The following is a 288,358-nucleotide window of genomic DNA, read 5'->3' as shown; positions in this document are numbered from 1 at the left end:
GACAGGATTCGCTCATCGGTACGAGGTTCGACCATTCCTGGCGCCTTTACCAGAGGTAATCGATCCAAGGATCGAATTTATGCCTTTTGCTTTGCTAAAATATCATCTAAGAATTTATTCTAAATCTAAATGCACAAAGAATCATGCTTTTGCAATGCAAGGATGTATGCTCTTTTAAAAAGAATGATTTTGGAAATCTGAGATTTTCCGAGTGAAAAATGTGATGATGAAATGAATAAATGATTCTTGAATAGTTGAATCTAACTTAGAATTTGAGATAGATCAGAAAGGATGTTTGAAGTTCTAAGTCTTTGAAATAATCAGAGTTTGGAAAAAATAAATCTTGACTTTGAAAAGAATGATTTGAAGCTGAGATAAAAGAAAGGAGAAATGAAATTTCAAAGTCAGAAATAGACTTTGAATTTGAATTTTGAACTTGGATTTAGGAGAGGAGATGAAATTTGAAATGGAATTGAATTCCATATTAAAGTTTGGAATCAAGATAGAATTTGGTTTTGAGAGATCCAAAAATGAAATTTTAAAAATAGAAATGGATTTAAGAAGTTCAGATGGAATCTGAAAATGGAATTGGATTTGAAATCAAGATAGATTTGGATTTGAAATATAGAATTGAGAATGGAATTGGATTTGAAATTTGGGATCCAAGATGGAATTTGAATCCAAAGTCTGAGTCCTAAATGGAATTTGGATCCGAAGTCTGAGATCCAAGATGGAATTGGATCTGAAATTTGGAATGAAATTTGGATCTGAAGTCTGAAATCCAAGATGGAATTGAATTCTGGATCCCAAATAGAATTTGGATCTGAAGTCTAAGGTCCAAGATAGAATTGGATTCTGGACCCTAAAATGGATTTTGCATCTGAAGCCTGAGATCCAAGATGGAGTTGGATTCTGGATCCTAAAATGGATTTTGAATCTGAAGTCTGAGATCGAAGATGGAGTTGGATTCTGGATCCTAAATGGAATTGGGTTCGAACTTTGGATTTAGAAAGCCTCAAATGAGACTTTCGAAGATGGATCTCGGTTTTGAAAACCCAGTTTTGACTTTAAAACTTTAGAAGAGAATCAAATTTTGAGATTCAGAATCAATCTCAAAACTTTGATTTTTGAATTTGAGATATTGAATTGAATTTGAATTTGAATTTGGATTGGAAATTGATCATGCATATAAATCAGGGTTAATTAACATTTAAATATGCATGATTTTATAAAATAATGTTTCAAAAACCCAATTTTATGTTAGTTTTTGAGTAAATGTGCTAAAATGATTTAAAATTAGAAAATGCATGAAAAATAGTTTTATTTTACATTTTTATGCCTATTTTAGTTTTTGTAGTTTGGTTTTAGTTTTTATTAAAAAGAAAAAAAAATGGAGAAAAATAGTTTTATACTCATTTTAAGTGTTTGTTTTTTTTAGAAAAGAAAAAAATATAGTTAGATTAGTTTTTGAAGTTCCTTTATACATAAATAGTTTTGTTTTTAAAAATTTTCATAATAAACCGATTCATACGGTTTTCTTTACTTTTTGAAAAAAAAGAAGAAAAAAATAATAATAAAAACAAACCATTATATGGTTTGTAATTTTTGAAAATTAATGGAAAACTGAAAAAAATATATAAATAATAATAATACAAACCAGCATAAACCGGTTTGTATTTCTAAAAAGAAAATTGAAAACCAAACCGGTTGGAACCGGTTTGGAAGTTTTGAAACTGAATAATTTTTGTTACAAACCGGTTTGAACCCTTTAAAAACCCAAAAACAGAACAGATCGGGGCTTTTCATTTTGTGCGCCAAAAATTTTCCTCTTCCCCCTCTGATTTTCTCCCTTTATTCCCTTTTCCCAGTTGCCGGATTTTTACATCTCCTGCTTCTGTTTCTTCTTCTTCTTCCAACAGCCTATCTTCTTCATCCGGTGGCAAGGAGCTTCTTCAATCGGTGGCAGCGCACGAGGTGGAGGCCACCTCTTCCCTCATTTCATGGTAAGTTTACTTCATCTACTTCTTCTTCTTCTTCTTCTTCTTCTTCCTCTTCTTCTTCCGATTTCCTCTTGTTATTCTTCTTTCCTCACGTATCATTTCATACATTGATTTCAGTTTTATTTTTTTTAAAAACCGATTCATACATCTCCTGCTTCAATTCTTCTACATCTTCTTCTCTCCTCTCTTCTCATTTCTTCTTTCATTTAAATTTTTTTTTCTTTATCTCTCACTAGAATAATTCAGTTACTTACCCAAAATCAAAATGAAAAAAAATGTTAGATTAAATTTCGTTTAACCTTGTGTTTCAGAATTTAGTTTTTTTTTCTCTTCTGCAAAATATTTTGTTCTGCTGTATTTTGAGCATGTTGATACTCAACCAATTTCTCCAGAAATTGATTGAGTAATTTCCAGCAACAGAGCTGATTACTTGAGAGATAAGTGATCATTTGCTCAATTATCGTCTGCACTTGAAGGAGAGCGTTTGTATTTGTCGGTAAAAATGACATAATCCGATCATTGATCATCAATTTTTTTAAATCAGAGAAATAGATCACCGGAGATCTGGATGGATTTATGTATGATGTCCTGATGTTTAATGCGTTTTCAATGGTGGATTGTTGTTTAAAGATTTTTCTGGCGAGCAATTGTAAAATCCGATTGAGTGTTTACCGATTCATTAATTGAATATCTGATTTTGCAATTACTGAGTGAATGTCTGAAATTTGTGGATCAGACATTAAAAGATGAATGTTATTCAGACATTGTGGTTGATTTCTAATCACTGGATTAAAAGTAAGAAGCTACTGATCGTTGGATCAGTTTGACTGATTAGTGTGATTTCACAATTTTGAAGATCTATCTGATTTTAAATAATCAGGATTATCAGTTTACTGAGTTTGATTGTTTTTTTTTTTCATGGTTGTTTTAGCTCATCTACTAGCACTTGCTGTTTAGAATGTCAACTAGTATTGTTTGGAATGATTGATCAGATGTATGGATCCGAGAGTTCATAATTTCTACATCAGTCTTATAATGGTTTACTACTTTCCAGCAAAGTGTTACGTATAAAATTCTTAATTCAATTCAATAAATCACTTGAGTTGTTAATTGTTAGTTAAGTGGATAGATTAGATTAGTGTTGGCAGATTTGAGTAATACAAGTAATTTGTACTTTTACTTAGTTGAATAAAGTTGCTTTATGAAATAATTAGTTGTTTTTAATAGTACGTTTAATCTTAGAATTACTTAGTTAATTCTGATTAGGTTTACCTAGTTATTGTCATTTCGTAATTTTACTTTTCATTGTTTTAGTATTCTTCGTTTAGCATTGTTTCTAGTTTTCTCTCTTGTACTGCTCGTGTTCATTTGATTTGTGCAGGATAACGAAGGAGTGGAGTTAAAGCGATTACATGACACGAAGTACGAAGACAGAAGATTTTTACTTTTCAGTTTAGAATTAGAATTTTGAATTGGGTTTGTAAATATTGCACTTTACGCCCTCTGCGAAGGGTATTCATTTGTTGTAATAGCTAGTTGTTTTTACTTTCTTAAACATTTTACATTTCAATAATTCAGAAATAAAGAATAGTTTAGAATTGTGTGCTTGAATACGATATATTCCCGCTCCCTGAGTTCGACCCGGTCTCATCCACTAGTGAGAACCGGTTTTTATTATTTGATGTCTGGTTTTCACATGTTTTTCATATAAAAATCTTTTCAAAATTACAACGATTTAAAAGAAGATATCAAATTTTTGGCGTCGTTGCCGGGGAACGGCGTAATATTAGTATTCACTTTATTGCCTAGTGTTTGTGTTGCATTTAGGTTTAGAACCACGTATGTGCATAGCATAGAGACTAGCTTACTTTTCTGCACAGCCTACCTACTAGGATCCCCTTAGAGGTGACTGTGTACGATTGGTACCGTACACATAGATTTTATATTTCTTTTGCATAAACTCTATTATGTGTAGTTGCGTGGTGATTGTTTAGTTTTTGTTGTTTTAATTTACTTGCTGTGTGGTTTGGCCGCTTAGTGCGTTAGTTAGGTAGAAAACCCAAAAGTTAGGACGTGAGCTACACCGGTCTATTAAGAGGTGTATGCAAGGGCGACGCTCACTTGACCCTGAGCTGGTAGAGCCGATTGAGGACCCCGAGTCCCTTATTAGGAGAACCCAAAGATCTGCAACCATGGCTGAGAATCAGCAGATTACTCGTCCCCTTAGGGAGTACTTCATGCCTAACACCTATACTCCCGCCTCCTGCATCACAAGACCTGATGTAGGAGCGAATCAGTTTGAGATTAAGGCCAGTCTAATCCAAATGCTACCCTCATTTTATGGCCTTAGCAATGAAGACCCATATCGTCATCTCGACGAATTCTTAGAGATTTGTTCGACAGTGAGAATCAACAACTTTGGAGATGATGCTATGAGGTTGACCCTGTTTCCTTTCTCTCTGAAGGATAAAGCCAAACACTGGCTGAAGGCGTTAGATACAGTTCGAATTACCACGTGGGAACATATGCAAAGAGAATTTTTAAAAAAATATTTCCAAATCGGTAACACGAATCAGTATCGAAAGGCCATCACCAGCTTTTCGCAAATAGAAGGGGAACTGTTCCATGAGACTTGGGAGAGGATGAAGGATCTTCTTCGCAAGTGTCCCCACCACCAGGTGCCTCGGTGGCAATTGGTGCAATATTTCTATGACGGTCTTACTGAGAAGAATCGTAAAATGGTTGATGCCGCATGTGGGGGCACTTTCATGCTCAAGAGTGAGGATGAAGCGTGGTTGCTCTTTGATACATTAAGCGAGAATTCGATGCACCATGCGACAACTTCACGGTCTGATAGAGTTGCACCTGTACAGGATAGCGCTAATAAGGCAGGTATTTTCGAGATAGGGATGAACATTGAGTTGAGCAACAAGGTAGACCAACTGTCCTAGAAATTAGATCAATTGTTGTTGGGTCCCTCTCCTGCCATGCAGGTGTGTGCGTTGTGTGCGAGTTCTGCACATCATGTTCTCCAGTGTCCGGCCGCGCCACAGTATCCTGAGTTTGTCCAAGAGCAAGCTCAGATGGCTCAAAACTTCGCTAGGCCCGCACCCAATCCTTTTGCCAATACTTACAACCCGGGCTGGCGAAACCATCCAAATTTCTCATGGCGTAACTCACAGGCCCAAGTCCCTAACCCTTCCCAGAATCAATCCAGGCAAGGTGGTTATACACCTGGATTTCACAGATCCAATGATCCTCCAGCCCAACCTGCTTATACTCAACCCCATTTTCAGGAGCCTTCACCTAGTCAATCTTTTGAGGATAAGATTTTGCAAGCTTTGAGCTCACATACCCAGTCAATTGCAAAATTAGAAACTCAAATGGGGCAGCTCGCTGAAGCACTTAGCAGGAGAAGTGAGGGGGCATTGCCTAGTCAGCCTATAGTTAACCCTAGGGGTAAAGAACCTCTGCAGAGTTTGCATATGACAGATACACATCAAGAGCAAGCTCAGGCAGTAGTAACCCTTAGAAGTGGGAAGCAGTACCATTCGATGGAGGCTGCAGAAGAAAGAGAGAAGATAAGTAAGAAGCAGTCTATCCCTAATGTTTTCCCTCAGGAAAGCGAGAGGGTTCTTCCATTTGAGCCTTCCACAACCCATATTCCTAAAGCCCCCTTTCCTGAGGCGTTAGAGAAACCGAGAGTACTAAGTAAGTCGGGAGTAAACATGCAAGAGATGCTTGAGATATTCAAGCATGTTCATATAAACCTCCCCTTACTAGATGCCATCCAGCAAGTCCCTGCATATGCAAAGTTCCTCAAAGAGCTTTGTACGCCGAAAAGGAAGTTGAGGTCCCATGCGCAGAAGAAAATATATTTGACTGAGCAGATAAGTGCAGTATTGCAACACCAGACTCCACCTAAACTTAAGGACCTAGGGACCCCTATCATCTCATGTGTCATAGGAAACATCACTGTTGAGCGTGCTTTGCTTGACCTTGGGGAAAGTGTTAACATTTTGTCAGGTTTCTTCTATGACAAATTTGGATTGAAAGAGATGAAATCTACACCTATGACGCTTCAACTAGCGGATAAATCGATTAAGGTCCCGAGAGGGATACTTGAAGACGTTTTAGTCAAGGTGGAGGATTGTTATTTCTCTGTCGACTTCGTGATATTAGATATGGAGGGAGTTGATAGCATCAGACAGACTCCTATTATTCTTGGTCGCCCTTTCCTAGCTACTGCCAATGCGTGCATTAATTGCCGCACTGGTGAGATGGATGTTTCATTTGGAAATAGGAAAATGAGGCTGAACATTTTTTGTGCATCGATGGAGTCTGATACTGAGGAAGCTTCTTTTGAGGTTGATATCATTCAGGATATTATAGAAGTTGAGCATGATTGGTTGTTGAGTGATCCACCTCAAGAGGAGGAGGATGAATCATTCAAAGAGGATCGTCTTGATATGATAGATAGTGAGGCAGATAATGTCAGTTGGACTTGGCATTCCGAACCACTTCCAGAGTTAGCTGAGAAGCCCGCAAAGCCATCGATAGAGAGTCCCCAAGAGTTGGAGTTGAAGCCTTTACCAGCTTCACTCAAGTATGTCTTTTTAGGAAAAGAGCAGACTCTCCCAGTTATTATTTCTGCAAACCTGACAGATTCACAGGAGCATCAGTTGTTACAGGTCTTGCATGAGCACAAGGAAGCTATTGGATGGTCTGTTGTGGATTTAAAGGGGATTGACCCCTCCTTTTGTATGCATCGGATCATTATGGATGAGGGAGCTAAACCCTCAAGAGAAGCGCAAAGGAGACTAAATCCTCACATGAAAGAAGTGGTGAAGAAGGAAGTAATTAAATTGTTAGATGCTGGGATTATTTATCCCATCTCCGACAGTCAGTGGGTGAGTCCTACCCAGGTTGTTCCCAAAAAGTCTGGGCTCACTGTGGAGAAGAATGAGAAAGGAGAGAGCATTTCCATGAGGACTACTACGGGATGGCGAGTATGTATTGACTATAGGAAGTTGAACAGTGCAACCAGGAAGGATCATTTCCCGTTACCGTTCATCGACCAGATTTTAGAAAGACTTGCAGGCCAGCAATATTATTGCTTTTTAGATGGATATTCCGGATATAACCAGGTGGCCGTTCATCCCGAGGATCAGGATAAGACGACATTTACCTGTCCCTATGGTACATTTGCGTATAGGAGGATGCCGTTTGGGCTTTGTAATGACCCGACTACATTTCAGAGATGTATGATGGCGATTTTCTCCGACATGATGGATGATGTTCTTGAGATTTTCATGGATGATTTCTCGGTTTATGGCTCTTCTTTTGACGATTGTCTCCAAAAGTTATCTCGTGTACTTCAGCGCTGTAGGGAGATAAATCTAGTGTTGAGTTGGGAAAAGAGTCATTTCATGGTACAGCAGGGGATTGTTCTTGGACATATTGTGTCTGAGAAAGGTATTGAGGTCGATAAGGCCAAAGTGGAGACCATTGTCAGATTAGCTCCACCGACCTTTGTGAGGCAAGTGCGTTCATTTTTAGGGCATGCAGGTTTCTATAGATGGTTCATTAAGGATTTTAGTCAGATTTCTAGACCGTTGTGTAACCTGTTGTCGAAAGACCAGTCGTTTGTGTTTGATGATGCCTGTCTGAAGGCATTCTTAGCCCTAAAGAAGGCACTGACCACTGCTCCTATTCTCAGATCTCCTAAGTGGTCAGTGCCCTTTGAGATTATGTGTGACGCTTCAGATTATGCGGTTGGAGCAATTTTAGGTCAGAAGATTGAGAAACGATCTCATGTTATTCATTATGCTAGTAGAACTCTTTTTGACACACAAATGCATTATACTACCACTGAAAAGGAGTTACTAGCCGTTGTATTTGCACTTGAGAAGTTTCAATCATATTTGTTAGGCTCCAAAGTTATCATTTACTCAGATCATGCTGCATTGAGATATTTGATGAGTAAAAAGGATGCTAAACCGCGTCTCATTCGTTGGATTCTTCTGTTACAAGAATTTAATCTTGAGATTCGAGATAAGAGTGGATGTAAGAATCTTGTAGCAGATCATCTGTCCAGACTGACTATGGATTCATCTCTTGATCAAGGACAGATTGTTGATTCGTTTCCGGATGAGCAGTTATTTCATGTCAAGCGTTTACCCTGGTTCGCGGATATCGTAAATTTCCTGGTTACTAGAGAGTATCCTGCGCACTGGAACCGAAATGAGAGAGATAGATTTTTTGCGCAAGTGAAGCATTATTTTTGGGAGGAACCAGAATTATTTAGATCATGCCCGGACCAGATGATTCGGAGATGTGTGCCCGAAGAAGAGTATCATTCCATTTTATCCTTTTGTCATTCTTTAGCTTGTGGAGGTCATTTTTCTAGATGGAAGACCGCCGCAAAGGTCCTTCAGTCTGGATTTTGGTGGCCCACACTTCATAGAGATGCTCACGAATTCTGTAGGAAGTGTTTGCGATGTCAGCAAACAGGTCGCATTACCAAGCGCGACATGATGCCTCTTTTACCTATTCTGATTGTGGAGATTTTTGATGTTTGGGGCATTGATTTCATGGGTCCTTTTCCGCCATCGTTTGGATTTACATATATTTTAGTGGCGGTTGATTATGTTTCAAGATGGGTCGAGGTTGTGGCCACCCGGACCAATGATCATAAAGAGGTGCTTCGATTTATCAAGCACAACATTTTTAGTCGGTTCGGAGTTCCTAGAGCGATCATCAGTGATGGTGGTACGCACTTTCGTAATGTGCTGGTAGCTTCCTTACTTAGGAAATATTCTGTGCATCATCAGATTGCTACACCTTATCACCCGCAAACCAGTGGCCAAGTTGAGGTATCTAACAGGGAGATAAAGAGGATTCCTGAAAAGATAGTCAGACCAGACCGCAAGGATTGGTCTCAGCGCCTTGATGATGCCTTGTGGGCTTATAGGACTGCTTTCAAGACCCCGATTGGTATGTCACCATTTCGATTAGTTTTCGGGAAACCTTGCGATCTGCCTGTTGAGTTAGAACATAAAGCATATTGGGCTATAAAAAAATTCAATTTCAATATGACCCAAGCTGAAGTCAAGAGAAAATTACAGTTGAGTGAGTTTGAGGAATTGCGTAATGAGGCCTATGAGAGTGCAAAAATTTACAAGGCTCGAACTAAGCATTTTCATGATCGATATATTGTTTGGAAACAGTTCGAGCTTGGGCAAAAGGTATGGCTTTATCATTCGCGTCTTCATCTTTTTCCAGGTAAGTTGAAGTCAAGATGGAATGGTCCATTTGTTGTGCATAGGGTGTTTCCATATGGAGCGATAGACCTTTTTGACCCTCGCACGGGTGTTATTTTTAAAGTAAATGGGTAACGACTGAAGCCTTATATCTCAGATACTGTGATAGAACAAGACATTGAGGATGTTGATCTTTTAGAAGTTTAGGGCTCACACATGTTTGTATATATTTTAAGATTTTGTAAATATTCATAGAAAAGCAATTTTTTTAAGTTTACTTTCATATAGTTCATGTGCATAATTCATAGACCATGATCAGGGTAAGCATATTTTCACATTTTAGATTTCATTGAGTTTACTTTCTTTCCCTCATTGATTTCATCTCATGTGCATTTACTTAGTTTCACATAAGCATGGGGGAATGCCACTGGGACAGTGTAATTCAAGCATGGGGGAGGGTGTAGTAGCTCACCAGAATATTTTTGTCTACGTTCTTGCACATGTTTACACATTTCTCACGAAAAGTAGATTTTTAAAGAAAGAGTTTGAACTTATATGAATGTTATTTCAAATCTGATATTTTTAGAGGACTTTTAAGCCTCAACGAAAATTTTTCTGACATAGATCTAAAAATTATGGTTGTTTATGTGGATTTCAAAGAAATGATGATAGATACATGTTAGAATTTATTTTGAATCATAAATATGAATATGCACAGTTCTATTTTTGAAAAACTAAGCAAATGAATAAAAGCGTAAAAAAATGAGCTCAAAAGAAAAAAATATAGCATGTGTTAGGTTGTTTGGATAATTCCATAATCCTTAGTAGATGGAACTTAGATGTAAGTTGAAACTTTTAATTCCATTTTCGAAAAGGAGAGTGGAAAACTTCGTGATCCTAAGTAACTGAGAACAGATACAAGTTGAAATGTTTGACTCTCATGTTATAAGGGTGAATGAAGGAAGTCACTTTTATGTCTTAGTTGATATCTTTTGGTATGCATTGAAAAAGTATAGAAGATATTGACATTGCACAAGTCATAAAAGCAGACCACACGCAAGCTATAAGAGAAGAATAAGTACGCAAAAAAAAGCGTGAAAAAAATGAAAAAATCGAGAAAAGAGCTGAAAAAGAGAGAAAAGTTCAGTGCTTAGAAGTATGATTGAGAAAACCTATGCAGAAAACATATGAGTGAGGATAAGTAAATAATAATATGTTTTTATTGGATTTTCTAAGAATAAAACATAAATAATTGTGATATTTAGAAAAGTGAAAGAAATTCTTTTCTGTGGTGGTATATAAAAAACTCTAATTATATTTTGATTTTGACATAACAGGAAATATTTGTGAAAATAAAGTCTTTAATTACCTACTGATTGTGAGGATGTGTAATATTATGCATACATGACAGAGATGTTTATGGGTAGCATCACTGCAAACCCTCACGAGACCTTACTCGTCCACTAGCGTAACCCTGGGGTTGAAAGGGCTTGTTGCATGAGCTAAATGCAACCGTGATTCCTACGAAAGTGAGTTAGGTGATAGTTTGATTTCATGCATTTTTATAGTTTGCTCGAGGACTAGCAAAACATAAGCATGGGGGTATTTGATCATGCATATAAATCAGGGTTAATTAATATTTAAATATGCATGATTTTATAAAATAATGTTTCAAAATCCCAATTTTATGTTAGTTTTTGAGTAAATGTGCTAAAATGATTTAAAATTAGAAAATGCATGAAAAATAGTTTTATTTTACATTTTTATGCCTATTTTAGTTTTTGTAGTTTGGTTTTAGTTTTTATTAAAAAGAAAAAAAAATGGAGAAAAATAGTTTTATACTCATTTTAAGTGTTTGTTTTTTTTAGAAAAGAAAAAAATATAGTTAGATTAGTTTTTGAAGTTCCTTTATAAATAAATAGTTTTGTTTTTGAAAATTTTCATAATAAAACGATTCATACGGTTTTCTTTACTTTTTGAAAAAAAAAAAAAAATAATAATAATAAAAACAAACCATTATATGGTTTGTAATTTTTGAAAATTAAAGGAAAACTGAAAAAAATATATAAATAATAATAATACAAACCAGCATAAACTGGTTTGTATTTCTAAAAAGAAAATTGAAAACCAAACCGGTTGGAACCGGTTTGGAAGTTTTGAAACTGAATAATTTTTGTTACAAACCGGTTTGAACCCTTTAAAAACCCAAAAACAGAACAGATCGGGGCTTTTCATTTTGTGCGCCAAAAATTTTCCTCTTCCCCCTCTGATTTTCTCCCTTTGTTCCCTTTTCCCAGTTGTCGGATTTTTACATCTCCTGCTTCTGTTTCTTCTTCCAGCAGCCTATCTTCTTCATCCGGTGGCAAGGAGCTTCTTCAATCGGTGGCAGCGCACAAGGTGGAGGCCACCTCTTCCCTCATTTCACAGTAAGTTTACTTCATCTACTTCTTCTTCTTCTTCTTCCTCTTCTTCTTCCGATTTCCTCTTCTTATTCTTCTTTCCTCACGTATCATTTCATACATTGATTTCAGTTTTATTTTTTTTAAAAACCGATTCATACATCTCCTGCTTCAATTCTTCTTCATCTTCTTCTCTCCTCTCTTCTCATTTCTTCTTTCATTTAAATTTTTTTTTCTTCATCTCTCAGTAGAATAATTCAGTCACTTACCCAAAATCAAAATGAAAAAAAATGTTAGATTAAATTTCGTTTAACCTTGTGTTTCAGAATTTAGTTTTTTTTTCTCTTCTGCAAAATATTTTGTTATGCTGTATTTTGAGCATGTTGATACTCAATCAATTTCTCCAGAAATTGATTGAGTAATTTCCAGCAACAGAGCTGATTACTTGAGAGATAAGTGATCATTTGATCAATTATCGCCTGCACTTGAAGGAGAGCGTTTGTATTTGTCGGTGAAAATGACATAATCCGATCGTTGATCATCAATTTTTTTACATCAGAGAAATAGATCACCGGAGATCTGAATGGATTTATGTATGATGTCCCGATGTTTAATGCGTTTTCAATGGTGGATTGTTGTTTAAAGATTTTTTCGGCGAGCAATTGTAAAATCCGATTGAGTGTTTACCGATTCATTAATTGAATATCTGAATTTGCAATTACTGAGTGAATGTCTGAAATTTGTGGATCGGACATTAAAAGATGAATGTTATTCAGACATTGTGGTTGATTTCTAATCACTGGATTAAAAGTAAGAAGCTACTGATCGTTGGATCAGTTTCACTGATTAGTGTGATTTCACAATTTTGAAGATCTATCTGATTTTTAATAATCAGGATTATTAGTTTACTGAGTTTGATTGTTTTTTTTTTTCATGGTTGTTTTAGCTCATCTACTAGCACTTGCTATTTAGAATGTCAACTAGTATTGTTTGGAATGATTGATTAGATGTATGGATCCAAGAGTTATTAATTTCTACATCAGTCTTATAATGGTTTACTACTTTCCAGCAAAGTGTTACGTATAAAATTCTTAATTCAAATCAATAAATCACTTGAGTTGTTAATTGTTAATTAAGTGGATAGATTAGATTAGTGTTGGCAGATTTGAGTAATACAAGTAATTTGTACTTTTACTTACTTAGTTGAATAAAGTTGCTTTATGAAATAATTAGTTGTTTTTAATAGTACGTTTAATCTTAGAATTACTTAGTTAATTCTCATTAGGTTTACCTAGTTATTGTCATTTCGTAATTTTACTTTTCATTGTTCTAGTATTCTTCGTTTAGCATTGTTTCTAGTTTTCTCTCTTGTACTGCTCGTGTTCATTTGATTTGTGCAGGATAACGAAGGAGTGGAGTTAAAGCGATTACGTGACACGAAGTACGAAGATAGAAGATTTTTACTTTTCAGTTTAGAATTAGAATTTTGAATTGGGTTTGTAAATATTGCACTTTACGCCCTCTGCGAAGGGTATTCATTTGTTGTAATAGCTAGTTGTTTTTACTTTCTTAAACATTTTACATTTCAATAATTCAGAAATAAAGAATAGTTTAGAATTGTGTGCTTGAATACGATATATTCTCGCTCCCTGAGTTCGACCCGGTCTCATCCACTAGTGAGAACCGGTTTTTATTATTTGATGTCTGGTTTTCACATGTTTTTCATATAAAAATCTTTTCAAAATTACAACGATTTAAAAGAAGATATCAAATTTTTGGCGTCGTTGCCGGGGAACAGCGTAATATTAGTATTCACTTTATTGCCTAGTGTTTGTGTTGCATTTAGGTTTAGAACCACGTATGTGCATAGCATAGAGACTAGCTTACTTTTCTGCACAGCCTACCTACTAGGATCCCCTTAGAGGTGACTGTGTACGATTGGTACCGTACACATAGATTTTATATTTCTTTTGCATAAACTCTATTATGTGTAGTTGCGTGGTGATTGTTTAGTTTTTGTTGTTTTAGTTTACTTGTTGTGTGGTTTGGCCGCTTAGTGCGTTAGTTAGGTAGAAAACCCAAAAGTTAGGACGTGAGCTACACCGGTCTATTAAGAGGTGTATGCAAGGGCGACGCTCACTTGACCCTGAGCTGGTAGAGCCGATTGAGGACCCCGAGTCCCTTATTAGGAGAACCCAAAGATCTGCAACCATGGCTGAGAATCAGCAGATTACTCGTCCCCTTAGGGAGTACTTCATGCCTAACACCTATACTCCCGCCTCCTGCATCACAAGACCTGATGTAGGAGCGAATCAGTTTGAGATTAAGGCCAGTCTAATCCAAATGCTACCCTCATTTTATGGCCTTAGCAATGAAGACCCATATCGTCATCTCGACGAATTCTTAGAGATTTGTTCGACAGTGAGAATCAACAACTTTGGAGATGATGCTATGAGGTTGACCCTGTTTCCTTTCTCTCTGAAGGATAAAGCCAAACACTGGCTGAAGGCGTTAGATACAGTTCGAATTACCACGTGGGAACATATGCAAAGAGAATTTTTAAAAAAATATTTCCAAATCGGTAACACGAATCAGTATCGAAAGGCCATCACCAGCTTTTCGCAAATAGAAGAGGAACTGTTCCATGAGACTTGGGAGAGGATGAAGGATCTTCTTCGCAAGTGTCCCCACCACCAGGTGCCTCGGTGGCAATTGGTGCAATATTTCTATGACGGTCTTACTGAGAAGAATCGTAAAATGGTTGATGCCGCATGTGGGGGCACTTTCATGCTCAAGAGTGAGGATGAAGCGTGGTTGCTCTTTGATACATTAAGCGAGAATTCGATGCACCATGCGACAACTTCACGGTCTGATAGAGTTGCACCTGTACAGGATAGCGCTAATAAGGCAGGTATTTTCGAGATAGGGATGAACATTGAGTTGAGCAACAAGGTAGACCAACTGTCCTAGAAATTAGATCAATTGTTGTTGGGTCCCTCTCCTGCCATGCAGGTGTGTGCGTTGTGTGCGAGTTCTGCACATCATGTTCTCCAGTGTCCGGCCGCGCCACAGTATCCTGAGTTTGTCCAAGAGCAAGCTCAGATGGCTCAAAACTTCGCTAGGCCCGCACCCAATCCTTTTGCCAATACTTACAACCCGGGCTGGCGAAACCATCCAAATTTCTCATGGCGTAACTCACAGGCCCAAGTCCCTAACCCTTCCCAGAATCAATCCAGGCAAGGTGGTTATACACCTGGATTTCACAGATCCAATGATCCTCCAGCCCAACCTGCTTATACTCAACCCCATTTTCAGGAGCCTTCACCTAGTCAATCTTTTGAGGATAAGATTTTGCAAGCTTTGAGCTCACATACCCAGTCAATTGCAAAATTAGAAACTCAAATGGGGCAGCTCGCTGAAGCACTTAGCAGGAGAAGTGAGGGGGCATTGCCTAGTCAGCCTATAGTTAACCCTAGGGGTAAAGAACCTCTGCAGAGTTTGCATATGACAGATACACATCAAGAGCAAGCTCAGGCAGTAGTAACCCTTAGAAGTGGGAAGCAGTACCATTCGATGGAGGCTGCAGAAGAAAGAGAGAAGATAAGTAAGAAGCAGTCTATCCCTAATGTTTTCCCTCAGGAAAGCGAGAGGGTTCTTCCATTTGAGCCTTCCACAACCCATATTCCTAAAGCCCCCTTTCCTGAGGCGTTAGAGAAACCGAGAGTACTAAGTAAGTCGGGAGTAAACATGCAAGAGATGCTTGAGATATTCAAGCATGTTCATATAAACCTCCCCTTACTAGATGCCATCCAGCAAGTCCCTGCATATGCAAAGTTCCTCAAAGAGCTTTGTACGCCGAAAAGGAAGTTGAGGTCCCATGCGCAGAAGAAAATATATTTGACTGAGCAGATAAGTGCAGTATTGCAACACCAGACTCCACCTAAACTTAAGGACCTAGGGACCCCTATCATCTCATGTGTCATAGGAAACATCACTGTTGAGCGTGCTTTGCTTGACCTTGGGGAAAGTGTTAACATTTTGTCAGGTTTCTTCTATGACAAATTTGGATTGAAAGAGATGAAATCTACACCTATGACGCTTCAACTAGCGGATAAATCGATTAAGGTCCCGAGAGGGATACTTGAAGACGTTTTAGTCAAGGTGGAGGATTGTTATTTCTCTGTCGACTTCGTGATATTAGATATGGAGGGAGTTGATAGCATCAGACAGACTCCTATTATTCTTGGTCGCCCTTTCCTAGCTACTGCCAATGCGTGCATTAATTGCCGCACTGGTGAGATGGATGTTTCATTTGGAAATAGGAAAATGAGGCTGAACATTTTTTGTGCATCGATGGAGTCTGATACTGAGGAAGCTTCTTTTGAGGTTGATATCATTCAGGATATTATAGAAGTTGAGCATGATTGGTTGTTGAGTGATCCACCTCAAGAGGAGGAGGATGAATCATTCAAAGAGGATCGTCTTGATATGATAGATAGTGAGGCAGATAATGTCAGTTGGACTTGGCATTCCGAACCACTTCCAGAGTTAGCTGAGAAGCCCGCAAAGCCATCGATAGAGAGTCCCCAAGAGTTGGAGTTGAAGCCTTTACCAGCTTCACTCAAGTATGTCTTTTTAGGAAAAGAGCAGACTCTCCCAGTTATTATTTCTGCAAACCTGACAGATTCACAGGAGCATCAGTTGTTACAGGTCTTGCATGAGCACAAGGAAGCTATTGGATGGTCTGTTGCGGATTTAAAGGGGATTGACCCCTCCTTTTGTATGCATCGGATCATTATGGATGAGGGAGCTAAACCCTCAAGAGAAGCGCAAAGGAGACTAAATCCTCACATGAAAGAAGTGGTGAAGAAGGAAGTAATTAAATTGTTAGATGCTGGGATTATTTATCCCATCTCCGACAGTCAGTGGGTGAGTCCTACCCAGGTTGTTCCCAAAAAGTCTGGGCTCACTGTGGAGAAGAATGAGAAAGGAGAGAGCATTTCCATGAGGACTACTACGGGATGGCGAGTATGTATTGACTATAGGAAGTTGAACAGTGCAACCAGGAAGGATCATTTCCCGTTACCGTTCATCGACCAGATTTTAGAAAGACTTGCAGGCCAGCAATATTATTGCTTTTTAGATGGATATTCCGGATATAACCAGGTGGCCGTTCATCCCGAGGATCAGGATAAGACGACATTTACCTGTCCCTATGGTACATTTGCGTATAGGAGGATGCCGTTTGGGCTTTGTAATGACCCGACTACATTTCAGAGATGTATGATGGCGATTTTCTCCGACATGATGGATGATGTTCTTGAGATTTTCATGGATGATTTCTCGGTTTATGGCTCTTCTTTTGACGATTGTCTCCAAAAGTTATCTCGTGTACTTCAGCGCTGTAGGGAGATAAATCTAGTGTTGAGTTGGGAAAAGAGTCATTTCATGGTACAGCAGGGGATTGTTCTTGGACATATTGTGTCTGAGAAAGGTATTGAGGTCGATAAGGCCAAAGTGGAGACCATTGTCAGATTAGCTCCACCGACCTTTGTGAGGCAAGTGCGTTCATTTTTAGGGCATGCAGGTTTCTATAGATGGTTCATTAAGGATTTTAGTCAGATTTCTAGACCGTTGTGTAACCTGTTGTCGAAAGACCAGTCGTTTGTGTTTGATGATGCCTGTCTGAAGGCATTCTTAGCCCTAAAGAAGGCACTGACCACTGCTCCTATTCTCAGATCTCCTGAGTGGTCAGTGCCCTTTGAGATTATGTGTGACGCTTCAGATTATGCGGTTGGAGCAATTTTAGGTCAGAAGATTGAGAAACGATCTCATGTTATTCATTATGCTAGTAGAACTCTTTCTGACACACAAATGCATTATACTACCACTGAAAAGGAGTTACTAGCCGTTGTATTTGCACTTGAGAAGTTTCAATCATATTTGTTAGGCTCCAAAGTTATCATTTACTCAGATCATGCTGCATTGAGATATTTGATGAGTAAAAAGGATGCTAAACCGCGTCTCATTCGTTGGATTCTTCTGTTACAAGAATTTAATCTTGAGATTCGAGATAAGAGTGGATGTAAGAATCTTGTAGCAGATCATCTGTCCAGACTGACTATGGATTCATCTCTTGATCAAGGACAGATTGTTGATTCGTTTCCGGATGAGCAGTTATTTCATGTCAAGCGTTTACCCTGGTTCGCGGATATCGTAAATTTCCTGGTTACTAGAGAGTATCCTGCGCACTGGAACCGAAATGAGAGAGATAGATTTTTTGCGCAAGTGAAGCATTATTTTTGGGAGGAACCAGAATTATTTAGATCATGCCCGGACCAGATGATTCGGAGATGTGTGCCCGAAGAAGAGTATCATTCCATTTTATCCTTTTGTCATTCTTTAGCTTGTGGAGGTCATTTTTCTAGTCGGAAGACCGCCGCAAAGGTCCTTCAGTCTGGATTTTGGTGGCCCACACTTCAAAGAGATGCTCACGAATTCTGTAGGAAGTGTTTGCGATGTCAGCAAACAGGTCGCATTACCAAGCGCGACATGATGCCTCTTTTACCTATTCTGATTGTGGAGATTTTTGATGTTTGGGGCATTGATTTCATGGGTCCTTTTCCGCCATCGTTTGGATTTACATATATTTTAGTGGCGGTTGATTATGTTTCAAGATGGGTCGAGGCTGTGGCCACCCGGACCAATGATCATATAGAGGTGTTTCGGTTTATCAAGCACAACATTTTTAGTCGGTTCGGAGTTCCTAGAGCGATCATCAGTGATGGTGGTACGCACTTTCGTAATGTGCAGGTAGCTTCCTTAGGAAATATTCTGTGCATCATCGGATTGCTACACCTTATCACCCGCAAACCAGTGGCCAAGTTGAGGTATCTAACAGGGAGATAAAGAGGATTCTTGAAAAGACAGTCAGACCAGACCGCAAGGATTGGTCTCAGCGCCTTGATGATGCCTTGTGGGCTTATAGGACTGCTTTCAAGACCCCGATTGGTATGTCACCATTTCGATTAGTTTTCGGGAAACCTTGTCATCTGCCTGTTGAGTTAGAACATAGAGCATATTGGGCTATAAAAAAATTCAATTTCAATATGACCCAAGCTGGAGTCAAGAGAAAATTATAGTTGAGTGAGTTAGAGGAATTGCGTAATGAGGCCTATGAGAGTGCAAAAATTTACAGGGCTCGAACTAAGCATTTTCATGATCGATATATTGTTAGGAAACAATTCGAGCTTGGGCAAAAGGTATGGCTTTATCATTCGCGTCTTCATCTTTTTCCAGGTAAGTTGAAGTCAAGATGGAATGGTCCATTTGTTGTGCATAGGGTGTTTCCATATGGAGCGATAGATCTTTTTGACCCTCGCACGAGTGCTATTTTTAAAGTAAATGGGCAACGACTGAAGCCTTATATCTCAGATACTGTGATAGAACAAGACATTGAGGATGTTGATCTTTTAGAAGTTTAGGGCTCACACATGTTTGTATATATTTTAAGATTTTGTAAATATTCATAGAAAAGCAATTTTTTTAAGTTTACTTTCATATAGTTCATGTGCATAATTCATAGACCATGATCAGGGTAAGCATATTTTCACATTTTAGATTTCATTGAGTTTACTTTCTTTCCCTCATTGATTTCATCTCATGTGCATTTACTTAGTTTCACATAAGCATGGGGGAATGCCACTGGGACAGTGTAATTCAAGCATGGGAGAGGGTGTAGTAGCTCACCAGAATATTTTTGTCTACGTTCTTGCACATGTTTACACATTTCTCATGAAAAGTAGATTTTTAAAGAAAGAGTTTGAACTTATATGAATGTTATTTCAAATCTGATATTTTTAGAGGACTTTTAAGCCTCAACGAAAATTTTTCTGACATAGATCTAAAAATTATGGTTGTTTATGTGGATTTCAAAGAAATGATGATAGATACATGTTAGAATTTATTTTGAATCATAAATATGAATATGCACAGTTATATTTTTGAAAAACTAAGCAAATGAACAAAAGCGTAAAAAAATGAGCTCAAAAGAAAAAAATATAGCATGTGTTAGGTTGTTTGGATAATTCCATAATCCTTAGTAGATGGAACTTAGATGTAAGTTGAAACTTTTAATTCCATTTTCGAAAAGGAGAGTGGAAAACTTCGTGATCCTAAGTAACTGAGAACAGATACAAGTTGAAATGTTTGACTCTCATGTTATAAGGGTGAATGAAGGAAGTCACTTTTATGTCTTAGTTGATATCTTTTGGTATGCATTGAAAAAGTATAGAAGATATTGACATTGCACAAGGCATAAAAGCAGACCACACGCAAGCTATAAGAGAAGAATAAGTACGCAAAAAAAAAGCGTGAAAAAAATGAAAAAATCGAGAAAAGAGCTGAAAAAGAGAGAAAAGTTCAGTGCTTAGAAGTATGATTGAGAAAACCTATGCAGAAAACATATGAGTGAGGATAAGTAAATAATAATATGTTTTTATTGGATTTTCTAAGAATAAAACATAAATAATTGTGATATTTAGAAAAGTGAAAGAAATTCTTTTCTGTGGTGGTATATAAAAAAATCTAATTATATTTTGATTTTGAAATAACAGGAAATATTTGTGAAAATAAAGTCTTTAATTACCTACTGATTGTGAGGATGTGTAATATTATGCATACATGACAGAGATGTTTGTGGGTAGCATCACTGCAAACCCTCACGAGACCTTACTCGTCCACTGGCATAACCCAGGGGTTGAAAGGGCTTGTTGCATGAGATAAATGCAACCGTGATTCCTACGAAAGTGAGTTAGGTGATAGTTTGATTTCATGCATTTTTCTAGTTTGCTGGAGGACTAGCAAAACATAAGCATGGGGGTATTTGATCATGCATATAAATCAGGGTTAATTAACATTTAAATATGCATGATTTTATAAAATAATGTTTCAAAAACCCAATTTTATGTTAGTTTTTGAGTAAATGTGCTAAAATGATTTAAAATTAGAAAATGCATGAAAAATAGTTTTATTTTACATTTTTATGCATATTTTAGTTTTTGTAGTTTGGTTTTAGTTTTTATTAAAAAGAAAAAAAAATGGAGAAAATAGTTTTATACTCATTTCAAGTGTTTGTTTTTTTTAGAAAAGAAAAAAATATAGTTAGATTAGTTTTTGAAGTTCCTTTATACATAAATAGTTTTGTTTTTAAAAATTTTCATAATAAACCGATTCATACATTTTTCTTTACTGTTTGAAAAAAAAAAGAAAAAAATAATAATAAAAACAAACCATTATATGGTTTGTAATTTTTGAAAATTAATGGAAAACTGAAAAAAATATATAAATAATAATAATACAAACCAGCATAAACCGATTTGTATTTCTAAAAAGAAAATTGAAAACCAAACCGGCTGGAACCGGTTTGGAAGTTTTGAAACTGAATAATTTTTGTTACAAACCGGTTCCAACCAGTTTGAACCCTTTAAAAACCCAAAAACAGAACAGATCGGGGCTTTTCATTTTGTGCGCCAAAAATTTTCCTCTTCCCCCTTTGATTTTCTCCCTTTGTTCCCTTTTCCCAGTTGCCGGATTTTTACATCTCCTGCTTCTGTTTCTTCTTCTTCTTCCAGCAGCCTATCTTCTTCATCCGGTGGCAAGGAGCTTCTTCAATCGGTGGCAGCGCACGAGGTGGAGGCCACCTCTTCCTTCATTTCACGGTAAGTTTACTTCATCTACTTCTTCTTCTTCTTCTTCTTCCGATTTCCTCTTCTTATTCTTCTTTCCTCACGTATCATTTCATATATTGATTTCAGTTTTATTTTTTTTAAAAACCGATTCATACATCTCCTGCTTCAATTCTTCTTCATCTTCTTCTCTCCTCTCTTCTCATTTCTTCTTTCATTTAAATTTTTTTTTCTTCATCTCTCAGTAGAATAATTCAGTCACTTACCCAAAATCAAAATGAAAAAAAATGTTAGATTAAATTTCGTTTAACCTTGTGTTTCAGAATTTAGTTTTTTTTTCTCTTCTGCAAAATATTTTGTTATGCTGTATTTTGAGCATGTTGATACTCAATCAATTTCTCCAGAAATTGATTGAGTAATTTCCAGCAACAGAGCTGATTACTTGAGAGATAAGTGATCATTTGATCAATTATCGTCTGCACTTGAAGGAGAGCGTTTGTATTTGTCGGTGAAAATGACATAATCCGATCGTTGATCATCAATTTTTTTACATCAGAGAAATAGATCACCGGAGATCTGAATGGATTTATGTATGATGTCCCGATGTTTAATGCGTTTTCAATGGTGGATTGTTGTTTAAAGATTTTTCCGGCGAGCAATTGTAAAATCCGATTGAGTGTTTACCGATTCATTAATTGAATATCTGATTTTGCAATTACTGAGTGAATGTCTGAAATTTGTGGATCAGACATTAAAAGATGAATGTTATTCAGACATTGTGGTTGATTTCTAATCACTGGATTAAAAGTAAGAAGCTACTGATCGTTGGATCAGTTTGACTGATTAGTGTGATTTCACAATTTTGAAGATCTATCTGATTTTTAATAATCAGGATTATCAGTTTACTGAGTTTGATTGTTTTTTTTTTTCATGGTTGTTTTAGCTCATCTACTAGCACTTGCTATTTAGAATGTCAACTAGTATTGTTTGGAATGATTGATCAGATGTATGGATCCGAGAGTTATTAATTTCTACATCAGTCTTATAATGGTTTACTACTTTCCAGCAAAGTGTTACGTATAAAATTCTTAATTCAAATCAATAAATCACTTGAGTTGTTAATTGTTAGTTAAGTGGATAGATTAGATTAGTGTTGGCAGATTTGAGTAATACAAGTAATTTGTACTTTTACTTACTTAGTTGAATAAAGTTGCTTTATGAAATAATTAGTTGTTTTTAATAGTACGTTTAATCTTAGAATTACTTAGTTAATTCTCATTAGGTTTACCTAGTTATTGTCATTTCGTAATTTTACTTTTCATTGTTTTAGTATTCTTCGTTTAGCATTGTTTCTACTTTTCTCTCTTGTACTGCTCGTGTTCATTTGATTTGTGCAGGATAACGAAGGAGTGGAGTTAAAGCGATTACGTGACACGAAGTACGAAGATAGAAGATTTTTACTTTTCAGTTTAGAATTAGAATTTTGAATTGGGTTTGTAAATATTGCACTTTACGCCCTCGGCGAAGGGTATTCATTTGTTGTAATAGCTAGTTGTTTTTACTTTTTAAACATTTTACATTTCAATAATTCAGAAATAAAGAATAGTTTAGAATTGTGTGCTTGAATACGATATATTCCCGTTCCCTGAGTTTGACCCGGTCTCATCCACTAGTGAGAACCGGTTTTTATTATTTGATGTCTGGTTTTCACATGTTTTTCATATAAAAATCTTTTCAAAATTACAACGATTTAAAAGAAGACATCAGAAATGAAATTCTGAATATAGAAATAAATTTGAGATTCCAAAGTCAAATTGGACCTTGAATTTAAAGTTAGAATCTGAAGATGGTATTTGAATTTACAAGGGTTGAAAAATTGATTTAAGAAGTGAAGAAGATATTTGAAGGAAATCACTTGGATTTTGAAAAAGGGTTTTTGAAAACATGATGTAATTCTATCCTAAATGATGAATGGATTTAAAGAATTTGAATTTGGATTTGAAAAGCATATTTCATTCTTTAAATGAATTGAAATAAGACTGAAGATATAATACACTTCTGACTATGGTCATTAAATGTATTATATAATAATTATATTTAAATTCAGGTGAAGAATAAAATATATTTTGGTGCTTTTATAGAGTTAAAGATGAAATTAACTCTCAATATATCCTGACTATGGCCATTGATATATATTTTGAGTTAATTTTAAGTTAAACTCTGATAAAAGAAGAAAATATTTAAAATATGATGATTTTTGGAAAAAGAGATCCAGTGGGGATCCAGTATTATTTAATAAAAGATGAAAATCCTAAGTTTTGTTCACATCCTGACTATGGCCATTGATGTAAATCATCAACTTAGGATTTAATCACCTCTTTTGGAACGGTGCACGTGCCATTCGTGTTTCACCACTTGTGTAGTTTTGAAAATGAAAGAGGAAAATGTCATGAATCAAATAATTATAGAAGATATGTACATGCTCATTCATTCTATTCTAAGACAAAGAATGTAAATTTTCATTGTATGAATGGAATTGAAACTCAAATTCCTAGACTAAGAGGAGAAATAGTCTTGATCCCTGCAAAACTCAAGTTAACATGAGATAAAAATGTATATAGAAAGTAATAATATCACATTGAATCTTAAGATACAACTAACATGTATATGCATCATGCTAAAAGGAGATGCAAGGAAAATGATAAAATATACCTTAAGACACTGAATATCAGAATGTACATATAATGTCCTAAAACAATGGTGAAGACTAGTTGTTGAAACATGTGAATGTCACCCTAACCATAAAAAAAAATGTAGTGTTTGTATTTGACGGTGGAGTATATACATCTAAATAGCATCACAAAGGGGACAACTATATACACATTTGCAATATGCAAATACCTGTGTAAATACATATACTAAAAAGGACGTATGATACAAGTATTAACTATTATAAAAAAAAATGAAGATCTACATATATGTATGGTGTGGTGGATAAAGTACAGGGAATGAGGTGTGTAAGGTAATAACGGATATAGCTCAAGTTAGGTGGAAATGGCAATATGCTGGGGATAATATGTATTTGCAGGAACTTTAGCTGCAGCTGGACCAAACAGAGCTATTTCGACCATGTCAGGGGTTAACTCCCTCTCTACTTGTGCCATTATTACAGGTGGTGAAGATTTTCCACTTTTCTTAGTTTCAACTCATTTTGATCAAAAATGATAATCTACAAATGAATTCACACTTTACTGCTTGTTACAGATGGAAAAGGGATCTGCAAAATATTTGAGAATATAATACAACTTTTGCAGATCATTCTGAAATAACGATGCCTCTCACTAAAAATAAAAATTTATCTGAAGCTCAGTAACTATCAATTCACAACATTCTATCAAAGTCATGCTTGTGTTCAATCATAGGTATTTGGGCAGGGACAACAAATGAAGCCTCCAACTTTGATGAATCATCTCAAATTTTCCCGGGCCAAAGAGTCAGTAATAAACTCTCCCATGTCAGCTATATGGCTCAAAATCAACTATCATCCAAACCCATTTCACTTACCTCAAGCATCCCTATCTGTACTCTTTAGCATTCTGAGATTCACTTGTCAATAGCAATAAGATATGCATCTGGGTTCTGAAGCAACTTATTTTACGTAGACTTATACATGATTCTGAAGAATATACAACATAGACCTGGCCAGACTATGGGCATTGGGTAAATCGGTTGACAGGTGAGGGGAGCATAAAGAAATACAGGTAGGAAAGGAATGTTGGGTGATGTGAATGGACTGAGGTTCATATACAGGAAGCATCAACGTGGATTGAACATATAGCAAGCAATGTACAAGATGAGTTCATTTGCAACTTAGGCATGGAAGCAAGACATTATATAATGAAATCTGAACAGTGAGTGCCCTGCTAAAATCAGAGATGCTAGTCAAAAGGGGCATCAAAATATGTATTAGATTATTCTGAAGCCAATTGGTATAAACAGAAATTGCCAACAATGATATGACATTGAGTCAATAGGCCGAAGTATAATAATGAAAAAAAAAAATCACAGAAATGAAGATGTAGAAAGCATATAAACTGAAGTCCAGCATAACCAAAACGATTACAGGAAAATTTCAGTGAGATACAAAGCATGAGAATTAATGTCGTATGCTGCTGGAGGATATTTACAGCTGCGTTGAAAATGAATCCCCTGGTAATAGTGTCATATAATGCCAAATCATACGAACATTTGACGAAGTATGAGCCAAATACAGGGACTCAATTCAAAACATACGAGATGGATCAAGTTATAATATCAATGGAATGGGATATTTGATCAATCATCCCCACACCTTAACTAAAATAGGGATTTAGATATAACTTTCTCAGAAAGTTCTAAAAAGCTTAAGTTACAAGCCATGAACAAAAAATGCACGAAATAAGTAAAAAAAAAAAATAAGGATGTAACAATAAGCCGAAAATGCAGGAATGTATTGAAGATAATGTAATGGTGTAAATGTTGTTAAATGCAGCGCTGCCTGAGAAGGAAAAAAAAATCAGGAAGTTAAGAAACCAATTTCTATAATACCTAAAAAAAAAGGTGACATAGGAAATACAAGCTAACGTACATATAAAAAAAAATGAAACGGTGCTCAGTAACACGATGATCCATCAATCTGGTAACAGCACCTTAGTAGAAATTGACGCAATGAGATCCCTTGACCTGAAAAATAAAGTTACCCAAACACGAGTGCAGTGAAGTACATTCAATCAACCAACTCGAGATTTATCTTTGTTAGAGCTCCCCTAGCCACTTGGAAATCAGATATTGGTATCCTTGATAGGTAAATGGTGGCCTATTGATTAAGTAAAGGCCTTGCTGGGAGCTCTGTGCCATTCAGAGTTGTACCAGTTAGATTCCCCCTTCATGAGAGAAACCCCTTTTTTTTTATAGGTCATTGCTCCAATGTTTACTTTCGTAAACAATTTCCCTGTGTATGCATAGGCTTCTTACAGAGACATTCTTCCCATTGAATCAAATGCTTAACGACCCAGCTTCATATCCGCTGCTTACCTTCTGCGCCATTTTTTTTTTTGCAAGCGATTTCCATTCCTTCTCTCTTTTTTTGTTTTAGCACAGTGGGCATATCATGATAGATATTTAGATTTTTTGTAGGATGTCGATGATAATATTATGTGCAAAATGCAAGCAGGGAATCAAACGTGAATTGGGATGTAAATGAGAAGTAAAACCTATAGACGAAATGTCAAGGCCAGAAGAAAATCAAAACAAACAGAAAACCAAAATCAGAGGGGAAATCCTAATGCAAACTATAATCAAGATGGACAGAAGAAAAAACATGGATCAGAATTAGAAAAATTGTAAGTAAATAAGAAATAAAATGTTGGAACATGATTTGTTTCCTTTTATTTTGCACGTAGGTGGTCCGACATTGCTATGAGCAAAGTGATACCACAAGAAGTGCTCTAAATGGGCCGATGAATCAAGGGAAACGCAAGAGAATATCAAAAATTAGAAAGAGGAGGCTTTACCGTGGCTAACTGAGAGGGAATCTTCTCTTGTTTTCCAGATGAGCCTCTTCACTGGTTACTTGACTTGATGGGGAATCTGGTTGTAGAGGGATATGGTTGGTCCCTCGATGCCTTCTGCTATTGTATATTTTTTTTATATGGAACTCCTGAAGAATCGAGACAAGGGCTTTCTTCCGTGACTATCTTCAGAGGAGGTCGGAGGGTGATATGCTATAGGAACTCGAAGGGAAGAAGGAGAGTCTTCTTCAGTTACTTAGAAGGAAACAGGGAGAAAGAAATAGAGGAATCGAGAAGAAGAAGGGGGAAGAATGTCTGAGAGAAGAGCGAAGAAGGATGTGTGAAAGGGGATGAAGACGATGGATTGCAATGGATAATTGTGGATTGTAATGGATTGTAAATGGATTGTAAATGGATCGTAAATGGATTATAATGGAGTGTAAATGGATTGTAAATGGATCGTAAATGGATTATAATGGAGTGTAAATGGATTATAATGGATGCCTTCTGATTCCTCTCGTTCCTCTCTTTATAGATGAAGAAGAAGCTTCTAGGAACAGGGGATCATTGGAGATGGAGGGCCATCGAGTGGGAGAGAGGGCGATAGAGGGTGCGAACGGGAGGTGGCCGTTGCAACTTTTCTCAAATTCTAAAGTGGGGGCTCTCTTCAAGAGTTTTCTAAAAAGTGGTTCTTGATTTTCAATAGGGTTTTTTTTAAAAAAAGGACATTTTCAAAAAGGAGGTTCTCAAAACTTTTTTTTCTTTTATATTTTTTTTTATTATTTTTTTTGTTCTTTCTTCATTTTCTATATTTTTTTGTATTTTTTTGAAAACAAAATTCTAAAGCTATGGGATTTCTAGAAAGTTTTCAAATATTTACAAAAGAAGGCATTTTTTGAAAGTTCGATGTTATCTTTTGGAATTTTCTTCAAAAAATGGGTTTACATCTGGATTTTGAAGAAATATTCGAGGTTTAAACCTCGAACCGAGGAATATAGAGTCTTGAATCTAAATGGACACTGGATCAACTATCTAAACATTTTAGAATTTATTTTTGGTATTTTTGTAAAAATTAATATGAAAATTGGATAGTGAGGTTCAGATTTGGATTTAACACTGGATCCTGATCCGAAATCAAGTCAGATATATAAAATGGATTTAATTTCAATAAAACCTGAGAAATAAAATGGAATTTAGATTTAAAAGTGACTCAATTACTCAGAAAATAGGATCAGGGGCAAAAAGGGAATATTTATAAGATTTTAAAAAATTTGGGGTGTTCACAGATGCTCCTCTTTGCTACTAAGCCGGTTGAAATCCGAGCTTAGTGGCAAAGATAACACTCCAAATTTTGAAAATGCCCCAGTCAGCAGATCTAAACTGGGTGTGGAAGAATTATTTTGAAAACATGACTTTTCAGGCTTAATACTTTATCCTGAATGGCTTTGAAGAGACAAAATCCTCGAAAAATGATATAACTGGATAACAAAAATGAGGAGATTGTGATGGGACTTTGAAGATCTCGAAATGATGAAAGATAAGAATTTTGATCAAGTCTCATGGGTGAGATAAGATTAACTTTTTGAATGACTCGGGTTTAGCCCTTAACCTAGACGGGATGAAGATATTTCAAGATAACCTGAATGGGGAAAGGAATATATGAGGACCATGATGGGACATTTTTGGAAAATGTTTCATGAGATGAAGCTCGAGTAGGATCCTATCCTGGATGGATATACAAAGCATGGATTCCTCGATGGGGAGAACCATGATGGGACTGGAAGGAAAAACCTCGTCAAAACGAGGAACCTCATTGGAATGAGACTCAAGTTTAACCCAAACCTTAAAAAAAAAGATTCCTTGAGGTGCGAGGTTCAGGTTAAACCTGAAGGGACCAAATGGAATCCTCGGACGAAGAAACCATGATGGGACATTTTGGAGTTTGGACGAATAAATCCGAAAGGGGTTTGCGAAAGGAAGAAAAATGGGGTTCCCTAAAGCTTGGAAAAGGGATGATCTAGGGCATCTCATTGTTGAGACTAAATCAACTTTTAAAATTGATGACCTCTAGCAGAAAGTACATGTTTGACCCTTAACCTGAGTGGGTACGACCATACGAAATCCTCGGATGAAGAAACCGTGATCGGACAGGAAGAGATACCTCTCCTGAATGAGGCAACTCTTTTGGAAAATGTAAACAACTCTAGGTTGCATCAAAAATGGATATTGAATATTTATTTCATTCTTGGAATTACTAGAAAATTTTGCTAATAAGATAAAATTGTATTTGACTCAAATGCTTGAAAATGCGTGCACGTATGTGCGAAAGATATTTCCTCTTTTACATAAAGTATTTCCTCCAACGAGGTTAACTTCTCGGTCTTAAGAGTCAAATTCAAAATTTCAACGCTGATGATTTTCTTCAAGGAAGCTATCTATTTCCTTGATATGAGAAGAGAAGAAATATTCTTAATTTCATAAAAGCAAGTAGCGAAAAGATATTGATAAAAGAATTTTGCATGAGAAAAGATGACTTCTAGCAATTTAGGCAGTTTGATATCTAGGTGTTTTCCCATGATGATCTTTTTGCACTCTTTTTGAGTCATTGGGTTTTCTCGGGCTTTTACATCATCCTTCATTTTGGAGATGTCCTGACTTTTCTCTCTTTTTCGGGGAAGGGTACGTCACAAACTCCTTCATCTTGAAGATGTTCTGATCCTTCTTTTTATCTCAGGATTTCTATTGGCTCAACAAGTCTTTAGATGATAGCAGAAATCGAATATCCTTTAGGGTTTGTCGGTAGGTTCATCACACTCGCCTTCATCTCGACGGCGATCTGAACTTTCCCTGGAAGGATCCTTCACAAACTTCTTCATCTCGGAGATGATCCAAATCTTCTTTGCCCCCAGGGGTCTAGCTCGCCTATTCGCCTTCATCTTGACGACAATTGAGAGATCCCTTTTGCAGATATTTGATTGCAACTTTATTGGATTGAGAAGACATTGGTTGAGTGGATTCTTTTATAGCTCAAGATATGTCTACTGCCTGATTGCCAGATAGCCGTCTTTAAACATGCGCCATAGCCATGATCAATATCAATTTGCTTCTGGCTTTTCAAAATCATTGAACATTTATTTCGCTAATCATACTGAGGATATTTCTTTCATCCTTTTGGTTGATCAACAGGGAAAAAGTTCTGAATTTTATTCCTTTTTCGCAAAAAGTTTCACCTTTTTGGAAAGAATACTAGAGGTAATTTGAGGTGATTCTTTTATGCAGTAAAATGTTTGGAATCAACACATGCTTTTAGCAAATTGGCAAAGTTTTCACGAGTTCTTTGTGAAATAATCACTCAATATAGATTTTAATGAGACCTTGAGCTGAATCTATGATTTTGGAAACTTCAACCAGTAAAAACTAGGACCTTTTATTTAACGGCCAGTGAAGGAGCTGGGGCTTTTGATTTAACAACCAGTGAAGAATTGAATTTTTGATTTAACGACTAGTGAAAACTGGAACCTTTCATTTAACAACCAGCGAACAAGCTGGAACCTTTCATTTAAGGACCAACGAAAACTGGGACCTTTCATTTAACGACCAACGAAGAAGCTAGAACCTTTCATTTAACGACCAGTGAAAACTGGGACCTCTTATTTAACGACTAGCGAAGGAGCTAGAACCTTTCATTTAACGACTAGCGAAAACTGAGACCTTTCATTTAACAACCAGCGAACAAGCTGGAACCTTTCATTTACGACCAGTGAAAACTGAGACCTTTCATTTAACGACCAGCGAAGGAGCTAGAACCTTTCATTTAATGACCAGTGGAAACTGGGACTTTTCATTTAACGACCAGCGAAGGAGTTGGAACCTTTCATTTAATGACCAGTGGAAACTGGGACATTTCATTTAACAACCAGCGAAGGAGCTGGAACCTTTCATTTAACGACCAGTGAAAACTGAGGCCTTTCATTTAATGACCAGCGAAGGAGCTGGAACCTTTCATTTAACGACCAATGAAAACTGGGACTTTTCATTTAAAAACCAGCGAAGGAGCTGGAACCTTTCATTTAACGACCAGTGAAAACTGGGACATTTCATTTAACGACCATTGAAGGAGCTAGAACCTTTCATTTAACGACCAGTGGAAACTGGTACCTTTCATTTAACGACCAACGAAGGAGCTGGAACCTTTCATTTAACGACCAGTGAAAACTGGGACATTTCATTTAACGACCAACGAAGGAGCTGGAACCTTTCATTTAACAACCAGTGAAAATTGCGACATTTCATTTAACGACCAGCAAAGGAGCTGTAACCTTTCATTTAACGACCAGTGAAAACTAGGACATTTCATTTAACGACCAGCGAAGGAGCTGAAACCTTTCATTTAACGACCAACGTAAGTTGGGACTTTTGATTTAATGATTTGATCTAAGATTGAGACTTTCTGAGAGACAAAAAGTACAGGGACTGAGTCTTGTGACTGAACTCGATCTTTAGATTTGAAGATTTTGAGAAGTAACCTGTGCGAGGACTGGGTTTTTCAAATGAACTTGGTCTTTGGATTTTGAAAATTTAGCAAAATAACCAGTGCGAGGACTGGGTTTTTCCAAATGGACTTGATCTTTAATTGAAAATTTTTGAGAGATAACCAGTTCAAGGACTGAATTTTGAAAGCATACCAGTAAGAGTACTGAATTTTTGAAAATGTATCAGCACGAGCACTGGATTTTCCAACTGAGAGTCGGGAAGGAGACCGGCATTCATAAGATATTTGGACGTTGAAGCAGGAATGATTGCCAGGGTTTCAGGATTATTCCTTATCCTGAAGGGGAAGTAGAAGATTTTGTGAAGAGATAACCTGGGACTTGAATTTAGAAAGGATATGACAAGATTTATGATTTATGATTTAGATGGACCAACATAGTTAACCGTATGCGGTCCAATTTTCAGGATAAACCCCTTATCCTGAACGGAGAAAAGAAAGAATAAAATTTAAGAAGACAGAAGGAGATAGAATTTAATGAAAGATTGATAAAAATGGAGAAAATTTGAGGAAATTGATTTATTTTGTAAAAGAATTCTCATAGGTAGCATTGTTGTTCCTATGAGTGATCTCAGGATTATCCCTTATCCTGAATGAGAAAAAGAATACCTCGAATGTCGAGGTTCAGGTTTATCCCTTAACTTGAAAGGGGAAAAGAATAAAATTTATAAAAGTGAAGAAAAATTGAATAAATTTATGAAAACTTTGTTTTTGAAAAGAATTCTCACAGATAGCCTTGTTGCTTTTGTGAGGGGTCTCAGGATTATCCCTTATCCTGAATGGGAATAGAATAGAATTTAAGGAGAATTAATGAAGAGAAATTGATATAAATTTAGAAAATCAATAAAGATTGATAAAATTTGTATTTGCAAAAAAATTCTCATAGGTAGCATTATTGTTCCTACGAGAGGTCTCAGAATTATCCCTTATCCTGAATGGGAACACCTCGAACAACGAGGGTCAGATTTATCCCTTAACCTGAGCGGGAAAAGAATAAATGAATACCTCATGGGAAAGAGGCATCAAGTTTATCCCTTAACCTGAAAGGGTATATGAAAGAATAGAATTTTGGGAAAAATTAATAAAGAGAAATTGATAGACATTTACAAAATCGAGAAAAAAAAATGAAAAATTGTCTTTACAAAAGAATTCTCATAGGTAGCATTATTGCTCCTATAAGGGGTTTCAGGATTATCCCTTATCCTGAATGGGAACACCTCGGACAACGAGGGTCAGGTTTATCCCTTAACCTGAGCGGGAACACCTCGGACAACGAGGGTCAGGTTTATCCCTTAACCTGAGGGGAAAAGAATAAAAGAATACCTCATGGGAAGGAGGCATCAGGTTTATCCCTTAACTTGAAAGGGTAAAGAATAAAATTTATAAAAAGTGGGTAAAGATCGAATAAATTTACGATAATTTTGTTTTTGAAAAGAATGCTCACAGATAGCCTTGTTACTTCTGTGAGGGGTGTCAGGATTATCCCTTATCCTGAATGGGAGCACCTTGGACAACGAGGGTGAGGTTTATCCCTTAACCTGAGTAGGAACACCTCGGACAACGAGGGTCAGGTTTATCCCTTAACCTGAAAGGGGAAAAGAATAAAATTTATAAAAGTGGGGAAAAATCAAATAAATTTTTGAAAATTTTGTTTTTGAAAAGAATTCTCACAGGTAGCCTTGTTGCTTCTGTGAGGGGTCTCAGGATTATCCCTTATCCTGAAGGGGAAATAGAATAGAATTTAAGGAGAATTTAATGAAGAGAAATTAATATAAATTTAGAAGATCAAATAAAGATTGATAAAACTTGTGTTGCAAAAGAATTCTTGTAGGTAGCATTATTGCTCCTACGAGGGGTCTCAGGATTATCCCTTATCCTGAATGGGAACACCTCGGACAACGCGGGTCAGGTTTATCCCTTAACCTGAGCGGGAACACCTCGAACAATGAGGGTCAGGTTTATCCCTTAACCTGAGGGTGAAATGAAGGAAAAATAAAATACCTCATGGGAAAGAGGCATCAGGTTTATCCCTTAACCTGAAAGGGTAAATAAAAGAATAGAATTTTGGGGGAAATTAACAAAGAGAAATTGATAGACATTTACAAAATCGAGAAAAATTGAAAAATTGTCTTTACAAAAGAATTCTCATAGGTAACATTATTGCTCCTATGAGGGGTTTCAGGATTATCCCTTATCCTGAATGGGAAAATAGAATAGACATTTGATGAGAATTTTAGAAAAAAATGATTCTGGTTTATCCCTTAACCTGAAAAGGAAAAGAAGATTTTTTGAAGAGATAACCTGAGACTTGAATTTAGAAGGTGTATGACAAGATTTATGATTTATGATTTATGATCTATGATTTAGATGGACCAACACAGTTAGTTGTATGTGGTCCAATTTTCAGGATTAACCCCTTATCCTGAACGGGGATATAGAAAGAATAAAATTTTGAGAAGATAGAATTTAATGAAAGATTGATAAAAATGGTGAAAATTTGAGGAAATTGATTTATTTTGTAAAAGAATTCTCATAGGTAGCATTGTTGCTCCTATGAGTGATCTTAGGATTATCCCTTATCCTGAAAAGGAATACCTCGAATGTCGAGGTTCAGGTTTATCCCTTAACCTGAAAGGGGAAAAAATAAAATTTATAAAAGGGGAGAAATTGAATAAATTTATAAAAATTTTGTTTTTGAAAAGAATTCTCACAGGTAGCCTTATTGCCTCTGTGAGGGGTCTCAAGATTATCCCTTATCCTTAATGGGAACACCTCGGACAACGAGGGTCAGGTTTATCCCTTAACCTGAGCGAGAAAAGAAAGAAAAGGAATACCTCATGGGAAAGAGGCATCAGGTTTATCCCTTAACCTGAAAGGGTGCAAATTTGATAAAATTTATGGAAAATTCGATAAAACTTGATAAAATTGATGTAAACTTGATAGAAATATGAATAAAATGAATGAAATTGATAAAGATAACAAGATTTAACTAAAAAATTTATAAGATTTGAGAAAACGAGTTTGTCTGATCCTGCCTGCATATGGGATCTTCAATGTAAACGGAAAATGTTCATTTTAAAAGACATGTGAGAAATCATTTTTGGGAAGAAGATCAACTGCAAGAAGAATGATCAGCGCAAGATCTGATCTTTTTACATCAAACATGCGAGATCATCATGAGGGTTAATTTTTGAAGGCAATGGTTTGAAAACCTACTTTTGACAAAAAGAAGATCAACACCAGGGTTGATTTTTTTTTAAAACAACAGTTTAAAACTGATAATCAGATCAACGCAAGGGTTGATTGAATATAATAATTTGAAACCAATCTAGGAAGACAAGACCAACACAAGGGTTGATCTTTTGAATATAACGTTTCAAAACCAATTTTTTGGAAGATAAGATCAACACCAGGGTTGATTTTTTTAATATAATGATTTGAAACCAATCTTGGAAGACAAGACCAACACAAGGGTTGATCTTTTGAATATAATGTTTTGAAACCAATTTTTGAAAATAAGATCAACATGAGGGTTGATTTTTGACAAAGGTTAGAGAAATTTTTTTGAACTTTTTGGTTATCATAGCGAAGACTTTGCAGAAACTTTCAAAATTTCATGATTTTTGAAAAACCCTTATAGGTAATATCATTTCTGTCATGCATGATGTCAGGATTGTCCCGCATTCTGAAAAGGAACAAAAATTTAATGCCTCAGCATGGCAAAAGAAAGAAGTAAAAAGATATAAAGAAAATTGACATTTCATTGATAAGCAAAAGTTCGATAACAAGACTAAATATTTACAAGAACTTTAAAAGAAAAGATTCGTAAAAGACTGGGTTGACTTGCCCCTACAAGACGACTAACAAAAAGCAATGATAGTGCAGAAAAACTTAGGCATCCTCAATTCTTGGAGTGATCCGAAAATGGCTCCGTCAGGACTGCTGGGTGCTCTTCTTCCACGTCCTCCACCAGCTCACTTTTGTCAATGCAGTCTTGTATCATATGCTTGAGGACGAAGCAGTGCTCTGTGTCGTGCCCCGTTGCTCTATGGAACTTGCAGAACTCGTCTTTGAATTTTCCTAAGATTATGGGAGGATCCGCTATTTTAGGGAGTTAGATCATCCCATGCTTTAACAGGTAATCCAGAACTGTTTCCAAAGTTTGATCTAATGGAGTGAAGACTCGATCTTTCTCCCACTTGATATACTTCGGCTTCTCTTGAAGATCCCTCTTTTGTTGGAGGCCAGCTAGGAGTGGTTTGTCATTGTTCTTAAAAGACCTTTCTTTCTACCCCTTGTTCTGATCTACTCTTGGGCCACTGCTGCTGTTATTTCTGTTTCCTCTGCTGCTACTGCCAAGATTATTGCTGGAGGCATCAACTAAATGAGCGAATTGTGCCTTCTTCTTTTGGTCTTGGATATTCTTGACCAGAGGCATGCCCTCGTAGAGCCCATTTTCTATTCCTGCTTCGAGCCATTCGGCTCGCTCAATCAATTTGATGAAGGACTTTGTTGGGGAAGTGGCAATGAGGCTTCTCATGGGCTGAGAGAAATTGTTGAGGATTATTTGCAGTGCGTGCTCCTCTGGAATGTGTACCTTCATCTTATTACAGGTGCTTCTCCACCTGTGAATGAAATCTCCTGCTCTTTCATTTTCACTTTGCTTCAGGTTGTAAAGATGATTTAGTGTAGGTGAAGCTTCAGTGTTGAATAAGAAACGTTCAATGAACAAATTTACTACCTTATCGAACTCTCGTAGTTCGATAGGATTGATGTGGTCGGCATACCACCTGGCCGCTACACCCTCTAGACTGCGGGGAAAGCAAATGAATAGAGCCCCGTTGTCCTTTCTGAAACGACAACATTCTGCATAAAAGGTGGCTAGGTGAGCCTTTGGATTACCGGTTCCGTCAAACTTGAGAAACTTGCGAGGAAGATTCTCCAAGTTATCATCCCCATCTAGGTCATTGTAAAAATCTTTGCCAGTGTAGGTCTGCTTGCCCTTACTCTTAGCTTGAATGTCTTTGACTGCTCGATTCATCTCCTTCATTTGCTTGCTCATCGGGTCCTCTGCTGAAATCTCAGTCTTGGGCTTGTTGATGGATTCGAGCTCTTTAGTGGCTATCTTTACAAACTACCTCAGAGGATTCTGGCTGAACACAGACTATTCCTCTTCTTCTGATTCTTCTTCCTCTAATTCTGTCTCCTCAGAAGTATTGTCTGGTTGTACCTTCTTTTTGACGATTCTGACGTGCTTTTTCACAGCCTTCTTTTTCAGTTTGCTTTTAGGGACTGTCTTTTTCAGACTAATCTCGGCCTGTTCTGACACCATCTTGGCCATCATCTTCTCAAACAAACTGTAGATAACTGGATCAACATCATCTCCTTTGTTCTGACTCTGTCCTTTGGATGACCTAGGAGAGTTCATTCCTTCTATTTCACTGTCACTGAATTGCTGAAAAGTCTCCTTTCCCGTCCTTGTCTGAACCATTTTTTGAATATTTAATGCTTTTAGCAGAGAAAAGTGAAGGTTTTAGACTGAAGATTTTTTTGGAAGAAGTTTTAACAAGAGGAAGGATTAGGTTAAAATATGTTAAAAAACTGTATCCCTTTACTAGGGATTGAGTCGCCACAGAATCTATGACAATTTTGTTGTTACTTTACGAGGGAGAGTAATCAACTAAAATATGAAGGAAAATGCTATTTTGAAAAAGGATATCTCTTGACGGAAAGAGCTTTTATTTACGAAAAATATAAACCAGAAAAATAGAATCAGAAGAAAAATAGGAGGGAAAAATGAAATTGAGAATAAATGATAAAGATTTAAAATTTGAAGAATTTGCAGGCAGGATCAGAAGAAATTAAAGAAATTAGAAGAAAAGAAAATACACCTGGGTTTTAAAAACAAAGAGAAAATTTTGAATAATATATACCCAGGGTTTTGGAAAATATAAGGAAAATATAAAATATCACACAATCACAGATGTGCAAACAAGGATGTACAAACAACATTTCCTAAAGCTGACTCTTTACGCAATATTTGAAATGCCTAATAGGACCTTAATCCTAACTCTATGGTTCAGATCATCTGATTCCAATCAAGGTATGCCGATATACTCAAGCCGAAGCTTGAAGTACGTGGCATAAAAATATTTCTCCGGTTCTAATTTAATGGCTTCCCAACATCCTTGAGCACCTACCGATATACCTCGGACTATGGCCCTTAGGTACGTGGTAGGGGGCGCGAACCCAAATAAGTGGTCCAGTTGTGCGGCTCTCTCCCGAAGTATGGTTTAATGAGACAGCCCAACAACGTGAAGACCGGGACAATATAGGTAGGGATGTTTTCAAAAATATGTTCAACATGCAGATAAAACCAGAAAGCTCTAATGCAAGTCCTAAAGAGATAGAATTTAAATGAATAGAAGCATACACTTGCATACATTGTTTGCATTCAATCCCTAGAGATGAGGAGAGTTGTATTTCAGACCTAAATCTAATGTGAACATGGAATAATCTCCTCAATATGGTCCTACCAAACCATACTTAGATCCTATATGTAATGATGTCAGCTTAGGATAGAGTCTAGGATCCTAAGGTTCGCATGGAAATGAAGCTGACATTTATAGAATAAAGACTTAGATAATATCAAAGCAAAGCGAAAGGCATAGATCCGACCGGACAAAGACGTTGTCCCATCACGGTCGCCAAACCTGTGATCATCGCAAAATTTTTCCTCTCTTGTGGTTTCTCTCTCTTCCTTCTCTTTTCCCTTTCTAATCCCTATTTTCTCATTTTTGAAGGGAGAAAAATAAAAGACAGAAAAGAAGAGAGAAGCGAAAAGAAAAGAAAGAAGAGAGAGAGGAACCCTTTTGCGGGGTCTCATTTGACCTTGATTTGAAAATATTTAGCAAATAACTTGACTCCGTTTTGGAAATTATTTGCGGGAAAATAGAAGACTGGATTCGCTCGTCGGTACGAGGTTCGACCGTTTCTGGCGCCTTTACCAAAGGTAATCGATCCAAGGATCGAATTTATGCCTTTTGCTTTGCTAAAATATCATCTAATGAATTTATTCTAAATCTAAATGCACAAAGAATCATGCTTGTGCAATGCAAGGATGTATGCTCTTTTGAAAAGAATGATTTTGGAAATCTGAGATTTTCCAAGTGAAAAATGTGATGATGAAATGAATAAATGATTGCTGAATAGTTGAATCTAACTTAGAACTTGAGATAGATCGGAAAGGATGTTTGAAGTTCTAAGTCTTTGAAATAATCAGAGTTTGGAAAAAATAAATCTTGACTTTGAAAAGAATGATTTGAAGCTGAGATAAAAGAAAGGAGAAATGAAATTTCAAAGTTAGAAATAGACTTTGAATTTGAATTTTGAACTTGGATTTAGGAGAGGAGATGAAATTTGAAATGAAATAGAATTCCATATTAAAGTTTGGAATCAAGATGGAATTTGGTTTTGAGAGATCCAAAAATGGAATTTTAAAAATAGAAATGGATTTAAGAAGTTCAGATGGGATCTGAAAATGGAATTGGATTTGAAATCAAGATAGATTTGGACTTGAAATCTAGAATTGGGAATGGAATTGGATTTGAAATCTGGGATCCAAGATGGAATTTGAATCCAAAGTCCGAGTCCTAAATGGAATTTGGATCCGAAGTCTGAGATCCAAGATAGAATTGGATCTAAAATTTGGAATGAAATTTGGATTTTAAGTCTGAGATCCAAGATGGAATTGAATTCTGGATCCTAAATGGAATTTGGATCTGAAGTCTGAGATCCAAGAAAGAATTAGATTCTAGATCCTAAAATGGATTTTGGATCTGAAGACTGAGATCCAAGATGAAGTTGGATTCTAGATCCTAAAATGGATTTTGGATCTGAAGTCTGAGATCCAAGATGGAGTTAGATTCTGGATCCTAAATGAAATTGGGTTCTAACTTTGGATTTAGAAAGCCCCAAACGAGACTTTCGAAGATGGATCTGGGTTTTGAAAACCCAGTTTTGACTTTAAAACTTAAGAAGACAATCAAATTTTAAGATTCAGAATCAATCTCAAAACTTTGATTTTTGAATTTGAAATATTGAATTGAATTTGAATTGGAAATGAAATTCTGAATATAGAAATAAATTTGAGATTCCAAAGTCAAATTGGACCTTGAATTTAAAGTTAGAATCTGAAGATGGTATTTGAATTTACAAGGGTTGAAAAATTGATTTGAGAAGTGAAGAAGATATTTGAAGGAAATCACTTGGATTTTGAAAAAGAGTTTTTGAAAACATGATGTAATTTTATCCCAAATGATGAATGAATTTAAAGAATTTGAATTTGGATTTGAAAAGCATATTTCATTCTTTAAATGAATTGAAATAAGACTGAAGATATAATACACTTCTCACTATGGTCATTAAATGTATTATATAATAATTATATTTAAATTTAGGTGAAGAATAAAATATATTTTGGTGCTTTTATAGAGTTAAAGATGAAATTAACTCTCAATATATCCTGACTATGGCCATTGATATATATTTTGAGTTAATTTTAAGTTAAACTCTGATAAAAGAAGAAAATATTTAAAATATGATGATTTTTGGAAAAAGAGATCCAGTGGGGATCCAGTATTATTTCATAAAAGATGAAAATCCTAAGTTTTGTTCACATCCTCACTATGGCCATTGTTGTAAATCATCAACTTAAGATTTAATCACCTCTTATGGAACGGTGCATGTGCCATTCGTGTTTCACCACTTGTGTAGTTTTGAAAATGAAAGAGGAAAATGTCATGAATCAAGAAATTCTAGAAGATATGTACATGCTCATTCATTCTATTCTAAGACAAAGAATGTAAATTTTCATTGTATGAATGGAATTGAAACTCAAATTCCTAGACTAAGAAGAGAAATAGTCTTGATCCCTGCAAAACTCAAGTTAACATGAGATAAAAACGTATATAAAAAGTAATAATATCACATTGAATCTTAAGATACAACTAACATGTATATACATCATGCTAAAAGGAGATGCAAGGCAAATGATAAAATATACCTTAAGACACTGAATATCAGAATGTACATATAATGTCCTAAAACAATGGTGAAGACTAGTTGTTGAAACTTGTGAATGTCACCCTAACCATAAAAAAAAATGTAGTGTTTGTATTTGACGATGGAGTATATACATCTAAATAGCATCACAAAGGGGACAACTATATACACATTTGCAATATGCAAATACCTGTGTAAATACATATACTGAAAAGGACGTATGATACAAGTATTAACTATTATAAAAAAAAATGAAGATGTACAGATATGTATGCTATGGTGGATAAAGTACAGGGAATGAGGTGTGTAAGGTAATAACGGATATAGCTCAGGTTAGGTGGAAATGGCAATATGCTGGGGATAATATGTATTTGCAGGAACTTTAGTTCCAGCTGGACCAAACAGAGCTATTTTGACCATGTCAGGGGTTAACTCCCTCTCTCCTTGTGCCATTATTACAGGTGGTGAAGATTTTCCACTTTTCTTAGTTTCAACTCATTTCGATCAAAAATGATAATCTACAAATGAATTCACACTTTGCTGCTTGTTACAGATGGAAAAGGGATCTGCAAAATATTTGAGAATATAATACAACTTTTGCAGATCATCCTGAAATAACGATGCCTCTCACTAAAAATAAAAATTTATCTGAAGCTCAGTAACTATCAATTCATAGCATTCTATCAAAGTCATGCTCGTGTTCAATCATAGGTATTTGGGCAGGGACAGCAAATGAAGCCTCCGACTTGGATGAATCATCTCAAATTTCCCGGGCCAAAGAGTCAGTAATAAACTCTCCCATGTCAGCTATATGGCTCAAAATCAACTATCATCCAAACCCATTTCACTTACCTCAAGCATCCCTATTTGTACTCTTTAGCATTCTGAGATTCACCTGTCAATAGCAAATAGATATGCATCTGGGTTCTCAAGCAAGTTATTTTACGCAGACTTATGCATGATTCTGAAGAATATACATATTCTAAGGCCCATAATACAACATAGACCTGGCCTGACTGTGGGCATTGGGTAAATCAGTTGACAGGTGAGGGGAGCATAAAGAAATACAGGTAGGAAAGGAATGTTGGGTGATGTGAATGGACTAAGGTTCATATACAGGAAGCATCAACGTGGATTGAACATATAGCAAGCAATGTACAAGATGAGTTCATTTGTGACATGGAAGCAAGACATTATATAATGAAATCTGAACAGTGAGTGCCTTGCTAAAATCAGAGATGCTAGTCAAAAGGGGCATCAAAATATGTATTAGGTTATCCTGAAGCCAATTGGTATAAACAGCAATTGCCAACAATGATATGACATTGAGACAAAAGGCAGAAGTATAATAATGAAAAGAAAAAAAAATCACACAGAAATGCAGATGTAGAAAGCATATAAACTGAAGTCCAGTGTAACCAAAACGATTACAGAAAAATTTCAGTGAGATACAAAGCATGAGAATTAATGTTGTATGTTGTTGGAGGATATTTACAGCTGCATCAAAAATGAATCCCCTGGTAATAGTGTCATGTAACGCCAAATCATACGAACATTTGAAGAAGTATGAGCCAAATATAGGGACTCAATTCAAAACATACGAGATGGATCAGGTTATAATATCAATGGAATGGTATATTTGATCAGTCATCCCCACACCTTAACTAAAACAGGGATTTAGATATAACTTTCTCAGAAAGTTCAGAAAAGCTAAAGTTACAGGCCATGAACAAGAAATGCACGGAATAAGTAAAAAAAAAAAACAGGGATGTAACAATAACCAAGAAATGCCGGAATGTATTGAAGATAATGTAATGGTGTAAATGCTGTTAAATACAGCACTGCCTTAGAAGGAAAAAAAAAATTCAGGAAGTTAAGAAACCAATTTCTACAATACCTAAAAAAAAAAGGTGACATAGGAAATACAAGCTAATGTACATACAAAAAAAAATGAAATGGTGCTCAGTAACACAATGATCCATCAATCTGGTAACAACAACCTAGCAGAAATTGACGCAATGAGATCCCTTGACCTGAAAAATAAAGTTACCCAAACATGAGTGCAGTGAAGTACATTCAATCAACCAACTCGAGATTTATCTTTGTTAGAGCTCCCCTGAATACTTGGAAATCAGATATTGGTATCCTTGACAAGTAAATGGTGGCCTATTGATTAAGTAAAGGCCTTGCTGGGAGCTCTGTGCCATTCAGAGTTGTACCAGTTAGATTCCCCCTTCATGAGAGAAACCCCCTTTTTTTTGTTTTTTTTGATAGGTCGTTGCTCCAATGTTTACTTTCGTAAACAATTTCCCTGTGTATGCATATGTTTCCTACAGAGACATTCTGCCCATTAAATCAAATGCTTAACGACCCAGCTTCATATCCGCTGCTTACCTTCTGCGCCATTTTTTTTTTTTGCAAGCGATTTCCATTCCTTCTCTCTTTTTTTGTTTTAGCACAATGGGCATTTCACGATAGCTATTTAGAATTTTTGTAGGATGTCGATGATAATATTATGTGCAAAATGCAGACAGGGAATCAAACGTGAATTGGGATATAAATGAGAAGTAAAACCTATAGATAAAATGTCAAGGCCAGAAGAAAATCAAAACAAACAGAAAACCAAAATCAGAGGGGAAATCCTAATGCAAACTATAATCAAGATGGACAGAAGGAAAAACATGGATCAGAATTAGCAAAATTGTAAGTAAATAAGAAATAAAATGTTGGAACATGATTTGTTCCCTTTGATTTTGCACGTAGGTGGTCCGACATTGCTATGAGCAAAGCGATACCACAAGAAGTGCTCTAAATGGGCCGATGAATCAGGGGAAAGGCAAGAGAATATCAGAAATTAGAAAGAGAAGGAGGCTTTACCGTGGTTAACTGAGAGGGAATCTTCTCTTGTTTTCCGAATGAACCTCTTCACTGGTTACTTGACTTGACGGGGAATCTGGTTGCAGAGGGATATGATTGGTCCCTCGATGCCTTCTGCTACTGTATATATATTTTTTATGGAACTCCTGAAGAATCGAGACAAGGGCTTTCTTCCGTGACTATCTTCAGAGGAGGTCGGAGGGTGAAATGTTGTAGGAACTCGGAGGGAAGAAGGAGAGTTTTCTTTAGTTACTTATTAGGAAACAGGGAGAAAGAAATAGAGGAATCAAGAAGAAGAAGGGGAAAAAAGGGCTGAGAGAAGAGCGAAGAAGGATGCGTGAAAGGGGATGAAAACGATGGATTGCAATGGATAATTGTGGATTGTAATGGATTGTAAATGGATTGTAATGGATCGTAAACGGATTGTAATGGATTGTAAACGGATTATAATGGATGCCTTCTGATTCCTGTCGTTCCTCTCTTTATAGATGAAGAAGAAGCTTCCAGGAATGGGGGATCATTGGAGATGGAGGGCCATCGAGCGGGAGAGAGGGCGATAGAGGGTGCGAACGGGAGGTGGTTGTTGCAACTTTTCTCAAATTCCAAAGAGGGGGCTCCCTTCAAGAGTTTTCTAAAAAGTGGTTCTCGATTTTCAAAAGGGTTTTTTTTAGAAAAAGGACATTTTCAAAAAAGAGGTTCTCAAAACTATTTTTTTCTTTTCTATTTTTTATTTTTTATTTTTTATGTTCTTTCTTCATTTTCTATATTTTTTTGTATTTTTTTGAAAACAAAATTCTAAAGCTATGGGATTTCTAAAAAGTTTTCAAATATTTACAAAAGAAGGCTTTTTTTGAAAGTTTGATGTTATCTTTTGGAATTTTCTTTAGAAAATGGGTTTACATCCGGATTTTGAAGAAATATTGAGGTTTAAACCTCGAACCGAGGAATATAGAGTCTCGAATCCAAATCGACACTGGATCAACTATCTAAATATTTTAGAATTTATTTTTGGTATTTTTGTAAAATTTATTATGAAAATTGGATAGTGAGGTTCAGATTTGGATTTAACACTGGATCCTGATCCGAAATCAAGTCAAATATATAAAATGGATTTAATTTGTATATAACCTGAGAAATAAAATAGAATTTAGATTTAAAAGTGACTCAATTACTCAGAAACTGGGATCAGGGGCAAAAAGGGAATATTTATAAGATTTTGAAAAAATTGGGGTGTTCGCAGGCAGAAAATCTTGGCATTATTATGGGCCTCAGAAACCATGGAAATCTTTTCAAAAGTGACACCCAGCTGGTCTACCTTTGACCAGCTGGTCAACCATGACAAAAAATGTCCACTAGAGGGGGCGCCACATGGGTTTGGGCCTCCTCTAGTTGTTCTGGGTCCAAATCCAAAATCGCCAATTTTAATACTTTTAAAATAATGCTTATTTAAGGCTTTTAAATATAAAATTGACTCCAATAAATCATTTAGTTCTTTTCAAGACCTCGATAAACATGGAATGCTTAATGCTTCTTTAGAAAATTCTTTTTCGTTTGCAAGAATTAAGCGTATTATGACTCGTGTCCAATCGTAGAGAAAAACTCGTAATTCACATGCACTGACGGGGTTTTTACGTCGTATAGGTCCCAAATTTGGGGACAAACTATATAAATATATTATAAATTAACCCTTAGAATTTCAAAGGTTAACTCGTCCAGAATTAGGCTTTTCTTACTTACTCAGTATATTTATGCGATTTTTGGGTCGCGCGTGCAAAGCTAAAACACAAGGCATAATCAAGTTATATCAAATTATGTGCTATAATCTCATAAACACACGCAAACATACATGTCAACTCAAATCAACCAGTAATTTTCTCATAAAATTTCACGGGTCTTACATCCTACCCTCCTTAAAAAGGATTTCGTCCGGGAAATCACAAAACAACAAGCAACAACAAAATGGTCAGATCTTGTCTGACAGCGCCTAATCGGCCACAACTAAGTCTCTCATAGACTTCTTAGGATAGAACTTGGCAATATGCTCAGGTTGTCCACACTTGAAACACTTGCCATCGTAGAGAGGACAAGCTCCAGAAGCATGATCTTCGTCGCATCGTCGACACTTCTGTTGGACTTTCGATCACTAGGATCGCCTTCACTGGCGATTTTGAGATACTTTCTGACACTTCTGCTCTCTAGTAGGTGGCGAGGACTCCACCCTTCTAGGTTTCTTCTTAGTGACAATCGCAAAAACTTGAGTCTGTTGCTCGGCTTGGTCTTCATCCAATAGAGTAGCTACCTCGATAGCTTCTTCGAGCGACTTTGGCCCGCCAGTGAACACCTTAGTTCTCAAAGTAGGCCTCAATCCACGAGCGAACTTCATTGCTCGATCATTCTCCGCAACATAAACATTCAGACAGTATCGTTCCAGACAATGAAATTTTGTAATATAGTCTGACAAAGTCATCGTTCCTTGTTGCAGATCCAAAAATTCTTGCATCTTCTTACTGCGTTCATGCTTCGAAAAATACGCCGAGTTAAAAACTTCAACGAATTCAACCCATGTAACATTCGTGTCCTTGAATTTAACGGAAAAGACAGTGTTCCACCACTTCTCAGCGTGGTTTTTCAAACGATAAGTACCAAAATTCACTTTCTGTTCCTCGAGGACGCCCAAAACACAAAAAATACGCTCTATCTCACATATCCATTATTCAGCAGCTTCAGGGTCTGTCCTACCCTCGAAAGCAAGAGGATCTAACTCCATGAATCGCTTATAGGTAATCGTGCTCATTTTATGCCCACCTTGGGCTACGTGCTGAAGATTCACACACATCTATTGGATTGCAACCACTTGTTGTTGCACAACCTCTGCAAGGTTGTTCACAGTGCCCATAATATCGTTGCATCTGGTCTTTCAAGTCATCTATCATGACAAAAAGATATAATAATCAATCGATAGGTCTGACAACCATGCTCGCTAAACGATAATCGCAGCAGTCGTACAAAGATCATAAGCACACAACACATTATTTAGACAAGAGTCACACCATAATTCAATCATGCAACATAACACGACATGAAAGCATGTTCCACGAACGGACTCAAGCGACACAATACAAGGTCGCTATCGCTAGAAAATCACCATTCTAGACAACAAAAGTTAGAGAATCACCACTCTAACATAACAAAACACAAGAGTCATCACTCGCATGACATCGTCAATCATAACATCGTCACATGATATCATCAATCGTAACATCGTTAGGGAATCACCACCCTAGCATCATCATTAGAGAATCACCACTCTAACGGCATCATCAGAGAATCACCACCCTGATGGCATTGTTAGCGAATCACCACGCTAACGGCATCGCCAACGAATCACCACGCTGACGGCATTGCTGGAGAATCACCACCCCAACAACATCATTAGGAAATCACCATCCTAATGGCATCGTTAGCGAATCACCACTCTAACGGCATCGCTGAAGCGTCACCACTCCAACGGTATCACTGGAGAATCACCACTCCAATGACCTTCATTAGAGAATCACCACTCTAATGGCATCGTTAGCGAATCACCATGCTAACGGCATCGCTGAAGCGTCACCACTCCAACGGTATCACTGAAGAATCACCACTCCAATGACCTTCATTAGAGAATCACCACTCTAATGGTATCGCTAGAGAATCACCACCCTAGCGGCATTACTGAAGAATCACCACTTCAGTAGCGTCATTAGGAAATCACCATCTTAATGGCATCATCATAGAATCACCACCCTGATGGCATCGTTAACGAATCACCATGCTAATGACATCGCTGGAGAGTTACTCCATCCAGTGGCACAATTGGCGCTACCAGGAATCACCTCCTAAGCCAACGCACCACAATCCTCTAGACAGTGGTGGGGGAAATAAAAATTCCCGCAATGCTCTCTCATGAGCAAGAACACCCAGATGATCGGTGTTAACTATCCCCAGAACACGACCCTCTCAGGAGTCAAATGCCCTCATCGGCAACACAAATGCGACATGCTAAGCGCATAACAACAGATACGTTCTCATCACCAAGAACGACTGAGGAATCAACAGTATCCGCCAACGGGATACACAAAGGCTCACTGGCACAGACAAGGCTTCCGCCTTCTGTCCAAAAAGGGTCATATCCAGCAAGATACCCTTCGTCAAAGATAGGGTTACGAACAATTCCAACGAAGTTGGAAAAGAGGGAAAACATCCACTCAGAGCCTCACATGACGATTCTTATCGAAGCCATCTCGTCTTCAACACGATAAGGCTAAAAGCTCGATAATCGCTATGATATATCAATCATCTCCACCAACACAATGTGGAACGAGAAGGGCAACTACGCAAGCAGTTCCCTAGATCTCGGTTGAAAATCTCCAACTCTCACAGGAGTCGACTTGGATCAGCTTGGGAAACTATATCCACAAGCGCGAACGAACCCTTAGGTTCCGACAATCGATGTCTTAAGCCCAATATACGAGGCTTAAACACGAAACAGTGTCTCGCATCGAAAGACACCCAAAAAACACACAATTTCATCTAAACATGCAGAACAAGCAATTAAACTACAGAAATACAATTCTGCTGAATTAAGAATACTTACAGTGCGATGGTCGATGCTTGCAGAGACTTGAACCACACTTCTGTAATACTTTTTAAAACACTGCTCTAATACCAGATCTGTGACGCCCCCAGAATTCCTGATTTGTAAAATCCTTTGAAATCCTTTGGATTTTTGGGTAAACTTTTTTTTTTTGAAAATAGTTGCGCAAGTGCGGAAGTACCAAAAAAAGGAGAAAACAAGCGGCGAACTCCGGAGCGGGTCGCAGGAGTGAAACAATAGTGAAAGAAACAACTTTTATTATTTACAAATTACAATGATACAACCAATCCCTTTACAAAAACTTTGCCAAGATTTCAAAGTTTCTAAAAGTGTGGGTTCATGTCCGCTGCCGCACATCGAGCTCCATCGCACACCTAAGCAAACACCTGTATCCCCATAAAACGGGGTCAGTACTCTTTCAAGCTGGTGAGACAAACCAAAACACAATATACCAATGTGTGGAAGTCAAGAGCAGGCTTATCATGAAACACAAGCATGCTAATTACAATAATTATACAAGTAAACATAAGCAGGTATACAAAAGTGACATAACCACACATGGAGCAATAAGAAAACATAACTAGCATGAGTGAATGCAATTAGGCAAGCACGAGCAATTAACATGACACTTCATTTCACAGTTCATCACAATTAGCATAGTATGCATCAAGGGACATAATTAACTAATATAACAATATGTCATGCACAACAGGCAAGTTATCATAAATTATGCATAAATGTAAGCAGACATGTATGTGCATCGTGCATCAAATACGAAGACCAGCGAAGTGACGATACAATTCATTGATCATTGTGATGAGATAGTTAGAAACATTTGTCACGGTAAAGCATTTGCTAGAACGAGTCACGAAACGTGCAAAGGCGTATAAACCATATATCTCGACCAAAAGCGAGCTCTTCTCGCGAGGTGAGGCCATCACCCACACCACAACTCGCCAAGGAGTTGCATAATGTCACACAAGTCTCATAGACCATAATTCCATACTTGTGCCTCAAGATCCCTTCACTTAGGGAAAATGCACTAAATTTGCCAAGGTGATTCATGAAATTAATTATACAAACACAACCATGCGATTATATCCATTTGATGACGTACGCCATAGGTTTCATAATTAATTAAAACCTTATTTTTATTCAAGGCATTTAAGAAGGCATTAATTTGCAACATTTCGCGTTCTATGCAAAGGCGGCCATACCCACAACGAGGGTGAATCAATACTATACCATTTGACGATTTCACCACATATAACCATGTATGCACGTCTATATTTGCTTTGAACAATTGTGTGGTTTTCGTGTATGCCATGATAAGTCCACCATTGAGAAATTGCTGGGTCATTTGGAACCCATGACATAGGCACTTATGCAGCCCCATGGGCTGCAGTCCGAAGTTGCTAACGAAGCAAGGAGCGTGGCGAAATGGAAGGAAACCACAGCTGGGCTGGAGCTGTCAAAACAGACCCACACCCGACCGGTGCCATGGAGCACCACACGCACACAGCAAGCCCTGAGTTGGGAAGCACTGCAGAATCGGCAAAATGAAGACAGCATGTCATGTTGTCACATGGTGCAGGGACCGAACCAAAGAAGGACAACAACTATGCTGTCCCTTAAACCGCGAGAGCCAAACACTAAGACTGTATAGGGGCTGGTCCTGGAAGATCTCGGTGTGGTTCTTCAACAAACAAAAAGCAGCCCAAGTCTGAACTGACGCAAACCACAGGGAGGTCTAGACTGGGCGTCCAGATCGGATGGGGCTAAGCCCCCAAAAACTGGTCCAGGTCTGGACCGATTGGTCCAGACCATGGAGGGAGTGCTCAAGTATGAGCACGGTCTGGACCGTGCGTCTAGACACAGGTTGGACTCAGCCAGCACCGCAGGGAAAGGGGTGCAGGCCTAGCTGCTTGCACCCAGCTGCAGCCGAACCGCTGCAGCTGCAGCAAGGTCTGAGTGCCCAAGCTGGAGGCGCGTGAAGGTCTGATGCCCAAACTGAATGAACCTGGTGCAGGCCTTTGACAGGTCTGGACCACATTCAGTCTAGACCATGTTAGGCCAGAGGCTGGGAACCGAACCCACACCAACCTGAGTTGATGGGTTCGACTAATGCTCAAGCTGAACCAAAAAGAGAGGTAAAAAGAAAGGGGTGCCCAGGCTGACCCCCGTCTGTGGTCGGCCTGGGGCGCACCTTGCTGGACATGTCCAGCAGAACAAAAAACTAATACCAATGGCCAGGGTGTCCAGAGCCAAACGAACAAAAAATAAAAGGAGGAAAAGAAATGGTGTGCTCCACCATGGCTCAGCTCGTTTAGCCCAGCCAGCAGCACCCAAAATGGGGCTAACCTGTATAGGTGGGTTTGCTGGACATGTGCCAACCGTGGCCTCCTTGCCAACCGAAACCCTACAGAAAAATCAAACTCATTGCATAGCTGGGCAGATCCATGGCTGCCTCAATTCAAGCCATCAAAGTGGACTAAAATCGTAAAAGCAAGCTAGGAAAGAAAATTTCTGAAACATGCTTAGGCCAACAACCGACTATAGTGCTTGAAAGAAAACGCATGCAATGAAATCAAACAGGGGTAAACGGAGACCCGAACGATCTCATGGCACATTACTACGACTTTGCACAATAAGATGCATGCACACATGCTAAAGAAAATCAACAATGGAAAAAAAATGAAACCGAATGCTCTCATGCCATCCACGCCCATGGTATGATGAAAAAAACAAATGCATGGAGGCTTGCTCAAACGAAAAACCACATTCTCAATGCATGCAGCCTATTTGTTAAAAACATCAATGAGAAATGAAAACCGAAAAGCTCAACTGAAATCCAAGAACATGGTCTTTTGTAGGAGCGTCTCACATTCGCGGCTTTCAACAATGGAAGAGGTTCCTACGGTTGGAGCTGCCACTAGGTGCTCACTCACACTCTCAATCTCTCTCTCACTCACGGTTTGGAGAAGAAAAGGGGGAAGAGAGAGAGGCTCCACCAAAATCGCTCAAGGTGAATGAGCTCTTTCTCTCTCTTAAAATCTTAAATAGCTAGGTTAAATAAATGGACGGTTGGAAATAACCCAGCTTGGATGGAGGGCTGGGATGCTCCACGCCCCCCCATAGCCAATTCATGTCATGCATTTAAAATTTTTAAAAAGGTTTTCAGAAATGCCATTGAAAAGGGTTTAAAATGCCTTCAATACTTGAAACATTTACAAGGGGGCGCCCTTGGCTGCCGCCCAACTCAGCCACTCATCTTTGGCTATTTGAAAACTTCCAAAAATGTTTCCAAAATGCCATGGGGCACCAGCCCCATGCTTCCCTTTTATGAAAAGACGCTCCTCATGATGGGCTCTAGGCTTCATCATGAGGTTTTGGAAAGAAACATTGTCCAATAGTGGCCTTCTTTTCAGAAACCATGGAAATCTTTTCAAAAGTGTCACTCAGCTGGTCTACTTTTGACCAGCTGGTCAACCATGACCAAAAATGTCCACTAGAGGGGGCGCCACATGGGTTTGGGCCTCCTCTAGTTGTTCCGGGTCCAAATCCAAAATCTCCAATTTTAATACTTTTAAAATAATGCTTATTTAAGGCTTTTAAATATAAAATTGACTCCAATAAATCATTTAGTTCTTTTCAAAACCTTGATAAACATGAAATGCTTAATGCTTTTTTAGAAAATTCTCTTTCGTTTGCAAGAATTAAGCGTATTACGACTCGTGTCAAATCGTAGAGCAAAACTCGTAATTCATATGCACTGACAGGGTTTTTACGTCGTATAGGTCCCAAATTCGGGGAAAAACTATATAATTATATTATAAATTAACCCTTAGAATTTTAGAGGTTAACTCATTCAGAATTAGGCTTTTCTTACTTACTTAGTATATTTACGCGATTTTCAGGTCGCGCGTGCAAAGCTAAAACACAAGGCATAATCAAGTTATATCAAATTATGTTCTATAATCTCATAAACACACGTAAGCATACATGTCAACTCAAATCAACCAGTAATTTCCTCAGAAAATTTTGCGGGTCTTACAGCACCAGTGCACGCTGCTAGTCGATTGCTTGCAACCAAAACCCATACTTGGGGCCTTCAACGATTGCAATGATGCGAGATAAGAGGGGATCGGGTCTGGACATTCGGGCTAGACCAAAACTGTCTTTAGGCTACACTCAAGGGTCTTGACTAAGGTCAGCTGGTCACTGATGGTGACAGCAAGGCAACGGGTACCGAAACTGCAAGGGATCCCGGTGCAATGGCACCCGATAGCCTATGGCAGCTACACGACAATGGGTAGGGGTGCGGGTCTGGTCATGTCGGTCAGACCAAGACTGTGGCATGTCTGCCCTCAATGGCCACATTTGGCCATAAAGTCACCGATGGTGACAGCTGCAACACAGAGCGCCAAGGTAGCAAGGGACCCGGGTGTAAGTGGCACCCGGTAACCCCTACAGAAAACGTTGAACAGATTTTACAAGCATGCTGGTTTGGTCCTCCGGACCAGACCGCATGGTCTGATAAGGGTCCTAGTCTGAACCCACGGTTCAGACCAGACCCTTCATCGAAACTGGGTGAGCCCGAATCGGCTACCCAAAAACCGCAATCTTTCGGTAACAAAAAAAATTCTATGGCACCAAGACAGTGGAAGGAGGCATGAACCTGACCTAGGTCTAGTCCTCTGGATCAGACCATGCTGCTGCGAAAAGAGGGGTCTGAACCCTCGGTTCAGACCGACCTCCACGCAGTGCAGCAAGTAGCTGCGAACCACAGCCGCAGATCGCCACTAAGCGGCTGCCCTGGGTCAAAACTGGGCCAAAGCGAGAGGGTTGTGCGTCTGGTGTTTGTTACCGGACCCACACGGCCTGACCTAGTTTTGGTCTGAACCCTTGGTTCAGACCAGGCACATGGGTTTGTGACCCTAGTCCCCCAAAACTTGGACAAACCGGGTGCTCAAAGCCTTGGGTGACCCGACGTGCCAAGCTCAAAGAACTTGAAGAAGAAAAAAAAGAAAACGATAACACCGAAGGGCCATGGGCCCTTTCCCCCAAGTGGAGTCTGTTCACACCATGACCCAGACCATGTTTCCCGTGTTGTGCCAGTCCCAAATGCTTTGGGACTGGGTTGAACCTAGCACGCCGAAGCACCAAAAAGGGAGGTGGCGGTTGCAGTTCGCCACCCGCAGCACGTTTGCACTCTAAGAGGTGCCGAAAGGGGCTGGGTGCATCTGGGCAAGCCCAGCTTGGTCCAGAGCATACCCAACAAGGCCACCAAGCTCATGGACGTGCCATCAAGCCCAGCAACTGAAAAAAAAAGGCGACGGCAAGAAGGGTCCAATAAAATGTCAACAAGGGAAAAAGGAAAGAAGCATGAATGCACAAAGCAAACCAATACAAAAATAATGGTGAACTATGTCGAAAAAGGAACTTATTCACTCTAATCCACCGATGAAGCATGCATGCATAGATGTCATGACTCCTCAGTTTCATGGTATACTAAAATGATCTGAAAAACGGGTTGAGCCTTCACCTTTGGAGTCTAGATGAGGAAGGAAGTCCCGGCTGCAATGGCATCCTCCAACAAGGCTGAACCCACGGCTGGTGAGGAAGAGAAAAGAAGAGAGTATGGGAGAGAGAATGAGAGAGATTAGAGGGAAGAGAGGGAGATCATAGGCATCAACTCTAAGGGACTCTCTCTCTCTCTCTCTCTTCACACTAAAGTTTTTATATCTTAATGTATGAAATCCAAGGGCTAGGATTGATGCTGCCATAGATGAGTGACTGGGGTCAAACACGCCCCTCCAAGGTCTGAAAATTAATGAGTGGCCACCCCATTCGGCCAATGCATGTCTTTCTTTCAAAAGGTCTATCATTTTTTTTCAAAAACGCCCTTCAAGGGCCTTCACACTAGCCATCAAAGTTTAATAGAATTACGTGGGGAGCCCTTAGGCTGCCGCCCACTCTAGCCAAACGTTAAGCACCCTTTTAGGCTACAAGGGAGGATTTACCAAGGTGCCATGGGTTGCCGCCCACTTGGCCAACCCATGGCTGGCACCTCAGACCTAAGTGGGGCTATTACCTCTATGCCATCGCCCAGACCTGGTCAGCCCTTGATCAGCTAGCCCTCATGGCCACAAACGTCCAAGAGCAAACTCAAGTGGTCGACCATGGGCTTGGTCGACCCTTGACCAACAAGGGAAACAAAACTTATATACCGATTTTATTATTAAATGGATTATTAATATTTTTCCATCATGTATAGTTATTTTTATTTTATATTACTAATGTAAATAACATTTCAAAGCTACCCAAGTGAAGAAATCTCCGTTACGAATGAAATGGGCCTCGTTTAGGCCCTCGCTAAGCCTCTAAGTGATCTCCCATAAATCACATGCACTGACAGGGTTTTTTCGTCATTCAGACCTCAAATTTGGGGACAATCAAAATATACGTATTATAAACTTGCCCTAAAAGTTTTGGAGGTTAATTCATTATAGATTTCCCTCAATTGCTATTTAATGTTAAATTACGTGATTTGACTCGTATCTCTATGTAGGCTTAAATACGAAAATTGCAAATTCAACAAAAATTCTCGATCACAACACACTTTGCGTAATATTACCACAAAATTAATCATGGACCTTACAGTCGATGCTCAACCAGCTTAGGATTCAATCCTGGCATATCCTCATAAGTCCAGGCAAATACTTCTTGATGATGTTTAAGAAACCGGATGAGTCTTGCTTTCCCATCTTCATTTAGGTCTGAACCGATTTTAAGGATTTTCGGATGATCTTCCAATCCAATGTTGATATCTTCAGTTGGATCTTGAACCAAAGACGATGTGTAAGACCCATAAAATTTTGTGAGGAATTCACTGTTTGCATAGAATTGAAGTGTATACTTTCGTATGTTTACGGGTTGTAGCACGTAATTAGCTATAATTTGATTAAGCTTCGAATTTCAGTTCATTATGCGCGAGACCCGAAATCGCATAAGTTCAGTATATGAGTAAGAAGAGCCCAATTATGGAGGAATTAACTTCTGAAAATTTAAGGGTAAGTTTATAATGTATGTATTTAGTTTGTCCCTGAATTTGGGACCTATAGGACGAAAAAACCCTATCAGTGCATGTGAATTACAAGAATTGCTTAACGATAGTACGCGAGTCGTAACGAGTGTATTTCTCGCAAACGAAGAGAAATTTCTTTAAGTAGCTTTGAGCATTTCATGTCAATTAAGATTGTGAAAATGAGTATATGATTTATTGAAGTCAAATTTTAGTTTAAAATCATTAAATGAGCATTTCCTTTTATATTATGGCATTAGCATTTTTGGATCCGGGGATGGCCCAGACCCATGGGACGACCCAGACCCATTGGGCGACCTCCCATGTGGACATTTGTGGCCATGAGGACCAGCTGGTCAATGGTTGACCAGCTGGGTGGTGGAATTCTTGTAAGAGAATGTTTTGCTTGAAAAGGGAGGGCCATGATTGGCCATGCCCTTGATTCAAGGCCTCATGATGAGGCTTAGAGCTCATCATGAGGGGCGTGTTTCCAAGAGAGGAAGACATGGGGCTGCGCCCCATGGCCTTTTGGTAATTCTTTTGAACATTTTCAAATAACAAAAAATGGTTGGCTGAAAAGGGTGGCAGCCTTGGGGCTCCCCTTGTAATTTCTCAAAACTTTAATGGCTTTTCAAAACCCTTTTGAGTGGCGTTTTTGAAAGGATTTTCAAAGATTTCAAAAAGAAAATTTTTATTGGCCTTGTAGACGGCCGTGGAGGGGCGTGGAGCACCCCAGCCCTCCATCCTCTTTAAACAAATCCTAGCTCTATGTTTTTAAAACCCTACCTACTTAAACCTTCAAAAAGAAAGAGAGAGGATTGTTGGGCGATTTTTTTTGGAGTCTCTCTCTTTCCCATTCCTTTCTTCTTCTCCAAAACCGTGTAAGAGAGTTGTGTGGGTGCTAAGCACCACTTAGGTTGAAGCTCCTAAGCCGTAGCATTCTCTCCATCCTTTTTGAAAGCCACGAAGGTGAGTCTCCTTCACAAATACCATGTTGTGGGTTTCAATTGAGCAAGCTTCTACGTCTTCTTGCATTTTATGAGTTACCATTCAGTTTTTTTTATGTGTATGTAGCAAGATGGTGGTATGAAGCCACTTTCTTCATCCTCTTGCCTTGTATGTTGATTTTCTTTGTTTTTCCCTTTTGATTCGTTGCATTTTCTTACGTGTTTGGCTCGATTCGTGGTAGCCACGGTTCTGCCCTATTATGGCAGTGAATCTGTGTTGCCAAGGCATTGTTCGTTTGGCAAGGAGGCCATAGACCAGCCCCATGCCCAGCATACCTTAACTAGTCGGACCAGTCCTCCTTGGTTTCGGGTGTTGCTGAATTGGGCTAGTCGAGGCTGAGCCAGGATGGTCCAGCACCATATACTCATTTTCGATTGTATGGGTCTTTATTTCTCCCTGCATTCCGACCTTCATACCTGGAATTTTCTTTCCCTCATTTTTTTGTTGTTGTCGTTGTGTTCTGTTCCATCATCCATTTGCTGTGTGTTGTTTCAGTCATTGAAATTTACTACCTGCAGTCGTATTTCCATTATTTCAATCTATTTCGTTAATTGATGCTATTCATTAGTTTTGTTTATCATGCTTTTCCCTACTTAGATATAGTTTCTTCCATTTTGCCCTGATTACTTCCTCTTTTTTGATCATGGGTTATAAGAGCATTCAGAATTTGTTCGTGTTTCATGTGTGCTGATCATGTCTCACATGCATTGCTCTGGCACCCATTAGCGCCTACACCTGTGACTGATTTTATTAGACGTCATTGATGTGTTGACTGTAATGGATATTCATTCTCTACGTTCTCTTTTTTATTTACGCTATCTGTGGCCTTCTTTATCTCTCTTCCAAGCATTTGTATCATATGCTTTCCTAATATTTTGTTCATTAATTAGATGAGCTGATCCATTCGTTGCTTACTGAAATAATGGATCAATAAATGTATTAAAAGGCATTCTGTTATATCGTGGTTTCAATCTCCATGAATGACTGTCTAAACATAATAGGATGCTTTGTTGTATCAACAAGAACAAATGATGGTGGAGAATCAGTTGTGTGTCTCCCTTGAAAGATAAAATAACAGGTTTAATACTCCTCCTTAGACCTTGGGTTAATCCCCTGTTGTGACACAGTGATCATAGCTCCCATTGATTTCCCTGGGGCATTAGTTCTGCAACCTGATTGTAAGCCTGTAACCTCTGCAACTTTTGGAAGGAGGTCTTTATCAATAAGATTTGCTGCTTGCTTTGATGTCATGGTATACAATATGTGGCTCAAGTTCCTTATGGAGAAATGTAAATCCAGAGGCAACACCAGTGTAAACTGCCGCTCTCTTACATCAGTGAAGTTCAATTTTTTGGGACCTAGTAAGGCATCTGAGAGGTTGTTGCTATCTAGATATCCATAAACCAACATCGGGCTACCTCCATGGATACAACATCCAATTAATTGGATAAGGTCTGGTTGTCTAACTTTGATAGTACGTGAATCTCTCATGTGGTCTCCTTACTCTGATTTTGTCAAAAATGTTTTGATTACAACTTATGTGGCATCCTTAGGATTCCCTTGAACACCACACTGAATTCACCTCCACTTATTCTGCTAGATGGATGTAAGTTACTTGTAGCCTATTCCATTTTCAATATCAGAGTACAACTGGGTAAACTCATCATCAGACGATTCATCCGTTTATCCGCAGTAGGATCTTGAAGCCGTAAACTCTCATAGATGTTGTCAAGTTATCTGAAAACCCTCTGAAATTTATGTAAACTCTGTAAGAAAGTGTTGTGATCTATGAAACAAATAACCTCAATAATGCAGCTAAACAAATTGTTGGGAAAATGAACAAATTAGGACTATATGCTGACTCCTGATGTACTAAAATGCTATTGTGGATCGAGATGATGAGATTGAGAAGGAAATTCTTGGAAAAGCGCTTGCATCAAGAGCTGTCAAAGTTGCTCACTGCTACATTCAGCACAAGCCTCCATTAGTTGTGCCATCTTCAAATCTCAATAGCACTGCATACACCTTCTGCCTCTCTTTCTGCAGTATGCCTTCACCCTCTCAGCTCTAAGGTTTTGAAGAGCTCAAACACTTCAATAGATGGCCTTACTAGATCTCATTCAAAAAGGATTTATTGAGGACTGTAGCTCATACCATGATCTTCAGGCTCGTGGTATGTCAATGGGACCAGCTGAGTCACATATCTTTTTTTTTTTTCCAAAAGATAGCAAACAATTTGGGAGGATTGCCTTCAAGCAATGTAACTACCAAGGGAAGGAATATTCATCCCAGCCAGGATTACCACCTGCTGTGATGCCTACTTCAACTGCCACACCCACCATTTCTGTAGGCTATCACAGCTTCTACAGCAAATAATGCGTCTCTATCACCTTACATATTCCACTTGTTGTTCACCACTTACAGCAGTAATATCATTCCATCCCACCCACTGCAATTATACTCACCTGTTATATAGAATGTTTCAGCATCTTCAGTACTATTGCATTCATAGCAGTGCACACACCATTTCACTTCACTTGCATATCGCATCTCATTATCTTCATTACATTGCACCTGCATAGTGTACAACACCTGTACATCGATATCCCCTACATTTACTTCAGTTTCAGCAAGTATCAATTGCACTTGAACATCCATTTCCTGCTGCACCTACAACAAAACTCACACTTTTGCCAATGCATCCTACAAACACTGATTCAGCATATAACCTTACACCTAAGGCAACCATGTCATTCACCCAATTGGGTAGACCCATGATCATTTCATCTTCCTCACATCATTCATTTCATATGTTGTAGCACATGTATTGCATTTTTAATCCATCCATATACGTTTTGACTTGGCATATGCACATGCATTTCCCATTGACATATATATACATCTTGTACCTTCAATATCCATTCCATTTAGTACATGTGTTACTTCTTAGTATAGGTGTATGCATCTTTACTTTAGTAGATGTACTTGTATTCTTTCATTAGCACAAACATTCTACTTAAGAGTGTTGTATAAGCATCATATTTAGCCATGTGTATATGGGTTTGTGACATGATATTTTCCATTACCTCCTATATTCTTGCTTTTGGGCTAACTCATTTTCACAAGGATAACATGGAAAATGTTATTTTACCTTCCTAGATTAGAGGTTTCAATTTAAAGATTGTAATAAATTGACATTAATGAGAATTTTATATTTCCAGCTTTTAGATAGAATGGATGAGCATTGTAAATATCATAAATTATTTGTTTTTATATCATTTTCTTCTTTTACTTTCAAAAATTCACAAATGGGAACACAAATGACACGTGCACCATTCTAATAGGAGGTGATTAAATTTTAAGTTGATGATCTGCATCAATGGCCATAGTCAGGATGTAGACAAGACTTAGGATTTTCATCTTTTACGGAATAACATAGTCAGGATGTGGATAAGACTTAGGATTTTCCACACTGGATCCTTTTTCAAAAATCATCATGTTTTCTTTAAATATTTTCCTCTTTTATTAGAGTTTAGTTTAAGATTAATTCAATATATATATCAATGGCCATAGTCAGGATATATTGAGATTAATTTCATTTTAAACTCTATAAAAGCACCGAAATATGTTTTATTCTTCACCTGAATTTAAATATGATTGTGATATAATATATTCAATGACCATAGTCAGGGATATATTATATCTTCAATCTTATTTACATTCATTTAAAGAATGAAATATAATTTTCAAAAGTCCAATTTCAAATTCCTTAAATTCATTAATCATATAGGATAGAATTGCATCATATTTTCAAAATTCCCTTTCAAAACCCAAGTGATCTTGAATATCTTTCTTTAAGTTTCTATTTCAAATTCAAATTCTATCTTATTTACAAGATTCAAAATTCGATTTCAAAGTCCAAATTGACTTTGAAATTTCTAATTCATGTTATATTCAAAACTTCAATTTCCAAATAAAAAATTCAAACTTCAAAGTTCAATTTAAAGTTTCTGATTCATCTTCTGATTTTAAATTCAAAATCAAGTTTTTTTTCTTATCTTCAAATTTAAAATCAAAGTTTAAGATCGATTCTGAATTTCAAAATTTGACTCTTCTTAAAGTTTTAAATTCAATCTGGGTTTTCAAAACCCAGACCCATCTCCAAAAGTCCCATTTGGACTTTCAAAAACCAAATCTAGAGTTGGAACTCAACTTCATCTCAGACTTCAGATCCAGATTCCATTCCAAATTTCGGATCCAATTCCATCTTGTTACGACAATGAAGCCATACATGATACTTCAAGTACAAGGTTTTGATAATGAGCAAGTGAAATCAACTGCATTTCAGCTAAGGCTATGAAGCAATTGAAGAATTCGATGAAGAATCTTTAAAGACTAGTGTGCAAATGTTTAATTCATTAAAAGTCTTAGCTTCTTGTAAGAGCCTTACTTAGAGTGCATATTTAGGTTGCATTTCACCTTAAAAGTCTTTAGAAAAACTTTTCTAAAAAGAACCCTCATGAAAATCTTTTTAGAAAACTCTTTTCTTAAATTTTCATGTTTATTAGTCGACCAATAGACTTACCAGTCGACTAATCCTTTCGCGCCATATTTTCTAAAAAGTCATTTTTGTCAAATTAGTCGACCGAAGGTTTTATCTGTCGACTGGACAGAATGTCTGTTTTCTGGAAAATTAGCAGCAGTCGACTAATGGTTTTATCAGTCGACTGAACAGAACATGTGTTTTCTGAAAATTTAGCAGCAGTCGACTAATGTTTTTTATCAATCGACCGAACAGAATGTTTGTTTTTCAGAAGATTTTAGCAGCAGTCGACTAAAAGGTTTTTCAATCTACTGATGATATTATCAGTCGACTAACTTTTCTCAAGTCGACTAAGTTTCAAAAGTTCAGATTTTCAAACGGCTCGATTAACAGATCAGTCGACCGACGATAACTGTCAGTCTACTAATAACTAACTATTAGTCGACTAACTGATGTTTCAGTCGACTAATTTTGTTGTTTTCCTAAAACTTCAAAAAGACGTGTCTTTTCATTTTTCAAACGTTTTGATCGTTCGAAATTGACAGTTTTGATACCCTTTCATACTCTCAACGTATGGAATCTTTCAACTATAAATATGAGTGCATTTTACACTCAAAAACAACAATAGAAACAAGAATTCAATCGATTTGAATCATTTACTTATTGCTTTTCACTCCTATTCATTCAAGTATTTATTTTCTCACTCACGTGATATTTTCACTTCAGTTTTTCACTCAAATCACTTTGAGAGATATTGAATTCGTGAGTAGAGTATTTCAACAACCTCAAAAGCCAATAGCATCTCATTTGCATTCAAAAGGAAGGCTCATAGGTTGTTTTGTAAGTTGTTACTTATCTTCTGTAAAAAGAAGGACTCCTTGGTGTAAAGGAGTTGTTTGCTTTCAGTAGGGTTGTTACTGAAAGTGAGACCAGTTATGGTCTGTGTGATCTTGTTGTTTACAAGGTTGATAGTGGATATCTCAAGCGGGTTTTGCTTGAGGACAGGATGTAGGTCGGGTTAGACCAAACCAGGATAAAATCTTGTGTTCTTTGTGTGTTTGCTTTGAGATTTGCAAAATCCTTCAATATTCCGCAGATAATTTTTAAAAGCACTATTCACCCCCCCTCTAGTGCTCATTGCCTCGATCCTAGTGCAATTTCATTTGGTATCAGAGCGCAGGTTTGCTATTACTTTGATTTGACCATCATCTAGCATGGCAACTACAACATCTCAACACAAAGAAGGAAGCTCCTCTGTTCGTCCTCCTCTCTTCGACGAAACAAACTATGGATACTGGAAAGTAAGAATGACAATATTCTTGCAATCCATGGATCTCGATATCTGGAGAGTTGTTTCAGAAAAGTACCAAACTCCATCAACTGATTTCAGCCGATGGACCGATGATGAAAAGAAGACTGCTTCACTAAATGCAAAAGCCATGAATGCATTATATTGTGGCGTTGACAAGGTAGAATTCAATCGCATCTCTCAATGCTCTACAGCAAATGAAATTTGGCATACTCTTCTAGTAACTCACGAAGGTACGTCAAAGGTAAAGAAATCTAAAATTGCTTCTTTAGTTCATAAATTTGAATTGTTCAAAATGAAGCAAAATGAATCTATATCGGACATGGTAACTAGAATGACCGATATAACTAATACTTTGAAATCCCTTGGAAAAGAATATTCACAAGTGGATTTAGTCAGAAAGATTCTAAGGTGTTTAACTCCTGAATGGGAGAGAAAAACCACTGCTATTGAAGAAGCAAATGATCTCAATACTCTCACTCTTGAAGACTTAGTTGGTAACCTAATGGCATATGAGGTCCAACTTCAAGACAGACAAGAAGAAGAGCCTAAGAAGAAATCTCTTGCTTTTAAGGCTACTTCTGACTCAGAAAATTCAGAAGAAGATGAAGATGAAGATGAAGATGAAGATGAAGATATTGCCCTCATCACAAGGCAATTCAGAAGATTCATCAAAAAGGAAAGATTTCAAAGAAAGGCAAAGAAAGCAGATTCTTCCATTCCCAATGAAATAAAGTGCTTTAACTGCAAAAAGACAGGACATATCAAGAAAGATTGTCCTCTTCTCAAAATCAAGCCCAAGGACCAATTCAAGAAGAAAAAGACATTTCAAGCATGTTGGGATGATAGTGACTCCTCTTCCGATGAAGAAACAAATGAAGAAGTCGCCAACATGTGTTTTTGTAGCACAAGAAGATTTGGTAAGTCAATTTGACTATGATGAGTTATTTGAAGCATTTAATGATTTATATGCTAAATTTAAGAGTCTTAGTTCTAAAAATAAAGAGTTAAAAACTGAAAATTTAACTCTTGACTCTCAAAATAAAGTATTACTTCAAGAAATAGAAGATCTCAAGAAGAAAAATTATTGCCAAGCACTTGAGATAAAAGAAATTGGAGTTAGAACCAATCTCTTACAAAAAGAAATATCTAGTCTTAAAGAAAAGTCAAATGATCTTCTTTCTATAGTGACCAAATTCACAAATGGTCAAGAGAATCTAGAAAAACTTCTTGGTTCTCAAAGATGCTCGGTTAATAAAACCGGATTGGGATATAGCTTCTTTGATACTCAAAACAGGCCAAACTATGTGGTGAAAAATCAAAGACATTATTCTCAGCCTTTTGTTCATAAAACTAAACTTTCTAGTTCTAATAGAAATGCATCTAGATATGATTATTCTAGACATGTTTATTCTAAATCCTTTTATAGAAAGAATATTTATTATCAAAGGAAACCAAAATCCAAATGGATATGGGTTCATAAGACTAACTCTCATGGACCCGAAAATAGAAAGGGGTCAAATGCTATGTTTTCTGATTTTGTTGTAGGTACACAACATAAGGAGCAAATGGATATTGGACAGCGGCTGTTCCAAACATATGACTGGAAGGCCGGAGTTATTTTCCACCCTCCAAAATAAGGATGGAGGAACTGTCACCTTTGGTGACAATAACAAGGGAAAAGTGATAGGTATTGGTAATTTTGGTAATCCAAAATTTCTCTTGATAGAAAATGTTCTTTTAGTAGATGGTTTAATGCATAATTTAATATCTATCAGTCAATTATGTGATAAAGGTTTTCATGTTTCTTTTGAAAATGATTTATGCTTAATTTCTTATTTTCAATCTAAAAAGATCATTTTTAAAGGTAAAAGAAAAAACAATGTGTATGAAATATATCTAGATGAATTGCCCTTTTTTAATGAAAAATGTCTTATTGTTTCAAATGAAACTCAATGGTTATGGCACAAGAGACTTGGACATGTTAATTTTAAAATTATTTCAAAGTTATCCAAGAATGATCTTGTAAGAGGCCTACCTAGAATACCATATAAAAAGGATCACTTATGTGATGCTTGTCAAAGGGGTAAACAAATCAAGAGTTTTTTTAAAGCAAAAGATATAGTTTCAACAAAACGTCCTCTTGAACTTTTACATTTAGATCTATTTGGACAATCTAGAATTCAAAGTTTGAATGGTAGCAAGTATGCTTTTGTTATAGTAGATGATTATTCTCGGTTTACATGGGTGATTTTTCTAAAAAGCAAAAATGATGCTTTTTCAGAATTTTCTAAACTTTGTAGAAAAATTACAAATGAAAAATCTACATCTATTATTAAAATTCGTAGTGATCATGGTGGTGAATTTGAAAATGAATCTTTTCTAAAGTTTTGTGATTTACATGGTATATCTCACAACTTTGCTTTTCCTAGAGTGGCTCCACAAAATGGAGTTGTTGAAAGAAAGAATAGAACTTTGCAAGAATGTGCTAGAACCATGCTTCAAGATAAAATTTTACTAAAATATTTTTGGGCTGAAGCAATTAATACAGCATGTTATATCTTAAATCGTGTTCTTATTCGACCAATTTTACATAAAACATGTTTTGAATTGTATTATGATCGTATACCAAAGATCTCATATTTCAAAAATTTTGGTAGTAAATGTTTCTTGTTAAATACCAAAGGTAATCTTGATAAGTTTGATTCAAAATCAGATGAATCAATATTTCTTGGATATTCTTCTAGAAGTAAAGCATATCGTATTTTCAATAAAAGAACATCTTGTATTGAAGAATCTTTACATGTTGCATTTGATGAGAATTGTGAGCAGGTTATACCTCTAAGCGAAGGAGAAGAAGTAATACTTCAAGAAGAACCCTTGATAGAGAGTACTTCTCAAGAAAATATTCCTCTTCAACCGGTTTGGAAAGAAGTTCCTAATCATCCACATGAACAAGTTATTGGTGAAATAAAGAGTGGTGTCCAAACTAGAAGGCAGTTAGAAAAATATATTGCAAATGTTGCTTTCATATCTAAAATAGAACCAAAGAATATCAATGAGGCTTGTGTTGATGAATTTTGGCTTTTGGCCATGTCTGAAGAACTTAACCAATTTACTTGGAATGATGTTTGGGATCTAGTTGATAGACCAAAGGATCATCCGGTAATTGGAACAAGATGGGTCTTCCGAAATAAGCTGGATGAAAATGGTGAAGTCATTCGTAACAAAGCAAGGCTAGTGGCACAAGGCTATAATCAAGAAGAAGGCATAGATTTTGATGAAACCTATGCACCAGTGGCTTGATTAGAGTCAATTCGAATGATGCTTGCTTTTGCTAGTTACATGAACTTCAAGTTATATCAAATTGATGTTAAGAGTGCATTCTTAAATGGACACATCAATGAAGAAGTTTATATAGAGCAACCTCCAGGCTTTGAAAATAAGAAATATCCAGAAAAAGTCTACAAATTGAAAAGAGCTTTGTATGGACTCAAACAAGCACCAAAAGCGTGGTATAAAAGACTACGAAATTTTCTAGAACAATCTGATTTTTCCATTGGTCGGGTAGACTCCACTTTATTTATTAAAAATCTTAATTCAGATATTCTTATTGTGCAAATTTATGTTGATGACATAATATTTGGTTCTACTAATGATTCTCTCTATAAATAATTTGCTAAAGCTATGCAAGAAAAGTTTGAAATGAGCTTGATGGGCGAATTAAACTACTTCCTTGGACTTCAAATAAAGCAAACTGAAGAAGGAATCTTCATCAATCAGGCTAAGTATACAAAAGAACTTCTCAAGAGATTTGGGATGGACTCATCAAAATCAAGAAGGAATCCTATGAGTACAACTACTTCTCTTGATAAAGATGAAAATGGTAAAAGTGTAGATACTAAACTCTACAGAGGTATGATCGGATCTCTATTATACTTAACTGCTAGTCGACCTGATATTATGTTTAGTGTTTGTATGTGTGCAAGATTTCAAGCTAATCCAAAGAAATCTCATTTAACTGCAGTAAAACAAATTTTTCGTTATTTGAAAGATACTTCAGATTTCGGATTGTTTTACCCAAAATCATCTTCCTTTGATTTAGTTTCATATAGTGATGCAGATTTTGCAGGAAGTAAATCTGATCGCAAGAGTACTAGTGGAACTTGTCATTTCTTAGGAAATTCCTTAGTCTCTTGGTTTAGTAAAAAACAAAATTCAGTATCACTCTCAACAACTGAAGCAGAATATATAGCGGCTAGTTTAGCATGTTCACAAGTACTTTGGATGAAACAGACCTTAAAAGATTTTGGTTTGAATTACTCCACAATAACTATTTATTGTGATAACACTAGTGCTATAAATCTTTCGAAAAATCCTATTCAGCACTCAAGAACTAAGCATATTGAAGTTAGACATCATTTTTTAAGAGATCATGTGTTAAAAGGAGATATTTCGTTAAATTTTATTTCCACCAAAGAACAACATGCCGATATCTTCACTAAACCTCTTAAAAATGAAGATTTTATGAGAATTAGGAGAGAACTAGGTATTTGCTCATTTTTGGATTTATAAAAATGCTAATTTTTGAACAAAATCTCAAAATCGCACTATATTAGTCGACCGACAAAATTCTAGTCGACTGGTGTTTTAAATTTTGGAATGTATCGCACCATATTAGTCGACCGATATATTTCTAGTCGACTGATGATATTTTTAGAATGAGTTGCACATTCTTAGTCGACCGATAAAGATTTAGTCGACTAAAATTTTTAAATTTTTAAATAAAGGGACCCGATACCCCTTGGATTTTTAAAACACCCGTTCTTTTTAAAATAAGCATCGTTTCACTTCGTTTTCGTATCTTTTCATTTTTCTTAAAAACGAAACCCTTAAAAACGAAAACCCTCTTTCTCTTTTGCCTCTCTTTCTTCCGAAAAACCCTCGGAGTGCCATTCGATCCCATTTTTGCTGGGATTTTCTTACCGTAACAAGGAGACGCCGGAGTCTTCTGGTTGTGATCTTGAAACGCCGGAATCCTCCTGCAGTAACTGGCGCATCTTCAAAACACGTCGGAACCCTCTTGTGTGACAGTGCATTGCCGGATACCCCTTGTGGCCGACTTCTCACTCGCCGTCAGCCATTGTATCCTCCTCTGGTTCTGTTTCACATCGCCGGACAACGTTCTATTTCTGCCGGAAATCATTTGGAAGCCGTCATTGTTTTTGGTAACTCTATTTTTTTTTAACCATGCCTCGTACGAAGTCTGCATCTGCAAAAGGTTTAGGTTCTCCTCCTCCTACACCTTCTTCAAGACATGGTTTTTCACTAAGATTACTTCGCAATCCTCTTCTCTATGATACTTTTGGATCAATTTCTGCACTACCTATTTTACCAGGCCGAAATGTTCTATTTCACTTATTTTCTTGTTACAATATAAGAGAATTATTTCCTGGAATTTCACATCTTTTTGATGCTTGTGCAGATACCCTTCACTATCTGTTTCTTATTCACTTGTTTTACACGAATTTACAAATGGATCATGAAACTGGAGTTTTGTCCTCTCTTGTTCGTGATGTTGAAATCGAGTTTGATTCGAAATTACTTAGAGAAATTCTTGAAATTCCACCTTCAGACACTCTTTTCAACACTATTGAATTGAATGATGAAAGAGTTTTTGAACAAATTCTTCTTCCAGGAGCACCTCACTGCCCTCCTTTCAAAAATACTAATCTTCAAACTCGTGCACGCATTTCTGGATGAATCCTTGCCCACAATGTTCTACCCAAAACTGGTTCTTTTGATTATTATTCCACAGATCTATCTACGGCTCTTTATGTTTTATTTGGAAATATTTTTGTCAATTGGGCCAATGTGTATTTTACAAATTTGTGGAAACAAAAACCATTTCTTCCTTATGGTTGTCTTTTAACCCGTATTTTTAGACATTTCAAAGTTCCTTTATCAAATGAAAACTACATTGAGAAAAAAGAGTTCTTTGATCAAACAATTTTTAAAAGAATAAAAATTAAATATCTGCCTCCTTTAAATATTGATCAAACTGAACCATCTGATCCTAATGAACCATCAATTTCTGAACCTTCACCTTATGCGACACCTTCATCTCATGCAAAAAGAAAGAAATTTTCGACAAGTCAAGACCATGATGAAGTTATGCAGAGACTGGAAACTTTAGAGCTGCATCAACATACTTTTCGTGAAGATGTGACTCAACAACTATCTTCGATTCAGAAAGAGATTACTTCAATCAAGGATTTGCTCAACTCACTTTTCTAATCTTTGTTGTCTGAACTTTCATACTTTATGGGTTGTAATATTTTAAACTTGTATCTCTATTTTGCTTATGCTATTTCTGCCCTTACTCTTTTTTATTCTGACAAAGGGGGAGAAAAAAATGATAGCAATTACATTGCAGGAGATCTTGCATGAGAAATGCAAAATTAAGAGAAAAAGAAAGCTTTGAATGAATGTATTTCTAAATGCATGAAGAAATGATGAATGGAAATGCAAACCAATCAATATGTGATATATGTGCTTTAAATGTGCTAACTTTTAATGTTTTGCAGCATATTGATAGGGGGAGTAAAATCTCCATCTATGCATCTAAATGCTTCATCTTTGATTAAGTTTGTCATCATCAAAAAGGGGGAGATTGCTACGACAATGAAGCCATACATGATACTTCAAGTACAAGGTTTTGATGATGAGCAAGTGAAATCAACTGCATTTCAGCTAAGGCTATGAAGAAATTGAAGAATTTGATGAAGAATCTTTAAAGACTAGTGTGCAAATGTTTAATTCATTAAAAGTCTTAGATTCTTGTAAGAGCCTTACTTAGAGTGCATATTTAGGTTGCATTTCACCTTAAAAGTCTTTAGAAAAACTTTTTTAAAAAGAACCCTCATGAAAATCTTTTTAAAAAACTTTTTTCTTAAATTTTCATGTTTATTAGACGACCAATAGACTTACCAGTCGACTAATCCTTTCGCGCCATATTTTCTAAAAAGTCATTTTTGTCAAATTAGTCGACCGAAGGTTTTATCAGTCGACTGGACAAAATGTCTATTTTGTGGAAAATTAGCAGCAGTCGACTAATGGTTTTATCAATCGACTGAACAGAACATGTGTTTTCTGAAAATTTAGCAGCAGTCGACTAATGCTTTTTATCAGTCGACCGAACAGAATGTTTGTTTTTCAGAAGATTTTAGCAGCAGTCGACTAAAAGGTTTTTCAGTCTACTGATGATATTATCAGTCGACTAACTTTTCTCAAGTCGACTAAGTTTCAAAAGTTCAGATTTTCAAACGGCTCGATTAACAGATCAGTCGACCGACGATAACTGTCAGTCTACTAATAACTAACTATTAGTCGACTAACTGATGTTTCAGTCGACTAATTTTGCCGTTTTCCTGAAACTTTAAAAAGACATGTCTTTTCATTTTTCAAACGTTTTGATCGTTCGAAATGGACAGTTTTGATACCCTTTCATACTCTCAACGTATGGAATCTTTCAACTATAAATATGAGTGCATTTTACACTAAAAAACAACAATAGAAACAAGAATTCAATCGATTTGAATCATTTACTTATTGCTTTTCACTCCTATTCATTCAAGTATTTGTTTTCTCACTCATGTGATATTTTCACTTCAGTTTTTCACTCAAATCACTTTGAGAGATAGTGAATTCGTGAGTAGAGTATTTCAACAACCTCAAAAGCCAATAGCATCTCATTTGCATTCAAAAGGAAGGCTCATAGGTTGTTTTGTAAGTTGTTACTTATTTTCTGTAAAAAGAAGGACTCCTTGGTGTAAAGGAGTTGTTTGCTTTCAGTAGGGTTGTTACTGAAAGTGGGACCAGTTATGGTCTGTGTGATCTTGTAGTTTACAAGGTTTATAGTGGATATCTCAAGCGGGTTTTGCTTGGGGACTGGATGTAGGTCGGGTTAGACCGAACCAGGATAAAATCTTGTGTTCTTTGTGTGTTTGCTTTGAGATTTGCAAAATCCTTCAATATTCCGCAGATAATTTTTAAAAGCACTATTCACCCCCCCTCTAGTGCTCGTTGCCTCGATCCTAGTGCACTTTCACATCTTGGATCTCAGACTTCAAATCAAAAATCCATTTTAGGATCCAGAATCCAACTCTATCTTGGATCTCAGACTTCAGATCCAAATTCTATTTAGGATCCAGAATTTAATTCCATCTTTGATCTCAGACTTCAGATCCAAATTCCATTTAGGATCTTAGAGTTCAACTTCATTTTGGATCTCAGACTTTAGATCCAAATCCATTTAGGATGCCCGATTCTAAATCCAAATCCATCTTTGATTCCTAGAAACCAAAATCCACTTTCAAAACTCATCTGGCCTTCTTGAAACCAATTCTATCTTCAAATTCTATTTGGATTTCTCGGATCTCATTCTGATTTCAAATATAGAAATTCAATTCCATTCTAAATATTCATTCCTTCTCCTAAATTTAAATTCAAAATTCAAGATTCAAAGCTCATTTCTAACTTTGCTTTTATCTCAGTTTCAAATCATTCTTTTCAAAATCCAGATTCATCTTCTCATTATTTTAAAGACTTAGAACTTTAAAGAATATCTTTCCTAATCCATTTTTTAAGTTCTAAGTCAGATTCAACTATTCAGAAATCATCTCTTCCTTTCGTCGTCACATTTTTCACTTAGAAAGTCTCAGATTTCCAAAATCATTTTAAAAGAGCATGCATCCTTGCATTGCACAAGCATGATTCTTTGTGCAATTGGATTTAAAATAAATTCTTAGATAATCTTTCAGCAAAGCAAAAAGGCATAAATTCGACCCTTGGTTTGATTACCCCTGATAAAGGCGCCAGGAACGGTCGAACCTCGTACCGATGAGCGAATCCCATCTCCAAATTTTCTCGCAAATATTTCAAAAATGGAGGCAAGTTATTTTCCTAAATATTTTCAAAAATTAAGGTCAAGTGAGACCATCGCAGAAGATTTTCTCTCTCTCTTCTTTCTTTTCTTTTCTCTTTTCTCTTCTTTTCTGTCTTTTATTTTCTTCCTTCAAAAGGGGAAAATAGAGATCAGAAAAGGAAGAGAGAAGGAAGAGAGAGAAATACCAAGAGAGGAAAAAAATTGCGATGATCACACCCTGCTATGTGCGCATGGTGTCCCATGGCACAGGGTGGCTGGTGGTCACAATAGCTGGTTTATGCAAGCTTTTCGTCACCCCTTGTTGTTGTATTTAGTGAGCCTTCGGGCTGCAGCCTATACGGCTGCAAGTGCATATGTAGCACGGGGTCCAATACCCCAATAACGTTATGGATTGTTTAGTGAGCTCCGGACTGCAGCCCATGGGTCTGCATGTGTGTTTGCGGTACGAGTCCAATTGACCCGATAATTCCAAGGATCGAACATGTCACACATGAGCGCATGTTCCAAAAGAAGATATACAAATATGGATTTTTGTACGCATTATAAAATGGTAACATTTACCGATGAGATGTAGTGTTGGACTTAGCCCTTCATGCACGCGCGTCCGCCTTCGTAAAAGAACACAATGTTTTGGCTTTGTCAACCCACCAATGTGGGCTTTGCGAATGCATATCTCTATGCATATGTTCACTTCAGCATAGAACGCAAAGTTTGTGTAAGTGACTCCTTATTGAGTTTTTCCAATGAGTTTGCGTAATTAAGAAACCTATGTCATATGTTAAGCAAACACATACGTAGTTATGTTGGCACAGATATAGTACATTGTCAATTTATGTAGTTTCACCCTTGTTGCTTGTATGGCTGCTTATGCAATTAATGCCTTGTTAATGATTCTTATAAAATGAGGTTTTACATAACTACGAAACCTTAGGCGCATGCCATCAAACGAACGTAGTCATAGTAGTGCTTGTTATATTTTGATTGCACGAATCACTTTGGCAATTCCAATGTTTTTCCCTAAGTACGTAGGGATTCTCGAGGCACATGTTTGAGATTATGGTCTTGTGAGACTTTTAGAACTCCTTGGAGAGTTCGGGTGCGGACGATGGCCCTGCTTAGCGAGATAAGCTCGCTCAGGGTTGAAATACATGATTTAAGAACTTTGGCACAACATGCGAGTCACGCTTTACCGTGGCAAAATGCTTCTAACTGTCTCATCTTAGCGTGCAATGTTTTGTATTGTCACTTGGCTAGTTCTCGCACTTATGACATGATGCACATACAGGTCCACTTGTATCTATACATAGTTCACGATGTTACATCAATAATTTTATGTTCCGTGATGCATACCTCTTCTTGTTGTCGTGACCATCATTGGTGGTTCTTCCTGGGCCAAACCCAGTTAGTCCAGGGGGGGGGGTCGATCCCAGCAGTATGCGGGTTGCGGGACAATACAGATTGTTGTCCATCTCCGTCTTTTCCTTCAGTTGGATCCTTATGGTTTGATGTCACCTCGTCGTGGGTGCTGTCGCAGTTCGGCAGCACAGCCCAAACCGGACTTGCTTGTGTGCGCTTGGTGCCTTTTTCACCAGTGTGGTTGGTAAGGTTGTCGACCTTTTGGGAACTGTTCCAACACAGCTGTTGGATTTTCCTCCCTTTCGTCTTGCTTTCCACTTCGATAGAGAGTTCCGGACTATAGCCTATGGGATTGCATTAGTGCCTACGGCACGGGTCCCAAAGGACCAGCTGCCTAGGTCTGTACCGTTGTCTAGACTAGCGGGCCACGTGGACTCGCAGGGCAATAGCACCTTTATGGTGTTTTGGAAGCTTCGTTCTCGAGTTATGTGGCTGCAACACTTTGGCTGCATTTTAGTTGGGTGATGCTGCGGGTTTTTGGGCTGAAGCTTGGCCTTTGGTTACAACCAGATTAGGTTGTTGCTGCTGCGGTTTTGGGCCTTTGTGGTTTCGCAGCCTCTTTGCATCGATAGCTAGTTGGCTAGCCACACACCCCAATTGCACGAGATCAATATATCTAAATAACTAGTAGACTAAGCCGCACATTCCAATTGCACAACATGGTTGCCACTTTTCGCAAACAAATATCCTTGTCGCTGTCATGATAGTGAAAGTATATAATTAAATATGTTAGAGAAATATGTTTTGATCATACGTGCAATGACATGTTAAATGCATTAGAGTTTATCACTCTATGCACTTTGAGGATCCACAAATATGTAAGGCGACGTAAAGCTTGAAATGATACGATTCAATATAACCGTGTGCTTATTGGCTCGCACGAGATCAATTTATCCGAATGCTTTGGTTCGATGATTCGAACACTTTGTCTCCTCTTAAGTGTTCATGACACTTGGCATTTGCACACTTTCCGATGTGCATGTCCCTCGTTGTATAGTTATGGGATTCATGAAATTTAAGTGTATGTACGACAATACCTTGTGCATCCATGTCATAGAATTCCTTGGGCGAGTTTTTGGGCTGTAGACCCACTTTGCGAGACAAGCACGCTTATGTTAAAGATACATGTTTTGTATGCTTGTGCACACCACTTGATTTGTTCGAGAGCTGCCTTACCATGTCCAAATGTTTCTAACTGTCTCATTGTGAGGCACGTTGAATTACAAGTGTTGTTTCGGGACCGCAGGCGCGGCACCCATACCGTGGAAATAACTAATGTTATTCCCATAAGACGGGAATATCCCAGATTTCACCATGAACATGCAAGTGTGTTGAACCACATATAAGAATATTGCTAAACGCAATCTTAACATTGAAGTATGCAAAATGGTACAGCTTGACTGTGAAAATTATTGCAAGATTATGCTTAGTACCAATGTAATGTTTTAGAGACAATGCTTTATATAGTGAAATTCTGATGAAGTATCATATGTGTGTGTATTTGCTTGTACACTTAATTGTCTCTCATAAATAATATATGTAATGCCTCTGTACTTATATCTGTGCAAATGTTAGTAATCATGTGATACTTCTACACTTTGCACTTGGCACATCCTGACACGGTTACTGAGTAGTGCGTACTTTGAGGAGGTACATTGCTTGAGGCATTGGTAAGCGCACTAGGTGCACTTACTTCAAGAATGAAAAGACTGAAAATATAACACCATAGGGTATGAATGTAAATGACTTGTTGTGGGCTCAGTTGGAGTCCTCGGGCAGTGGCCCTTGTGTTATGAATGGACTCTTATGTGATATACCCCGAATATGAAATAAATAATATGGTGTTATGACTGCTTTCACGACCAGTGTGCTCCGTTGGCCGTGTGAGGCTGAGCATGTGAATGGGCAGGCCAAGTCCTTGTTTTGCGTACCCCACGGGGACCATGAGGCAAATTCCTCATTGTGAGGTATGAATGAACATGAGCCTAAGAAAGATAAACCTGCTTCGCCCTATTCACAAAATGGTTCACCTTGAGAGAGGGTAGATGGTACAACCCTGAGTGACTTGTCGTTACTACGACACGTGTTTTGACAGGAGCTGTAGTGTCCTTTGGCCTCCAATCACTCAGAGTCAGGGAGGTCGAGGTTACCTTTTTAGGACCTCACTACTGCAGTAGTATGGATTGCAATCCTTGCCTATGCGAGTGTTTTCTCCAAGTTGTGCGCTGCTCACATGAGGTTGACTCGGTTTGTAGCTTCCCCGGTTACCACACTAGAACTTGAATAACAGACGCCAGGTGCATGTCTCACAGAATGCGAGGTTCCTTCACGTACCCGAAGGAGTAATCAAAAGAACTTAAAGACTAACCAATCAACTGACTTACTGTAGTTGCTACTTTACTTGTTCTGTAGTCTGTGTTTCAGTTACCATACTTTTTCAGTTGTTACCTCAGTCACCTTTTTTGCTTAGTTGTTACTTTGGTTATTCTGTTGTTCAGTACTTGATACAGTCGATTACTACTTTGTATGCTTGTTTGATAGTTACTTGAGTTGTTACCATAGTTGCATGTTGCTTAGTACTCATTACAGTTTAGTTTGTTGTTTTAGTTACTTGTCGTACGATTACCTTAGTTACTTGCTCGTTTCCAGCACTTGTTACAATTACTGCAGCTTGTTACCTTTCAGTTGACTTGTACTTGTCCCTTTCGCACTTACCTGACACAGTTCACAACACTTTGTTTATTATGTTCCTTGATGCATACTTTACTAATTGATATGGATTGTGAAATGAATTAGCATAGTTATTGCTCATAAATTCATGCTAGTTATTCATACTTATTGCTCCATGAGTAGTTTTGTACTCTTGTTCATGCTGTAACTGCTTAACTATTGTAAATGTGCATGTTATGTATGTCATGGATAGCTCTGCTTTGTTTTCCACACTTTGGTATATTGTGTTTGGATTGTCTCACCAGCTCGAAAGAGTACTGACCCCGTTTTATGGGGATACAACTATTGCTTAGGCGTGCGATGGAGCTCGATGTGCTGTAGCGGACTCTGAACCCACACTTCTGATACTTGTTGGATCTTGGTAGTTGTTGGTTTCATTTTAAGGGAAATGAATTGTACATCTTGTAAAAATGTATTTAATAAAAGTTGTTTCCTTACTGTTGTTTCTTGATGCACTCACCTCTGGTGGCCACCCAGACTTGCGACTTTGTGGTTTTACGTACACTGTGTTTTCCGCTGTTCTCTAGTTAAACCTTTCAAAAAAAAAATCACAGAAAATTCTAAGTTTTTCCAAAGTTGGGGTTTGGGGCGCCACATGCCAGAACTTAACCGTAGTGCGAGAAGGGTGCGGTGCAAGGCAAATACTAGTTTGAACCTAATATGGTTCGACTCGAAGTAGGTGCAAGCTGGTTTTTTATGGAAACGTGTTGACAACCACAATAGTGGCATTACGGGGCTGCAAGTGTGCCAACACAAGGATCCACACACTTGCTGCCAAAAGAGCTCCAGCTCAACATTGGCCTGGTCCTTTGAACCAGACTGTCGTGCACACTTAACAGGTTCTCGTCCGACTTTGGTTCGGACCAGATCGCCAAAGGGTTCGGTTGGGGCTGGTTCAAGCCTCCGACAGGAGCAGCCGTGGCTGAGACTGCAAGTTGGGCACAAGGGGCTGGACACAGTCGGTCTGGTCCATAGGGCCAGGCTGCTGTCAGCCAACTATAGGTATGAACCATTCAGTTCATACCCAGACCCACAAGAGGTCAACTCATACGGCCCGGGTGTCCAGCACCATGCGGCTGGCACCCGACTCTTCCTAAAGTAAAACCATGGCTAGCACCATGTGCCAGCCTGGTTTCTAACGCATACACAAGTCTGAACCATGGTTCAGACCTGCATGCATCCGAAAATGGATGAATGAAAGAAGGGCCTGGGTGCTCGGCACCACGAGGCTCCATCCAGCTCCAACAAAAGGTAAGCAGGGTTGGTACCTTGTGCCGCGCCCAGGCTGTCAAACCATTACGTCTGAACTTCGGTTCAGACTTGAATCAAAGGTAACTAGCTGGAAGAAAAACTAATAAAGAAAAAGGTTGGGTGACCAATGCTGGGCGCGCGCATTGGGCACCTGCGTGGCGCCAGCTCTAAATGAGGGTAGGAGGGTCGGCAAAAAGGGGAAGTCTGGTCCACTGGACCAAGTCTAGTGCCCTTCCCAGCAGCATGAGCAGGAGCTCAAGGGGTCGAGCAGCCAACCCAAAAGGGGTCTGGCACCGCACAACTGGGCTCACCTAGTCGGTTGGACCATTTGGTGCCCTGGTATGCCAACCGAGTGGACCTAAACCGAAAACCCAAGAAGGTTGAAATATAGAAAAAAAAAAGGAATAAACAAAACAAGTATTACCTTGTTGCTGAAATGGCCAGGGTTCCATGCTCAAGCAGGTCTGGTCACGACGTGACCCAAGCCCAAAGTCAGGGCTGCAACACCAGTCCCAACGTGTTGGGACTGGGTTGAGCCCAACACCACAAGAAGAAAGCACAAAAGAAATAAAAGAATGTTGATGGCTGGAATGCACCAGTCGGTGTTCCAACACTTCAAGAGACTGCCAAACGGACTGAGTGTAGGCTGGACGAGCTCAGCTCGGTTCAACACACCCAGAGATGTCGTTATGTCCGTGAACACTCCATGAATCCAACAAAAAACAAATAAAAACGTGATAGCATTTTCATGATAGAGTGAGCAGCCAACATGCATCGAAGGAAATGAAACAAAAACTGAAATGACAATGTAGAAATCGAAAGAAACAGATTGGAAATGCATGCAGCACATTCTAATGTAAAACTATGAAGATTCAAGATTAAAACAGCAACTTCTAAGCTAATCCGTCGTTTGGGCTTGCATGCATCGATGCAAAGCACCATTAGTTTCATGTCATACCGAAATCCTAAACTAACAATGTGAGTCTTCACCTTAGTTTGCTTGAAGAAGAGGGAGGTGATGTGCTGCAGCTACTCACATCAAGAGGCTCCCACGGCTGGAGGGAGGAAGCAAGTGAGAGGGAAAGAGAGGGAATTTGGGAAAGAGAGAGAGAGGGAGTTCTTTAAAAATCGCCCAACAAGAGGGCCCGTTTTTTTCTAAAGGGTCTTATAGGGGGTTGAGTGGGAATGGACGGCTATGATTTACCCCTCCAGGATGGAGGGCTGGGGTGCTCCACGCCCCTCCATAGCCAATGCATGTCATGCTTTTAAACTTTTTAGAAAGACTTTCAAAAATGCCATTTTGAAAAGCCATTAAAACTTCAAAAATTTACAAGGGCGCGCCCTTGGCTGCCACCCTACTCATCCAATCGGTTTTGAGTATTTGAAAATATTCAAAATAGTTTCAAAATTGCTCTCTTTTTGGAAAAGACACCCCTCATGATGGCCTTTGGGCTCCATTATGAGGTTTTGGAAATGATCAATGGCCAATAGAGTCCTTCTTTTCAAAACCATGCAAATTTATTTCAAAAATACCACCCATCTGGTCCACCCTTGACCAGCTGGTCAACCATAGCCATGGACGTCCACTAGAGGGGTGGCCCAATGGGTTTGGGTCCTCTAGTCGCTTCAGATCCAAATCCAAAATCGCCTATTGTATATATTTCAAAACAATGCTTATTTATTGCATTAAAACATTAAATTAACTCCAATAAATCATTTAGTTCTCTCCATAACCTCAATTAACACGAAATGTTCAATGCTTCTTAAGAAAATTACCTTTTGTTTGCAAGAATTAAGTGTATTATGATTCGGGTCCAAACTTTAAGCAATACTCGTAATTCACATGCACTGACGTGGTTTTTTAATCGTTCGGACCTCAAATTCGGGGTGAATCACCATACCCCTTGGTTGTGTTTTTGTAAATGCTCTTTTTAGAAGATAGTTTTTCAATAAAATCTTTGGAAAATCGTCAACCAAAAGTAAATAACCGACTTTCCACAAAATTGGCAAGCACGGGTCGAATCCACAGGGAACGAGAATTACTCAATTATTTCTAAGAAATTCAATTTATTAATTCACAAATCTAAGTCAACAATTACAAGGCTAATAACAATTACAAATTAGAAATAAAACTAAATAGAAAAGCACTTCAAATCTTCTGCTGCACACCAAGGGCGCTTCTGTCCTTTCACCACTTATCGATTTTTCACACTTGGACAAGAATCTCTTTGAATTTTTAATATGCTTTTCAACCTAATAACACAAGAAAATGCAAAGTTAGTAAATAATTCGATGAAATTAAACTAAAATTTAAACTAAACCTAATTTTGAAGAAATTAACAAAAGCAAACCTAATTAACACTAACAGATCAAATCAAATAACAAAATAATTCTAAAACTACTCAATCTAGGTCTAACTACGTTAATGGATGCTGCTAAACTGATTATAATGCAGAAAACACTGAAAATCAACCGAAAATGGATAAAACGATGAAATGACTATATTACCCCTAAATAGTGCAAAAATGACTTTTGACAACTTTTCGTAAACAGACTGTTTGACATGGCAAACAAAGTCCGAAATTCTCAAAATTTCTTCTATTCTGTAACTAACAGATTCAAGAATCTGACATTTTTACAGAATTAAAAAATGATATCTGGAATTCCAGATATAAGCGTTTCAAAACCAGGGAAAATCTGGATATCGCAGGTCCCGAAATTTGAAAACCCGAAAAAGTTGTTTTCACAAAACGATTAAAAATCAGACCAAACCAACTTGGAATGAGCTGAAACTTGGTCTGTAGACAGTAAACACATCGATAAAGAGAATAGAAAAAGAATTTTTAGAAAACTCAAAAATTTTGCACATAAAATGATGAGTGTGCGACAGGGCAAAAATCGGTTTTCAAGTTCAATACACTATTCACTGTGGAAATCTATCTTTAGCACTAAGAATGCAACCTAAATGCAATTATAGTCCTAAATGCTGCTGAATGACAGTCACTATGCAAACAATGAATGAAATTATGCAAAATGCACGAAAAAGCAACTAACACACTCACTTCACGATTAAAGCTAATCTATCAAATGTGAATTAACCTAACTAAAATAGCAATACTAACTAGAATATCTTAATGCTTACACTAAATACTTCTAACATAATAACCTAACTGAAATACTACAATAAAACATGAACTAACTAGTAAAAGCTAAATAAATATGAGCTTATCTAATGTTAAAAACAAATAAAGTCAAATAAGCAACTAATAACCAATGGGGTGCGGTTTAAGGTTTGACTTAGACTAGGTTCACGCCCCACCTAAATGGATCAACTAAGTTGACTCACTTAGACAATGACTAAATTAGAAACCTAAAAATTAAAATCTAATTAATTAAAAATGTCAAGGACAATTAAAACTAATGACTCTATATTTCTTACACGCCTAATTGAAATAACTTAAATCCTAATTAAGACCTACCTAACTAAGGACTCAATCATTAACCTAAAGTTAATTTAAACTTAACTAAAATACTAAGGCTAAAGTTAATCTAGGTTAATATAGAAGTGAGTAAATAGGCTTAGCAATGTTAAAAACGAATTTGGTAATGTAGCTATTCTAATAAATGCTTGATAAAATCAAATGGAAAGTCTCAAAATATAAAACCATCCAGCAAGAATGGGGTCCCACACATTTTCCACTTAGCATTAAAAACACTAGACAATGTTTGAAAATATTTTCCAAAGCCTTGTACACGGTTTTAGAAAGAACTTAAAAAAATTAATTTCCAAAAGTGTAAAGGAGGGAAAGCTTGCTGGACAAGAGGAGTTACACTTTTTGTTCAATGAGAATCCACGAAATTGAATGAGCCTTTCAAGTTACTAAATTTGTTTTACAACCAAACTTACCTAAGTACCCTCCTTCTAAAAATTAATTTTCTTAACTAAGTAACCTACTGTATTACTAAGTTATTATATGAACTAAGTCAATAGGTAAAACTGAAATATAGAACACGAATTTGAGAAAGACTAATTTAGCCAATATTCAAATCCACACTTACCAAAACACAACCCTAAAAAACGTTTCCTAAGCTAAAATCAATGAACCTAGACACTATAATGAACCTTTTATATTCAAAGGAACCTACCAATTGAAGCCTAGAGCTCTACTGGAGCTCTAATGGCTGACACTTCTACTTGGGGAAGATGACTCTACACGCCTAACTGAAATTTTTCCTAAACTAATATCACCACTACAACTACGAATCTAAGGCTAACACAAAATTATAACTAATTATTTAAACTAATGGACATACCAACTAACTAGCTAATATGCTGGAAATTCAAACAACACATAAAATGTTAAACAAGAATCTATCCACACGCCTAACCTAAAACACATAACATCCAAAATCAATAATGCTTAAATCTACTTCAGAATTGAATCTATCTAAACTTAGACCTTAATCAACAAATTATAACTAATTTAGTAAACTAAAAATCTATGGAAAACACTACAGCCGGTTGGACGACACCTAAAAGTTAGAAAACAAAACTCGACTTTTCATTTTCAGAAATCTAAAAACGCCACAACAATGACACAAAATCTACATGGCTCCTAACAGCATGAATTCGACTAACACCAGATCTATTAGACTGGGAAACACTAAAAAAATTGCAGACACACAACTGAAACTTTAAATCACACTCACTTACCCAACAATACACTCTCACCCAACGATTTCTTTCATAACAAATCACACGACACCTTTAAACCTAACCTAACCTAAAACGGTAAACAAAGCACACTTGGAACAGATGAAACAAGATCAGATTACATAGTGTAACTATAGAAAAAAATCAGAACCTACACTCCCTAAAATGCCAAGATCGGCTAGAAATATTCTAGCCGATTTTCGGTTTTTAATTAAAAACACAATCTAAATTAGACTCAACAACCAAACTGGATCAAAAATAAATTTTAAAACACATTTTTCTGTTGAAACCTTGCAAAAACCCAAAGATAACAAAAGACTAAAATCGGCTAGAACAAGATCTAGCCGATTTTCACGTTTTGATGCTAAAACAAGGGAAATTAAGACTCGGCCACTTCAAAATGCAAAGCAAACTAAATCTGACGTGCTGGTCTCTGCACAAATGCTAAACTAAGGTTGAAAATACCAAAACACACAGCACACATAAAAAAACTAAAACAATACACATGCACACACGTTGGGTTTTAACTAGAAGAAGGGGAAGAAGAAGACCTACCTCCAGGGTGATCCGACGATTGTGGGGAAGGAGAGAGCGGAAGATGCCTTTGAATTTGCGTTTTGTATTGTTCAAGGATGCTGGAATGTCACCATGGAAGTGTGTTTGGCAGCTGCACTATGTTGGAAATCCACCAAAGATGGGAAATGAGCCGATTCGCGATCGGAGGGATTAGAAGACTGGATGGAGGTAGAGCCGGTCCTTCTTGTTGGAGTATCTCGCACTTCCACGCAAGAAAAGTGCTTTCCACTTCTGCTACACCTGTAAAAACCTAGCAAATCAATGTTAATACCAGCAAGGAAGATAAAGAAATGAAAGAGATGGTGAAGGGAGATGAAGAAATGCTTGGAATTCAAGCAAAGCCTTGATCTTCAATGGCAAATGGTGTGAGATGGGAGGTTGGAAGAGGGCTGGAGCAAGAATCACAAGGGAGGCGCAAATTCCAAAGCCAAAAACGTCTAGGGTTTTTTGAAAAGTTCTATTTATACTTTTTGTCTTTTTCAGAAAAGGGTTTAAATAAAAATATTTTACCCTGCGCCACTTTCTGAGGAGGTTTTCTGAAAATCTTTTCTAAATGGGTATGGATATGCGTGTGGGTTGGATTTGGGATTTTTAAAGATTGATCCAAGGTCCAAAACAGCCTAATTGGGTCGGATATGGATATGATCCACCTCGAAATCTATGCCCGAACACTAAAATAGCCATAACTCTCATTTTAACTCCAATTTTTCTGAAATTTGAACCACAACCCCTTGATATCAAAATACATCTAATCATGGGTTTTAAACTTTAAAATCAACACAAAATGCATGAATATATCACTAACATTATGCATATTTCATGCATCATCACCCCTATTCCAAACTTACCCTAAGAGTTTCGAAAGTTAATTCGCTCTAGATTTCCCGAAATTGCTTTTTTATGCAAAGTTACATGATTTTACCCGATTCTCAAAATAAGCAAATTTTTCAGAAATTGCCAAAACATAAAATTCATCGATTTCAACATATTTACGCAATATTACATCAAAATTAAAATTGTGGTTCTTACATCACTTGGATTTTGAAAAAAAAAAATTGAAAATATGATGTGATTCTATCCTAAATGATGAATGGAAAAGAATTTGAAATTGAGTTTTAAAAAGAATATTTCATTCTTTAAGTGAATTAAAATAAGATTGAAGATATAATACATCCTTGACTATGGTTATTGAATGTATTATATAGTAATCATATTTAAATTCAAGTGAAGAATAAAACACATTTTTGTTGCCTTTATAGAGTTTAAAATGAAATTAACCCTCAATATATCCTGACTATGGCCATTGATATATATTTTGAGTTAATTTTAAGTTAAACTTTGATAAAGGAAGAAAATATTTAAAAATATGATGATTTTTGAATAAGATCCAGTGTGGATCCAATGTTATTCCATAAAAGATGAAAATCCTAAGTTTTGTTCACATCCTGACTATGGCCATTGATGTAAATTATCAACTTAGAATTTAATCACCTCTTATTAGAATGGTGCACGTGCCATTCGTGTTTCCATTCGTGAATAAAAGAGAAAATGATATAAAAATGAGCAATTTATAAGATGCATGCTCATACATTCTAATCTAGGGTTGGAAATGTAAAACTTTCATTCATATCTAATTTATTACAATTTGAATGGAATTGACACCACAAATTCCTAAATTAAGCCGAAAGCTGGCCTTTTCTACCTAATTTATGCAAAAACTCAAGTTAGGACAAGGTACAAGAAATATAGAGACAAGTATCATATTGGATAACGGAATGCTCATGCCTATGTCTTAAGCTAATGGAATTTTAATGTGTCATGAATGAGAAAACAAATATATTGGAGTGTATTTAAATGATGGAATGAATACCTACAATGCCTATATGACCCGTTATGAAAATTGCAAATATAAAGGTAAGGTGTATATGATATGCAGGTGAATATGCAATAGAAGATGACGGTGATATTATGGAGGTATAGATGGAAACGACACTGGGGATGTGCAACGGGTGAAATGGTGGTAGGGTATAATAGCTGGAAACCATACTACAATAATAAGTGCAGCTGCAACACAGGTATGACAACAGTGGACGTACTGTATATCAAGTGTACACTACAGTAGCGGGAATGGAGGGCAAGGTACTTAGGTAATGCTAACATAGGTGGTGGCAGTGAGCTGCAGAAGCTGTGATCCACTGTGAAGAGTTCACAACAGGGTGCAGATTGACATCGAAGATGAATGAAGGCACAAGTGAAGTGCAGGGATGGTAACTATGGTATGGGTGCTAGGAATAAAAGGTGTACAAATGGGGTATGCTTGCTACAGATGGATGCTATATAGGGTGAATATTGTATATATGTAACATGCTGATGTAGCAAGTGAAAATACTAGGTATGGCTGGGGTAGTGAAGGGTGATATGAATGAGAGAAATATATATATATATATATATATATATATATATATATATATATATATATATATATATATATATATATATATATATATATATATATATATCACCAGTGAAAGGGAAACAAGTTCATGATATGAACTATACCAGCATATTCAGCATTTTTAGCACAATTGTTGCTAGGCCAACGAATCGGGGGCCTCTGACATCTCAAGATTCACATTTTATAACCACAACTGATGTGGATACATACAGTTGAAGCATCACTTTTACACCTTGATTATATTCAAGAGTCAGCATATATCTTAAAATGCAGATCAAATAAGTATGATCCAAACAAAGCTATATATCACCAATGTCAATATTCAACTAAAAATCACAACCAGCAATGTGCTTCGAATATTTCAGCATGAAACAAGCAACACTGTGTAAAACTTTAATCCATAGAATCCCATCGTGGCACTGGTCAACAATCATGTGACAAAGCTTTGATAAACAAAAATAGCAACCACAGTTTCATGATCTAACTAGTTTTACAAAAAAAAGAGAAAAAGAGAAATCTCTCATGAAACAAATGAATCAACCCTTTCAAGCCACTATCCAAACAACCTTCTAAGTCAAGATACTGATTTCAAATCTTATGGGTGAGTCGTCTGGGTTCAGATCCCATAGGCATTATCCTTTGCACAAGCTGAAGCATGGTAGCTTCCATGACTTCTCTGTTGCAGGGAATCAAAATAGCATACCCTACATATAGGATGTTACCAAATGCAGGTAGCAGGACTTAGATTGGCAACGTGAATAGGTGTTAGCTGAAGATGAGGTGTGAAGTGAAGTGGTGCAGTGAGTGTGCACATGTTAACAGTGTACTAAGAGGGGGGAAGGTGCACGCAGGGTGTGTTATTGGTGACTAGTGCAACATGATGGCAGTAAGAAGTGGTGAGAGTGTTGTATGGTGTGCGTGTGCACCAGGTATATGTGCACTGCAGAAGGGGAAATAAGATGTGAGTGGTGACAGGATGTGCTTCAATGTGTGCATACAGGTGCTAACCAACAACAATACAATTATATATGCTACAGAAGCCATTTGCAAGAAATGACTAAATAAATAAAATTCATCACAATATGATACAGGATAATAGATGAAATCACAAGATAGATGAACATACTGATACTTAATTACAGAAGATTCACAGCAGGATTTTAATGAAATAAATGCAAATGAATTAAGTTGCTAGGGTGCATTAGAAAAGCAAATGATAAACAGGCATCACAAAATGAGGTTTAGGGCCGAGCAGGGTTATTCTATTACAGGGAAATGGTAGGTTCTGGAAATTGCTGGACCTGAACAATTATTCCTAGCTCACTGCAGAGGGCCCAGAGAGCTCCGATCTCGGCTTCTGATGATAGAAGATGTAGACAAAGCACATTGGACCTGATTTGGGAATTGCCTCAGAAGTGTTTGCCCTTCCCTAAGGCGAGTTTTGATGTGTCCTGAAGTTAAGGCTTACTGAGTATAAATCTAAAACCTTCAGGATTTGCAGAGAGGCCCAATGAGAACCATGCTCATCGAGGGCTACAATATGTATGGTTTTGTCTTAACCTTGATGATTAGGAGATACAAAGAAAATTAATCTTGCAAGAATCACAATGTAAAGGTGTAAAACCCGTGAAATTTATGAAATTCTAAATGAATAAAAGGGATCCGTTATGTGAAATAGTAAGATTTTAAGTTAGGCAGTACAATTTTTATGACTTGTGGTTTCTAGAACGAAACCGATAACAAACTCTCACAAGTGGTTTTGGATCCAGATCTTGGCGAGATCCGATGATCCGACCCAGTTCACGAGTCCAAGTAAGGAAACCCGATGGTTTCGGGATGATAGCGTGAGATCCAAAGCACATTTAAAGTAAGCGAGTGCAAGTTTAAAACCAATAGGTGAAAAATCCACTTGAAAATGGAAGAAATCCATCAACAAGGAAAAATGTTCCCAATATGACATAAAAAGAATATTTTCGCAAAAGTAAACAACAAGTGGTGAAGTGGAGTTATGGTAGGACACATAGGGTTGTAGAGTTGCAACCTCAATTCAAAACCCCCTGTGCACAAATTATTTTTTTTGTCAGAAGAAAGTGATGTTTTTACCTTGGTGAAAAGGGTAAAAACGTAGGATTATGTTAAGCCTAAATTTTTGGCTTTTCCATCTAGCTTTACCAAGGATTGAGGAGAATCCCAGGTGACATGGAAGAGGGATACCCATAAAGAAAATAGTGAGGGAAGTTAGAGGAAATCATGTCATAGAGAGGGGGGGCATTGTTGGAAATAGACATCACCCACCAAAAACGTGAGATTTGGGTGAAGATTTAATGCTTTGAAAATTTAGTAACCTCCCCCTATATAGAGGAGTTAAATGAGAGATTTTTGGTAAGGAGTTACATTAGACGTCTCTCTCTCTCTCTCTCTCTCACGGTGGTGGTCGACCTCCATTGTTGAACTGTGTGGACCTCCTTTGCTGAATGCGTGAACATCCATTATCGACGTGGGGTGCCGCTCTAACGAAGAGAAGGGGTTGCAGCCTTGCCGTCGTGAGACTCCAAAGAGGTAAGGAGCATTGCTATTTGTATGTAAGTGGTTGATGCCTTGTTGCACATCTATGTTGCAATATCATGGAGTTTACGCGACAAGCACCACCTGTATATAGGAATGTTTAGGGCCTCGAGACCGAGGTGGCATGAAAGGAAAAACCTACTCGCCAATAGGTTAATATGTAGTGGTTCAGCCAATGGTTCTCACCCTTGGCCAACGTTGGGGCACTGTGGTGTTCTTTGTAAGGGCATTTTGTTCCTATGTGTATGCCTGGTGATATGTAGTACTCATATCAAAACCTACAGTTCAAATCTATGTAGGAAAAATGCATATATTTTTGGTGTGGGTGTTAGCCATGACAGATTCAAGATCGAAATAAAAATAAAGTAGGCAAATGGCGTGAAACCTTAAGTATCTCGGATTATTATTCATGAAATTATTGTTTGGTTGCATTTTCTTGTTCAATACACCTTTCATACCTTGTAGATTGAATGGTTTTAATCAAGTCTGAAGTTATGTATACGTGATTGCTATTTCGCATCATGGTAAAATGAAGATATATCATTCATATTGGGTAATTCGATTGGATTCGATGTTTTTGAGTGTGGAATGCACTCATATTTATAGTTGAAAGATTCCATACATTGAGGATGAAAGGGGTGGCAAAACAGTCCATTTAGAATGATCAAAATGTTTGAAAAGTAAAAAGATACACCCTTTTAAAAGTTACAGAAAAACGGCAAAATTAGTCGACTGGGACAATTGTTAGTCGACTGATAATATGTTCAGTCGACTGATAAAACCTTCAGTCGACTACTGCTAAAATTTCCAGAAAATGGACATTCTATCCGGTCGACTGATAAAACTTTCGGTCGACTAATTTTATGATTAGTCGACTGATAAAACTTTCGGTCGACTAATTTTATGATCAGTCGACTGATAAACCCTTCAGTCGACTGCTGCTAAATTTTTCCAGAAAACGGACATTCTGTCTGGTCGACTGATAAAACTTTCGGTCGACTAATTTTATGATCAGTCGACTGATAAACCCTTCAGTCGACTGCTGCTAAATTTTTCCAGAAAACAGACATTCTGTCCGGTCGACTGATAAATTCTTCGGTCCACTAATTTTACAAAAAATAACGTTTTTGCTTAGAAGATTTGAAGCCAAAAAGGTTGGTCGACCGGTGAGCCTATTGGTCGACTAATAAACATGAAAAATTGAGTAAAAAGTTTTCTAAAATGATTTTCATGAAGGGTTCTTTTAGAAAAGTTTTCTAAAGACTTTTTAGGTGAAATGCAACTGAAATATCTATGAAGGAAATAGTTTTGATGGTAAACTAGATATGTGATTCACATATGGACTTTAGGATTATGTCCAATACATGAAACACACATGATAAAGTTGGATAATGTCATGTTGAGGCATAACCAGTGGGGGTACGAAACGTACACTCGAGCTCATAAACAAAACTGAAAATGCTGAATGTTTAAGTACTCAACACAAAGTTGAACCAGAATTATGAGAAATTGTGGTTGGTGCCTTTGAGGCATTCGATGGGTAATGTGCATATACTAAGATCAACCTGAGTATGAGTTGGGGTTTTGAAAATCCTTTGTGGTGCAATGACTTGCACATGAGAATTAATAAAAAAAAAATATGCACACATAACCTAAATATGGGATTCTAGGTATACCTGAAAGATGGTATATGTTACTGGTTTCCTAGGGTTCTGGGTACATCTGAAAGAAGATGTATGCTACTGGATCCAAACAAACAAGAATGAAAATTTATACACATATAAATTAAATATGGGATTCTGGGTATACCTGAAAGATGGTATATGTTACTGGTTTCTAGGGTTCTGGGTACATCTGAAAGAAGATGTATGTTACCGGATCCAAACAAAAAAGAATGAAAATTTATACACATATAAATTAAATATGTGGGATTCTAGGTATACCTGAAAGATGGTATATGTTACTGGTTTCCCAGGGCTCTAGGTACACCTAAAAGATGGTGTATGTTACTGGACCCATGGTCTACCTTGGAGAGGGTAGGTGGTACAAGCTTCGTGGATATTCTTGTTCTTGTGAGAGCTAGGCGTCTCACCCGGTCCCCAGTCCACGAAGTTAGGGGACCAGGACTACCAGTATGTCCTAGGTGGTAGATCCAAGTCTTCTGCAGAAGTACAGGGTGCATCCTAATTTTTGTTCTAGCCACTGGGGAGTTCTCTCTCGGTCACTGACCGTCCCCTTTGGATATCCGTACAGCTAGTCATACGGGTTATTAAATAAGAGACCTTCGTATGGTCTCGGTCCGCTATGAGGTCTATGCCTGTGCGTACCCACAGGGTAAGAGTAAGATAAGCATTAAATAATTTAAGTTGACTAGAAACTTATCTCTGAAGAATTACATTCTGTTGAGTTCACTTTAGTAAAACTTGTGGAATCTACAACTGGTACTAATGTGGTTAAATATACATCTAGTTCAGTCATCTTTTGCACTATATCATGAATTAGAAAGCATAATCATCTTCTTAGAATGTTATAAACTTCCATGCTAGTTATATCTGCAGTACTTGCACATATTTGTACACAGGTCACTGAGCACCACATATAAATATAATGCTTCTTACGCAGACAGGGGAGTCTGACCCTTCTGCTTTAAATGTTTTTCAGGTAGCAACTAATTTGAGCATCGGGGTGTCGTTTTGGATAAAGCCAAGAGATCTCATTTATTCAGTATTTTATGTTTGAACTCTGATTAGTAGATTTACATTTCTGTTATGGGATGTAATTAATGACATTAATGTTTCAATTAATGAATGGTATGTTTAGTACTTTTCTGTTTTACCCTGTAATGCGCCCGACTTGTGTTTTTCGCACTTCCGCTATTTTAAAAATATATATATATATATTTTACTCCAAAATTTTTACTATAAAAAGTTGGGGCGTTACAAAAGGACCCAACAGTTGAAACATAGAGATGTTTATAATAGTGCACAAGAATTAGGCATGACCTCCATTAAACAAGATCCAGAAATTAGCAAATGATCCAAACATTGTTGTGATAAAAGGGAATTTCAAAATTTCCAATGCTTAACTACAGAATTCTAACGTGAACAGAGGCATCAGTCTATTGCTAGTCCCCTTCAACCTGTAGATGATGAGCCTTTGGAATCTCCTTTTTTTCGGAGACCCTAGAGGGGAATCCCCCCTTTTTATGACCACAAGCTGCTTTAGAGGTCATACCCTTTACAAGGTCTGAATCATTCCTCAGAAATCGCAGATGAGTCAGACTGCTGAAGGATTTAATCCCTCTTAGTTTGTTGAGATTTCAGTTTTTTAGACAAAAAAGGCCTCACCAACAGAAATTTGGAAAAGAACATTAAGTGATTGCATGCCAAGCAATATCTATGATGTAGAAAAAGAGAAAACAGACGACATTCTTGATATGCTAACACTCAAATACAGAGGTAAGGTGAGCATGGTGTTGCTGTGTCAACTTTGAATGCTCGATGCAGATGACTCAACGTAGATAATCAAATATTCAAAACTTTTGGATGAAAAGTTTGGGTGAGTAAACGAGTTCCCAGAGGAAAAAGAAAGGCTACACTTACGTTGGATACAAACATGACGACTATCTATTCTGTACAAGTCGAACATAGCATATCAAACTAAATGCTAGTGGATGCAGAGGTCAATTCTGAATCAACTCAAATGAGACCCATAAATGACAAATATACACGATCCAACAATTGAAAGCCGGTATAGGATGGGTTACAATAACTCATGAACGTAATGGACATTATAGAAAGGAGGGTAATAACGCAGATTGGGATGGACACAGACAAGCAATCAAAATTAGAAGACAACAAAACAAGAAATCACCAAAAAAAAAATTGCAAACAAGAAAACGAGAAATAAGAGAGATTATGATGCAGACATGAAATCGTAATAATGAAAGGAAATCCAAAATCATAAAATCGACTATAGATTGGAACCGTAAATGAAGCAACAAAAATAAAAAGAAAAAAATTGAAAAATATGTTGGAATGAAACATTCCTATTGATGTTGCCATTTGTAAGCGGATTCTACTATACGTAGATCGATGCTACAAAGAGGCTTGCTAATGATAAAAAACAAATAACTCAGAAATTCATAAAACAGGAAGAAAAGGAAAAAAAAGGCGAAAGAAATCCTTACCGTGACTTTGTTGTGGGATTCATCGACTTCCTTCAGTCGTGGCTGCTGCGGGATTGATGAATTTCAACATTTTTTTTTCTTGATAGCAATGGGATGGATCTTTTTATCGGCGCGATAGGGATCTGGAGGAGATGTGCTTCTTTTCAAGTGTGTGGTCAACGCTTCAAGGTTGATCGTATCCCGAAAAGAAGAAAGAAGGCCAGGGGATGGAGAAACGTGATTCGTCAAGTGGCAAGGCAGAAACTGGATGTTGCTAATTGGGGATCGGATGCAATGGGGAGGCGAAGAACGAACTTAATGGATGCCTTACCCCTTCTTCTGTGCCTCTTTTTATAAAGGGAGGAGGAAGGATAAGGAAGGCGATGGGGGAAGTTGGAGATAGATGGAAGAGAGGAAGAAAGCAGGTCGTTGGCGATGGGCAGACGAGGCCCGTGGGGAAGAAGATCGATGGAGGGTGGATCTATAATATCCGAAAATTTCTAAGTTCTTTTCTATAGCATTGTGAAATGTCTTGAATTTTGTGCCAATATAGAACCCTAAGTTCTTTAAAAATTAAAGTTTGAGTATATTCGTAAGGATTAAGGGGTTTAATTATATTGAATTGTAGTAAATATAAACCCTACATGGTTTGGATATCTGAGAAAATTCTAAGTGATGTCTAATTGAAAACGTCTTACTTAAAAAGAAAATGTTGATTTTTCTTTTAAGTAAAATTATTTAAATAAAGTAAATTAACAAAAGTAGATTTTAAAAATATACATAGTAACATGCTTAATAAGATGGAATTAACTTATATTCAATTCCTTTACATTTTCACATGAGTTGTGGTTATATAAAACAAAAACGATTTTTAATTAGAATTTTATGATTATTCAATAATAGTTTAATATAATAGTTTTCTTTTTTATAAATTAAAATCCATTTTTATTAGTTTAGTAGGAGCCCATAGGTGGGCCATCCCATCCTATGTGGCATCTTACTTCAAATTCAAATTGAAAATAAAGGTATAGTGATTTTCAAGGTTATTTAAAGTTTGAAAAGTCAAAGTGGAGATCAAGGGCTCCAAATGAATTTCATTAATGAGATCAAGGGCTGGAATTAATTCCAACACATAACCTAATTTAAGAAGGGTTATAAAACCCTCCCATAGCCCTTGCCCTCCTCATTTGTGCTGGAAAAAAAAAGGAGAGCTTCTATCTCCCCCAAAAACCCTCTTCTCTCTCTCCTCTCTTTCCCTTCCCTATTCTCTTCTTTTAGGGTTTCTTTTGGTTCTTGAGTGCAAGATCCAGACCTCAAGGGGTGTGGTGAGGAGATCTAAGGTCCTCATCTTGCTGGAAGAAAGGGCTGATTGGTGGATCGATCAAAAAGGGTTGTTCATCCATCAAGAAATACATTTTTTTCAACAAAAGGTAGGGTTTCTATGCTTTTCTTGCAAGAACGGAGTTCTTGGCATGGATTTTGATGCTTTTTCATGAGTTTAGATCATAATCAAACCCTCCTAACTGTGGGTTTGACTCAGATCTAATAATCCATGGCAAAAACACATTTTCCTCTAAAGAAAACCATTTTTGAAATCGGGTTTATTATAAAAATCGGTTTCTTAGAAATAGATTCGTAAAATATATTTGTATTGATTTATTCCATGATTTTTATGAAAATATTAGTTTGGATTGATAGATTATGAAGTGTTTCATCTACTGTGAATATTTTAAAATTTTCGGAATTTTATTTCATGCGTATTCCCTATTTCTTTTAATTTTTCTTGGGATTCGGGTGACTCGGTTTGATTCACCCAAATGCAAATCTAGGAATTTCAGATTTTCCACTTGACCTTCGTTCAGTAAAATGGTTGTTTCTCCCTCGTCCGGATGAGTTTTGATGAACGGATTATTGCGTTGGAAAGCTAACTCCATTGTGCATCTACTGTAGAAATTTGGGCTCTGTTCATGGAACGAGCACGTCTCTGTGACAGTCGAAACAAAAACTGATAGGTCTGTAGTAAAACATGCATAACTCCCTCATACGGAAGAGTTTTTACAAACGGTTTGCGGCTACGGATAGCTGACAACAATTCCTATATACTGTAAAAATTTCAGCTCTGTTCATAGAGCAAAAAATTTTCTGTGTGCTCTGTACCAGTCGAACAGAGTTATAAAATTGGAAAAAATTAGGGCAAATTCATAAATCAAGGCTCAAAGGGTGCATAGTATATATGTTTTTATTTAATTTCTTTATAGAATTAGTATGCATTATGTGAATGATTATGCAGGTCTGATTTTATGCAATCTTATATGATTATGGCATGAATTATAAATGGAAGGTTACACATGAAAGATTTAGGATCAAAAGGTCCAATGAATACAAGTTTATGTTTTAAATTCTAAAAATGTGTTGACTACATGTATGTCCATGATATCGTGATGATATGATTGTTTCATTGATATGGATGTTCATATATATTCTCCTTGTTGCATTGGCCATGTACATGCATATGCATTATGATGTGTCAAAATGAATAAGATGTTTATGCTACGCATGTGCTCAAATGTCTGTTACAAGTTTAATTATATGTCCTTGTCCAATGCTTTATAAGAATGCATTCATGACCATAAAGTGGTTTAAGTTTGATGTTGCATCAAAAGTATGACTGAAATCAAGTAATCATGTGACATTAAACTCAAGATACTTGCTTGGAGAGTAGCAGGTGATACAAAACTTCGTCGGACAATTTCTGTTACGGGCACAAAAGGTTGCTCCTCCCCTCCCACGATTTTAGGGGGAAAACCTCTGCATTAGACTGCAGCGTAGAGGTTATTGTACTCATGAGGAAAAACTGATGCATCGGGTTGAAAGGTGTTGGGAATCTCTCTTGTATTAACGTCCCTCACCCCGTCTTAGTGAATGGACCTGGCCAGGCTAAAGCCACCCCTGTATGTAAAACACGTCCTGTGTCATGGTCTTGATCTGAGAATGTCTGTCTGTGTCGTATCAGCAGGGCTAAGAAGTGATAACTTAAATGGTGTGTGCATTAATTTGGCATCACATGCATCATCTAATTAAGAAAATATAACTAAAGATAAGAAAATATGCATGCATTGAAAGAGCTTCTGCATATGGTAAGTCATGCATTTTAATGGTTCATGCATTTTGTATCTTGAATGTATGAATTTATGTCTTTCTGTTAAATATGAAAATTCTAAACATGCATGATTTGTTGTATGATTGTTTAAGTTAAATTAAATGTTAAACCATGAAATTTCTATTGAAATCCTTGTCTTGTTATTCTGTCTTACAAGTTTCGCATAATTACTCTACTTAGACATGTTGTCTGACCCTATATGGTTTAAAAATTTTCAGGTAATGAGTAGGTACTTACGTGCGAAAGCGGAAGGTTGCGACGGGGACTGAGCCTACCTTTCCTCTGCTTCATGAATTCTGAACTCTGATTTTAATTTAATTCAATTCAAGGACAAATGTGATTAATTTTGGATATTGTGAAACTTGAATTTTATTTCATGCATAGTTAATTAGTTGTTAAAGTTTAAATTCCATAAGTATATGTTTGCAAGCATTCATCTGAAGTAGCACGCCAAGTTTTATGCCCAATGTGTTTTTCCGCTGTTAACTGCTAAAAGATTTAAATGTATTTCAAAAAAAAAAAAATTCACCAATTTCGGGTTATAAAAATTGGGGTGTTACAAACATGGTATTAGAGCATAAGGAAAGCATGGCTCAAAGCTCGTCCAACCGACCACCATCGTTGTAAGTATGCTTCCATTTCTATTTGTTTTGATGACTTGTTATAAAAATTGTATGTCTGTAATTATTTTTGTTGATAAATGCGATAAGAATCAGAACGTAGATCTGATAGGATTACATGAATGAGAATTTTGTATTTATACCCAACTTATAAGTAATCTGAATCAATGTGTGTGTCTTTAGATGGCCGAAAGACAGACCCCAGGTTGGACTGCTCAGAGGGACTTTATTTTTTAAGCCCTCGCGAATCTGACGGCCTATTGTCAGAACCATGCCGGCAACGGAGGTAATGGCAATGGTGCAGGCCATCAGCATGAGGGTCATATTGCGGCACCAGCTGTCGCAACCAATGGGGTGTCGTACAAGCGCTTCATGGAATTGAGCCCTCCTGCTTTCACTGGTAAGGAAGATCCGGATGGAGCGGAGGAATGGGTTTGCTCCATAAGCGAGATTTTCGAGATTCTCGAGGTTCCCGCTGAGAGGCAGGTTTCTTTTGCCACTTATCGGCTCCAAGGGGATGCCAAGAGCTGGTGGGAGACGACACGCAAAGTACGCTATACGCCTGATGAGCGACGCGCCCTCACATGGGAGGAGTTTACAACAGTATTCATGGACACCTACTTTCCCCAGTACGCGCGTGATCGTAAGAAACAAAAGTTTTTAGATCTTCGACAGAGGTCCATGAAGGTGGCAGAGTACACTACACGTTTTCGACATTTAGAGAAGTACTGCCCGCATACTTATACCACTAACGAGGCGCGAGCTAAGAAGTATGTGCAAGGTTTACGTGATGGCCTGAGGACGAGAGTGCTGACCAGCTGTCCTCAAAACCTCAACCAGGCCATCGAGATGGCCACAGTACTTCAGGTGGGGAAAACTAGAACAAACTTTTTGGCTTTTTCCAAAAACAATCTTGATAGATCGTAACGATGTCTTTGTGATGCAGGATGACTGGGAGTCTTCTAAGAAGACTCAGCCTAGCCGTTTCGACAAGTCGAAGGGAAATGCGAATAAGGCCCCTCGACCAACAGCGGAGAGAAGTAAGACGCCACCCGCAAAGAAGGCCAAGGGACAACAGGGCGGCACACCAGCACCGCAGTCTTATGCAGTATGTAAGCACTGCAACAAGAGGCACCCTGGAGTCTGCTATAGAGTCTCAGGTGCATGTCTGAGATGTGGAAAACAGGGTCACTTCATCAAAGACTGCCCTATGAGGCCAGTTCAGGAGGGAGTTGCCCCTGTTCTTAGAGGACCACAGCTGCAGCGACCCCAGCAGTCCCATCCACAAGGTCAAAAGAAAGCTACTGGACGCGTGTATGCGACTTCTGCAAAGGAGTTGCAAGAAGATGCCAACGTCATTGAAGGTACAATCTCTATTGCAAAGTTCGATGCTAAAGTTCTTTTTGACACTGGTGCTACGCATTCCTTCGTATCCGTACATTTTGCGAATTTGATTGGTGTCACGCCGACTTCTTTGGGATATACTCTGGAAGTTATCACACCTTCGAGTGGTAGCTCTATCGCTCGTACCTATCTATCTAGAGTAGAGGTTATGATTGCAGGGCAGAACCTCTCTGCCAATCTTATCCTGTTGAATATGGTCGGTTATGATGTAATTCTTGGCATAGATTGGATGTATGAGCATTACGCTTGTATGCTTTGTCGTGAGCGACGCATTCAATTTGCTCGCCCTGATCAGCCTGTACTCGAGTACAAGGCCTGTAAAAAGGACAACAAAGGATGACTTATCTCAGCATTAAAGGCACATCGTTGTGTAGAAAAGGGGTGTGAGGCCTTTTTGCCAGTGTTTCTTTGATAGACCCCAATACTACACCACTGGAAGACTTGGACGTAGTTCGAGATTTTTCAGACGTTTTTCTAGATGACCTGCCAGGCATACCGCCTACCAGAGAGGTGGACTTTGCGATAGAGTTGGTGCCTGGAATGGCCCCGATATCTAAAGCACCCTATCGTATGGCCCCAGCAGAGTTAGAGGAGCTAAAGAAGCAGCTGTAAGAATTGATGGATAAAGGCTTTATTCGGCCTAGTGTTTCACCTTGGGGAGCTCCAGTATTGTTCGTCAAAAAGAAGGATGGGTCAATGCGTATGTGCATTGACTATAGAATGTTGAATCTGGTAACAATCAAAAACAAATATCCTCTTCCCAGGATAGATGATTTGTTTGATCAACTTCGGGAGGCCAAGGTCTTCTCCAAGATTGACCTTCGATCAGGGTACCATCAACTGAAGATCAAAGAATCCGACGTGCATAAAACAACATTCAGGACACGATACGGTCATTACGAGTTTTTGGTGATGCCCTTCGGGTTAACAAATGCCCCTGCGGCATTTATGGACCTGATGAATCAGATCTTTCGGCCTTACCTAGAACTTTTCGTGATCGTATTTATAGACGATATCCTAATTTACTCCGAGAGTGAGGAAGATCATAGGGAGCATCTAAGGATTGTCCTCGAAGCACTTCGACAACATCAACTATATGCTAAGTTCTCGAAGTGTGAATTTTGGCTGAATCAAGTTATGTTCTTGGGTCACGTAATCTCTAGTGTCAGTCGACCCTGCCAAGGTGGAAGCAGTCATAGATTGGAGACAACCTAAGAGCGTCTCAGATATACGCAGTTTTCTCGGGCTTGCAGGCTATTATCGTCGTTTCATTCAGGATTTTTCGAAGATCGCTTCACCTATGACGAAACTACTTCGTAAAGGAATTAAGTTTGTCTGGACCCAGCAATGCGAAGAAAGCTTTCAAGAGCTGAAGAAGAGGCTTACTACAGCCCCTATACTCACATTGCCTTCTGGGCAAGGAGGCTTTGTGATTTATAGTGATGCATCAGGTACTGGTTTGGGATGCGTTTTGATGCAGCATGGCAAGGTGATCGCCTACGCATCACGTCAGTTGAAGGTGCATGAGCGAAACTACCCCACTCACAACTTGGAGCTTGCTGCAGTAGTCTTTGCACTAAAGGTATGGCGACATTATTTGTACGGCGAGCAATTTGAGGTCTTCTCAGATCATAAGAGCCTCAAGTATATCTTCTCACAAAAGGATTTGAACATGAGGCAGAGACGGTGGTTAGAATTTCTAAAAGATTACGACTTCTCCATTTCTTATCATCCAGGCAAAGCCAATGTAGTGGCTGATGCTTTGAGTAGAAAGGCTGGGAGCCTTGCCAGTTTTATCAGCGGTAAGTGAAAATTACTCGAAGACCTGATAGATTGGAAGCCCTTTGAAGCAGAATCAGGTCAGATTCAGATCGCTAGCACGGCAGTGCAGACAGAACTCATGGATCAGATCATCACCCAACAGAAGGATAATCCTGAATTCAATAAGATGATTGCAGCATGCAAGCAAGACCAGTCAGCATTGCACTTAGAGGAGGATGAAAGCATCTGGTATGGCCAGAGGCTCTGGGTGCCCGCAGAGCTCCAGTTGAGGAAAGAGTTATTGGATGAGGCGCATCGTACCTGATTCACTATACATCCCGGAAGCACCAAGATGTATAAGGATCTTCAAAGGAATTACTGGTGGCCCGGCATGAAGAGAGACATCGCTGAATACGTGTCGAGATGCTTAATCTGTCAGCAGGTCAAGATAGAGCACCAGAAACCAGGCGGTATGATGCAGTCGATTGAGATTCTGCAGTGGTAGTGGGAAGACATTACCATGGACTTTGTGGTAGGTCTACGCAAGACACGCCAGCAGTATGACACCATTTGGGTGATTGTGGATCGCCTTACAAAGTCGGCACACTTCTTACCGACCAGGGCGAATCAAACCTTGGAGAGTTTGGCGGATTTATATGTCGACGAGATTGTCAGATTACATGGGATACCTGTTTCGATTATCTCAGACAGGGATCCTAGATTCACGTCAAAGTTTTGGGGACAACTTCAGAAAGCTTTGGGGACAACGCTTAAGTTTAGCACAGCTTTTCACCCCCAGACGGATGGTCAGTCAGAGAGGACTATTCAAACACTCGAGGATATGTTGCGAGCGTGTGCATTGGAGTGGAAAGGTGACTGGAGTAAGCACCTAAAGTTAGCTGAGTTTGCCTACAATAACAGTTATCATTCGAGTATCGGCATGGCTCCATATGAGGCATTGTGCGGGCGACCCTGTAGGTCTCCTGTTTGTTGGAGCGAGGTAGGTGATCGAACTGTTGAATCACCTATAGTTTTGCAGCATTATACGGATCAGGTACAATTGATTCGTAAGAGGCTTTTGGCAGTGCAAAGCCGTCAGAAGAGTTATGCAGATCCAAAGAGGCAAGAGGTTTCTTTTGAGGTTGGTAATCATGTGTTTGTCAAAGTATCACCAACCAAGAGTGTATTTTGGTTCGGCAAGAAAGGGAAATTGAGTCTGAGGTATGTAGGACCGTTCCTCATCCTTGAGAGGATAGGAGGCACCGCATATAGATTGGCACTTTCCCTTCAGTTTTCCAACATCCATGATGTTTTCCATGTGTCAATGTTGAGGAAATATGTACCAAATCCTACTCATGTTATTCAGTATGACGAGGTCGAGGTTCAGAGAGATCTCACATTTGAGGAACGGCCGGTAGATATAGTAGATCGACGAGAACAAGTGTTGCGACATAAGTAAATTCCACTTGTTAAAGTACGATGGCAGCACCACGGGCTTGAGGAGTGTTCTTGGGAGCCCGAGGCTGATATGAGAGCTAAATATCCATACTTGTTCGGTACGTAATGTTAACCAAATTTCGAGGACGAATTTTTTTTAAGGGGGATTGGATGTAATATCCGAAAATTTCTAAGTTCTTTTCTATAGCATTGTGAAATGTCTTGAATTTTGTGCCAATATAGAACCCTAATTTCTTTAAAAATTAATGTTTGAGTATATTCGTAAGGATTAAGGGGTTTAATTATATTGAATTTAGTAAATATAAACCCTACATGGTTTGGATATCTGAGAAAATTCTAAGTGATGTCTAATTGAAAACGTCTTACTTAAAAAGAAAATGTTGATTTTTCTTTTAAGTAAAATTATTTAAATAAAGTAAATTAACAAAAGTAGATTTTAAAAATATACATAGTAACATGCTTAATAAGATGGAATTAACTTATATTCAATTCCTTTACATTTTCACATGAGTTGTGGTTATATAAAACAAAAACGATTTTTAATTGGAATTTTATGATTATTCAATAATAGTTTAATATAATAGTTTTCTTTTTTATAAATTAAAATCCATTTTCATTAGTTTAGTAGGAGCCCATAGGTGATCCATCCCATCCTATGTGGCATCTTACTTCAAATTCAAATTGAAAATAAAGGTATAGTGATTTTCAAGGTTATTTAAAGTTTGAAAAGTCAAAGTGGAGATCAAGGGCTCCAAATGAATTTCATTAATGAGATCAAGGGCTGGAATTAATTCCAGCATATAACCTAATTTAAGAAGGGTTATAAAACCCTCCCATAGCCCTTGCCCTCCTCATTTGTGCTGGAAAAAAAAAGGAGAGCTTCTCTCTCCCCCAAAAACCCTCTTCTCTCTCTCCTCTCTTTCCCTTCCCTATTCTCTTCTTTTAGGGTTTCTTTTGGTTCTTGAGTGCAAGATCCAGACCTCAAGGGGTGTGGTGAGGAGATCTAAGGTCCTCATCTTGCTGGAAGAAAGGGCTGATTGGTGGATCGATAAAAAAGGGTTGTTCATCCATCAAGAAATATATTTTTTTCAACAAAAGGTAGGGTTTCTATGCTTTTCTTGAAAGAACGGAGTTCTTGGCATGGATTTTGATGCTTTTTCATGAGTTTAGACCATAATCAGACCCTCCTAACCGTGGGTTTGACTCAGATCTAATGATCCATGGCAAAAACACATTTTCCTCTAAAGAAAACCATTTTTGAAATCGGGTTTATTATAAAAATCAGTTTCTTAGAAATAGATTCGTAAAATATATTTGTATTTGATTTATTCCATGATTTTTATGCAAATATTAGTTTGGATTGATAGATTATGAAGTGTTTCATCTACTGTGAATATTTTAGAATTTTCGGAATTTTATTTCATGCGTATTCCCTATTTCTTTTAATTTTTCTTGGGATTTGGGTGACTCGGTTTGATTCACCCAAATGCAAATCTCAGAATTTCAGGTTTTCCACTTGACCTCCATTCAGTAAAATGGTTGTTTCTCTCTCGTCCGGAGGACTTTTGATCAACGAATTGTTGCGTTGGAAAGTTAACTTCATTGTGCATCTACCGTAGAAATTTGGGCTCTGTTCATGGACCGAGCACGTCTCTGTGACAGTCGAAACAAAAACTGATAGGTCTGTAGTAAAACATGCATAACGCCCTCATACGAAAGAGTTTTTACAAACGGTTTACGGCTACGGATAGCTGACAACAATTCCTATATACTGTAAAAATTTCAGCTCTGTTCATAGAGCCAAAAATTTCCTGTGAGCTCTGTACCAGTCGGACAGAGTTATGAAATTGGAAAAAATTAGGGCAAATTCATAAATCAAGGCTCAAAGGGTGCATAGTATATATGTTTTTATTTAATTTCTTTATAGAATTAGTATGCATTATGTGAATGATTATGCAGGTCTGATTTTATGCAATCTTATATGATTATGGCATGAATTATAAATGGAAGGTTACACATGAAAGATTTAGGATCAAAAGGTCCAATGAATACAAGTTTATGTTTTAAATTCTAAAAATATGTTGACTACATGTATGTCCATGATATCGTGATGATATGATTGTTTCATTGATATGGATGTTCATATATATTCTCCTTGTTGCATTGGCCATGTACATGCATATGCATTATGATGTGTGAAAATGAATAAGATGTTTATGCTACGCATGTGCTCAAATGTCTGTTACAAGTTTAATTATATGTCCTTGTCCAATGCTTTATAAGAATGCATTCATGACCATAAAGTGGTTTAAGTTTGATGTTGCATCAAAAGTATGACTGAAATCAAGTAATCATGTGACATTAAACTCAAGATACTTGCTTGGAGAGTAGCAGGTGATACAAAACTTCGTCGGACAATTTCTGTTACGGGCACAAAAGGTTGCTCCTCCCCTCCCACGATTTTAGGGGGAAAACCTCTGCATTAGACTGCAACGTAGAGGTTATTGTACTCTTGAGGAAAAACTGATGCATCGGGTTGAAAGGTGTTGGGAATCTCTCTCGTATTAACGTCCCTCACCCCGTCTTAGTGAATGGACCTGGCCAGGCTAAAGCCACCCCTGTATGTAAAACACGTCCTGTGTCATGGTCTTGATCTGAGAATGTCTGCCTGTGTCGTATCAGCAGGGCTAAAAAGTGATAACTTAAATGGTGTGTGCATTAATTTGGCATCACATGCATCATCTAATTAAGAAAATATAACTAAAGATAAGAAAATATGCATGCATTGAAAGAGCTTCTGCATATGGTAAGTCATGCATTTTAATGGTTCATGCATTTTGTATCTTGAATGTATGAATTTATGTCTTTCTGTTAAATATGAAAATTCTAAACATGCATGATTTGTTGTATGATTGTTTAAGTTAAATTAAATGTTAAACCATGAAATTTCTATTGAAATCCTTGTCTTGTTATTCTGTCTTACAAGTTTAGCATAATTACTCTACTTAGACATGTTGTCTGACCCTATATGGTTTAAAAATTTTTAGGTAATGAGTAGGTACTTACGTGCGAAGGCGGAAGGTTGCGACGGGGACTGAGCCTACCTTTCCTCTGCTTCATGAATTCTGAACTCTGATTTTAATTTAATTCAATTCAAGGACAAATGTGATTAATTTTGGATATTGTGAAACTTGAATTTTATTTCATGCATAGTTAATTAGTTGTTAAAGTTTAAATTCCATAAGTATATGTTTGCAAGCATTCATCTGAAGTAGCACGCCAAGTTTTATGCCCAATGTGTTTTTCCGCTGTTAACTGCTAAAAGATTTAAATGTATTTCAAAAAAAAAAAAAATTCCACCAATTTCGGGTTATAAAAATTGGGGTGTTACAGGATCCATCGAGAACTTTCGGAGGAAAGAAAGAGAGAGAGAGGGTTGGAAAAAAACCCTAACTCGACCTTCTGAAACCAAGTGTTGTAAGCGGCTTTTTTCAAAGTTTTCCATAAAAGGGGTCATTTTAAAAGTTTTTCTTAAAAAGGGTTTTTAAAACCATTTTTTTGTAATTTTCTTTGTGTTTTCTGCATTTTTTTTTTATTTTTGAAATAAAACTCTAAATCTATGGGTTTTTAAACAAATTTTGAGAAATTTAAGAATATTTTACAAAAGAAGTATTTTTATGAGAATCTGGGTTTGATCTTTGGAAATTTTCTTCAGAAAACGAGTTTGGGTCTGGATTTTTAGCAGATATTCGAGTTTTGGATCTCGTATCGAGAAATATGAGACAACAGATCCAAAAGAATACCAGATGGATCGATTTGAGGCTGTCAAAATTTATTTTTGATATTTTTGTAAATTTTGGTTTAAAACTTGGATAACGAGGCACAGATTTAGATTTTGACACTGGATCCGGATCCGAAATTGAGTTAAATGTAGAAAATGGATTTGATTCCAGTAAATCTAAAGAATAACTAAAATTTAGATTAAAATTGACTCAATTTTCTCAGAAAAATGGGGCCAAGGGCAAAAAGGAAATATTTACAAAATTTTGAAAAATTTGGGGTGTTCACAGATGCCCCTCTTTGCTACAAAGCCGGTTGAAAGCTGAGCTTAGTGGCAAAGAAAACACTCCAAATTTTGAAAAATGCCTCAGTCAGCAGATCTGAATTAGGTATGGAAGAATTTATTTGGAAAGACATAATTTCTCAGGCTTAATACCTTATCCTGAATGGCTTTGGGGAGACGAAATCCTCAAAAAAAATAATATAATTAGATAATAGAAAAATGAGGAAATTGTAATGGGACTTTGGGCGAAGATCCCAGAATAAGAATTTTAATCAAGTCTCATGGGTGAGACAAGATCAGCTTTTTGGAATGACTCAGGTTTAGCCCTTAACCTGGACGGGACGAAGATATATGAGGATGATTCTCAGGTCCTACCCTTACCTGAATGGGAAAGAAATAAATGTAGACCTTGATGGGACATTTTGAGAAAAATGCCTCATGAGGTGAAGCTCAAGTATGATTATTTCCTGGATGGATATGAAAGATATGGATTTCTTTGATGAGGAAGATCCTGATGGGACTGGGGGAACATACCTTGTTTGAAATGAGAAACCTCGTCGGAACGAGACTCAGGTTTTACCCGAACCTGAAAAGGAAGATACCTCAGGGACGAGGTTCAGGCTTAACCCTTAACTTAAAGGGGATGACCAAATGGAATCCTCGAACGAAGAAACCATGATGGGATCTTTGGAGTTTAGATGAATAGATCTGAAAAAGGTTTTGCGAAAAGAGGAAAATGGGGTTCCCTAAAGTTTTGGAAAAGGAATGATATGGGGCGCCTCATTGCTGAGACTGAAATCAGCTTTTAAAAATCGATGACCTCTTGCAGAAAATTCAGGTTTGACCCTTAACCTGAGCGGGTGAGACCGTACGGAATCCTCGAATGAAGAAACTGTGATGGGACTAGAAAGGATATCTAGCCGAAACGAGATTCAGGTTTAACCCTAACCTGAAATGGAAAAATACCTCGTGGAGTGAGGTTCATGCCTAACCCTTAACCTGAAAGGGACAACCATACGAAATCCTCGGATGAAGAAACCATGATGGGACCTTCGGAGTTTGGACGAACAAATCTGAAAGGGGTTTGCGAAAGGATAAAGTGGGGTTCCCTAAAGCTTGGAAACGGGATGATCTGGGCCGTCTCATTGCTGAGACTAAATGAACTTTTAAAAACAGACAACCTCTCCCAGAAAGTTTGGGTGATACCTCGAGAAGTGAGGTAACAGGTTTAATCATTAGCCTAAATAGATACAGAATCCTCGAAGAGCGGGGAAACTGTGATGGGACCTCTAGACTTCGCACAACAAGTCCAAGAGGGGTTTGCAAAAGGATGAAAATAGGGGTCCCTAAAGCTTGAAAAGGGGTTGATAAAGGGGCGCCTCATTGCTGAGACTGAAATAGCTTTTAACCATAAAAGACCTTTTGCAGAAAGTTCATATTTAACCCTTATCCTGAGCGGGAAGTACTGTACGAAATCCTCGAATGAAGAAACCGTGATGGGGCTGGGAGAGATACCTCGCCTGAACGAGGCAACTCTTTTGGGAATGTGAGAGATGAAAATTTGTGAGGCAGTTCTTTCGAAGGTATGAAAGATGAATAAGGTAACAGGAGCAAGGTGATTTTTTCGACAAAGCGAAAGATGAAGAAAGTGTTCCTTTTAGCAAGGAGAAGGCAAATCTCTCGACAAAGCGAAAGATAAAGAGGGCAATCCTTTTAGAAAGGATAAGATGAATCTTTCGACAATGCGAGAGATGAATAAGGCAATCCTTTTGGCAAGGAGAAGGCAAATCTTTCTGCAAAGCGAAAGATGAAGAAGGTGATCATTTTAGCAAGGAGAAGGTGAATCTTTCGACACAACGAAAGATGAAGAGGGCAATCATTTTAGAAAGGAGAAGGCAAATCTTTCAACAGTCAAAAAGATGAGGAAGGCAATCCTTTTAGAAAGGAGAAGGCGAATCTTTCAGCAGTCCAAAAGATGAGAAGGGCAATCCTTTTAGAAAGCAGAAGGTGAATCTCTCGACAAAGCGAAAGATGAGGAGGGCAATCCTTTTTAGCAAGGAGAAGGAGAAATCTTTCGGCAATGCGAAAGATGAAGAGGGCAATCCTTTTAGAAAGGAGAAGGTGAATCTCTCGACAAAGGGAAAGATGAGGAGGGTGATCCTTTTAGCAAGGAGAAGGCGAATCTCTCGACAAAGCGAAAGATGAAGAGGGCAATCCTTTTAGCGAGAAGGCAAATCTCTCGACAAAGCGAAAGATGAGGAGGGTGGTCTTTTTTAGCAAGGAGAAGGTGAATCTTTCGGCGATGCGAAAGATGAAGAGGGAAATCCTTTTAGAAAGGAGAAGGTGAATCTCTCGACAAAGCGAAAGATGAGTAGGGCGATCCTTTTAGTAAGGAGAAGGCGAATCTCTCGACAAAGCGAAAGATGAAGAGGGCGATCCTTTTAGCAAGGAGAAGGCAAATCTTTCGATAAAGCGAAAGATGAATAAGGCAATCCTTTTAGCAAGGAGAAAGGCAATTCTTTTGACAAAGCGAAAGATGAATAAGGCAGTCCTTTTTTGAAAGGAGAAGGGCAAATCTTTCAGCGATGCGAAAGATGAGTAAGGCAACTCTATGAAAGAGGGGAAGGCAACTCTTTTGACTATGCAAAAGAAGGAAAAAGCAACACCAAGATGTATCAAAATGGATACCAAGTTATTATTTCTTATCAGCAAAGCTAGAAAATATTACCAAAATGATAAAAATTGTAGTTGATTCAAGGTGATTGAAAGCAAGCACATTTGTTTGAAAGATATTCCTTCTTCTACCTAGAGTATTACCTTCATCTAGGCTAACTCTGTAGAATCCAGAATCAAGGTCAAATTATTGTTGTTGGTTTTCTTCAAGGAAGCTATCCATTTCCTTGATATGAAAAGAAAGGAGATATACTTTTAGTATCGTAAAAGCAATTTATGAAAAGATATTGATAAAAGAATTTTACATGGACAAAGAAGATTCTTGGCAGTTTTGGCAGTTTGATATTGTGGGGCTTTTCCCATGATAGTCTTTTTTCACTCTTTTTGAGTCATTGAGTTTTCTCGGGTTTTAACATCATCCTTCATTTTGGAGATGTCCTGACTTTTCTCTCTTTTTCGGGGAAGGGTACTGTAAACACCCCAAATTCTCACTCACCTTCCTGATATCTCCACCAATCATCACATTTTGGTTCTCCGAGATCGCTGGAGGGAAAAATGATCATTTTCTGAGATTGAACCTTGCAGAAAGTCCAAAATTCAATCTCAATGCTCAAAATTTCTTTATTTTGTCTCAAAAATATCTTCAAACTGCAAATTTTCAAAGTCTTACTCTTGACAGGAGACTGGAATCTCTGATTCCCGGTTTAGAATTGCATTTCATGAGACATGTCTTTGCATATCATCACATGAGCATTTCATATCACTTCATGACACAACATGTCATCTCGAGATCCAGAATTTTTAATTTTCAAAATTGTCAATCCAGATTCGAGTTTTAACTTTTTCAAAATTGATTTCATATCGCTGGGTTTTTAAAATTGCCAATACTTTCCATCTTAACACCCAAGACTCCGAATTACAAAAGTTTTCTCAGGAAACAATCTGGATATTTAGATATTGATTTTAAAAAAAAAAATCATCAGTTGGAAAGAAGGGGACACAACTTTAAATTTAGAAGATTTTTATTTCAAAACTTTTTGCAAGAAGACTTTAAATTTCTTTACAAAATCTCTGCATTTTTTTTTATATATTTTGCCCTCAAAAACCATCTTCCTTCTAAATTTTTGTAATTTTGTAAAATTTCACTTCATATTTTCTAACTAGCCTACTATTATAAAAATCCCCAAAAAGAATTTATTTATTTTGAATTTGCTTTTATTTCAAATAAATGATGTGGGACCCACCCTGAAGTTGCGTCACACTCAAATTCCCAGGCATTTCGCTTATTTTCACGTGGGGTCCACCCTGAGGTGGTGCAAATTTATAATTTGTTTCTTTACTTTTTGTTTTTTATTTATTTTTGCAAAATAATAAAGTGGGCTCACACATAGGTTGTGCCACACTAGAGCTCTCTGCAGAGAAAATCAAACAAAAAAAAACTTCATTTCAAAAAGATTTTTAAATCCGGCTGAGGTGGCACTACCCTAAAACCTCCTGTTTATTTCATTTTACTATTTATTTATTTTTTTATAAAAGCAGCCTTAGATGGTGCCACGGCCAAACCTTCCTAAAAAAGAAAGAAAGAAAGAAAACGTTCATTTTACCTAAACTTTAGGAAAATGAGCCAAAATTTTAAAACACCTAAGAATCGTCCCCCTCTAAAAACGGCGAATTTTCAAAATCAATCAATTTTCGGTTTCAAGATTTTCAAAAATTGTAACGGAACCTCAACAGAAAGGGAAAGCTACGATCTTTTGATGGAAAGGGGCTCCAAATCTTTAAAAAGGGGACATTTTTTATGGATGGGGGAGGATCCTAGCTGATTTTCTTTGGTCTTTTTGTTGTTATCAGAGGAATCCCTCTCCTCTGCCGTAGAGTTTTCCTTCCCATTCCTTCTCCCCTTTACGGTAGGCTCCTTCTATCTTCTTCCTTCAGTATATTTACATAACAACCAGAGAGGGCGTGGAGCTCTTTTCCCTCTGGAAGTACGATCCACCATTGAAGGAAACATTCTTCTCAACCTCTATTGAGCCAAGGTAATCGTTCTTCCCTCTTTCGTTTTTTTCCAGATTATCGATCTTCTGATTCATGGATGCACTATATACAATATCGGTCTGCATATGGCAGCACCGATGTGTATTTTGCAACAAAAAAAAAATTTTGACCCCTTGCTGGGTCACATCCTTCCTCTTTGATGTTTTACACATTTCTGGTTTTCTGCATCCTATATTATCATGATTCATGTTTCTGCATCCTGTAGGATTTGATATCACTGAAATTGTTTCATGTAATTACCTAGATTTGTGGTATATCTTAGTTCATATAATAACTATAATCCCTCTACAATATCACATCCTATTTACTGTGTAATGAAATACCCTGCTGGGCCTTCATGTCTTTCTCGTCAGATACGTGATATCAAGAAGAGCATTTTGTTGGTAATTTCCACATAAATCTTGATTAGATCAATTGCAGCATTAGATGCGAGTGTTTCAACAGGATCTTTGGACAAATAGGGTTGCTTTCCACCTAAATATTTGTTGCCCGAAATCAGGTTACAGTAACATTTGTTGTGGGAACTCAAACTATTGAAGATGGTGGTTTAAGCAAAATGTCTCTTATGTTTACTCAGAACAGCAGAATTTACAGTCATGATATGACCTTCAAACCTTCAATATACAGGCACTTAGGCTATATATGGTTTTAGCATTTAGAGGTTATTCATTTATGGCTTCTTAGTTAGAACATCACTGTATTATATTAATCATGTATATCTGTACATCATTTCAATGCTTTTCATTTGTTAATTCCCCTCTAAAGGCATATCATCTGTATATTACATGTTTCATTGCACATTTTTTTTTATTTTGCTTCATCAAACTAAAGCACTCCCATCACCTGTCATCATTCCCGTTCTTAATTACAGAAGCCAAGAAACCGTGTTATAAAGAGAAAGGCATGTTTTTACAAGATAAGCCTGTTATATATTTTTTTAAGACAGCAAATAGGAATACACATAGGTGTTGGAGCCTCCAACAGGATAAAAGCCTTCTTGTTTGTTAACCATCCCAAGAACAGTTTATGGGAATCAATTTATAGTTGGTAGTTCATTTTAATCATATTCTACAGTCACCTGTGCCTTCCATGGCAACCAATGACTTCATCATTTGTATATCATCAGTCATCTCCTGTACTCACCTTAATTTCAACATTTTACGTCCCCTGTAGGCCACCTACCTTGCTGCCCAAACTTCTGCATATTGACCACACCAGCATATCCTCTGTAATTTCGCACATTATACATGTTGCACTCTGTCATGACATAGCACCCTGCACAAATCACCTCTTCACAAGCATATTTGTTCCTGCAAATTCATATTGCCTATCACTATAACCTCTACATTCAGATCTAGGGCTTTACATCCTTATTTCACTACACTCACACATTGCCATCTTGCATCAATGCTCATCTACAACCACTCTTCCCCTGTACACTTTAGTTGCAGCTTATCCATCGACACAGCTACATACTTTCAGCATATTTTTTTTGTAGTTCATGGTGTATTAGCCTTTTGCACAGTAATCTGCGTTATGTATAGCCTATTCATGAAGATGTTCTTCATGTAGATATCTATTACACCCTAGTCATTGGTTGCATCTTCCTCCACAGTTTAGATATACTCACTGTTACATTCATGTAGTCACTCATGTATTCCACAGCACATTTGCATATTTCTAGTTATATGTATTCCTGTATATCATTGCAGCTTGCATTTACCCATTACATGTGGAAATTCAATTATTATGCATATTTTCCATTATAAGAACATATATATATGTGTATATATATATATATGTATATATATACATACATACATACATATATATATATATATATATAGATATAGATATCTTCATATACATTTGTTTTTTATGCATAAGCATTTAGGTAGATACTTTTTCCTGTATATTCGAGTAAATATACCTCCATTAGCACATTTCATTTAGTATAAGTCTAAGCATTTAGATATATATACATACATTTCTCATTTAAGTTTAAACGTGGCGTCTAGATATCATCATATGCATTCCAGTTATGTTTTAGCCATTGTATTGTATATTTCCATTGTAATTCAGGCGTAATTACTTATGTATGGTCATTAATGTAAAATTTGCAAATCTCTCTTTTGTATGTCGTATTTCTCGTACTAATTCATTTTGCATGAAAATCTGAAAGATGTGGCTTCTTTTGGCGCTATCATTTATTTATTTATTTATTTATTTATTTATTGTCAACAATGTAACAATCAATTGTAAAATTTGGAATAATATTTATTTTTCTGCTTAGATTAGGATGCATATCATATAGTTTGAGTTTCTGCAATATCCTGATTATATGATTCAAGCATTTTATTTTGAAAATCACTGTGGATGAACACGAATGGCACGTCCACCAACTCTTAGGGAGTTGATGAACTCGGTGGAGTCCCTATTTATGGCCCTAGTCGAAATATGGACGATACCTAGATTCAACATCTTTCTACTAGTCACACCGAGCCTACACTCTTAGGCTATCTTTAAAATTGCACATCATATTTTCAATTTTGCAAAATATTGTGAATTAAATCAATTAAATTCTAAACATGTTCACGGCCACAGTTGGAATATGTGAAGAGTTTACTTTGGCTTAATACACATTTTTTCAACAAATCTCTTAGAAAATTTTTCTAGATATCTTTCTCAAAGTACATTCATCCATTCAAATCATTTGCATCATGAAATCACCTATGTTTCTCAAACTTCATCTCAAGCAAAATTTCATTCCAAGGAAATCGATTCCTCAAGAAACTCTAAAAATTTCCAAAGTTGGATTTTCCCAAGTCATGTTTTCCACGATTTTCCCTCAAAAATGTTCTTTTCTTAAGATTCATTTTCAAAAGGAGTTTCTCATCATTCTCAAGAATCAAAATCGATTTTCAAATACTTCAAGGCTTAGATTCTCAGAATTTTAGTTTCTTGAGTTTTGATTTTCCTTCTCCAAAGAGTTTTCTTATGAATTTTCAATCATTCTCTAAAGAAAGTTTTCAAAGCTGGAGTTTTTCGGACAAATATTTCCTTCAAGAGTTGCCTTTTCTCAAGAATTCTTTCTATTTTCCCAAGATTCTCACTCCTTCATGATTTTCCCAAATCTTTATAAACTTTCTTGAGATTTTAAATCCTTTTATCAGGGTTTCTTTGAGAAATCGATTTCCATCACCTGCCTTAGAAACATTTTCTAACTCCACAATATTATCCAAGCATGCATCATGTTTTCCAACTTGCATTTTACAAAATTTCATAGCACATGCCTGAATTCTCTGTGCATTTAGGATAGAACACGATTTTAATAATTTAGCTAAGTCAAGCACACATTCGGCCCTTGGTTCGATTACCCCTGGTAAAGGCGCCAGGAACGGTCGAACCTCGTACCGACAGGTCGAGTCCCATTCTTCGAAATTTTTCTGCTATTTTCAAAACGAAGGCGAGTATTTCAAACAATTTTCAAAACTCTGGTCAAGTTTGACTCGCGGAAGGTTTCCGCTCTCTCTCGCAGGGAAGGAAAAAAATTTTGCGACGATAACAGGTTTGGTGACCGTGATGGGACCTGTCCTTGTATGATCAAAAGTGTGCTTAACTTAGTTCAATTATCAAAACTGTGTTCTCAAAATGTCAGCTCTTTTGTTTTCTGATATCATGCGAACTTAGGTGCGTAGACTCTGACCTAGCTGACATTGACTGCATATAGCTTAGGCGTGGTTTGGTAGGACTATATTGAGGAGATACTTTCATGCTCACATAGACATAGGTCTAAATACAACTCTCCTCAATTTAGGATATGAATGCAAACAACATATGCTTCTTCAAAAGTTTTTAAAATCTATCTCTCTAGGACTTAGAGCCCTCTATTTCTTGCATGTGATCATTTTTTCAAAACCCCCTTTACCTATTTTTACCCGGTCTTCATGTTGCTGGGCTCTCTTCTAGAACCCTAGTTCGGGATAGAGCCTCACAACTGGGCCACCTATTTGGGTTGATGCCCCCCTACCACGTACTAACGGCCACAGTCTAAGGTATATCGGTAGGCGCTCAAGGATGTTGAAAAACCTTACCTTAGAACCAGAGTTAAAATTCTATGCCACATACTTCGGGTCTCAACTCGAGTATATCGGCATAACTGGATTGGACAAAGCTGATCTAAACCTAGAGTTAGGATTAGGGTCCTATAGTTGTTTTTCAAAATGATGCATCTAGAGTCAGCATTTTAGGGAGTGTTGTATGCATATAAGTGTTTGTGCAGGATGTGATTGTTGGTATTACCTTTATTCCTCTCATATTTTCCTCAAAAACATTAAATCGTTTTCCAAATATCCATATTCTCAACTTTTTCTTTTATTTTCTGAAACCCTGGATGATTTTCCCAACCATTTATTTTTTTTTAAAACTCCAGGTGATTTTCCATTCTCCTGTTCTACTGGATCTCAAATTTTCAGCTGCATTTTATATCCTGCCTGCAAATTTTTCAAAATCTTCTATAATTCTTCCTAAGTCTGATTTCGAGTCTCTCTCTATTTTTAGTCTGATGGCATCTAGTCAAATCGATCCTATTTTTCCTGAAGGTCACATCTCCTACGAGGTGCGACAAGGTCGTCCTGAACATCGAGCTCTTAGCACCGAAACTTTCATTCCCCGGTGGTATTATTCATGGCTCAAAAGCTTTTCTCGCATGTTCCCAGACCATTTGAACGAGTGTGGATTAGAAGTGGCGTCAGCAGTCGGAAAGCAGACCCTCAACGACAACCTGATCCATGCAATGGCAGAGCGATGGAATCCACGGACATGTACCTTCTGGTTTCCGTGGGGAGAGATGACCATTTTAATGGATGAATTTTCAGAGATTATGGGATTACCAGAACCAGCCGGTCAACCAGGAGATCCGTTAGAGCACCAGTTTCTGATCAATGTCAAGGGTTTGGACCATCGAGATTCTTTAGCTCGTATGACAGGCCACCGATCTTGTGAAATTCCACTAGAGGGGGGGTGAATAGTGAAATATGATAAAGATCGATAAAATAAAATAAAATGCAATAAGGCACAACACATAAAACACATAATTTATACTGGTTCGGTCAATTGCCAGACCTACATTCAGTCCCCAAGCAAACCACTTGAGCTTTCCACTATAACATCCGAGTTACCGGATAAATAGTACAACACCCTCTTCCTCAGAGGTCTTCTTCTCTCAACAGAGAAGGGGCACACCCTCTTCCACAGAGGTCTTCTTCTCTCAACAAAAAAGGGGAACACCCTCTTTCACAGAGGTCTTCTTCTCTCAACAGAGAAGGACAACACCCTCTTTCTCAGAGGTCTACTTCTTTCAACAAAGAAGGAATACAGTGAATAACAGAAAGTTACAATGCTTCCTATAGAACCTTCAGAATGATATGAATGCACGAATGAAGGATTCTCAGAATGTTCTATTCTTTTCACTCAGAAGATACTCTTTGTCAAAGAGCTTTTCTTGAGTTTTTCTCTTTCTTTTCTTTTTCTTTTTCAAGGCTCTCTTTCAAATATTGAATAAGAATTTTTCTCGTTGTAAGCTCACATATCCATGTGAAATAATTAATTTGATTGTGTTTATATAGCCTTAGAAAAATAGTCGTTGTCTTTTTGAAATGATAGTATTTTTGGGATGTGAGATGTCAAGTCATTTTAAAAACATCTTTATGGATTTTCGAAAAAGTCTTCTTTCCATAAAAGTAGTATATGAGGTACACTAGTCGTTGTAGTATTTTAGGTGTTATATAGTTTATGTAAAAAGTCTTTTTCTTACAATAGTACATTGAACGTTGGATGTGTAAGTGTGAACACCCCAAATTTTTCAAAGTAACCCTTTTTGCCCCTAACCCCGTTTTCTGAGAAACTCAAGTCATTTCTTCAGATTCTCTGAATTAAAATCCATATTGATGTATTCAAAATCAACTTCGGATCCGAATCCAGCACTTTAAGTCCATATTTCCTCAAAATCAGGATCAAAACCCATTTCTGAAGAAATTTTCTCAAAATGGCTTTTAAAAATTCTCAGAAAAATTCCCTTTTGTAAATATTTTTTGCAAAAATACAAAAAATTGGTTTTAACCATTGTTTTCTCACAAACTTTAGGATTTTATTCTAAAAATACAAAAAAAAATGAAAAATAACACAAAAACAAAAAAAAATGGAAAATTTCAAGAAAAATGAATAAGTTTAAGCTTTTAAAATCAATTTTGCTAAAAAAATCAATTTAAAACCGTTTTATGAAAAATCTTTTCACACGGAGTCTCTTTTTGGAAAAACCAACAATTTTTACAAAAGAAACCTTCTTAGGGTTTCTCTTGGGGAAAACTTCGGAGGGAGGATGGCCGCGCTCTCTTCCTCGCCCCTCTCTCTTTCTCTCTCCTCCATCGCCCATCGCACCTCCTTCATCCTTCCATCACCAGTGGCCGTCACCTGAGCCCTTCATCCTCAACTACCTGCCCTTCCCGAACCATCGTCCCCTCTCCTTAAGAAGGGGACGATGAGCAAACCCTACGACCACCGCTTCTCACCCCCGCACCCTTCTTCATGCATGATCCGTCTTCTACCCCTCCACTTTCCTTGTTCTCAAATCACCTTCACTCCCCTATAGCACCTCTTCTTCTTCTTCTCAAATTTTCCTCATTTTCTCAACCTCTTCTCTCTGGTGCCCCTTTCCCGAGCGGCTGTCGTCGATCCATCTCCACGGTGCCTCTTCTACAAAAGGAAGCCGATCGTCCTCCGCCAAGGCTACAACGACCAACCTCCTGCGACTTTATACAGAAGCGCCTCTTCCCTCCCAATCGAAGTGTAGGCCATGAAGGATCAACTCTATCCTTCTACCGTCGGATCTTCATTAAGCTACGGTAGGTAACACCCTCTTTCTTCCCTTTATTTTAATTTTCTTATTTCTTCCACATTTGCCTATCATAGTTCCTCCATTTCTTCAGGATTTTTCTTTCCCTTTATTTCACTTTGCCGGTTTTTCTCTGTTTTTCTTCATTTTAATTATTTCTGCTAAATCACCCCTGTAACATCGGCTTGCTCGTTGGCAAAACCGATTTACAGATGTGTAATATCGATGGGATGAGAGATCCCAACATCTGCTCATAATTCCATAATCTATTTCACCAAGTTTCCTTAATTTAGGTAAGTGTACATCTCAATTCATGCTATTTTTCTTTTTTTGTTGTTTATGCATTCTCCTTTCATACTTCGATTGATCATATTGCGGCAGTGCTTCTGTTACCTTCAATAAACATTGTTTTAACTGAGCCACACAATGATGCTTTGTTTAGTTAGTGTTTTGGGTCATTACTTTGTTTTCGTTTTATTTTGTGTAATCAATGGCCACTATCATGTTATTAATCCCCCCTCTGCATTTCAGCTGGTGTTCTGTTCATTGCTTACACAGAGGTTCCCTCCATCATGTTTAAACCTATCATGAACTTCGAATAGGCAGTTTTCTGAGCTTTACTAACCATCGACTGACTTTATTGCCTTATAAAAGAAAAAGAAAAAGAAAGAAAATGTGAGGTATTGGAGATAAGTGACAACAGCAGGTTGAGAATCATACCTTAGGCTGTGAGGGGTTAAGTTGCTGATTAAGGCATCGTGGATTAGGATGAATTGGAAGTTGCAGAAAGAATGCTGAACTTCCATATGCCTCAATCACAAGTGATTAGGCGTGTGCTGGTAAATTGGGTGGTCATTGCTCCACAGGATCCCTTGTGTTTGGAAAAGGAAACACTCCAGGATCTCAAGGTCTGTTGATAAAAGGGATAATGCCAAAGGAATAAAACGAGACCCTGAAAGACTCAAGTGTAGGTAAGGGACGGGACCTCCCTAGTAGGAAATCCCATTGGTACATTGTTAGTTGTTCAACACTGCTGTAATGATTCAAGGCGGCGCCTATTGACAATTTGGAACTAGTCATACCTTTTGCTGCAAGATCCCTCTAATGGAAATCTTATCTGTTACTTGTTAAAGTTGTCATGGAAGTTCTTTCATGGCGGACTTGCCTCGCTGAACCTCTAATGAAAGGTTAGTATTTACACTAAATTTTCTGTCAAAATTCCTTCATTGATGGAGTGCTTCCTGTTCGCCAAATCCTTGGTCAAGTACCTTCTACTTAGATGTTGGATAATGCCTTTGATAAAATTTACAGGAAAGTTTTCCTGTGTCATTAGTTGGACATTTCTTTTACAATCAAGGTAAAATCTGTTGGTGAGGTCTGGAGTTACATTATATGTCTGCATTGATTTCCATTCTGTCGATTCCCTGATGACAATGATCCATGAAAAAAGCAAATTATAATGAGAGGATGGTATTTCTATGGTGATGACATTGTCGCTGGCAGCCTCACCATGATTATCCTCCCTCCCGTATATAGCATCTACATCCCTCCAGGCGACAAGTCCATCTGTGCATGCATGGGCAACAAATATATTCATATGTCTCAAATATTGCAGGTCAGATCTAAGGATTTCAAAATTCCTCAAACCATGTTGCTGGGCTTACTCATCCCTAGTAGATTCAATATGAGGACAAAGCGATTGGTCCGGAACTTCGTCCACTGTTAGCTGTTGTTGCTATCCAAACAATTGTCATTGAGATCAAACTCAGACATAAAAGACAGGTACTGCATTAGAGAGGTATTCCTTAACTGATTTGCTGTTACAACGTCAAATTGTGTTTTATGTTCCAGGGTTAATGTCATCTTCTTCATATCTTCTCACTGTGTTCACCAGCACATTACTAGGTGTATACCCACGCCACTGTATCCACCGCAGTAGTGTAGAATATCAGTTTTTCTCAATACGCCAGATTGTTCTGCTCTTTTTGTTGTTTCTATACATCCACGTCTCCAGCATGCTATTCACTACAAGCACCGACTGTCTGTAGTTAACTTTAGATGCATTTTAAAATCATGCCTAATGAATCTTCAGTGATATTGCTGCATCAGTCGTTGACTCTATCATGGAAATGGTTTCAGGGCTGGTTAAACAAAGATATATTCACCTGTCAGCTTAGTCCTAAATAGTCGGTCTCGAGAGACCTGGTGATGATACTGCTGTTTTGTAAAACCATCTTAGCCCCACTGTAACACCTTTTCTTCTTTTTATGATAGTTCACTCTTGAACTATCATAATCATCATATTTTTACCATTCTTTTACCAGTGGTTCACAAGAACCACTGTAAATTCTTCTCTTCTTTTATGATAGTTCACTCTTGAACTATCATAATCACCATATTTTTACCATTCTTTTACAAGTGGTTCACAAGAACCACTGTAAATTCTTCTCTTCTTTTTATGATAGTTCACTCTTGAACTATCATAATCACCATATTTTTACCATTCTTTTACAAGTGGTTCACAAGAACCGTTGTAAATTCTTCTCTTCTTTTTATGATAGTTCACTCTTGAACTATCATAATCACCATATTTTTACCATTCTTTTACAAGTGGTTCACAAGAACCACTGTAAATTCTTCTCTTCTTTTTATGATAGTTCACTCTTGAACTATCATAATCACCATAATTTTACCATTCTTTTACAAGTGGTTCACAAGAACCACTGTAAATTCTTCTCTTCTTTTTATGATAGTTCACTCTTGAACTATCATAATCACCATATTTTTATCATTCTTTTACAAGTGGTTCACGAGAACCACTGTAAATCCTTCTCTTCTTTTTTATGACAGTTCACTCTTGAACTATCATAATCACCATATTTTTACAAGTGGTTCGTAGGAACCACTGTAAATTCTTCTCCTCTCTTTATGACAGTTCATTCTTGAACTATCATAATCATTATATTTTTACCATTACAAGTGGTTCATAGTGACCACTGTAAATTCTTCTCTTCTTTTTTTTATGATAGTTCACCCTTGAACTATCATAATCATATTTCTCTCTTTCTTTTACAAATGGTGCACAGGAACCACCATAGTCCCTTCCCTCTTTGTACATACGTGTATATATATGCTTACATACATGTGTGTGTTTTCTCATAAATACATGGTAGACCATATGCCTTTCTCCTTCCAATATAAACTAAATCATCTTGTGTAAGATAGTCGTTTACACTCATATTTTAGATCTCCTTTTGTGCAGATTCTATCTGACAGGAACATAAAGAAGGTTGGGATCAAAATGTTTTTGATGTTCTCAAAATCCAATTGTTGTAAATAAATAAGATGATGAAAACTCTACATTTCCAGTCTTAGATTAGAATGAATGAGCATTATAAATATCATGAATTATTTGTTTTCATGCATTTTTGGTCTTTATTTCTCAAATTCTCACAATGGTGAAACACGAATGGCACGTGCACCATTTCATAAGAGGTGAATTAATCCTAAGTTGATGATTTACATCAACGACCATAGTCGGGATGTAAACAAGACTTAGGATTTTTATCTTTTACGAAATAACACTAGATCCATTTTCAAAATTCATCATATTTTCCTTAAATATTTTCTTCTTTTATCAGAATTTAACTTAAAGATAACTCAAAACATATACCAATGGCCATAGTCAGGGTATATTGAGGGTTCATTTCATTTTAAATTCTATAAAAGCACCCAAATGTATTTCATTCTTCTCTTAAATTTAAATATAGATTATTATATAATACATTCAATGACCATAGTCAAGAATGTATTATATTTTCAATCTTATTTTAATTCATTTAAAGAATGAAATAGCTTTTCAAAATTCCAATTTCAAATTTATTCAAATTCATTCATCATATAGGATAGAATTACATCATATTTTTCAAAATTCTTTTCCAAAATCCAAGTGATCTCAAATATCTTTCTTAAGTCTATAGTTTAATTCATTATTTTATCTTATTTCAAAGATTTAAATTCCAAGTTCAAAGTCCAATTTGACTTTGAAATTTCAAAATTCAATCTTTATATTCTTGATTCATTCAAGCTCCAAACTCAAAATCCAAATTGACTTTCAAGTTCATTTATAAATTCAAATTCTCAAATCAATTTTGAAATTCTAAAATTCCAATTCAATTCAAAATCCAATTTCAAAGTTCAATTTAACTTTGAAGTTTCTAATTCATCCTGTGATTCAAAATCAAGTTTTCTTCAAGTTTTAAATCAAAGTTGAGATTGACTTTTGAATCTCAAAATCCAAACATTCCTAAGTTCAATCTGGGTTTTCAAAACCCAGATCCATCTTCAAAAGTCCCATTTGGACTTTCAAAATCCAAATCAAAAGTTGGATCAACTTGGATCCAGTTTTTTGAATACAATTCTACTTTTGGATCTTAGCCTTCAGATCCAAATTGCATCATGAATTCCTAACTTCAGATCCAAATTCCATTTAGGATCCAGATCCCAATGCTACTTTGGATCTCAGACTTCAGATCCAAATCCTCCTTAGGATCCAGAACCTAGTTCCACTTTGGATCTCAGATTGCAGATCCGAATTCCATTAAGGATCCAGAATCCCATTCTACTATGGATCTCAGACTTCAGATCCAATTCCATCTTAGGATCCAGAATCCAACCCTATCTCGGATCTCAGATTTCAGTTCCAAATACCATCTTGGATTCCAAGTCTTGAATCCAATTCCCTTTAAAATTCCAAATCCAAAATTCCACTTTAAATTCCAATTCTTAAAACCAATTCCATTTTCATTCAAACCAAGTTCCTATTTCGGATCCTAAATCCAAAAATCAACTCAAAATTCTATTCAGAATCCAGAACTTGGATTCGGATTTCATCTTGAAATTCCAACTTTTGCAAATCTCATTTCTCAATTCTTTTAGATTTCCCACACTTCCTTCTAAATTCAAAACTTCAAAGTTGGAATTCAATTACATTCCAAATATTTATCCAAGTTCAAACTTCTAAATTCAAAGTCCATTTATGACTTTGAAAATTTCCTCCATTCTCCTTTTATCTCAAAACTTCAAAATCAATTTCCAAATTCCAGATTTATTTTTCCAAGCTCTTGATTATTCTAAAAACTTAGAACTTTAATCTTAAGTTCTAAGTTAGGAATCATTTCTTCACTTTATGAGATTCATCTCAAAAACACTTGGGAATTCTTCAAAACATTTTTTTTAAAAAAAAAGGAGCATACATCTTTGCATTTGCACAAGCAATGATTCTTTGTGCATTTAGACTTAGAAAAATTTCTTAGATAATTTCTTAGCAAAGTAAAAAGGCATTAATTCGACCCTGGTTCGATTACCCCTGGTAAAGGCGCAAGGAACGGTCGAACCTCGTACCGACGAGCGGATTTCGTCTCCCAGTTTTCCCGCAAATATTTCAAAAACGGAGGCGAGTTATTTTAAATATTTTCAAAATTAAGGTCAAGTGAGACCCGCAAAAGAATTCCTCTTCTCTTCTCTTCTTTCTTTTCTCTTCTCTCTTTTCTTTCCGTCTTTTATCGTTCTCCCTTCAAAAAGGAGGAAAATAAGATGTTAGAAAGGAAAAGAGAAGGAAGAGAGAGAATATTACGAGAGGAAAAATTTTGCGATGATCACAGGTTTGGCGACCGAGATGGGACTCGTCTTCGTCCGGTCGAATTTAATGCCTTTTTCTTCTTTGCTTTGATATTATCTAAGTCTTTATTCTTCAAATGTCAGCTTCATTTCCATGCAAACCTTAGGGGCCTAGATTTTGTCCTAAGCTGACATCATTGCATATAGGATTTAAGTATGGTTTGGTAGGACCATATTGAGGAGATTATTCCATGTTCACATTAGACTTAGGTCTGAAATACGACTCTCCTCAATTTTAGGGATTGAATGCAAAACAATGTATGCAAGTGTATGCTTCTCTTCATTTTAATCTATCTCTTTAGAACTTGCATTAGAGCCTTCTGATTTTATTGCATGTTGATCATATTTTGAAAACATCCCTACCTATATTGTCCCGGTCTTCACGTTGCTGGGCTGTCTCACTGAACCATAGTTCGGGAGAGAGCCTCACAACTGGACCATTTATTTGGGTTCGCGCCCCCCTACCACGTACCTAAGGGCCATAGTCTGAGGTATATCGGTAGGTGCTAAAGGATGTTGGGAAGCCATTACCTTAGAACGAGAGGAATATTTCTATGCCACGTACTTCGAGCTTCGGCTTGAGTATATCGGCGTATCTTGATTGGAATCAGATGATTTTTGAACCCTAGAGTTAGGATTAAGGTCCTACAAGCCATTTCAAAATATTGCATTTAGAGTCAGCCTTTAGGGATTGCTGTTTGTGCATCCTTGTTTGTATATCAATGATTGTATGATATTTTATATTCCCTATATTTTCCAAAACCCTGGGTATATATTATTTAAAATTTCCTCTTTATTTTAAAACCCAGGTGTATTTTCCTTTTTCTTCTCTTAATTTCTTCTAAATTCTTTTTTATCCTGCCTGCAATTCTTCAAAATTTTCCTTTTCTATATTCTATCCATTTACAATAAAACATCTTTTGTCAGGATATGTCCTTTTCAAAATTTATCTTTATTCATATTTTTACGTGTCTATCCTTTTTCAGAAAAATAGTGCGGTTGTCGCAAATTTTGGTGACAACCCGATCCCTCGTAATGGGATGTTTTCATTTTCATATTATGATTTCCTCCATTATTAAAATTTCTTCCTAGATCTTTTCTAAAAGACCCAATTATAATCCACGGAGAGCATCAACACTATCAGTTGAGTCGGGCAAAGCTCAGAGATCACACCGCTCTAACATCCCAGTTACAAGCAGAGAGAGTAAGGAATGGATTCTAAAAAATCTGTCAGAAAGGGAGTTCAAGACAGCAAGAGTGAGATTGATCCTGCGATATATCAGTTATTCAAAAAGATGATGCTGGAGATATTATCCGAGCAAGCTGAAGCCAGTTGCGGAAAAGCTCCTACAGAAGGAAAGGCGCCCGTCATCTTCCCCATGAATAAACGCGGCAATATGAGTGCAGGAAATTCCAAAGCCAATAGGGGCAGCAATCAAGGCAACCAGGGCAGCGACTTGAGAGAGCATAAAAGCCAGATTGGGAAATATTGTGAAAACTGCGATAGACCTCTTCAATACAGTCCTCAGCAAAAAGGCAAGAAGCAAGAAGAGCCAAAGCGCAAGGATTGGAGCAAGGATCGAGATTTCACTCCTTTAGATGAACCGCTTGACAAAATCCTCGAATACATGTTGTCCAGTGGATTACTCAGGCTCCCAAAAGCTGTCAGCCCTTCCACAATCATGGGAAAATATATAGACTAATTCTGTGGGTACCACCGAGCAATAGGGCATAACACTGAGCATTGCTTCATCTTCAAGAATATAGTTCAAGATTGCCTTGATAAGAATCTCTTTATCAAAATCGAAGAAGAAAGGCGTCCAGATCTCCTAAACATGCAAGATCAGTCCAGCTACCAGGTAGAGGTCAGCACTCGGCAGAGGTCAAACAAGCCGAAGAAAGCAAAGCATGAAGGTTGGGGTCATGATTGTCAGTTTACCCCTCTAGGTCAGCCGATCGAAGAAGTTCTCAAATACTTGCTTGAAAAAGGCATGATCAAACTCCCAAGAAAGGTTGATCCTCCTGTCATCATGGGAAAATGGAAAGATTGCTTCTGCAAGTTTCATCGAGCAAGGGGGCATGACACGGAGCGCTGCTTCATCCTCCAAAACCTTGTGCAAGACTACATTGATGAAGAGCTCCTGGTGCCAGAGGAAGGAGAAGAGCAGCCTGCAGTTTCAACTGGACCTTTTCCAGACCAATCAGAGAATTGAGAATACCAAGAGTTTTTCGCTTTCATCCCTTTCTGTCAGTCGCTTTGTAGGGGCAAGTCAGCCGAATCTTTGTGGCTCCTTTTAGTTAAAATACTTGTAAATATTCAGTTTTGTTATCAACTTTTGCTTATCAATGAAATGTCGATTTTCTTTATATCTTTGATATTCAATACTTTCTTCTTTTTCGCTATATTGGGGCATTAAATTTCTTTTTCAAAAATTCGGGACAATCCTGACATCATTCATGAGAGAAATGATATTACCTATGAGGGTCTTTCAAAAACCATGAAAATCTTAGTTCAAATATTTTATTACAACCTTTTTCAAAGATCAACCCTTGTGTTAATAATATTTTTTCTACAAATTGATTTTGAATAATTGCATTTCAAAGATCAACCCTTTTGTTGATCATATTGATTTCGAATTATTCAATTTCAAAGATCGATCTTTATGTTGATCATATTTTCTAAAAATTTGGTTTTCAAAATATTACATTTCAAAAGATCAACCCTTGTGTTGATCATATTTTCTAAAAATTTGGTTTTCAAATCATTACATTCAAAGATCAATCCCTGGTGTTGATCATATTTTCCAAAAAAATTGACTTCAAATCACTTCATTCAAAGATCAATCCCTTATGTTGGTCTCATTTTCCAAAAATTTGATTTCATTTCATTCAAGGATCAATCCCTTGTGTTGATCTCATTTTCCAAAAATTTGATTTCATTTCAAAGATCAATCCCTTGTGTTGATCATATTTTCTAAAAATTGATTTCAAATCATTACAATCAAATATCAACCCTTGTGTTGATCATATTTTCTACAAATTGATTTTCAAATCATTGCTTCAAAAAAAATTAACCCTCATGATGATCTCTCATGAATGATCCCCTTTCAAAGATTAGCTCTTGTGGTTAATCCTTCTTTCCAAAAAAATGATTTTCCCATCTTCTTCTCTCATTTTAAAAATCCCACATGCAGGCAGGATCAAACTCTTTTTCTCGATTTTTATCAACCTTTTTGTTTATCCATCATTATCAGTCTTATCAATTTTTTATTTATATTAATTATTCATCCATTTTTCTTCTTGATTCTTATTTCAAAAATTACCCTTTCAGGTTAAGGGATAAACCTGATGCCTCTTTTCCATGAGGTATTTCTTTTTCCTTCTTTTCTTTCTTTCTCCCCTCCCTCAGGTTAAGGGATAAACCTAAAACCTCATCCTACGAGGTTCTTCTGAATGTCTTTCTCTTTTAAAGCTTCGTTAATCTCTGTTAAATCTTTTTCTTCATCCAAATTTTATCAATCTTATTTCTTAATTAAATTTTAATTCTTCCAATTCTTTATCAAAGCTTTTTTTATCAACTGTTGCCTAAATTTTATTCCTTTCCCATTCAGGATAAGGGATAATCTTGAAAACCCCCCATAGGATCAACAATACTACCTGTGAGACTTATTTCCATAAAGTTTTCTTGATTCTTCTCTTCTGTCAAATCTTCCAATAATTTCTATCTCTTCTCGTTAGTTCCTTCTCAGATTTTATTTCCTCCCCAGTTAAGATAAAGGGGCAATCAGATCATATGCAAATAAATCCAGTCCTCTAAATGGTCATTCTCATTCTCAGGTCCGGTCCTCGCACTGGCAAAATTTCAAAACTCAATCTTTTGATTAAAAACTTTCTGTCAAAAACCCGAGTTCTCACTTGAGCTTCCCCTCTATTCTTTCATTTGAAGTTCCGAGTTCCGACTCGGACTTCCTTTTGAATCCAATCCTCGCATTGGAAAACAATCATTTCTTTATAAATTCGAGTTTTTCAAAACTCGAGTTTCTCTTTATCTTTTATCCGAGTTCCAGCTCGGGCTTTTCATTTATTATTTTTGTTTGAAGTTTCGAGTTCCGACTTGGACTTCCTTCTGAATCCAATCCTCGCATTGGAAAACAATCATTTCTTTATAAATTCGAGTTTTTCAAAACTCGGGTTTCTCTTTATCTTTTATCCGAGTTCCAGCTCGGGTTTTTCATTTATTATTTTTGTTTGAAGTTCCGAGTTCCGACTCGGACTTCCTTTTGAATCCAATCCTCGCATTGGAAAACAATAATTTCTTTATAAATTCGAGTTTTTCAAAACTCGGGTTTCTCTTTATCTTTTATCCGAGTTCCAGCTCGGGTTTTTCATTTATTATTTTCGTTTGAAGTTCCGAGTTCCGACTCGAACTTCCTTCTGAATCCAATCCTCGCATTGGAAAACAATCATTTCTTTATAAATTCGAGTTTTTCAAAACTCGAGTTTCTCTTTATCTTTTATCCGAGTTCCAGCTTGGGTTTTTCATTTATTATTTTCGTTTGAAGTTTCGAGTTCCGACTCGGACTTCCTTCTGAATCCAATCCTCGCATTGGAAAACAATCATTTCTTTAGAAATTCAAGTTTTTCAAAACTCGGGTGTCTCTTTATCTTTTATTTTCTGAAGATTCGAGTCCCAACTCGGATTCTCTTCTTTTTCAAAAAACCCCAACTGCCAGGCGGGACCTTCTTCCAAATTCCAGCCTTCCGGCTAATCCATTTCAAAAATTCAGGTTTATTCTCTTTAAAAATTCTTCTTTCCCCTTCAGGTTAAGGGATAAACCTGATGCCTCCTGATAACAAGGTATTTTCTTTTCTTCCTTCTCGGTTCAGGATAAAAAGATAAATCCTGAAAACAGACCACTTCAAAGGATCCAACAATCGTTGGTCATGTATTTTCAAAGGATCCAACACTCGTTGGTCATGTATTTCCAAAGGATCCAGCATCTCGCTGGTCATGCATTTTCAAAGGATCCAACACTCGTTGGTCATGTATTTCCAAAGGAGCATCTCGTTGGTCCTATGTTCCAAAAGATCCAGCTCCCGCTGGTCGTATATTCCAAAAGATCAAACCCTTAGGGTGCGACTCCTCAATTCTATCATTTCCAAGATCTTCAATCTTTCAAATTCTATCAGTTTCCCAACCTTTGGTTGTAATATCTTCAAAATCTCATCATTTTCTCAACCCTCGGGTTATAACCTCCGAAATTCAATCACTTTCAAACCATCAGATTAAATCCTTCATTTTCAAAATCCAGTTGACATAACTGGTCGGGATTTGAAATCCAGTATTTTTCACTGGTCGGGATTTAAAATCCAGTATTTTTCACTGGTCAGGGTTTTGAAATCCAGTTTTCATAACTGGTCGGGATTTGAAATCCAGTTGTCACAATTGGTCGGGATTTGAAATCCAGTATTTTTCACTGGTCGGGATTTGAAATCCAGTTTTCATAACTGGTCGGGATTTGAAATCTAGTTTTCATAACTGGTCGGGATTTGAAATCCAGTTTTCATAACTGGTCGGGATTTGAAATCCAGTTTTCATAACTGATCGGGATTTGAAATCCAGTTGTCACAACTGGTCGGGATTTGAAATCCAGTATTTTTCACTGGTCGGGATTTGAAATCCAGTTTTCATAACTGGTCGGGATTTGAAATCCAGTTTTCATAACTGGTCGGGATTTGAAATCCAGTTTTCATAACTGGTCGGGATTTGAAATCCAGTATTTTTCACTGGTCGGGATTTGAAATCCAGTTTTCATAACTGGTCGGGATTTGAAATCCAGTTTTCATAACTGGTCGGGATTTGAAATCCAGTTTTCATAACTGGTCGGGATTTGAAATCCAGTATTTTTCACTGGTCGGGATTTGAAATCCAGTATTTTTCACTGGTCGGGATTTGAAATCCAGTGTTTTCACTGGTCGGGATTATCAAAAATCCAGTTTCTCATAAACTGGTCAGGATTTCCAAAAACCTAATATATTTCATCAGTCCAGTTTTCTAAAGTCTGATTTCTCACACCATTTCTTTAAATTACAGCTAAGTGTCTCATCAAAATCTATATTGAGTGATTATTTCACAAGAAGTTCGTGAAAACTTTGCCAATTTGCTAAAAGCATTAGCTGATTCTAAAAGTCTAACTACACAAAAGGAATTTCCTCAGATTACCTCTATTATTTCCTTCCAAAAGGTGAAACTTTTTTTGCGAAAAAGAGGTAAAATTCAAATCTTTTTCCTGTTGATCAACCAAAAGGATGTAAGAAATGTCCTCGATATGATCAATGAAAGAAATCTTTAATGATGTTGAAAAGCCAGAAGCGAATTGATATTGATCTTGGCTATGGCGCGTGTTTTAAAATGACTTTCTGGCAATCAGGCAGTGGAAATATCTTGAGCTATAAAAAGAATCCACTCAAACCCATATCTTCTCATTTTCGTTTAAAAAGTTGCAATCAAATATCCGCAAAAGGGATCTCTTAATTGTCGTCAAGATGAAGGCGAATTAAGCGAGTAGACCCCCGGGGCTAAAGAAGATTTGAAACATCTCTAAGATGACGGAGTTTGTGACGGATCCTTCCAGGGAAAGTTCAGATCACCGTCGAGATGAAGGCGAGTGTGATGAACCTACCGACAAACCCTAAAAGATATTTGATTTCTGCTATCATCTAAAGACCTTTTGAGCTAGTGAGATCAATAGAATCCCTGAGATAAAAGAAGGATCGGAGCATCTCCAAGATGAAGGAGTTTGTGACGTGCCCTTCAATGAAAAAAAAAAAAAGTCAGGACATCCAAATGAAGGATGATGAGAAAAACTCGAGAAAGCCCAATGACTCAAAAAGAGTGCAAAGAGATCATCGTGGGAAAACACCCAGATATCAAACTGCCAAAGTTGCCAGAAGTCATCTTTTCTCATGCAAAATTCTTTTATCAATATCTTTTCATTACTTGCTTTTATGAAATTAAGAATATTTCTTCTATTCTCATATCAGGGAAATGGATAACTTCCTTGAAGAAGATCATCAGCGCTAAAATTTTGAATCTGACTCTTAGAACTGAGGAGTTAACCTCATTGAAGGAAATACTCTAGGTAAAAAAGGAAATATCTTTGCACATACATGCACATTTTCAAACATTTGAATCAGCTATGATTTTATCTTATTGGCAAAATTTTCTAGCCATTCCAAAAATAAAATAAACATTCAATATCGATTTTGATGCAACCTAGCGTTGTTTATATTTCCCAAAAAGAGTTGCTTCAGAGGAAGTATCTCTTCCTGTCCCATTACGGTTTTCTCACTTAAGAATTCCGTATGGACGACCCACTCAGGATAAGGGTCAAACCTGAACCATTTGCAAAAGATTCTTTGATTTCAAAAGCTATTTCAGTCTCAGCAACGAGACGCCCCATTTCTTCCCCTTTTCGAAGCTTTAGGAACCCTATATTTCCTCCTTTCGCAAAAACCCCTTCTCGGATTTGTTCGTCCAAATTCCGAAGGTCCCATCGTGCTTTCTCCATTTTTTAGAAACCCGTATGGTAGATTTCCTATCCAGATTAAGAGTTAACCCAGAACCTCGCTTCGCGAGGTATCATCCTTGCAGGTTTGGGTTAAACCTGAGTCACATACCAATGAAATTCCGTGATTTGACGAGATGTTTTCTTCCAGTCCTATCATGGTTCTTCCCACCAAGGAACCCATGCTTTGTATATCCATTCAGGATAGGATTCCACTTGAGCTTCATTTCACAAGACATTTTCCAAAAATGTCCCATCAAGACCCTCGTGTATTCCTTTCCTCATTTCAAATTCATCTCGATATATTTTCGTCCCATCCAGGTTAAGGGCTAAAACCTGAATCATTCCGATAAGAGTATCTTGTCTCACCCACGAGACCTAATCAAAATTCTCATTTCCCACCATTTCGAAATTTCCATCTGAAGTCCCATCACGATTTCCTCATCTTTTACTCAATCATATCATTTCGAGGATTTCGTCTCCCCAAAACCATTCAGGATAAGGTTCTAAGCCTGAAAAACCATATTTTCAAAATAATTCTTCCACACCCAGTTCAGACCTGCTGACTGGGGCATTTTTAAAATTTGGAGTGTTGTCTTTGCCACTAAGCTCGGCTCTCAACCAGCTTGGTAGCAAAGAGGGGCATCTGTGAACACCCCAAATTTTTCAAAGTAACCCTTTTTTCCCCTAACCCCGTTTTCTGAGAAAATCAAGTCATTTCTTCAGATTCTCTGAATTAAAATCCATATTGATGTATTGAAAATCAACTTTGGATCCGAATCCAGCACTTTAAGTCCATATTTCCTCAAAATCCGGATCAAAACCCATTTCTGAAGAAATTTTCTCAAAATGGCTTTTAAAAATTCTCAGAAAAATTCTCTTTTGTAAATATTTTTTGCAAAAATACAAAAAATTGGTTTTAACCTTTGTTTTCTCACAAACTTTAGGATTTTATTCTAAAAATACAAAAAAAATGAAAAATAACAAAAAAACAAAAAAAAAATGGAAAATTTCAAGAAAAATGAATAAGTTTAAGCTTTTTAAAATCAATTTTGCTAAAAAAATCAATTTAAAACTGTTTTATGAAAAATCTTTTCACACGGAGTCTCTTTTTGGAAAAACCAACAATTTTTACAAAAGAAACCTTCTTAGGGTTTCTCTTGAGGAAAACTTCGGAGCCACGCTCTCTTCCTCGCCCCTCTCTCTTTCTCTCTCCTCCATCGCCCATCGCACCTCCTTCATCCTTCCATCACCAGTGGCCGTCACCTGAGCCCTTCATCCTCAACTACCTGCCCTTCCCGAACCATCGTCCCCTCTCCTTAAGAAGGGGACGATGAGCAAACCCTACGACCACCGCTTCTCACCCCCTCACCCTTCTTCATGCATGATCCATCTTCTACCCCTCCACTTTCCTTCTTCTCAAATCACCTTCACTCCCCTATAGCGCCTCTTCTTCTTCTTCTTCTTCTCAAATTTTCTTCGTTTTCTCAACCTCTTCTCTCTGGTGCCCCTTTCCTGAGCGGCTGTCGTCGATCCATCTCCACGGTGCCTCTTCTACAGAAGGAAGCCGATCGTCCTCCGCCAAGGCTACAACGACCAACCTCCTGCGACTTTATACAGAAGCGCCTCTTCCCTCCCAATCGAAGTGTAGGCCGTGAAGGATCAACTCTATCCTTCTACCGTCGGATCTTCATTAAGCTACAATAGGTAACACCCTCTTTCTTCCCTTTATTTTAATTTTCTTATTTCTTCCACATTTGCCTATCATAGTTCCTCCATTTCTTCAGGATTTTTCTTTCCCTTTATTTCACTTTGCCGGTTTTTCTCTGTTTTTCTTCATTTTAATTATTTCTGCTAAATCACCCCTGTAACATCGGCTTGCTCGTTGGCAAAACCGATTTACAGATGTGTAATATCGATGGGATGAGAGATCCCAACATCTGCTCATAATTCCATAATCTATTTCACCAAGTTTTCTTAATTTAGGTAAGTGTACATCTCAATTCATGCTATTTTTCTTTTTTTGTTGTTTATGCATTCTCCTTTCATACTTCGATTGATCATATTGCGGCAGTGCTTCTGTTACCTTCAATAAACATTGTTTTAACTGAGCCACACAATGATGCTTTGTTTAGTTAATGTTTTGGGTCATTACTTTGTTTTCGTTTTATTTTGTGTAATCAATGGCCACTATCATGTTATTAATCCCCCCCTGCATTTCAGCTGGTGTTCTGTTCATTGCTTACACAGAGGTTCCCTCCATCATGTTTAAACCTATCATGAACTTCGAATAGGCAGTTTTCTGAGCTTTACTAACCATCGACTGACTTTATTGCCTTATAAAAAAAAAAGAAAAAGAAAGAAAATGTGAGGTATTGGAGATAAGTGACAACAGCAGGTTGAGAATCATACCTTAGGCTGTGAGGGGTTAAGATGCTGATTAAGGCATTGTGGATTAGGATGAATTGGAAGTTGCAGAAAGAATGCTGAACTTCCATATGCCTCAATCACAAGTGATTAGGCGTGTGCTGGTAAATTGGGTGGTCATTGCTCCACAGGATCCCTTGTGTTTGGAAAAGGAAACACTCCAGGATCTCAAGGTCTGTTGATAAAAGGGATAATGCCAAAGGAATAAAACGAGACCCTGAAAGACTCAAGTGTAGGTAAGGGACGGGACCTCCCTAGTAGGAAATCCCATTGGTACATTGTTAGTTGTTCAACACTGCTGTAATGATTCAAGGTGGCGCCTATTGACAATTTGGAACTAGTCATACCTTTTGCTGCAAGATCCCTCTAATGGAAATCTTATCTGTTACTTGTTAAAGTTGTCATGGAAGTTCTTTCATGGCGGACTTGCCTCGCTGAACCTCTAATGAAAGGTTAGTATTTACACTAAATTTTCTGTCAAAATTCCTTCATTGATGGAGTGCTTCCTGTTCGCCAAATCCTTGGTCAAGTACCTTCTACTTAGATGTTGGATAATGCCTTTGATAAAATTTACAGGAAAGTTTTCCTGTGTCATTAGTTGGACATTTCTTTTACAATCAAGGTAAAATCTGTTGGTGAGGTCTGGAGTTACATTATATGTCTGCATTGATTTCCATTCTGTCGATTCCCTGATGACAATGATCCATGAAAAAAGCAAATTATAATGAGAGGATGGTATTTCTATGGTGATGACATTGTCGCTGGCAGCCTCACCATGATTATCCTCCCTCCCGTATATAGCATCTACATCCCTCCAGGCGACAAGTCCATCTGTGCATGCATGGGCAACAAATATATTCATATGTCTCAAATATTGCAGGTCAGATCTAAGGATTTCAAAATTCCTCAAACCATGTTGCTGGGCTTACTCATCCCTAGTAGATTCAATATGAGGACAAAGCGATTGGTCGGGAACTTCGTCCACTGTTAGCTGTTGTTGCTATCCAAACAATTGTCATTGAGATCAAACTCAGACATAAAAGACAGGTACTGCATTAGAGAGGTATTCCTTAACTGATTTGCTGTTACAACGTCAAATTGTGTTTTATGTTCCAGGGTTAATGTCATCTTCTTCATATCTTCTCACTGTGTTCACCAGCACATTACTAGGTGTATACCCACGCCACTGTATCCACCGCAGTAGTGTAGAATATCAGTTTTTCTCAATACGCCAGATTGTTCTGCTCTTTTTGTTGTTTCTATACATCCACGTCTCCAGCATGCTATTCACTACAAGCACCGACTGTCTGTAGTTAACTTTAGATGCATTTTAAAATCATGCCTAATGAATCTTCAGTGATATTGCTGCATCAGTCGTTGACTCTATCATGGAAATGGTTTCAGGGCTGGTTAAACAAAGATATATTCACCTGTCAGCTCAGTCCTAAATAGTCGGTCTCGAGAGACCTGGTGATGATACTGCTGTTTTGTAAAACCATCTTAGCCCCACTGTAACACCTTTTCTTCTTTTTATGATAGTTCACTCTTGAACTATCATAATCATCATATTTTTACCATTCTTTTACCAGTGGTTCACAAGAACCACTGTAAATTCTTCTCTTCTTTTATGATAGTTCACTCTTGAACTATCATAATCACCATATTTTTACCATTCTCTTACAAGTGGTTCACAAGAACCACTGTAAATTCTTCTCTTCTTTTTATGATAGTTCACTCTTGAACTATCATAATCACCATATTTTTACCATTCTTTTACAAGTGGTTCACAAGAACCGTTGTAAATTCTTCTCTTCTTTTTATGATAGTTCACTCTTGAACTATCATAATCACCATATTTTTACCATTCTTTTACAAGTGGTTCACAAGAACCACTGTAAATTCTTCTCTTCTTTTTATGATAGTTCACTCTTGAACTATCATAATCACCATAATTTTACCATTCTGTTACAAGTGGTTCACAAGAACCACTGTAAATTCTTCTCTTCTTTTTATGATAGTTCACTCTTGAACTATCATAATCACCATATTTTTATCATTCTTTTACAAGTGGTTCACGAGAACCACTGTAAATCCTTCTCTTCTTTTTTATGACAGTTCACTCTTGAACTATCATAATCACCATATTTTTACAAGTGGTTCGTAGGAACCACTGTAAATTCTTCTCCTCTCTTTATGACAGTTCATTCTTGAACTATCATAATCATTATATTTTTACCATTACAAGTGGTTCATAGTGACCACTGTAAATTCTTCTCTTCTTTTTTTTATGATAGTTCACCCTTGAACTATCATAATCATATTTCTCTCTTTCTTTTACAAATGGTGCACAGGAACCACCATAGTCCCTTCCCTCTTTGTACATACGTGTATATATATGCTTACATACATGTGTGTGTTTTCTCATAAATACATGGTAGACCATATGCCTTTCTCCTTCCAATATAAACTAAAGCATCTTGTGTAAGATAGTCGTTTACACTCATATTTTAGATCTCCTTTTGTGCAGATTCTATCTGACAGGAACATAAAGAAGGTTGGGATCAAAATGTTTTTGATGTTCTCAAAATCCAATTGTTGTAAATAAATAAGATGATGAAAACTCTACATTTCCAGTCTTAGATTAGAATGAATGAGCATTATAAATATCATGAATTATTTGTTTTCATGCATTTTTGGTCTTTATTTCTCAAATTCTCACAATGGTGAAACACGAATGGCACGTGCACCATTTCATAAGAGGTGAATTAATCCTAAGTTGATGATTTACATCAACGACCATAGTCGGGATGTAAACAAGACTTAGGATTTTTATCTTTTACGAAATAACACTAGATCCATTTTCAAAATTCATCATATTTTCCTTAAATATTTTCTTCTTTTATCAGAATTTAACTTAAAGATAACTCAAAACATATACCAATGGCCATAGTCAGGGTATATTGAGGGTTCATTTCATTTTAAATTCTATAAAAGCACCCAAATGTATTTCATTCTTCTCTTAAATTTAAATATAGATTATTATATAATACATTCAATGACCATAGTCAAGAATGTATTATATTTTCAATCTTATTTTAATTCATTTAAAGAATGAAATAGCTTTTCAAAATTCCAATTTCAAACTTATTCAAATTCATTCATCATATAGGATAGAATTACATCATATTTTTCAAAATTCTTTTCCAAAATCCAAGTGATCTCAAATATCTTTCTTAAGTCTATAGTTTAATTCATTATTTTATCTTATTTCAAAGATTTAAATTCCAAGTTCAAAGTCCAATTTGACTTTGAAATTTCAAAATTCAATCTTTATATTCTTGATTCATTCAAGCTCCAAACTCAAAATCCAAATTGACTTTCAAGTTCATTTATAAATTCAAATTCTCAAATCAATTTTGAAATTCTAAAATTCCAATTCAATTCAAAATCCAATTTCAAAGTTCAATTTAACTTTGAAGTTTCTAATTCATCCTGTGATTCAAAATCAAGTTTTCTTCAAGTTTTAAATCAAAGTTGAGATTGACTTTTGAATCTCAAAATCCAAACATTCCTAAGTTCAATCTGGGTTTTCAAAACCCAGATCCATCTTCAAAAGTCCCATTTGGACTTTCAAAATCCAAATCAAAAGTTGGATCAACTTGGATCCAGTTTTTTGAATACAATTCTACTTTTGGATCTTAGCCTTCAGATCCAAATTGCATCATGAATTCCTAACTTCAGATCCAAATTCCATTTAGGATCCAGATCCCAATGCTACTTTGGATCTCAGACTTCAGATCCAAATCCTCCTTAGGATCCAGAACCTAGTTCCACTTTGGATCTCAGATTGCAGATCCGAATTCCATTAAGGATCCAGAATCCCATTCTACTATGGATCTCAGACTTCAGATCCAATTCCATCTTAGGATCCAGAATCCAACCCTATCTCGGATCTCAGATTTCAGTTCCAAATACCATCTTGGATTCCAAGTCTTGAATCCAATTCCCTTTAAAATTCCAAATCCAAAATTCCACTTTAAATTCCAATTCTTAAAACCAATTCCATTTTCATTCAAACCAAGTTCCTATTTCGGATCCTAAATCCAAAAATCAACTCAAAATTCTATTCAGAATCCAGAACTTGGATTCGGATTTCATCTTGAAATTCCAACTTTTGCAAATCTCATTTCTCAATTCTTTTAGATTTCCCACACTTCCTTCTAAATTCAAAACTTCAAAATTGGAATTCAATTACATTCCAAATATTCATCCAAGTTCAAACTTCTAAATTCAAAGTCCATTTATGACTTTGAAAATTTCCTCCATTCTCCTTTTATCTCAAAACTTCAAAATCAATTTCCAAATTCCAGATTTATTTTTCCAAGCTCTTGATTATTCTAAAAACTTAGAACTTTAATCTTAAGTTCTAAGTTAGGAATCATTTCTTCACTTTATGAGATTCATCTCAAAAACACTTGGGAATTCTTCAAAACATTTTTTTTAAAAAAAAAGGAGCATACATCTTTGCATTTGCACAAGCAATGATTCTTTGTGCATTTAGACTTAGAAAAATTTCTTAGATAATTTTTTAGCAAAGCAAAAAGGCATTAATTCGACCCTGGTTCGATTACCCCTGGTAAAGGCGCAAGGAACGGTCGAACCTCGTACCGACGAGCGGATCTCGTCTCCCAGTTTTCCCGCAAATATTTCAAAAACGGAGGCGAGTTATTTTAAATATTTTCAAAATTAAGGTCAAGTGAGACCCGCAAAAGAATTCCTCTTCTCTTCTCTTCTTTCTTTTCTCTTCTCTCTTTTCTTTCCGTCTTTTATCGTTCTCCCTTCAAAAAGGAGGAAAATAAGATGTTAGAAAGGAAAAGAGAAGGAAGAGAGAGAATATTACGAGAGGAAAAATTTTGCGATGATCACAGGTTTGGCGACCGAGATGGGACTCGTCTTCGTCCGGTCGAATTTAATGCCTTTTTCTTCTTTGCTTTGATATTATCTAAGTCTTTATTCTTCAAATGTCAGCTTCATTTCCATGCAAACCTTAGGGGCCTAGATTTTGTCCTAAGCTGACATCATTGCATATAGGATTTAAGTATGGTTTGGTAGGACCATATTGAGGAGATTATTCCATGTTCACATTAGACTTAGGTCTGAAATACGACTCTCCTCAATTTTAGGGATTGAATGCAAAACAATGTATGCAAGTGTATGCTTCTCTTCATTTTAATCTATCTCTTTAGAACTTGCATTAGAGCCTTCTGATTTTATTGCATGTTGATCATATTTTGAAAACATCCCTACCTATATTGTCCCGGTCTTCACGTTGCTGGGCTGTCTCACTGAACCATAGTTCGGGAGAGAGCCTCACAACTGGACCACTTATTTGGGTTCGCGCCCCCCTACCACGTACCTAAGGGCCATAGTCTGAGGTATATCGGTAGGTGCTAAAGGATGTTGGGAAGCCATTACCTTAGAACGAGAGGAATATTTCTATGCCACGTACTTCGAGCTTCGGCTTGAGTATATCGGCGTATCTTGATTGGAATCAGATGATTTTTGAACCCTAGAGTTAGGATTAAGGTCCTACAAGCCATTTCAAAATATTGCATTTAGAGTCAGCCTCTAGGGATTGCTGTTTGTGCATCCTTGTTTGTATATCAATGATTGTATGATATTTTATATTCCCTATATTTTCCAAAACCCTGGGTATATATTATTTAAAATTTCCTCTTTATTTTAAAACCCAGGTGTATTTTCCTTTTTCTTCTCTTAATTTCTTCTAAATTCTTTTTTATCCTGCCTGCAATTCTTCAAAATTTTCCTTTTCTATATTCTATCCATTTACAATAAAACATCTTTTGTCAGGATATGTCCTTTTCAAAATTTATCTTTATTCATATTTTTACGTGTCTATCCTTTTTCAGAAAAATAGTGCGGTTGTCGCAAATTTTGGTGACAACCCGATCCCTCGTAATGGGATGTTTTCATTTTCATATTATGATTTCCTCCATTATTAAAATTTCTTCCTAGATCTTTTCTAAAAGACCCAATTATAATCCACGGAGAGCATCAACACTATCAGTTGAGTCGGGCAAAGCTCAGAGATCACACCGCTCTAACATCCCAGTTACAAGCAGAGAGAGTAAGGAATGGATTCTAAAAAATCTGTCAGAAAGGGAGTTCAAGACAGCAAGAGTGAGATTGATCCTGCGATATATCAGTTATTCAAAAAGATGATGCTGGAGATATTATCCGAGCAAGCTGAAGCCAGTTGCGGAAAAGCTCCTACAGAAGGAAAGGCGCCTGTCATCTTCCCCATGAATAAACGCGGCAATATGAGTGCAGGAAATTCCAAAGCCAATAGGGGCAGCAATCAAGGCAACCAGGGCAGCGACTTGAGAGAGCATAAAAGCCAGATTGGGAAATATTGTGAAAACTGCGATAGACCTCTTCAATACAGTCCTCAGCAAAAAGGCAAGAAGCAAGAAGAGCCAAAGCGCAAGGATTGGAGCAAGGATCGAGATTTCACTCCTTTAGATGAACCGCTTGACAAAATCCTCGAATACATGTTGTCCAGTGGATTACTCAGGCTCCCAAAAGCTGTCAGCCCTTCCACAATCATGGGAAAATATATAGACTAATTCTGTGGGTACCACCGAGCAATAGGGCATAACACTGAGCATTGCTTCATCTTCAAGAATATAGTTCAAGATTGCCTTGATAAGAATCTCTTTATCAAAATCGAAGAAGAAAGGCGTCCAGATCTCCTAAACATGCAAGATCAGTCCAGCTACCAGGTAGAGGTCAGCACTCGGCAGAGGTCAAACAAGCCGAAGAAAGCAAAGCATGAAGGTTGGGGTCATGATTGTCAGTTTACCCCTCTAGGTCAGCCGATCGAAGAAGTTCTCAAATACTTGCTTGAAAAAGGCATGATCAAACTCCCAAGAAAGGTTGATCCTCCTGTCATCATGGGAAAATGGAAAGATTGCTTCTGCAAGTTTCATCGAGCAAGGGGGCATGACACGGAGCACTGCTTCATCCTCCAAAACCTTGTGCAAGACTACATTGATGAAGAGCTCCTGGTGCCAGAGGAAGGAGAAGAGCAGCCTGCAGTTTCAACTGGGCCTTTTCCAGACCAATCAGAGAATTGAGAATACCAAGAGTTTTTCGCTTTCATCCCTTTCTGTCAGTCGCTTTGTAGGGGCAAGTCAGCCGAATCTTTGTGGCTCCTTTTAGTATAAATACTTGTAAATATTCAGTTTTGTTATCAACTTTTGCTTATCAATGAAATGTCGATTTTCTTTATATCTTTGATATTCAATACTTTCTTCTTTTTCGCTATATTGGGGCATTAAATTTCTTTTTCAAAAATTCGGGACAATCCTGACATCATTCATGAGAGAAATGATATTACCTATGAGGGTCTTTCAAAAACCATGAAAATCTTAGTTCAAATATTTTATTACAACCTTTTTCAAAGATCAACCCTTGTGTTAATAATATTTTTTCTACAAATTGATTTTGAATAATTGCATTTCAAAGATCAACCCTTTTGTTGATCATATTGATTTCGAATTATTCAATTTCAAAGATCGATCTTTATGTTGATCATATTTTCTAAAAATTTGGTTTTCAAAATATTACATTTCAAAAGATCAACCCTTGTGTTGATCATATTTTCTAAAAATTTGGTTTTCAAATCATTACATTCAAAGATCAATCCCTGGTGTTGATCATATTTTCCAAAAAAATTGACTTCAAATCACTTCATTCAAAGATCAATCCCTTATGTTGGTCTCATTTTCCAAAAATTTGATTTCATTTCATTCAAGGATCAATCCCTTGTGTTGATCTCATTTTCCAAAAATTTGATTTCATTTCAAAGATCAATCCCTTGTGTTGATCATATTTTCTAAAAATTGATTTCAAATCATTACAATCAAATATCAACCCTTGTGTTGATCATATTTTCTACAAATTGATTTTCAAATCATTGCTTCAAAAAAAATTAACCCTCATGATGATCTCTCATGAATGATCCCCTTTCAAAGATTAGCTCTTGTGGTTAATCCTTCTTTCCAAAAAAATGATTTTCCCATCTTCTTCTCTCATTTTAAAAATCCCACATGCAGGCAGGATCAAACTCTTTTTCTCGATTTTTATCAACCTTTTTGTTTATCCATCATTATCAGTCTTATCAATTTTTTATTTATATTAATTATTCATCCATTTTTCTTCTTGATTCTTATTTCAAAAATTACCCTTTCAGGTTAAGGGATAAACCTGATGCCTCTTTTCCATGAGGTATTTCTTTTTCCTTCTTTTCTTTCTTTCTCCCCTCCCTCAGGTTAAGGGATAAACCTAAAACCTCATCCTACGAGGTTCTTCTGAATGTCTTTCTCTTTTAAAGCTTCGTTAATCTCTGTTAAATCTTTTTCTTCATCCAAATTTTATCAATCTTATTTCTTAATTAAATTTTAATTCTTCCAATTCTTTATCAAAGCTTTTTTTATCAACTGTTGCCTAAATTTTATTCCTTTCCCATTCAGGATAAGGGATAATCTTGAAAACCCCCCATAGGATCAACAATACTACCTGTGAGACTTATTTCCATAAAGTTTTCTTGATTCTTCTCTTCTGTCAAATCTTTCAATAATTTCTATCTCTTCTCGTTAGTTCCTTCTCAGATTTTATTTCCTCCCCAGTTAAGATAAAGGGGCAATCAGATCATATGCAAATAAATCCAGTCCTCTAAATGGTCATTCTCATTCTCAGGTCCGGTCCTCGCACTGGCAAAATTTCAAAACTCAATCTTTTGATTAAAAACTTTCTGTCAAAAACCCGAGTTCTCACTTGAGCTTCCCCTCTATTCTTTCATTTGAAGTTCCGAGTTCCGACTCGGACTTCCTTTTGAATCCAATCCTCGCATTGGAAAACAATCATTTCTTTATAAATTCGAGTTTTTCAAAACTCGAGTTTCTCTTTATCTTTTATCCGAGTTCCAGCTCGGGCTTTTCATTTATTATTTTTGTTTGAAGTTTCGAGTTCCGACTTGGACTTCCTTCTGAATCCAATCCTCGCATTGGAAAACAATCATTTCTTTATAAATTCGAGTTTTTCAAAACTCGGGTTTCTCTTTATCTTTTATCCGAGTTCCAGCTCGGGTTTTTCATTTATTATTTTCGTTTGAAGTTCCGAGTTCCGACTCGGACTTCCTTTTGAATCCAATCCTCGCATTGGAAAACAATAATTTCTTTATAAATTCGAGCTTTTCAAAACTCGGGTTTCTCTTTATCTTTTATCCGAGTTCCAGCTCGGGTTTTTCATTTATTATTTTCGTTTGAAGTTCCGAGTTCCGACTCGAACTTCCTTCTGAATCCAATCCTCGCATTGGAAAACAATCATTTCTTTATAAATTCGAGTTTTTCAAAACTCGAGTTTCTCTTTATCTTTTATCCGAGTTCCAGCTTGGGTTTTTCATTTATTATTTTCGTTTGAAGTTTCGAGTTCCGACTCGGACTTCCTTCTGAATCCAATCCTCGCATTGGAAAACAATCATTTCTTTAGAAATTCAAGTTTTTCAAAACTCGGGTGTCTCTTTATCTTTTATTTTCTGAAGATTCGAGTCCCAACTCGGATTCTCTTCTTTTTCAAAAAAACCCCAACTGCCAGGCGGGACCTTCTTCCAAATTCCAGCCTTCCGGCTAATCCATTTCAAAAATTCAGGTTTATTCTCTTTAAAAATTCTTCTTTCCCCTTCAGGTTAAGGGATAAACCTGATGCCTCCTGATAACAAGGTATTTTCTTTTCTTCCTTCTCGGTTCAGGATAAAAAGATAAATCCTGAAAACAGACCACTTCAAAGGATCCAACAATCGTTGGTCATGTATTTTCAAAGGATCCAACACTCGTTGGTCATGTATTTCCAAAGGATCCAGCATCTCGCTGGTCATGCATTTTCAAAGGATCCAACACTCGTTGGTCATGTATTTCCAAAGGAGCATCTCGTTGGTCCTATGTTCCAAAAGATCCAGCTCCCGCTGGTCGTATATTCCAAAAGATCAAACCCTTAGGGTGCGACTCCTCAATTCTATCATTTCCAAGATCTTCAATCTTTCAAATTCTATCAGTTTCCCAACCTTTGGTTGTAATATCTTCAAAATCTCATCATTTTCTCAACCCTCGGGTTATAACCTCCGAAATTCAATCACTTTCAAACCATCAGATTAAATCCTTCATTTTCAAAATCCAGTTGACATAACTGGTCGGGATTTGAAATCCAGTATTTTTCACTGGTCGGGATTTAAAATCCAGTATTTTTCACTGGTCAGGGTTTTGAAATCCAGTTTTCATAACTGGTCGGGATTTGAAATCCAGTTGTCACAATTGGTCGGGATTTGAAATCCAGTATTTTTCACTGGTCGGGATTTGAAATCCAGTTTTCATAACTGGTCGGGATTTGAAATCCAGTTTTCATAACTGGTCGGGATTTGAAATCCAGTTTTCATAACTGGTCGGGATTTGAAATCCAGTTTTCATAACTGATCGGGATTTGAAATCCAGTTGTCACAACTGGTCGGGATTTGAAATCCAGTATTTTTCACTGGTCGGGATTTGAAATCCAGTTTTTATAACTGGTCGGGATTTGAAATCCAGTTTTCATAACTGGTCGGGATTTGAAATCCAGTTTTCATAACTGGTCGGGATTTGAAATCCAGTTTTCATAACTGGTCGGGATTTGAAATCCAGTATTTTTCACTGGTCGGGATTTGAAATCCAGTTTTCATAACTGGTCGGGATTTGAAATCCAGTTTTCATAACTGGTCGGGATTTGAAATCCAGTTTTCATAACTGGTCGGGATTTGAAATCCAGTATTTTTCACTGGTCGGGATTTGAAATCCAGTATTTTTCACTGGTCGGGATTTGAAATCCAGTGTTTTCACTGGTCGGGATTATCAAAAATCCAGTTTCTCATAAACTGGTCAGGATTTCCAAAAACCTAATATATTTCATCAGTCCAGTTTTCTAAAGTCTGATTTCTCACACCATTTCTTTAAATTACAGCTAAGTGTCTCATCAAAATCTATATTGAGTGATTATTTCACAAGAAGTTCGTGAAAACTTTGCCAATTTGCTAAAAGCATTAGCTGATTCTAAAAGTCTAACTACACAAAAGGAATTTCCTCAGATTACCTCTATTATTTCCTTCCAAAAGGTGAAACTTTTTTTGCGAAAAAGAGGTAAAATTCAAATCTTTTTCCTGTTGATCAACCAAAAGGATGTAAGAAATGTCCTCGATATGATCAATGAAAGAAATCTTTAATGATGTTGAAAAGCTAGAAGCGAATTGATATTGATCTTGGCTATGGCGCGTGTTTTAAAATGACTTTCTGGCAATCAGGCAGTGGAAATATCTTGAGCTATAAAAAGAATCCACTCAAACCCATATCTTCTCATTTTCGTTTAAAAAGTTGCAATCAAATATCCGCAAAAGGGATCTCTTAATTGTCGTCAAGATGAAGGCGAATTAAGCGAGTAGACCCCCGGGGCTAAAGAAGATTTGAAACATCTCCAAGATGACGGAGTTTGTGACGGATCCTTCCAGGGAAAGTTCAGATCACCGTCGAGATGAAGGCGAGTGTGATGAACCTACCGACAAACCCTAAAAGATATTTGATTTCTGCTATCATCTAAAGACCTTTTGAGCTAGTGAGATCAATAGAATCCCTGAGATAAAAGAAGGATCGGAGCATCTCCAAGATGAAGGAGTTTGTGACGTGCCCTTCAATGAAAAAAAAAAAAGTCAGGACATCCAAATGAAGGATGATGAGAAAAACTCGAGAAAGCCCAATGACTCAAAAAGAGTGCAAAGAGATCATCGTGGGAAAACACCCAGATATCAAACTGCCAAAGTTGCCAGAAGTCATCTTTTCTCATGCAAAATTCTTTTATCAATATCTTTTCATTACTTGCTTTTATGAAATTAAGAATATTTCTTCTATTCTCATATCAGGGAAATGGATAACTTCCTTGAAGAAGATCATCAGCGCTAAAATTTTGAATCTGACTCTTAGAACTGAGGAGTTAACCTCATTGAAGGAAATACTCTAGGTAAAAAAGGAAATATCTTTGCACATACATGCACATTTTCAAACATTTGAATCAGCTATGATTTTATCTTATTGGCAAAATTTTCTAGCCATTCCAAAAATAAAATAAACATTCAATATCGATTTTGATGCAACCTAGCGTTGTTTATATTTCCCAAAAAGAGTTGCTTCAGAGGAAGTATCTCTTCCTGTCCCATTACGGTTTTCTCACTTAAGAATTCCGTATGGACGACCCACTCAGGATAAGGGTCAAACCTGAACCATTTGCAAAAGATTCTTTGATTTCAAAAGCTATTTCAGTCTCAGCAACGAGACGCCCCATTTCTTCCCCTTTTCGAAGCTTTAGGAACCCTATATTTCCTCCTTTCGCAAAAACCCCTTCTCGGATTTGTTCGTCCAAATTCCGAAGGTCCCATCGTGCTTTCTCCATTTTTTAGAAACCCGTATGGTAGATTTCCTATCCAGATTAAGAGTTAACCCAGAACCTCGCTTCGCGAGGTATCATCCTTGCAGGTTTGGGTTAAACCTGAGTCACATACCAATGAAATTCCGTGATTTGACGAGATGTTTTCTTCCAGTCCTATCATGGTTCTTCCCACCAAGGAACCCATGCTTTGTATATCCATTCAGGATAGGATTCCACTTGAGCTTCATTTCACAAGACATTTTCCAAAAATGTCCCATCAAGACCCTCGTGTATTCCTTTCCTCATTTCAAATTCATCTCGATATATTTTCGTCCCATCCAGGTTAAGGGCTAAAACCTGAATCATTCCGATAAGAGTATCTTGTCTCACCCACGAGACCTAATCAAAATTCTCATTTCCCACCATTTCGAAATTTCCATCTGAAGTCCCATCACGATTTCCTCATCTTTTACTCAATCATATCATTTCGAGGATTTCGTCTCCCCAAAACCATTCAGGATAAGGTTCTAAGCCTGAAAAACCATATTTTCAAAATAATTCTTCCACACCCAGTTCAGACCTGCTGACTGGGGCATTTTTAAAATTTGGAGTGTTGTCTTTGCCACTAAGCTCGGCTCTCAACCAGCTTGGTAGCAAAGAGGGGCATCTGTGAACACCCCAAATTTTTCAAAGTAACCCTTTTTTCCCCTAACCCCGTTTTCTGAGAAAATCAAGTCATTTCTTCAGATTCTCTGAATTAAAATCCATATTGATGTATTGAAAATCAACTTTGGATCCGAATCCAGCACTTTAAGTCCATATTTCCTCAAAATCCGGATCAAAACCCATTTCTGAAGAAATTTTCTCAAAATGGCTTTTAAAAATTCTCAGAAAAATTCTCTTTTGTAAATATTTTTTGCAAAAATACAAAAAATTGGTTTTAACCTTTGTTTTCTCACAAACTTTAGGATTTTATTCTAAAAATACAAAAAAAATGAAAAATAACAAAAAAACAAAAAAAAAATGGAAAATTTCAAGAAAAATGAATAAGTTTAAGCTTTTTAAAATCAATTTTGCTAAAAAAATCAATTTAAAACTGTTTTATGAAAAATCTTTTCACACGGAGTCTCTTTTTGGAAAAACCAACAATTTTTACAAAAGAAACCTTCTTAGGGTTTCTCTTGAGGAAAACTTCGGAGCCACGCTCTCTTCCTCGCCCCTCTCTCTTTCTCTCTCCTCCATCGCCCATCGCACCTCCTTCATCCTTCCATCACCAGTGGCCGTCACCTGAGCCCTTCATCCTCAACTACCTGCCCTTCCCGAACCATCGTCCCCTCTCCTTAAGAAGGGGACGATGAGCAAACCCTACGACCACCGCTTCTCACCCCCTCACCCTTCTTCATGCATGATCCATCTTCTACCCCTCCACTTTCCTTCTTCTCAAATCACCTTCACTCCCCTATAGCGCCTCTTCTTCTTCTTCTTCTTCTCAAATTTTCCTCGTTTTCTCAACCTCTTCTCTCTGGTGCCCCTTTCCTGAGCGGCTGTCGTCGATCCATCTCCACGGTGCCTCTTCTACAGAAGGAAGCCGATCGTCCTCCGCCAAGGCTACAACGACCAACCTCCTGCGACTTTATACAGAAGCGCCTCTTCCCTCCCAATCGAAGTGTAGGCCGTGAAGGATCAACTCTATCCTTCTACCGTCGGATCTTCATTAAGCTACAATAGGTAACACCCTCTTTCTTCCCTTTATTTTAATTTTCTTATTTCTTCCACATTTGCCTATCATAGTTCCTCCATTTCTTCAGGATTTTTCTTTCCCTTTATTTCACTTTGCCGGTTTTTCTCTGTTTTTCTTCATTTTAATTATTTCTGCTAAATCACCCCTGTAACATCGGCTTGCTCGTTGGCAAAACCGATTTACAGATGTGTAATATCGATGGGATGAGAGATCCCAACATCTGCTCATAATTCCATAATCTATTTCACCAAGTTTTCTTAATTTAGGTAAGTGTACATCTCAATTCATGCTATTTTTCTTTTTTTGTTGTTTATGCATTCTCCTTTCATACTTCGATTGATCATATTGCGGCAGTGCTTCTGTTACCTTCAATAAACATTGTTTTAACTGAGCCACACAATGATGCTTTGTTTAGTTAGTGTTTTGGGTCATTACTTTGTTTTCGTTTTATTTTGTGTAATCAATGGCCACTATCATGTTATTAATCCCCCCCTGCATTTCAGCTGGTGTTCTGTTCATTGCTTACACAGAGGTTCCCTCCATCATGTTTAAACCTATCATGAACTTCGAATAGGCAGTTTTCTGAGCTTTACTAACCATCGACTGACTTTATTGCCTTATAAAAAAAAAAGAAAAAGAAAGAAAATGTGAGGTATTGGAGATAAGTGACAACAGCAGGTTGAGAATCATACCTTAGGCTGTGAGGGGTTAAGATGCTGATTAAGGCATCGTGGATTAGGATGAATTGGAAGTTGCAGAAAGAATGCTGAACTTCCATATGCCTCAATCACAAGTGATTAGGCGTGTGCTGGTAAATTGGGTGGTCATTGCTCCACAGGATCCCTTGTGTTTGGAAAAGGAAACACTCCACGATCTCAAGGTCTGTTGATAAAAGGGATAATGCCAAAGGAATAAAACGAGACCCTGAAAGACTCAAGTGTAGGTAAGGGACGGGACCTCCCTAGCAGGAAATCCCATTGGTACATTGTTAGTTGTTCAACACTGCTGTAATGATTCAAGGTGGTGCCTATTGACAATTTGGAACTAGTCATACCTTTTGCTGCAAGATCCCTCTGATGGAAATCTTATCTGTTACTTGTTAAAGTTGTCATGGAAGTTCTTTCATGGCAGACTTGCCTCGCTGAACCTCTAATGAAAGGTTAGTATTTACACTAAATTTTCTGTCAAAATTCCTTCATTGATGGAGTGCTTCCTGTTCGCCAAATCCTTGGTCAAGTACCTTCTACTTAGATGTTGGATAATGCCTTTGATAAAATTTACAGGAAAGTTTTCCTGTGTCATTAGTTGGACATTTCTTTTACAATCAAGGTAAAATCTGTTGGTGAGGTCTGGAGTTACTTTATATGTCTGCATTGATTTCCATCCTGTCGATTCCCTGATGACAATGATCCATGAAAAAAGCAAATTATAATGAAAGGATGGTATTTCTATGGTGATGACATTGTCGCTGGCAGTCTCACCATGATTATCCTCCCTCCCGTATATAGCATCTACATCCCTCCAGGCGACAAGTCCATCTGTGCATGCATGGGCAACAAATATATTCATATGTCTCAAATATTGCAGGTCAGATCTAAGGATTTCAAAATTCCTCAAACCATGTTGCTGGGCTTACTCATCCCTAGTAGATTCAATATGAGGACAAAGCGATTGGTCCGGAACTTCGTCCACTGTTAGCTGTTGTTGCTATCCAAACAATTGTCATTGAGATCAAACTCAGACATAAAAGACAGGTACTGCATTAGAGAGGTATTCCTTAACTGATTTGCTGTTACAACGTCAAATTGTCTTTTATGTTCCAGGGTTAATGTCATCTTCTTCATATCTTCTCACTGTGTTCACCAGCACATTACTAGGTGTATACCCACGCCACTGTATCCACCGCAGTAGTGTAGAATATCAGTTTTTCTCAATACGCCAGATTGTTCTGCTCTTTTTGCTGTTTCTATACATCCACGTCTCCAGCATGCTATTCACTACAAGCACCGACTGTCTGTAGTTAACTTTAGATGCATTTTACAATCATGCCTAATGAATCTTCAGTGATATTGCTGCATCAGTCGTTGACTCTATCATGGAAATGGTTTCAGGGCTGGTTAAACAAAGATATATTCACCTGTCAGCTCAGTCCTAAATAGTCGGTCTCGAGAGACCTGGTGATGATACTGCTGTTTTGTAAAACCACCTTAGCCCCACTGTAACACCTTTTCTTCTTTTTATGATAGTTCACTCTTGAACTATCATAATCATCATATTTTTACCATTCTTTTACCAGTGGTTCACAAGAACCATTGTAAATTCTTCTCTTCTTTTATGATAGTTCACTCTTGAACTATCATAATCACCATATTTTTACCATTCTTTTACAAGTGGTTCACAAGAACCACTGTAAATTCTTCTCTTCTTTTTATGATAGTTCACTCTTGAACTATCATAATCACCATATTTTTACCATTCTTTTACAAGTGGTTCCCAAGAACCGCTGTAAATTCTTCTCTTCTTTTTATGATAGTTCACTCTTGAACTATCATAATCACCATATTTTTACCATTCTTTTACAAGTGGTTCACAAGAACCACTGTAAATTCTTCTCTTCTTTTTATGATAGTTCACTCTTGAACTATCATAATCACCATATTTTTACCATTCTTTTACAAGTGGTTCACAAGAACCACTGTAAATTCTTCTCTTCTTTTTATGATAGTTCACTCTTGAACTATCATACTCACCATATTTTTATCATTCTTTTACAAGTGGTTCACGAGAACCACTGTAAATTCTTCTCTTCTTTTTTATGACAGTTCACTCTTGAACTATCATAATCACCATATTTTTACAAGTGGTTTGTAGGAACCACTGTAAATTCTTCTCCTCTCTTTATGACAGTTCATTCTTGAACTATCATAATCATTATATTTTTACCATTACAAGTGGTTCATAGTGACCACTGTAAATTCTTCTCTTCTTTTTTTTATGATAGTTCACCCTTGAACTATCATAATCATATTTCTCTCTTTCTTTTACAAATGGTGCACAGGAACCACCATAGTCCCTTCCCTCTTTGTACATACGTGTATATATATGCTTACATACATGTGTGTGTTTTCTCATAAATACATGGTAGACCATATGCCTTTCTCCTTCCAATATAAACTAAAGCATCTTGTGTAAGATAGTCGTTTACACTCATATTTTAGATCTCCTTTTGTGCAGATTCTATCTGACAAGAACATAAAGAAGGTTGGGATCAAAATGTTTTTGATGTTCTCAAAATCCAATTGTTGTAAATAAATAAGATGATGAAAACTCTACATTTCCAGTCTTAGATTAGAATGAATGAGCATTATAAATATCATGAATTATTTGTTTTCATGCATTTTTGGTCTTTATTTCTCAAATTCTCACAATGGTGAAACACGAATGGCACGTGCACCATTTCATAAGAGGTGAATTAATCCTAAGTTGATGATTTACATCAACGACCATAGTCGGGATGTAAACAAGACTTAGGATGTTTATCTTTTACGAAATAACACTGGATCCATTTTCAAAATTCATCATATTTTCCTTAAATATTTTCTTCTTTTGTCAGAATTTAACTTAAAATTAACTCAAAACATATACCAATGGCCATAGTCAGGGTATATTGAGGGTTCATTTCATTTTAAATTCTATAAAAGCACCCAAATGTATTTCATTCTTCTCTTAAATTTAAATATAGATTATTATATAATACATTCAATGACCATAGTCAAGAATGTATTATATTTTCAATCTTATTTTAATTCATTTAAAGAATGAAATAGCCTTTCAAAATTCCAATTTCAAACTTATTCAAATTCATTCATCATATAGGATAGAATTACATCATATTTTTCAAAATTCTTTTCCAAAATCCAAGTGATCTCAAATATCTTTCTTAAGTCTATAGTTTAATTCATTCTTCTATCTTATTTCAAAGATTTAAATTCCAAGTTCAAAGTCCAATTTGACTTTGAAATTTCAAAATTCAATCTTTATATTCTTGATTCATTCAAGCTCCAAACTCAAAATCCAAATTGACTTTCAAGTTCATTTATAAATTCAAATTCTCAAATCAATTTTGAAATTCTAAAATTCCAATTCAATTCAAAATCCAATTTCAAAGTTCAATTTAACTTTGAAGTTTCTAATTCATCCTCTGATTCAAAATCAAGTTTTCTTCAAGTTTTAAATCAAAGTTGAGATTGACTTTTGAATCTCAAAATCCAAACATTCCTAAGTTCAATCTGGGTTTTCAAAACCCAGATCCATCTTCAAAAGTCCCATTTGGATTTTCAAAATCCAAATCAAAAGTTGGATCAACTTGGATCCAGTTTTCTGAATACAATTCTACTTTTGGATCTTAGACTTCAGATCCAAATTGCATCATGAATTCCTAACTTTAGATCCAAATTCCATTTAGGATCCAGATCCCAATGCTACTTTGGATCTCAGACTTCAAATCCAAATCCTCCTTAGGATCCAGAACCTAGTTCCACTTTGGATCTCAGATTGCATATCTGAATTCCATTAAGGATCCAGAATCCCATTCTACTATGGATCTCAGACTTCAGATCCAATTCCATCTTAGGATCCAGAATGCAACCCTATCTCGGATCTCAGATTTCAGATCCAAATACCATCTTGGATTCCAAGTCTTGAATCCAATTCCCTTTAAAATTCCAAATCCAAAATTCCACTTTAAATTCCAATTCTTAAAACCAATTCCATTTTCATTCAAACCAAGTTCCTATGTCGGATCCTAAATCCAAAAATCAACTCAAAATTCTATTCAGAATCCAGAACTTGGATTCGGATTTCATCTTGAAATTCCAACTTTTGCAAATCCCATTTCTCAATTCTTTTAGATTTCCCACACTTCCTTCTAAATTCAAAACTTCAAAATTGGAATTCAATTCCATTCCAAATATTCATTCAAGTTCAAACTTCTAAATTCAAAGTCCATTTATGACTTTGAAAATTTCCTCCATTCTCTTTTTATCTCAAAACTTCAAAATCAATTTTCAAATTCCAGATTTATTTTTTCAAGCTCTTGATTATTCTAAAAACTTAGAACTTTAATCTTAAGTTCTAAGTTAGGAATCATTTCTTCACTTTATCAGATTCATCTCAGAAACACTTGAGAATTCTTCAAAACATTTAAAAAAAAAAAAGAGCATACATCTTTGCATTTGCACAAGCAATGATTCTTTGTGCATTTAGACTTAGAAAAATTTCTTAGATAATTTTTTAGCAAAGCAAAAAGGCATTAATTCGACCCTTGGTTCGATTACCCCTGGTAAAGGCACCAGGAACGGTCGAACCTCGTACCGACGAGCGGATCCCGTCTCCCAATTTTTCCGCAAATATTTCAAAAACGGAGGCGAGTTATTTTAAATATTTTCAAAATTAAGGTCAAGTGAGACCCGCAAAAGAATTCCTCTTCTCTTCTCTTCTTTATTTTCTCTTTTCTCTTTTCTTTTCGTCTTTTATCTTTCTCCCTTCAAAAAGGAGAAAAATAAGAGGTTGGAAAGGAAAAGAGAAGGAAGAGAGAGAATATTACGAGAGGAAAAATTTTGCGATGATCACAGTAAGCCATCATTTAGTTTTGTTTCTATTCTAATTAATGATTTGTAGTACTTAAGTATTTTATTTAGAAATTGTCACTTCTTTACTTAAATGAGTGTAAGTACAATAAATGCTTTGAGATCTTTATTTGTAAATAGTCATATCAAGAATTGCTTTATGATGTGCTTTTCAATGTCTATAGAGAGAATGAAGACTCTAAGCAAGTCGACATTCTTGAGTGGGATTAAACTAGTTATTTCTGAAAAGATTTTTAGAGGAGGTATTTAATGTTTTACAAAAAGAATGATGACTTCAAGTAAGTCAACATTCTTGAGTTGTAAAAAGGTAACTAAAGTCTTCAAAACATATTATATTTGTTTTTCTTTGTCTATCCGATTTCTATGTTTTGTCTTTTTCTTACTTATTTAAAATTATTACTTTTCAAGTTGTCTTGTACATGATAGAAGGTACAATTATTACTTTTTGAAATCATGAGCTAATATATCATGTCAAAATACCTTTTTCATAAAGGGTTGTAAGAAGGTACAATTATTGGTTTTCAAAAAGGTGCTTTTTGAAACTATTGTATACTTTTATGAAATATAGCTTTTGGGAATGAGTGACTTTTATGTAATATGCAATATGCATGCTTCTGAAGGTTCTGTTACATATGACTATAAAGAAAAAAAAAGTCTTCATCTTGAGGAAGCCGATCTCTTTAGATGATCTTTAAAAACGCATGGCTCAACAAGCTTTTTCTTCAAGAAGTATGATTGCACCACGGTTGTACTTGAACAGGAGGTCTCCATCCCTTTAAGATGAGACATCCTTGCATCAAATACTCGTTAGATACATGGCAAAGCATATTCAGTCATAATATAACATTTTTCAAGAAGACATATTATCATATCATATTAAATCAAATATGATAGTGTATCATATTGTGTGTCATCAAAATATAGTTTCTCAACATTCTCCCCCTTTTTGATGATGGCAAAATATGCTCCCCCTGTCAAGAAGATATTATGTATAGTAATAATAATATCATAAAAAAGATTGAAAAATGTCAAAGAGTATTTTTCTCCTATTGGAGGAGACAGGTTTTTCTCCCCCTTTGTCATGGACAAAAAGAGGGGATCAGAGTAAGCAGAGTTATTACAGACCAAAGCGAATAAATAGTTAAAGTTATTACAGACCAAAATAATGTAAAGTTATTACATTCCAAAAAAAATTTACTCCAAAGGTGGAGATGATTGATGTGTTTGGGCGTCATGATCCTGCTGGAGGGTTTGTAAGGACTGCTGCATCGATGCTTGATTTCGAAGTATAAGATCCTGAGTTTGTTGGACATCCATGATCGCAGAGAAGTAATCAAAGTCGGATGGAGGATCTTCTACATCAGAGTCGGTATTGGCAGGGTGCAGGGACCTTGGATTGAAGGAAGTTGCATTGAGAGTCTGTGAGGGAAAGCAGATAACTTCATTTTGAAGTGGGACTTTAAAGTATTTTAAAATGGGAGTTATCAAGCACCCAAAAGGAAGACGCTGGAGTTTTTGAAAGCAGGCAAAGTTGTGGAAGATGAAGTTGGACCAGTTTATCGGAGTAGAGCTGGAAATTGCGTACAGGAGGAGAGAGATTTTTCTTGGGACTAATCCCTTGCGTGGAAGCTTGGGATAGATATTATGGAGAAGAATTTGGGCAAGCAGTTGAGCATGAGGTTGAAGATTTCTCATGTGCCAGGGAAGGTGTGTGAAGTGGGTAGAGAGAAGTATTTTTTGAAGTACCGAGCGGTCGTGTGGTACTATGTTAGTTAGATTTGTGCTGGTGAAAGGAAGATTGAGAATGTTGCCTAGTGAGGAAGCGTCGAAGATAATCAGCTGGCCTTGGACTTTGCTAGTAATGGTAGTTTGGTCATGATCAAAGAAAAGATTTGTATAGAATAGTCGGACAAGTTCGGGATAGTAGGTGGCTTGGGATGAGGATCCTATTAGATGTTTAAGTTCTGGGAGAGAGCTTTCAAGATTAAATGAAGAAAAGTCTTCATAGTGAACTAGGTTACCTTTGTGAATAGGAAGTGAACATAAGTGGTGGTAATGGTGAATTAGATCTGGATACCTTAGATCGGCGGCGGTGATCTCATAGTTTGAGGAGGAAGCCATTTTCAAAGGTTTTGAGAGAGTAGGAAACTGAAAGCAAAGTGCTTGGAGAGGATGATGGCTAGTATGAGGATAGAGAGGTGCGAGTGAATGGTGAGGGATGAACCAATCTAATAAGTAGAAGGAAGAAAATAATTGTGATATGAAATGAATGACATTTGAAGTGAATGATTTTTAGATTTTAGTTGAATGAAAAAATTCGTGAGTTGTGAATTAAGAGTCTTGTGAATGATAAATCAAATCAAATTTTGGAAGAGAGTGTATTATATTAGTGTGAATGACAAGAAGGACATAGTTTTGAATAGTTTTTCTATAAAGAGAAAAGCGTTTCTATGGGAGAGTTTATCGAAGTGTGAGACGAGCATGTATTGAGTATGGAGTATCCTATTACACTTGATGTGAGAGGAAAGAGTAAAGTCAAGAGAGGAAATAATCTATGGATTTTAAAGATTTTCATGAAGTGAAGAGATGTAAGAATAGTTATAGAGTGAAGGAAATAATGGCCTAATAAAACAAACAACTTTTTATACAAAATTTTTACTTTCTGTGAAAGCATTCTAAATACGTGAAGAATGAGATGTGAATAAGACAAACAAGGACATATGAGTGAGAAGCAATAATTTCTTATTTAAGAAGTATTTTTATAGGTATGCGTAGAAGGAGTGTGAATAGTCATAAAGAAGGGTGATACGAATTTGTAGAGAGATAAGAGTGGTCATAAAGGACAACAAACACTTGATGTATGACATAAAGTAAAGTTATGATTGATATGAATTGATGTTTTGCTTGAATGACATAGTTTTTGAAAAAGGTAAATTGTAAGAGGTCAAAGATCACGGATGGAGTCTCACTTCGTATGAGATACAGAGAAAAAAAGAGTGGTACTAATAGTACTTATGAGAATAAAAAAATGAAGGACAAGTTTTTCGAATAATTTTTCATAAAAGGTGTGAAGGATGAATGGACGATAATAGATTGTACTTAGGATATGATATAAAAGATGATGTAGTAAGATTTTACGTGAAATATGACAGCTTGATTTTGAAAAAGGTGGTGAAGAAAATAAGAAGGATAAACAGTCGATTTATTGAACATAAAGTTTAGTGAAGTGTCTTAATAAGAGGAAAGGAAGTCATGAAAAGGAATATATCTTTTGAAAAAAAAATAACATAAGTGAGGAACACAATATCATGTTGAATCTCGGATAGCTTATCGTAAGAGAGGTTTTCACAAGAAGACAAAAGTGATAAAAGGTGTTATGAGATGAGTGATGTGAACAGAGTCATGATAGCTTTACTTAATATTAATTTTTCTTATGGATATGAGTGAAAAGGAAATAGGACAAGGAGTTATTATTGATGTGTACTTGAAAGATGACAAGTTGAAAGACATAAAGAATGTGTCATGATGAATGTGTTTTTATGAGTGTTTAGAGTATACGTGAATATAGTTTGACTTTGAATAGTGAAAAAAAAATACATATATAAAAAAAAATATCGATAAGAAGAAAAATAAGATTTTAATAGAACTCCTAAGAAGTTTTAGTCTTAATAAATTTGATTAATTATAAGTCACTTAGTTTGCATATTCCTAATTCTCTTCTAATTCGTGTAAAGTCTTCATCTTTCAAAGGTTTAGTGAAGATGTCTGCTAATTATTGATTAGTGGGTATGAATTCGAGTTTAATTATGTTGTTTAAGACTTGTTCTCTTAAGAAATGGTGTCTTATTTGAATATGCTTAGTTCGTGAGTGTAAAATAGGATTTTTAGATAGGTTTATAGAACTAGTATTATCACAAAAAATGGTTGTATTTTCAAAATTTAAACCAAAGTCTTTTAAAGTTTGTTTCATCCAGATAACTTGAGTGCATGCTAGGCTAGCAGCTATGTATTCAGCTTCAGTAGTAGATAAAGATACACAGTTTTGTTTCTTACTGAACCATGAAACTAGTGAGTGCCCTAGCATATGACATGTTCCACTTGTGCTTTTTCTGTCAGATTTACTTCCAGCAAAGTCAGCATCGCTGTATGAGATTAGATCAAATGTAGAAGATTTTGAATAAAATAATCCAAAATCAACTATGTCTTTTAAATATCTCATTATTCTTTTTACAGCTTTAAGATGTGATTCTTTTGGATTTGACTGAAATCTAGCACACAAGCAAACACTGAACATAATATCTGGACGACTAGCAGTTAAATAGAGTAGTGATCCTATTATACCTCGGAATACCTTTGTGTCTACAGACTTACCATCTTCATCTTTGTCCAAAATAGTAGTTGTGCTCATAGGAGTATTCTTTGAAGCAGTTGAGTTCATGTTGAACCTCTTTAGAAGTTCATGAGCATACTTGGATTGATTGATGAAAACTCCATCCTTGGTTTGCTTAATATGCAGTCCAAGAAAGTAGGTGAGTTCTCCCATCATACTCATTTCAAATTCTTTCTGCATGAACTTAGAGAAATCTTCACAGAGAGTGTTGTTAGTAGATCCAAAGATGATATCGTCCACATAAATTTGAACAATAAGGGTATGATTTTTCACTATTTTCACAAATAGAGTAGAGTCTGCTTTGCCTACAGAAAAACCAGTTTTTAATAAAAAAGTTTTTAGTCTGTCATACCAAGCATGAGTGCTTGTTTCAATCCGTATAAGGCACGTTTTAGTTTAAAAACATGATCTGGATATTGTTCATTTTCAAAACCTGGAGGTTGTTTTACATAAACTTCTTCATTTATAAAACCATTTAGAAATGCACTTTTAACATCCATTTGATATAGTTTAAAATCCATATAGCTTGCATATGCTAAAAACATTCTAATAGATTCAAGTCTAGCAATAGGAGCAAATGTTTCATCAAAGTCAATACCTTCCTCCTTGTTGTATCCTTGAGCTACTAGTCTTGCCTTGTTTCTTATAACATTATCTATTTCATCTAGCTTGTTTCTAAAGATCCATCTTGTCCTAATGATCTGATGATACTTTGGTCTTGGTACAAGATCCCAAACATCATTTCTCTGGAATTGATTCAGTTCTTCAGTCATGGCTAGCATCTAGAACTCATCGATGATGGATTCATCAATCTTCTTTGGTTCAAGTTGAGAAATGAATGTCATGTTTGCAATCCGTTCCAGTTGAGCTCTAGTTTGGACTCCCTTTGTCAGGTCTCCCAAAATCTGCTTTTGAGGATGATCTCTGATTTCAACAAATGTTCTTTGATGATCATCTTCATTTGATTTAGCTGTGTTATCTAGGAACAAATCTGTGCTTTCAATATCATCATCGTTAGTTTGCTTAAGAACAGATTAATCAATAGATTCACAAAAACTAACATGCATAGATTCTTTAATAGTATATGAACTCTTATTAAAAACTTTGTATGCTTTACTATGACTTGAATATTCTAAGAATATGCCTTCAACAGATTTAGCATCAAATTTATCCAGGCTATCTTTTGTGTTAAGGATAAAGCACTTACATCCAAAGACTTTAAAATAGTCTATTCTTGGAGTTCTGTCATAGAATAATTCATAGGGAGTTTTATTTAATAAGGGTCTGATAAGAACTCTATTTGTTATATAGCATGCAGTATTAATAGTTTCTACCCAAAAAGATTTAGCAAGATTATTATGTTGGAGCATAGTTCTAGCAGATTCCTGTAGGGTTCTATTCTTTCTTTCTACTACACCATTTTGAGGTGCAGCTCTAGGAAAGGCAAAGTTATGAAAAATACCATGCAAGTTACAAAAATTTACAAAAAGTTCATTATCAAATTCTCCTCCATGGTCACTACGGATTTTTACAATAGAACAAGATTTTTCATTTTTTAATTTTTTACATAAAATTTCAAATTGACAAAACGTATCACTTTTGTTTTTCAAAAATATTACCCAAGTAAATCTTGAGTAATCATCTACAATGACAAAATCATATTTATTATGATTAAGACTAGCTACTCTAGAAGGACCAAAAAGATCCAGGTGGAGAAGCTCTAAGGGTCTTTTGCTTGAAATGATATTTTTTGATTTGAAAGATGATTTTGATAGTTTTCTTAGTTGACATGCATCACAAAAATAATCCTTTTTAAAAGATATTTTGGGTAACCCACGTACTAACTTATCTTTAGCTAATTTAGACATGTATTTGGAGTTGACATGACCCATTCTCATGTGCCATAAATGTTGAGTGTCATTATTAGCTATAAGGCAATGTTCAGTAATGTTTTATAGGTATAATTCATATATATTATTTCTTCTTATACCATTTAAAATGATGTTTTCGTTGGTGTCTGTTATAAGGCATGCATCATGATTAAAGCTAACATTATAACCTGTGTCACACATTTGACTAATACTCAGAAGGTTATGTTTTAAGCCTTTAACAAGGAGAACGTCTTTGATAAGAGGTTTATCAATATTTCCAATATTATCACTACCAATTATCAAACCTTTGTTGTTATCTCCAAAGGTGACAGTTCCTCCTTCTTTATGATGAAGAACAGCAAAAAGATCTGGATGTCCTGTCATGTGTTTTGAACATCCACTGTCTAATATCCATCTGTTCTTCTTCTTTGGAGCCTGCAAAACATTAAGTAAAACTTCTTTTTGGTACCCAGTTGAGTCCCTTTTTGTTAGACTTTGAAACCCATATCCATTTTGATTTGGGTTTGTCTATAACTTTAGAGGAGTTCAAGGAATTAAAAATATAATACTCATTTTTAGGTTCAGAAGAACCTTTGACAAAAATGGTCTTTTGATTCATACAAGAAGATTTGTTGAAATGAGAGTAGCCAATACCATTCTTGTAGAAAGAGACTTTTTGAGAGGATAGGAGTTTATCCAGGTTCTCTTTTCCTTTAGTAAACTTGAAAACCGTTTTCATAAGGTTCTCAGTTTTACTTTTTAATTCTCAAATTTCTACTTGCAGATTTTTAGTCTTGGAGCTAGTAGAAGAGATTTCAGAAGTAATCAGAAATTTTTTCTTTTGTAACTCAGAATTTTCAATACTGAGTTTTTCATTTTTCAGCATAAGCTCTAGATTTTCAGATTTCAAATGTTTATTTTTGAGAATCTTTTTTCTCGATTCTTCAAAAAGTTCCTGAAAAGCATTTTGAAGTTCTTCAAAGGAGAAATCAAGGGATTCACTTACAGAGCTTTCTGCCATGAAGCACATGTTGGCGGTTTCTGCTTCATCATCACTCGACTCTTCACTTGTGGATGGTTCTGAATCATCCTATTGAGCATGCAAAGCCTTTTTCTTGAAGAACCTCTTCTTTGGTTCCTCAGTCTTGGATTTTCTTTTGAGAAGAGGACAGTCACGTCTCAAGTGACCTGGCTTATTACACTGATAGCACATGGAGTCTTCCTTAGGGTCTTTTTTTTCCTTGTGCTTATTTGGAAGCTGGTTCTTTCTCATAAAGCGCTGGAATATTCTGGTCAATAGCGTAATTTCAGATTCTTTTTCTGAGTCCTCATTCTCAGAAAGAGCTGGGAAGGCTAGAGTTTTCTTTAAAGGTTGTTCCTCTTCCCTTCTTTTTTTCATATGGACTTCATAGGCCATAAGATTGCCTATTAAGTCATCCAAGGTAAGCTTGGATAAATCTTGAGCTTCTTTAATAGCAATAGTCTTTTTCTCCCAATCAGTTGTGAGAGATCTCAAGATTTTCTTCACCTTATCTGTCTGGGAATGGGTTACACCCAGAGATTTCAGATCGTTGGTGATGTTGGTGAATCTGGTGAACATCTCTGTGATGGGTTCATCTTTGTTCATTTTGAACAACTCATATTTTCTGAAAAGAGATAAGATTTTGACTTCTTTCACTTTGTTGGTTCCTTCATGAATAACCTCCAAAGAATGCCAAATATCATAAGCAGATTCACAAATAGATATTCTATTGAATTCATTTTGATCAATGGCACAATATAAGGCATTCATAGCCTTTGCATTTAAATTGGCCATTTTCTTTTCTTCATCAGACCATAAGCTATAGTCTGCAGATGGAGATGTGTATGGATGCTCAACAATTTTTCATACAGCAAAATCTATGGACTTGAGAAATATAGTCATTTTGTATTTTCAGTATCCATAGTTGGAGCCGTTGAAGAAAGGAGGACGAGATGCGTGTTGACCTTCAATATCACGAGCATAAGAGGTAGATGTCATTTGTGCTGGAAGACTTGTTATGTCGAAACCAACAAACCTGCTCTGATACCAAATGAAATTCCACTAGAGGGGGGGTGAATAGTGAAATATGATAAAGATCGATAAAATAAAATAAAATGCAATAAGGCACAACACATAAAACACAGAATTTATACTGGTTCGGTCAATTCCCAGACCTACATCCAGTTCCCAAGCAAACCACTTGAGCTTTCCACTATAACATCTGAGTTACCGGATAAATAGTACAACACCCTCTTCCTCAGAGGTCTTCTTCTCTCAATAGAGAAGGGGCACACCCTCTTCCACAGAGGTCTTCTTCTCTCAACAGAGAAGGGGAACACCATCTTTCATAGAGGTCTTCTTCTCTCAACAGAGAAGGACAACACCCTCTTTCTCAGAGGTCTACTTCTTTCAACAAAGAAGGAATACAGTGAATAACAGAAAGTTACAATGCTTCCTATAGAACCTTCAGAATGATATGAATGCACGAATGAAGGATTCTCAGAATATTCTGTTCTTTTCACTCAGAAGATACTATTTGTCAAAGAGCTTTTCTTGAGTTTTTCTCTTTCTTTTCTTTTTCTTTTTCAAGGCTCTCTTTCAAATATCGAATAGGAATTTTTCTCGTTGTAAGCTCACATATCCATGTGAAATAATTAATTTGATTGTGTTTATATAGCCTTAGAAAAATAGTCGTTGTCTTTTTGAAATGATAGTATTTTTGGGATGTTAGATGTCAAGTCATTTCAAAATCATCTTTATGGATTTTTGAAAAAGTCTTCTTTCCATAAAAGTAGTATATGAGGTACACTAGTCGTTGTAGTATTTTAGGTATTATATAGTTTATGTAAAAAGTCTTTTTCTTACAATAGTACATTGAACGTTGGATGTGTAAGCCATCATGTAGTTTTGTCTCTATTCTAATTAATGATTTGTAGTACTTAAGTATTTTATTTAGAAATTGTCACTTCTTTACTTAAATGAGTGTAAGCACAATAAATGCTTTGATATCTTTATTTGTAAATAGTCATATCAAGAATTGCTTTATGATGTGATTTTCAATGTCTACAGAGAGAATGAAGACTCTAAGCAAGTCGACATTCTTGAGTGGGATTAAACTAGTTATTTCTGAAAAGATTTTTAGAGGAGGTATTTAATGTTTTACAAAAAGAATGATGACTTCAAGTAAGTCAACATTCTTGAGTTGTAAAAAGGTAACTAAAGTCTTTTCAAAACATATTATATTTGTTTTTCTTTGTCTAGCCGATTTTTATGTTTTGTCTTTTTCTTACTTATTTAAAATTATTACTTTTCAAGTTGTCTTGTACAAGATAGAAGGTACAATTATTACTTTTTGAAATCATGATCTAATATATCATGTCAAAATACCTTTTTCATAAAGGGTTGTAAGAAGGTACAATTATTGGTTTTCAAAAAGGTGCTTTTTGAAACTATCGTATACTTTTATGAAATATAGCTTTTGGGAATGAGTGACTTTTATGTAATATGCAATATGCATGCTTCTGAAGGTTCTGTTACATATGACTCTAAAGAAGAAAAAAGTCTTCATCTTGAGGAAGCCGATCTCTTTAGATGATCTTTAAGAACGCATGGCTCAACAAGCTTTTTCTTCAAGAAGTATGATTGCACCACGGTTGTACTTGAACAGGAGGTCTCCATCCCTTTATGATGAGATATCCTTGCATCAAATACTCGTTAGATACATGGCAAAGCATATTCAGTCATAATATAACATTTTTCAAGAAGACATATAATCATATCATATTAAATCAAATATGACAGTGTATCATATTGTGTGTCATCAAAATATAGTTTCTCAACATCTTGGCCCCTGATCCAGTTGGATGGAAATGAATATGTCAATCTGCTTGAGTTATACCATCAATACGGAACCTTCGTCGAAGTCAGTTCATTATCAAGGACAACAAAAGAAAGAATTCAGAATGCAATGGTTTTATGCATTGTAGGATTAACCCTCTTCCCAGATGGACTAAACTATATGGATATCAGAATAATCCAGCTCATGAGAAGATGGGGAAGTCGACAGACCAATCGTCTCTCCATAGCTATGGCAGCGCTCACTTTCCTGCACCGGGGTTCGACCCGTTTCTGTAACGCCCTGGATTTGCAAAACAAAGCTAAGTTAAAATTTTCATGAATTTCTTTTTTTTTCTTTGCAGCGAAACTTAGAAAAGCTTTTAGCAACGGAATAAGACGATAATGAGTCGTCGGTTTTAGAAAACTCCAAGCACGTTGCAGGTATGTGGTCAAGCAACTCATTGACCACCAAGGGGTTCCATTTTATCGAAAACCACATGCTTATTACAACACTACTGCTTAGAAAAGCAGTGTAGGTTCAATAAAAGGAAGCAGTACAAATCTGTCTAGAGAAACCCTGCAACTCGATGCCGCCATGCTCCGCATATCGCCACGCAGGTCCAACACCTGAAATCCCCATAAAACGGGGTCAGAACCACTGAGGGTCTTGTAAGCATGCAGTCATACATCCATTCAACTCAAGTACAATAATGACCACTCAGGGTCGCAATGCGCAATAACGATGCTCAAGCCTTCAAGACTTAGCGTATATCGCAGGAGCCTCCTCAGGGCTATAAGTTGAACATCCGCTCAAGTCTTCATGACTTAGAGCAAGCCTTTTCAGGGCTGTGATTTGAATAACCGCTTAAGTCTCCACGACTTAGCCATGACCTCTTTCGGGTTTCAAAGTGATGTTTAGCTCAAGTCTTCATACTTAGCACATCTGTATCCCACGCATCTAAGGACAACTCCTTGAGCTTCGCTTAGTCGTGCGGATACAACACGGGTCTTTGCCCAATCGGTCCAGTAGTATACCGAACATGACACCTTCACAAAGGTTATGCAGAACTGACTCAACAACGGCCATCCACGCATACATTCAAGCATCGCTGAACCTAAGCTAATGCATTGTTTCGATAATTAACCGCTTCCGCCTTTGGTACGCAGGTAGAGCTATTGTCCGGGCATCAACGCGACGTTCTGGGGGTTGATTATTCTATGTATTTTAGATACCCCAGAGGCCTGTTGACCCTATCCATAGTAGGGCAGTGTGTTTCAACTGGGAGAACCCTACTAGGCCCATATTCGGATGCATCCTCTACTTGCAGTAGTTGGGTTCAATCCTTAGGTCTTAAGGATAACCATGACCCCAAAACCCATGAGTGACTGAGGCCATTGTGGACTCTATCAGGTCCAAAGTAAAATATATGTCACTTAAGGCTGTACCATCACTGTCATTCCACAGTGAGCATAATTCCTAAAGGGGTCTGCCAGTCTTACAATTACTTGGACAGAATCTGCATGCCATTTAGGCAGCCCGTGCTTTTAGCACTACGTGAGTATGTACCTGACCCCATTTAGTCCGCCCCAACACAGTCATTACTAAGGGGGTACCCCTAACACGATTTTCAGCCGCGGGGTATGTGCGACATTAAGTCTTATTCATATGCATGCAGAACACCGCTCTTTGGCACTTCGGCCACCACGAGTATCACACCTCTTTGGGTGGAAACAACACACTCTGGCTCTTCGGCCCTTACGAGTCTGGTTGCGTAACCGTTCTCAATGAGCATGCATATGACTCGATCTAAATAGATCGACTACTCGGCGTATTTTTACGCAACGAGTCCAAACCTATCCAAGGCGCAACTTTTACTCCGGCTTAGCGGCCCTTACGAGCAAGGTGCCCTTGCAGGTACAAGGATACGAGCCAATTTGGCATCGTTCCATTAACGAACATCATTATGCCATTCCATTGGTTCCGGCAGCTCTTCTTCCAACCATTTCGTCAGCACCTCCCTTGCTCTACCGGCAGTGGTGCGACGAACCCTTCTACGTTTGTAGAAGGCAATCCATGAACTGGGTAGCACTCTGCTATATGTCAGAGTATCCTGCTACGTTCTTTCTGAGCCATTCTTAGCTTCTTCAAAAATTTCTGCAACACTTTCTCTCTTTTACGGAGAAAGCGTGCATTTCTTTTATCCATTTCAGCGGCATCTCCCCTCTTTGGTAGGAAATCGCCACACTTAATTCGGGGAAATGGATGCGCACCGTTGTGCGTACTTTGCATCCATCAAGGTTGCAGGAACCCTAGGCCATAGCCAGGCCATACGTAATTGACTTAGTCTTTACGTAAAGAGCATTTTGCGAAAAAGCTGAAGCCTTTCCAATAGGGGCTTCATTCGTCAAGCAGAATCTAGAACGAGGAGCGGTCAGGAAATCGCATTGGCGATTTGGAGTTTGATCTTCATTTGAACGCTCATTTATGCGCTATATATGTAGTATAAGCAGAAGCCTGTGCTTTATACAGCGGCGGCGTAAAGAAATGCATATACTATTGTTCAGGGTGTGTAACTGAACGAAATATTCTACATATATAACAAAACAGAAGCCTTGGCATCGTTCGACGCGACGGCGTAAGTAAATACATTGCATAATCGGAAATGCAATAATCGGAAATGCAGAAGACAGGGAGCCTTGGCATCATACGACGCGACGGCAAAGGTAAATTACATAGCCTGTGCGATATAAGACGCGTCGGCAGAATCAACAGATATACACCTAGACTTGTATCCAACGATAGTTACGAGGCGAGCGAGTGAACACCGAAGTGTCCTAAAGGGCTCAACCAAGAACTAGGGTGAGATACTATTTTTGAAGAACGCATATACTGCGCATTCGAACATATATATCCGACGATAGTTACGAGGCGAGCGCATGAACACCGAAGCGTCCTAGAGGGCTCAACCAAGAACTAAAGCAAGATACTACTTCAGAAAGTATATGCTATATACAAACAATCAAATACTTGAGAGAGATGGTTTAATGAAGCGAACTTACTTCAATTTGAGGAAGAAACGACTCCGATTGCTTCAAACGCTTCGAACGAGGCTCGACTTCGAAAAAGGATCAACTTCGAACTTCGGACGAAAAAGGACTTGGACTTTGACTTTGAACCAAACCAGGTTCAAGTCAAGTCAACTGGGTTCAGACTTAGGTCAAGTAGGTTCAGACCTATGTCAGGTGGGTTAGGACCAGGTCAGGCAGGCTCAGACCAGGTCAAGCAGGCTCAGGCTAAGTCAGGCAGGCTCAGACCAGGTCAGGTGGGCTAGGCTAGGTAAGGGAGGTTTGAAAAAGGAGGAGAGAGAGAGGGGTTGGCGATTTTTAAAGAGAGCGGGGCTCCTCTATTTATAGGTTCTGAAACTTGGGCCCCAAGTTTCAGAATCCCCTCTTTACGCTTGGGCTTTTCTGAGAATCCCTTCCATGGAAGGTGCTGGAAGGAGCTAGACGGTCTTGGAAGACGCTGGAAGGTGCTAGAATATTCTAGAATATTCTAGAACATTTTCTGAGAAATATTTTTGTGAGTCCCACCAATATTTCCGTGGGTTCCGCAAGAATTTCGGGTTTTCGGTGATTTTTTTTTGAAAAATTCTGAGTACGCTATTCCCTTCGTATTGACGTAACTAAGAAAGTTGGATCGCAGGAATCCTTTGATTTCGTTCAGATAGGAAGTTATGGCTTCCAGAGTGTTTGAGCATATATTCGCGAATCGACGAATATCCTAAGTATAACTGGCTCGCAGGAATTGATTCGTTTCGCATTTTGAGAAAAAAATGCTATTTTTACCAGTAAATGCCTCATGAATTTTATTCAGATATTTTCTGAAAAATTGCGGGTCTTACATCATTACCCCCTTAAAGGAATTTCGTCCGCGAAATTCAGTTAAGAGTACAAAGTGAAGAGTTTAGGATATTTATCCCGCATATCCGATTCGGGCTCCCAAGTGCAATCCTCTATTCCATGATGCTGCCACCTCACTTTAACAAGTGGAATGACCTTCGTTCTTAGCACTTGCTCCCGTCGGTCCACGATCTCTACTGGCCTTTCTTCCACCGTCATATCTTCTCGAATGTCAATGTCTTCATGTTGAATGACGTGAGAAGGATCATGAACATACTTTCGAAGCATTGATACGTGAAATACATCATGTATTTGCGCGTATTGTGGTGGCAATGCTATACGGTAGGCAGTCTCTCCGATTCGGTTCAAAACTTCGAAGGGACCGACGAATCTGGGGCTGAGTTTCCCCTTCTTTCCAAAATGAAACACACTCTTGGTTGGAGAGACCTTGACGAAAACCTTATCTCCAACCGCAAAAGTGAGTTCCCTACGTCGCTGATCGGCGTAGCTTTTCTGTCGACTCTGAGCTGTCAGTAGCTTCTTTCTGATCATGTGGATCTGCTCAGTGTAATGCTGCAACACAATGGGCGAGTCCAGGGTTCGCTCACCCACTTCACCCCAATGGATTGGTGATCGACAGGGTCGCTCGTACAAGGCTTCATACGGTGCCATCCCAATGCTAGCGTGGTGGCTATTATTATAAGCAAATTCAGCCAACGCTAGGTAGGAATCCCAATCACCCTTCCATTCCAGCATACAGGCTCTTAACATATCTCCAAGAGTCTGTATGGTTCGTTCCGATTGCCCATCTGTTTGGGGATGGAATGTTGTACTGAACTTGAGTTTCGTCCCCAGGGCTCTCTGAAGCTGTTCCCAAAAGTGAGAGGTGAACTTCGGGTCACGATCAGATATGATCGAAATCGGCACTCCATGGAGTCTAACGATTTCCCGAAGGTAGATCTCTGCCAATCGTTCAGTTGAGTATCGAGTGTTGATTGGCAAAAAGTGAGCAGACTTGGTGAGTCTGTCCACGATCACCCATATCGAGTCATGTTGTCTCTTGGATCGAGGCAATCCAACGATGAAATCCATCGTAATGCCCTCCCATTTCCATTCCGGAATCTCGATCCGTTGCATCTTTCCACCAGGTCGCTGATGTTTGATCTTAACTTGCTGGCAGATCAAACACTTTGAGACAAATGTAGCCACATCACGCTTCATACCCCTCCACCAGTACTTTCTCTGCAAGTCCCGGAACATCTTCGTACCCCCAGGATGGATAGTATACTTGCTACTATGGGCCTTCTGAAGTACTTCCTGTCTTAGCTCAGGGTTATTTGGAACCCAAATCCTTTCTTCCATCCATATTCCTCCATCTTCTTTTAAATGGAAGAAAGTATCATCTTTTTCAGCACGAGCTTTCAATTCCAAGTACTGGGGATCCTTGAATTGTTTGGCTATGATGCGATCGAGGATCTCGATATGGATCGTCAGGCATGACAATCGAATCTTTCCTGGGTCGGCCAGGAATGGCTTCCAAATGACGAAATCCTCCATCAGCTTCCATTGTCCAGTTAGGCTGGCCAGAGTGCCAACAGTCTTGCGACTAAGGACATCTGCTACAACATTCGCCTTTCCAGGGTGATAGGAAAGCGTGAATTCATAGTCTTTGAGGAATTCCAGCCATCGCCGTTGCCGCATATTAATTTCTTTTTGAGAAAAGAGGTATTTTAGGCTCTTATGGTCTGACATGACCTCAAATTTCTCTCCATATAGGTAGTGTCGCCAAATTTTAAGTGCGAACACCACCGCGGCAAGCTCAAGATCGTGGGTTGGATAATTTTTCTCATGGACTCTCAACTGTCGTGACGCATAGGCGATTACTTTGCCATGCTGCATCAACACACAACCCAGACCTGTTCCTGAGGCATCGGTATATGCCACGAAGCCTCCCTGACCAGAAGGTAAGGTAAGGACAGGGGCAGTGGTAAGCCTCTGTTTGAGAACCTCAAAGCACTCCTTACACTGGTCAGTCCATTCAAACTTGACTCCCTTTTTAAGTAATTTCGTCATCGGTATGGCGATTCAGGAGAAGTCTTGTATGAACTTTCGATAATATCCGGCAAGTCCAAGGAAGCTACGGACCTCAGTGATATTTTCTGGCTGCTTCCAGTCCATCACAGCTTCCACCTTCGAAGGATCCACTGCGATTCCATCTTTTGAGATCACATAACCAAGAAACATCACTGTATCTAGCCAGAATTCACATTTTGAAAACTTAGTATAGAGTTGGTTATCTTGAAGGGTTTTCAAGACGATTTTCAAGTGCTCCACGTGTTGTTCCTTGTTCTCAAAATATACGAGAATGTCATCAATAAAGACGATGACAAAGCTATCCAAATATGGTCTGAATATCCGGTTTATTAGATCCATAAAGGCAGCAGGCGCATTAGTGAGTCCGAAGGGCATTACTATGAACTCATAATGGCCATATCTCGTTCTGAAGGCAGTCTTAGGTATATCCTCTTCCTTTACTATGAGTTGATGGTACCCTGACCTGAGGTCGATCTTAGAGAACACTCTCGTTGTTCTGAGCTGATCGAATAAGTCCTCAATCTGAGGCAACAGGTACTTATTTTTAACAGTTGCCTGGTTAAGCATCCGATAATCGATGCATAACCGAAGGGATCCATCCTTCTTCTTTACAAACAGTACCGGGGCTCCCCACGGTGATACACTCGGTCGGATGAACCCTTGTTCCATCAGTTCTTCCAACTGACACTTCAACTCACTGAGTTCAGCTGGCGCCATTCGATACGAGGCTTTGGATATCGGCGATGTTCCAGGTAAGGATTGAATTCCAAATTCAACCTCACGAAGTGGCGGAAGTCCTGGCAATTCCTCAGGAAATACATCGGAAAATTCCCGCACCACTTCCAAACTCTTAAGGCGCTGGTCGTTGGATTTTTCCACCGAGAGACTCAACAGGAAGGCCACACAACCCTTCCTAAGGTATTTTTGTACCTAAAGTGCTGATATGAGCCTTTTCTGTGGAACTGGTTTGGATAACCGGTATTCCATCTTAGGCAATCCGGGTCGGGATAGGATCACTCTGCCCTCGCGGCACAAAATCTTGGCATTATTCTGAGCCAACCAATTCATTCCCAGAATGACATCGTACTGTATCATATCGATCAGGATGGCGTCAGTAGGCAAGTGTTGCCCTGCTATCTCAATATCCAAATTTTTCACACACCGGATACATTTGGTGCGTGAACCCAACGGGTTATATACTTCGATTATTTTATCAATCGGTTGCACCGAGGCATGGAGTTGTTCGGTGAAATCGTCAGAGATAAACGCATGAGTAGCACCACAATCAAACAAGACGTAAGCTGCATGTCCATTAATAGGTACGGTGCCTTCAATCAGGTCACCATCTTCGACTTGTTCAGTCGTTATAGCATATACACGACCTGCAGCAGGCCTTTGTTCGATCCTAGGGGGCGGTCGTTGGAACTGCGAACGCTGTGGTGCTGGTCGAGAGGGTCCGGCAGATCCTACATTACTCCTTTGTTCATCTGCAGCCTTCTTGGCGCAATCCCTTATAAAGTGGCCCATCTTGCCACAATACAAGCAACCACCCATGTCACGAGGACATGGCTTTCCGGGGTGGTTCACACGACACCTTGGGCAGCTGAAGTTGGACTGCTGACCATTCGGAGTTGTGTTCTGCCTTGGCCTCACGACTTGTTGAGTGTTGTTCCCTCCTTGGAACTTCTTCTTTTGAAAGGGTTGTCGTGAACCCTGGCCACTTGGGAACGTCCTTTTGCGATTCCCACCATTCACTATGGGCTTCTTTGCTACGATCACTTTAGATCGCGCCCAATCTTCTTGGATTTTTGAAGCTGCTGCCACTGCAGCCTGAAAAGTTGAAGGCATGCTTGTTATCACTCGAGACCGCAGCCCTTCGCGCAGACCATTCACATATTTGTCGGCCCTTTCTTGGTCGGTCTCAAATAACCGGGAGCAGTACCGTTCAAGATTTTGAAATTTGGTGGTATAGTCAATCAGACTCATGCCACCCTGCTCCAATTCCAGAAACTCCATCTTCTTTTTATTTCTGGAGTGTAATGGAAAGTAATTATCCATGAAAGCTCTCCGGAAGTCAGTCCAAGGAATGACTTCAACTTCCGAGAACTCGATAATCTTAGTGGTATCCCACCACTTCCGTGCATTGTCTTTCAGCCTGTACGTGCCAAAGTTGGTCTTCTTTTCTTCTGGTACCCCCAATACTAGGAAGGCACGTTCTGTCTCTTCGACCCAACTTTCTGCCAGTTCAGGATCGGCTCTTCCGGCGAAGACTGGCGAATCGAGCTTGAGGAATTTTTCATAGGTTATTCCCCCAAGGTTTTCGTTTCGAGGTGTGACTGGTTCCGACCTTGTTTCTCGAATGGCAGTAACCAGATTGTTGAGCGTTTCCAGCAGGAATCCTTGAGTATGGGACTCCTCGCTTGGCATGGTTCTCTTCGTCGTAGGAGCCATTTATCTATCACATACAAGCAACATGTTTTAGTTTTTCAATGTATATATCGAAGCAAAAGTTTCATTTACTTAATATACATCACATTTACACAAACATCGCCTTAAACAAAATGTCATGCCGCACTGGCAGACTTTTAGGCGTTGAGAAACTATGTACATGAGTCTATTGACTCCAAAACACTACCAGTCTCTTCTAGGAACTGGATTTCTTTCTCGACCCAAAGAACCCGAAGTATTGTTTACTTCCACATTGCCTTGGTGTAGGCACTACTAGTTTTGGCTTGGGCGGCACTTCCGCGCTCTCAAGCGAATCTTGTGGGTAGATCAGTGATGCCGATCCACTTGCCCATTCAGTGGCATCATGGCTCGGGGAATCCGATACCATAACGGGATGATAGGGGTTGTATCCCTCTTCCTGGCCATTCAGACTCGGTGTTGGTGAAGCCGCTCTGTTCCCCCATATAATAGTACTATGATTTGAGGAATCTGAAATCATAATGGAATTATACAAGGAGTTGTTGCATCCCTCCTCCCGACTGTGTAAGCTAGGCGTACATGATGCCTGTTGATAGCCCTGCGATTGACCGAATCCCTCAAGGAAGTTCAAGTCAAATCCTACCAGAGATGGTAGCTCATCAGAAGTCGCTGGGGTACGACTACTCCCTCTACTGGAGTAATGTGGCCCACTAACACGCGAGGTCTCATCCCTAAGACCAAGCGATCCCCGCCGACCCATATCGGCGGTACGTTTCATTTGGCATTCGTTGGCGGAATGCCCTTCTTCGCCACAATACTGGCAGTCTTGGACTTCATATGGGCATACCCACTCATCGTGCATGATCCCGCAACGATAGCAGTATCCTCGGGAGTCGTGAGTTGCCATCTATACAAAGATGCACCCAGATCAGAACACAAGAAGTATTAAATATACTTACAGTGCGATATGGTGGACAAGACGGATCTCGAACCAGGTTTCTTAGACTCTTGCTCTGATACCAATTCTGTAACGCCCCGGATTTCCAAAACAAAGCTAAGTTAAAATTTTCATGAATTTCTTTTTTTTTCTTTGCAGCGGAACTTAGAAAAGCTTTTAGCAGCGGAATAAGACGATAATGAGTCGTCGGTTTTAGAAAACTCCGAGCACGTTGCAGGTATGTGGCCAAGCAACTCATTGACCACCAAGGGGTTCCATTTTATCGAAAAACACATGTTTATTACAACACTACTGCTTAGAAAAGCAGTGTAGGTTCAATAAAAGGAAGCAGTACAACTCTGTCTAGAGAAACCCTGCAACTCGATGCCGCCATGCTCCGCATATCGCCACGCAGGTCCAACACCTGAAATCCCCATAAAACGGGGTCAGAACCACTGAGGGTCTGGTAAGCATGCAGTCATACATCCATTCAACTCAAGTATAATAATGACCACTCAGGGTCGCAATGCGCAATAACGACGCTCAAGCCTCCAAGACTTAGCGTATATCGCAGGAGCCTCCTCAATGCTATAAGTTGAACATCCGCTCAAGTCTTCATGACTTAGAGCAAGCCTTTTCAGGGCTGTGATTTGAATAACCGCTTAAGTCTCCATGACTTAGCCATGACCTCTTTCGGGTCTCAAAGTGATGTTTAGCTCAAGTCTTCATACTTGGCACATCCGTATCCCACGCATCTAAGGAAAACTCCTCGAGCTTCGCTTAGTCGTGCGGATACAACACGGGTCTTTGCCCAGTCGGTCCAGTAGTATACCGAACATGACACCTTCACAAAGGTTATGCAGGACTGACTCAACAACGGCCATCCACGCATACATTCAAGCATCGCTGAACCTAAGCTAATGCATTGTTTCGATAATTAACCGCTCCCGCCTTTGGTACGCAGGTAGAGCTATTGTCCGGGCATCAACGCGACGTTCTGGGGGTTGATTATTCTATGTATTTTAGATACCCCAGAGGCCTGTTGACCCTATCCATAGTAGGGCAGTGTGTTTCAACTGGGAGAACCCTACTAGGCCCATATTCGGATGCATCCTCTACTTGCAGTAGTTGGGTTTAATCCTTAGGTCTTAAGGATAACCACGACCCCAAAACCCATGAGTGACTGAGGCCATCGTGGACTCTATCAGGTCCAAAGTAAAATACATGTCACTCAAGGCTGTACCATCACTGTCATTCCATAGTGACCATAATTCCTGAAGGGGTCTGCCAGTCTTACAATTACTTGGACAGAATCTGCATGCCATTTAGGCAGCCTGTGCTTTTAGCAGTACGGGAGTATGTACCCGACCGCATTCAGTCCGCCCCAACACAGTCATTACTGAGGGGGTACCCCTAACATGATTTTCAACTGCGGGTTATGTGCGACATTAAGTCTTATTCATATGCATGCAGAACACCGCTCTTTGGCACTTCGGCCACCACGAGCATCACACCTCTTTGGGTGGAAACAACACACTCTGGCTCTTCGGCCCTTACGAGTCTGGTTGCGTAACCGTTCTCAATGAGCAGGCATATGACTCGATCTAAATAGATCGGCTACTCAGCGTATTTTTACGCAACGAGTCCAAACCTAGCCAAGGCGCAACTTTTACTCTAGCTCAGCGGCCCTTACGAGCAAGGTGCCCTTGCAGGTACAAGGATACGAGCCGATCTGGCATCGTTCCATCAACAAACATCATTATGCCATTCCATTGGTTACGGCAGCTCTTCTGCCAACCATTTCATCAGCACCTCCCCTGCTCAACCGGCAGTGGTGCGACGAACCCTTCTACGTTTGTAGAAGGCAATCCATGAACTGAGTAGCACTCTGCTATATGTCAGAGTATTCTGCTACGTTCTTTCTAAGCTATTCTTAGCTTCTTCAGAAATTTTTGCAGCACTTCCTCTCTTTTACGGAGAAAGCGTGCGTTTCTTTTATCCATTTCAGCGGCATCTCCCCTCTTTGGTAGGAAATCACCACACTTAATTCAGGGAAATGGTTGCGCACCGTTGTGCGTACTTTGCATCCATCAAGGTTGCAGGAACCCTAGGCCATAGTCAGGCCATACGTAATTGACTTAGTCTTTACGTAAAGAGCATTTTGCCAAAAAGCTGAAGCCTTTCCAATAGGGGCTTCATTCGTCAAGCAGAATCTTTAACGAGGAGCGGTCAGGGAATCGCATTGGCGATTTGGAGTTTGATCTCCATTTGAACGCTCATTTATGCGCTATATATGTAGTATAAGCAGAAGACTGTGCTTTATACAGCGACGACATAAAGAAATGCATATACTATTGTTCAGGGTGTGTAACTGAATGAAATATTCTACATATATAACAAAACAGAAGCCTTGGCATCGTTCGACGCGACGGCGTAAGTAAATACATTACATAATCGGAAGTGCAATAATCGGAAATGCAGAAAACAGGGAGCCTTGGCATCATACGACGCAACGACAAAGGTAAATTACATAGCCTGTGCGATATAAGACGCGTCGGCAGAATCAACAGATATACACTTAGATCTGTATCCAACGATAGTTACGAGGTGAGCGAGTGAACACCGAAGTGTCCTAAAGGGCTCAACCAAGAACTAGGGCGAGATACTATTTTTGAAGAACGCATATACTGCGCATTCGAACATATATATCCGACGATAGTTACGAGGCGAGCGCGTGAACACCGAAGCGTCCTAGAAGGCTCAACCAAGAACTAAAGCAAGATACTACTTCAGAAAGTATATGCTATATACAAACAATCAAATACTTGAGAGAGATGGTTTAATGAAGCGAACTTACTTCAATTTAAGGAAGAAACGACTCCGATTGCTTCAAACGCTTCGAACGAGGCTCGACTTCAAAAAAGGATCAACTTCGAACTTCGGACGAAAAAGGACTTGGACTTTGACTTTGAACCAAACCAGGTTCAAGTCAAGTCAACTGGGTTCAGACTTAGGTCAAGTGGGTTCAGACCTAGGTTAGGTGGGTTAGGACCAGGTCGGGCAGGCTCAGACCAGGTCAAGCAGGCTCAGGCTAAGTCAGGCAGGCTCAGACCAGGTCAGGTGGGCTAGGCTCGGTAGGGGAGGTTTGAAAAAGGAGGAGAGAGAGAGGGGTTGGCGATTTTTAAAGAGAGGGGGGCTCCTCTATTTATAGGTTCTGAAACTTGGGCCCCAAGTTCCAGATTCCCCTCTTTACCCTTTGGCTTTTTTGAGAATCCCTTCCATGGAAGGTGCTGGAAGGAGCTGGAAGGTCCTGGAAGATGCTGGAAGGTGCTAGAATATTCTAGAATATTCTAGAACATTTTCTGAGAAATATTTTTGTGGGTCCCACCAATATTTCTGTGGGTCCTGCAAGAATTTCGGGTTTTCGGTGATTTTTTTCTGAAAAATTCTGAGTACGCCATTCCCTTCGTATTGACGTAACTAAGAAAGTTGGCTCACAGGAATCCTTTGATTTCGTTCAGATAGAAAGTTATGGCTTCCAGAGTGTTTGAGCATATATTCGCGAATCGACGAATATCCTAAGTATAACTGGCTCGCAGGAATTGATTTGTTTCGCATTTTGAGAAACAAATGCTATTTTTACCAGTAAATGCCTCATGAATTTTATTCAGATATTTTCTGAAAAATTGCGGGTCTTACATTTTCTCACTTGGAGAGTCTATTCTCGTCGAAGGATGCATCTACGCACTTCAATCCTGGTTCTTCCAGCACATTCCAGCCCGAGCAAACTCTTTCAGATACAATGGTCAAAACCTCCTTCCAGTAGCACAATATCGGTCAATGATCGACAACATTCAGGAAGATGATATCGTGTGGGACTACTTTGAATGACAACTATCTCCTCCCAGATATACATATGCTTATGGCAAGCGATTCAAATTGTTGGGACCATTGTTCTGCACTTACTACCAACCGGAGCGATGTGTTTGGTAGTTTTCCCAATGGCAGCAGTACATTGAAGCCCGATTGCTATCAAAGGCTATGGCAGAATTCGATCTCACTTCCGCACAATGGTCTGGGGCATATCACTTTGCTCGCTACGAGTGGGATTCTGTGATCATCACAAAATTTTTCCTCTCTTGTAATATTCTCTCTTTTCCTTTCCAGCTCCTATTTCCTCCTTTTCAAAGGGAGGAAATAAAAGATAGAAAGAGAGAGAGAAGAGAAAAGAAGAGAAAATAAGAGAGAGAGGAACTCTTTTGCGGGGTCTCACTTGACCTTCATTTTGAAAGTATTTTTTAAAATAACTCGCCTCCATTTTTGAAATATTTGTGGGAAAACTGGGAGACGGGATCCGCTCGTCGGTACGAGGTTCGACCGTTTCTGGCGCCTTTACTAGGGGTAATCGAACCAAGGGTCGAATTTATGCCTTTTGCTTTGCTAAGAAATTATCTAAAAATCTATTCTAAGTCTAAATGCACAAAGAATCATGCTTGTGCAAATGCGAAGATGTATGCTCCTTTTAAAAATGATTTAAAAAATTCCCAAGTGTTTCTGAAATGAATCAGATAATGGAGTGAAGAAATGATTTCTAACTTTAGAACTTAAGATTTAAAGTTCTAAGTTTTTAGAATAATCAGAGCTTAGGAAAATAAATTTGGATCTTGAGAGAAATGATTTTGAAACTGGGATAAAAAGAGAAGAAAGGAAATTTCAAAGTCATAAATGGATTTTGAATTTTAAAGTTTTGAACTTGGATGAATAATTGGAATGGAATTGAATTCTAATTTTGAAGCTTTGAAATCAAAGTAAAATGTGGGAGATCTAAATAGAATTTTTGAGAAATAGAATTGATTTGAAAGTTGGAATTTTCAAGATGAAATCCGAATCCAAGATCTGGATTCTGAATAGAGTTCAAAGTTGAATTTTGGATTTAGGATCCGAAATGGGAACTTGATTTGAAATCTGGAAATAAAATGAAATTGGTTCTAAGAATTAGAATCAAGATGAAATTTGGATCTGAAATTTTGAATGGAATTGGATTCAAGATTTGGAATCCAAGATGAAATTTGGATCTGAAGTCTAAGATCCAAGATAGAATTGGATTCTGGACCCTAAGATGGAATTGGATTTGAAGTCTGAGATCCAAAGTAGAATGGGATTCAGGATCCTAAATGGAATTTGGATTTGTAATCTGAGATTCAAAGTAGAATTGGTTTTGGATCCTAAGGTGAATTTGGATCTGAAGTCTGAGATCCAAAGTGAAGTCTAGATTCTGGATCCTAAATGGAATTTGGATCTGTAATCTGAGATCCATGGTGGAATTGGAATCTGGATCCTAGAAATGGATTTGGATCTGAAATCTGAGATCCAAAGTGAAGTTGGATTCTTGATCCTAAATGAAATTTGGATTTGTAATCTGAGATCCAAGGTGGAATTGGAATCTGGATCCTAGAATGGATTTGGATCTGAAATCTGAGATCCAAAGTGAAGTTGGATTCTGGATCCTAAATGAAATTTGGATCTGTAATCTGAGATCCAAGGTGGAATTGGAATCTGGATCCTAGATTGGATTTGGATCTGAAATCTGAGATCCAAAGTGAAGTTGGATTCTGGATCCTAAATAAAATTTGGATCTGTAAAGTCCAAATAGGATCTTTAAAGATGGATCTGGTTTTTGAAAAATATTAAGAAGATTTAGATTTTGAGATTCATAATCAATCTCAAACTGTATCTGAAGATAAACTTGATTTTGATTTCGAGAATGAATCAGAAACTTCAAAGTTAAAATTGAACTTTTGAAATTGAATTTTGAATTTGGGTGGGAATTTTGAATATAAAATGATTTTGAAATTTCAAAGTCAAATTGGACTTTGAAATTGGGATAGAATTGGAATTTGAAATAAAAGCTTAAAGAAAGATGTTCAAAATCACTTGGGTTTTTGAAAAGAATTTTTGAAAAATATGATGCAATTCTACCCTAAATGATGAAATGAATTTAAAGACTTTTGAATTTGGAATTTCGAAAAGCTATTTCATTCTTTAAATGAATTAAAAATAAAGTTGAAGACATAATACATCCCTGACTATGGTCATTGAATGTATTATGTAATAACTACATTTAAATTCAAGTGAAGAATAAAACACATTTTTGGTGCTTTTATAGAATTTAAGATGAAATTAACTCTCAATATACCCTGACTATGGCCATTGGTATATATGTTGAATTAATTTTAAATTAAATTCTGATAAAAGAGAAAAATATTTAAAGAAAATATGATGAATTTTGAAAAAGGATCCAGTGTGGATCCAGTGTTATTTTATAAAAGATAAAAATACTAAGTCTTGTTTACATCCCAACTATGGTCGTTGATGCAAATCATCAACTTAGGATTAATTTACCTCTTACGAAATGGTGCACGCGCCATTCGTGTTTCACCATTGTGAGATTTTGAAATGAAAGAGAAAATAATATGGAACAAGTAATGTTTAGCATATATACATGCTCATACATTCTAATCTAAGACTGAAAATGTACCCCTTATCATAATCTAGTTATTACGATATTGAGTTACAACTTCTAATTTAAGAAAAGAAATAATATTTTCTACACACTTCCTGCAAAAGATGAGGTTAGCCACAAAGCCGAATTGCCTGAATATAAATAATAATGGAAGATACCAAGTAAAATTCAAAATATCATGGTCATGTTATATGAGAGATACACACATGAATCTGGTCATCTAAATGTATATGAAGATGTCATGGGAATGCATGATAATGTTCAATGGTACATAGATGAATGATAGGGTAGGGTTGCAGAAATATAAGTGATTAACATGCATGTGCCATCACGATAGATGATGAAATTGAAGGCTAGCTGTGCAGAAACTAACATACTATGGTAGGTATAAAAGCAGGACAGCGAACAGCAATGTAATACATAAATGACAAACAGGATATAAAGATGCTGCAAATGATATGGCAGAAGTTTGGAGGTGGTGTGTGTTGGCATCTTGTGGTGTGAAATAATCAACTTCTATTACCAATGAAGTGTCAACAGTTACATGTTGACAAGATTTGTTCCCATGACCAGTATGGCACTCAACTTGCATCTTTTGAGGATCAAGTATTTGCTTCTTCTTCGATCTCTTTTCCAGTTGCAAATTTTTAGGATCATCCATATTTGATGTGAGGGATGCTTCCTCTAATTTACTTCATCTGAAGGCTTTTGTTCTGTTTATCTTGAATTTTCACATGTTCTCTATCCTTTTCCTTTGATTGTTCAAGGAAAAATTCACTTCTTTGACCTGATTAACAAAACTGATTCTCAAAATGAGAAGGTGATTTACTCTATAAAGAATCAACCCCTCGATCATATTTGTTCTGTAGAACATCAAGAGTTTCTTCTTTCCAAGAGCTACCAATTTGATTCCTTTGATATGCAGCTCTGAATTTATCATGTACCTTAACATATTTACCGCTATCGATTTATCTGTCAGCTAAATTCACTTCCTCAGAGTCAGAGAAGTACCTTCCAATGATACTTGACACTGAAACCATTTCTGATGTGCTTCCACAAGGAGTTTCCATAGATGCACAATTTCTATCAACTTCATTTACAGAAACATAGGGATAATATTTCCTGGAAAATATATATTACAAGATATTTCTTGGGAAGTATGATGCACCAACTTGTTTTTGTGGGTTTGGAAATGACATAGTGGTGAGAGGGCTGTTGTTAACAGGCTAAGGGCTATAGTTCCCAAAAGAAGCAGATATGTCTCTCCCTTAATAGGATGAAGATTTGAGGCACGACTTTAAAAGGACAAAAGCAAATCCTCCAACTTATGCAAAAGAAACACCAACCCGGAAAGAAGACCTCATTCCATAGCCAAAGGCCCTGGTCACCACATAATGACTATTGTTTTTATTATAACAACCAGAATGACAGATGCAAGAATATCTACATGGCTCCACAGAAATTGGACGTGTATAAGCATTCCAATGCTAACAAGAAAAAGTGCCGCAAATAGGTTACAAATGGGTTCCACCTGACCTAGTGTATGCCGAGCAAAATCAGTGGTTGATACCATAACACGAGCAACAAATGACCCCAACCCAAGACTGAGGCCAAGTTTATCACTGCACCAAGCTAATAATAAGCAAAAAAAAGCCACAGAAACTAGCTGATAAAGCTCATTTGTCTGGGGAGACAACTGGCTCATCAACTTCAGGAAACGGGGAACAAATGAACAACACAATATGGATGCAGTAGTCAAGAAACACAGACAGCACAAACAACAGTTTTGCTATGGATACAATCCCTTGAATAAGGCCACCATTGCCACCTAAAACTTGAAGCAAAGCAAATAATAGACCAATAACGCAGCTTTGGAAAATAAGTGTTCTGATTGTGACCTGGCTATGAACAACATTGGTACTATTACACTCCACCGACAATTTGAGCACCACAGTTGTTGATGACATGGACAGAAAAGCACCAACAAATATGCCCTTTAACAACTTTGCAATGCATAGCACTGCAGTCATGGTATATAAGCACATGAAAATAAAAAACTGGAGCAGACCAACAAGTTTTGTAACAGGCCCAACGGCGTTTAACTTTGCTCTGCTATATTTTGATAATAGTACTAAAATTTTGTACAAGTTGCTACTTCAGAGGGTACAAACCAGAAATTCTCTTATTCTGGGAAACCTGAACACAGGGCACTTCTGGATCATCTTGATATAGATGAGTATCTTTTATTGATGTCCCTTTACTAGAAATGAATTTCACAAAACCCACGGGAGGTATGCCTGGCTGGCACAAACCTTCTCATATCACAAGGTAAAGGGTTTATACTGAAACTGGAAAACGCATCCATAGATTATTTCATAGTGCGAAGCTAATGACAACAGTTTCACCACTACAAGAGTAATCATAGCAAACAAACATCATGCTTGGTATTTCTTAAGATGAATATTACATCTGTGACTTTATCAACATATTAATGAGGGACCGTACCTCTTTTGCAAGGGAAGAAAATGCAGCTGGTGGATGGATGCCACAACAATATGGGGGTGATGGCAATGTCAATAAAACTTCAAACCATTTGTCGAGCTCAGTGACTACACCGAGTGGTCTTATACTGTTCTAAAGGTTTTTCTCCAGTTGAACCGGTGTGAGAAGAGGGGAAGGGAGGAGTGAAGGAGGAGAAGGAAGAAATGAATCCGTGAAGGAGGAAATGGGGGTGCGGGGGTGAGAAGCGGATGGATTAGGGTCTCCTCATCGTGACCTTCTTAAAAAGAGGGGACGATGGTTTGGGAAGGGTAGGAAGTTGAGAATGAAGGGCGAAGGTGACGGCCGTTGGTGATGGAAGGTGGAGAAGGAGAAGGATCGAGCAAGATGGTGATCGTGCGGCTAGAGGTTTTTGAGAATGGAGGCCGAAAGGGAGAGGGGTTTCAAGGGTTTCGTAAAAGGGAAACCGAGAAGGGGAGAAAAGGAGAAGAAGAAAGAAAGGGTTTGGAAAAAAAAATTTGGTTTTTCCCAAAAAGAGGCTCCTTCAAAATTTTTTCATAAAAAATGTTTTTTTAAAATGATTTTTTTAGCAAAATTGACTTAAAAAGTTTTAAACTCATTCGTTTTTCTTATAATTTTCCTAATTTTTTTGGTTTTTGCATTATCTTTTAATTTTTTTATATTTTTATAATAAAATCCGAAAGTCTGTGAGAAAATAAAGATTTAAAACTAATTTTTTTGTGTTTTTATAAAATATTTAAACAAGGGGAATTTTTCTGAGAATTTAAAAAAGTTATTTTGAGAAAATTTCTTCAGAAATGGGTTTGGATCTAGATTTTGAGGAAATATGGATTTAAAATATTGGATTCGGATCCGGGATTAATTTTGAATATACCAATATGGAATTTAATTCAGAAAATCTAAAGTTTAGCTTTGAAATTGCTTTGATTTTCTCAGAAAATGGGGTTAGGGGCAAAACGGTCATTTTTACAAAACTTTGAAAAATTTGGGGTGTTCACAAATGCCCCTCTTTGCTACTAAGCCGGTTGAAAGCTGAGCTTAGTGGCAAATATAACACTCCAAATTTTGAAAAATGCCCCAGTCAGCAGATCTGAACTCGGTGTGAAAGAATTATTTTGGAATCATGGCTTCTCAGGGTTAAAACCTTATGTTGAATGGTTTTAGGGGGGGATGAAATCCTTGAAAATGATATGATTGAGTAGAGAATGAGAAAATCGTGATGAGACTTTGGATGAAAATTCTGAAATGGTGAGAAATGAGAATTTTGATCAGGTCTCATGGGTGAGACAAGATACTCTTTTTGGAATGATTCAGGTTTAGCCCTTAACCTGGATGGGACGAAGATATATCAAAATGAACTGAATGAGGAAAGGATTACATGAGAACCTTGATGGGACATTTTGGAAAATGCCTCATGAGATGAAGCTCAAGTAGGATCCTATCCTGGATGGATATATAAAGCATGGGTTCCTTGATGGGAAGAACCATGATGGGACTGGAAGAAAGCAATCTCGTCAAAATGAGGAATCTCGTTGGAACAAGACTTAGGTTTAACCAAAACCTGCAAGGAAGATACCTCGCAAAGCGAGGTTCCGGGTTAACTCTTAACCTGGATAGGAAATCTACCATACGGATTTCTCAAATGGAGAAACCATAATGGGACCTTCGGAACTTGGACGAACAAATCCGAAAGGGATTTTATGAGAGGAAGAAAATATAGGGTTCCCTAAAGCTTTGAAAAGGGAAAGAAATTGGGTGCCTCATTGCTGAGACCGAAATAGCTTTTAAAGTAAATGACCTCTCGCAGATGGTTCAGGTTTGACATTTATCCTGAGTGGGGGAAATCTACCTTACAGGTTTCTCAAAAATGGAGAAAGCATGATGGGACCTTCGGAATTTGGATGAACAAATCCGAAAGGGGTTTTTGCGAAAGGAGGAAATATAGGGTTCCCTAAAGCTTTGAAAACGGAGAAGAAATTGGGCGTCTCATTGCTAAGACTGAAATAGCTTTTGAAATCAAATGATCTTTCGCAGATGGTTCAGGTTTGACCCTTATCCTGAGTGGGGGAAATCTACCATACAGGTTTCTCAAAAATAGAGAAAGCATGATGGGACCTTCGGAATTTGGACGAACAAATCCGAAAGGGGTTTTTGCGAAATGAGGAAATATAGGGTTCCCTAAAGCTTTTGAAAAGGGAGAAGAAATTGGGTGTCTCATTGCTGAGACTGACATAGCTTTTGAAATCAAACGATCTTTTGCAGATGGTTCAGGTTTGACCCTTATCCTGAGTGGGGAAAATCTACCATACAGTTTTCTCAAAAATGGAGAAAGCATGATGGGACCTTCGGAATTTGGACGAACAAATCCGAAAGGGGTTTTTGCGAAAGGAGGAAATATAGGGTTCCCTAAAGCTTTTGAAAAGGGTGAAGAAATTGGGCGTCTCATTGCTGAGACTGAAATAGCTTTTGAAATCAAATGATCTTTCGCAGATGGTTCAGGTTTGACCCTTATCCTGAGTGGGGGAAATCTACCATACAGGTTTCTCAAAAATGGAGAAAGTATGATGGAACCTTCAGAATTTGGACGAACAAATCCGAAAGGGGTTTTTGCGAAAGGAGGAAATATAGGGTTCCCTAAAGCTTTTGAAAAGGGAGAAGAAATTGGGCGTCTTATTGCTGAGACTGAAATAGCTTTTGAAATCAAATGATCTTTCGCAAAAGGTTCAGGTTTAACCCTTATCCTAAGTGGGTCGTCCATACGGAATTCTTCAATGAGAAAACCGTGATGGGACCGGAAGAGATACTTCCTTCAGAGACAACTCTTTGTGGGAAATATAAACAATGCTAGGTTGCATCAAAATGGATATTGAATGTTTATTTTATTCTTGGAATAGCTAGAAAATTTTGCCAATAAGATAAAATTGTAGTAGATTCAAACACTTCTAAATGTGCACGTATGTGCAAAGATATTCCCTCTTTTACCTAGAGTATTTCCTCCAATGAGGTTAACTCCTCAGTTCTAAGAGTCAAATTCAAAATTTTAGCACTGATGATTTTCTTCAAGGAAGCTATCAATTTCCCTGATATGAGAAGTAGAAGAAATATTATTAATTTCATAAAAGCAGGAAATGAAGAGATATTGATAAAAGAATTTTGCATGAGAAAAGATGACTTTTGGCAGTTTGATATCTGGGTGTTTTCTCTACGATGATCTTTTTTGCACTCCTTTTGAGTCGTTGCACTTTCTCGGTTTTTCACATCATCCTTCATTTGGATGTGTCTTGACTTTTCTCTCTTCTCTTTGGGGAAGGGTACGTCACAAACTCCTTCATCTCGGAGATGCTCTGATCCTTCTTTTTCTCAAGAATTGGTGATATTGGCTCATTGGTTTAAAAAATCTCTAAATGATAGCAACAATCAAATGTCTTTTAGGGTTTGTCGGTAGGTTCATCGCATCCGCCTTCATCTCGACAGTGACCCAAACTTTCCCTGGAAGGATCCATTACAAACTCCGTCATCTTGGAGATGTTTCAAATCTTCTTTGGCCTCGGGGATCTACTCGCTTAATTCGCCTTCATCTTGATGACAATCGAGAGATCTCTTTTGCGGATATTTGATTGCAGCTCTAAATGAATAAATGAGGAGATATGGATTGGGTGGATTCCATTTATAGCTCAAGATATTTTCACTGCCTGATTGCCAGAAAGTCATTTTTAAACACGCGCCATGGCCAAGATCAATATCAATTCGCTTCTGGCTTTTTAACATCATTGAAGATTTCTTTTATTGATCATATCGAGGACATTTCTTACATCCTTTTGGTTGATCAATAGGAAAAGATTTAATTTTTGCCTTTTTTTCGCAAAAAAGTTTCACCTTTTGGAAGGAAATATTAGAGGTAATATAAGGAAATTCTTTTTGTGTAGTCAGACTTTTAGAATCAACTAATGCTTTTAGCAAATTGGCAAATTTTCCATGAATTTCTTTGTGAAATAATCACTCAATATAGATTTTGATGAGAACTTGAGTTGTATCTTCGATTTTGGAAATACATGACCAGCTAAAGCTGAGACTTTTAAAATACATGACCAGCGAAAGCTGGAACCTTTGAAATACATGACCAGCAAAAGCTGGAACCTTTTTAAAATACATGACCAGCGAAAGCAGGAACCTTTTGAAATACATGACAAATAGATGTTGAGATCTTTTGAAATACCTGACCAGCAAAAGCTGGAATGTTTGAAATACCTGACCAGCAAAAGCTGAAACCTTTGAAATACCTGACCAACAAAACTGGAACGTTTTGGAAATACACGACCAACGAGTGTTGGGTCTTTTAAGAAATACACGACTGGTTATAAACATTATACCCGGAAGTTGGGGAATTTGATAGAATTGAGAGGTTAAAACCCGAAGGCTTAGAAATGAGAGAATGGGGAAATTGCACCCTGAAGGCTTGATTTGTGGAATAGGTTGTTTTGGGAGCTCGATAACTGTGAGCTGGGACTTTTTGAGATATATGACCAGTGAGAGCTGGGTCTCTTGGAAATATATTACCGACAAAATCTGGACCGTTTGAAATGCATGACCAGCGAAAAGCTAGGACATTTGAAATACTTGACCAGCAACAGCTGGAACGTTTGAAATACCTGACCAGCAAGAAGCTGGAACGTTTTAAATACATGACCAACGGAAAGCTGAATCTTCTTGGAAATACCTGACCAGCAAAAAGCCGGAATGTTTGAAATACCTGATTAGCAAGAAGCTGGAACGTTTGAAATATATGTCCAACGAATGTTGAATTTTTTGAAATACCTGACCAGCAAAAAGCTGAAACGTTTGAAATACCTGACCAACAAGAAGCTGGAACGTTTGGAATATATGACCAACAAGTTGTTGGATCTTTTCTTGGAAATACCTGACCAACAAAAGCTGGAATATTTGAAATACCTGACCAGCAAGAAGCTGGAACGTTTGAAATATATGTCCAACAAGTGTCAGATCTTTTAAAATACCTGACCAGCAGAAAGCTAGAATGTTTGAAATACCTGACCAGCAAGAAGCTGGAACGTTTGAAATATATGACCAACGAGCGTTGGATCTTTTTGGAATACCTGACCAGCAAAAGCTGGAACATTTGAAATACCTGACCAGCAAGAAGCTGGAACGTTTGAAATATATGTCCAACAAGTGTCGGTATCTTTTGAAATACCTGACCAGCAGGAAGCTGGAATGTTTAAAATACCTGACCAGCAAGAAGCTGGAACGTTTAAAATATATGACCAACGAGTGTTGGATCTTTTTGGAATACCTGACCAGCGAAAAGTTGGAACATTTGAAATACCTGACCAGCGAGAAGATGGAATGTTTGAAATACTTGACCAGCAAGAAGCTGGAACGTTTGAAATACATGTCTAACGAGTGTCGGATCTTTTGGATATATATCAAATTTTTGAGAGACTTAAGTCAGAATTTGGATTTTGTAAAAGTAAAGATTTTGATCAAAGGACTAGATGTAGAACCCCAAATGGGCTTTAATATATGATTGAAGATTTTAAGAAATACCCTAGTGCGAGGACTGGGCTGTAAGAGATGAGTTAACAAAGTGAAACTTTTAGAAAATAAAAGATTCTTTGGTAAAAATTAGTGGAACATCATAGTTTAATTGCATGTGGTCGACTTTCAGGATTTTGTCGCCTTATCCTGAACTGGGAAGGAAGGAAAGAAATACCTCGTTAGCAGGAGGCATCAGGTTTATCCCTTAACCTGAAGGGGAAGAGGAAAAACCCAAGCTGGGAGTCGAATAAAAGATAAAGAGAAACCTGAGTTTTGAAAAACTCGAATTTCTAAAGAAATGATTGATTTCCAATGCGAGGGTTGGATTCAAAAGGAAATCTTGGTCGGAACTCAGAACTTCGAATGAACAGTAAGAAAAACCCGAGCTGGAACTCGAATTTCTAAAGAAATCATGAATTTCCAATGCGAGAATTGGATTCAGAAGGAAATCCTGGTCGGAACTCAGAACTTTGAATGAACAGTAAGAAAAACCCGAGCTGGAATTCACATTTCTAAAGAAATGATGGATTTTCAATGCGAGGATTGGATTCAAAAGGAAATCCTGATCGGAACTCAGAACTTTGAATGAACAGTAAGAAAAACCCGAGGTGGAACTCGAATTTCTAAAGAAATGATGGATTTCCAATGCGAGGATTGGATTTAGAAGGAAGTCCTGGTCGGAACTCAGAACTTTGAATGAAAAGTAATAGAAGGAAAACCCGAGCTGGAACTCGAATTTCTAAATAAATGATGGATTTCCAATGCGAGGATTGGATTCAGAAAGAAGTCCCGATCGGAACTCAGAACTTCGAATGAAAAATAATAGAAGGAAAACCCGAGCTGAAACTCGGATTTCTAAAGAAATGATGGATTTCCAATGCGAGGATTGGATTCAGAAGGAAGTCCTAGTCGGAACTCAGAACTTTGAATGAAAAGTAATAGAAGGAAAACCCGAGCTGGAACTTGGATTTCTAAAGAAATGATGGATTTCCAATGCGAGGATTGGATTCAAAAGGAAGTCCTGGTCGGAACTCAGAACTTCGAATGAAAAGGAATAGAAGGAAAACCCGAGCTGGAACTCGGATTTCTAAAGAAATGATGGATTTCCAATGCGAGGATTGGATTCAAAAGGAAGTCCTGGTCGGAACTCAGAACTTCGAATGAACAGTAAGAAAAACTTGAGCTAGAACTCCGATTTCTAAAGAAATGATGGATTTCCAATGCGAGGATTGGATTCAGAAGGAAGTCCTGGTCGGAACTCAGAACTTCAAATGAAATGTAATAGAAGGAAAATCCGAGCTGGAACTCGGATTTCTAAAGAAATGATGGATTTCCAATGCAAGGATTGGATTCAGAAGGAAGTTCCGGTCGGAACTCAGAACTTCGAATGAAAAGTAATAGAAGGAAAACCCGAGCTGAAACTCAGATTTCTAAAGAAATGATGGATTTCCAATGCGAGGATTGGATTCAGAAGGAAGTCCTGGTCGGAACTCAGAACTTCGAATGAAAAGTAATAGAAGGAAAACCCGAGGTGGAACTCGAATTTCTAAAGAAATGATGGATTTCCAATGCGAGGATTGGATTCAGAAGGAAGTGCTGGTCGGAACTCAAAACTTCAAATGAAAAGTAATAGAAGGAAAACCTGAGCTGGAACTCGGATTTCTAAAGAAATGATGGATTTCCAATGCGAGGATTGGATTCAGAAGGAAGTCTCGGTCGAAACTCAGAACTTCGAATGAAAAGTAATAGAAGGAAAACTCGAGCTGGAACTCGGATGTCTAAAGAAATGATGGATTTCCAATGCGAGGATTGGATTCAGAAGAAAGTCCTGGTCGGAACTCAAAACTGCGAATGAAAAGTAATAGAAGGAAAACCCGAGCTGGAACTCGGATTTCTAAAGAAATGATGGATTTCCAATGCGAGGATTGTATTCAGAAGGAAGTCCTGGTCGAAACTCAGAACTTTGAATGAAAAGTAATAGAAGGAAAACCCGAGCTGGAACTTGGATTTCTAAAGAAATGATGGATTTCCAATGCGAGTAGTGGATTCAAAAGGAAGTTCTGGTCGAAACTCAGAACTTCGAATGAAAAGTAATAGAAGGAAAACCCGAGCTGGAACTCGGATTTCTAAAGAAATGATGGATTTCCAATGCGAGGATTGGATTCAGAAGGAAGTCCCGGTCGGAACTCGAAACTTCAAACAAAAGAATAGAGGGAGAAGCCCGAGTGGAAACTCGGGTTTTTGACAAAAAGTTTTTAATCAAAAGATTGAGTTTTGAAAATTTGTCAGTGCGAGGACCGGACCTGGGATCGAGAATGACCATTTAGAGGACTGAATTTATTTGCATGTGATCTGATTGCCCCCTTATCTTGATTGGGGAAGAAGTAAGAACTGATGAGAAGAGATAGAAATTGATGGAAGTTTTGACAAAAGAGAAGAATCAAGGAAATTTTATGGAATTTTATTTTTGTAAAAGAATCCTCATAGGTAGCATTGTTGCTCCTATGAGGGGTTTCAGGATTATCCCTTATCCTGAATGGAAAAGGAATAACATTTAGGCAAAAATTGATAAAAAAGCTTTGATAAAGAATTAGAAGAATTAGAATTGATAAAATTGGCTGAAAAAAGATTTAGCAGGGATTAATAAAGCTTTAAAAGAGAAAGGCATTCGGGACTATCCCTTATCCTGAAGAAAGAAGGACCTCATAGGATGAGGTTTCAGGTTTATCCCTTAACCTGAAGGGGGAAAAAAGACAAAGAAGGAAGAAGAAATACCTCATGGAAAAAGAGGCATCAGGTTTATCCCTTAACCTGAAAGGGTATTTTTTTGAAATAAGAATTAATAGGAATTAAGAAGAATTAATAAAACGGATGAATAATTAATAAAATGAAAAATTGATAAAATTGATAAAGATGGATAAGCAAAAGGTTGATAAAAGTTGAGAAAAAGAGTTTGATCCTGCCTGCATGTGGGATCTTTAAAATAAGAGAAGAAGATAAGAAAATCATTTTTGGAAAGAAAGATTAACCACGAGAGCTAATCTTTGAAAGGGGATCATTCATGAGAGATCATCATGAGGGTTAATTTTTTGAAGCAATGATTTGTAAACCAATTTGTAGAAAATATGATCAACACGAGGGTTGATATTTGAATGCAATGATTCAAAATCAAGTTTTTTAGAAAATATGATCAACGCAAGGGTTAATCTTCGAACGCAATGATTTGAAATCAATTTTTTAGAAAACATAATCAACACCGAGGTTGATCTTTGAATGCAATGATTTGAAATCAACTTTTTAGAAAATATGATCAACACAAGGGTTGATGTTTGAATGTAGTGAAATCAATTTTTTGGAAAATGAGATCAACACAAACGTTGATCTTTGAATGTAATGAAATCAATTTTTGGAAAATGAGATCAACACAAGGGTGGATCTTTGAATGCGATGATTCGAAATCAATTTTTAGAAGATATGATCAACACAAGGGTTGATCTTTGAATATAATGATTTGAAATCAACTTTTTAAAAAAAATATGATCAACACAAGGATTGATGTTTGAATATAATGATTTGAAGTCAATTTTTTGGAAAATATGATCAACACAAGGGTTGATCTTTGAATGTAATAAAATCAAATTTTGAAAAATGAGATCAACACAAGGGTTGATCTTTGAATGTAATGGTTCGAAACTAATTTTTAGAAAATATGATCAACACAAGGGTTGATCTTTGAAATATAATGAGATCAATTTTTTGGAAAATTTGATCAACACAAGGGTTGATCTTTGAAATATAATGATTTGAAGTCAATTTTTTTTGGAAAATATGATCAACACAAGGGTTGATCTTTGAATGTAATCAAATTTTGGAAAATGAGATCAACACAAGGGTTGATCTTTGAATGTAATGGTTCGAAACTAATTTTTAGGAAATATGATCAACACAAGGGTTGATCTTTGAAATATAATGAAATCAATTTTTGGAAAATATGATCAACACAAGGGTTGATCTTTGAAATATAATGATTTGAAGTCAATTTTTTTTGGAAAATATGATCAACACAAGGGTTGATCTTTGAATGTAATCAATTTTTGGAAAATGAGATCAACACAAGGGTTGATCTTTGAATGTAATGGTTTGAAACTAATTTTTAGGAAATATGATCAACACAAGGGTTGATCTTTGAAATATAATGAAATCAATTTTTGGAAAATATGATCAACACAAGGGTTGATCTTTGAAATATAATAATTCGAAATCAATTTTTAGAAGAATATGATCAACACAAGGGTTGATCTTTGAAATGCAATGATTTTGAAATCAATTTGTAGAAAAATATGATCAACACAAGGGTTGATCTTTGAAAAAGGTTGTAATAGAATATTTGAACTAAAATTTTCATGACTTTTGAAAGACCCTCATAGGTAATATCATTTCTCTCATGAATGATGTCAGGATTGTCCTGAATTTTAAAAAAATAAATTTGATGCCCCAATATAGCAAAAAGAAGAAAGTATTGAATATCAAAGATATAAAGAAAATTGACATTTCATTGATAAGCAAAAGTTGATAACAGAACTGGATATTTACAAGTATTTTAACTAAAAGAAATCACAAAGAGTGGGCTGACTTTCCCCTACAGAGCGACTAACAGAAAGGGATGAAAGCGAAAAACTCTTGGTATTCTCAATTCTCTGATTGGTCTGGAAAAGGTCCGGTTGAAACTGCAGGCTGCTCTTCTCCTTCCTCTGGTACCAGAAGCTCTTTATCAATGTAATCCTGCATAATGTTTTTGAGGATGAAGCAGCGCTCCGTGTCATGCTCCCTTGCTCGATGAAACTTGCAGAAGCGATCTTTTAATTTCCCCTTGGTGACAGAGGGATCATCCTGCTTTGGGAGTTTGATCATTTCTTTCTCGAGCAGATATTGGAGAACTTCTTCAATCGGCTGACCTAGAGGAGTAAGCTGACGATCATAGCCCCAACCTTCATGCTTTGCTTTCTTCGGCTTGCTTGACTTCTGCCGAGTGCTGACCCCTGCCTGGTAGCTGGACTGAGCTTGCATGTTTAGGAGATCTGGATGCTTTTCTTCTTTATTTTTGACGAAGAGATTCTTATCAACGCAATCCTGAACGATATTCTTGAAGATGAAGCAATGCTCAGTGTCATGCCCTGTTACTTGATGGTATCTGCAAAACTGGTCTATATATTTTCCCATGACTGTGAAAGGGCTGGCGGCTTTTGGGAGCCTGAGTAATCCGCTAGAAAACATGTATTCGAGGACTTTGTCGAGCGGTTCATCCAAAGGAGTGAAATCTCTACCCTTGCTCCAATCCTTGCGCTCTGGTTCTTCTTGCTTCTTGTCTCTTTGTTGAGGACTGTATTGAAGAGGTCTATCACGGTTTTCACAATATTTCCCTATCTGGATTTTATACTCTCTCAAATTGCTGCCCTGGTTATCTTGATTGTTGCTCCTGCTGGCTTTGGATTTTCCTACACCGATATTGCCGTGTTCATTCATGGGGAAAGTGACAGGTGCCTTTCTTTCTGTGGGAGCTTTTCCGCAACTGGCTTCAGCTTGTTCAGATAATATCTCAACCATCATCCTTTTGAATAATTGGTATATCGCGGGATCGATCTCACTTTTGCTGTCCTGAACTCCCTTTCTGACAGATTTTTGAGAATCCATTCCTTACTCTCTCTGCTTGTAACTGGGATGTTAGTGCAATCTCTGAGCTTTGCCTGATTCAACTGATAGCGCCAATGCTCTCCGTAGAGCATAAACGGGCCTTTTAGAAAAGATCTAGGAAGAAATTTTAATAAAGGAGGAAATCATAATCTCAATATGAAAACATCCCATTACGAGGGATCCGGTTGTCACCAAAATTTGCGACAACCGCACTGTTTTTCTGAAAAAGGATAGACAAGTAAAATGTGAATTTTGAAAAGGACATATCATGACAAAAGATGTTTTATTGTAAAATGAGGGTAAAGAATAGAAAAAAAGAAAAGGAAAATTTTTAAGAATTGCAGGCACGATCAAAAAAGAATTAGAAGAAATTAAGAGAAGAAAAATGAAAGATACACCTGGGTTTTAAAATAAAGAGGAAATTTTAAATAATATATACCCGGGTTTTGAAAAATATAGGGAATGTAAAATATCATACAATCATAGATATACAAACAAGGATGTACAAACAACAATCCCTAGAGGCTGACTCTAAATGCAATATTTTGAAATGGCTTGTAGGACCTTAATCCTAACTCTAGGGTTCAGATCATCTGATTCCAATCAAGATACGCCGATATACTCAAGCCGAAGCTCGAAGTACGTGGCATAGAAATATTTTTCCGGTTCTAAGGTAATGGCTTCCCAACATCCTTGAGCACTTACCGATATACCTCGGACTATAGCCCTTAGGTACGTGGTAGGGGGGGCGCGAACCCAAATAAGTGGTCCACTTGTGAGGCTCTCTCCCGAACTATGGTTCAGTGAGACAGCCCAGCAACGTGAAGACCGGGACAATATAGGTAAGGAGGTTTTCAAAATATGCTCAACATGAAAGAAATCAGATGGCTCTAATGCAAGTCCTAAAGAGATAGATTAAAAATGAAGAGAAGCATACACTTGCATACATTGTTTGCATTCAATCCCTAAAATTGAGGAGAGTTGTATTTCAAACCTAAGTCTAATGTGAACATGGAATAATCTCCTCTATATGGTCCTACCAAACCATACTTAAATCCTATATGCAATGATGTCAGCTTAGGACAGAGTTTAGGCCCCTAAGGTTTGCATGGAAATGAAGCTGACATTTGAAGAATAAAGACTTAGATAATGTCAAAGCAAAAGAAAAGGCATTAAATTCGACCGGACGAAGACGGGTACCATCTCGGTCGCCAAAACTGTGATCATCGCAAAATTTTTCCTCTCTTGTAATATTCTCTCTTTTCCTTCTCTTTTCCTTTCCAGCTCCTATTTCCTCCTTTTTAAAGGGAGGAAATAAAAGATAGAAAGAGAGAGAGAAGAGAAAAGAAGAGAGAGAGAGGAATTCTTTTGCGGGGTCTCACTTGACCTTAATTTTGAAAGTATTTTTTAAAATAACTTGCCTCCGTTTTTTAAATATTTGCGGGAAAATTGGGAGACGGGATCCGCTCGTTGGTACGAGGTTTGACCGTTCATGGTGCCTTTACCAGAGGTAATCGAACCAAGGGTCGAATTTATGCCTTTTGCTTTGCTAAGAAATTATCTAAGAATCTATTCTAAGTCTAAATGCATAAAGAATCATGCTTGTGCAAATGCGAAGATGTATGCTCCTTTTAAAAATGATTTGAAAAATTCTCAAGTGTTTCTGAGATGAATCAGATAATGGAGTGAAGAAATGATTTCTAACTTTAGAACTTAAGATTTAAAGTTCTAAGTTTTTAGAATAATCAGAGCTTAGGAAAATAAATTTGGATCTTGAGAGAAATGATTTTGAAACTGAGATAAAAAGAGAAGAAAGGAAATTTCAAAGTCATAAATGGATTTTGAATTTTGAAGTTTTGAACTTGGATGAATAATTGGAATGGAATTGAATTCTAATTTTGAAGCTTTGAAATCAAAGTAAAATGTGGGAGATCTAAATAGAATTTTTGAGAAATAGAATTGATTTGAAAGTTGGAATTTTCAAGATGAAATCCGAATCCAAGATCTGGATTCTGAATAGAGTTCAAAGTTGAATTTTGGATTTAGGATCCGAAATGGGAACTTGATTTGAAATCTGGAAATGAAATGGAATTGGTTCTAAGAATTGGAATCAAGATGAAATTTGGATCTGAAATTTTGAATGGAATTGGATTGAAGATTTGGAATCCAAGATGAAATTTGGATCTGAAGTCTAAGATCCAAGATAGGATTGGATTCTGGACCCTAAGATGGAATTGGATCTGAAGTCTGAGATCCAAAGTAGAATGGGATTCTGGATCCTAAATGGATTTTGGATCTGTAATCTGAGATCCAAAGTAGAATTGATTTTGGATCTTAAGGTGAATTTGGATCTGAAGTCTAAGATCCAAAGTGAAGTCTGGATTCTGGATCCTAAATGGAATTTGGATCTGTAATCTGAGATCCAAGGTGGAATTGGAATCTGGATCCTAGAAATGGATTTGGATCTGAAATCTGAGATCCAAAGTGAAGTTGGATTCTAGATCCTAAATGAAATTTGGATCTGTAATCTGAGATCCAAGGTGGAATTGGAATCTGGATCCTAGAATGGATTTGGATTTGAAATCTGAGATCCAAAGTGAAGTTGGATTCTGGATCCTAAATGAAATTTGGATCTGTAAAGTCCAAATAGGATCTTTAAAGATGGATCTGGGTTTTGAAAAATTTTAAGAAGATTTAGATTTTGAGATTCATAATCAATCTCAAATTGTATCTGAAGATAAGAAGATAAACTTGATTTTGATTTCGAGAATGAATCAGAAACTTCAAAGTTAAATTTGAACTTTTGAAATTGAATTTTGAATTTGGATGGGAATTTTGAATATAAAATGATTTTGAAATTTCAAAGTCAAATTGGACTTTGAAATTGGGATAGAATTGGAATTTGAAATAGAAGCTTGAAGAAAAATGTTCAAAATCACTTGGGTTTTTGAAAGGAATTTTTGAAAAATATGATGCAATTCTACCCTAAATGATGAAATGAATTTAAATACTTTTGAATTTGGAATTTCGAAAAGCTATTCCATTCTTTAAATGAATTAAAAATGAAGTTGAAGACATAATACATCTCTGACTATGGTCATTGAATGTATTATGTAATAACTACATTTAAATTCAAGTGAAGAATGAAATACATTTTTGGTGCTTTTATAGAATTTAAGATGAAATTAACTCTCGATATACCCTGACTATGGCCATTGGTATATATGTTGAATTAATTTTAAATTAAATTCTGATAAAAGAGGAAAATATTTAAAGAAAATATGATGATTTTTGAAAAAGGATCCAATGTGGATCCAGTGTTATTTTATAAAAGATTAAAATACTAAGTCTTGTTTACATCCCGACTATGGTCGTTGATGCAAATCATCAACTTAGGATTAATTTACCTCTTACGAAATGGTGCACGTGCCATTCGTGTTTCACCATTGTGAGATTTTGAAATGAAAGATAAAATAATATGGAACAAGTAATGTTTAGCATATATACATGCTCATACATTCTAATCTAAGACTGAAAATATACCCCTTATCATAATCTAGTTATTACGATATTGAGTTACAACTTCTAATTTAAGAAAAGAAATAATATTTTCTACACACTTCCTGCAAAAGATGGGGTTAGCCACAAAGCCGAATTGCCTGAATATAAATAATAATGGAAGATACCAAGTAAAATTCAAAATATCATGGTCATGTTATATGAGAGATGCACACATGAATCTGGTCATCTAAATGTATATGAAGATGTCATGGGAATGCATGATAATGTTCAATGGTACATAGATGAATGATAGGGTAGGGTTGCAGAAATATAAGTGATTAACATGCATGTGCCATCACGATAGATGATGGAATTGAAGGCTAGCTGTGCAGAAACTAACATACTATGGTAGGTATAAAAGCAGGACAGCGAACAACAATGTAATACATAAATGACAAACAGGATATAAAGATGCTGCAAATGATATGGCAGAAGTTTGGAGGTGGTGTGTGTTGGCATCTTGTGGTGTGAAATAATCAACTTCTATTACCAATGAAGTGTCAACAATTACATGTTGACAAGATTTGTTCCCATGACCAGTATGGCACTCAACTTGCATCTTTTGAGGATCAAGTATTTGCTTCTTCTTCGATCTCTTTTCCAGTTGCAAATTTTTAGGATCATCCATATTTGATGTGAGGGATGCTTCCTCTAATTTACTTCATCTGAAGGCTTTTGTTCTGTTTATCTTGAATTTTCACACGTTCTCTATCCTCCTCCTTTGATTGTTCAAGGAAAAATTCACTTCTTTGACCTGATTGACAAAACTGATTCTCAAAATGAGAAGGTGATTTACTCTATAAAGAATCAACCCCTCGATCATATTTGTTCTGTAGAACATCAAGAGTTTCTTCTTTCCAAGAGCTACCAATTTGATTCCTTTGATATGCAGCTCTGAATTTATCATGTACCTTAACATATTTACCGCTATCGATTTATCTGTCAGCTAAATTCACTTCCTCAGAGTCAGAGAAGTACCTTCCAATGATACTTGACACTGAAACCATTTCTGATATGCTTCCACAAGGAGTTTCCATAGATGCACAATTTCTATCAACTTCATTTACAGAAACATAGGGATAATTTTTCCTGGAAAATATATATTACAAGATATTTCTTGGGAAGTATGATGCAGCAACTTGTTTTTGTGGGTTTGGAAATGACATAGTGGTGAGAGGGTTGCTGTTAACAGGCTAAGGGCTGTAGTTCCCAAAAGAAGCAGATATGTCTTTCCCTTAATAGGATGAAGATTTGAGGCACGACTTTAAAAGGACAAAAGCAAATCCTCCAACTTATGCAAAAGAAACACCAACCCGGAAAGAAGACCTCATTCCATATCCAAAGGCCTTGGTCACCACATAATCACTATTGTTTTTATTATAACAACCAGAATGACAGATGCAAGAATATCTACATGGCTCCACAGAAATTGGACGTGTATAAGCATTCCAATGCTAACAAGAAAAAGTGTCGCAAATAGGTTACAAATGGGTTCCACCTGACCTAGTGTATTCCGAGCAAAATCAGTGGTTGATACCATAACACCAGCAACAAATGACCCCAACCCAAGACTGAGGCCAAGTTTATCACTGCACCAAGCTAATAATAAGCAAAAAAAAGCCACAGAAACTAGCTGATAAAGCTCATTTGTCTGGGGAGACAACTGGCTCATCAACTTCAATGAACGGGGAACAAATGAACAACACAATATGGATGCAGAAGTCAAGAAACACGGACAGCACAAACAACAGTTTTGCTATTGATACAATCCCTTGAATAAGGCCACCATTGCCACCTAAAACTTGAAGCAAAGCAAATAATAGACCAATAACGCAGTTTTGGAAAATAAGTGTTCTGATTGTGACCTGGCTATGAACAACATTGGTACTATTACACTCCACCGACAATTTGAGCACCACAGCTGTTGATGACATGGACAGAAAAGCACCAACAAATATCCCTTTAACAACTTTGCACTGCATAGCACTGCAGTCATGGTATATAAGCACATGAAAATAACAAACTGGAGCAGACCAACAAGTTTTGTAACAGGCCTAACGGCTTTTAACTTTGCTCTGCTATATTTTGATAATAGTACTGAAATCTTGTACAAGTTGCTACTTCAGAGGGTACAAACCAGAAATTCTCCTATTCTGGGAAACCTGAACACAGGGCACTTCCGGATCATCTTGATATAGATGAATATCATTTATTGATGTCCCTTTACTAGAAATGAATTTCACAAAACCCACGGGAGGTATGCCTGGCTGGCACAAACCTTCTCATATCACAAGGTAAAAGGTTTATACTGAAACTTTCACTGAGACTGGAAAAAGCATCCATAGATTATTTCATAGTGTGAAGCTAATGACAACAGTTTCACCACTACAAGAGTAATCATAGCAAACAAACATCATGCTTGGTATTTCTTAAGATGAATATTACATCTGCGACTTTATCAACATATTAATGAGGGATTGTACCTCTTTTTCAAGGGAAGAAAATGCAGCTGGTGGATGGATGCCACAACAATATGGGGGTGATGGCAATGTCAATAAAACTTCAAACCATCTGTCGAGCTCAGTGACTACACCGAGTGGTCTTATACTGTTCTGAAGGTTTTTCTCCAGTTGAACCGGTGTGAGAAGAGGGGAAGGGAGGAGTGAAGGAGGAGAAGGAAGAAATGAATCCGTGAAGCAGGAAATGGGGGTGCGGGGGTGAGAAGCGGATGGATTAGGGTCTCCTCATTGTGCCCTTCTTAAAAAGAGGGGACGATGGTTCGAGAAGGGTAGGCAGTTGAGAATAAAGGGCGAAGGTGACAGCCGCTGGTGATGGAAGGTGGAGAAGGAGAAGGATCGAGCGAGATGGTGATTGTGCGGCTGGAGGTTTTTGAGAATGGAGGCCGAAAGGGAGAGGGGTTTCAAGGGTTTCGTAAAAGGGAAACCGAGAAGGGGAGAAAAGGAGAAGAAGAAAGAAAGGGTTTGAAAAAAAATTTGGTTTTTCCCAAAAAGAAGCTCCTTCAAAAGTTTTTCATAAAAAATGTTTTTTTTAAATGATATTTTTAGCAAAATTGACTTAAAAAGTTTTAAACTCATTCGTTTTTCTCATAATTTTCCTAATTTTTTTGGTTTTTGCATTATCTTTTAATTTTTTTATATTTTTATAATAAAATCCTAAAGTCTGTGCGAAAATAAAGATTTAAAACTATTTTTTTGTGTTTTTATAAAATATTTACACAAGGGGAATTTTTCTGAGAATTTAAAAAAGTTATTTTGTGAAAAATTCTTCAGAAATGGGTTTGGATCCGGATTTTGAGGAAATATGGATTTAAAGTACTGGATTCGGATCCGGGATTAATTTTGAATATACCAATATGGAATTTAATTCAGAAAATCTGAAGTTGAGCTTTAAAATTGCTTTGATTTTCTCAGAAAACGGGGTTAGGGGCAAAACGGTCATTTTTACAAAACTTTGAAAATTTTACGGTGTTCACAGATTCCTTTGTTACTCTTAAATTCTTTCCTAGTCCTAAAATGTCTGCCGACTATCATGAATGGTGGCAAATTGTTTGTCCTCCACCTCTTTGTCAAGATCAATAAAATCATATTTTTCTCATTCCAATAAAATTCTCTTTCTTTGTCATGGTTCGACGACCTCATGTGAACACCCCAAAATTTTCAAAATGTTGTAAATATCTCCTTTTTGCCCTTTTCCCCCATTTTTTGGGTAATTGAGTCAGTTTCTAATCTAAATTCCATTTTATTTCTCAAATTTTTCTGAAATTAAATTCATTTTACATATCTGACTCAATTTCGGATCCGGATCTAGATCAAAATCCAAATCTGAGCTTCATTATCCAATTTTTTTAATCAATTTCTAAAAATTACCAAAATAACTTTTGAAAAGCTCAGACACTTCGTCCGGTATCCGTTTGGATCCATCGAATTGTATTTCTCAATTCGAGGTTTAAAACTCGAATATTTTCTCGAAAACTTGGGTCCAAAACCCTTTCTTCTGAAGAAATTTCTACGAAATGGTCTGAAATTCTCAGAAAAATACTTTTGTAAATATTTCTCAGAAAAATACAAAAAAATTAGCGTTTAATCTTTGTTTTCATGTAAAAAACTTAGATTCTGTTCCAAAAATACAAAAAATGGAAAAATCATGCAAAAAACCAAAGAAATTAGGAAAGACTACGTGGTTTTTGAAGATTTTGCCGAAAAACTCACCTTTAACCACCTTTTTAGAAAAATCTGAAAAGGAGGCCCCTTTTTGGAAAAACTGATTTTTGATGTTTAAGGGTCGAGTTAGGGTTTTGAAAACCCTAACTCGCCTTCCTCCATCACCCATCTTCTCCCCCCCCCCCCATGTGCGAGCTGCTCTCCATGGCCTTCCTCCGAACCCTCCATCACCAACAACTTCATTCTCCTCCATTCATCTTCAACAAACCATCTCTCGAAGCCTCCCGAGCTCCTCCACCCTCCGATCACTGCGCTCTCACTCGGGTCGTCAATCAGAAACGGAACCTTTCTCTCAGGAAGCTTCTCCTTTCCTCTATAAAGGAAGACCAGCAAGAAACGAGGGGGGGGGGATTTCTTTTTACCATCGGCTTTCACGTAGCAATCCACTCTTCACCTCTCATCTACATTCCTCTGATCCATCTCTTCTCATCGACCTCTCCTTCAAAATAGTCGAAGATCGAAAGCACCTGCGAACTCGGAGGGCATCCCCGCAGCAAGTGGCTGTCATCAATTCTTCTTCACAGTGCCTCTTCTGCAGGAATCGAGAGATCAGCATATCCCTCTGCAGCCATATGTCTACCAAATCAAAATAACCAGTAAAGAGTTTCATCCGAAAGGCCAGAGAAGATTCCTTCTCAGTTGGCTGAGAAAGATTATCTATATCAAGCCACGGTTCTGGAGGTCTATAACTTATAACTCTCTCAAGTTGCCTTATAAATTGAATACATCGATATCTCCTTTTACTTGCATTTTAGATGTTCTCTAGCTCGACGGTTAAGTTGCCTTTGCATATATGTTAGTACTTACATGATTGTCTTGGCATCCTCACCATCTCTGATAGTTATCTGTGTTGTTTTCTGTATCAACATGTTCATGTTGTTAATCGCCGACAGTTAACAGACGATTACCCTAAAATTATTATGGCAGTATGTTGTGGATATGTGTGCTCCTAAATCTAAGAGTTTAAGCTGTTAAAAAAAAAAAAAAGGGGGGGAAACAAAACTCCTGTCATGTTTTCATTTCTTCAGTTACTTTAAGACATCCAGGTGTTCCCATTAGTGTGATAAATAATGATGTTGCTTGGTTCTGTTGATATTTGGATACAATAGAATGTCATTTTTCACTTTCAAATGACTAGGCATTCACCTTCACGCTTGCGAGAGATAGATTGTTGAAAACAGCTGGGGAAATGGTAGAACATCATAAAGCATCTGATGATTTAAGTGATAACAGAGGTAACTAAAGGCTTGGCTAGAAGATTTTCTCATGGAACGCATGATAGTTTGAACAATTAGGTGGACAGAAAAATTGCTCGTTATGGAACAACATCATAATAGAGATGTGTTGTTACAATATACATCTGAGATCGAGGCTTCACCTATAAAATCCTTCAGCAGATAAGGCAGGGAAAGTCAGATATATTGATGAACAAAAGAAACCTGTTAAAGAGTCCATTAACCAGGTAAACATCTAGTTGGGGAGTAGAAAATAGCAGTAAGCTTTTTTTTTAGACATAGCAAGGTGCTTAAGTGATACTTTTTCTTCTATGGCTGTCATACTGTTAGAGATGCTTTACTCACTTCCATGCACCAACTCTTTGGGTAAGTCACAGAATCACAACTGATGCCCTGGTAGATGACCCATCCTCGCATATAGGGAATCCACAACCATCAGACCAACTGGAGTAATGGACATCTGGATTTTTTTTTCTCGCATGTCTCTCTTTCATTGTTTTCCTAATAAACATGCATAATTTCCATCCTGATAGTGCTTGTATTGATTCAGATCTGGATTTGATCCCTGGATCAATCCTAATCATAGGATCGCTGCCATATGATCGCTATTCGGTTTCATGTCATCAGTTTGAATTCTTTTGTTGCTTCTTTGAAAATAATGGAACAAATATAATCAATCCCATTTGATGGGAATGTCTGCTGAAGATCAGTGACGTTTGGGTTCTAGATTTATGTCGATTGATTGATTAGAAGTTAGTCACTGATCATTAAATTTTTAGGCAGTCTGAGATTTTGAACTTGTTAAGTACTGTAGCAGAACACTAGTGATACAACCTGATGAAACCTCTATTGTATTCCATTTACCCCCACCAGCATATATACATTTACCTGTTGTATAGTATTTCCTGAGCATGTTTATCATATTACAGCCTTCACCTTTTACACCCTGCAGTATTTATTATAGCACACAATTCATTACCATTCTCACTATGCACGAGTGCATGGTGTTCATGTATTATCTGTCACCCTGTAGAAAGCCCATTTGCATGTATCATATTCTGAGCATCAACATATCGTGCTTCATTAGCATGGCAACTCATCATCCAGATATTTTTGGTCTTCATTGCAAGTCTTACATTTTGTTTCACATCACATTTTTTTGTGTTTTGTCATTGTATTATAAACATACACCTAGCCTCCATGCATTCACCATAGTCACCTTTTCTGTATATTACACTCTCAACCCCATCACCAATCCCTAACACCCACCTAGGCATCAGCATCTTCCCCTGTATTCATTCTAAGTGTACAACACCTCCTTGTATATCTATACTTCATCTCTAACATATGTTGGAGCTTTCATTTTACTAAGGGATCTATGTTAATAGTCTGTTTCTGTTGTGAGTTTACCTAGGCCTTAGATATCTCTTATTATGTACCATTCATACAACATATCTTTAGTATGTTTTATTGTTAGCATCTAGGTAGTGTGCATATATTTAGATACCAAAGTTAATAAGTCTCAATAAAATTTTAACATTGCTGCAACTCAATCTTAGCATTTTTTTTTTCCACCAACCGACCCCAATGTACTGTAGTTTTCTTCACATCAGCCCAACGAAGGTTGGGGTTTCTTCCATTTCATAATATGTTTACATCACCCTTAGGCAAATACATGTAGGTTTGCATTTACCTCAAGGCATTGCTTATGCCTTCCTCATATGGGTTTTCATTATACGTATATATATGCTTTCTCATTAACATAAGGCATATGCATGAACTTTTCATCAATTGCATTCTAAATTCAATATGATATTTGCAATCTCTCTCTGTATTCGTATGTTACTTTGTGCTAACTCCGTCTTGCAGAAAAGATGTAAAAACATCAAATTCTCCCCTAGATTAGGATTCTAATTTCAATTTAAAGGTTGTAATGATTAGATATTAATGAGAACTCTTTACTTTTTCAGTTTAGAATAGAATGAATGAACATTGTAAACATCATGAATTATTTGTTCTTCATGCATTTTTCCTTTATTTCTCGAAATCTCACAATGGTGAAACACGAATGGCACGTGCACCATTTCGTAAGAGGTAAATTAATCCTAAGTTGATGATCCACATCAATGGCCATAGTCAGGGTGTGGACAAAATTTAGTATTTTTATCTTTTACGAAATAACACTGGATCCACATTGGATCCGTTTTCAAAATTCATCATATTTACTCAAATATTTTCTTCTTTTATCAAAATTTAACATAAAATTAATTCAAAATACATACCAATGGCCATAGTCAGGGTATATTGAGAATTAGTTTCATTTTAAATTCTATAAAAGCACCAAATGTGTTTCATTATTCACCTGAATTTAAATATAGATTATTATATAATACATTCAATGACCATGGTCAAGAATGTATTATATCTTCAATCTTATTTTGATTCATTTAAAGAAGGGAATAGCTTTTCAAAATCCAATTTCAAAATTATTCAAATTCATTCATCATTTAGGATAGAACTGCATCATATTTTCTAAAATTCCTTTTTCAAAACTCCAAGTAATGTAAATATCTTCCTCAATCTATCTTCAATCCTACTCAAATCCAATCCATCCTTTCATTTTTCGAAATTCTATTTTTAATCTCAAAGTTCAATCCAAACTTTGAGATTTCAAGTTCATTTTTATATATTCAAATTCAAATCAGATTTCAAAGTTCAATTTGATTTTGAAATTTCAAATTCATTTTCAAAAGCTCTAATCAAACTCAAAGTTCAATTTAACTTTGAGATTCTTGATTCATTTTTCTAAATTTCAAATTTCAAATCCAAGGTCCAAATTGACTTTGGGATTCATTTGTATATTCAAAATTCATTTTCCAAGTTCAAATCTAACTTGGAAGTTTTTGACTCACCTTCTGAATATAACTCCAAATCCATTTTAGGATCCAATATTCAACACAGTATTCAACACTCATATTGGATCTCAGACTTCAGATCCAATTCCTCCTTAGGATCCAGACTCCAATTTCACATTTGGATCTCAGACTTCAGATCCAAATCCATCTTAGGGTCCAGAGTCCAACTCTACATTGGATCTCAGATTTAAGATCAAGTTCCATTTTAGGATCCAGAATCCAATTCCACTTTGGATCTCAGACTCCAGATCCAATTCCATTTTTAGGATCCAGATCCCAACTCTACATTGGATCTCTGAATCTAGATCCAATTCCATTTCAGGATCTAGAATCCAATGCCACTTTGGATCTCAGATTCCAGATCCAAAATCAATTTTAGGATCCAGAACCCAGTTCTACCTTGGATCTCAGACTTCAGATCCAAATTCCCTTTAGGATCCAGAATTCAATTCCATCCTGGATCTCAGATTTTACATCCAAATTCTATTTCAAAACCCGGATCCAGTTCCATCTCAGATATCAGATCAAGATTCCATTTCAAATCTAAATTCATCTTCTATTTTCAAAAGCCAATATTATTTCTCAAATCTGAATTCAAAATTCAAATTCCTACATTGAATTCAAAATCGACCCTTGAAAATCGATTCTAAATTCAAAAGGTCCATTATGACTCTGAAAGTCTCAATTCTAAATTCCTCTTTCCACAGATTTATCCCTCCTAAATCCAAGTCCAAAATTCAAAGTCCATTTCAGACTTTAAAATTTCCTTTCTCTTTCCTTTTATCTCACCTTCAAATCATCCTTTTCCAAAAATCAAAAATTTACTTTTCCAACTCTGATTTACTTCAAAGACTTAGAACCTCTCTGATCTATCTCAAGTTCTAAAGTTAGATTCAAACATTTCTTCACTCCCTTATCAAATTCATCTCAGACATACTTGGAAATTTCTAAATCAATTTTCAAAAGAGCATACATCCTTGCATTGCACAAGCATGATTCTTTGTGCATTTAAATCTTTTAGGATAAATTCTTAGATTATATTTAGGCAAAGCAAAAGGCATAGATTCGATCCTTGGTTCGATTACCCCTGGTAAAGGCGCCAGGAACGGTCGAACCTCGTACCGACGAGCGAATCCCGTCTCTCCATTTTCCCGCAATATTTTCAAAAACGGAGGCGAGTTAAATTTCTAAATACTTTTTTTTCAAATCAAGGTCAAGTGAGACCGCGCAAAATAGTTCCTCTTCTCTCTCTCTTTCTTTCTTTTCTCTTCTCTTTCTCTTTTCTGTCTTTTATTCTTCTCCCTTTAAAAAGGAGGAAAATAGAGGTTAGAAAAGGAAAAGAGAAGGAAGAGAGAGAAACCACAAGAGAGGAAAATTTTGCGATGATCACAGTTTTGGCGACCGTGATGGGACCCGTCTTCGTTCGGTCGGATCTATGCCTTTGCTTTGCTTTTATATAATCTAAGTCTTTATTCTAACATATGTCAGCTTCATTTTTCATGCAAACCTTAGGAGCCTAGACTCTGTCCTAAAGCTGACATTATTTGCATATAGGATCTAAGTATGGTTTGGTAGGACCATATTGAGGAGATTATATCCATGTTCACATTAGACTTCGGTCTTAAATACAACTCTCCTCAATTTTAGGGATTGAATGCAAACAATATATGCAAGTGTATGCTTCTCTTTATTTAAATCTATCTCTTTAGGACTTGCTATAGAGCCTTCTGATTTTATTGCATGTTGATCATATTTTGAAAAACATCCCTACCTGTATTGTCCCGGTCTTCACGTTGCTGGGCTGTCTCACTGAACCATAGTTCGGGAGAGAGCCTCACAACTGAACCACTTATTTGGGTTCGCGCCCCCCTACCACGTACCTAAGGGCCATAGTCCGAGGTATATCGGTAGGTGCTCAAGGATGTTGGGAAGCCATTACCTTAGAACCGGAGAATTATCTTTTATGCCACGTACTTCGAGCTTCGGCTTGAGTATATCGGCATATCTTGATTGGAATCAGATGATATGAACTATAGAGTTAGGATTAAGGTCCTATAAACCATTTCAAATATCGCATTTAGAGTCAGCCTTTAGGGAGTGCTGTGTGCGCGTCCTTGTTTGTGCAGCTATGATTACGCGATGTTTTCCTTGTGTTGTCCTATATGTATCAACCTCTTTCAAAACCCTGAGTGTACTCTTCAAAACCACCTCTATTTTCAAAAACCCCGGATGTATATTTTCTCCTTTACCTACGTTCTTCTCTCTTTTGTTGTCAATTTTTCTTTAAAAACCCTGGAAATTCTTTCTTTAAAGTCCCTTGATCTTTTACAAAATTTCCAGGAAGTTATGTCTGTCCCTCCTCTCATCAAAAGTCTATCTGTAAGTCCTGCATTCTATCTGACTCTTTTCCTCTTTTTGCCTCAGTATCACTCCAATGGCATCCGAATCTCCTGATGCTATCTTTCCTTGGGATCATGTCTTCTATCAAATAAGGGATGGAACCCCAGATCATCGGGTCATCCAGTCTCGTACCTTCTTCCCTCGGTGGTACTATTCTTGGTTCACCGCCTTCTCGCGTATGTTCCCAGACCACTTGGATGATTGTGGATTGGAGATGGCATCGGCAGTTGGCAAGCGAACCATCAACGGCAGTCTGATTCAAGCTATGGCAGAGCGATGGAATCCGCGCACCTGCACGTTTTGGTTTCCATGGGGAGAGATGACTTTGCTAATGGATGAGTTCAGTGATATCATGGGATTGCCAGAACCAGCTGGTCAGCCAGATGATCCGGTCGAGCAGTAATTCTTGATCAATGTCAAAGGGGTAGATGTTCGAGAAGCATTGGCCAGAGCTACAGGGAGCAGATCCTGGCCTCTCACAGAGATCAACGGAAGTCAGTTCATCGATCTGTTCGAACTCTATCACAAATATGGGGCCTACGAAGAAGTTGATACCTTATCTCGAGCAGCAAAAGAAAGAATTCAGCATGCCATGGTTCTATGCACAGTGGGGCTGGCATTCTTCCAGAATGGTCAGAATTTCATCGATGTCAGAGTCATTCAACTTTTTCGAAGATGGGGAAGCAAGCAGACCCGTCAGCTTTCAGTATCCATGGCAGCTCTAGCCTTTCTCTACAGAGGTTTAGCTCGTTTCGCCCTCGGAGAAACCATTTTTGTAGAAGGATGCACGTATGCCTTACAGTCGTGGTTCCTGCGACATGTGTCGTCAAAAGCCAGTTCTTTCAGATTCAGCAACAAGCAGCTGAAGTCATCCATTCAGTGTCAAGCTTTGATCGAGAAACTGCATCAAGAGGAAATTGTTTGGGATTTCTTCGACAGAAGAGAGACCATTCCTCGATACACCTATGCTCGTGACAAGCGCTATAAATTGCTCGGTCCTTTCTTCTACGTAGACTATCAGCCAAAGAGGTGTCTTCGACAGTTCTCACAGCGGCAGATTCGTGTCAACACCCGCTTCCCGACAGGCCGCATGCCAGAGTTCGATCTACGGTCAGATCAGTGGTCTGGAGCATACCACGTCGCCAAATACACTTGGGACTCTTTCATTCCTTTGTCTATATTTCTCGGTCCTAATGTATCATCAGAGTATCGAGAATGGTGGCAAACTGTCTACCCACCTTCTCTTTGTATTTAAAATTTTGTCATTAATGAAAATGCAAACTTTTATTCTGATAAAAAGCTTTTTATGGCCAAATCTTATTGTTTTTACGAATTCATCCCCAGTGATGAGACCCATTTTTGTATATTCTTTCTTCGATTATCTCTCGTCATGATAGACGACCACGCCTAGGTCATAAGGCGCATTTTGTTGCCACAAAAAGGGTAACACAATCATTGCAAAAAATTGTGATAACCCAATCCCTGGTGGTGGGATAACTTACCTAAAAAGTTGTCTATCAATTCCTTCTTTTATGTCTTTTCTCAAAAATCGCACTTTCAAAAATCTCCTCCGAAACCTAACCATCCCTTTCACCTTCACAGGAAATCACTGGCATTGGCAAAATGGTTGTAACAAGGGCAGGAAAAGAAACAACTCCTCAACACGGCGACAGTGAGGCCGAAGGGATGGATTCTCCCAAATCAGTCAAGGGACAGAACCCAGCAGATGATATAGATCCTGCATTGTATAATCTGTTCAAAAGAATGATGACTAAAATGATGTCCGAGCAGGCCGAGGCCAGGCAAAAAGAAGTTGCTCCAAAAAGCAAGCCAAAGAAGAAGGTTGTGAAGAAACCAGTCAGGATTGCTAGAAAGAAAGTACAGCCTGACACCACTTCTGAAGAAGCGAAATCAGTAGAAGATGAATCGGAAGAGGAAGAGCAGCTTGTTTATCAGAATCCTCCACCGCAGTTTGTAAAGAACGCTGCAGATCCCGAATCGATAAACAAGCCTGTTCCGGCTAATTTCCCAATGCAAGAGCAGATGAAAGAAATGAATCGGGCCATCAAGGATATCCAGGCCAAAAGCAAGGGTAAGCAGACCTACTCTGGCGAAGATTTTTATCATGGTCTGGACGGGGATGACAATCTGGAATATCTCCCTCGCAAGTTCCTTAAATTTGACGGAACTAGCAACCCTAAGGCTCATTTGGCCACCTTTTATGCCGAATGCAGCCGTTTCAGGAAAGACAATCGGGCGTTATTCATATGCTTTCCTCGCAGCCTTGAAGGGGTAGCGGCCAAGTGGTATGCAGACCACATTAATCCTATCGAACTACGAGAGTTCGATAAGGTCATGAACTTGTTCATTGAGCGCTTCATGTTTAATGTCGAAGCCTCACCAACCCTCAATCATCTGTACAATTTAAAACAGATGGAGAATGAGAAAGCCAGCGAATTCATCCACAGGTGGAGAAGCACCTGTAACAGAATGAAAGTTCACATCCCAGAGGAGCACGCCCTGCAGATTATTCTGAATAATTTTGCCCAGCCTCTAAGGAACCTCATTTCTACTTCGCCCGCCAAATCATTCATCAAACTGATTGAGAGAGCCGAGTGGCTCGAGACCGGCCTGGATAATGGCCTGTATGAGGGTTACCCTTTCGTCCGAGGAAACCCTGAGCAGAAGAAAAAGGCTCATGCTGCTTATTCCATGGTTTTTTCAGATAACAGCGGTAGTTCTGGCAAAAAGAAAAGCAAGAAGAATCGCAGCAAGAACTCAGGGCACCCCAGGGCCGAAAGAACAAACTCTGCAGCCCAGAAGGGAAAATTTGTTAAGCCACGGCCCGTCCAACCAGTGCCCCAGCCAGAAGCAAAGCAGTCAGAGAAGCCGAAACACGAAGGGTGGAGTTATGATCGGGAGTTTTCAGCTTTAGAGCAGTTTCGCGAAGACATCTTGGAATATATGATGTCGAAAGGAATGATCAAACTTCCCAAGGTGGCAGATCCTCCTGTCGCTATGGGTAAATGGACTGATAAATTCTGCAAGTTCCATCGGACTGTCGGACACGACACCGAACACTGTTTTGTCCTCAAAAACATCATCCAGGACTGCATTGACAAGAACCTGTTGATTGAGGATGAAGAAGAACAACCAGAAATCTTGTCCAAGCCATTTCCTAAACATTCAGCTTCGGTCATCACGGAGCAGGCATTCTCTCTCCAAGGCAGTATCCAGCCATGTTCCAGCCAAGACATCCAGGATCAGCATCAGGTCCTCGTCCTCCGTCAAGCGCAGTCTTCCGCCAAGAGGGTGGGAATTACTGCGTTCTCCAGCAGTAAGAAACCAAGCCAGGAGCCAACAAAGGCAACGGCAGAAATTGCCAAAACAGTCCCCAGGATTCCGAAGCGCTTTGTTAAGACAGCTTCAAGGAAAGAAGAAGATTCAGGGTCAGTCTAAAAGCCAATCACTGCTTTGTCCAACATTTCCATCCTGGACCTGACCCATGCTTCCCCAGAGCACCAGCAAGTGCTAGAAGATCTGCTCAGAAAGATCAAAGTCAAGCCTAGCACGACTCCACAAGACATGACTCAGATCGTCAATCAAGCCATGACGAATGCACCAATCACCTTTTCTGATGAGGATTTGCCAAAACCTCACTCTTTTCATAACAACGCACTTTACATAGTGGTGCGAACCAGGGGCATGACAGTCCCTCATGTGCTCGTCGATGGAGGCAGCAACCTCAATATCTGTCCGGAGATGACGGCCAAGGCTTTGGGATTGAAAGAAGATGAATATACCCCGGATCCGATCACGATCTATGGTTTTGACAACCACGGACAGCCAGCCAAGGGGAAGATATTTCTCGAAATTTTTATCAACTATTCGGTGCATACAGTCCTGTTTCATGTAGTGAATGTGCCACCTACGTACAATCTACTACTTGGGCGCACTTGGATCCACAACGCCAATGCTGTCCCATCGACCTTGCACCAGTGCATAAAGTGGTCGAAGGGAGGCATGATCACCACGGTCCTAGGAGAGGATCCAGAAGAACGACTCCCGCAGCCGATGATTCCCCGTCCTACTTTCACTGCCGACATCCCGAGCATCCGGGAAGCCGAAGAAATTGATCTGAGTGAAAGTTTGGATATGCTAAATTTGAAAGAGGTCCAGCCAACAGAAAATGTCACCGCAATAGTTCAGTGGCAGGGACCTCGCTTCTTTAAGCTAGGAGGACGCCTCGATTGCACTTCATTTAAAGATCACCCTCTGTTTCCTCGATTCTCAAAATCAAGGAAAGAATTTGATCTTCTAATGAAGCATGGTTACCAACCCTTCAGGGGTTTGGGCAGAAATGAAGACGGCATCTTGGAGCCGATCGTCCCCGCTCAGCATGTCACCGGTACAGGCTTGGGTTAAGCAGGTCAGTCATCCGGCAGAAAGACCATGTTATCATCGCAAAATTTTTCCCCTCCCTTGCGAGAGAGAAACGAATTTGCGAGTCAAACTCGACCAAAGTTTTGAAAATGATTTTGAAAATTTACTCGCCTCCGTTTTTAAAATTTGCGGGAAAATTCCGTGGAATGGGATCCGCCTGTCGGTACGAGGTTCAACCATTCCGGGCACCTTTACCAGGGGTAATTGAACCAAGGATCAATTACGTGCTTTAATTTGACTCAAATAGCTAAATTATGCTCTATTTTTCCTAGAATGCACAAAGAATCAGGCTTGTGCTATGAAATTTTTAAAAAATGCAAGTTTGAGAAACTATGATGTTTGCTTTGGAAAATTGAAATGCATTTGGAAAAATGATTGGAAAAGTGCTTGAAATTGGAGTTTTTGGGAAAATCATTGAATTTCATTGGAAATCAGAAATTTGCATTGAAAAGTGATTTCTCAGGAAAGCTTGAAAAACTGAGAAAATTGGTTTTGAGATTGGAAACTTGGAATTGCTTTTATGAGAAAATGGATTTGAGAATCTTGAGAAAATCTAAGAAATTTATTGGAAAATGACTTTTGAAATGGAAAATGAATTCTCAGGAAAACTGAAAAATATGAGAAAATCGATTTCTGAAAACTTGGGATTTTGAAATTTTAGAATTTGAAAACTTAGGGAAAATCTTGATTTGAACTTGGGAAATGCTTTGAAATGTCATTTGAAAACTTAGGCTTTTGAGAAAATCAAATCCTGAGAAAGACTTGGAAATTCTTGAGAAAATTGAATTTTCTGAAATTGAAATTGGAAAATGAGTTTGAAAATAATGCAATTTGAATGATATGAATGAATGAATATGAATTTGAAAAGGGAATTTCATTGAGGAATTGGGAAATCCTTTTGAAACTTTGAGAAATGCAGTGCATTTTTGAAGTTAGCCTAAGAGTGTAGGCTGAATGTGGCTGATATAAAGATCATAAATCTTGGTTTTCTTCGTATTCTGACTATGGCCATAAATACGAATCTCACTGAGTTTATAAACTCCATAAAAGCTTGTGCACATGACATTCGTGTAAACCATAGTGGATTTGAAATAAATGCACATGAATCATACATCAAATATCGAAATTTGCATAAATTAAACTATATGCAATGCAGCCCTATTCTAAGCAGAAAAGTAACTCTTATTCCAAATTATTACATTTGAGGTTACATTGAATTGAAATAAAAAAATAAAATCTAAGTCTTCTTCTTGAATGTTCCTGCAAAACTAGAAAACAAGGTTAGCACAAAAATGTAGGTTTTTTTGAATTTATCCGAAAATATGGGAAATTATCAAATATTATTCAGATATAAACCCAAAATCATACCCCATTTGATATAAACATGATGAATAATGAATAAATTTCGAAAATAAACTTGAAAATTCGAAATTGGGGTCAAAATGACCAAAATACCCCTGATGACCTTGAAATTAGGGTTTTCTGAAAGAATTTTTGTAAATTTTGGAAATTTGAAAATCAAATGAAATAAATCAAACATAATATGATGAAATATGATGATATGCATGAAATTTTGGAGAATTAGAAATTGAAATTTCGAAATTTAGGTCAAAATGACCAAAATACCCCCGATAACAAGACTATGGCCTTGAAACCAGGGTTTTTTGAAATTAATTTTGCAAAATTGAAAAATATGAAATGAAAATGACATTAAAATTAACCCTAATATGATTATACATGCTTATGTACATGATAAAAACCCTAACATGGCGAAAATATCATAAAATATCGAATTTAACTTGATTTTCGCTTCTGAATTTAAAGATAAACTAACACATGGAGCAAATGAACTTGGAATTAAACCAAATTTGTCATGGACAACTAAAACAACCCTAGAAACATAATGGAGCTCGAAAATCTAATTTTTTTGTATTTTTAAATATAGAAATTCAAATAAAAACCCTAAATTTTGTGATTTTTGCCTAAAATGTTGATTCTAAAGGGGATTTAGGATATCCAATTTCCATAAAAATTTCCCACATTTCATGGGGTGACAGAGGACAGTAAGGCAAGGATTTTTGCTTTTAACACTTTCTGGTTTTGACCTATGGTCGGAGCTGTACCACTCCGGCAAGTCGGATCGGAATCCGGCGACTCTAGGATTTAGGGGAAACAGACAGGTTTCGGTAGAAAACATGAGAAAAATGGTCGACAGATGGGAAAAAAGCTGAAATTGTGGAAGAATATCCCTGACAAACAGAGGAAGATTTCCTATTTTTACAGAATTGGAATTCGGGTTACGGTTTGGAAAAGGGCATGCTGTTATCAGAGACCCGAATCTCTGGAATTTCGGGATATTGAAATCTGTCAGACAGAAATGCAAATTTCGGGAAAAATACTGAAACAGTTCAAAAAATTCCCAAATTTTGGAAAATGACAGAACACTATGTGAGTAACAACCTTCATGTTGAAAGTTTTTGCAGACGGGCTATGGATTGAACGTATTTGGTGAATTAAGGTCTGTCTATACCCTGACGGAGGAAAATCGAGATTTTCCCAAAGGTCTGGAAAATCAGATTTTTTTTAGAGATCAAAACTACTTGGAAATACCTAAAAATTTCCAGATCACTAGTATATTTAATTATAAATCCACTGTGATTTTTGAAGGACGATCCGGATCTCCCACAAGGGTGATCTTGACTGATCTTGTCTGCTAAAACAAATATTGGAAATTCCAGGCAGGTCCAAAACCCATTGTCACCTTTTTTTTTTTTGATAATAATGATTTAAAATTAGATCAAAATTTTTACAGTAACTAAAGTCATCCAGATCTAACATTAATAAAATTCACAGAATTTAAAGATGCAAAAATTTACATGAAATAACCTATGGACTTTGTACCGAAATGAACTCTATGGATTCTAACTTAGATCATAATGAAATGTACATTGAAATGAATGGAATAAATTAACAATCCTAACATAAATGCATTTTCTATCATAAAGTATCGTGAAATATAAAACTAATACACAAATCAATGGGGATACAACATATTCTTTGTTGTTGGCTTGCGAAACGGAAGATCCAATCCATTGAGTGGATGGACCTTATCGTTTGATTAACCCCTATACATGAGATATGTATTTTTCGTATTTTCCCTTTCTTTTCTTTTCTTTTTTTTTTGTTTTTATTTTTATCCACAACTAAAACCTTTCACCAACATGAGTTCAGTTTTAAACTGATTCACGTTGTGTTGATGAACAATTTATGACAGCATTCTATCATCATATGGCATGGAAAAGGGTTATTACACATTCAAACCAAATATAACAAGGTGGGGGCCTTACCTCAAGCTCTTCTTTGCAACAAAATGGAGCAGCTGCAACGAAGGGGGTTGCTGGAGATGGAGGTTACCCAAAGGGGCTTGCTGCAACGTCTAGAGGGACTGAAGCAAAGTGGGGGATCAGCTGTTACCAAAGAATGGCTGGAGAGGGCTGGAGGAAGGAGGTCCGGCTGGAGCTTGAATGGCTGGAAGTTCAGCTTCTATTGGTGGTGATGAAGGCTGTTGGCAGTGGCTGAGAGAGATGGCAGATGAAGCTGCCAAGGAGGTTGGTAATGGCTGGAAGTGCTGTGGCTGTTGGCTGGATGAAGATGCAGCAAGGAGGGCTGAGGGCTGCAGCCAAAAGAGAGAGAGAGAGGAGGCGTGAATTCCTTTTCTTTGGGCAGCCGTAGGTTCCCCTTTTTCCTTTTGATAACTTAGGTTTTAATAAAATTAAAACCTAAGTTTCTCATAATAATCAATGACCTTTTTGGGCAGCCTTACGTGAATGGCTGAAAAAAAAAAAAGAAGGAAGGAAGAAAGGGAAGAAGAAAAGAAAGGGAAGAAAAGAAAGGGAAGAAAGAAGAAAAAGAAAAGGAAAGAAAGGGAAAGAGAAAGGGAAAAAGAAAAAGGAAAGGAGAGGGGGCTGGAGGTTTGGGTGACCACCTTGTGGGTCCCACCTTAGGAAGAATAACATAATAAAATAAATAAATAAATAAAATAAAATAAAACAAACAACAAAAAATAAAGAAAAAGATAATTTTTTTTTCTTTTCTTATAAATTAAAACAAGAGAATGCAAATGGATGGGCAATCTCAGAGCGGGTCCAAATTTTGATTTTGAAATTCATTTTGACGATTAGAGGGGTAAAATAGTCTTTTTAGAAAGTTTCCAAACGAAACGAGCTATTTTTGGCAGTTTTTGAAATGAGCTCGGATTTTGAAGTTCAATACTCCGTTGCGAAGAAAATCCAGTGTAGAATTTGAAAATTTGATTTTAAAAGAAATCCAGATTGTTTTTCTTGAGAAAATGCTTTCAACAAAATGAGCTATTTTTGGCAGTTTTTGAAATGAGCTTGAATTTTGAAGTTTAACAGCTCGTTGCAAAGCAAATCCAGTGTAGAATTTAAAAATGTGATTTTGAAAGAAATCCAGATTGTTTTTCTCGAGAAAATGCTTTCAACAAAATGAGCTATTTTTTACAGTTTTTGAAATGAGCTTGAATTTTGAAGTTTAATAGCTCGTTGCAAAGCAAATCCAGTATAGAATTTGAAAATTTAACTTTGAAAGAAATCCATATTGTTTTTCTCGAGAAAATATTTCCAAATTTAGAATCTTGGGGGTAAAAATGTCAATTTTGAAAACCCAGGGTTTGAAATTGATTTCTGAAAACTTTTAAAACTCAATCTGGATTGAAATTTATAAAACTGGAGTTCTGGACTTCGAAAATGGAATGAAATGTGATGAAATGTTATGAAATGCTGAGAAATGTTATGAAATGACATGAAATGCTATGCGAAATGCTAACCCTAAATGAAGAATTTTGGATGTTAGACCCCGATTGACACTTGTACCAGTTCAAAAAGTGTTAAAATTGACAAAATTTGCAAAAAATGGTTGAAGAAATGATTTTCGAGCTCTGCCAAGCTAGAGTAACACTGAAAATTAGGGTTTGAGCTGGATTGAGCTGAGTTTTAGAGTTTCAGAACTCAAATAAACTCACCGGACACTGACTCAACTAACCTTTCCAACTGAATTTTCAAGAAAAGCTGCCATTTTTAGAGAAATGGTATGGAATGGTCATTGGAATGAAGTGAATTACGAACCTGAACTAGGTTTGAGCTGAAACAAAGGTCAGTAATACTGAGGTGAACTAAAATCGAAGCTTGAACACTAGCTCAATTGGCTGAACTCGACTCAATTTCAGTTGAAAGAGCTGAAATGGACTAAAATGGGCTCCTGGACACTTAGAAATGGTTTTGAACTGAAACTGGAGCGCTTGAACTTCTGGTGAGCTCAAGTTAGACTCTGGGGAGTATAACTGACTATGAATGACTGACTCGAAGACAATTGGCTTGGATTTGAGTGAGAAATGAGTTCATTTCTGAAGAAATGATCCCATTTTGGCAGGAATGGTCAGAAATGAAAATGGTTTATTCATTATGAGCTCAGATGTGCTTGAGATGACTGATATTCTAACTGTCTTGAACTGACCAATGAGCTTGGTTGACTTCGACTGACTGGGGTCCGGGATGACCTAGGGGTAAAATGGTAATTTTCCTAATAAAAATGGGTAAAATGGTTATTTTCTGAAACTCAATCAGGGTTTGACTCCTACACTGACCTAACAGAGTTGGCACTACACGAGGAGGGTTGTTTGAGAATGGATGAGGAAAATTTGGGGTGTTTACAGATGCCCCTCTTTGCTACTAAGCCGTCTTGAGGACGAGCTTAGTGGCAAAGAAAACACACCAAATTTGGGCTATAAAAACGCCCCAGTTAGAAGGATCTGACTGGATATGAAAATATTAGCCCTGATGAAAATGGTAGATATGAAATGGAGAATACAGAAGAAAAATTTTGCCTCAAAAGAAGTGAGATTCAGGTTTTGCCTTTAACCTGGACGAGACAGAAAATACCTCGTGTAGAAACGAAGCTCAGGTTTAACCCTTAACCAGATTGGGAAATGAAATACCTCATCAAAGGAGGCTCAGGTTTGTACCCTTATCCTGATTGGGCGGAAAATGAAATACCTCATCAAAGGAGGCTCAGGTTTGTACCCTTCGGATCTCCGCACAATGAGTCCGATAGGGGTTTTGCAAAAGGATGAAATTGGGGTCCCTAAAGCTTGAAAAGGGGTTTGATTTTGGGTGCTTCATTGCTGAGACTAAATAACTTTTGAAATTGATGACCTTTTTGCGAGAAAATTATTGGTGGCTTAACCTCAAGCCGAAATTGGACTGTCTATGGTGGGACAGTGGGGACACAGGGAAGTGTGTGAATCTGAGAGCCCATGCGCTCAAATTATACCAACAGAAGGGAAGGAATCTTGAAAACTCCTGTTATCAAGTCCTTAAAAGGGATAACAACTGATGTCAGGGTGCGCCAAAGATGAACCTCAAACTCGCGCTTCACGTCAAGATGGCTAGAAAATATTGTCAGAATGTTGAAAATTATTGTTGATTCAAAATAATTTAAAATGATGCACATTGTTTTGAAAATAATCCCTCTTTTCTACCTGAAGTATTACCTTCGACTGGGCTTAACTCCCTAGAATCAAGATTCAAATTCAGATTTCTTGCAATTGACTTTCTTTCAAGGAAGCTATCAATTTCCTTGATATGAGCAGAAAAGAGAGTATTCTTGACATTGTGAAAGCAATTGGTGAAAGAATATTGATAATAGAATTTCACAAAATTTAAAGAGGATTCTTTGGCAAATTTGGCGGTCTGATATCCTGGGATTCTTTCCTCATGATTATCTTTCTGTCCACTTTTTTCTTTTTTGGCAGAATTGAAGCTCTCTTGGATTTTTTTGGGGATTTTATTACATCATCCTTCATTTTGGAGATGTCCTGACTTTTCTCTCTCTCTTTTTTTTTTTAGAAGGGTACGTCACAAACTCCTTCATCTCAGAGATGCTTCGATCCTTCTTTTCTCTCAGGGATTATATTGACGGTTATTGGCTCTTTGGTTGGAAATCTCTTGATGATAGCAGAAATTAAATATCCTTTAGGGTTTGTCGGGAGGCCCATCGCAATCGCCTTCATCTTGACGGTGCTCTGAACTTTCCCTGGAAGGATCCGTCACAAACTCCGTCATCTTGGAGATGATTTGAATCTTCTTTGGCCCCGGGGGTCTACTCGCCTAATTCGCCTTCATCTTGACGACAGTTGAGAGATCCCTTTTGCAGATATTTAATTGCAGCTTTAGGTGATTGAGGAGATATAGGGATTGAATGGATTTTTCTGTATCACCCAGGATATTTCGACTGCTTTATTTTCCAAGAATGATCTTTAAAAATGTGCCATTGACTGCGATCAATACCGATCACTTATGGCTTTGCAACAATATTGAATTTCCTTTGCTGGCCATATCGGGGATTTATTCTTCATCCTTTTGGTTGGCCAATAGAAAAATTTTGAATCCTTCTTCGCGAAAGCTTTGTCCTTTCGAAAGTAATACTGAAGGTATTCTGAAGTAATGTTTTTGTACAATAAAAATTTTGAAATCAACAAATATTTAATGACAAATTGGCAAAATGTTCTTGAAATCCTTGGTGAGAGCAAGCATCTGAAGCACAACGCAACGCACCCATGACAAAAATTTTCTTCTCCTTTCCCCAAAGGAGAAGATTCAGAAATTGAAAATAGGAATTACTCATCTCTTCCCTGAAGAGGAGGTGTTTGCAAAACGAACTTTCGAAGAGAAATTAAGCTTTTGTCAAAACTTCCTAACATTAGGCTTCTCTTATGGAAAGGGGGCCAGTAATGATGAGGTCGGTGAATTGGTCATGAAGGAACGAGTCCATCACACTCTCCCTGAGAAGAGGGTCCTTCATGATGAAATGGCCTAGTTTGAAATTGTGGTCACAAGGAAAGCGAGCTTCCGTCGAAGCTCTCCCTGAATTAAGGGTTCCTTGTATGAAATTGGAAATTTATTTTGCAAACGGTTCACATAGACACGAGTCCCTTCACACTCTCCCTGAAAAGGGGCTAGGTGAACAAAGGATAGCATGCGAAAAGAACGAGCTCCCTTGAACTCTCCCTGTACAAAGGGTCTCTCGCAAGAGGAAATGATTGGAATTGGTATGAAATTGGAATTTGGAAAATTTGAAATTTTGAAATTTGGAATTTGAAATTGGAAATTTGGAAATTTGGAAATTGATATTTGGAAACTGGAAATTGATTGACTCGAAGGTCAAAATTGGTTGACCCAAAAGTCGAAATTGGAAATTTGGAATTTAAAAATTGGAAATTGGAAATTGGGAAATTGATTGACCCGAAGGTCGAAATTGAAAATTTTGGAAATTGCTTGGCCCGAAGGTCGAAATTGGAAATTGAGTGACTCGAAGATCGAATTTGAAAATTGGTTGACCCGGAGGTCGAAATTGGAAATTTGGAAATTGGGTGGCTCGAGGGCCAAATTGGTAATTGGAATTTGAACTTTGATGAATGATCAGCACAAAGACTGAACCTGAGAGGTTGACTGATACGACCCACCAGTGAGACACTAACACAAGTGCTCAATCTTGAAAGAACACCAGCATGAATACCGGGTTTTGAAAATATGTCAACATAGACATTGGATTTTAAAAATATATCAGTTCGAGCACTGGATTTTGGAAGTGTACCAGTTTGAGCACTGGATTTCAAAATTGTACCAGTTCAAGCACTGAGTTTTGAAAATATACCTTGTTTTTAATTTGAAATTTGAATTTTTAAAAGAGACCTATGCTCTTAAAGTATTTGGGAATTGTAACGAGAATGATTGTCGGGGTCTCAGGATTATCCCTTATCCTGAATGGGTAGCGAACTTGATGCAAATGCATGCCAATGAATGCAGATGTATGCAAATATGAAAATGATATAAATGAATGCACATGCGTGCAAAATGAGAGATTTGTTTATCCTGCCTGCATACAGGATATTTGTAGATAAAAAAAAAAATTAAAAAAAATGCCCCAGTATAACTGGGAAAGGAGAATTTAACCATTATTGAACAAAATTTGGAGGAATTACAAAGAATAAGACATGGTTTAAGTATAGAATTTTTTCAAATGCCGAGCATTGATGGTATCTGGTAATTCCACTCCGTCGGCATTTATGAGCCGATATGAATTACGAGGTAATGCCTCTTTGACAACATAAAGACCTTCCCAATTCGGTGACCACTTGCCACCTGGGTGGTGCTTGAGATAAGTCGTTGATCTGAGCACTAGATCATTGACTCAAAATTTTCTTTCAATGACTGATTTTGCATATTGTCTGGCTATCCTCTGACGATATGATTGAGCGTACTCTGCTGCTCTGAGTCTTCTTTCATCTAGCAAATCAAGCTGTACTAGCCGCTGTTGCTGATACTGATCAAGAGGTAATTCGAGAAGTGATGCAAATTTCAGAGCAGGTTTTTGAACATGTAGAGGCAATACTACTTCGGTTCCGTAGACAAGTTTTGACGGAGTAGCATTAGTTGGAGTTCGAATGGTGGTTCGATACGCCCACAATGCATCATGAATCTTCTCATGCCAGTCACGGCTTGTTTCCAAAGTTCGCTCCAGGATTCGAATCAAAATCTTATTGGTGGCCTCTGCTTGGCCATTTCCTTGAGGATAATAAGGAGCGGAGAAATGATGATGAATTTTGAACTTCAAACAAAAAGTCCTCATTCTCTCATTCTTGAAATGACTGCCATTATCTGACACAATATCATGTGGTATGCCGAAACGACATAGGATATTCTTATGGATGAATGAGACCATATGTCGACCTTCTACTGTGCATAGAGTGACTGCTTCTACCCATCTAGTAAAATATTCTGTTGCAGCAAGAAAATATTTATGGCCATTTGAAGCAGAAGGAGTAATGGGGCCAACAACATCAAAAGCCCACATAGAAAATGGCCATGGCGAGACGACATATTGCAAATATGTCGCTGGAGCATGAATGGAAGGTGCATGCATCTAGCATTGAACGCACTTCTTCACAAAACGATAACAATCTTGTTGCATAGTTCTCCAGTAATAGCCTGCTCGGATGATTTGTTTGACAAGAGTTTGGTAGCCAACATGACCACCGCAGATACCTTCATGTGCTTCTTGCACAACTTCTTTGGCTTCTTCTTTGTCCAAACATCTGGAATATTCAGAGCTGAATCCACGACGATAAAGGACGTCAGCAAGAATAAAATATCGAGCAGACATGCGCTGAATTGCTCGCCGCTCTTTCTTTGAGAGTTCTGGAGGAAATTCGCCAGTTTCAATAAAATTCTTGATGTCATGATACCAGGGCTTCTTCTTTTGCTCAGCTTGGTTTACCTGCTCTACTGGGATGAAAGCAGGTTGATCAAGTCTGCCAATTTCAAAGGAGCGACAAGATTCTTCGTTCCTGAAAGACATGATGGATCCCAGATTGGCTAAACTGTCTGCAATTTGATTGAAGTCTCTCTTGACATGGAAAAGTTGGAATTCTTCGAAATTGCTAACAAGAGCTGAGACGATCTTCTGATAAGGAAGTAACTTCTGATCCTTCACTTGCCATTCAGCTAAGACTTGATTGACGACGAGCAAAGAGTCGCCATAAGCATGCACTCTTTTGACATTGAAGTCTTGTAGAATTTTCAGACCTTGTATCAAAGCTTCATACTCGGCCATATTATGAGTGCACTGAAAATCTAATTTGAGAGAAAAGGGGATCATCTCCTTCTCAGGTGTGATCAACAGAATCCCGATTCCTATGCCTGCCATATTCTTGGAACCGTCAAAGAATAAATTTCAAATTGAGGATTGTTGAATATTGCAGATCCGCTCATCGGGGAAATCATCCTCGACTTTAACATCCTCTGCTAAAGGAAAATCTGCTAATTGATCTGCAATTGCTTGGCCCTTGATAGATTGCTGAGAGACATATTCCAAATCGTATTGCATCAATAAAACCTTCCATTTGGCAATCCGTCCACTGAGGAAGGGTTGCTCTAGAATATACTTGAGAGGATTTAATTTGGATAGGATCTTGACTTCAGATGTCAACAGATAGTGTCTCAATTTCTGACACATCCAAACCAGAGCTAGACATGTCTTCTCTATCTGAGAGTATTTCTTCTCATAATCAATGAAGGTTTTGCTCACATAGTAAATGGCATGCTCTATCAGACTGCCTTCTTCGTATTGTGCCAAGAATCCGCCACAAGCCACTTGATTAACTGAAATGTATAGCAGTAGGGGTTTCCCTAATTCTGGCGGCTTTAACACAGGAGGATTGAGCAAATATTTCTTGATGCGTTTGAACGATTGCTGACACTCTGGTCCCCATTCGAATTTCACTCCTTTTCTGAGCAAATGATTGAAAGGCTCACATCTCATGGCCAAATTGGATATGAATCGCCGAATTGATTGCATACGTCCCTGAAGGCTACGCAATTCCTTCAAATTAGTCGAAGGAGACATGTCAATGATAGCTTTGGCCTTAGCGGGATCAACTTCTATCCCCTTTTTGCTGACTAGAAAGCCTAACAATTTGCCAGATTCGACTCCAAAAATACATTTTTGTGGATTGAGTCTTAGCTTGTAAAGAATGAGCCGCTTGAAAACTTGATTGAGAGTTTCGATGTGATCTTCCTCTTCTTTGGATTTTACCAAAATATCATCGACATAGGCATCCATGATTTTGTGCATCTGATCATGGAAAATGACGGCCATAGCACGCTGATAAGTGGCTCCAGCATTCTTAAGCCCAAATGGCATGACTGTATAACAAAAAGTGCCCCAAGGAGTAGTGAAAGATGTCTTGGACTGATCACGAGCGGCCAACTTGATCTGATTATATCCGGAATATCCATCCATAAAAGAGAACATAGCGTGACCTGCTGTGCTATCAATCAAAAGATCAATATTAGGAAGTGGATAATCATCCTTAGGAGTCGCTTTATTGAGATCTCTGAAGTCGATGCAAATTCGAACTTTACCATGTTTCTTGGGAACAACAACAATATTTGCTAGCCAATCTGGATAGTCAATGGTTCGAATGAACCCTGCTTTGAGTAGGTCTTCTAGACCTTCCTTAACTTGTTGTTCCACTCGAGGATCCATCTTTCTCAGTTTCTGCTTAACCGACTTGACATTTGGTTTTAGGATGAGACGATGCTCAACCAATTTGGTATCTAGACCTGGCATGTCCTCATACGTCCACGCGAACACTTCTTCATGTTGCTTGAGAAAATGGGTGAGCCTTTCTTTCTCTTCCGGGCTCAAACTGCTGTCAATCTTGAGAATTTTAGGATCGTCTTCTGATCCAATATTGATATCCTCAGTCGGATCCTGAACTAAGGATGATGGCTCATCTTGTTTCTGAATTGCTGCAAATTCTGGTAATTCTTGAAGAGCTGAATCAAATTCTGCAGGTTCTTCTGACTGCTTTGTAATCTGACTACATTCTGCTCTTATTTTAACCTGATGAATCACTGTTGGCTTTGAAAAGGCCTCTGGATTAAGAACGAGCTTCTTGATAGATTGGAAAGACATTCTGAAAATTGGAGAATAAATCGATTCAGGAAAATCTCCTATCATAAAACAAATTACTTTTGTTAAGAAAATAATTTGAAAGATAAAAGAGAAGAATAATGGCAAATTTTCAAAGATTTGATAACGAGAAGTAAAGAGACAAATGGCATCCAGATAGACAAAGGAAATTTGCAACTTTATTGAAAGATTGAATTGAGGACAATGATTGAAATGAAATGGGATATCATCCTAAATGTGAAAACAAAAGAATAGAAATGAAAGACAAGCAGATGCCCTTAGTGCGTCCCTTTGATAAAGATAGTGCCCTTCTGAGATCTTCTGCCACTAAAGCCCAATCCGGCCCTCTGAGGATAGTGCTGAGGAATTACTGGCTCGAGACGACCATTCCCATTTTTTCCCAGGGCTTGAAAAGGCTGATAACCATGCTTTACTAACAGATCAAATCCCTTTTTGGCCTTCATAAATTGGGAGAACAGTGGATGATCTTTGAATGTACTATAGTCAATTCGTCCTCCAATCTTGAAAAACTGTGGGCCTCTCCATCGAGTCATGGCCACTGTATGTGCTGGCTGTTCAGCCGTCTGCAGTATTCCCGAATTTTCTTCAAAGCTGACCTCATCAATGCCCCTAATGCTAGGGATATCAGTAGTGAAAGTGGGCCTAGGAACCATAGGTTGTGCAAGCCTCTTCTCCGGATCCTCGCCCAAGACTGTTGTGATCATTCCACCTTTTGACCACTTGACACACTGATGCAAAGTAGACGGCACCGCGTTCGTGTTGTGAATCCACGGTCGTCCCAACAACAGATTATACGTTGGGGGTACATTGACCACATGAAAGAGGACAGAGTGGACCGAGTAGTCAATGAAAATTTCCAAGAAAATTTTCCCTTTAGCTGTCTGGCCATGATTATCAAACCCGTAGATGGTGATCAGGTCCAAGATATATTCTTCTTCTCTGATGCCCAAAGCTTTGGCTGTCATTTCTGGGCATATATTGAGGCTGCTGCCTCCATCTATCAGCACATGAGGAACAGTCATTCCTCTGGCTCGAATCACAACATACAAAGCGTTGTTGTGAAACACATGCGGCTTAGAAAGATCTTCATCTGAGAAAGTGATTGGAGCATTTGTCATGGCCTGATTGACTATCTGGGCCATGTCTTCAGGAGTTATGCTCGGTTTTACTTTGATTTTCCGCAACAGATCATTCAACACCTGCTGGTGTTTGGTGGAGGCTTGAGCTAAGTCCAAAATTGAGACATTGGATAATGCAGTTATCGACTGTGGTGTGGATGTCTCATTTTTTTTCCGGGGCGGGCTTAATAAAGTGTTTGGGGAGCCATGGCATTTTTTTAGCCACCTCAGGAGATACCCCAACGGATTTGTCAGATACTTTCATTTTTCCAAAGGCTGCAATGAGGTCCATCTTTTGAGCTTTGGACTGAGCCTGCTGCAGCACAAGGACCTGATGTTGGACTTGTATATCCTTTTTAGAGCATGGCCTGATATGCTCCTGTGGCTGAAAAGGCTGTTCAGAAATGACCGTTGTAGAATGATGGGGAAAGGGTTTCTTCAGAATATCCATATTTTCATCTTCGACACCCTCTACCAGAAGATTCTTATCGATGAGATCCTGAACAATATTCTTGAGAACGAAGCAGTTCTCAGTATTGTGCCCCACTGTTCTGTGAAATTTACAAAATTGATCTTTGAATTTCCCCATAGGAATAGGGGGATCAACCAACCTAGGCAGTTTGACCATCTCCTTGGTCAACATATACTCGAGCACAGTCTCGAGGGATTGGTCTAGTGGAGTGAATTTCCTGTCATAACTCCACCCTTCATGCTTTACTTTTTCTCAGGGCTTCGGTCCCTGTTCTAATTGAAGTGGCTTATTGAATTGAGGGACTGACTTGCCTTTCTGATCGTTCTTGTTGAAACTTCCTGCCCCATAACAGAAATCTTTGTTCTGCCCCTTACAGTGGTTCCAATTATTATTTCTGACAGAATGAGTGAAGTGAGTCTTCTTCTTCTGCTCATTCTGGCCGTTGTTCTTGGTGAAAGTGAAGCCTTCGTAGAAACCATTTTCCATGTTCAACTCGAGCCATTTGGCTCGCTCTGTCAGTTCAATGAATGTCCTTGATGGTGCAGTAGAGATGAGGCCTCTTAGAGGCTGTGAGAAGTTACTCAGAATTAGAGACAAAGCATGTCCCTCTGATATGGGGTCCCTCATCTTGTTGCAAGCTGGCCTCCATCGGTGGATAAAATCTCTGGCCTTCTCATTTTCTCTCTGTTTAAGGCCGCAAAGATGGCTGAGGGTGGGAAGTGCCTCAGCATTGAAGAGAAATCGCTCAATGAACATGTTTACCACTTTGTCAAATTCTTTCAACTCAATTGGATTTACATGCTCTGAGTACCATTTAGCTGTGGTTCCCTCCAGACTGCGAGGGAAACATAGGAAAAGTGCACGGTTGTCTCGCTTGAATCTGGAGCATTCAGCGAAGAACATGGCGAGATGAGCTTTAGGATTGCCAGAACCATCGAATTTGATAAACTTTCTGGGGAGATTCTCGAGATTGTCGTCCCCATCCAAACCATCATAGAAGTCTTCGCTGGTGAAGACTTTCTTGCCCTTGTCGTGGGCCTGCAGGTCTCGAAGCATTCTGACCACATCTTTGAACTGCGGCTGGTCAGAGTCATTGACAGACTGCTCTTTGAATTTGTGGGCTGACCCCTGCCCCTGGGTAGACTTGCGGAATGCCTGATGGGTCTCAAACTCTTCATCTGAATCTTCCGCTGATTCCTCTTCATCAGTTGCATCAACATGCTGGGCGGGCTTCTTGGATATCTTCAAGGCTTTCTTGACTGCCCGGCCTTTTGTCTTTTGCTTCATCTGTGCTTTCTCTGTACTGGCTTCAGCTTGTTCTGCCAGCATCTTAGTCATCATCTTCTTAAACATGGCATACATTTGAGGATCAATGTCATCCTCAACCTGTTGCCCCTGATTTTTGCCTGAGCGCGGGGAATCCATTTCTTCGTCCGAAGCTGTTGAATATGCGATGCCTTCAACTGATGCAGTTTTCTTCCCTGACCTTGTCTGAACCATTGAATGTCATGAATGCTCTCTGCAGGGCAAAATTGAGGGTTAAGCTTTCGAAAGAGCTTTTGACTGGAAGAAAGATATTTGCTGAGAATTTTGGTAGACAATTGAAAGAATATCCCATTACTAGGGATTGAGTCGTCGCTGGAATTACGACAATTGCGTTGTCATTCCTTTGCAAAAAAAATAAACAACTGAAAATTAAGCCTTGTTACCTAGGCGAGGTCGTCAAACCAAGAATTGAAGAATTTGCAACATTTTTATTTATTGAAAGAAAATATGATTGCATCAATAATAAACTTGAGAAAGAGGGGGCGGACAGACAATTTGCCACCACTCTTTATAACTAGCAGAGACACGAGGACCGGGAAAAAGCGGAAGAGTAACAAAAGAGTCCCAGCCATATCTGGCAGAATGGTATGCTCCGGACCACTGTGCTGATGTAAGGTCGAACTCTGGCACGACTCCTGATAGCAGCCGCATCTCTATGTGCTTTTGTCTCTGAGAAAACTGTCGAACACACCGCTCCGGATGATAGTAAGCACAGAAGAATGGACCAAGCAACTTGAATCTCTTGCCATATGCATAGGTGTATCTGGGAGGCGATAATTCTCGATCAAAATAGTCCCACACTACTTCTTCTTCCTGCAGATAGTCGATCAGGAATCGGTATCGCGCAACTGGAAGGAGCTCCTTGCCGTTGTATCTGAATGAACTAGCTCTGATCGGTACATGCTGAAGGAACCAAGATTGAAGAGCATAAGTACATCCCTCGACTAAGATGGACTCTCCAAGTGTGAAGCGGGTCAGTCCTCTGTATAGAAAAGCAAGCGCGGCCATGGCTATCGAGAGACGGCTGGTCTGTCAACTTCCCCATCTTCTCAAAAGTTGAACTATTCTGACATCCACATAATTCTGTCCATCTGGAAAGAAAGCAAGTCCCACAGTACACAAAACCATCGCATGCTGAATTCTCTCTCGAGCTGTCCTGGACAACGAGCTGACTTCTGCGAATTCTCCATACTGTCGGTAGATCTCGATCAGACTCACGTACTCATTCCCATTTTCTTCAATCAGTGGCCAAGACTTGCGCCCTGTCATGCGAGCTACGACATCTTTGGGGTCCAGACCCTTGACATTGATCAGAAACTGCTGCTCTAACGGATCTCCAGGCTGACCGGCTGGCTCAGGCAGTCCCATAATCTCTAAAAATTCATCCATCAGTAGTGTCATCTCGCCCCACGAGAACCAGAACGTGCAAATGCGCGGATTCCACCGCTCTGCCAGTGCATGAATCAGATTGCCGTTGTCTGTCAACTTTCCCACTGCAGATGCCAATTCCAACTCACAATCGCTCAAGTGGTCCGGAAACATATGAGAGAATTTTTTGAACCAGACATAGTACCACTGGGGAAAGAAGGGTCCGGTGCTAAGAGATCGATGCTCAGGAAGACTTTGTCGCACCTCATAGGAGATGTGACCCTCAGGAAAAACAGAATCGAGCTGACTGGATGCCATTGGACTGAAAGATAAGAAGACTGAAATTAGACTTTGGAAAAATACAAGAAATTTGAAAATTGCAGGCAGGATAAAATGAAAGATGGAAATTCGAAGTCCAGAGGAACGAAAGAATGGAAAATCTCCTGGAGTTTTGAAGAAAAGGTGGATGATTTGGAAAAATTGCCCAGGGTTTTTGAGAAAAAGGAGATATTTCATAAAAGATGAAAAATGAGGTATTTTGGAAAATTGTTCGGTATTTTGGAAAAACTAAAAAAATAAGGCGAAAATGAATATCATACATTCAATTACAAACAATTATGCACATACAGCAATCCCTAAGAAGCCAACTCTAAATGCATTGATTTTGAAAGAGCTTTAGGACCCTAATCCTGACTCTAGGCTCAGATCAACTGTGTCCAATCATGCTATGCCGATATACTCGAGCCGAGGCTCGATGTACGTGGCATAAAACTCATCTTCGGGTCTAGGCTTGTGTTTTCCCAACATCCTTGAGCGCCTGTCGATATACGTTGGACTATGGCCCTTGGTACGTGGCAGGGGGGCGTTAGCCCAAATAAGTGGCCCAGTTGTGAGGCTCTGTCCCGAACTATGGTTCTGGAAGAGAGCCCAGCAACGTGAAGACCGGGTAGACATAGGTGGGGTGGTTTTTGAAATATGATCACATGCAGGCAAACAGAGGGCTCTAAGTCCTAAAGAGATAGAATTTTGAAATTTTTTGAAGAAGCAAACATTGTTTTCATACAAGTCCTAGATTGAGGAGTGTTGTATTTCAGACCTAAGTCTAAGTGAGCATGCATAATTCTCCTCAATATGGTCCTATCAAACCATGCCTAGTCTACATGCAATCCATGTCAGCTGGGTTCAAGTCTAGGCTCCTAGGTTCACATGATATCAGAAATTAAAAGCTGACAGTTCAAAGAGCACGATTTTGATAATTGAGCTAAGTCAAAGCACATAATTGATCAGACGAAGACAGGTCCCATCTCGGTCGCCAAACCTGTTATCATCGCAAAATTTTTCCCCTCCCTTGCGAGAGAGAAACGAATTTGCGAGTCAAACTCGACCAAAGTTTTGAAAATGATTTTGAAAATTTACTCGCCTCCGTTTTTAAAATTTGCGGGAAAATTCCGTGGAATGGGATCCGCCTGTCGGTACGAGGTTCAACCGTTCCTGGCGCCTTAACCAGGGGTAATTGAACCAAGGATCAATTACGTGCTTTAATTTGACTCAAATAGCTAAATTATGCTCTATTTTTCCTAGAATGCACAAAGAATCAGGCTTGTGCTATGAAATTTTTAAAAAATGCAAGTTTGAGAAACTATGATGTTTGCTTTGGAAAATTGAAATGCATTTGGAAAAATGATTGGAAAAGTGCTTGAAATTGGAGTTTTTGGGAAAATCATTGAATTTCATTGGAAATCAGAAATTTGCATTGAAAAGTGATTTCTCAGGAAAGCTTGAAAAACTGAGAAAATTGGTTTTGAGATTGGAAACTTGGAATTGCTTTTATGAGAAAATGGATTTGAGAATCTTGAGAAAATCTAAGAAATTTATTGGAAAATGACTTTTGAAATGGAAAATGAATTCTCAGGAAAACTGGAAAATATGAGAAAATCGATTTCTGAAAACTTGGGATTTTGAAATTTGAGAATTTGAAAACATAGGAAAATCTTGATTTGAACTTGGGAAATGCTTTGAAATGTCATTTGAAAACTTAGGATTTTGAAAAAATCAAATCCTGAGAAAGACTTGGAAATTCTTGAGAAAATTGAATTTTCTGAAATTGAAATTGGAAAATGAGTTTGAAAATAATGCAATTTGAATGATATGAATGAATGAATATGAATTTGAAAAGGGAATTTCATTGGGGAATTGGGAAATCCTTTTGAAACTTTGAGAAATGCAGTGCATTTTTGGAGTTAGCCTAAGAGTGTAGGCTGAATGTGGTTGATATAAAGATCATAAATCTTGGTTTTCTTCGTATTCTGACTATGGTCATAAATACGAATCCCACCGAGTTTATAAACTCCATAAAAGCTTGTGCACGTGCCATTCGTGTAAACCATAGTGGATTTGAAATAAATGCACATGAATCATACATCAAATATCGAAATATGCATAAATTAAACTATATGCAATGCAGCCCTATTCTAAGCAGAAAAGTAACTCTTATTCCAAATTATTACATTTGAGGTTACATTGAATTGAAATAAAAAAAATAAAATCTAAGTCTTCTTCTTGAATGTTCCTGCAAAACTAGAAAACAAGGTTAGCACAAAAATGTAGGTTTTTCTGAATTTATCCGAAAATATGGGAAATTATCAAATATTATTCAGATATAAACCCAAAATCATACTCCATTTGATATAAACATGATGAATAATGAATAAATTTTGAAAATAAACTTGAAAATTCGAAATTGGGGTCAAAATGACCAAAATACCCATGATGACCTTGAAATCAGGGTTTTCTGAAAGAATTTTTGTAAATTTTGGAAATTTGAAAATCAAATGAAATAAATCAAACATAATATGATGAAATATGATGATATGCATGAAATTTTGGAGAATTAGAAATTGAAATTTCGAAATTTAGGTCAAAATGACCAAAATACCCCCGATAACAAGACTATGGCCTTGAAACCAGGGTTTTTTGAAATTAATTTTGCAAAATTGAAAAATATGAAATGAAAATGACATTAAAATTAACCCTAATATGATTATACATGCTTATGTACATGATAAAAACTCTAACATGGCGAAAATATCATAAAATATCGAATTTAACTTGATTTTCGCTTCTGAATTTAAAGATAAACTAACACATGGAGCAAATGAACTTGGAATTAAACCAAATTTGTCATGGAAAACTAAAACAACCCTAGAAACATAATGGAGCTCGAAAATCTATTTTTTTTGTATTTTTAAATATAGAAATTCAAATAAAAACCCTAAATTTTGTGATTTTTGCCTAAAATGTTGATTCTAAAGGGGATTTAGGATATCCAATTTCCATAAAAATTTCCCACATTTCATGGGGTGACAGATGACAGTAAGGCAAGGATTTTTTCTTTTAACACTTTCTGGTTTTGACCTATGGTCGGAGCTGTACCACCCAGGCAAGTCGGATCGGAATCCGGCGACTCTAGGATTTAGGGGAAACAGACAGGTTTCGGTAGAAAACATGAGAAAAATGGTCGACAGATGGGAAAAAAGCTGAAATTGTGGGAGAATGTCCCTGACAAACATAGGAAGATTTCCGATTTTTACAGAATTGGAATTCGGGTTACGGTTTGGAAAAGGGCATGCTGTTATCAGAGACCCGAATCTCTGGAATTTCGGGATATTGAAATCTGTCAGACAGAAATGCAAATTTCGGAAAAAATACTGAAACAGTTTAAAAAATTCCCAAATTTTGGGAAATGACAGAACACTATGTGAGTAACAACCTTCATGTTGAAAGTTTTTGCAGACGGGCTATGGATTGAACGTATTTGGTGAATTAAGGTCTGTCTATACCCTGACGGAGGAAAATCGAAATTTTCCCAGGGGTCTGGAAAATCAGATTTTTTTTAGAGATCAAAACTACTTGGAAATACCTAAAAATTTCCAGATCACTAGCATATTTAATTATGAATCCACTGTGATTTTTGAAGGACGATCCGGATCTCCCACAAGGGTGATCTTGACTGATCTTGTCTGCTAAAACAAATATTGGAAATTCCAGGCAGGTCCAAAACCCATTGTCACCTTTTTTTTTTTGATAATAATGATTTAAAATTAAATCAAAATTTTTACAGTAACTAAAGTCATACAGATCTAACATTAATAAAATTCACAGAATTTAAAGATGCAAAAATTTACATGAAATAACCTATGGACTTTGTACCGAAATGAACTCTATGGATTCTAACTTAGATCATAATGAAATGTACATTGAAATGAATGGAATAAATTAACAATCCTAACATAAATGCATTTTCTATCATAAAGTATCATGAAATATAAAACTAATACACAAATCAATGGGGATACAACATATTCTTTGTTGTTGGCTTGCGAAACGGAAGATCCAATCCATTGAGTGGATGGACCTTATCGTTTGATTAGCCCCTATACATGAGATATGTATTTTTCGTATTTTCCCTTTCTTTTCTTTTCTTTTTTTTTTGTTTTTATTTTTATCCACAACTAAAACCTTTCACCAACATGAGTTCAGTTTTAAATTGATTCACGTTGTGTTGATGAAGCAATTTATGACAGCATTCTATCATCATATGGCATGGAAAAGGGTTATTACACATTCAAACCAAATATAACAAGGTGGGGGCCTTACCTCAAGCTCTTCTTTGCAACAAAATGGAGCAGCTGCAACGAAGGGGGTTGCTGGAGATGGAGGTTACCCAAAGGGGCTTGCTGCAACGTCTAGAGGGACTGAAGCAAAGTGGGGGATCAGCTGTTACCAAAGAATGGCTGGAGAGGGCTGGAGGAAGGAGGTCCGGCTGGAGCTTGAATGGCTGGAAGTTCAGCTTCTATTGGTGGTGATGAAGGCTGTTGGCAGTGGCTGAGAGAGATGGCAGATGAAGCTGCCAAGGAGGTTGGTAATGGCTGGAAGTGCTCTGGCTGTTGGCTGGATGAAGATGCAGCAAGGAGGGCTGCAGCCAAAAGAGAGAGAGAGAGAGAGGAGGCGTGAATTCCTTTTCTTTGGGCAGCCGTAGGTTCCCCTTTTTCCTTTTGATAACTTAGGTTTTAATAAAATTAAAACCTAAGTTTCTCATAATAATCAATGACCTTTTTGGGCAGCCTTACGTGAATGGCTGAAAAAAAAAAAAGAAGGAAGGAAGGAAGAAAGGGAAGAAGAAAAGAAAGGGAAGAAAAGAAAGGGAAGAAAGAAGAAAAAGAAAAGGAAAGAAAGAAAGAAGAAAGGGAAAGAGAAAGGAAAAAAGAAAAAGGAAAGGAGAGGAGGCTGGAGGTTTGGGTGACCACCTTGTGGGTCCCACCTTAGGAAGAATAACATAAAAAAATAAATAAATAAATAAAATAAAATAAAACAAACAACAAAAAATAAAGAAAAAGATAAATTTTTTTTCTTTTCTTATAAATTAAAACAAGAGAATGCAAATGGATGGGAAATCTCAGAGCGGGTCCAAATTTTGATTTTGAAATTCATTTTGACGATTAGAGGGGTAAAATAGTCTTTTCAGAAAGTTTTCAAACGAAACGAGCTATTTTTGGCAGTTTTTGAAATGAGCTCGGATTTTGAAGTTCAATACTCCGTTGCGAAGCAAATCCAATGTAGAATTTGAAAATTTGATTTTAAAAGAAATCCAGATTGTTTTTCTCGAGAAAATACTTTCAACAAAATGAGCTATTTTTGGCAGTTTTTGAAATGAGCTTGAATTTTGAAGTTTAACAGCTCGTTGCAAAGCAAATCCAGTGTAGAATTTAAAAATGTGATTTTGAAAGAAATCCAGATTGTTTTTCTCGAGAAAATGCTTTCAACAAAATGAGCTATTTTTGACAGTTTTTGAAATGAGCTTGAATTTTAAAGTTTAATAGCTCGTTGCAAAGCAAATCCAGTATAGAATTTGAAAATTTAACTTTGAAAGAAATCCATATTGTTTTTCTCGAGAAAATATTTCCAAATTTAGAATCTTGGGGGTAAAAATGTCAATTTTGAAAACCCAAGGTTTGAAATTGATTTATGAAAACTTTTAAAACTCAATCTGGATTGAAATTTATAAAACTGGAGTTCTGGACTTCGAAAATGGAATGAAATGTGATGAAATGTTATGAAATGTTATGAAATGTTGAGAAATGATATGAAATGACATGAAATGCTATGCGAAATGCTAACCCTGAATGAAGAATTTTGGATGTTAGACCCCGATTGACACTTGTACCAGTTCAAAAAGTGTTAAAATTGACAAAATTTGCAAAAAATGGTTGAAGAAATGATTTTCGACCTCTGCCAAGCTAGAGTAACACTGAAAATTAGGGTTTGAGCTGGATTGAGCTGAGTTTTAGAGTTTCAGAACTCAAATAAACTCACCGGACACTGACTCAACTGACCTTTCCAACTGAATTTTCAAGAAAAGCTGCCATTTTTAGAGAAATGGTATGGAATGGTCATTGGAATGAAGTGAATTACGAACCTGAACTGGGTTTGAGCTGAAACAAAGGTCAGTAATACTGAGGTGAACTAAAATCGAAGCTTGAACACTAGCTCAGTTGGCTGAACTCGACTCAATTTCAGTTGAAAGAGCTGAAATGGACTAAAATGGGCTCCTGGACACTTGGAAATGGTTTTGAACTGAAACTGGAGCGCTTGAACTTCTGGTGAGCTCAAGTTATACTCTGGGGAGTATAACTGACTATGAATGACTGACTCGAAGACAATTGGCTTGGATTTGAGTGAGAAATGAGCTCATTTCTGAAGAAATGATCCCATTTTGGCAGGAATGGTCAGAAATGAAAATGGTTTATTCATTATGAGCTCAGATGTGCTTGAGATGACTGATATTCTAACTGTCTTGAACTGACCAATGAGCTTTGTTGACTTCGACTGACTGGGGTCCGGGATGACCTAGGGGTAAAATGGTAATTTTCCTAATGAAAATGGGTAAAATGGTGATTTTCTGAAACTCAATCAGGGTTTGACTCCTACACTGACCTAACAGAGTTGGCACTACACGAGGAGGGTTGTTTGAGAATGGATGAGGAAAATTTGGGGTGTTTACAGACCACCTTCGTCAAGGGAGCTCAGTAAAGAAGACAATGCCAGTGTTTTATGCTTTTTTCCTTTCTTTCTGTCATCTTGTAAGGGCAAGATCCGCCCTGGCTTCTTTCTTTTCTTCAAACAATCACTTGTAAATATCAAAGATTACTCAATCAATGAAAAGTTTGTTTTCTCTGTTCATCTTGGTGTACACAAATTCTTTGCTCATATCCTCGGCTATTCTGTCGCTCTCTGTTTCTGTGCAAAAGGCTATTTTTAAATATCTTGCCTCTTCTTCTCAAAGGCCTTCTTTTCACTTTCAGGATTGCCGGAATCATGGCTCTTAAATCGTTCAAAAAGCTCGTTATGAATACCAACTTTTTTCAAAATAAACCAGCCAGAATCTGCAAAACAAAGGTAGGGGCAGAAGCCAGCAAAGCGATAGAGCAGATTGAAGAGTTGGCAGAATTCGACTCGACAATTCAAGATCTGCCAGAATTTGCTAGCATTCAGAAGCAAGATGAACCATCGTCGTTGATTCAAGATCAAACGGGGGATGTCAAAATCGGTTCGGAAGACGATCCAAGAATCCTCAAAATTGGTTCCAATTTGAATTCAGATGAGAAGGAAAGGCTCATCTACTTCCTCAAACAGCATCAGGAAGTCTTCGCTTGGACTTATGAGGATATGCCAGGCTTAGACTCCAAGTTACTCGAGCATCGCCTTGTGTTGAAGCTGGATTGCAAACCGATCAAGCAGAAACTAAGAAAAATGGATCCTCGGGTGGCACCGCAAGTCAAAGAAGGACTTGAAGAATTGTTAAAAGCAGGATTCATCTGGACTATTAAGTACCCAGATTGGTTGGCGAACATCGTGGCGGTTCCCAAAAAGAATGGCAAAATTCGGATTTGTATTGACTTCAGAGATCTGAACAAAGCAACCCCGAAAGATGATTATCCACTCCCCAACATCGATCTTCTAATCGATAGCACGGCAGGCCATGCCATGTTCTCCTTTATGGATGGATACTCAGGCTACAATCAAATCAAATTGGCCGCTCATGACCAATCCAAAACTTCCTTCACCACGCCTTGGGGTACCTTTTGCTATACAGTCATGCCATTTGGACTCAAGAATGCCGGGGCAACCTATCAGAGGGCTATGACAGTGATCTTTCATGATCAAATACACAAGAACATGGATGCCTATGTGGATGACATCCTGGTCAAATCAAAAGAAGGAGAAAATCATCTTGATGCTCTTGGCCAAGTCTTTGAAAGACTTATTCTCTACAAGATGAGGCTCAATCCACAGAAATGCGTCTTCGGAGTAGAGTCAGGCAAGCTGCTTGGCTACATGATCAGCAAGAAAGGCATAGAGGTGGATCCTGCCAAGGCAAAGGCGATCATTGATATGCCGCCTCCCACCAATCTTAAAGAGCTGCGAAGCCTTCAAGGTCGTATTCAGTCAATTCGGCATTTTATCTCCAATTTGGCCATGAGATGCGAGCTCTTCAATCACTTGCTAAGAAAAGAAGTGAAATTTGAATGGGGACCAGAATGCCAGCTCTCATTTAAGCGCATCAAGCAGTATCTTGTCAATCCACCTGTTCTAAAGCCGCTAGAACTCGGAAAACCACTCCTTTTATATATTTCTGTCAACCATAATGCTTGTGGTGGATATCTTGCGCAGTACAAGGAAGGCAGTCGGATAGAGCATGCCATCTACTACATCAGCAAGACTTTCATCGATTATGAGAAGAGATACTCACAAATGGAAAAGACATGTCTAGCCTTAGTATGGATGTGTCAGAAGCTGAGACATTATCTGATAGCCTTAGAAATCAAGATTCTGTCAAGGCTCAACCCTCTCAAATACATCCTTGAGCAGCCTTTCCTTACCGAACGGATTGCGAAATGGCAAGTCCTCCTAATGCAGTATGACCTGGAATATGTTTCTCAGAAGTCAGTCAAGGGTCAGTCCATCGCAGATCAGTTGGCAGATTTCCCATTAACAGAAGAAATCAAAGCAGAAGATGATTTCCCTGACGATCGCATCTGCAGTATTCAAGAATCTCCAGTCTGGACTCTATTCTTTGATGGAGCCAGAAATATGTCTGTGTGATCATCGCAAAATTTTTCCTCTCGTAATATTCTCTCTCTTCCTTCTCTTTTCCTTTCCAACCTCTTATTTTCCTCCTTTTTGAAGGGAGAAAGATAAAAGACGGAAAGAAAGAGAGAAGAGAAAAGAAAAGAAAAAGGAGAGAAGAGAAACTCTTTTGCGGGGTCTCACTTGACCTTAATTTTGAAAATATTTGAAATAACTTGCCTCCGTTTTTGAAATATTTGCGGGAAAACTGGGAGAGGGGATCCGCTCGTCGGTACGAGGTTCGACCATTCCTGGCGCCTTTACCAGGGGTAATCGAACCAAGGGTCGAATTAATGCCTTTTGCTTTGCTAAGAAATTATCTAGGAATTTATCCTAAGTCTAAATGCACAAAGAATCATGCTTGTGAAAATGCAAAGATGTATGCTCCTTTTGAAAATGTTTTTGAAGAATTTCCAAGTGTTTCTGAGATAAAGTGAAGAAATGATTTCTAACTCAGAACTTAAGATAAAAGTTCTAAGTTTTTAGAATAATTAAGAGCTTGGAAAAATAAATCTGGATTTTGGAAAATGATTTTGAAGTTTTGAGATAAAAGGAATTTTCAAAGTCATGAATGGACTTTGAATCAGAATAGAAATGAAAATGGAATTGAATCAGAAGGAAAGATAGAATTGGGAAATTTGAACAAAATTGAGAAATGGAATTGATTTAAAAGTTGGATTTTTAAGATGAAATTCGAATCCAATATCTGGATTCTGAATAGAGTTTCAAAGTTGAATTCTGAATTTAGGATATGAAATGGGAACTTGATCTGAAATCTGGAATGAAATGGAATTGGTTTTTAAGGAAAGTAGAATTTGGATTTGGAATTTTGAATGGAATTGGATTCAAGATTTGGAATCCAAGAAGGTATTTAGATCTAAAATATGAGATCCAAGATAGGGTTGGACTCTGGATCTTAAATGGAATTGGATCTGAAGTCTGAGATCCACAGTAGAATTGGATTCTGGATCCTAAAATGAATTTGGATCTGAAGTATGAGATCCAAGATAGGATTGGGTTCTGGATCCTAGAATGGAATTTTTGGATCTGAATTCTGAGATCCAAAGTAGAATTGGATTTTGGATCTTAGAATAGAGTTTGGATCTGACTCTGAGATCCAAAGTAGTATTGGATTTTGAATTCTAAATGGAATTTGGATCTGTAATCTGAGATCCAAAAGTAGAATTTGTATTTAGAAAACTGGACCCAAGTTGATCTAACTTTGGATTTGGGTTTTGAAAGTCCAAATGGGACTTTTGAAGATGGATCTGGGTTTTGAAAACCCAGATTGAATTTAAAATTTAAGAAGAGTCAAGATTCAAAATCAATCTCAACTTGTGATTTTTGAATTTTGAAGATAAGAAAACTTGATTTTTGAATTTGAAGATGAATCAGAGACTTCAAAGCTAAATTGAACTTTGAAATTGAATTTTGAATTGAGTTGGAAATTTGAAGTTTGTATATAACATGATTTTGGAGTTTCAAAGTCAATTTGGACTTTGAAATTGAAATTTTGAATCTTAAGATGAGATAGAATTGGATTTGAATAAGATCTGATGAAGAAGAAGAAATACTTGGGATTTTGAAAAAGAAGTTTTGAAAATATGATGCAATTCTATCCTATATGATGAATGAATTTGAATAAGTTTGAAATTGGATTTGAAAATCATATTTTATTCTTCAAGTGAATTTAAATAAGACTAATGATATAATACACTCCTGACTATGGTCATTGAATGTATTATATAATAGTCATATCTAAATTCAGATGAAAAATAAAATACCTTTTGGTGCTTTTATAGAATTTAAAATGAAATTAACCCTCAATATACCCTGACTATGACCATTGGTATATATTTTAGGTTAATTTTAAGTCAAATTCTGATAAAAGAAGAAAATATTTTTAGAAAAATATGATGAATTTTGAAAATGGATCCAGTGTGGATCCAGTGTTATTTTGTAAAAGATAAAAATGCTAAGTTTTGTCCACATCCTGACTATGGCCATTGATGTGGATCATCAACTTAGTATTAATTACCTCTTACGAAATGGTGTACGTGTCATTCGTGTTTCACCATTGTGAGCATTTTGAGAAATAAAGAAAAATGTATGAAAACAAACAATTCATGATATTCACAATGTTCATTCATTCTACCTAAAGCAGGAAATGTAAATTCTCATTCCAATCTAACTATTTCAATGGATAAAATCAAATGCACAACCCCAAGTAATGATATCTTTTCCATATTTCCTGCAAAACAACCTGGTTAGTATGAAAGTGGAAGAAAATTTGCACATATCACTTTGATTTCAAAATACAGATGGTGGGATACTCATATGTCATAATATTTATGATTTAGAATGTGAGAGATACATACATATATACGTACATACCAATGTATATATATATATATATATATATATATATATATATATATATATATATATCATATATGTGACATAGGTGGGTGAGAGTGGTGAAGTGGTAATGCCTGGTGGCCGTGATGGTATTGCCATAAAAGGGGTAATGAAGTAAAGTGTAGATGAATGCGGCTATAGGGGTGAACATGCAGACAAAGAATTCGAAGGTTGAAACGACTCAACTTATGCTTTTATGGTAAATCTGGATTTGATTTATCAAACCAGGGAATTTATTTTTCCTAGCAGGAACAGATTTCAGCACTGAATTATTTTACAGTGGTTTTACTTTCAGCCAACATATTGATTTCAGTAAGCCAATGTGGAAGAGGAAGGTGATAGGTGTAATAGGAAGTTTGATTGAAGGGAAGACTATGAATGGTGCTGTAATAACGAATGGAAGATATGAAGCTGTGCAAGATTATGAGGTATAATGAAAGAAATATGGATGGCAATGATAGCATAAGATATGAAATGTGTACTGAGGTGTATTTAGGCAGAATGAGTGTAATGGTTGATGGAGGGGAATAAGTTTGCAGTGAATAGCTACTGTGAGTGACTTGTAATAGAAAAGGGGTTATGCTTATGAAGAGCAAAGTGAAGAAGGGTGAAGGTAAGATGCAGTGAGGTAGCATTGTAATGATGGGTGGGCTGTGATGATGCTGGAGCTAAGGTAGGACCTACACAGCAGACAAATAATGGTAAGGTATAGACAGGGCTATATTGAGGAGTATGGTGTAGGAATGACTGAATGGGTAGTGAATAGGTGGTCTTGGAAGATGGAGAAAGTGACTGTAACACCCCGGATTTCCAAAACAAAGCTAAGTTAAAATTTTCATGAATTTCTTTTTTTTTTTTTTCTTTGCAGCGGAACTTACAAAAGCTTTTAGCAGCGGAATCAGACGATAATGAGTCGTCAGTTTTAGAAAACTCCGAGCACGTTGCAGGTATGTGGCCAAGCAACTCATTGACCACCAAAGTGTTCCATTTTATCGAAAACATATGTTTATTACAACACTACTGCTTAGGAAAGCAGTGTAGGTTCAATAAAAAGGAAGCAGTACAACTCTGTCTAGAGAAACCCTGGAACTCGATGCCGCCTTGCTCCGCATATCGCCACGCAGGTACAACACCTGAAATCCCCATGAAACGGGGTCAGAACCACTGATGGTCTGGTAAGCATGCAGTCATACATCCATTCAACTCAAATACAATAATGACCACTCAGGGTCGCAATGCGCAATAACGACGCTCAAGCCTCCAAGACTTAGCGTATATCGCAGGAGCCTCCTTAGGGCTATGAGTTGAACATTCGCTCAAGTCTTCATGACTTAGAGCAAGCCTTTTCAGGGCTATGATTTGAATAACCGCTTAAGTCTCCACGACTTAGCCATGACCGCTTTCGGGTCTTAAAGTGATGTCTAGCTCAAGTCTTCATACTTGGCACATCCGTATCCCACGCATCTAAGGACAACTCCTCGAGCTTCGCTTAGTCGTGCGGATACAACACGGGTCTTTGCCCAGTCGGTCCAGTAGTATACCGAACATGACACCTTCACAAAAATTATGCACGATTGACTCAACACGTCATCCACTCATACATTCAAAGCATCGCTGAACCTAAGCTAATGCATTGTTTCGATAATTAACCGCTCCCGCCTTTGGTACGCAGGTAGAGCTATTGTCCGGGCATCAACGCGACGTTCTGGGGGTTGATTATTCTATGTATTTTAGATACCCCAGAGGCCTGTTGACCCTATCCATAGTAGGGCAGTGTGTTTCAACTGGGAGAATCCTACTAGGCCCATATTCGGATGCATCCTCTACTTGCAGTAGTTGGGTTCAATCCTTAGTTCTTAAGGATAACCACGACCCCAAAACCCATGAGTGACTGAGGCCATCGTGGACTCTATCAGGTCCAAAGTAAAATACATGTCACTCAAGGCTGTACCATCACTGTCATTCCACAGTGAGCATAATTCCTGAAGGGGTCTGCCAGTCTTACAATTACTTGGACAGAATCTGCATGCCATTTAGGCAGCCCGTGCTTTCAGCACTACGGGAGTATGTACCCGACCCCATTCAGTCTGCCCCAACACAGTCATTACTGAGGGGGTACCCCTAACACGATTTTCAACCGCGGGGTATGTGCGACCTTAAGTCTTATTCATATGCATGCAGAACACCGCTCTTTGGCACTTCGGCCACCACGAGCATCACACCTCTTTGGGTAGAAACAACACACTCTGGCTCTTCGGCCCTTACGAGTCTGGTTGCGTAACCGTTCTCAATGAGCATGCATATGACTCGATCTAAATAGATCGGCTACTCGGCGTATTTTTACGCAACGAGTCCAAACCTAGCCAAGGCGCAACCTCTACTCTGGCTCAGCGGCCCTTACGAGCAAGGTGCCCTTGCAGGCACAAGGATACGAGCCGATCTGGCATCGTTCCATCAACGGACATCATTATGCCGTTCCATTGGTTCAGGCAGCTCTTCTGCCAACCATTTCGTCAGCACCTCCCCTGCTCTACCGGCAGTGGTGCGACGAACCCTTCTACGTTGTAGAGGGCAAACCATGAACTGGGTAGCACTCTGCTATATGTCAGAGTATCCTGCTACGTTCTTTCTGAGCTATTCTTAGCTTCTTCAGAAATTTCAGCAGCACTTCCTCTCTTTTACGGAGAAAGCGTGCGTTTCTTTTATCCATTTCAGCGGCATCTCCCCTCTTTGGTAGGAAATCGCCACGCTTAATTCGGGAAATGGATGCGCACCGTTGTGCGTACTTTGCATCCATCAAGGTTGCAGGAACCCTGGGCCATAGCTAGGCCATACGTAATTAACTTAGTCTTTACGTAAAGAGCATTTTGCCAAAAAGCGAAGCCTTTCCAATAGGGGCTTAATTCGTCAAGCAGAATCTTGAACGAGGAGCGGTCAACGAATCGCATGGGCGATTTGGAGTTGATCTCCATTTGAACGCTCATTTATGCGCTATATATGTAGTATAAGCAGAAGCCTGTGCTTTATACAGCGGCGGCGTAAAGAAATGCATATACTATTGTTCAGGGTGTGTAACTGAACGAAATATTCTACATATATAACAAAGCAGAAGCCTTGGCATCGTTCGACGCGACGGTGTAAGTAAATACATTGCAGAAAGCAGGAGCCTTGGCATCGTTCGACGCGACGGCGTAAGTAAATGCATAATCGGAAGTGCAGTAATCGGAAGTGCAGAAAACAGGGAGCCTTGGCATCATACGACGCGACGGCAAAGGTAAATTACATAGCCTGTGCGATATAAGACGCATCGGCAGAATCAACAGATATACACCTAGATCCGCATCCAACGATAGTTACGAGGCGAGCGGGTGAACACCGAAGTGTCCTAAAGGGCTCAACCAAGAACTAAAGCGAGATACCATTTTGAAGAACGCATATACTGCGTGTTTGAACATAGATATATTCGACGATACTTACGAGACGAGCGGGTGAACACCGAAGTGTCCAAAAAGGGCTCAATCAAGAACTAAAGCAAGATACTACTTCAGAAAGTATATTCTATATACAAACAATCAAATACTTGAGAGAGATGGATCAACGAAGCGAACTTACTTCAAATCGTGGAAGAAACGGCTCCGGGTTGCTTCTTTGGCTTCGAGCCTTCCTTCGAGAGGTCAGACTAAGTCAGATGAAGCTGACTTAGTTGAGAAAGAGGTAGAGTAGGTCAAGCTACTCAACCTAAGTGGTTTGAACCAAACAGGGTTCGATCCAAGTCAACTGGGTTCAGCAGGTTCGAACTCAACTCAAGTAGGCTAAGTCTGGGTTCAGAAACCCAAACCGGAATCAGGAATAAAAAGAACTTTGACTTTGACTTTAAACCCAACTAGGTTCAAGTCAAGTCAACTGGGTTTGGACCAGGTCAAGTGGGTTCAGACCCAGGTCAGGTGGGTTAGGACCAGGTCAGGCTGGCTCAGGCTAAGTCAGGCAGGCTCAGACCAGGTCAGGTGGGCTCAGGTGGGCTAGGCTAGGTAGGGGAGGTTTAGGAGAGAGAGAAAAGGCAAGAGAGAGAGGGGGGGTCGATTTTTATGAGAAGAGAGAGAGTGGGGAGGGCTATTTATAGCCCAAGCCCACCTCCTCTTGGGTTTTTCCATGCCCCTTTTACCCCTTGGCTTCTTTTTAATTCCAAGAGGTTCCTTGGTGTGGGGCCCACTTGGATATTCCATGGGATATTTTTGTGGGTCCCACCAGATATTTTCTGAGGAATATTTTTGTGGGTCCCACCAATATTTCCGTGGGTCCCGCAAGAATTTCGGGTTTCCGGCGATTTTTTCCGAAAAATTCTAAGTACGCCATTCCCTTCGTATTGACGTAACTAAGAAAGTTGGCTCGCAGGAATCCTTTGATTTCATTCAGGTAGGAAGTTATGGCTTCCAGAGTGTTTGAGCATATATTCGCGATTCGACGAATATCCTAAGTATAACTGGCTCGCAGAAATTGATTTGTTTTGCATTCTGAGAAGAAATGCTATTTTTACCGGTAAATGCCTCATGAATTTTATTCAGATATTTTCTGAAAAATTGCGGGTCTTACATCATTACCCCCTTAAAGGAATTTCGTCCGCGAAATTCAGCTAAGAGTACAAGGTGAAGAGTTCAGGATATTTATCCCGCATATCCGATTCGGGCTCCCAAGTGCAATCATCGATTCCATGATGCTGCCACCTCACTTTAACAAGTGGGATGACCTTCGTTCTTAGCACTTGCTCCCGTCGGTCCATGATCTCCACTGGCCTTTCTTCTACCGTCATATCTTCTCGGATGTCAATGTCTTCATGTTGAATGACGTGAGAAGGATCATGAACGTACCTTCTAAGCATTGATACGTGAAATACATCATGTATTTGCGCGTATTGTGGTGGCAATGCTACTCGGTAGGCAGTCTCTCCGATTCGGCTCAAAACTTCGAAGGGACCAACGAATCTGGGGCTGAGCTTCCCCTTCTTTCCAAAACGAAACACACTCTTGGTTGGAGAGACCTTGATAAAAACCTTATCTCCAACCGCAAAAGTGAGTTCCCTACGCCGCTGATCGGCGTAGCTCTTCTGTCGACTCTGAGCAGTCAGTAGCTTCTTTCTGATCATGTGGACCTGCTCAGTATAATGCTGCAACACAATGGGCGAGTCCAAGGTTCGCTCACCCACTTCACCCCAATGGATTGGTGATCTACAGGGTCGTCCATACAAGGCTTCATACGGTGCCATCCCAATGCTAGCGTGGTGGCTATTATTATAAGCAAATTCAGCCAACGCTAGGTGGGAATCCCAATCACCTTTCCATTCCAGCATACAGGCTCTTAGCATATCTTCAAGAGTCTGTATGGTTCGTTCTGATTGCCCATCTGTTTGGGGATGGAATGCTGTACTGAACTTGAGTTTCGTCCCCAGGGCTTTCTGAAGATGCTGCCAAAAGTGAGAGGTGAACTTCGAGTCACGATCAGATATAATCGAAATCGGCACTCCATGGAGTCTAACGATTTCCCGAATGTAGATCTCCGCCAATCGTTCAGTTGAGTATCGAGTGTTGATTGGCAGGAAGTGAGCAGACTTGGTAAGTCTGTCCACGATCACCCATATCGAATCGTGTTGTCTCTTGGATCTAGGCAATCCAACGATGAAATCCATCGTAATGCCTTCCCATTTCCATTCTGGAATCTCGATCCGCTGCATCTTTCCACCAGGTCGCTGATGTTCGATCTTAACTTGCTGGCAGATCAAACACTTCGAGACAAACGTAGCCACATCACGCTTCATACCCTTCCACCAGTACTTCCTCTGTAAATCTCGGAACATCTTCGTACCTCCAGGGTGAATGGTGTACTTGCTATTATGAGCCTCCTGGAGTACTTCCTGTCTTAGCTCAGGGTTATTTGGAACCCAAATCCTTTCTTCCATCCATATTCCTCCATCTTCTTTCAAATGGAAGAAAGTGTCATCTTTTTCAGCACGAGCTTTCAATTCCAAGTACTGGGGATCCTTGAACTGTTCGGCTACGATGCGATCGAGGAACTCAATGTGGATCGTCAAACATGACATTTGGATTCGGCCAGAATCAGCCAAAAATGGCCTCCAGTTGACGAAATCCTCCATCAACTTCCATTGTCCGGTTAGGCTGGCCAGAGTGCCAACAGTCTTGCGACTAAGGGCATCTGCTACAACATTCGCCTTTCCAGGGTGATAGGAAAGCGTGAATTCATAGTCTTTGAGGAATTCCAGCCATCGCCGTTGCCGCATATTGAGTTCTTTTTGAGAAAAGAGGTATTTTAGGCTTTTATGGTCCGACATGACCTCAAATTTCTCTCCATAAAGGTAGTGTCGCCAAATTTTAAGTGCGAACACTACCGCGGCAAGCTCAAGATCGTGGGTTGGATAATTTTTCTCATGGACTCTCAACTGTCGTGACGCATAGGCGATTACTTTGCCATGCTGCATCAACACACAACCCAGACCTGTTCCCGAGGCATCGGTATAAGCCACGAAGCCTCCCTGACCAGAAGGTAAGGTAAGGACAGGGGCAGTGGTAAGCCTCTGTTTGAGAACCTCAAAGCACTCCTTACACTGGTCAATCCATTCAAACTTGACTCCCTTTTTAAGTAATTTCGTCATCGGTACGGCGATTCGGGAGAAGTCTTGTATGAACTTCCGATAATATCCGGCAAGTCCAAGGAAGCTACGGACCTCAGTGATATTTTCTGGCTGCTTCCAGTCCATCACAGCTTCCACCTTCGCAGGATCCACTGCGATTCCATCTTTTGAGATCACATGACCAAGGAACATCACTTTGTCTAGCCAGAATTCACATTTTGAAAACTTAGCATAGAGTTGGTTATCTTGAAGGGTTTTCAAGACGATTTTCAAGTGCTCCACGTGTTGTTCCTTGTTCTCAGAATATACGAGAATGTCATCAATAAAGACGATGACAAAGCTATCCAAATATGGTCTGAATATCCGGTTCATTAGATCCATAAAGGCAGCAGGCGCATTAGTGAGTACGAAGGGCATTACTACGAACTCATAACGGCCATATCTCGTTCTGAAGGCAGTCTTAGGTATATCCTCTTCCTTTACTCTGAGTTGATGGTACCCTGACCTGAGGTCGATCTTGGAGAACACTCTCGCTGTTCTGAGCTGATCGAATAAGTCCTCCATCCGAGGCAACGGATACTTATTTTTAACAGTTGCCTGGTTAAGCATCCGATAATCGATGCATAACCGAAGGGATTCATCCTTCTTCTTTACAAACAGTACCGGGGCTCCCCACGGTGATACGCTCGGTCGGATGAACCCTTGTTCCATCAGTTCTTCCAACTGACACTTCAACTCACTGAGTTCAGCTGGCGCCATTCGATACGGGGCTTTGGATATCGGCGATGTTCCAGGTAAGGATTGAATTCCAAATTCAACCTCACGAAGTGGCGGAAGTCCTGGCAATTCCTCAGGAAATACATTGGGAAATTCCCGCACCACTTCCAAACTCTTAAGGGGCTGGTCGTTGGATTTTTCCACCGAGAGACTCAACAGGAAGGCCACACAACCCTTCCTAAGGTATTTTTGTACCTTAAGTGCTGATATGAGCCTTTTTTGTGGAACTGATTTGGATAACCGGTATTCCATCTTAGGCAATTCGGGTCGGGATAGGATCACTCTGCCCTCGTGGCACAAAATCTTGGCATTATTCTGAGCCAACCAATTCATTCCCAGAATGGCATCGTACTGTATCATATCGATCAGGATGGCGTCAGTAGGCAAGTGTTGCCCTGCTATCTCAATATCCAAATTTTTCACACACCGGATACATTTGGTGCGTGAACCCAACGGGTTATATACTTCGATCATTTTATCAATCGGTTGCACCGAAGCGTGGAGTTGTTCGGTGAAATCGTCGGAGATAAACGTATGAGTAGCACCACAATCAAACAAGACGTAAGCTGCATGTCCATTAACAGGTACGGTGCCTTCAATCAGGTCACCATTTTCGACTTGTTCAGTCGTTACAGCATATACACGACCTGCAGCAGGCCTTTGTTCTACTCTAGGTGGAGGTCGTTGATACTGAGAACGTTGTGGTGCTGGTCGAGAGGGTCCGGTAGATCCGGCATTACTCCTCTGTTCATCTGCAGCCTCCTTGACGCAATCCCTTATAAAGTGGCCCATCTTGCCACAATACAAGCACCCACCAATGTCACGAGGACATGGCTTTCCAGGGTGGTTCATACGACACCTTGGGCAGCTGAAGTTGGACTGCTGACCATTCGGAGTTGGGTTCTGTCTTGGCCTCACGACTTGCTGAGTGTTGTTCCCTCCTTGGAACTTCTTCTTTTGAAAGGGTTGTCGTGAACCCTGGCCACTTGGGAACGTCCTTTTACGATTCCCACCATTCACTATGGGCTTCTTTGCTACGATCACTTTAGATAGTGCCCAGTCCTCTTGGATTTTTGAAGCTGCTGCTACCGCAGCCTGAAAAGTCGAAGGCATGCTTGTTATCACTCGAGATCGCAGCCCTTCGCGCAGACCATTCACATATTTGTCGGCCCTTTCTTGGTCTGTTTCGAACAATCGAGAGCAGTAGCGCTCTAGATTCTGAAATTTGGTGGTATAGTCCATTAGACTCATACCGCCCTGTTCCAACTCCAGAAACTCCATCTTTTTCTTGTTTCTGGAATGCAACGGGAAGTAGTTATCCATAAAAGTCCTCCGAAAGTCAGTCCAAGGAATGACTTCGACTTGTGAGAACTGGATAAGTTTAGTGGTATCCCACCACTTCCGTGCATTGTCTTTCAACCGATACGTGCCAAAATTGGTCTTCTTTTCCTCTGGTACTCCCAGTACTAAGAAGGCACGTTCCGTCTCTTCGATCCAACTCTCCGCGAGCTCAGGATCGGCTCTGCCAATGAAAACTGGCGGGTCAAGCTTGAGGAACTTCTCATAAGTCACTCCTCCTAGGTGCTCGTTTCGTGGTGCGACTGGTTCTGGCCTCGTTTCACGGATGGCTGTAACCAGGTTGTTGAGTGTCTCCAACAGGAATCCTTGCGTATGGGACTCCTCGCTTGGTATGGTTCTCCTCGTCGTAGGAGCCATTTATCTATGCACACACAAGCACATGTTTTTAGTTTCTCAATGTGTATATGGAAGTAAAAAGCTTTATTTACTTAATATACATCATATTTACACAAGCATCGCCTTAAACAAAACGTCATGCCGCACTGGCAGACTTTAGGCGTTGAGAAACTATATACATGAGTCTACTGACTCCAAAGCATCACCAGTCTCTTTAAGACTTGGATTTCTTTGATGATGACGAACTCCAAAAGGTCCATCTATTGCCACATGACCTTGGAGCAGGCACTACTAGCTTTGGCTTGGGCGGCACTTCCGCACTAGCAAGCGAATATTGGGGATATATGAGGGACTCCAGTCCACTTTCCCAGTCAGCAAGATCAAGACTCTGGGAGTCTGGAATAATGATTGGCGAACAGAAAGAATCCCCTCTTTTGTTCCTGCCATTTAAGCTCGTCATATGTGATGCCGGATGGTAGCTTGGCGAGTGATAGACCTCCGCAGGGAAGTTCAAATCAAAATCCCTCAACCTTGGTAATTCATCAAAAGATGTTGGGGTATGGTTGCTCCCAACACTAGAGTGATGCGGTCCACTGACACGCGAAGTCTCATCCCTGAGACCCTTTGAAGCCCGCCGACCCATATCGGCGGTATATTTCCTTTGGCATTCGTTGGCGGAATGCCCATCTTCGCCACAATATTGGCAGTCTTGGACTTCATACGAGCATATCCACTCATCGTGCATGACCTTGCAGCGATAGCAATATCCTCGAGAGTCATGAGTTGCCATCTATACAAAGATGCACCCAGATCAGAACAAAAGTATAAAAACATATACTTACAATGCGATATCGGGACCACGACGGATCTTGAACCAGGTTTCTCAGACTCATGCTCTGATACCAATTCTGTAACGCCCCGGATTTCCAAAACAAAGCTAAGTTAAAATTTTCATGAATTTCTTTTTTTTTTTTTTCTTTGCAGTGGAACTTACAAAAGCTTTTAGCAGCGGAATCAGACGATAATGAGTCGTCAGTTTTAGAAAACTCCGAGCACGTTGCAGGTATGTGGCCAAGCAACTCATTGACCACCAAAGTGTTCCATTTTATCGAAAACATATGTTTATTACAACACTACTGCTTAGGAAAGCAGTGTAGGTTCAATAAAAAGGAAGCAGTACAACTCTGTCTAGAGAAACCCTGGAACTCGATGCCGCCTTGCTCCGCATATCGCCACGCAGGTACAACACCTGAAATCCCCATGAAACGGGGTCAGAACCACTGATGGTCTGGTAAGCATGCAGTCATACATCCATTCAACTCAAATACAATAATGACCACTCAGGGTCGCAATGCGCAATAACGACGCTCAAGCCTCCAAGACTTAGCGTATATCGCAGGAGCCTCCTTAGGGCTATGAGTTGAACATTCGCTCAAGTCTTCATGACTTAGAGCAAGCCTTTTCAGGGCTATGATTTGAATAACCGCTTAAGTCTCCACGACTTAGCCATGACCGCTTTCGGGTCTTAAAGTGATGTCTAGCTCAAGTCTTCATACTTGGCACATCCGTATCCCACGCATCTAAGGACAACTCCTCGAGCTTCGCTTAGTCGTGCGGATACAACACGGGTCTTTGCCCAGTCGGTCCAGTAGTATACCGAACATGACACCTTCACAAAAATTATGCACGATTGACTCAACACGTCATCCACTCATACATTCAAAGCATCGCTGAACCTAAGCTAATGCATTGTTTCGATAATTAACCGCTCCCGCCTTTGGTACGCAGGTAGAGCTATTGTCCGGGCATCAACGCGACGTTCTGGGGGTTGATTATTCTATGTATTTTAGATACCCCAGAGGCCTGTTGACCCTATCCATAGTAGGGCAGTGTGTTTCAACTGGGAGAATCCTACTAGGCCCATATTCGGATGCATCCTCTACTTGCAGTAGTTGGGTTCAATCCTTAGTTCTTAAGGATAACCACGACCCCAAAACCCATGAGTGACTGAGGCCATCGTGGACTCTATCAGGTCCAAAGTAAAATACATGTCACTCAAGGCTGTACCATCACTGTCATTCCACAGTGAGCATAATTCCTGAAGGGGTCTGCCAGTCTTACAATTACTTGGACAGAATCTGCATGCCATTTAGGCAGCCCGTGCTTTCAGCACTACGGGAGTATGTACCCGACCCCATTCAGTCTGCCCCAACACAGTCATTACTGAGGGGGTACCCCTAACACGATTTTCAACCGCGGGGTATGTGCGACCTTAAGTCTTATTCATATGCATGCAGAACACCGCTCTTTGGCACTTCGGCCACCACGAGCATCACACCTCTTTGGGTAGAAACAACACACTCTGGCTCTTCGGCCCTTACGAGTCTGGTTGCGTAACCGTTCTCAATGAGCATGCATATGACTCGATCTAAATAGATCGGCTACTCGGCGTATTTTTACGCAACGAGTCCAAACCTAGCCAAGGCGCAACCTCTACTCTGGCTTAGCGGCCCTTACGAGCAAGGTGCCCTTGCAGGCACAAGGATACGAGCCGATCTGGCATCGTTCCATCAACGGACATCATTATGCCGTTCCATTGGTTCAGGCAGCTCTTCTGCCAACCATTTCGTCAGCACCTCCCCTGCTCTACCGGCAGTGGTGCGACGAACCCTTCTACGTTGTAGAGGGCAAACCATGAACTGGGTAGCACTCTGCTATATGTCAGAGTATCCTGCTACGTTCTTTCTGAGCTATTCTTAGCTTCTTCAGAAATTTCAGCAGCACTTCCTCTCTTTTACGGAGAAAGCGTGCGTTTCTTTTATCCATTTCAGCGGCATCTCCCCTCTTTGGTAGGAAATCGCCACGCTTAATTCGGGAAATGGATGCGCACCGTTGTGCGTACTTTGCATCCATCAAGGTTGCAGGAACCCTGGGCCATAGCTAGGCCATACGTAATTAACTTAGTCTTTACGTAAAGAGCATTTTGCCAAAAAGCGAAGCCTTTCCAATAGGGGCTTAATTCGTCAAGCAGAATCTTGAACGAGGAGCGGTCAACGAATCGCATGGGCGATTTGGAGTTGATCTCCATTTGAACGCTCATTTATGCGCTATATATGTAGTATAAGCAGAAGCCTGTGCTTTATACAGCGGCGGCGTAAAGAAATGCATATACTATTGTTCAGGGTGTGTAACTGAACGAAATATTCTACATATATAACAAAGCAGAAGCCTTGGCATCGTTCGACGCGACGGTGTAAGTAAATACATTGCAGAAAGCAGGAGCCTTGGCATCGTTCGACGCGACGGCGTAAGTAAATGCATAATCGGAAGTGCAGTAATCGGAAGTGCAGAAAACAGGGAGCCTTGGCATCATACGACGCGACGGCAAAGGTAAATTACATAGCCTGTGCGATATAAGACGCGTCGGCAGAATCAACAGATATACACCTAGATCCGCATCCAACGATAGTTACGAGGCGAGCGGGTGAACACCGAAGTGTCCTAAAGGGCTCAACCAAGAACTAAAGCGAGATACCATTTTGAAGAACGCATATACTGCGTGTTTGAACATAGATATATCCGACGATAGTTACGAGACGAGCGGGTGAACACCGAAGTGTCCAAAAAGGGCTCAATCAAGAACTAAAGCAAGATACTACTTCAGAAAGTATATTCTATATACAAACAATCAAATACTTGAGAGAGATAGATCAACGAAGCGAACTTACTTCAAATCGTGGAAGAAACGGCTTCGGGTTGCTTCTTTGGCTTCGAGCCTTCCTTCGAGAGGTCAGACTAAGTCAGATGAAGCTGACTTAGTTGAGAAAGAGGTAGAGTAGGTCAAGCTACTCAACCTAAGTGGTTTGAACCAAACAGGGTTCGATCCAAGTCAACTGGGTTCAGCAGGTTCGAACTCAGCTCAAGTAGGCTAAGTCTGGGTTCAGAAACCCAAACCGGAATCAGGACTAAAAAGGACTTTGACTTTGACTTTAAACCCAACTAGGTTCAAGTCAAGTCAACTGGGTTTGGACCAGGTCAAGTGGGTTCAGACCCAGGTTAGGTGGGTTAGGACCAGGTCAGGCAGGCTCAGGCTAAGTCAGGCAGGCTCAGACCAGGTCAGGTGGGCTCAGGTGGGCTAGGCTAGGTAGGGGAGGTTTAGGAGAGAGAGAGAAGGCAAGAGAGAGAGGGGGGGTCGATTTTTATGAGAAGAGAGAGAGTGGGGAGGGCTATTTATAGCCCAAGCCCACCTCCTCTTGGGTTTTTCCATGCCCCTTTTACCCCTTGGCTTCTTTTTAATTCCAAGAGGTTCCTTGGTGTGGGGCCCACTTGGATATTCCATGGGATATTTTTGTGGGTCCCACCAGATATTTTATGAGGAATATTTCTGTGGGTCCCACCAATATTTCCGTGGGTCCCGCAAGAATTTCGGGTTTCCGGCGTTTTTTTCCGAAAAATTCTGAGTACGCCATTCCCTTCGTATTGACGTAACTAAGAAAGTTGGCTCGCAGGAATCCTTTGATTTCATTCAGGTAGGAAGTTATGGCTTCCAGAGTGTTTGAGCATATATTCGTGATTCGACGAATATCCTAAGTATAACTGGCTCGCAGAAATTGATTTGTTTTGCATTCTGAGAAGAAATGCTATTTTTACCGGTAAATGCCTCATGAATTTTATTCAAATATTTTCTGAAAAATTGCGGGTCTTACAGTGACATCCAGTGATTCATTTACTGTTTGCTTTGATGACAAATCAGTTTCATCATCCGAAGATGATGACCAACCAGGTTTAGAGGCACCTCTTAACAAAATACGAAAGTGCAGAACCAATTGTAGATTTTTTTTTTTTTAGAAACTAAGAGCAAGGCAGCAGAGGTTCAAGAAGTACTTGAAAAGGGTTTGCTTTCTCATGTGAAAAATGAAGTTAGATTGGCAGAAAGCCTTCAAAGGCAGAATTTAGACATGGCTGTGGAAGTGGCTTGTGAGGGCCATGGTACAGGTGAAAATTCCGATGGTGAAGACCTATTGGCTGGTACAGGGGGGGAGGCGATGGCAAGTATAACAGATGGGCAGGTAAATGGTTGGAATAGAAAGTAGTGATGCTTAGCCTTTCTCACAACAACAGTGCTGCCAAGCTTAACACTGCACAGACATTCAGTCATTCCCCTTTATTAAGGCATAAATTTAAGATATATGCATACTGTAGTATTAACATTAGAAGAGCCCAGCAGATTAGAACCTTGAATTAAGCTGGACTCCCTTGTTTCATGGCTGTCACACGTCATGCTTACCTTGAAACCAATGAATTTGCCAAAACGAAAGAACCAACCCCAAGATCCATCTATTAAAAGCGACACAGGACAGTGCTTATAAATCTAAAAGAACCAAACTAAGGACCACACTACAACAGCTTTGGCAAATTTAATTTGGAATTAAAATTAAAATGCTAAACTTCATAAAGAAAAAAAATCTCCAATGTGGACCGTGGACAACAATCTCCAGAAGTTTCTAACAAGTAATGGAGAACTTATAGTTTTAAAAAAAAAAAGACATAAAACTAAACAGAAACTCATGGTGAAGGAAAGATTATGTTAAAAGTCTACACGTCAAATATCAAGCATCATTTAACAGTTCTTTCACAAGAAACACAATATTTCTACATAAAGTTTCCATACGAGATATTAAGATCGAGGATATATAAAAAAAAAAATATAGAAAAGAACAAGAAAGATGGAGAGAATGAAGATAAATGGTGAACGAAATTGAATGCACGATGCTGGAACGAAATCATGCATACAAAAAGTCAAATACTGATGAGTGAATATACAGGTGACACAAAGTCACGGAATTCTGATCAGCAATCGAGTCCAATCTGCAGGATTCAGATTGAAGCGTCAGCCTCAAATCAGCCCTGGTTGATACTGACATCCTTATCTTTTGAATTTGTTCCATGATAGCAATTTAAACCGATAGTGGAAAACACAATGAAACTAATAAACCCAAAATGAAAGGGAATATGGAAATATGCTAATTCTGCATTTTCATAAAGAGGCTGAAAGTGATGATTTCTAACAAAACCTCTGGATCACCAGCTATGCACTATACGATTCATCGGTAGAGGGGTACTCAATACCCATCTGTTTCATTCGAAGGCCAGCAATTTGATGAAACCCGGAGGGAATTTACGAGAAGATCAATCACGAATGAAAGCTATAAAACAAACATCTGATACAACAACTACGCCTTCATCCCAAAACAATTGGGGTCAGCGATATGAACCAAAAAAGAAATTCATTTTGGGTCTTCCACATGAATCCTTTTCCTCCAATCATTTCTATCCAACGCCATGTCCTTGGTGAGGTTCAAAGCATTCATATCCTTTCCTATCATCTCCATCCAAGTCTTCCTAGGCCTACCCCGACCTCTTTTAACTAATATATTTTCCCATTTCTCCAACCTTCTAACTGGAGCATCATTAGGCCTTCGCCGAATATGTCCAAACCACCGTAAACGATTCTCTCGCATCTTATTTTCAATGGGTGCAACACCTACCTTCTTACGTATCTCTTCGTTCCGAATCTTATCTTTTATTGTATTTCCACACATCCATCTAAGCATCCGCATCTCAGCTACACTCATTTTTTGAATATGATGTCTCTTGGCAGCCCAACATTCCGTACCATATAGTAAAACGGGTCTAATAGTCATCCTATAAAACTTTCCCTTCAACCGCAATGGCATTCTACGATCGCACAGCACTCCAGTAGCACTTTTCCATTTCATCCACCCAACCTTTATCCTATGATTTACATCTCCATCAATTTCTCCATACTTTTGAATGATGGATCCCAAATATTTGAAATAATCATTCACCGGTATATCTTGCTCACCAAGCTTCACTACACTCCCATCACTACTTCGTTGCTTACTAAACCGACATTCCATATATTCAGTCTTACTCTTACTCAACTTAAAACCTCTAGCTTCCAATGTCTGTCTCCATAATTCTAACTTAGCATTAACCCCAGCTCTAGACTCATCAATCAAAACAATATCATCAGCAAACAACATACACCACGGTACATTTTCTTGAATTGATCTCGTAAGCTCATCCATCACTATCGCAAATAGGAAAGGGCTTAAAGCAGATCCTTGATGTAACCCAACCGTTATCGGAAAATTGGTTGTCACCCCTCCACAAGTGCGGACATTGGTTACTACTCCTTCATACATATCTTTAATTATACTAATGTACTTGAGAGAAACACCTTTCTTCATCATTGTCCACCAGAGAACGTCCCTAGGTACTCTATCGTATGCCTTCTCTAAATCAATAAAAACCATATGCAAATCTTTGTTCCTCTCTCTATATCTTTCAATAAGTTGTCTAAGAAGATGTATAGCTTCCATAGTTGATCTTCCAGGCATAAAACCAAATTGATTCTCCGATATCATGACAACCTTCCTCAACCTAGACTCAATCACCCTCTCCCAAAGTTTCATAGTATGACTCATGAGTTTTATACCACGATAGTTTGTGCAATCTTGTATATCACCCTTATTCTTATATAAAGGCACCAAAGTACTCTTCCTCCACTCATTAGGCATCTTATTTGTTCGCCAAATCAAGTTAAAAAGATTTGTCAACCATTCTAAACCTTTCTCTCTCAAGCATTTCCAAGCCTCGATAGGTATACCATCTGGGCCAACTGCCCTTCTTGATTTCATTTTCTTCAAAGCCTCTGCAATTTCTTTCTTTTGAATCTTGCGCATGAAGTCACGATTTATCTCATGAAAAGGAATGGAGAAGTCTCCAAGATCTTGAGCATGACTATCATTAAATAGCTTATCAAAATAATCTTTCCATCTCTCCTTAATCTCCTCATCTTTGACTAAAACCCTTTGCGTTTCATCTTTGATACATCTAACCATACCCAAATCCTTCGATTTCCTATCTCTCATCTTTGCAAGCCTATAAATATCCTTCTCGCCTTCTTTGGTATCCAACTTGTCATAAACCTCCTTATATACCTTAGCCCTCGCGTTTCGAACAACTTTTTTAGCTTCCTTCTTTGCTATCATATACTTCTCCAAATTCTCATTATCACGACTCTTACTTAGATTTCTATAACACTCTCTTTTAACCTTAATAGCTAATTTGACATCCTCGTTCCACCATAATGTATCCTTACCTAGTGGTGCACCGCCTTTAGACTCACCCAATACCTCCTTAGCTACTTTTCTCATACCACCCGCTATCTTATTCCACATTGATTCTGAATCCTCCTCGAGACACCAATCAACTTCCTTAACTACCTGCTCTACAAACATTCCTTGTTTAGCTCCTTTCAGTGCCCACCACTTAATTCTAGGATCTATCCTATGTCTATCCCTTTTGCGGCATTGTCTAATTCTAAGATCTAAAATTAAGACTCTATGTTGTGTAGCTACACTTTCTCCTGGTATAACCTTACAATCGATGCAACAACCCCTATCTCTCTTTCTAAGTAGGAAAAAATCTATCTGACTCGTATTAACCCCACTTTTAAATGTTACTAGGTGAGACTCCCTCTTCCTAAACCAAGTGTTTGCTAAGATCATATCATAGGACAAACAAAAATCTAAAATCCTTTCTCCACTTTCATTTCTTTCTCCTATACCATAGCCTCCATGGATATTCTCAAATCCATCCCTACTAATGCTTACATGTCCATTAAGGTCACCGCCGATGAAAAGCTTTTCTCCATAAGATGTCTCTTGTACTACTCCATCTAAATCTTCCTAAAATTGATGCTTAATGGAATCATCTAAACCTACTTGAGGTGCATAAACACTAATAATATTAATAATATCCGTACCTAATACTAATTTAATAAGTAAAATTCTATCACCCTTCCTACGGACCTCAACTACATTATCTATAAACTGACGACTCATAACAATCCCTACTCCATTCCTATTCCTATTTATTCCTGTATACCAAATCTTATATCCCCAAGGTTCTATCACTTTAGCTTTCTCACCTACCCATTTGGTCTCTTGAAGACATAAAATATCAATCTTTCTCTTACATATAACATCTACTAACTCTACCAACTTACCAGTTAAAGACCCTATGTTCCAAGTGGCTAACCTAATTTTATGGTCTTGGACTAACTTCTTTACCCCCACCCGTCCAACAAAGTGAGGGAACCCTTGCCTATTTGACACCACACCCGGGCGCCGGTGTGACGCGTCGCTTCTGGGCGACGACCTAGCAACCCTTGCACATTTATCACTGCCTCCGGGCCTAGAGAGTACAGCGCGTCGCTCAGTAGGGAACGCCCCAACGAAATTCTCATATTGGTTCATTTTCATAGGATATGACAAAGTTTTTATGCTGGCTGTCACAGGCCTACCGCAACCCTCCTCCTTTATCCGGGCTTGGGACCGGCAGTGTATAACTACACAGGCGGAGTTTATAAAACAAAAAAAAAATGTTGGAACGAATGTTCCGATTATTGTAGCAAGAGATGGATCGACCCTGCTATATGCAGGTTGATCACACCTTTGATGCCTTATACTGACAAAAAAAAAAAACTATGAAGGGAAATTTCTTCAGAAAATGGAAACAAAAAGGGGTAGAGGAACTATATACAATCAGAAAAAGTGTGATAATGCAGTAACAAGAGGGGAGATCTCCTATGGAAAACCAAACGGGAAAGAGGATTGTGGCTTACTTGCAGTTATGAGCAAAAAGAAAGACGCTCTTATGTGTCTCTTGCTGGAACTGGAGGTCCCCTCGCCCACCAGATGATGATGTAGATAATGTTTTGGATCGACTGGTCTTGAGCTGATGTTGTAGGAATTGCTTCCTCCCTCCGCCAGGAAGAAAATTAGAGGTAGTGAGAAAAACAAAGGATATGATAGCTGGGTGGATAATCGCCGATCTTAGGGGCGATAGGGGGTTGAAGACAGATGAATAGCTGAATCGTGAATGGTTGATGGATGGTGATGTTCCTCGATGGCTGATCCTTGTTTTACAGAGCTTCTGTTTGAAGGAGAGAGCTCGGATAAAGGTGGATTGTAAGGGATCGTTACCGAAGAGACGGATGATCGAGGTGAAAAGATGCTGAAAAAAAATCGGATCCTGAGAAGAGGCCTGGATGCCTCTTCTTATAGAAAAGGTGGAAGGATCGAGAAAGGGGTTTAGGGTTTGTGGTTGTTAGAGATGAGTGGTTCGGGAAGAGGATCGTTGGAGATGGAGGAGTGGAGAGGGGAGTTCGGGCCATGGAGGAAAGAGAGAGAGACCTAAAGTGAGGGAGGGCCCCTTTTTGCCTTCTTCCTTCCTTACGAAGGTTTGTAAAACCCTAAAAAGGTTTTTGCAAAAGACCTCCTTTTGATTTTCAAAAAAAAGGCTTTCGAGGTCTTTTTAGCAAAAATTGATTTTTTTACACTCCTTTGTTTTTCTCATTTTTTTTTCTTTTGGTTTTTGCGTTATCTTTCCATTTTTTTGTATTTTTAGAATAAAATCCTAAGATTCGCGAGAAAACAAAAGGTTAAAACTAATTTTTTGGTGTTTTTGTAAAAATATTTACAAAAGAGAATTTTTCTGAGAATTTTAAAGCCATTTTGAGAAAATTTCTTCAGAAATGGGTTTGGATTCGGATTTTGAGGATATATGGATTTAAAGTACAAGATTCGGATCCGGAATTAATTTTTGAATATAGCTTTAAGGAATTTAATTCAGAGAATCTGAAGAATGAGCTTTGAAACTGCTTTGATTTTCTCAAAAAATGGGGTTAGGGGCAAAAGGGTCATTTTTACAAAGCTTTGAAAAATTTGGGGTGTTCACAGATGCCCTTATTTGCTACTAAGCTGGTTGAAAGCCAAGTTTAGTGGCAAAGATAACACTCCAAATTTTGAAAAATGCCCAGTCAGCAGATCTGAGCTGGGTGTGAAAGAATTATTTTGAAAATATGGCTTCTCAGGCTTTGAAACCTTATCCTGAATGGTTTTGGGGAGACGAAATCCTCGAAGAATATATGATTGAGTAGAAAATGAGGAAATCGTGATGGGACTTTAGATGGAAATGGTGGGAAATGAAAATTTTGATTAGGTCTCATGGGTGAGACAAGATACTCTTTTTGGAATGATTTAGGTTCAGCCCTTAACCTGGATGGGACAAAGATATATCAAAAATGAATTTGGAAATGAGGAAAGGAATGCATGAGTATCTTGATGGGACATTTTGGGAAAGGCCTTGTGAAATGAAGCTCGAGTATGATCCTTTCTTGGAGGAATATATGAAGTATGGGTTCCTTGATGGGAAGAAACATGGTGGAACTGGAAGGAAACATCTCGTCAAAACGAGGAATCTCATTGGAATGTGACTCAGGTTTGTCCCAAACCTGCAAGGAAGATACCTCGCGAAGCGAGGTTCCAGATTAACTCTTAACCTAAATAGGAAATCTACCATACGGATTTCTCAAATGGAGAAACCATAATGGGACCTTTAGAACTTGGACGAACAAATCCGAAAGGGGTTTTACGAGAGGAGGAAAATATAGGGTTCCCTAAAGCTTCGAAAAGGGGAAGAAATTGGGTGTCTCATTGTTGAGACTGAAATAGCTTTTGAAATCTATGACCTCTCATAGGGGGTTCAGGTTTAACCCTTGTCCTGAGTGGGGGAAATCTACCATACAGGTTTCTCAAAAATAGAGAAAGCATGATGGGACCTTCGGAATTTGGACGAACAAATCCGAAAGGGTTTTTTGCGAAAGGAGGAAATATAGGGTTCCCTAAAGCTTTGAAAAGGGGAAGAAATTGGGCGTCTCATTGCTAAGACTGAAATAGCTTTTGAAATTAAATGATCTTTCGCAAATGGTTCAGGTTTGACCCTTATCCTGAGCGGGGGAAATCTACCATACAGGTTTCTCAAAAAAATGGAGAAAACCGTAATGGGACCTTCGGAATTTGGACAAACAAATCCGAGAGGGGTTTTTGCGAAAGGAGGAAATATAGAGTCCCTAAAGCTTTGAAAAGGGGAAGAAATTGGGCGTCTCTTTGCTGAGACTGAAATAGCTTTTGAAATTAAATGATCTTTCGCAAATGGTTCAGGTTTGCCCCTTATCCTGAGTGGGGAAAATCTACCATACAGGTTTCTCAAAAATGGAGAAGGCATGATGGGACCTTCGGAATTTGGACGAACAAATCCGAAAGAGGTTTTTGCGAAAGGAGAAAATATAGGGTTCCCTAAAGCTTTGAAAAGGGGAAGAAATTGGGCGTCTCTTTGCTGAGACTGAAATAGCTTTTGAAATTAAATGATCTTTCGCAAATGGTTCAGGTTTGACCCTTATCCTGAGTGGGTCATCCATAAGGAATTCGTTAATGAGGAAACCGTGATGGGACAGGAGGAGATACTTCTTCTGAGGCAACTCTTTTTGGGAAATACAAACAACGCTAGGTTGCATCAAAATGAATATTGAATGTTTATTTAATTCTTGGAATAGCTAGAAAATTTTGCCAATAAGATAAAATCATAGTAGATTCAGATGCTTCTAAATGTGCACGTTTGTGCAAAAGATATTCCCTCTTTTACCTAGAGTATTTCCCCCAAATGAGGTTAACTCCTCAGTTCTAAGAGTCAGATTCAAAATTTTACCGCTGATGATCTTCTTCTAGGAAGTTATCCATTTCCCTGATATGAGAATAGAAGAAATATTCTTAATTTCATAAAAGCAAGTAATAAAAAGATATTGATAAAAGAATTTTGCATGAGAAAAGATGACTTCTGGCAACTTCGGCAGTTTGATATCTGGGTGCTTTCCCACGATGATCTTTTTGCACTCTTTTTGAGTCATTTGGGCTTTCTCGGGTTTTTCTCATCATCCTTCATTTGGATGTCTTGACTTTTTTCTCTTTTTTCAGGGAAGGGCACGTCACAAACTCCTTCATCTTGGAGATGCTCTGATCCTTCTTTTATCTCAGGGATTCTATTGATCTCACTGGCTCAAAAGGTCGTTAGATGATAGCAGAAATCAAATATCTTTTAGGGTTTGTCGGTAGGTTCATCACACTCGCCTTCATCTCGACAGTGATCTCAACTTTCCATGGAAGGATCCGTCACAAACTCCGTCATCTTGGAGATGTTTCAAATCTTGTTTGGCCCCGGGGGTCTACTCGCTTAATTCGCCTTCATCTTGACGACAATTGAGAGATCCCTTTTGCGGATATTTGATTGCAACTTTTTAAACGAAAATAAGAAGATATGGGTTTGAGTGGATTCTTTTTATAGCTCAAGATATTTTCACTGCCTGATTGCCAGAAAGTCATTTTAAAACATACGCCATAGCCAAGATCAATATCAATTCGCTTCTGGCTTTTCAACATCATTGAAGATTTCTTTCATTGATCATATCGAGGATATTTCTTACATCCTTTTGGTTGATCAACAGGAAAAGATTTGAATTTTACCTCTTTTCCGCAAAAAGTTTTATCTTTTGGAAGGAAATACAGGAGGTAATCTGAGAAAATTCTTTTTATACAGTAAGAATATTTAGAATCAACAAATGCTTTTAGCAAATTGGCAAAGTTTTCATGAATTCTTTGTGAAATAATCACTCAATATAGATTTTGATGAGATCTTGAGTTGCAATCTTTTGATTTTGGGAAATACATGACCAGCGAAAGCTGGAACCTTTGAAATACATGACCAGCAGGAGCTGGAACGTTTGAAATACATGACCAACAGGAGCTGGAACGTTTGAAATACATGACCAGCAAAAAGCTGGAACGTTTGAAATACACAACCAGCAAAATCTGGATCTTTTGGAAATACATGACCAACGAAAGTTGGATCTTTTGGAAATACATGACCAGCGAGATGCTGGATCTTTTGGAAATACATCAGATTTAAGTCAGAACTTGAATTTTGTAAAAAGGAAAGAATTTGATCAGAACACTGAATTTAGAAGGTTACCGATGCGAGGACCGGATTTTCTAAATGAGTTCAACATATGATTGAAAAATTTGAGAAATAGCCAGCGCGAGGACTGGGTTGTGAAGATGAGCTAGAAAAATAAAATTTGATGAGAAACTCTGGATTAAATGGACCATCACATCCTGACTGCATGTGGTCTGTTTTCAGGATTTTATCCACGTATCCTGAATTGGGAAAGAAGGAAAGAAATACCTCGTTAGCAGGAGGCATCAGGTTTATCCCTTAACCTGAAGGGGAAAAAGAAGTGATGGATTTCCAATGTGAGGATTGGATTCAAAAGGAAGTCCTGGTCGGAACTCAGAACTTCAATTGAAAATAATAGAAGAAAAACCCGAGCTGGAACTCAGATTTCCAAAGAGATGAAGGATTTCCAATGCGAGGATTGGATTCAAAAGGAAGTCCTGGTCGGAACTCAGAACTTCGAACAAAAAATAGCAGAAGAAAAACCCGAGCTGGAACTCGGATTTCTAAAGAAATGATTGATTTCTAATGCAAGGATTGGATTCAAAAGGAACTCCTGGTCGGAACTCAGAACTTCGACTAAAAATAATAGAAGAAAACCCCGAGCTGGAACTCGGATTTCCAAGGAAATGAAGGATTTCCAATGCGAGGATTGGATTCAAAAGGAAGTCCTGGTCGGAACTCATAACTTCGACTGAAAATAATAGAAGAAAAACCCGAGCTGGAACTCGGATTTCCAAAGAAATGAAGGATTTCCAATGCGAGGATTGGATTCAAAAGGAAGTCCTGGTCGAAACTCAGAACTTCGAACAAAAAATAATAGAAGAAAAACCCGAGCTGGAACTCGGATTTCTAAAGAAATGATTGATTTCCAATGCGAGGATTGGATTCAAAAGGAAGTCCTGGTCGAAACTCAGAACTTCGACTAAAAATAATAGAAGAAAACCCCGAGCTGGAACTCGGATTTCCAAGGAAATGAAGGATTTCCAATGCGAGGATTGGATTCAAAAGGAAGTCCTGGTCGGAACTCAGAACTTCGACTGAAAATAATAGAAGAAAAACCCGAGCTGGAACTCGGATTTCCAATGCGAGGATTGGATTCAAAAGGAAGTCCTGGTCGGAACTCAGAACTTCGACTGAAAATAATAGAAGAAAAACCCGAGCTGGAACTCGGATTTCCAAAGAAATGAAGGATTTCCAATGCGAGGATTGGATTTAAAAGGAAGTCCTGGTCGGAACTCAGAACTTCAAACGAAAGAATAAAGGGAGAAGCCCGAGTGAAAACTCGGGTTTTTGACAAGAGATTGAGTTTTGGAAATTTGCCAGTGCGAGGACCGGACCTGGGATTGAGAATGACCATTTAGGGGACTGAATGATCTGATTGCCCCCTTATCTTGATTGGAGAGAAAATAACATTTAAAAGAACAAATGAGAAGAGATAGAAATTGATGGGAGATTTGACGAAAGAGAAGAATCAAGGAATTTTTATGAAAATAATTCTCACAGGTAGCATTGTTGCTCATATGAGGGGTTTCAGGATTATCCCTTATCTTGAATGGGAAGGGAATAAAAGTTTGGAAAGAATTAATAAAGAATCGACAAAAAAGAAATAAAATTGATAAAATGAGATAAAGAAAAAGATTTGGCAGAGATTAATGAAGCTTAAAAAGAGGAAGAAAGACATTCAGGACTATCCCTTATCCTGAAGAAAGAAGGACCTCGTAAGATGAGGTTTCAGGTTTATCCCTTAACCTGAAAGGGGGAGAAAGAAAGAAAAGAAGGAAAAAGAAATACCTCATGGGAAAGAGGCATCAGGTTTATCCCTTAACCTGAAGGGGTATAGATTTGAAAATAAGAATCAAGAAGAATTAATAAAATAGATGAATAATAATAAAGATGAATAAAAATTGATAAAACTGATAAAAATGGATAAACAAAAGGTTGATAGAAGTTGAGAAAAGAATTTGATCCTGCCTGCACGTGGGATCTTTTAAAATGAGAGAAGATGACGAGAAAATCATTTTTGGAAGGAAGGATTAACCGCGAGAGCTAATCTTTAAAAGGGATCATTCATGAGAGATCATCATGAGGGTTAATTTTTTGAAGCAATGATTTGAAAAACTAATTTTTAGAAAATATGACCAACACGAGGGTTGATATTTGAATGTAATGATTTGAAATCAATTTTTAGAAAATATGATCAACACAAGGGTTGATTTTTGAATGTATTATTCGAAATCAATCTTTTTAGAAAATATGATCAACACAAGGGATTGATTTTTGAATGTATTATTCGAAATCAATCTTTTTAGAAAATATGATCAACACAAGGGTTGATCTTTGAATGTAATGAAATCAATTTTTGGAAAATGAGATCAACACAAGGGATTGATCTTTGAATGTAATGATTTGAAAACCAAATTTTCAGAAAATATGATCAACGCAAGGGTTGATGTTTGAATGTAATGAAATCAATTTTTTGGAAAATGAAATCAACACAAGGGTTAATCTTTGAATGAAATGAAATCAAATTTTTGGAAAATGAGATCAACACAAGGGATTGATCTTTGAAATGTAATGGTTTGAAAACCAAAATTTTTAGAAAATATGATCAACGCAAGGGTCGATCTTTGAAATGCAATAATTCGAAATCAATATGATCAGCACAAGGGTTGATCTTTGAAATGCAATGATTCAAAATTAACTTGTAGAAAAATATGATCAACACAAGGATCGATCTTTGAAATGTAATAATTCAAAATCAATATGATCAACACAAGGGTTGATCTTTGAAATGTAATGATTCAAAAATCAATTTGTAGAGAAATATGATCAACACAAGGGTTGATCTTTGAAAAAGGTTGTAATAAAATATTTGAACTAAAATTTTCATGGTTTTTGAAAGACTCTCATATGTAATATCATTTCTCTCATGAATGATGTCAGGATTGTTCCGAAAAAAAGAAATTTAATGCCCCAATATAGCAAAAAGAAGAAAGTATTGAATATCAAAAGGTATAAAGAAAATCGACATTTCATTGATGAGCAAAAAGTTGATAACAGAACTGAATATTTACAAGCATTTTAACTAAAAAGAGTCACAAAGACTGGGCTGACTTGCCCCTACAAAGTGACTGACAGAAAGGGATGAAAGCGGAAAACTCTTGGCATTCTCAATTCTCTGATTGGTCTGAAAAAGGTCCGGCTGAAACTGCAGGCTGCTCTTCTCCTTCCTCTGGTACCAGAAGCTCTTTATCAATGTAATCCTGCACAATGTTTTTGAGGACGAAGCAGCGCTCCGTGTCATGCCCCCTTGCTCGATGAAATTTGCAAAAGCGATTCTTCCATTTTCCTTTGGTGACAGATGGATCATCCTGCTTTGGGAGCTTGATCATTTCTTTCTCGAGCAGGTATTGGAGAACTTCTTCGATCGGCTGACCTAGAGGGGTAAGCTGACGATCATAACCCCAACATTCATGCTTTGCTTTCTTCGGCTTGTTTGGCTTCTGCTGAGCACTGACCCTTGCCTGGTAGCTGGACTGAGCTTGCAGGTTTAGGAGATCCAAATGTTTTTCTTCTTCGTTTTTGACAAAGAGATTCTTACCAAGGCAGTCTTGAACTATATTCTTGAAGATGAAGCAATGCTCAGTGTCATGCCCTGTTACTTGATGGTATCGGTAGAACTGATCTATATATTTTCCCATGACTGTGGAAGGGCTGGCGGCTTTTGGGAGCCTGAGTAATCCGTTAGACATCATGTATTCGAGGATTTTGTCAAGTGGTTCATCTAAAGGGGTGAACTCTCGACCCTTGCTCCAATCCTTACGCTTTGGCTCTTCTTGCTTCTTTCCTTTTTGTTGAGGACTGTATTGAAGAGGTCTATCACGGTTTTCACAATATTTCCCAATCTGGATTTTATGTTCTCCCAAGTAGTTGCCTCTGCTGGCTTGGGAATTTCCTATATCGATATTGTTGCGCTTATTCATGGGGAAAGTGACAGGTGCCTTTCCTTCTGTGAGAGCTTTTCCGCAACTAGCTTCAGCTTGCTCAGATAATATCTCCACCATCATCTTTTTGAATAATTGATATATCGCGGGATCGATCTCACATTTGCTGTCTTGAACCCCTCTTTTGACAAACTTTTGAGAATCCATTCCTTACTCTTTCTGCTTATAACTGGGATGTTAGAGCAGTGTAATCTCCTGAGCTTTGCCTGACTCAACTGATAACGCTGATACTTTCTGTAGAGCATAAATGGGTTTTTTAGAAAAGATCTAGGAAGAAATTTTAATAAATGAGGAAATCATAACTTTGAATATGAAAACATCCCATTACAAGGGATTGGGTTGTCACCAAAATTTGCGACAACCGCATTGTTTTTCTAGAAAAGGATAGACAAGTAAAATGTGAATAAAGATAAATTTTGAAAAGGACATATCCTGACAAAAAGATGTTTTATTGTAAATGAAGGTAGGGAATGGAATATAGAAAAGAAGAAAAAAAATTTGAAGAATTGCAGGCAGGATCAAAAAAAGAATTAGAAGAAATTAAGAGAAGAAAAAGGAAAATACACCTAGGTTTTAAAACAAGGAGGAAATTTTGAATAATAATATACCCAGGGTTTTGGAAAATATGGGGAATATAACATATCATATAACCATAGATATATAAACAAGGATACACAAACAACAATCCCTAGAGGCTGACTCTAAATACAATATTTCAAAATGACTTGTAGGACCTTAATCCTGACTCTAGGGTTCAGATCATCTGATTCCAATCAAGATACGCCGATATACTCAAGCTGATGCTCGAAGTACGTGGCATAGAAATATTCCTCCGGTTCTAAGGTAATGACTTCCCAACATCCTTGAGCACCTACCGATATACCTCGGACTATGGCCCTTAGGTACGTGGTAGGGGGCGCGAACCCAAATAAGTGGTCCAGTTGTGAGGCTCTTTCCCGAACTATGGTTCAGTGAGACAGCCCAGCAACGTGAAGACCGGGACAATATTAGGTAAGGAGGTTTTCAAAATATGCTCAACATGCAAGAAATCAGATGGCTCTAATGCAAGTCCTAAAGAGATAGATTAAAATAAAGAGAAGCATACACTTGCGTATATTGTTTTGCATTCAATCCCTAAAATTGAGGAGAGTTGTATTTCAGACCTAAGTCTAATGTGATCATGAAATAATCTCCTCAATATGGTCCTACCAAACCATACTTAAATCCTATATGCAATGATGTCAGCTTAGGACAAAATCTAGGCTCCTAAGGTTTGCATGAAAATGAAGCTGACATATGTAGAATAAAGACTTAGATAATATCAAAGCAAAAGAAAAGGCATTAAATTCGACCGGACGGAGACGAGTCCCATCACGGTCGCCAAAACTGTGATCATCGCAAAATTTTTCCTCTCCTAATATTCTCTCTCTTCCTTCTCTTTTCCTTTCCAACCTCTTATTTTCCTCCTTTTTGAAGGGAGAAAGATAAAAGACGGAAAGAAAAAGAGAAGAGAAAAGAAAAGAAAAAGGAGAGAAGAGGAACTCTTTTGCGGGGTCTCACTTGACCTTAATTTTGAAAATATTTGAAATAACTCACCTCCATTTTTGAAATATTTGCGGGAAAACTGGGAGACGGGATCCGCTCGTCGGTACGAGGTTCGACCGTTCCTGGCGCCTTTACCAGGGGTAATCGAACCAAGGGTCGAATTAATGCCTTTTGCTTTGCTAAGAAATTATCTAGGAATTTATCCTAAGTCTAAATGCACAAAGAATCATGCTTGTGAAAATGCAAAGATGTATGCTCCTTTTGAAAATGTTTTTGAAGAATTTTCAAGTGTTTCTGAGATAAAGTGAAGAAATGATTTCTAACTCAGAACTTAAGATAAAAGTTCTAAGTTTTTAGAATAATTAAGAGCTTGGAAAAATAAATCTGGATTTTGGAAAATGATTTTGAAGTTTTGAGATAAAAGGAATTTTCAAAGTCATGAATGGACTTTGAATCAGAATAGAAATGAAAATAGAATTGAATCAGAAGGAAAGATAGAATTGGGAAATTTGAACAAAATTGAGAAATGGAATTGATTTAAAAGTTGGATTTTTAAGATGAAATTCGAATCCAATATTTGGATTCTGAATAGAGTTTCAAAGTTGAATTCTGAATTTAGGATCTGAAATGGGAACTTGATCTGAAATCTGGAATGAAATGGAATTGGTTTTTAAGGAAAGTAGAATTTGGATTTGGAATTTTGAATGGAATTGGATTCAAGATTTGGAATCCAAGAAGGTATTTAGATCTAAAATCTGAGATCCAAGATAGGGTTGGACTCTGGATCCTAAATGGAATTGGATCTGAAGTCTGAGATCCACAGTAGAATTGGATTCTGGATCCTAGAATGAATTTGGATCTGAAGTCTGAGATCCAAGATAGGATTGGGTTCTGGATCCTAGAATGAAATTTTTGGATCTGAATTCTGAGATCCAAAGTAGAATTGGATTTTGGATCTTAGAATAGAGTTTGGATCTGAATCTGAGATCCAAAGTAGTATTGGATTTTGAATTCTAAATGGAATTTGGATCTGTAATCTGAGATCCAAAAGTAGAATTTGTATTTAGAAAACTGGACCCAAGTTGATCTAACTTTGGATTTGGGTTTTGAAAGTCCAAATGGGACTTTTGAAGATGGATCTGGGTTTTGAAAACCCAGATTGAATTTAAAATTTAAGAAGAGTCAAGATTCAAAATCAATCTCAACTTGTGATTTTTGAATTTTGAAGATAAGAAAACTTTATTTTTGAATTTGAAGATGAATCAGAGACTTCAAAGCTAAATTGAACATTGAAATTGAATTTTGAATTGAGTTGGAAATTTGAAGTTTGTATATAACATGATTTTGGAGTTTCAAAGTCAATTTGGACTTTGAAATTGAAATTTTGAATCTTAAGATGAGATAGAATTGGATTTGAATAAGATCTGATGAAGAAGAAGAAATACTTGGGATTTTGAAAAAGAAGTTTTGAAAATATGATGCAATTCTATCCTATATGATGAATGAATTTGAATAAGTTTGAAATTGGATTTGAAAATCATATTTCATTCTTCAAGTGAATTTAAATAAGACTAATGATATAATACACTCCTAACTATGGTCATTGAATGTATTATATAATAGTCATATCTAAATTCAGATGAAAAATAAAATACCTTTTGGTGCTTTTATAGAATTTAAAATGAAATTAACCATCAATACACCCTAACTATGGCCATTGGTATATATTTTAGGTTAATTTTAAGTCAAATTCTGATAAAAGAAGAAAATATTTTTAGAAAAATATGATGAATTTTGAAAATGGATCCAGTGTGGATCCAGTGTTATTTTGTAAAAGATAAAAATGCTAAGTTTTGTCCACATCCTGACTATGGCCATTGATGTGGATCATCAACTTAGTATTAATTACCTCTTACGAAATGGTGTATGTGCCATTCGTGTTTCACCATTGTGAGCATTTTGAGAAATAAAGAAAAATGTATGAAAACAAACAATTCATGATATTCACAATGTTCATTCATTCTACCTAAAGCAGGAAATGTAAATTCTCATTCCAATCTGACTATTACAATGGATAAAATCAAATGCACAACCCTAAGTAATGATATCTTTTCCATATTTCCTGCAAAACAACCTGGTTAGTATGAAAGTGGAAGAAAATTTGCACATATCACTTTGATTTCAATATACAGATGGTGGGATACTCATATGTCATAATATTTATGATTTAGAATGTGAGAGATACATACATATATACGTGCATACCAATGTATATATATATATATATATCATATATGTGACATAGGTGGGTGAGAGTGGTAATGCCTGGTGGCCGTGATGGTATTGCCATAAAAGGGGTAATGAAGTAAACTGTAGATGAATGCGGCTATAGGGGTGAACATGCAGACAAAGAATTCGAAGGTTGAAATGACTCAACTTATGCTTTTATGGTAAATCTGGATTTGATTTATCAAACCAGGGAATTTCTTTTTCCTAGCAGGAACAGATTTCAGCACTGAATTATTTTACAGTGGTTTTACTTTCAGCCAACATATTGATTTCAATAAGCCAATGTGGAAGAGGAAGGTGATAGGTGTAATTGGAAGTGTGATTGAAGGGAAGACTATGAATGGTGCTGTAATAACGAATGGAAGATATGAAGCTGTGCAAGATTATGAGGTATAATGAAAGAAATATGGATGGCAATGATAGCATAAGATATGAAATGTGTACTGAGGTGTATTTAGGCAGAATGAGTGTAATGGTTGATGCAGGGGAATAAGTTTGCAGTGAATAGCTACTGTGAGTGACTTGTAATAGAAAAGGGGTTATGCTTATGAACAACAAAGTGAAGAAGGGTGAAGGTAAGATGCAGTGAGGTAGCATTGTAATGATGGGTGGGCTGTGATGATGCTGGAGCTAAGGTAGGACCTACACAGCAGACAAATAATGGTAAGGTATAGATAGGGCTATATTGAGGAGTATGGTGCAGGAATGACTGAATGGGTAGTGAATAGGTGGTCTTGGAAGATGGAGAAAGTGACATCCAGTGATTCATTTACTGTTTGCTTTGATGACAAATCAGTTTCATCATCCGAAGATGATGACCAACCAGGTTTAGAGGCACCTCTTAACAAAATACGAAAGTGCAGAACCAATTGTAGATTTTTTTTTTTTTAGAAACTAAGAGCAAGGCAGCAGAGGTTCAAGAAGTACTTGAAAAGGGTTTGCTTTCTCATGTGAAAAATGAAGTTAGATTGGCAGAAAGCCTTCAAAGGCAGAATTTAGACATGGCTGTGGAAGTGGCTTGTGAGGGCCATGGTACAGGTGAAAATTTCGATGGTGACGACCTATTGGCTGGTACAGGGGGGGAGGCGATGGCAAGTATAACAGATGGGCAGGTAAATGGTTGGAATAGAAAGTAGTGATGCTTAGCCTTTCTCACAACAACAGTGCTGCCAAGCTTAACACTGCACAGACATTCAGTCATTTCCCTTTATTAAGGCATAAATTTAAGATATATGCATACTGTAGTATTAACATTAGAAGAGCCCAGCAGATTAGAACCTTGAATTAAGCTGGACTCCCCTGTTTCGTGGCTGTCACACATCATGCTTACCTTGAAACCAATGAATTTTCCAAAACGAAAGAACCAACCCCAAGATCGATCTATTAAAAGTGACACAGGACAGTGCTTATAAATCTAAAAGAACCAAACTAAGGACCACACTACAGCAGCTTTGGCAAATTTAATTTGGAATTAAAACTAAAATGCTTAACTTCATAAAGAAAAAAAATCTCCAATGTGGACCGTGGACAACAATGTCCAGAAGTTTCTAACAAGTAATGGAGAACTTATAGTTTTTTTTAAAAAAAAAAAAAAAAAGACATAAAACTAAACAGAAACTCATGGTGAAGGAAAGATTATGTTAAAAGTCTACACGTCAAATATCAAGCATCATTTAACAGTTCTTTCACAAGAAACACAATATTTCTACATAAAGTTTCCATACGAGATATTAAGATCGAGGATATATAAAAAAAAAAAATATAGAAAAGAACAAGAAAGATGGAGAGAATGAAGATAAATGGTGAACGAAATTGAATGCACGATGCTGGAACGAAATCATGCATACAAAAAGTCAAATACTGATGAGTGAATATACAGGTGACACAAAGTCACGGAATTCTGATCAGCAATCGAGTCCAATCTGCAGGATTCAGATTGAAGCGTCAGCCTCAAATCAGCCCTGGTTGATACTGACATCCTTATCTTTTGAATTTGTTCCATGATAGCAATTTAAACCGATAGTGGAAAACACAATGAAACTAATAAACCCAAAATGAAAGGGAATATGGAAATATGCTAATTCTGCATTTTCATAAAGAGGCTGAAAGTGATGATTTCTAACAAAACCTCTGGATCACCAGCTATGCACTATACGATTCATCGGTAGAGGCGTACTCAATACCCATCTGTTTCATTCGAAGGCCAGCAATTTGATGAAACCCGGAGGGAATTTACGAGAAGATCAATCACGAATGAAAGCTATAAAACAAACATCTGATAAAAAAAAAATGTTGGAACGAATGTTCCGATTATTGTAGCAAGAGATGGATCGACCCTGCTATATGCAAGTTGATCACACCTCTGATGCCTTATACTGAAAAAAAAAAACTATGAAGGGAAATTTCTTCAGAAAATGGAAACAAAAAGGGGCAGAGGAACTATATACAATCAGAAAATGTGTGATAATGCAGTAACAAGAGGGGAGATCTCCTATGGAAAACCAAACGGGAAAGAGGATTGTGGCTTACTTGCAGTTATGAGCAAAAAGAAAGACGCTCTTCTGTGTCTCTTGCTGGAACTGGAGGTCCCCTCGCCCACCAGATGATGATGTAGACAATGTTTTGGATCGACTGGTCTTGAGCTGATGTTGTAGGAATTGCTTCCTCCCTCCGCCAGGAAGAGAATTAGAGGTAGTGAGAAAAACAAAGGATATGATAGCTGGGTGGATAATCGCCGATCTTAGGGGCGGTAGGGGGTTGAAGACAGATGAATAGCTGAATCGTGAATGGTTGATGGATGGTGATGTTCCTCGATGGCTGATCCTTGTTTTACAGAGCTTCTGTTTGAAGGAGAGAGCTCGGATAAAGGTGGATTGTAAGGGATCGTTACCGAAGAGACGGATGATCGAGGTGAAAAGATGCTGAAAAAAAATCGGATCCTGAGAAGAGGCCTGGATGCCTCTTCTTATAGAAAAGGTGGAAGGATCGAGAAAGGGGTTTAGGGTTTGTGGTTGTTAGAGATGAGTGGTTCGGGAAGAGGATCGTTGGAGATGGAGGAGTGGAGAGGGGAGTTCGGGCCATGGAGGAAAGAGAGAGAGACCTAAAGTGAGGGAGGGCCCCTTTTCGCCTTCTTCCTTCCTTACGAAGGTTTGTAAAACCCTAAAAAGGTTTTTGCAAAAGACCTCCTTTTGATTTTCAAAAAAAAGGCTTCCGAGGTCTTTTTAGCAAAAATTGATTTTTTTTACACTCCTTTGTTTTTCTCATTTTTTTTTTCTTTTGGTTTTTGCGTTATCTTTCCATTTTTTTGTATTTTTAGAATAAAATCCTAAGATTCGCGAGAAAACAAAAGGTTAAAACTAATTTTTTGGTGTTTTTGTAAAAATATTTACAAAAGAGAATTTTTCTGAGAATTTTAAAGCCATTTTGAGAAAATTTCTTCAGAAATGGGTTTGGATCCAGATTTTGAGAATATATGGATTTAAAGTACAAGATTCGGATCGAGAATTAATTTTTGAATATAGCTTTAAGGAATTTAATTCAGAGAATCTGAAGAATGAGCTTTGAAACTGCTTTGATTTTCTCAGAAAATGGGGTTAGGGGCAAAAGGGTCATTTTTACAAAGCTTTGAAAAATTTGGGGTGTTCACAGTCTGGTATAGGGATTGGGATCTTGTTGATCACTCCTGAAAAGGAGATGCTCCCTTATTCCCTCAAGCTCAATTTCCAATGTACTCACAACATGGCCGAGTATGAAGCTCTAATACAAGGCCTCAAAATTTTGCAAAGCTTTGATGTCAAGAGAGTACACGCCTTCGGCGACTCATTACTTGTTGTCAGTCAAGTTAATGTTGAATGGCAAGTCAAGGATTCAAAGTTAATCCCTTATCAGAAGATTGCCTTAGCTCTCATAGGCAACCTTGAAGAATTTCAGCTCAATCATGTCAAGAGGGAATACAATCACATAGCCGATGGCTTAGCCTGCTTAGGCTCTATTTTGTCTTTTAAAGACAGTGAATCCTGTCGTTCCTTCGAGATCGGCAGACTTGATCAACCTGCCTACATTCCAACTGAACAAGTGAACCAAGCCACCCGGAAAGAAAAGCCTTGGTACCAAGATATCAAAAGCTTTATCGAAACTGGTGAATTCCCACCAGACATGCCAAGAAGGGAGCAACGTGCAATTCAGCGCATGTCAGCCCGTTATTTCATCCTTGCCAATATTCTCTACCGTCGTGGTTTCAGTTCTGAGTATGCCAGATGCTTAGATAAAGATGAAGCCATGGAAGTTGTCCGAGAGGCACACGAAGGAGTTTGTGGTGGTCACGTCGGCTACCAAGCACTCGTCAAGCAGATTATCCGCGCAGGATATTACTGGAAAACCATGCAGCAGGATTGCCATCAATTTGTAAGGAAATGCGTCAAGTGTCAAATGCACGCACCTTCCATTCATGCGCCAGCAGCATACTTGCAATCCGTAGTCTCCCCTTGGCCCTTTTCGATGTGGGCCTTTGACGTAGTTGGTCCGATCACTCCTTCAGCTTCTAATGGCCACCGATATTTCCTCGCAGCTACAGAATACTTCACCAAATGGGTCGAAGTTATCACTCTACGAACGGTAGAAGGCCGACATGTGGTCTCGTTTATCCATAAGAATATTCTTTGCCGTTTCGGCGTCCCGCACGATATTGTGTCAGACAATGGCAGTCATTTCAAGAATGAGAAGATGAAGACCTTCTGCTCGAAGTTCGGGATTCGTCACCACTTCTCAGCCCCTTACTATCCCCAAGAGAACGGCCAAGCAGAGGCCACTAACAAGATTTTGATCCGCATTCTGGAAAGAACTGTGGAGACGAGCCGTGATTGGCACGAGAAGATGCACGACGCACTTTGGGCGTACCGAACCGCCATTTGAACCCCAACCAATGCTACGCCTTCAGAGCTTGTTTATGGGACGGAGGTGGTGTTACCTCTACATGTTCAGAAGCCCGCACTCAAGTTTGCATCACTCATTGAACTTTCGCTTGATCAGTATCAGCAGCAGAGATTGGTACAGCTTGATCTATTAGACAAGAAAAGACTCAAGGCAGCAGAGCACGCTCAGGCCTATCGTCAGAGGATAGCTCGGCACTACGCCAAATCAGTTATTGAGAGAAGATTCTGAGTCAATGACCTTGTGCTCAGATCGACGGCTCATCTCAAGCATCGACCGAAGGGCAAGTAGTCACCCAATTGGGAAGGCCCTTATGTGGTTAAGGAAGCGCTGCCTCGCAATTCCTATCGTCTGATCAACACAGATGGAGTGGAACTGCCAGATCCCATTAATGCTTTACACCTGAAGAAATTATACACTTAAATTGTTCGTCATAGCCTTTTGTACTCCTCAAAATTCTTTTCAAATAAAGCAATATTCTTCTCACATTCTTCTCCCTTCAAAAAGGAGGAAAATAGAGGTTAAAAAAGGAAAAGAGAAGGAAGAGAGAGAAACCACAAGAGAGGAAAATTTTGCGATGATCACACCTCACCTAGGAGCCAAGAGAACATCTGCAACATTTGATGGTTCAGACAAGATCAGGCAAAAAAACGATATCATTTCAATACTCATCAACTTCAGAAGAAGAAATGGACTCCTCGCGGTCAGTTAGGAGCCAGGGCCAACAAGAGGACGATGGCATAGATCTGCAGATGTATGCTATGTTCCAGAAGATGATGAACAAAATGATGAGTGAACAGGCCGTGACCAGTTCAGAGAAGAATCTGTTTAGACAGATGTTCCATGGTCACAAGGCTAAGAAATTCATAAAAATTTCTCAGAAACATGTTCAGCCAGAAGAAATCTCAGATGAAACAGAATCAGCAGAAGACACCGATGAAGAATATGAGGTGCCCCCAACATTTAAAAAATATGGCCGGGAGATAAGGGGTGCCCGCAAACTGAAAAGTCACGTCATAGAAGATCCACTGCAAGCACAGTTCAGGGAAATGGCTAGAGTTGTCAAAGATTTACAAGCCCGGGACAAGGGCAAGAAAGTCTTCACTAGCGAGGACTTCTATGATGGCCTAGAAGGGGATGATGATCTCGAAAACCTTAATTCATCAAGTTCGATGGTTCTGGCGACCCCAAAGCACATCTCTCCATGTTTTTCGCTGAATGCTCTAAGTTCAAGAGGGACAACAGAGCACTATTTCTATGCTTCCCCCGCAGCTTGGAAGGAGTTCCAGCTAAATGGTATGCTGAGCATATCAATCCCATCGAGCTCAAAGAATTTGATAAAGTTGTGAATTTATTTATTGAATGCTTCCTGTTTAACACAAAGGCGCTCCCAACATTAAGCCATCTCTGCAATCTAAGGCAGAATGAAAATGAAAAGGCAAGGAATTTCATTCATAGATGGAGGTCAACCTGCAACAAAATGAGGGATCCCATATCAGAAAGGCATGCTTTATCCCTGATCCTTAACAATTTTTCACAACCTCTAAGAGGATTAATCTCCATTGCACTATCTAGGACTTTCATTGAGTTGACTGAACGAGCCAAATGGCTCGAGCTAAGCATGGAAAATGGAGTCTATGAGGGCTTCACATTCTCCAAGAATAACGTCCAAGGTGAGCAGAAAAAGAAAACTCACTTCACCTACTCTGCCAACAACAACAACAACAACAATCGTTATAAAGGGCAAAAGAAAGATTACTGCTACGGCGCAGGAAATTCAAATAACAAAGGGGATCAGAAAGGGAAGCCTGCTCCTCAATACAACAAGCCCCCTCAGCAAGATCAAGGGTCAAAACTACGCGAAAGGACTAAACATGAAGGATGGAGCTACAACAGGAAATTCACTCCTCTCGACCAATCACTCAAAGATGTGCTCGAGTACATGTTGTCGAAGGAAATGATCAAGTTGCCCAAGCTGGCTGATCCCCCTGTGCCTATGGGGAAGTGGAAAGACCAATTCTACAAGTTCCACAGGACAGTGGGTCACAACACTGAGAACTGATTCGTTCTCAAGAATATTGTGCAGGATTACATTGACAAAAATCTTTTGGTGGAAGGAGATGAAGAAGAAAAAATGGACATTCTCAATCAGCCATTTCCTCCGCACACCACAACAGTAATATCCAAACAACCATTCCTACCTCAAGAACACATCAAGTCGTGTTCCATTCAAGATCTCCAAGTTCAGCATCAGGTGTTAGTGCTACGACAAGCAACCCCAACCACTAAGAAGATGGACATAATTTCAGCATTTGGCAAGCTGAAAGTATCTGAAGAACCTATAAGGTCATCCCCTAAGAAATTAAAAGGAATTCTTGAATTCCTTAATCAGTTCATCAAACCCATGCCAGAAAAGGGAGAAATGTCAACTCAAAAGCCATTGACTGCTTTGTCCAATGTTTCAATTTTGGACTTAGCCAAGAGTTCTTGCAAACATCAACAAGTACAGCATGAACTATTGTGAAAAATTAAAGTCAAACCCAGTACCACACCTGAAGACATGGCACAAATCGTGAATTCAGCTATGACAAACGCGCCAATCACCTTCTCAGATGAGGACCTTCCAAAGCCTCATACCTTTCACAATAATGCCTTGTACATCATCGTTCGAGCAAGGGGAATGATTGTGCCCCATGTGCTGGTCGATGGAGGCAGCAGCCTCAACATATGTCCCGAGATGACAGCAAAGGCATTAGGCATCAAGGAGGAAGAGTACATTCCAGATCCTATCACCATATATGGATTCGACAACCATGGTCAAATGGCTAAAAGCAAGATATTTCTGGAAGTGTTTATCAATTATTCAGTGCATTCCGTCATTCTTCATGTGGTCAATGTGCCACCCACCTACAATCTACTACTCGGAAGGACAAGGATTCACAATGCAAATATTGTACCTTTCACCCTTCATCAATGCGTAAAATGGTCCAAAGGTGGAACGATCACAACTGTACTGGGAGAAGACCCATAAGAAAGGCTCTCGCAGCCCATGATCCCTCGACCGACCTTCACAACAGATATCCCCAGCATCAGGGAAAGTGAAGAAATCAGTCTCGGAGAAAGGCTAGAAATACTCCAGACATCAGAGTCATCTCTGCACACTATAGCCATGACCCGATGGAGAGTTCCTAAATTCTTCAAGATGGGAGGTCGGATCAACTACAACACTCTCAAAGATCATTCGTTGTTTCCGCAGTTCATGAAAGCAAGAAAGGGATTCGATTTACTTCTGAAGCATGGTTATCAACCCTTCAAAGGACTGGGCAAAAATGAAGATGGTTGCATCGAACCAGTGATTCAAAAGCATCATCCCCATAGAGCAGGACTAGGGTTTTCCGGTGAAAGCCAGCAAAAGAAGATTGTTTTTGTTAAGGGGGCACATTGAGAATCGTTTTTGTATTTTTTTTCTATTCCTTTCAAAATAAATGTCTCATTCTATCAATGTCTTTGATCAAAGTCAAAATCAATAAAATTTCAAGTTTCTTGGTCTATCTGGATGCTATCTATCTCCTTACTCTATCTCCTCATTTTATAATTCCAATGTCATTTTATGCATGATTCTTTTCAAATGTTGTTTGTCTTATGATGGATGATTTTACCTGAATCAATTTTTTTATCCAAAAATTTCAGAATGTCTTCCCGAGCAATCAAGAAGCTCGTTTTCAATCCAAAGGCTTTCCAGAAATCGATAGCGATTCACCGAGTCAAAGAGAGCACAAAAGATGGCAAGGTTGCAAAGTAGTCAGATGATTATGCAAAATTTGATCAACCTCTTCAAGAATTGCCAAAATTTTCCTCACTTCAGAAGCAAGATGAACCATCTACTCTAGTACAAGATCCAACTGAAGATGTCAATATAGGTTCAGAAGACAACCCCAAAATTCTCAAGATCGGTACCAGTCTAAGTCCGGAAGAGAAGGAAAGGCTCACTAATTTTCTCAAGCAACATGAAGAAGTGTTTGCATGGACATAAGAGGATATGCCAGGTTTAGACCCAAAATTAGTCAAACACCGCCTCGTTTTAAAGCCATATGCTAAGTCAGTCAAGCAGAAGCTGAGGAAAATGGATCCCAGAATAGAACAACAAGTCAAAGAAAGACTCGAAGATCTGCTCAAAGCAGGATTCATTCAAACTATTGATTACCTAGATTGGTTAGCCAATATTGTCATTGTTTGAAAGAAAAGTGGCAAAGTGAGGATTTGCATAGACTTCAGAGATCTCAACAAGGAAACTCCGAAAGATGATTATCCACTTTCAAACATTGATCTTCTAATCGACAGCACGGCAGGACATGCCATGTTCTCTTTTATGGATGGATATTCCGGCTACAACCAGATTAAGTTGGCCGCCCGCGACCAATCAAAAACTTTCTTCACCACGCCTTGAGGCACTTTCTGCTATACAGTTATGCCTTTCAGGCATAAGAATGCTGGAGCAACATATCAACGAGCAATGACCGTCATCTTTCATGATCAAATGCGTAAAATCATGGATGCATATGTTGATGATATCCTAGTGAAATCCAAAAAGGAAGAGGATCACCTTGAAACCCTTGATCAAGTTTTTAAGCGACTCATTCTTTATAAGTTAAAACTTAACCCTCAAAAGTGTGTTTTTGGAGTCAAATCAGGCAAACTGTTGGGTTTTCTGGTCAGCAAAAAGGGAATTGAAGTTGACCCAGCCAAAGCAAAGGCTATCATTGATATGCCACCCTCAACAAATCTCAAAGAATTACGTATCCTCCAGGGACGCATGCAATCAATCCGGCGATTTATTTCCAACTTGGCAATGAGATGTGAGCCTTTCAATCACTTACTCAGAAAAGGAGAGAAATTTGAATGGGGACCAGAATGTCAGCAATCATTCGATCGAATCAAGAAATATCTTCTCAATCCTCCCATCCTAAAGCTGCCAGAATTGGGAAAACCCCTTTTGTTATACATCTCAGTTAATCAAGTCACATGCGGTAGATTCTTGGCGCAATACAAAGAAGATAGTTTGATAGAGCACGCCATTTATTATATGAGTAAGACTTTCATAGACTATGAAAAGAAATACTCTCAAATAGAGAAGACTTGCCTAGCCTTGGTATGGATGTGTCAGAAGCTAAGACACTACCTGCTGGCATCTGAAGTCAAAAATCTTGTCTAAACTCAATTCTCTAAAGTACATCCTAGAGTAGCCTTTTCTCAGTGGACGAGTCGCCAAATAACAAGTCTTATTGATGCAGTATGACCTAGAATATGTCTCGCAGCAATCAATAAAAGGCCAAGCAATTGCAGATCAATTGGCAAATTTTCCTTTAGCAGAAGAAGTAAAAGCCGAAGATGATTTCCCAGACGAGCAAATCTGTAATATTCAGCAATCTCTAGTTTGGAATTTATTTTTCGATGGTTCCAAGAACATGGCTAGAATAGGCATTGAGATTTTATTAATCACTTCTGAGAAGGAGATGATTCCCTTTTCTCTTAATCTTGATTTCTTATGCACCCACAACATGGCCGAGTACGAAACTCTAATTCAAGGTCTAAAGATTCTACTAGACTTTGATGTCAAAAGAGTGCATGCCTATGGTGACTCTCTTCTAGTTGTCAATCAAGTCCAAGTCGAATGGCAAGTGAAAGATCAAAATCTACTTCCTTATCAGAAGATTGTCTCAGCTCTTGCCAACAATTTTGAAGAATTTCAGTTCTTCCATATCAAGAGAGATTTTAATCAAGTGGCTGATAGCGTAGCCAGCCTGGTCTCCATTATAACATTCAAAAATGGAGAATCTTGTCGCTCCTTCGAAATTGGCAGACTTGACCAACCCGCCTTCCTTCCAACAGAACAAGTAAACCAAGCTGAACAAAAGAAGAAGCCTTGGTATTACAATATAAAAAACTTCATAGAAACTGGTGAATTTTCTCTAGAACTCTCAAAGAAAGAGTAGCGAGCAATTCAACGCATGTTTACTTGATATTTCATTCTGGCCAATGTCCTCTATCGTCGTGGATTCAGTTCAGAGTATTCCAGATGTTTAGACGAAGACGAAGCCAAAGAAGTCATGCGAGAAGCACACGAAGGCATTTGTGGTGGCCACGTCGGCTACCAAACCCTTGTCAAGTAAATCGTCAGAGCAGGTTACTATTAGAAGACTATATAACAAGACTGTTATCATTTTGTGAAGAAGTGTGTCCAATGTCAGATACATGCACCCTTTATTCATTCACTAGCAACATATTTGCAATATGTTGTTTCTCCATGGCCGTTCTCTATGTGGGCCTTTGATGTCGTAGGTCCCATCACTCCTTCTGCTTCAAATGGCCATAAATACTTCCTTGCCGCAACAAAATATTTCACCAAATGGGTAGAAGCTATCACCCTCCGCACAGTAGATGGCCGACAAGTGGTCTCTTTTATTCATAAGAGCATCCTTTGTTGTTTTGGCATCCCACATGACATTGTGTCAGATAATGGCAGTCATTTCAAGAATGAAAGAATGAAGACCTTCTGCTCGAAGTTCAAAATCCATCATCATTTTTCCGCTCCCTACTACCCTCAAGGGAACGGTCAGGCAGAAGCTACCAACAAGATATTAATTTGTATCTTGGAGCGAACTGTAGAAACAGGCCGTGACTGGCATGAGAAGATCCACGATGCACTATGGGCCTACCAGACCACCATTCGCACTCCAACAAATGCTACTCCATCAGAGTTGGTCTGTGGAACAGAAGTAGTATTGCATCTGCATGTTCAGAAGCTCGCTTTGAAATTTGCATCACTTCTAGAATTACCTCTTGATCAATACCAGCAGTAGCGACTGGTACAGCTAGACTTGCTCGACGAGAGAAGGCTAAAAGCAGCTGAGCATGCTCAATCCTATCGCCAGAGAATAGCCAAATAGTACGCAAAGTCTGTCATCGAAAGGAGATTCAAAGTCAATGATCTAGTGCTTCGATCCATAGCCTATCTCAAGCATCATCCCGATAGGAAATGGTCGCCAAATTGGGAAGGTCCTTACGTCGTCAAAGAAGCATTACTCTGCAACTCGTATCGGCTCATCAATGCCGATGGGGTAGAATTACCAGATCCCATTAATGCTTGACACTTGAAAAAGTTCTATACTTGAAGCATTTATTCTTCCTTTGTAATCTTCCTATTTCCTTCAATAAGGATCAAACTTTCCTTTCCCAGTACACTTGGGCATTTTTAAGTTTTTGTTCTGTATGCAGGTAGGATAAACAAATCTCTCATTTTACACACATGTGCATCAATTTGCATTCATTTGCATTCAACTATATTGATATCAATTTGGTCAGTATTGGGATTTCAACAAACAGTCCCATCACAATTCCTAATTGTTATTCAAAATTGAAAGTCAATCATTAGCATTGAACCAAAATCCAGTGCTCGAACTGGTATTACTTCAAAATCTAATGTTCAAACTGGTGTATTTCCAAAATCCAGTGCTTGAATTAGTATTATTTCATAATCCAGTGTTTAAACTGGTATATTTCCAAAATCCAGTGCTCAAACTGGTATTATTTCAAAATCCAGTGTTCAAACTGGTATATTTCTAAAATCCAGTGCTTGAACCGGTATTATTTCAAAATCTAGTGCTCGAACTGGTATATTTTCAAAATCCAGTGCTCGGACTGGTATATTTTCAAAAATCCAGTGCTCGAACTGGTACATTTTCAAAATCCAGTGCTCGGACTGGTACATTTTCAAAATCCAGGGTTTGAACTGGTACTATTTCAGAATCTAGCATTCGTACTGGCATATTTTCCAAAAAATCTAGTGCTCATACTAGCACATTCCCAACATCCAGTGCTCGTACGGGTATACTTTGTAAAACCCAGTGCTTATACTGGTATTCTTCCAAAATCTAACCCCGTGTTAGTATCTCATCAATCATATCAGTCGATCTTCTAGGTTCAATCCTCGTACGAACCTCTCATCAAAATCTAATTTCCAATTTTGACCTTCTGGTCGTCCAATTTTGACCTCCGGGTCACACCATTTCAACATTCTGGTCAACCAATTCTCAATTCCGACCTTTGGGTCACTCAATTGCCAATTTTGACCTTCGGGTCACCCAATTCCTAATTCTCAATTCTCAATTTCGACTGTTAGGTGATCCAATTTCAAACCTTCAGGTTATCAAGTCTATTTCAATCATTTTCGACCTACGGGTCACATTTGCCAATCTAGGTCGTATTCATTCTACCTAGTGGCCCAATATCCAAATTTCAATCATTTTCTCTTGCGAGAAACCCTTTTAGGGAGAGTTCGAGGGAGCTCGTTCTTTTCACATGATATCCAATTCGTTCACTTAGCCCCTTTTCAGGGAGAGTTTGAAGGGACTTGCGCCTTCATGAACTGTTTGCAAAACAATTTCCAATTTCACACAAGGAACCCTTTTTATAGGGAGAGACTCGACGGAGACTCGCTTTCCTGGTGGCCACCCCAATTTTCATACTAGGCCATTTTTCATCATGGAGGACCATCTTTTTAGGGAGAGTGTGATGGACTCATTCCCTTCATGACCCAATTTTTTACCTCACTATTATCGGCCCCCTTTCCATATGAGAAGCCTAATATTAGGGAGCTTTGACGAAAGCTCAATTTCTCTTCGAAAGTTCATTTTGCAAACACCTCCTCTTCAGGGAAGAGAGGAGTAATTTTCATTTCCCATTCAGGTAAGGGCTAAGCCTGAGTCTTCTCCTTTGGGGAAAGGAGAGGATAATTTTCGTCATGGATGCGTTAAGTAGGATTTCAAATACTCTCTTTCACCAAGGATTTCAAGAACATCTTGCCAATCAATTACGTGTTGATTTCAAAATCTTTATTGCACAAATATTTACCTTAAGCATTACTTCCAAAAGAGGCAAAGCTTTTGCGAAAAAGGATTCAAAATTCAAATTCTTTCTATCAGCCAACCAAAAGGATGAAGGATAAATCCTCGATATGGCCAGTAAAGAAAAATCAATGTTATTGCAAAGCCATAAATGATCGATATTGATCGCAGTTATGGCACATCTCTAAAGACTATTCTTGTAAAAATGAGGCAGTGGAAATATCCTGAGCGCTAGAAAAAGAGAGAATTCACCCAAGCCCTATCTCCTTAAAATCACCAAAGCTGCAATTAAATATCTGCAAAAGGGATCTCTCAATTGTCGTCAAGATGAAGGCGAATTATGCGAGTTAGATCCCCGGGGCCAAAGAAGATTTGGATCATCTCCAAGATGAAGGAGTTTGTGACGGATCCTTCTAGGGAAAGTCCAAAGCACTGTCGAGATGAAGGCAGATGCGATGAACCTCCCGACAATCCCTAAAAGATATTTAATTTCCGCTATCATCCAGAGATCTCCAACCCATGAGCCAACATCATCAACATAACCCCTGAGACAAATAAGGATCAAAACATCTCCAAGTTGAAGGAGTTCTTGATGTACCCTTCCAAAAAAAGAAAAAGAGAGGGAAAAGAAAGAAAGAAAAAGTCAGAACATCTTCTATAATGAAGGATGAGGTTATGAACTCCCTCGAAGCCCAAGAAAGCTCAAAAGAGTGTAGGAAGATTATCATAAGAGAAGCTCCCAGGATATCAAAATGCCAAATCTATCAGGAATCTTCTTTAAATTTGTGAAATTCTATTATCAATATTCTTTCATCAATTGCTTTCATAATATTAAATTCTCACTTTCCTGTTCATATCGAGAAAATTGATAGCTTCCTTGAAGAAGGTCAATCACAAGCAATTTGGATTCCAAATCTTGATTCTATGAAGTCAATCCCGTTTGAAGGTAATACTTCAGGTAGAAAAGAAGGAATATTTTTGCAACAATGTGTATCATTTTCAAATACTTTAAATCAACAACAAAATTCTCAATATTTTGACAATATTTTCTAGCTATCCTGACGTGAAGTGAGAGCTTGATGTCCGTTCTTGATACATTTTGACACCATTTTCAATCCCTCTTTAGGACTTGATTACGAGTGATTTAAAGATTCGCACACTTCCTTGTGTCCCCACTGTCCAACCACAGACAGTCCCATTTCGGTTCGAGGTCGAACCACCAATCATTTTCTAGCAAAAGACAATTTCAAAAGCAATTTTGTAACGCCCCGGATTTCCAAAACAAAGCTAAGTTAAAATTTTCATGAATTTCTTTTTTTTTTTTCTTTGCAGCGGAACTTAGAAAAACTTTTAGCAGCAGAATAAGACGATAATGAGTCGTCGGTTTTAGAAAACTCCAAGCACGTTGCAGGTATGTGGCCAAGCAACTCATTGACCACCAAGGGGTTCCGTTTTATCGAAAACCACATGTTTATTACAACACTACTGCTTAGAAAAGCAGTGTAGGTTCAATAAAAGGAAGCAGTACAACTTTGTCTAGAGAAACCCTGGAACTCGATGCCGCCATGCTCCGCATATCGCCACGCAGGTCCAACACCTGAAATCCCCATAAAACGGGGTCAGAACCACTAAGGGTCTAGTAAGCATGCAGTCATACATCCATTCAACTCAAGTACAATAATGACCACTCAGGGTCGCAATGCGCAATAACGACGCTCAAGCCTCCAAGACTTAGCGTATATCGCAGGAGCCTCCTCAGGGCTATGAGTTGAACATCCACTCAAGTCTTCATGACTTAGAGCAAGCCTTTTCAGGGCTGTGATTTGAATAACCGCTTAAGTCTCCACGACTTAGCCATGACCCCTTTCGGGTCTCAAAGTGATGTTTGGCTCAAGTCTTCATACTTGGCACATCTGTATCCCACGCATCTAAGGACAACTCCTCGAGCTTCGCTTAGTCGTGCGGATACAACACGGGTCTTTGCCCAGTCGGTCCAGTAGTATACCAAACATGACACCTTCACAAAGGTTATGCAGGACTGACTCAACAACAACCATCCACGCATACATTCAAGCATCGCTGAGCCTAAGCTAATGCATTGTTTCGATAATTAACCGCTCCCGCCTTTGGTACGCAGGTAGAGCTATTGTTCGGGCATCAATGCGACGTTCTGGGGGTTGATTATTCTATGTATTTTAGATACCCCAGAGGCCTGTTGACCCTATCCATAGTAGGGCAGTGTGTTTCAACTGGGAGAACCCTACTAGGCCCATATTCGAATGCATCCTCTACTTGCAGTAGTTGGGTTCAATCCTTAGGTCTTAAGGATAACTACGACCCCAAAACCCATGAGTGACTGAGGCCATCGTGGACTCTATCATGTCCAAAGTAAAATACATGTCACTCAAGGCTGTACCATCACTGTCATTCCACAGTGAGCATAATTCCTGAAGGGGTCTGCCAGTCTTACAATTACTTGGACAGAATCTGCATGCCATTTAGGCAGCCCGTGCTTTTAGCACTACGGGAGTATGTACCCGACCCCATTCAGTCCGCCCCAACACAGTCATTACTGAGGGGGTAACCCTAACACGATTTTCAACCGCGGGGTATGTGCGACCTTAAGTCTTATTCATATGCATGCAGAACACCGCTCTTTGGCACTTCGGCCACCATGAGCATCACACCTCTTTGGGTGGAAACAACACACTCTGGCTCTTCGGCCCTTACGAGTCTGGTTGCGTAACCGTTCTCAATGAGCATGCATATGACTCGATCTAAATAGATCAGCTACTCGGCGTATTTTTATGCAACGAGTCCAAACCTAGCCAAGGCGCAACTTCTACTCCGGCTCAGCGGCCCTTACGAGCAAGGTGCCCTTACAGGTACAAGGATACGAGCCGATCTGGCATCGTTCCATCAATGAACATCATTATGTCGTTCCATTGGTTCCGGCAGCTCTTTCGCCAACCATTTCGTCAGCACCTCCCCTGCTCTACCGGCAGTGGTGCGACGAACCCTTCTACGTTTGTAGAAGGCAATCAATGAACTGGGTAGCACTCTGCTATATGTCAGAGTATCCTGCTACGTTCTTTTTGAGCTATTCTTAGCTTCTTCAGAAATTTCTGCAGCACTTCCTCTCTTTTACGGAGAAAGCGTGTATTTCTTTTATCCATTTCAGCGGCATCTCCCCTCTTTGGTAGGAAATCGCCACACTTAATTCGGGGAAATGGATGTGCACCGTTGTGCGTACTTTGCATCCATCAATGTTGCAGGAACCCTGGGCCATAGCCAGGCCATACGTAATTAACTTAGTCTTTACGTAAAGAACATTTTGCCAAAAAGCTGAAGCCTTTCCAATAGGGGCTTCATTCGTCAAGCAGAATCTTGAACGTGGAGCGGTCAGGGAATCGCATTGGCGATTTGGAGTTTGATCTCCATTTGAACGCTCATTTATGCGCTATATATGTAGTATAAGCAGAAACCTGTGCTTTATACAACGGCGGCGTAAAGAAATGCATATACTATTGTTCAGGGTGTGTAACTGAACGAAATATTCTACATATATAACAAAACAGAAGCCTTGGCATCGTTCGACGCGACGGCGTAAGTAAATACATTGCATAATCGGAAGTGCAATAATCAGAAATGCAGAAAACAGGGAGCCTTGGCATCATACGACGCGACGTCAAAGGTAAATTACATAGCCTGTGCGATATAAGACGCGTCGGCAGAATCAGCAGATATACACCTAGATCTGTATCCAACGATAGTTACGAGGCAAGCGAGTGAACACCGAAGTGTCCTAAAGGGCTCAACCAAGAACTAGGGCGAGATACTATTTTTAAAAAACGCATATACTGCGCATTCGAACATATATATCCGACGATAGTTACGAGGCGAGCGCATGAACACCGAAGCGTCCTAGAGGGCTCAACCAAGAACTAAAGCAAGATACTACTTCAGAAAGTATATGCTATATACAAACAATCAAATACTTGAGAGAGATGGTTTAATGAAGCGAACTTACTTCAATTTGAGGAAGAAACGACTCTGATTGCTTCAAACGCTTCGAACGAGGCTCGACTTCGAAAAAGGATCAACTTCGAACTTCGGACGAAAAAGGACTTGGACTTTGACTTTGAACCAAACCAGGTTCAAGTCAAGTCAACTGGGTTCAGACTTAGGTCAAGTGGGTTCAGACCTAGGTCAGGTGGGTTAGGACTAGGTCAGGCAGGCTCAGACCAGGTCAAGCAGGCTCAGGCTAAGTCAGGCAGGCTCAGACCAGGTCAGGTGGGCTCAGGTGGGCTAGGCTAGGTAGGGGAGGTTTGGAAAAGGAGGAGAGAGAGAGGGGTTGGCGATTTTTAAAGAGAGGGGGGCTCCTCTATTTATAGGTTTTGAAACTTGGGCCCCAAGTTTCAGAATCCCCTCTTTACCCTTGGGCTTTTCTGAGAATCCCTTCCATGGAAGGTGCTGGAAGGAGCTGGAAGGTCCTGGAAGATGCTGTAAGGTGCTAGAATATTCTAGAATATTCTAGAACATTTTTTGAGAAATATTTTTGTGGGTCCCACCAATATTTCTGTGGGTCCTGCAAGAATTTCGGGTTTTCGGTGATTTTTTTCCGAAAAATTCTGAGTACGCCATTCCCTTCGTATTGACGTAACTAAGAAAGTTGGCTCGCAGGAATCCTTTGATTTCGTTCAGATAGGAAGTTATGGCTTCCAGAGTGTTTGAGCATATATTCGCGAATCGACGAATATCCTAAGTATAACTGGCTCGCAGGAATTGATTCGTTTCGCATTTTGAGAAAAAAATGCTATTTTTACCAGTAAATGCCTCATGAATTTTATTCAGATATTTTCTGAAAAATTGCGGGTCTTACATCATTACCCTCTTAAAGGAATTTCGTCCGCGAAATTCAGTTAAGAGTACAAAGTGAAGAGTTCAAGATATTTATCCCGCATATCCGATTCGGGCTCCCAAGTGCAATCCTCTATTCCATGATGCTGCCACCTCACTTTAACAAGTGGAATGACCTTCGTTCTTAGCACTTGCTCCCGTCGGTCCACGATCTCTACTGGCCTTTCTTCCACCGTCATATCTTCTCGAATGTCAATGTCTTCATGTTGAATGACGTGAGAAGGATCATGAACATACTTTCGAAGCATTGATACGTGAAATACATCATGTACTTGCGCGTATTGTGGTGGCAATGCTATACGGTAGGCAGTCTCTTCGATTCGGTTCAAAACTTCGAAGGGACCGACGAATCTGGGGCTGAGTTTCTCCTTCTTTCCAAAACGAAACACACTCTTGGTTGGAGAGACCTTGACGAAAACCTTATCTCCAACCGCAAAAGTGAGTTCCCTACGTCGCTGATCGGCGTAGCTTTTCTGTCGACTCTGAGCAGTCAGTAGCTTCTTTCTGATCATGTGGACCTGCTCAGTGTAATGCTGCAACACAATGGGCGAGTCCAGGGTTCGCTCACCCACTTCACCCCAATGGATTGGTGATCGACAGGGTCGCCCGTACAAGGCTTCATACGGTGCCATCCCAATGCTAGCGTGGTGGCTATTATTATAAGCAAATTCAGCCAACGCTAGGTGGGAATCCCAATCACCCTTTGTGAACACCCCAAATTTTTCAAAATCTTGTAAATATTCCCCTTTTTGACCTTTTATCTTCATTTTCTGGGTAATTGAGTCAGTTTTAAAGCTAAATTCCATTTTATTTCTCAAGATTTATTGAAATTAAATTCATTTTATAAATCTGACTCAATTTCGGATCCGGATCCAGATAAAAGATCCAAACCTGAGCTTCGTTGTCCAAATATTTAAAATCAAATTCTCGAAATTTTCAAAATAACTTTTGAAAAGCTCAGACATTTCGCCCAATGTCTGTTTGGATCCATTATGTTGTATTTCTCGATTCGAGTTTCAAAACTCAAACATTTTCTCAAAACATGGATCCGAAACCCATTCTTGTGAAGAAATTTTCCTGAAATAGTCTGAAATTCTCAGGAAAATACTTGTGTAAATATTCTTTTTAGAAAAATACAAAAAAAAATTTATTAGGGTTTAGTCTTTGTTTTCTCAGTTTTTCATTCCAAAATATAAAAAAAAATAGAAATATTGAGAAAAGGAAAAAAAAAAA

At 38.2% G+C, this 288,358-nt stretch overlaps 2 pseudogenes; both read right to left on the bottom strand.

Annotated features, from left to right (window-relative positions):
• Nucleotides 1-58,377: 58,377 nt before the first annotated feature.
• Nucleotides 58,378-194,415, bottom strand: LOC149826834 (K(+) efflux antiporter 5-like; annotated as a pseudogene).
• Nucleotides 194,416-194,722: 307 nt separating this feature from the next.
• LOC149826833 (K(+) efflux antiporter 5-like) lies at nt 194,723-198,860 on the bottom strand (annotated as a pseudogene).
• Between the last annotated feature and the right edge of the window lie 89,498 nt (nt 198,861-288,358).

This window comes from Nuphar pumila, chromosome 10 (genome assembly GCF_984573655.1).
Source record: "Nuphar pumila chromosome 10, dmNupPumi1.hap1.1, whole genome shotgun sequence".
Lineage (NCBI taxonomy): Eukaryota > Viridiplantae > Streptophyta > Magnoliopsida > Nymphaeales > Nymphaeaceae > Nuphar > Nuphar pumila.
Note: the sequence above shows the minus strand (reverse complement) of the source record. Positions and strands in the feature narration are given on the sequence as shown.